Source organism: Zosterops lateralis (assembly GCF_965231275.1).
Source record: "Zosterops lateralis genome assembly, chromosome: 1".
NCBI classification, from domain to species: Eukaryota; Metazoa; Chordata; class Aves; order Passeriformes; family Zosteropidae; genus Zosterops; species Zosterops lateralis.
In genome coordinates this window covers 148,600,417-148,886,562 of record NC_139762.1, presented here as the reverse complement: position 1 = coordinate 148,886,562, position 286,146 = coordinate 148,600,417, and the positions used below count along the sequence as shown (strand labels likewise).

The 286,146-nt window shown below is 43.5% G+C and overlaps 9 protein-coding genes across 19 annotated transcripts; 5 read left to right on the top strand and 4 right to left on the bottom strand.

Annotated features, from left to right (window-relative positions):
* The first annotated feature begins 11,384 nt into the window (after positions 1 to 11,384).
* On the top strand, positions 11,385 to 35,313 carry FBXO32 (F-box protein 32). Its single transcript, XM_083868901.1, has 9 exons — positions 11,385 to 11,662; positions 14,626 to 14,738; positions 16,437 to 16,486; positions 17,105 to 17,197; positions 24,070 to 24,163; positions 24,991 to 25,175; positions 28,075 to 28,257; positions 29,436 to 29,579; positions 30,258 to 35,313. Exons 1-9 carry the CDS (start codon positions 11,547 to 11,549, stop codon positions 30,345 to 30,347), a joined length of 1,068 nt encoding a protein of 355 aa, XP_083725027.1. The 5' UTR covers positions 11,385 to 11,546; the 3' UTR covers positions 30,348 to 35,313.
* Positions 35,314 to 47,521: 12,208 nt separating this feature from the next.
* On the bottom strand, positions 47,522 to 59,776 carry NTAQ1 (N-terminal glutamine amidase 1). 2 transcript variants are annotated; one of them, XM_083876348.1, is made up of 6 exons: positions 59,606 to 59,776; positions 59,346 to 59,445; positions 58,637 to 58,687; positions 56,518 to 56,666; positions 56,059 to 56,183; positions 47,522 to 47,811 (listed from the first exon to the last, which is right to left on the bottom strand). In XM_083876348.1, exons 1-6 carry the CDS (start codon positions 59,677 to 59,679, stop codon positions 47,678 to 47,680), a joined length of 633 nt encoding a protein of 210 aa, XP_083732474.1. In that variant the 5' UTR covers positions 59,680 to 59,776; the 3' UTR covers positions 47,522 to 47,677. The 2 variants fall into 2 exon arrangements, with proteins under 2 accessions (XP_083732474.1, XP_083732475.1); XM_083876349.1 differs by lacking the exon at positions 59,606 to 59,776 and adding an exon at positions 57,111 to 57,168 and having other exon boundaries at positions 59,276 to 59,376.
* A 272-nt stretch (positions 59,777 to 60,048) lies between these two features.
* On the top strand, positions 60,049 to 89,412 carry ATAD2 (ATPase family AAA domain containing 2). Its single transcript, XM_083868872.1, has 28 exons — positions 60,049 to 60,278; positions 63,898 to 64,037; positions 64,551 to 64,600; positions 65,953 to 66,106; positions 67,147 to 67,243; positions 67,702 to 67,750; positions 68,092 to 68,202; positions 68,674 to 68,752; positions 69,684 to 69,776; positions 70,693 to 70,801; positions 71,030 to 71,145; positions 71,813 to 71,987; positions 72,621 to 72,709; positions 73,051 to 73,210; positions 74,503 to 74,593; positions 75,013 to 75,327; positions 76,260 to 76,365; positions 77,650 to 77,833; positions 79,306 to 79,491; positions 80,800 to 80,935; positions 81,088 to 81,284; positions 82,566 to 82,725; positions 83,085 to 83,207; positions 83,305 to 83,445; positions 84,586 to 84,939; positions 85,615 to 85,739; positions 86,842 to 86,970; positions 88,401 to 89,412. Exons 1-28 carry the CDS (start codon positions 60,069 to 60,071, stop codon positions 88,437 to 88,439), a joined length of 3,918 nt encoding a protein of 1,305 aa, XP_083724998.1. The 5' UTR covers positions 60,049 to 60,068; the 3' UTR covers positions 88,440 to 89,412.
* A 1,106-nt stretch (positions 89,413 to 90,518) lies between these two features.
* Positions 90,519 to 121,739, top strand: ZHX1 (zinc fingers and homeoboxes 1). 7 transcript variants are annotated; one of them, XR_014590867.1, is made up of 4 exons: positions 91,241 to 91,620; positions 107,296 to 110,696; positions 119,250 to 119,372; positions 121,286 to 121,660. XR_014590867.1 is itself a non-coding variant. In XM_083869287.1 (3 exons), the coding sequence occupies exon 3, from the start codon at positions 107,536 to 107,538 to the stop codon at positions 110,158 to 110,160; it is 2,625 nt and encodes an 874-aa protein (XP_083725413.1). In that variant the 5' UTR covers positions 90,519 to 90,718; positions 91,515 to 91,620; positions 107,296 to 107,535; the 3' UTR covers positions 110,161 to 117,942. The 7 variants fall into 7 exon arrangements, 4 of the variants coding, with proteins under 4 accessions (XP_083725413.1, XP_083725415.1, XP_083725414.1 ...); XM_083869287.1 differs by lacking the exons at positions 119,250 to 119,372; positions 121,286 to 121,660 and adding an exon at positions 90,519 to 90,718 and having other exon boundaries at positions 91,515 to 91,620; positions 107,296 to 117,942; XR_014590866.1 differs by having other exon boundaries at positions 119,250 to 121,739.
* Positions 121,740 to 124,238: 2,499 nt separating this feature from the next.
* LOC310909496 (uncharacterized protein C8orf76 homolog) lies at positions 124,239 to 133,385 on the top strand (the record flags this gene model as incomplete). The annotated part of the gene is made up of 6 exons (XM_083861386.1): positions 124,239 to 124,406; positions 124,705 to 124,803; positions 127,426 to 127,569; positions 128,364 to 128,881; positions 131,818 to 131,950; positions 133,063 to 133,385. The coding sequence occupies 6 exons, from the start codon at positions 124,239 to 124,241 to the stop codon at positions 133,228 to 133,230; spliced, it is 1,230 nt and encodes a 409-aa protein (XP_083717512.1). The 3' UTR covers positions 133,231 to 133,385.
* Positions 133,386 to 141,914: 8,529 nt separating this feature from the next.
* Positions 141,915 to 152,306, bottom strand: FAM83A (family with sequence similarity 83 member A; the record flags this gene model as incomplete). Its single annotated transcript, XM_083866139.1, has 4 exons — positions 141,915 to 142,514; positions 147,181 to 147,305; positions 148,780 to 148,947; positions 151,728 to 152,306. 4 exons carry the CDS (start codon positions 152,304 to 152,306, stop codon positions 141,968 to 141,970), a joined length of 1,419 nt encoding a protein of 472 aa, XP_083722265.1. The 3' UTR covers positions 141,915 to 141,967.
* A 3,402-nt stretch (positions 152,307 to 155,708) lies between these two features.
* Positions 155,709 to 179,225, bottom strand: TBC1D31 (TBC1 domain family member 31). Its single transcript, XM_083872033.1, has 22 exons — positions 179,072 to 179,225; positions 176,661 to 176,807; positions 175,996 to 176,111; positions 173,980 to 174,158; positions 171,433 to 171,584; positions 170,856 to 171,015; positions 170,418 to 170,618; positions 169,053 to 169,229; positions 168,140 to 168,219; positions 167,890 to 168,036; positions 167,486 to 167,619; positions 166,346 to 166,479; positions 165,584 to 165,763; positions 164,368 to 164,600; positions 163,609 to 163,761; positions 162,308 to 162,443; positions 161,298 to 161,390; positions 159,472 to 159,612; positions 158,445 to 158,639; positions 157,879 to 158,029; positions 156,747 to 156,863; positions 155,709 to 156,061 (listed from the first exon to the last, which is right to left on the bottom strand). Exons 1-22 carry the CDS (start codon positions 179,146 to 179,148, stop codon positions 155,925 to 155,927), a joined length of 3,240 nt encoding a protein of 1,079 aa, XP_083728159.1. The 5' UTR covers positions 179,149 to 179,225; the 3' UTR covers positions 155,709 to 155,924.
* Positions 179,226 to 179,641: 416 nt separating this feature from the next.
* DERL1 (derlin 1) lies at positions 179,642 to 195,723 on the top strand. The gene is made up of 8 exons (XM_083871654.1): positions 179,642 to 179,993; positions 181,976 to 182,087; positions 185,216 to 185,280; positions 187,817 to 187,843; positions 189,772 to 189,867; positions 190,570 to 190,622; positions 191,785 to 191,895; positions 192,969 to 195,723. Exons 1-8 carry the CDS (start codon positions 179,841 to 179,843, stop codon positions 193,105 to 193,107), a joined length of 756 nt encoding a protein of 251 aa, XP_083727780.1. The 5' UTR covers positions 179,642 to 179,840; the 3' UTR covers positions 193,108 to 195,723.
* A 14,187-nt stretch (positions 195,724 to 209,910) lies between these two features.
* On the bottom strand, positions 209,911 to 284,547 carry ZHX2 (zinc fingers and homeoboxes 2). 4 transcript variants are annotated; one of them, XM_083864570.1, is made up of 4 exons: positions 283,659 to 284,547; positions 252,284 to 252,345; positions 216,264 to 218,926; positions 209,911 to 211,168 (listed from the first exon to the last, which is right to left on the bottom strand). In XM_083864570.1, exon 3 carries the CDS (start codon positions 218,764 to 218,766, stop codon positions 216,268 to 216,270), a length of 2,499 nt encoding a protein of 832 aa, XP_083720696.1. In that variant the 5' UTR covers positions 218,767 to 218,926; positions 252,284 to 252,345; positions 283,659 to 284,547; the 3' UTR covers positions 209,911 to 211,168; positions 216,264 to 216,267. The 4 variants fall into 4 exon arrangements, with proteins under 4 accessions (XP_083720696.1, XP_083720697.1, XP_083720699.1 ...); XM_083864571.1 differs by having other exon boundaries at positions 283,787 to 284,547; XM_083864573.1 differs by having other exon boundaries at positions 252,288 to 252,345; positions 283,787 to 284,547.
* Positions 284,548 to 286,146: the final 1,599 nt, after the last annotated feature.

Here is a 286,146-nt window from a genome sequence, read left to right as displayed (position 1 = left end):
TCCTGCCTCTGAGCTGAGTCAGGATAACTGTCCTAAGAACAGACTTCTGACTCCAGTGCAGCCAAGGTAATCCGACTGAGTGGGAGGTCGATTCCTTCACTCTACAGCTGGTGCACACAAGAAGCACGGAGCCACAGCGTTCCTCCAGCTCCCCTTGTGCCCAGGGACTTGTTAAATCCAGGCCATTTTGCATCTTGGCTATCATAAGACAGAAGAAAAGTCCTCTCTTGGGCCAGGTGATGCATTTTGGATCAGAAGACCAAAATTTTCTCCTCAACTGGCCTTTAATTGTAATGTGGCAGCTCACATATCTTACCGTGAGCCAACAAAGAATGACAGGTAACTTTTTTTCCCTTTAGGATTATTTTGCAATGGCTGTGTAAAGCACCTAACTGCTTCTGCAGAGCTCAGAGGCTATCAGTGTGAAGCAGCTCTTGCCAATAAAAAAACCCCCCAAAATCGATGTTCCAGCTATGCAGGTGGCCTGTTTGGACATCTGAATTATGAACCCACTGAGTTTGCTGAGTTACTGCAGTCCTTTATCACAATTTTCTTATGGCCCAGATGAATAATTTTTTCCATCAACCCAAACCATGTGAACCTCTACAGAATATAAAGGGGCCTTTTTGTGACCTTGGGGTATTATCATGGCTTGTTTCTCAACCTTTGTGAAAGGAACCTGTTATACTCTCTATAAAAAGCTTCTGCCCATCACTCAAGTGTTGAGATGAGCAACTTGGCACAAGGTTGTATAATTCTAGTAAGAGACAGAACTTGTCTTCTGAATAGGAAGATTCTCAAAGCAGCAAATTTTTCTTATTTCCTGCAGTTTTAGCGATATATTCAAAATTAAAAAAACAGCTGCTAGATATGTATTTATAAAGATAGACCTGGTACTACTTAGATTTTGCAGCCAAAGAAACCCTTACTCTGAATTCATTCCTCCCTTTGCAGGTATCAGTATTGTGCCCTTTCTTTGCAGCTACCAGCTCTGGTCCGATGAAAAACATCTTGCAGAGCATCTCTCTTGGGCTATCTCTGAGCTGCTTCCCCTTTTCCAGCATCTTCTAGGAGTTGAGTTCCCATTGCAGAAAAACAAAGAGCTCTCAAAAATGCAGTAGCCACTCATCATCATTTCAGCACAGTGTGTGCTGAAAAATCCATCCTTGTAATAAGAGTGATGCTGCTGTGACTACTTGGCACTTTTCTCTGCAAATCCACTTGCTTCCTGGAAAAATCAGGCATGCTCAACTCCATGCCTGGCCAAGAAAGTCCAGATGCTTTATTGCTTCATTCTCATGCTGCTTTTAGACTTTAAATGCTTTCATATGAAAACACATGGGAACCCAAAGTTGGTACTCTATTTATAATTTCTTCTTTAAAGCCCCTTCATGTTGTGAGAGTTAAAGGTTACGAGGAGTGAATGGCTGTTGACTCCAAGGGTTACTCTTAAAAAGCAAACCAACACTGATTTTTATTTCTGTTTGTCTGATGCTTGCAGAATACTACACACCATGTAAACATCACAAGGCACCAAAGGGGAAGTTGAAAGCAGGGGTTGACCACTGTGGTTATGTCTGCACACAGCACAGAGAAACACAAAATAAGTATTTAAAACTGTTGCTGCTGAGCCCTAAAGTCTTTGCCTCTACTGGAGCAATACCAAGCCTGAGAGAGATGAAGCCAAAGCCCGTAAGTTATGTCTTCAGTACCTACTGAAAAAGGGAAAGGGAAAACTCAGATGGGCAGTGGGCCTTCAGCAGGAGGCCTGGTAAGAAAGTTTGGTTTTCATGCAATTGTGCATAAGAAAAGAAAAGTATTACAAAAATATCTGACTTGTATGTATTCAGATTAAGAGTGCATTAAGTTTGCCTATGGGCAGTGATAAGCAGAGCAAGGGAAAGGAGACAGCCTAAGCTGATGCCTTCTACATGCTCCTCTGAAAGGTCCTGGGCATGAGAGGTGGCCCACTGAGCTGTGCCCTTTTAAGTGTGGCCTAGTAGTGAAAGGAAGAGTTTGTCACCCATTCCAGAACACCTAAATCCCTGCAGTCCTGGTCCTCAAAATTATGCATAAGCTTCTTGGTAAGAAAAACGCCTGATACACTGGCATCTTTCCCTGAGATTGCCAGTGCCAAGTACTCAAAGACCACTGTGCAGCCTTAAAAAACATAATATTCCTTCTTGACTGTGTTCTTAACCAAAATACAGGGTAATTTGCATTTTCTGAGTCATGGAAGCATGCTTGGAAGTTACTTTGTATCTCCTCTGCAATTGTCAGGGCTCCAAATAGGATTCTGGATTTAAACTGAAAGCTGAGCTTCTCACCCCAAAACTATGCTCCAGATATTGGTGCTGTCAAGAGAAAGCCAGCTATCACAAGGCTTATGATAAAAATCAGAAAGCCAGCAACTCTCCTTCCAGCAAAGCATTCTTTGTGGCTACAAATAGCCAGCTGAATCTCAGCTATGTGGCTTCAGAGACAGAAATTAATACTTCCAGCTGCACAACAACAAGCCTTAACTACATTAACTCAAGAAGGTGACTCCACCAGTGTCGCTGGTCACTGGCACCCATGCTGCCCCAAGGGGCAGCCCAAAAGAGGGCAGTGATACAGAAAACAAAGCTGAAATAGTGATGCTCATAAGTCATAGGTGTGAGAAGGAAAGAATAGATGGCCTTGGATAGAAAACAGCAAGAAGACCAGTAATTACAATACTGGTCCTGGTCTGAGTTCAAACACATGGGCCAAGTGGTCCTGCTCAATTAAAGATGTATTTGGGAGAGGTCCCACATGAAGCTGCAGTGCTATTCCTGGACACACTCTGGGTGAGCTACGCTGGCAAGGAATGTGTGCTTCAGGAATGCGACTGGACAGGCTGTGTTTAGGAAAAGTTGTGTATCCTACCAACAGGGTGGAGGATCGGAACTCTCTAATAACCACGCTCCTCTCTCCACAGGGGTTTTTACACAGCAAATCACCCTGCTGCCCCCTGCAACCAGCTCTTGTGGCTGCACAGGACACTGGCCACCCATGAGAAGCAGCTACCCCAGCAGCAGCTTTATCCTGAGCTCCCCTCCCAGGCAGGGATGCTCACTGTGTCCCACTGACACTGCCAGGGTGGTGTTGAAGCAAACAAAATCTAGAGCAACCCAGGCTGGAACTTTCTGCAGAAATGGAGGTGAGCATCCAGAGAAATTCCTGTGGGGTCTTCATAAACACTGAGCAGTTAAGCTCTGGCTTTCATGGAAAGCACCTGCTGGTGTGGGAGAGGGCTTTCTCTTTTCTCTCCATGTGGAAAAATAAGCTGTTCTGTAAAACAGGTAGATCTGGGTTAGAAACATCTAAGGGACAAGAGGGTCAGCTAAGGGGCTCCTTCAAAGCCAGCCAGGAACAATTTCTTAGGCTGCTTCCCCCACACTGTTTCCTGTAGCATGACCATGAAATGTGCACAGTGAGAGAAACAGCTCTTTTCAGAGCCTATGAGGGAGGGCAAATGTGCTGTGTGGTCCAGCAGCAAGGGGTTATCTTTGGATTTTCTTCCTCATCATGTTGAATGGAGGGCTGGAGCAGGCAGCATGCCTGATGGGGAGGGCTGTAATGCCCTGGCACCTTCCCAGACCTCGCCTGGGGCCACCTCTCACCTTCAGAATCTGCCCTGCCCAGGGATGACTCTTCACACGATGGAAACAGCTGCTTTCTGCAGGCTGCTGGAGGGACAGAAGGGTGGAAATTTTACACTCCATTCCCTCCATCTGTGTTCCTACCTTCCCTTCCAGGGACATCTGTCCTCTGTAGCAGGCTTGCCCTTGGACTGCACCATCTTTCCACCTCGGAAGGCTCTGAATCATTTTAAGAGACAAGGAAAATGAAGATGCAACAAGGCTGCAAAAGGGAGTATTTGATATTAACCACCTCCCTGCAACAGGCATCCAGAGAATACAAGCAGTTGGGGTAAAAAATGGGGAATTTTGGTCACCAAATTGGGTGCCCTGAGGCTGTGGGAAACCAGGCAGCAATGCTTGTTACACAGGGGCCACAAAAGCCACGGATAACACTGCAGCACCAAGAAAAGACTTATTGTAAGAGCCAAAGCCGTGGTCTGCCACAGAGAGGACAGAAGAGATGAGAGGCATGGCCACTGTTTGATGTCCCCAGGATAATTACAGGTCATTGATTATTCTAGGAGATCAACCCTCACCTGCACTACAAAGCCAGGCCAAGCCAACCCCACTGCTGACTAGATCTCTGCAGGTGTGATACCCTCCAGCTTAGTGCCTTTCAGTGCCTTCTGCTCTCCCCAGCACTGGCAGTTCAGCACACACGCTGCTGTGGACCTTGGGGAGGCCCTGTTGCTGATCCAGCTCTTGGCTGGGTTTGTTGCTGTCCCACAGAGAAACCTCCATCCTGCAGGACTGTTGCCACAGCCGCTTCAGACGCCGCTGGCCTCTTGCCCACTGCAGCTCTGTACTCCATATCCTCTGCACTGTGGAACTGAATGTCCAGTACTAACAGCTCCTGACTGCAAAACCCTGGGCTCCGTGCAGTGAGCAGGGGGTGGAGACACCCTTCCACACGGAAAATACATATTTTCTATGAAACTATATCCCAAAGCCTGTTGTCAGGTACATCATGCACAGTTTACTGTAAGCAAGGAATAATTCCCAGATATACTTCCAATTTGACAAGATACAAGTCCCTCGGGCTGCTCCTCCTCTCAGTTGGCTTGCTGATATTAATTTGCTGCCAGCCTTCTGCCTCCTTTAGATTTACCTGTGGCACAGGGAAGAGGGAGGATGGGCTGGCCCACTGCGTGCAATGAACATAGAAGTTGGCTCTCAGACAATACCCCACTGTTTGTCTTTTGTGCATGGGGAACTGCCAGTACTATCGTGGCTTTCTCCTCTCTATTGTCTAGGCACATCACCCTGTGTTTAAGGTGTACATTTCTGTGAAGTGAGGTTCACAGAAGCATCATGTTACTTCTCCTAAATGCTTTTTATTTTCACACCAAACCCCCTTACAGGTATGTGCTCAGGAAACTGTATTCCTCTCCTCCTGGTTCCCAAGGAGCTGCTGCTCAGCACTGCTCCCATTTCAGTGTTGAGCACGCTTCTCCCCCAGAGATCAAGTAACTCACTCAAGGTACAGCAGCAGCTGGCTGCCCTTGGGGCCAGTGTCCTGGCTTAAGTTCCCACTAGTGACTAAAACAAATGGCTCTCTCACCCCAATATCAGCAGCCAAGATCCCATCCAGAGGGGTATAAATTTAAGCTCAGACTTTCAAAGGCAACAAAGAAAAAGTCTGGCATTCTGACCTTGCCCAGAGCTGCCTCCTTCAGCCTTTCAGCATCCTTTACTGGGTGCACTTGTACTGCCAGACCCTTGGAGTGAGTCACTGGAGGATGAACCCAGTGACTCCTCGACCTCATCTAACACTGGAACCTGCTTTCAAAGGTGAGTCATGGCCCAGCACCTCCCTGCAGGCTGTGCAACTTGCCTCGAGAGGAGAGGCTGGCTTCTGCACATCCTTGCATGCCAGCTACCTCCTTGATGAGTACATAAGGTCTAATGGTCACGGGACGGGCAAGCAGGAACTGCTGTGATTTCATCGCAGCTGTGACCTGATTCACCCTTGATCACATCATTTACTCTGCCTCTCTGTGGAGTGAGAGTCATGAGACTTGCCTGCCTGGTATGAGGATTAATTCCCACCAGCTAATGCTTTGAAGATGAGAAGAATAGCAGACATCGCCGGGTACCGCTGTTGCTGTTAGACCTGTGCTCAGCCCAGGCCTGGGTAATGCTCGGATCAGGATTCCATGAGGAGAGGAATTTATGTCATTGGTGTCTGTGTGACATCCCTGTCCTGAAAGGATCCCAAAAGGATCCATTATTGGGTGCCTCAAGGGACCCAGATCTACCAGGTAGTCTCCAGGAGACTAATGGGTAGGTCCCCTCCCATGCCTAACGACAAAAGAAGGCCTGATCCAGGGTGGACCTACTGAATTTTTTGAAAGATGAGGCTCCACAGGACACCTTGGAGCATTCAGAGAGTCCCAGGGTAAAACCATCTCCCCTAAAGCATCCCTGGAGCACACAGGCCACTGAGCCAAGCTTATTTCTGGCATGTGCTCTCAGTCAGTGAGTTGCTACTTTCAGGGAACAGAGGTGTAGTAAAATAAAGCTTGGACCATACCATGACTCACTGTCCTCAAGGTGAGATGCCATTCGTCATCACCTCATGGCTTTCCCAGATGGCAAAACCTCCCACAGCAGCCTGAGCCACAGCACACTTAACTCCGCTGCCAGCATGCCTAGCTGGGAATGACAAGAGCATGAAGGCTACCAGATCTATCTCTCTAAGGAAGTACCTGTCAGCTGGATCATTTTTGGCTAAGAGGAACGTGTGTGTTTCTGAGGTTTGAGAGCACAAGCTGCCACAGCCAAACATGGGTTCCCTACTTCTCTGCATCAGATGGTGGGAGCACATCTGGGATGCCCTGAGTCCTGCATGGGCAGGATCCTGTAAGATGTGGCAAATGAGGATTTGCTGCCCAGTTTGCTCTAAATGAATGTTTCTATCTTCATTCTTATATGGAAAACATATCATTTAATGCATACATTGATAATGCGATGACCACATCAATAATTCTACACTTACCTGTGGGAACCCACATGGGTCACATCACCCATAGCCCTTCTGCAAACCAATGCTGCCAGGTTTTGTTCTGCACTGCCCAGTGCAGCACACTTCACCCTCAGCCTCAGTGCCCACTTCTGCAACCAGAGCTAATTTGCACAATTAGCTTTGACCTGTGGTATCTGTATGTGCTGGCCAGAGTCTATACAGGTTGAAGTTGAGATACTGCTGGAATAAAGTCCTCACCACCCCCCCATGCACCACCCCCCACCACCACCACCATGCAGAGTGGCAGCACCAAGACTGTGTCCACTCCCAGCTGCAACCTGTGACCACTCTGCAATGTCACCTTGTACCAGCCTGTCTGAAAAATAACAGGGTTTTGGGGTTATTTTCTTTGAAACTGTGGTGTGGTGAATTCCCCCTGGCTCCAACCAGCACTGGGCAATGGCAGAGCCACCCAGAGCAATTCCATGAGATAAAACTAATTCCTTGATAGGAAGGGGTTCAGAGTGGGGGAGGTGGGTTGTGTGCTGAACTCCAGGAGGATGTGTAAGGGGCTTCTTTGATGTCTGTACAACACTTGGTATCTGTGCACACATGCACAGCAGGAAGCTCATGCAGTTGGCTTCCACAGTTACCAGCTGTGATGGGCATGCTGCAGCAAGGGACCCACATGAGCTACCACACTGGTATAGGGCAGGGATGTTCTCCTTTCACAGCTAAACATGCTGCTTTTAATCCCTCTGCTGCCGATTCCCAGGTCTGTAAACACAGAGCCATGACTAGATGCAGGTGTACCAGCTTCGGGCAAAACTGAGGGCGATGCCTGCACCAATTCCTTTACAAATCCCTGCACCTTCCCAGGCATGCACATGGGTTTGTCTCTGCTCATGAACCTCTGCATACCAATGGTCTGTGGAGGACTGAGGGCAGAGTTCGAGCACCTGTGGTGCTCCTAAGTAAAGGCTGAAGAAAATAAAGGAAGCTGCTGCTCTGCAACACACCCGGTGTGGAAGCACACTGTTGGAGAGGCTCTCAAGAAAGCTGCCCCTCCATGACCTGCTCCTTGCAGACCATTGCTACTGTGCCCAGCAGGAGGAGGAGGAGGAGAAGGAGCAGAGCAGCTCAGCCATGAGAGGATCTATTTTGGCCTGTGGGAAAAGGGTCTGTGCCCTGGAGCAGTATCTCCAATTTCTTTCCGTGCCACCATTTCTACAATGTCAGTACCTGCAAGTGAGTCCAGCCTGGCCAACCCTGGCTCTGCACCTGTATCTCTGCACCGTGAGCTTCACTCTGGGTTTTTTTGTTAGATTTTCTTCAGTCATAAAATTTTTTACCATTGACTCAGGCTGCACTACAGTGCCAGTGGTGGCAAACTCTCTTGCCAACGCATGTTAAAATCTTTAAAGGTTTTAACACACCACCTGCTCTGTTGAACCTGCAGCTCTCACTAGGTCATGGTCTGGCACAGTGCTTTCAGTCAGCAGCTGACTGCCTGTTGCAGCCCACTGGCAGCTCCCTGGCTGCTCACAAGGGCTGATGGTGTTTGTGAGTTATCATCACAGATCACAATGGCTTTTAAAAGAGACAGGAGAAATTAAACCCTGCATCTGCCTTCCCTAGCACTCATTTCTCTCTTCTGCAGACCAGACCCAACTGCCCTTCAGAGTTGCCAAGTGATCCACATTTTTAATGATGTGTATTTTCAGTGACAGTGACATGTGACAGTATTTTCAGTGACATGGATCTGCCTGGCTGAACGCACTGCCATGGTTTCACCCCAGCCAGCAACCAAGCCCCAGGCAGCTGCTCACCACTCCCCCACCAGCAGGATAAAGGAGAGGATTAGAAGGGTAAAAGCCAGAAAACTTGTGGGTTGAGATAGAGACAATTTAATAAGGCAAGCAAAATCCAATCACACTAGCAAAGTAAAACCAAAAATTAATTCACTGTTTCCAATAGGCAGCCAGGAGTGCAGGCATCTCCAGGAGAGCAGAAACACGGTTACATCAAGCGAAACAGTTACTCGGGACAACAAACACCATCACTATAAACATCTCTCCCTTCCTCCTTCTTCCCCCCACTTTCTTTGTCAAGCATGAGCAAATGCTCTGGAATATCCCTTTGGTCAGCTTGGGTCACCTGTCCCAGCTGTGTCTCCTCCCAACCTCCCACGCACCCACAACTTCCTCACCAGTGTGGCTGTATGAAAAGCAGGAACAGCCTCAGCTCTGTGTGAGTCCTGCTCAGCAATAACAAAAACATCACTACTTTATCAAACCTGTGTTGAGCACGAATCCAGAACGGAGCTCCACACCACCCATTGTGAAGCAAATCAATTCTACCTCAGCCAAAACCAGCACACCCATTCTGCAGGGCAGGACGTGGTGACAGGTGACCACAGCCATTCAGGGACACAAGAGGTGGTCTCACTCCAAACATCTCCACTGTTGTAAATCTGGTCTGCTCTCCTGATGTGTGGAGGGTGGTGTCACCTGCAGTGAGGCTGTTGAAAGATGCTTAGGGCATTTAAATTGCAGGAAAAAAAAGCCAGCGATGATTTTGCAGCTCAAAGGAATCTTGCAGCTCAAACAATATCTTCTGACACTCAAGAAAAAGCTGGTACTGCCTGAAAGACAAGGTGAGACCACTCCTCTGCGGGGGTGGATTAGCTGGGCAGAAGGAAAAGACCTCATCCCCAGGGCTCTCATAATCTGGATTTTAGCTTCCACATGCACTGTGGCTCACCACTCTCAAACACACCGTGCCATGGGGCTGCAAGAACCCTTCAGATACAGCTGCTTTTAGCTGCTGGGTTTTCACTCTTCTTCCCACTGACCCTTTTTAACACCCACACAGGTGAGCCACAGCAGGACGGGGAGATGGGACGGGCAGCCAACACTCCTGGGGTGAAGCATGAGTAGATGCTCTCCTGCCTGCAGAGCTCCCACTCGCCGCCTTCAGCCCCAGCAGCACTGCATGTACACCTGCAACCTTCCCCACACCTCCAGGGCTCGTTTTTATTAGGGTTTTCCTGCTTTTTTTGAGGGTAAATACATAACACTGTCACTTGCGATCAGCAGGCATTGCCAAAGGCCCCGGTGGCGGCAGCACAGACGGCAGGGCTGCAACACGACGGGATTAGGAGAGCTTATCCCCCCGGCTCTACTCCCTGCATCCCTTCAGCCCCCAGCACAGCCCAGGCCCTGCCCGTGGCTGCCCATCCTGACAGCCACCCACCCCTTCCCGGGGGCTGGAGCTGCTCCCGGACACCCAGAGCACCCCACGCACTGTGTCCCCAGGTAATGCAGACTTGGCAAAACCAAAATATATGTATTGAGATACATATACCATAGCACAGGGCAAATATGCCATAATCCTAATACAAAATGTCCTATATTTAAAGAATGTGCCACAGCACATTCTTAGCTGGGAAGGTACTCCCTGAGCCTGGGCTTGGGTGCAAAAAACCTGTGTTTTTAATGTTCAGTAAATACCAGTTTTACAAAAAAGTGCTGGTACATGCACCAAATAAACTATGTGTAAACAGCATGTATATTTCATATATAATACTGTCTTATATATACTTATATAGCTTTCGGTCATACATATTTATCTACAAAATATGAAAATAATTAGCTCTGAATGTAAAACCATAGCACATATATAATAATAGATATACACACATTATATATAGTATATATGTTATATATTATATATATTATATAGACACATTATATGTATATATACAATATATATATACACACATATAATGTAAAGACATAGCACATAAATATCATATTTTATAAATATATATATACATATAATGTAAAAACATAGCATATGTATAAAACAAATACATAAAATGTTTTATATACACGAACCATTACAAGTATAATATAGATACATATAAAGCATACATTCAGAAAACATTCCGTATTTTTTTTATATAGCGTTCTCTACATAGAATCAATATGTAACATTATATTTATTCTGTTTTCACAAGATCCTACACTGATGGCTTTTAAAAGAGACAGGAGAAATGCTGTGTCTGCCTTCCCCAGCACTTCCTTCTCCCTTCCTCCGCTCCTGCAGGCCGGGCCCCACTGCAGAGCTGCCCAGTGATCCTCATTAAAAGGATGACGGTATTTCCAGTGACACGGATCTGCCCGGCTTAACCCCCTTCGCAGGGCACCATTTCGCTTCCCTGTGTTCCTATGAAGACGGTTTTGCAATACATGTATTACACTATTATATACTATTATATGGTACAACACTGCAACACGTAAATACCTAGATCGCATTTAAAAGGCCACGAAAACATGCCTGCATAAGTATTTGTATCTTCGCACCAATGCCTCGAACATGGGAGCCCTTGGCAGCCTTGGGAGTATGGCATTGAGATAGGCATGAAAGATTATTTTTACGTTTGTTTGCGTTCTGCACTCAGCGCTTTCCACGCACAGAGCGCTGGCCGTGCAGGGGCCTCACCCCCAGCCCAGAGCTCCCCACAGGCGCGCGGGGCTCGAGAGCGCGCCCAACTGCGCACGCGCAGCGCCGCTGGCCCCGCCCCCTCCGCCCCCGCGGGCGGGGCCTGCCGCGATAAACACGGCCACGTGCGGGGGGGCGGGGCCGGCCCGCGCTTCCGGCAACACGCGCCCGTCGCCGCCGCATAAATAGCGGGGAGCGCGCTCGCCGACACCGCTCTGCCTCAGCCGCCGCCGCGGGTACTGCCCTGGTCTGCCCCGCACCGCTCCGGGGACTGTCCCGATCTGCCCCGTTCCGCAGCGCTCCGGGTACCGTCCCGATCCGCACCGCTCCGGGTGCTGTCCCGATCCGCACCGCTCCAGTCGCCGCCGCTGCCCCCAGTGCCAGTGTCGGTCCCGCTCCGCGCCGTGGCCATGCCGTTCCTGGGGCAGGACTGGCGCTCCCCCGGGCAGAGCTGGGTGAAGACGGCCGACGGCTGGACGCGCTTCCTGGACGAGAAGAGCGGCGGCTTCGTGGGCGACATCAGCAGGTACCTGCGGGCGGTGCCGCCAGGGGGAGCCGTGCCGGGGGCGGCGGGGGCCCTGAGGGGCGGACGGGGCCCCGGGCCGGGTCAGAGGCGCCTCGGTGCCGGCGGAGCGGGGCCTGCTCCGGCTGTCCCCGGCCCTGCCGGCGGAACGGCTCCGGGCCTAAAGGAGGCTGTGAACGGGGGTCGCTCAACCCCACATCCCTACGGAGACTGCTCCTCCCCAGGCGGGCCGCCCTTAGGGCTGCGGAGGGTGACGGAAAACCGAGGAAAAGATGAAATATTGAGCTGCCTCGCGGCCGGAGAGCTGCGCCCCCGCCGAGCGGCTGCTGGGGGCCCTGGGGGTGCCTGCCCACCCTCCTCCGCTCAAAACAACCTGGCTCGGGGCTTCCCGCTCTCGGCCTGGGGAGGATGATGTGTCTGGAGCCATAAATCTTCCCCGGGCCATGAGTAATGTACCTGACGTGCCGCTTGACTAATCTGGCTGCAAAACATCAACAAAGCCCCGAGATGGTGCGGGCAGGAAGCTTTTTGCCGCGCGTGGGTGTCGTGGGCCCGGGCCAGATCGCTCCTGTCAAAACCGAACTTTTTCTCACAGAGCTGCGTCTTCTCCTCAGCTGTGTGCTGCCGGGGTTGGGATTGCTGCCTCCGGGCCGAGGGATGGGCCAGGGATACCCGTGACAAAGGGGCTTGGAGTAAGAAGGGATTTGCTGTGAGCCGCTGCTGAGATGTTATTTGGCAAGGAGGCTTACGTGGCAGGTATCTCCTGCTCTCTTTTATGTAAGCAAAAATCAAGTTTAGGCTTTTAATTTGTAAAGAGGTAGAAAAATGTCTGGCTGATGGTAGTGTGTTGGGAATACTGAGTTTAGTATAGGTTTCAACATCCCTTTTCCCATTTAAAAGCAAGGAGGTGACATGCTGGCCCCGGCCTGGGGTCCTTGCAGTGCCAGGTCCAGGTGCCCAACTGTTCAACCTGTCAGGATGCCCTGGAGAAGTGGGTGGAAACCTGGCAGTACATAAACAGGGAAATAATCTGCCTCCTATGCTGGAGTTCGTCCACTGCTGCTGTTGTTGTGGTTTCAGATTACAGAGTCATTCAGTAGGAAGTCAACAGGCAAGGGTGTGCTGTTGACATGTGAGATTTAAAGCAGATCCATCTTGTGCTCTCGGGCTCAGATTCTGCCAGTGCATGGGGCGTGTTAACCTGACCCCCTGTTGATTTTGTGCAAGCATGATAGAACATGAGCTTGGATATTCCAAACCAACTTCTTCCTTGCTGCCATATTATGTTCTCAGGTTTTGGTATCCCCAGCAGGAAGCACCATGGGGTACACGAGCAGCTGAGATGTTCTGCTCTCAGGTTTAGGTGGCTCCAAGCAAGCTGCAGCTGGCAGAAGTGTCTGCTTCCCCAAACTGTTGTTTCTGTGAATATTGTTCACCTTCAGTGCTGCTGCTCTTCTCCTTCTGCAGTGCTGTGGTGGAGCCTACAGCAGTGGTGCTTTCTCCACAGCTCAGGTGCCCTGCAAGGGGGATGTGGAATAGGAAGGGAGAGCTGAGGGTCATCGTGTCCTGAAACTGGGAAAGGTTTCTTCCACCTCTGGGGCCATGTGCAGGTGCCAAACCAGAACACCCATCTGGGTCATGCCAGAGGAGATCTGGGTTCCTCTTGGGGCTGAAACTCTGACTTGGTCACTTTTGCATATGCTGATGGCGTGGCCATGCAGACAGCCAGTGAACAGGACGAATAAGAAGTCTTGTCCCACAGGTTTCATTCCTTTGCAGGAGGCTGTGCTGAATAGCTGTCAGAGGTGTGTTTGGTATGCTGCTCGTGTTTGGGTTTTGTTTGAGACTAAGCAGTGTAAATACATGGCCTGTACAGGAAGCCTCCTGGCTGCAGAAGGGTCCTCGTGGCTGTCTCAGAGGAAGCTTGCCCAGGGCTGCAAGCAGCAGGAGCATGTTTTGGCACCTGTCTGAGCCACAGCAGCTGAGAGGTGCAGTGAGGTGCCTGGGACCCTTTGAGTTTAGGCCTGCAGCCATGCTTCATCCCTTGCGAGCTGCTGAAAGCAGTGGGGACAGCTCTGTTTAGTTCCCCTGGATGCCTGGCCTGCCTTCTCCCTGGCACCTCTGAGGCCCCCTGCAGCTCTGGGGAGCAGGCTGTGTGCTGGGCCTCTGCTGGGAGCCCCTGGTGGTGCTGCCCTCCCCTGCCACCCCCGGGGATCTCTGCAGCAGTGCTGTGGCTGCCCAGGGGCTTCTCGGTTTCAGGTTGTGGCTTGGGTCTGCACAATGTGGGGATGTTGGTGCACAGCCTCCTTATAAGTAGCCTTTCATTGCCCTTGAAGGAAATGAGGAGTTATAGCTCCCTTCACTAATAATATAGCTACAGCAGAGCTCCAGCAGAAGCAGGCAATGGGCACAAGAGATCCTAGCTGTTAACTTGTGTAGTCACTACTGTGTGGGGTCTGGAAAACCATCATGAAAATCTGAACCTCAGTTAAGCTTTTCCTGTAAGCTTGCAATAGTATTTTGTGGGAACTCTTTTGTTAATAAGTATTTTGAGTACATATATATGTCTTCAGGGATGTCTAAATATGTCCTTCTGTAGCAGTCTGACTGGCTCAGAGCAATCTGCTTCCTACACTAGGAGGATATGGTGTTACTTAAGGATAGAAATAGGTTAAAGAGTGGAAAAGAACATTGCTCAGCAGTGTCCCAGCACTAACTGTGTAATCTGTGTTACCTGCTCCTGTCATGGATATCTCAGCTAGGCCAGAATTGAGGCACCAGAGGTCCCTTTAAAAATAACATTACTGGATGTTAAAACTGTCTGCAGACTACTTCTCAGGGGCAGCCTACAAGGAGGCAGCTTTGGAGGCCACAATAAAAACCTGTGTATTTTCTCTCCTTGCAGGAAACACAGTGTTCAACAGAATGCAGAAATAAACAAAATCCTTTCTTTGTGTCATTCACAGCTTTTGTAAAAAAGATGATCACAACAAAGAGAATATCTTCAACAGCATAAATTATGATGTTGCTGCCAAGAAGAGAAAAAAAGATCTGCTGAATAACAAAGCCAAGACTCAATGTAAGACATCTTTTTGGACTTCTTTTTAAACAAGAGTTGCTGCAGAAGAATGGAAAATGCTTCATATCTATGTTTTTTGCACAGTGCATGAAGAGCCTTCTAGAGTCTTGAAGGGCTTTGCGCCCATGTTTGACCTAAGTAGAGAACTTGGATACAATTTAACATGAAGATTTATGCCCCTGTTAGTAATCCCTGTTCTGAGGAGTTGTGCTTTTTGTGTTCAGATTTTTGTCATTTGTTTGTCAAGAGGGTAATTTTTTCCTATGGTACATTCAAATGAACCAGTTCCAGTGTTTTCCCCCTGTAGACTTCCTTGTGCACAACAGGCTAAATTTGTTCTTCCCTCCATATGCATGTTGAGCACTAATCTACATCACTGGAGGCTACAAGCTTGAATGTAAGCTTTGATCCTATCTCTGTGTGCGGAGTGCATGAAAAATGAAATAAGATTTCAGCTCACTCAAAACAATAGAAGGCTTGAAGTCTTTCTGTGTGCTCAGTGAGCAGCCGGGGTCTCAGATGGGGCCCTGGGGGAGGACCTGGGGGGCCTGCAGGGACAGCAAGGTCTGCATTGCAAGATAGGTACTGGAGTTACATGTGAAGGCTGCAAATATAAACACACCCAGAGGAAATGAGTTACAATTCCCACACTGCTATTAACTCATTGTGCATCCCCCAGGATTTTAGAAACTGTTGCCAAAAGTTGGCCCCTCAGTGTATTCAGTTCTCTGAACAAACAAATGTTACCATGACAATTTTTGGCTGGCTTCTGCTGTGACCTACCATTAAAAAGGGCTTGATGCAGGGTCAGCATGCCTGTAACTGAGACTGGGTCTGTCCTTGGACTTACAGTACCAGGCAGAAGTACATTCCATAGCTTCAGTTCATTAATTTACAGGTTGCTCCAGGAGCTCAATATTTTCTTTATGGAAAGGAGTCCAGCAGGGTGGGGAGGAGAATTTATTTTATGCTAGCAGTTAAATTGCCAGTGTGTGGTGGAAGTAGGGTCAAAAGCCCGTGTGAAAATGTAGTGGGAGAAGGACTGAGTAGCATGACTGCTTGTAATACAGGCTCTTTTGCATACAGAGTTACCAGTGTGTGCTGGGTATTGGCAAGTTATTTTGGGGAATGGAAGGGACAACTCCCATTCTGAGGGAAGGGAGGGGCAATTAGAAATAGGAAAGTTTTGGTCCCACATAGTTTTTTCTTTTTTAGCAAGTTAGCTGCAAGCATAAGCATGCTCCTCTGAGCCTGACCTCACTGCTAAAAGCTCTCTTACATGCCTGGTGTCTCATGACATTTTTGCTCAACTTCAAATTTGACATACAATCCCAAGCCTGTAACCAAGGTAATAAATAGTTAATAAAATCAATAACAACAAAACCTGGCTGTCAGCCACACTTACTGTCTGGGACCGAAGAAGAGGAGGTGCTATGGTATATCTGTGGCTGGCAGATTAAACATTTACAGTCTTGAGCTGTGTCAATGTAACAGAAGCCATTTCTGAGGCTTAGGGCTACAGTCTCAAATGAAGCTGTACAGAAACAAAGCAACTCAGTAAGTTGCTAGGTTTGATTTCCAGTGTGGTGGTGTAAACAAAATAATTTATACTAAAAGACAGAGAACTGTATCTCTGTTCTGCTCATAATGTTCACTGAGATGGAAGATTAACTGAGTGAAATGTCTTTGTCCAAACAGATTTCCACCAGGAGAAGTGGATCTATGTTCACAAGGGAAGCACAAAAGAGGTGAGTGCCTCTACAGGTTCTTTGTTCTCTTTTCTACTGATTTTTACAAACAGTGGAAGATCTGGCTTGTGGTTGGAATTTCAGTAATGATTTTAAGCCCCTATCAGGGATCCAGGGCTTGATGTACAAGGCTTTGTACATGCGTTTAAAATATGACTTGTTTGCTTCCCTCATTTAAAAAAACAGCCATTTGCAGGCCAAGCCATAATACTGTTCTTGGCTTTCACCCAGTACAGTCCTAACATGGAAAATCATTGGAGTTTATCACAACAGCTTGCTTGCACTCATGGAGAGAAGGGCTGTACGAGACTGCTCTGAACTCACACTGTATATTGAACCCCAGGAATGTGTGGCTCATTCTCACACGTAAATTCATGGGTCATGAGCAGAGCATGGGTCTCTCTTGGGAAACTGCCACTATCTACACTGAGCCATGCCCACTCTAGATGTCAGTAAGTGTGGTTCAGTGGGAGCCAGGCCTGCCTCCTGTGGCTGGGGGCTGTTCCCATGGATTGCACCCATCAGCTTGCTAAATCCAGTTGCTCTGGGTCAGGTCTGCCTGGTGCTGTGTGGACTCAAGTGTGCCAAAACATGACCCAGAGTGTTTTTCCTTCTCAGCGCCATGGTTACTGCACCTTGGGAGAGGCCTTCAACAGGCTTGACTTCTCCAGTGCTATCCTGGATTCCAGGCGATTCAACTACGTTGTGAGGGTGAGTCAAAGTCCAGGGTTTATTTTGATGTGATGGTGGTAGAGGCTCTGAGCTGAGCACCAGCTGGATAATGGGAAGCACTGGCAAAGAGGAGTTGTCTGAGTATGCAAGTGGGTGTGTTGGACTTTTCTTCATGGAGTAATACATGGAAGTTATGTGTGTGGATAGATGCCCAAATCTTGTCTTTAGTTTATTAAAATGGAAAGAGAGGAAAGTGATGATAATGTAGAAGATGAGCTGTCCTTAGCCTAGCATTCCTACTACTTTTCAATTGTGTCATTCACTCTGAAACCCAGAAAGCTTGGCTTTTAATTCCTGAGTTTTCAGTTCAGCTTCTGAAAAAGAGCATGGGCTCTCTGCAGATGCCACAGGGAAGTGGAGACCTCTTTGCCCCAGAAGCTCAAGTCTGAGGAGCTTTGCCTCCATTGAGGTGACACAGAGGAGACTCAGGGGAGTGGAGCATTTTGAGAATGAGGAGATGGGCTGAACCTCTTGGTGGCACTGATCTTAAATTCTCTGTTAAGGATCATGTTTGCTCTTAATCCTTTGTGACTGGCAGTGGTTTCAGTGGATGAAACATTTGTTTAGTTCTGACAGCATTAGTTAATAAAGGAATCATCAGCTTCATATTTCCCCTGCTCTGGCTTTGCATAATAGGTCAGGGCTTCTCTTTTGGCTCAGTGTGGCCAAGGAGGTGGTAGTGGTTGGGGCACCCACTGTCTCAAGGGCTATGGATGCTTATGTGTTTATCTGCATGTGGTCTGCAAATTGATCTTGAATTTCAGAATGCTTAGCAAGATTTGGAATTCAATAAGGTTTAAAAAAAAGTTAACTTGATGCTGTTTATGAACAGCTCCTTTTTGTGTCTTGTGAGCAGCTGATGGCTTGTGAGGCAACAGCTGTTCAGGTGTTAGGTTCTGGAGCAAGCAGCAGTGGTATTGCTTTCCCTTTGAGTCAAGTGTCATGAGAAGTGTCTAAGGAAGAAATTATCTGGGCAGGTTCACCTTGATTTGTTCACCTAGGTTATCTAGGTGACAAGTCACCTGTGGAAAACTCTGTCACCCTGGGAAGGATACAGGCACTGGGGCTGATGACCCACTGGCTGTGTAGGAAGGGCACTCACTTGGATGTTGCACTACAGGAGTGGTGGCAGGGACTGGGGACTCTGGGGGAGGCAAAGCAGGATCTGAGTCATGTAAACTCAGGCTGGCCTGGCTCTGCTGATCTTGGGACAACTTGTTTTTCCTGCTTTTGCAGAAGTGATCACCAGTGTTGAGGTAGTTGGTGTTTCCTGATACTGGAGAAAGATATATATATATACACACACAGCCGTGTCATCTTCAGGGGGATTACTGGAGAAGGAACAGTTCATGCCAAGGCTATAACCCTTCAGTCAAATATAAAGAAGGAATGTAAAATAAAACTTGTTTAGTGCTGCAGATATCCCTTTGGCAAACTTTCTTAGGACAGTGAAGAGCTCCAAAGGCTGCTGCTAAGCATGGCCTGCCTCAGGTCATGCTGTGCCACTTGATGGGCTTCTGCTGCTTGGCCCAATGTGATAGATGTCTCATATGGGACTGCAGTGGTTGAACAGAAACCCCACTAAATTGTTTGAAGAGGAAATTTAAATTTCAATGAAGTCAATGTGATCTGGTGGGGGAACTCAGGCTGACCTTCTTCTCTTTTTCTCATGAGGACTCCATACACAGCACATTTGGGATGCTTCTATCAAAAACAACAGTTTTGGAAGCTATGCAAGCTGACATGCGTCCTTGTTTCTACAAATTACCTCTCTTCTGAGCTTTTAAGAGTAGCTTTTCCCTAGTAGCTTTACAGATACAGTACTACTGAGAAGTATGAAGCTTTCTAATTGAGGTTGACTTGTGGTTTGGCAGTTTAAAGAAGATATTAAACCTGGTACCATGGATCAAATTGTAAAATTGACTTCTTAAAATGAGAGGCTTGTATCAGCCAAGTCTTCAGTGGATAGTAGTTCATAAAATGCCTTATATGCTAGATTTACTCATGAAAAGCTCTCCCTAGATGGGGGTCATATTTATGGTCCTTTGCAACTCGCAGGCCTCCTAGAGCACACAGATGGGCAATCTGTCACATGGAAAATGCCTTGAATATTGGCAGGCAAAACATTTTTCCCTTCCTTCCCTCTCCTTGTTCTCTCTAGTTCCACTCCTTGCTCAGGGTATCTGATATTAATGTCATGCTACTTAATTCATCAAGCAACTGCTTTTCAAGGAGGGTTTGGACTTAGAGGCTGGGAAAGACTATGACTGTGTCTGTAGGGGAAGAAAGGAGAGAAACAGCTGCAGGTTTGAGGTTCTGCTGCCTACACCCAATTGCCTATAGAGATGAGCTGCATCACTTCCTGGCAGCAAAATGGACTTTCAGGCTTAACATGAACTTAGCTTTCTGAAGTTAAGTGAACAGTGCTTAAGTGTCTTCAGTGCTTGTTTTCTTGTCACAGAAGTTTCTGCTTTAGATACACCCAAACTAAGTTCTTGGAGTTTCTAATGGTGCACAGATAAAATGGGCACCTCATTCAAATGGGGTGGAGGTATGAGCTGCAGATATTTTTCTTGGGCAAATACCATCAGCTGGAGCCAGTGAGTCCATGTAAGTGAAGCAGAAGAAATTTTCCTCTAACATCAATCTTACCTTGATGGTCTGTTGGTACAGCTCTGAAAGTACCGAGTTATAGGCATTGGTGCCATGACTTGGTCCTTGCTGATCCTTCAAATTAGTGCATCTGCTTACATGCTATGGAACAATCAGTGTTCCCTTTTTAGAGCTAATAAGGTAGTATGTGATTGACCCAGAGGACCCAAACTGTTGTTGATCTGAAGCAGCCATGGTAGAGATTTAATGAAAAGACTGGAAGCATTCTGTAAGCATAATTAATGGGAGCAGAGACAAAGGTGCCTGTAGCCCAGAAGCTGGTTTCCCTTCAGGAACACTGTGTTCAGATGACAGGTTTTGCAAGCTGCTTCTTCAAAAAGAGATTTCTCATATGGTTGTGTGGTCTCAAGGGAAGGTGCTGTTTCTGATCATAAAAGCTTAGGTCAGGTTGAGCTGCCTGGGCACATCTCTTCTAAAATAGCACGATCTAGGTTGTGTGCAGCCTTCTAAAATAGTCTCTTAAGTTTGCTTCTTAAGTTTTAATAGAGGTTAGCTCCAGGGGTGCTGGAATTATGCTGTCCTGAAAGAATATCAGCTGGATGCTGTCTCATGGAGATCTGTCAGCACCTGCACTGTAAATCATTATAACTCGCCTTGCTCTTGCTCCACCTGTCAGCTGACAGCCCGTGTGACATTTCAGCCACTGTGAGTGAAGGGCTGTGAGAGCAAGGTGGGGCTGCAGGAGGAATTTTTAATTTTTTTAGCAGTCCAGATGTGAGGAGTCATATCCCCAACTCTCAGGAACTTATGGTTCCCCACACAGTGCAGTCCAACTCTGATATAGCTGACTTGAGGTATGCAGCGGGGAATTTATACTTCAGTGGTTTAAAAACTTGTGATTTTTATCACTACAGAGCATTTCCCTTCTTGAGTCAAGGTTGTGCTCAGCAGAGCAGGACTGCTGAGGATTTTTTGGCTCTGTGTGCTGTAAGCCCCAGCAGTGGTTATTTGGGGTATGGATTGCCTGCATACCCCTGGGTTGAACCAAGGCTGTGGCCAAAGTGCCATCTGGCTGTAGCAGGTCTCAGCAGTGCTGCACACAGTAGTCGTGGATGCACAGCAGTGTTTTCATGGCCCTGAAACAGGGGCCCTAGTTCCCTGCCACATGGCACTGTTCTGTTTGCCTTTTTTTTTTTTTTTTTTTTTTTTTAACTTGTGCTTATGGGAGGAGAAGGAGCTGCTCTGCTGCTGAAGCTGAGAGGTTTTGTTGTGCTGCCTGCACCTGCTGGTGGATTTGAGTAGGAGCCCCACTGCACTCAGGGAAAGTGAGCAGGTTACTGCCCTGCTGTGGAAGGTGTTGTCTCCTGCCAGCTTTGCAGAGGCTCTTGGAGATGCCTACTGCATCTCTTGCCTCTTCTCTCTAGTTCTGGCAAACCTCTGATAGCAAACAAAATAGGGAAGGATTTTTTTAGTGGAGCTACCAGGCCACCTTTCTCAACTTCTGAGGAGCTGGAAGAGTGAATTTGGATCTAACACCCTGTTTTCCAGAGGTGTTGCAGGCTTCCCAGCTCCAGTTAAAATCGGCTGGAATGCAATTACTTAGTGTATTTGAAAAGCAGACCTTTTAAAATTGCTCTTAACCTTTCCCTGTGCACTCTCTCCTACCATCTGTCCCTCTCAGTTGAGTGTGGGCTGGACTTAATGCAGCCACATCATAACACACGCTTGCAGCTCTCCAGTCTTTTTACCCTACTCAGCATTAACCTGAATTCATTGGTCTGCTTCAGTCTGTATTATGTAAGTGGCAACATTGATTTATTTTTTTATCTTGCTGCAGACCCCAATTTGGCAGTCCATTAACTGAGACCGTACTTGATGTCTGTGCCAACACTAGAAGACCCCTAGTACACTGGAGCATGTGAGGCACAGATGAACTGTACTGCTTACCTGGTTTTTGTGTATTATATGAGCACAGAAGAATAAAATACGTCTTTTGATTTGGAGGGCTAGTTAGTTGCTTCAGTCAGTGGTCCCTGGGGAGTGGAGTAGCCCTGGAAGTATTCACAACGTAGTTTTCATATGGAATTTCATCCTGTGTTTATTGCTGTAGGAGAAGGGAGGTGACACATGATATCTGAGCTGGTTCACTGAACATAAATTGAACCTTGATAAACACAGGGCAAATTTGAATCTGTTTCTTCAGCTAAATTAATTTTGTACCAACCTAGTGTCCTTCAAGGAACTGAGATTTTTTTCTTCTGAAAGAACGGCCCTGGTATCCAACTCCTCTGATATTACATTAGATGATGCTTATTGCTTCATGCATTTTGGGATTTTTAGTAATGGGCACAATTGCTAACACCCAGCCTGGAGGAAGCTGTCTCTGTGCCAGTTCCAGAACAGTGCAATCTGGAGACAGCAGTTGTTTGTGCACAGACAAGCTGATCTGGGTGCATGTGTGGCCAGTGTACAGATGGAGTCTGGCAAATTGATCACTATAATCAAAGGTCTGAAGGCTAAACAGTTTAGGGTAAGCAGAGTATTACAGGCTACTGTGGAACGTTGGTTGGGTTTTTTTCCTACTTACTCATCCAGTATTTCAAAAAATGAAGAAAAGACCTTTTATAAGCTTTTCAAACATCTTGCAAACTACCTTGTTTTTAGCAGTATTTAGTTATTCTGGTCTCATTTAGCTGATATAGCCAGAAAATCCACTGATGCTTGTGCACCAAATATTACTTAACTCTTGTGCATCTCCTGTTTCCTCCAAACAAGCCAAGAAAACAAGCAGCCTGCCCTTGACAGGAGTTAGTGCAGGTCTTTTTTCATCTTGGGTTTTTTTTTGGTCATGTGAGGTGCAAGATATTAATAGAATGTAAACTCAAAGCCATCTGATGGTGGTGTTGGCCTGGATATTAAACAGAAGAAGAGATTGGTCACTGGAGGCGACTTCAGTGCTCCTAAGTGGCAGTCACATGCCAGGGCCCCAGATGAGCAGGGCAGGCTGCAGTAATACTCTCCCTCAGCTCCCGCTCCATGGCAAGCTGCCGCTGACTTTTTGGATGCATTCCTGTCATTCTTACAGCAGGGCAAACAGTTCAGCTCATGACTTATCAAGTCCAGTCAAAAGCCATCTTAGTTACTTGACACAAGTAACTAACTACACCTTCTCTGGACTCTCTGTGGTGCCAGCAATGGGATACTGGAGCTGCAGATGATAAAGGATTAATAAGTTGGTCATGCGGCAACATGTTGATTGATTTGTAGCATAAAAGGTTTTTCCTTTCTAAATTAAAACAGAAGGCTATGTACAGCCAAAACAAATGGACTGACACGTGGGCAGTCTGTGCATTTATATAATGCTGGGGGAAGGGAAAAAAGGCTTGTAAGATCACAGGCCACATGTTCTGCAGAACATGTTCCATAGGAAACTTCCCCAGCTGTGGCACAGAGATGGGGAAGAGACAGTGTCCTTCCCTGTGGGAAATGCCCCCATTAACAACTGCAGCCCAAATTCACTGTTCAGCTTGCTCAAGAGTCAGGAGGTCAGTGATGGGAAGTAAACTCTGATTGAAAGTAAAAGCAAGATTTTCATTAACAAGTAAACAGGGGAGACAGGGAAGGGTGGTTTGTTATTGCGGTTGTTAGAGCTGAACAGGGGAGGAAACTTTGGGAGAGAAGGGGTTTGTTGTGGGGAGGATTTTTGTTCTTCCTACAGTACTTAACCTTTCTGTCGTAGCAACAGCGCTCTGACAAAACCCATGCAACCCAGGAGCTGACGTAAATTGTGGAGTCTGATTCTCATTAATGGTCCATCAATAATATCCTCATCCAAACAGGCATTTGCTTGTGTTCCCTTAAGACACTGCTTGTTTATGCCCCAGTAGAGGATGGTGACGTTGGCCCTTCGCTGTTCCCTCAGTGTGAATAGCAGCTGTCAGTCCAAGCGCCACTGTGGTTTCTCTGCATCTCTGAACCATGAAGTCAAGTTCCCTCTCCCACCACACTGAAGAGAATTAAAATACCTTTTTTCCCCTCACCATCAAAAGGATGGGAGTTTAATTATTTGGCCTCTGTTCTCCTTCCCCTTTGCGTTACTTTGCTCTGTTGTTGTCTCCTTTTTATTTTCAAGCAGCAAACAAGTCTCTGGACTGTTTTGCTGTGTCATGTGACTAGGAGTCAAGATTAGAAAGGTATCTCTGTGCTCTAAGGCTTGCGACTTCTATTTTTATCCACAGCTGTTGGAGCTGATAGCAAAGTCTCAGCTGACGTCACTGAGCGGCATTGCCCAGAAAAACTACATGAACATTTTGGAAAAAGTGGTTCAGAAAGGTAAGAAACGGAAACGGTGAAGGGGAGTCTGATTTAATCTGATGTACTTTGGTGAGCCACATCCTTGAGAATAGTCAGGTAATACTGTATGGGTGAAGAGTGGCACCACTGCTTCTTTCTGTAGTGCAGTTCTGCTTCCTTTTCCCTCAGTGAAGGAATGGGGGGAGGGGAAGAAATGTCTGTAGTCTGGTAGGTACCTGAGAGGTGACTCCTCCTTTCCCAGCTTTCCTCACTACCATCCCATCTACATCCTACTGAGTCCTGTTTCTGACTGCAGAGGATCTGGCTGCTCCTGCTCTCAGCCAGGCATATCTGCAGTCTCTGCTGCCGCCTTGTTGGCAGTGTGCTGTACCTACTGCTCCCACTGCTCTGGAGGGGTGTCTTCACCTCTTCAGAGGAATGAATTGTGGTGGACATGTGGTACTTCCCTCATGGATGTTTAGCTGTCCCTGAAGCCTGGGCATTGACAGCAGCTGTAATTATACATAATGAGAAATGCACATTAGCTGGGGTAGATGTGGAAGAGGTGCACATAGATAACTTCTTGCACAGTATCAGGGGAAAACTGGCCAGTTGCCAGTGGCTGGAAATGGGAAGTGCTGCAGAAATGGCAGATCTCATCTGCTTATCCTGGGAGGCTCTTTCCATCTGCTGTCTAACCTGCTGTGACTGGCTAATGTTTAAGTGTTTTTCTCTAAAAAGGAGAGCACAGGCTGTCTCTCTTGGCCTGTGAAATTACAGCAAATAATTTGACTTGCCTGAGAAACATGTTGATTCAGAGAAGGATTTTGACAATTCTATTTTTAACCTTTCCTGTTCTTCCAAAGTCCTTGAAGATCAGCAGAACATCAGGCTAATACGGGAATTACTGCAGACCCTCTACACATCCCTCTGCACGTTAGTTCAACGAGTTGGCAAGTCTGTCCTGGTTGGAAACATCAACATGTGGGTGCACAGGATGGAGAGCATTCTCCACTGGCAGCAGCAACTGAACAACATTCAGATCACCAGGGTAAGCACAGATCCTGAAAGCTACAAATGTTGTCTCCACCATGAAACTTTTTTGTGTTAATGGCTCTCATTTGGGTGACTGCTTCCCACTCTACTCCCAGTGCAAGCACAGACTGGAAGGACCTGGAGTTGTCAAAATAATTGGATACATTCCTAGCATTACTTGACTCCCTTAATTCAAACTCAATGTACCTAACCCAGGATTATGCTCAAGGTTACTGGTCACAGACTGGCTTGACTCCAGAACAGCTGTGAAGTGCTGTGTGAACAGAGCTGGACAGAAAATGGTGTCCCCCTCTTCAGTCCTCAGAGGCCAGGCCTCAGTGTGAAAAGTCAAATTGGGCTTTCTCAAACTGAGAAATTGCCTTCAAAACTCGTTTATCTGACAGTTGAGGTTTTTAGAATTGCTTAATCTGTAAATTAAATGCAAATTTTCAAATAGCTGCATGATTTCATGCTTCCTGGCTGAAAATACCAATGATTCTGCCAGTAGTCTGGAGCTACCTGTTCCAGCTGGATGAGTTCTGCTTTCACAACATCTGTTTTTTTCAACAGCATCTGTGGGGATGGGAAGGATGTGTTAGATGATAAATTTCTAAACTGGCTTTACATGGGAATCAAATCTGATCTTGTTGCATTTCACCCAATCACAGCAGGTTTGATGTTGAACTTCTGGAGATCATCTGGTCAAACCCCTGTGCTCAAGCAGGGATACCAACAATAAGTTACCCAGGGTTATTTATGCACCTTTTTTTTCCTACCTCAAATGGATGCTTACTCCACTGAAATGCTAGAGCTTTTCCCCCCATGCTGATATGTATTGGTGTTCCCCTTGCAGTCTTGAACTCTGCCTATTCAGACAAAAGTGCATCAAAACATTGCTTGTGAAAGAAACTGCCTTTTATACATACTTGCATAGGTTTGCAGACACTTTTTATAAAATAAATAAAATAGATGTAGAGCTTGCAAAAGAAAAAAATCATACCACTGAGTGATAATAACTGATGATAATTTCAGTTCAAGCTGGTACAAAACCAACTGAATTCAGAGAAAGGAAGCAGCTTAGGTCTGTGGCCAGTTACTTATGGTGCAGTGAGCTTCTGGTGTTTCTGAAGAGGGAAGTGTCTTGCAGCACCCAAGACCTAAATCAGTTGTTTTTGTTACAGCTGTTTTTAAAAAAAGACAAACTTCTGTCCAGAAAAATGACAGCATAATGATCTGTTCTGGTCTAATCTGTGTTCTTTCTCCAAAAAAAGTAATGCTTGAAAGGTTCTGGAAAAAAGTACTGAGGGAAAAGTAGTAGCAGATAAGCTTTTGGCCTGATCCAGAAAACCTGCAAGGATTTGCTTGAGTCACAAGTTTTTTTCAGAAAGAGATAAAAGTGTGAGCTTTGGGTTGGGGTTTGTTTGTTTTGGTTTTTTGATCCAAGAGTCTCTGAGCTTATTCTTGCCTATTGTGCCCTAGCGAAGCTTATATGTAGACATAATTCAGAAGAAGGCAAAATACAGCCTGGTAAGGAAGAGCAGTGGGACAGGATCCAGGGGTCCAGTGCATTCATCCTACCCCCAAAAATGCTCCAGGCTGTCATGGGAAGGGATGTCCTTTGGACACTGCAGAGACAGTTCACTCCTGGAGTGATGGTGTCCGGTCTGCCTGGGGGATGGTGATGCAGAAATGGATGTTTTGCTCTGGTCCTTGCTGGTACTGGGCAGCGTTGCTGGTCTGGGCAGGCCGGCACTGAGGCGCTGGAGCTGCTGCTGTGCAGACATACTTATTGTTCCTCTGGAGTCTCCCATGCCGTGGGATGCCTGGAGATGGGACCATGTGATTAAAAGCAGCCTCCTGCAGAGTTCCCCTGCTGCTGGTGGGCTGTGTGCTGCTTGTTTGAAACAGTTAATAGCTCTGCCAGAGATGAGGCGGGTACTGTGACTCTGCAACTTAAAATAGCAGCATCTCTGTGCAGGGTAAAGGATGAACTTGGCACATCTGTCTAACATTGTTTCTTTGTTGGAGCCCAATCCTAGAAGCTGCTTTTTGCCTTAATAAGGCTGGGGCTGGTTTTGAAGCTGCAGCTGGAGCCCAGGTTGTGGTCCTTGCTGATGCCTTGCTCCTGGACTTCCCTGGAGTGCAGGACATGCAGATCTACTGTGGTCAATTTGTCCTGGAGCTGTGCCCCATGTGGGGTTGCAAAACAATCCTGGACCCTCTGGAGGCTAAGCAAAGGTGGATGGGAGGTGTCTTTTGTCTCTTTAGGCTAGGATCTGCTTTTCTGTGGCTGAACAGCCTGGAAAACAGAGCTGTGGCCTGTGGGAAAGGGGCAGGTCTTTGAAGTGTTCCCAGAGGAAAAGCTAGCCCTGCCAGCAGTGACCTGGGAACCCATGCTGTGGGTACTCACCAGCCACTGCTGTGGTTGCAGCAAGATCCTGTGATGACATAAGCTAAAACACATGTCAGGAGAGCATGAGATTCCCAGCACTGTGTGTAACCAGAGCTGAACTTGAGAAGTAATGCCCATTTCTCTTGTGCTGTAGAGACCTGGATGGACAATAGCTGATACCGTGATACAGCCAATGTCCTGCTGTAGTGAAAGCTGATGGTGATACTTCAGGGAGCAGAATCTCATGAGTATGGATGTGGGGTGGACAAAAAGGAGAGAAGGAGGCTTGGACTGCAACTCTTCTAATTATTGTACAACAGATACATGTGCTCTTCCTTTAGATTATCTCAGTGTTGTGGGGTGGAAGGTCAATTTCTATGTAAAATGTCTCCTTTATTTGGAAGAGGGAACTGCTGCTTTGTTCTGTGTGAAGAAGTTTTTTAAAAAGCAGTAGCTATGCTGCAAGCTAGGATTTCTTAGGTTTTCAGCTTCCTGGGAGCTCAGTTCTGCCTGTCTCTTCCAGCCTGCCTTTAAAGGAACCACGTTCACCGACCTGCCGTTGTGTTTACAACTGAACATCATGCAGCGACTGAGCGACGGGCGGGACCTGGTCAGCCTGGGCCAGGTGGCTCCTGACCTCCAGGTGCTCAGCGAGGACAGGCTGCTGTGGAAGAAACTGTGCCAGTACCACTTCACAGACAGACAGGTATGAGGAGAGGTGCAAATTGCCATCAGTTCTTGCTGTAACCCCCCCAGAAAGAGTCTCTGCCTTGCATGTTCTCTCACTTGGCTGCCTCTTGGATCTGAGGGCTGTGCAGCAAGCTGATTATATAGGCTGGCATGAGAGTGGCTGTGAAGATGATTTATATAGAGGGTTTTACATGCCAGAGCAATGATTCCTGAAATAGGAGCTTGAGGAATTAATAATACACTGAACTTGAATCTTAATCCAGGTGGGAATAACTGCATGACTTGCAATTGCTCCTTGCCTCACGTGTGTAGGGAAAACGTGCAGGCAAGCTCTAGCAATCACCCTGATGTCCTAGGGACTGACACCCTTGCAGAATCTTTGTGGATGTGGTCCATGAGCTGTACTCTCTTGCCCTTTGGAGCAAGAAATCCCCTCTGAGCTGTTCTGTGAGTGATGGGATGGTATCTGGAAAGCAACCCTGCTGCTGCCTACTTGGTACCTGTGTAAACATCTCTGGCAGGCTGGTGATCATCTGGGATCATCTAAACTTAACAGCAAACAAACAAAAATCCCTCTCTGTTTATGGGTGAATGTCTGGGGTGTTTATACTAGACTTCTGTACTTCAGGAACCATGTGCTAGACTTCTCTGCTGACTTGGCTTTATTTACTCACTCTGAATCTGACTTTGGAAGTGACTCTGGAGGAGTTATTTCTATTATTAAGTAAATTCAAATCCAGCCTCTGCAACTAATGAACGCTAAAAGAGTGATATGTGTCTCCCAAGCTAATACAATAAATCATTAACTCTTCAAGAAAAATACCTCAACTTTTACAACTGCTAAATGCAACTCTACTTGCTGTGCTGCCAGCCAGAAACAGTGGTCAAAGTAGTATGAAATAGCTCCCAGAGATTCAGGCTTCCTACAGTGAAGTTGATGAAGTGGGAATAGACCTTCATAATGGTATTGAGTGAGGCTGTTCCCATCAGGAAAATGCTTATAGCATATATTACTCTTATAGAAGTAAGAGCTTTTTAGCTCAAAGCAGCTCAGTAGTCTTCAAAGTAAGAAGTTGTTGCAAGGGAACTGTTATGGCACTGGCAAGGTCGATGTGTGAGGGGGAGAATGTTGTGTGTTGAACAGAACAAATCTCTTTTTTGACCGGCTGTAATTGTGTGTTTCTGTTCTTTAAGATTCGCAAACGTCTGATCTTATCTGACAAAGGACAGCTGGATTGGAAAAAGATGTACTTCAAGCTCATAAGGTGTTATCCACGGAAGGAGCAGTATGGTGACACACTCCAACTGTGCAGGCACTGCCACATCCTTTCCTGGAAGGTACGAGGTGCTGGTGGGACAGACTTGATTGGGGCAGGAGCCATGGGGCATCCAGTGCTTCCTCTGATTGCAGCTGGCTTAGGGTGTTGCAATTTGTTTGCCTGCATAGTCTAGTGAATTCCTCCTACATCTTAATTCTCCCTCAGTTATTAAGACCCTTTCATCTCTGTGCTTCAGAGACTCCATCTTTATCTTGAACATGAATAGTGTCCATTGGGGCCAGAGGGCTGGAAGATGGGTATGGTTTTGGGCTGCCTGCAAGAAATCATTTTAGCACTGCTGGCAGCTTCCTTTCCCCATTATATGGAAGTGGAGGTCTTGGCAACAGGATTAGCTGGAATGAAAGCTGATGGCTGCAAAACAGCTGAGGACAAAAATCTGCTGACCACTGTGGTGATATGCAAGGCATGTCTCTGGGTTTAAACTGTGGTAGCTGATGGTAGACTCTAGCCTGTCTTCCTTGGAAGAGGGGAAAAGAATTAATTGGATCTTTGCTGGTTCTTTTTTCGATGACTTGTCCCTAAGATTCTAAGCCCAGTTTTGAGCTGTCTGTTGTTCTGGGCTCTGCTCTACCTATTAGCACGTGGGATGTCTGGCAGAGGGGCAGTGCTAAGCTGGCTGATGCTTTGGCACCCTTTCTGCAGCCTCTCTAAATAGAATTGTTTTCTCCTTTCCCAGGGTACTGATCACCCCTGCACAGCCAACAACCCGGAGACTTGCTCCACCTCTCTGTCACCACAAGAGTTTATCAACTTGTTCAGGTTCTGAACTTGGGTCATGCAGCTTATGCAATTCCTACAGGACGCTTTGTCACAGAGCTGGGACACTCCATTTGTAAATATGTACATATTCATGTTTGTTTGAAGCTCCTGAGTCAAGGAACAAGAGGATCTCAGAAGAAAGGTGAAGTTGCTCACTGACATGCAGCACTTAAAGAATACAGACTTCCATAGGACTGGTGTATAAATACAGCATGTTGTACAGAGTCCCTTTTTTATCTGATCAAAGTACAAGATACAGGGCAAAAAAACTCTCATTGTTTGTTTCTAGAAGTTAAAAATGAATTTGCCCCACATCCATTTGAGAACTCTTTTGGTTTGTTTCTAATAGACAGAAAGCAATATTAGGCTAGGACTGTTGTACTGTTCTTCCATCTGGTTTTATTTAGCATACATATTTATAAGTATGACATGTTAGAAATATTTATGAAAAATATCCCTGTGACAAGTTTAATAATACTTTCGTACTTTTAAAAGGACACATTCTGAAATACTTAGGATAGAACTCTAGCCTACTCGCGAGACAGAATCGCAGCATACCACTTTCTACCTCCAATAGATTGAGTACCTTTCAAACAAGAATCCAGTGTACAATGTGAACTTTTGTATTTTGTACAATGATTTAAAGGGAAACGTTTGTGATAGTAAGCATCTTTTCTTGTATTAATGCTTACCTCTTTACATTAGTTTTCTTGCTCTCAGTGCTTGAATGCCTAGATGATAGGCACCATATGAATACCTAAGACTTTACTCCATCCTCTTTTTAAGTTGTTGGTTTTATGGAAGACTATGCAAATGTGAAAAGAGAAGACAAATGGATGAGGATTATCTATAAGGGAGGAAGTTCTATGATAGGGAAACAAAGGACTGGATTTAATCTCACAAGGTAAATTCTTATCTGCTTAATTAGGTTAATTGCACTAGTTGAAATCCTCAGTGAGGTTAGAATCTGGTTTTTCAAGCCAGTGTTTTCCAACATACACACTGCTTTGTGTTCCCACTGATGTCAAGTGAATTCAGTCATCTTGGAGCTGGTAAAATATGGGGAGAACTGGGCCACTGAATCTCATTTAATGATGCGGTTTTTATTCACTGGAAGAGTGGCAGCAGATGTATAGTTTCAGAGCCCTGGAGCTTAGGGAGTGATTAATATTTAGCAGTCACGACTTGGGTAAGCAAGGGAGTTCCAACATACTTGGTTTGGATATCTTTGGCTCTTTCTTCAATGATCCAAGGACCCTGGTCCCTTCCAGTGCTGCTTCCAGTGCTGAGCTGCTTTATGGATCTTCTGACCCTAACCCAGAGCTCAGTTTTCAGTCCTACAGAGTAAGTGGCCACTTCACTGTGGCTGTGATCTGGCTCACTGTCTCCTCTGTTGCATACAATGCTTCACTTTTCTCTACAGTGGAGCTTGAAGAATCCAGCTTATACATAGCAATCTGAAAACCTGCTGTGGAAAGTTTTTGCTGTTTATCAGTAGATTTCCTCTATAGCACTTTCTCTGTGTATGATGTAAGCAGGATACCTCGTAAGGATAAATATTTAGTGGGTTGTGTGTGACTATGTACAAAAATTTTGAGGAAAAGGAGTACTCAGGACAATTTAGGAAGAACTACTTGAGTTAATTATTGTTAAATATGCTGTTTCTTTTTTTACATTTTTATAACTGACTTTGAACACTTTTCTGCAGCTGTTTGTATTTTAAAATGACAGTATTTGCGTTTTTGCAAACTAAATCACTTTGCATATTCTTGGAAGAGATGCAAAAAAGGAAAAAAGCTGCCTATAGATGGAGTAGTGGGAAGAGGGGAGGAAAACAAGGAAAATGCTGACAAGAACTGCCCTTCTCCAGCTGCCTAACAGCAAATCCCAAGTTTTTGCTCTTCCAGAGAGTTCTGTGAGCCTGTACAACTCTTAGCCATAGCCCAGAGCTTGTCACTCTCCAGAGATGAGGGGAAAACACATGCAGGATAAAAAGCTTTATCTTGGTGTTGATGCTTCATCAGTTTGACTGCTGGTAGAAAGCATAAGCCTCCTGATCACACTCATGTCAACTGAAAGTGATTTAACAACTGCTACCTTGGAAAAATACACTTGTGCTTGTTTTGGGGATGTTTGCAAGTAAAGGAGGCCAATTCCTGTTTTCCTTCCTGTGTTGATGGCAGCGGGTAGACAAGGCTGAAATCTGGCTTCGTGAGTGAGGACATTGAGGAGTGAAACTTGCAAGTGAAGTGAGTGAAGCTTTGCCACTGAATTTGGAGAATCCTGTAGCTCCTTTCTCCAGCAGTGAGAAGACCTGTCCCCCTTGGCATCTTCTGTTTCCAGCTCTGACTTGAGGCTGGTTTGTTTTGTAGTTTTGCCTCTGCCACCCACGGTGAGCCAACCTGTTGTGATGGGGAGGCAACAGTATTTTGGTATGAAATGCTGCAGCATTCTGCCTACTCTGCATCTGTGCTTAGCACTTACCCTCTGTGAGATTGCAACACCGAGTGAATTTTAAGCTCAGGTTTGAATCTGGCCTGCTGCATTCCTTACAAAAGAAGATGGAAATTCTCAACGTTGAGCTGTGATTTGGGAACATCTTTGCTCCAGCCATCACCTCTATCAACCTTTCACTGGCCTCTTCTGCCCAGAGCCCATGGGTCATACTGACAACCTATTTATAAAACTTACTGCAATTACTGTGTATTTTATTTCTTATGTCTGTAAGGGTCAGAGTGCTGAAGATGATTTGTTATACATAGACACTTGTCAGTTGCTTGTGTGAGGTCTTGGCATATTGCTCTCAATGTCCAAACTAGCAGCAAGCTGAGCAACTACTGAACAGAAGAAAAAGACTAAACAAAAAGAAACAGAATAAGCCTTATTCAGTTACTGCCTCAGTTATTACCCTCCTGCTGCAGCTATTGTCAAAGATGGCCTTGGTCTCTTTGGGGGCCTATTGTTTCTTGAGTGGCTGGTACGGGGAGATGTTGCAGAGAATTCAATACTCTTGGTTTGCATTTAAAACAAAACGCTGTTGCATCCAAGTACCTTACTCTAACCATTTACAGACAAAGCAAGCAGTATTTTAGTGGTGCGAAGACATCTGCTTGGCTGAGGATGGCAGAGTAACAAAACTGACAGTGATATCAGGGGCTTCCAGGCGGGCTGGTTTAAGGCTGCTCTCAGGCAAAAAGGACCTGAGAGTCCTTTCTTTTGTGGCAAAGCTGCTGTGAAGGGGAAAACAGAATTTTGCTTGTGTTTTGGAAATAGAATGTTCTTTTCAAATTACATTTTACCTTCCAGTTAGTTGATGTATTTCCATTAGATATGCATCAGTTCTTATACTTGGAAGGGAGAGCTTTTCCTCTCTTTGGGGTTTTCTCTTGCCAAAATATCAAAGGAAATCTCATTGTCTTTAGAGGATATATTAAGTAGTGCAACAGCATAGAACATGGTGCTGTGAAGAGGAAAAATAGATCCATGCCAGGGACGAGGCTTAGGAAAGGAGAGCTCCCAGAGATCTGTTTCAGCTTTCTAGAAGAGGCCAGTTTTTGATGTGGTGGCCATTTCAAGAGGCAAGATTTCAGCTGTACATACCTTAAGCCATTTATACTAACTGTGGTATGCTGAAGTTTGATCATAAAGTGTGTGTACCTCCTCTTATATTTTTTTTGTTTCTTTTTTTAATTGTGAGAGTTTCGAGATCCTTTATTATGTAAAGTGATTAGGAAAATGTGTATTGCTCTGAAGATATTGCTTTGTATGTAAACATTTAATTGCACCCTGCCACTTTCTGTACATGGGAATATATTTTACATTGTTTTTCTTTGCCCCAGGTTTTAAACTGTTTGTATTCCCATTTCTGTTTGACTTCAATTGCCTTTGTGAAGCTGTCACCTTCTAGAACATACACAGGTACTAAACCAGCTTTTCCTGCCCAAAAAATTCCTAGGCCCTTAGTTGCTAGAATTTCATTTAGAGCAGGAAACATTTCAAAGCCTATGTGTAGCAAATAAATCAGATGTGCTTTTCACACTGATCTCCTGCTTGGTACAGCAAACCAGCATTGTCCTCTGCAGTTTTCCTTACAAACATGTTGCACATCTTCCATGTAGACCAGCACCTTGCCAAAAAGACATAGCTTTAAATTAAAATGCCCCTCTTTGTAGCTGGCCTGTTGGCACAAGTGAAGGCCCTGTGGAGCTGATGGCTGATCAGGCTGGTACAGACTCACTCCCTCCTCCAAGGTTTGGGACTCTGGTGTTCTCCTTGTGCTGCTTTCTCAGCTCCCTGCCTGTGCTGATGCTGGTTCCAGGCTCTGAAGGTGTGGTCAGCCATTCACAAGGCTGGCAGCCTGTGGCTGCCGGGCTCTGAGTCTTTACCAGCACCTGATTTCTGTCCAGTGTCTTGCTCCAGTGATTTTGTTGGTAGCAAATCAGCTTTGCAGGATCTGGCCCTGGGAGAATAAATCCATCTTGTCCTTGACACATGCAGTTTCAAGCATATGATACTCTTGACACCAGAGAAATTCCCTCTCTATTGACCAAGTGTTGCTGCCTCTCCTGGGAGGGCAGCTTAGGGTGGAATTTGTCTTTCTTTAGCTGTCCTTTGCTGCACAGAATGCTAACATGTCAGCTACCAAGAGAACATTTTAATTTGAGATAGAAAATACGCTCATCTTTAAGAACTAATCTACAGTAATTATAAATACCTACTTATATATGGAAGAGAGTGTGTGTTCTGCTTTATTTTTCCTTGAAGTTGTAATTAGAGATGATATGAAGTGAAAGGCATCCCTTACATAAGACTTGTTTAATATTGTGTGGTTAAAATCCTTCCATTATAAATTTGCACACTTTTTTTTTTCTTTCCTTGCATGTTCAACTGATTTTTACAGCTGTTCTGTGCAGACAGTATTTTTGTAAAACATTTTTGACACTGAATTGCAATAAATGTTCAAACAATGTGAACCATGGAGTTGGTTGTCTCGTTGCTTCCAAGGTGGTGACCTTATCAGCCTTGAGCTTCTGATGACTGTAAGCAGAGACTCTTCTGCAGGAACATCCAGAACTTGGCTCACTGTCCCAGCAGAACATCCCAGATAGAGCTATTGCTTCATATTTCAGAGGGAAATGGGCCCTCACTTCTAGCAGGAACAGTGCTCACAGGGAGCTTGTGCTGAGGAATCTGTACTTGCCCACAGCACAGGAGTGATTGCTGCCCCAAAAGAGATCAGTGCTCACACTGATCTGAGACCCTTCAGCTCCAACTTAGGGCTTACAAAATATTGGGTTTTTTTCTAGTAATTTTTACCTGAGTGGTTATTCTTTAACCTTTTTTTAGGGGGTGGGGGAACAATTGCATCTTGTTACTGTCAGGACTGCAGTCTGACCTAGGTTCCTGCTCAGAAGGAATATGAGTAGGAGCCCACTGAAGTGACTCCTAATAAATTGGGGAAAACTAGTTGAGAAGGCAAATGAAATGTGCCTCTGGTTGGAACAGGAGAAGTTATCATGGTAAAACAGGATTACTTGCCTCATGAAAGCTATGCCAGCTATGGAAATAAGCACGAAATGCAGATATTTTGTTTCCAGTCTCATTTGCACTGTCATATAAGGTATGGTTGAGTGGTTTCCTAGGTCTCTGTATGCTGTGACTTGGAGCTGCAGTTAGAGGGTTGCACTCCCCAGACACAAGACTCTGGAAACAGGATGGGACAAGATCACAAAGCCCTTTAAACAGGAGAAAGCTGTTAAGATGTATTTCTTATTCAAACTTTTTTGAAAATAGCAAGCTCTAATTATTTTAATAGACTAAATGTGTAAAGACTAAATCCTTTAAGGGGAATACTGGATCTTTTTAGGAGTATGTTGGGCCCCATTTTCATGTTATTGCTGCTATCACCTCTACCCTTTAAAGTGCAGTCAGGGATAGAGGGAGAGGCATCCTGAAACATGGATGAGGGTCTGCCTTGATCAATGATAACAAGTCATCCTGCATACTTCCTTAGACTGCCCTCACTCTCTGTCTTAAAGCCTAATAAAAGTACAGTTCGGCCAAAAAGCATTTTCAAAACCTCTTACACAATGAATATTAAAATTATGACTCTGCTTTGCCCCATCTTTCCCTAATCCTCATTTCTGCTTCTCTGCTTTACAGGGGTGAACCCCAGTGAATCATGTAGGGGATTGCTTTATTTTTGACAAAAACCTGAGCTGTTCCCATGATCAAAATTGCAGAAATTGGAAAGAGCTGTTTTCCAAAAAGCTCTATAAATAACTTGTGGGTTCAAAGGCCTTCCCTAAGCTGGAAGGACACCAGTTCACTCCTCACCATTCTTGATGCATAGTATACAGCACTTTTTAGTTGAAAACAAACAAATGTTCTTTTAATATGTTTTCCTTGGATAATTTCAGTCCTGAACAGAGCTGGAATACAGACAGCAGCACACACAGGTTTGCAGCTGAGGTGCCAGGTCCATCCCAGAGATCCCGAAGGTGCTGCTGCTTTCATGCAGTGGCTGGAAGTGGGTGATGGGACAGGAAAGACACCCACTCCCAGCTTCAAGGGATAAATAAACAAACCACCCCATGGGATTTGTGATGGTAGACAGAGAAATGCAGTCGGTGCAGGAAATGCGAGTTCCTCCTTGTCACAGCACACCAGGAATTTTGACTTATTTTAGCAGGGCTTTTAAGCATTGGGTTAAGCTAATTCTTACCAGCATTTATTTTTATTCTTGAAGTACATAAAATATGATGTCTCTGTGGGTAATCTTTGGTGTGAAAGGTGTGTGTAATAAACTGTCAGCCAAGAAGCTGCCTCACTCCCTGTCTGCACCCTGTGCCAAGCTGGGGTGGGCTACAGTTTTGCTTTTTCTTGCTTTGCCTCCACAGGCAAAACTCTCACTTTTGTGAGGGATTTAGCTCATGTTCAAAGTCAGAAATCTCATTTTTCTCCTTCCTCCCACTCCAGTATGGCAGCCCAGCTGGTGGGAAGTGTCACAGGAGGCTGCACACCCACGGAGGGCAATTGCCTGGCTCAGCCTGGGGCCATCCTCCAGCCCAGGCTGATGAGAGCCCCTCAGGGTCTGGTGTGACTGCAAACATTCCAGTGCTGTGCTAGGCTGGGACCCAACACTGTGACCTTGCCTTCCCAGCACGAGGTGTCTCTTGGTTCCACGACCATCACTTTTCCCCTTGGGGTTTGGGGCACGTTTTTTCCATGGGTCTCCCACCAGAAGCTGACCATAGTTTTCAACACTGGTCCTCTCTTAAATTACTTTCTCCTGATCTTTTTATAGCTCTCTGACTGAAGTGGAGTTTATTCTTTCCTTTTTTAATATAGCTGGAGGTGTAAATCCAGACAAATATAACTCCTGAGGGGGAATCAACCTGTCCATGCCAGAACTCAGCAGGTCCTGTGTTACTGCTGGTATATATAAAGCAACCAGGAGCCTTTTAAAACCTCTGAAACTGAAGTAATTTTTTTTTGTTACTTATAGCTAATTAAATGGTTCTCATTTTAAAAAGCTGTCTCCTGGTGGTAGGTAGAAACCTACAATCCTGCTCTTACCACATACTTTTATATTTAAAGCCTCTATTTTTAACCCAATGGTGGGATTCAGGGTTAATGCTCGTTAGATCTGTGTCTAGACAGCTGTGAAAAACAGGAAATGAATTACATTATAGTAGGAAAGGAGAATTTAACCTTTTCTCTCCTCACTAACACATGTGACTGAGGAAAATATGTTACAGCAGAGTATTTTGGAAAGTTTAAGGAAGTAGAAAAATGAGAAGAAAAAAAAAAGCTGGGTTTCCACAAGGCCTTGTGGGAATTATTACACAGAAAATAATGCACCAGACTCTGCCCTCAGCTACACCCAGGCAGTAATTTGTTTTCTCTGGTCCCTGTGGAAAAATTGCCTTTTATTATTCCCTGCTTATGCTGAACATTCAGAAGAAGGAAAAGCCAAGTTAGCCCATTTCACACACATGCACGAGCACGTGTGGCAGCTCCAAGAGAGCAGCCACTACACAACACCCATCCTGCAGCACCATGAGCCAGTCAGAGAAGTTTGGAACACCCCTGGGCATAACAGCACCTTGCACCCCTTCTCCTCAGGCTGCCTAAGGTCTCAAAGTATGTTTGAAATATTTACAAAGTTATTTTTCTTTTATTTGGATTAAAGGCTGAAAAAATGCAAAATTCCCTTGCTTGGCCCTTCAGGAAAGTAAGAGCTCAAAGGCTCATCAGTCCAGGCAGCAGCACAGGGATACTGCTGTGGCTGAGGATGTACAGGGTGAGACTCCAGCTTTAAAAAATTGCTGAAATGAACCCAGAGCATGACTTAAGCCTGAACCAGTGTGGACAACTGGCCTGCTTGGAAAGAGCTGGAAAGCAGAGGCCTGGGTGCTCTTTACCCACTTATTCCCCCCATTCCTTGCAAACTGGCTGCTGCTTGGATGCAAACACACCACGGCCAAAAGCGGCGCTGCGAGCATCCTCCATACCGCCCTGAGCAGTTTCCTCAGCCCTCTAATGTGCCCCCAGTGCTGCATTTCCACGGTTTCTTAACCCTCCCTGGACCCCAGAAGGCTGCAGAAGCATCAAGCAAGTGCCTGCTCCACTGCAAAAGCAGTGTCCTTCCCTGGATGGCTGCATGTCCCTGTGCCCTCTGCTTCTCCCAGAGGGTGCTGTGGGCCTGTGACCAGCCGGGTGCTGCTGCAAGGACCCTTCTCATCGTGTGCACAACTTGCCTCCCTCGTCTGCATCTCCTTGCTGGAGCCAAATGTTTACGTTCCCCACACACGCTGTCAGCAGGCCAGAAACATTAATATCCCTGTGGCAGAGCAACAAAGCCTTCCCAAGGATCCTCCGCGCCGCTCAGCCCGGTCCTGCCCTCCTGGGATCCCCGCTGGCTTTGGTGGCTGCTGGGAGCATGGAGGAAAGGGATTAGTCCTCTCAAGACTATTTATTTGCTTAGTTTTATCATGATTTCTTTTAATTTTGAGGGCACATGAACATGCCATTTACTAATCACTGGAATAATACTGTAGCTAATTTTATGGCGTCTTTAGCACTGTCCAAAATGAAGAAAAAAAAAATTCCAACCAACAAACAACTCTCCCCGCAATGGAGCAATCTAAATAAAGCTCTTTAAGCAATACAGTATTTCCCTCTATAGCTGTCAATGTTTCCACTGCCAGTTTGTCTTCATAAAGGAACCAAACTTTGGCACAGCTTATATCAGAAAAAAAATAACATCATTAAGTGTTTCCAAGCGGGTATAGGGTAAAGGGGATTATGGAAGTTAAAATCACTAGAAGAGCTGTAGAATGTTGGCCTAAGGGTTTCAGAAAGGAAAGAGCCTCGATATATCCAGATTTACTTGCCCACACTTGTGCCAGGGAGGGAGGGAGGGAGTGGAGCAGGAGCCCTTGCAGCACTTGCACCTGACCAGGTTTCAGGAGCCAAGATGTGGATCCTCCTCAAGAAGAGCCAACTGCTAACAGGAGGGGTGAGGAAATAATTCAGTGTTGCCCACTGTTAATGCTGAAGTGGGCTCAGGAGCCAACACCCACTGCCAAATGTGCTGCTGTGGCAGGAGCTGTGGAGGTACCTGTACACATGAGGAGCCCACGGGCTCGTGCATGCAGATGGATACACGGTAAAAGCTGCCTTTCAGAGTCTTGCTCTGCAGTGTAAGAAAGGTCGATAATTTTCTTGTCAGCAGCAGCTTTGCTTGGAGGAGAGGCTTTAGAACATGGCTCATCCTGGGGTGGGGGGGGTGGGAGGGAGTTTTTGCATTAATCATGAATCTCTTTTCTGTTTTTTTCATTAGTAACTTCTGCTTGATGTCAGTGTAGCCTCAGTCTTGACAGTCTACTGCTGCCAGAAATGGTGTTTGATTTACAGAAGAGGTGGAAAGCTAAATAGAAAAGGATAGAGGTATTCCAAGGATCCTCATCTTGGTATCTCTCCATGGCCACACCATCACCCCTGAGGCCTCTTGGCACTGCAGACTGATGGAAGAACCCAAAGCTCCTCTTGCTGACCAGGACAGGTTACTGTAGTACCCTCTCAGGTATCTCGGAAGCCACATTCACCTCCAGCCCATCCTCAGGTTACCAGATGAACTTCATGTGCTGAGATCTTGCATCCCACTTAATATTTAATCATCCTTTGCCCTCATTTTCTTAAGTGGGCAGTGAAACCCGAGCTAGCCTGTGTGCCCCAGCAGCATGGTGTTTTATTACAGAAAGCTCAAAACAAAGCTTCCATTTGCTAATCCAGCCGGCTGTAGCACTGGATCTCCATGGAGCACTCTCCCAATGGCATTAAGCAGCAGTGTGGTCCCTGCCAAGGGCTGGGAACCTGCACCCATGTGGCCAGGGCCAGGCTGAGCTGTTCCACAGCCCTGGATGTCCACAGCAGTTCAAAGCAGTAGGCCCACAGAGAACACTGGCAGAAAGGTTTCATCAGGCTCTGTGCCTTGGAAAGGGTGCCCCTGCTCACACAGCCCTTGGCACCAGCTCAGAGGAGGCTGGGGCTTTGCCTCTGTGCATGGATCTGACCTCCATGCACCATGAGAGCATGGAAAGGCTGGCAAGCAGGCAATGCTGGCAATGTGTGTGGGTCTTCTCTGCTGGCAATGAAGTCCCTCTCTTGGTCTTTCAGATCTCAAAAGCACCTAACTTGCGGTGTTTTATTTAATAATTATCAAATAAGTTAAATGAGAATGACAATCAATCCTACCCTGTAAAGGATCTCCGACAAATATGGCAAAACTCCCTAGTCCCTTCTTCCAGCCTACTGCTGGGAACAAGGCAGGGGGAGCACCCTGCTGGTGATGCCAGCAAGGAGAACAGCTGGACCCCACAGCACTGGTTATTTTGCATCTCAGAACCAAGTGTATCGAGCTCTGTTTATTTTATGGGAACTCCATGGACAATGCATTTGAAAACAACTCCTGGCCAGACACATACCTTAGCATATTAAAAGGTATTTTTAGAACTTCTGGCAAAGCAGATTGAGCTCTGCTTTTAGCTATACTAAGACAACTCTATGGGTTTTGCTGGCAGCCCTGCATATTAGTACCGAGGTAGCAGCTGGTGGAGGTTACTTGACTGAATAGTTGCATTTCCTTCATGCAAGACAAAAACACAAGTGCAGATAAATACTGGTGGGATTCCTGACACAGTGGGCTGCATTTTCTTCCTAAGAGAGTGACTCTGCCTGAAAAAAGTTTGAATAGCTGAAGAAACAGCATCACACAGCAAGGAAAAATTACTCTGAATGTCGCCTCCTTGACTTGTGACGACTTTGTTTTTGTACTGGTATAAATATAACTGTGACCATTTCATAGAGCGACGTGCTCTGTGATGAGTACAGTATAAATAGTGGAACTGATTACGCTTGCTGTAAACAAGGACTGGCAAGCCTTGCTTCACCCCAGCAGTTAGGATGGTGGAAGCAGCAGGAGCTTTACAGCTAAATGGTTAAAAGCAGAACATTTTCTCGGGATGGCTCCAAGTGTGGAGCTGGTGCACTGCCATTTCAGCAGCCAAGCTGAGATGGGGGGAAGCACGCCACCACAATTGCATGCTGAAAAGAAGGGAAGGCTGAGATAACTACCATCTTCTTACTGTGTAGGCTGTTTGAAAAAAAAAAAACCATATAATGATTCCTGCCTTATTGCAGTGTTTGGGTTCCAGATATAGCCTTAGCATGGGAAGGCTGGTATGATGCTGAACCAAGCAAAATGAGCATTTCCTGCTTTTAAGTAATATAATGTCTGGAATCCAGCTCACTGGAAACATCCTGCTCATTTTCCAGAGCAGGAAGCAGACATTCATCATGAGTATCAGGTGAATAATGTCACTTCAGTTGGATTTTGTGAGTGGCAGTTCACAGCTCAGGTCCTTAATTCTTATTTTTATGATTATAAAATGAAGCTTGGTACACCTCATGCCTAGGAAGTGGCTTAGCTCACTCAGAAACTCAGAGACTTGCCAGAGGCCTTAGATAACCAAGATTTGTTTTAACTGCCCTCAGTATCCAAGGTATTTCCTACTGTAAGTATAAGGAAACACTGAGGATACTTAAACAACCCTATTTGTTTATCTTAGGTCAAACTGAAGAGGTTTTCCAGAACCACTACTGCAGCTGCATTTAACTCGCTGAAAGGCTGAATTTTGATAGAGTGCTTCACTTCTGACTCCATGATCATAACAAAAAGAGGTGAGCTCCACAGGAAAGTGTGCACAAACCTGGGCAGATGTCTCCAGACACTCCCTCCTCAGGTGTGCTTCATCAACCTTGGCCTCAACTGGCCCAAGTCCTGCGTGAGGAAGCCAGAAAGCAGAAGAAAATCATCAGCATTCTCTCCCTCAAATTTCTGAGAAAGTAATTACCTGAAGAGAGACAGACAACCAGACAGGTTTTGCCTCAAGATGAGATTGTCATAGGAGGGCAACCCCAAAACCAAACCTGGAGACATCTGCCCTGCTGGGTGGCACGTGAAGTGATGCTGTGCATGTCCTCCCCTCCAGCAGTGTGGCTCATGCCAGGTGTGGGGGACAGCCACCACCTGAGTCAGGGACAGTGTCTCGGTAATGGTTCTGCAAGACACCCAGTGCAAGGTAACTGTGACTACTGTACGGACATGGTGGTATTTTCACACCTCATTCTTACTCCCTGGTACAGTTTTCTCAAGTCATTTAGTCTACAACCCTTGTTTCCTAAAAAGGCAGGGGAAAAAAAGTGAAAAATGAGAAAATTTGGAGCAAACTCATTCTAACAAGGAAAACCCAACCAACCAGAGATAGCCATTTTACAGTAGAGACTTGGAGAGCAATGGTGCTTCAGAGCATACATGAGGCTCTGGCTGGACAATGAGGGTATGAGGAGAGGAGGCCACACATGTCAAAATGTCCTGACCAAGGCTCTCATCCTGGAATTTGACTCAAATTTGATACAAATGCATCCTATTGCCCCTTTGCTTCCTGAGTAGGCCAGATCAGATTGCAGCATCCCCAGGTATCTAAATATAAACTGATAGCAAACCAATTGGTCTGACTTCCTAAGCTGTCACAGTCTCATTTTGGTAGGGACTGTGACCAGATCCCCCAAACTGGCACGTGGTGTGACGATGCTGCCCCATAGCCCCTGGTGTGCAGAAGGGTTTACACTGACATTACAGCCTCAGGCAAGGTGAGGGCAATACCTCAGCCTTCAGCCACAACTTTGCGAGATACAAATCAGCTCTGCAATGCTGTCAGAATGATTCATGTTTAACTGTAACAGCTACTGGCAGGGCTGAGTGTGCAGGGGACCACCTTTGCCCGTGTCCCAACCTGCACGTCCACTGAATGCTGACTGCTCTCTCTGCTGGCCAACAGAGAAATGGGATTTTCTCAACACAGACCTGGTCACATTCAAGTTTGCAAAAATGCACTGACCAAGCAAATGTGTGCCATAAAAAAGTGTCTATTTTTCTACAGCCACAAACAGCTGAATAAAACAGGTTAGTTATCAAATAAACTATATTCTTAGGTAAAAATCAGCAGCAAAGAAGAGAAAAACGCAGGAGAGATGTGGGTGTTCCATCTCATGCTGCAGCTTACTGCTGCAATAGCCTGCTGGAGATGGGAGGAACCACCTGTGAGATGGGATATGCCCCCATTATAAGGCTATCAGAATCCTGCCCTGTGTTGTCTAGAAATAAAAGGCTTGGAGAATTTCCAGTGACCAACAGAATACAGTAGTTGGGAGACCATGGCATTGTGAGCAACTGACCTGAGAGCAGGAGGGTTTCTCCTTGCTTTCTTCAGTGCCTTACTCAAGGATCACCCAGTCAAAAAGCCACCACTTAGGGGCTCTAAGCTCATAAAAACTGTAATAACTGAACAAGAGAAATACATCACTGCCAAAAAGGACAAAGCAAAGAAGGCTGTAAGGGAATGGGAATCTAAGCTGCACTAGGAATCATTGTACTGAAAGTGCATAAGCAGCACATCTTTTTTCTGGACACAGGGGGACAACATCTGGACACAGTAAAGATTAAAAGTCTCAAGGGCTGTGGACAGCATGGAGTATAAGTGAGCACAGGCTGATCCTGTTGTGCCAGTGCACCTCAGACAATCAGCCATCAATGCTTTCCTATTATTCCTTATCTCTCAGTGGCATGAGCCAGTTCCCCTGCACCAAGGAGTGATGCTCTCCCTAAGCACCACTTTAGCTGTGCTCTGCCATACAGTGTACCCCACACATTTACATATAGCTGTGGTATGAGGGTGCTTGAATCTTAGGTGTTTAAATACATCACTGGTCACAGAGCTGACAATTAGTGATATCTGGCAGTGAAGTTGCCTCCTTGCCATCAGATTTACAGTGGAAGTTCTTTGCTTTTACTTCTGCAGGTATATGGCAAAGTGGTTCTCAGAAAACTTTGCTTTTCCGTCTGCAACTTACTGTGGTGTTCAGTGGGGAAACCATACTGGTGGGGCCACCTCATGCATCAAATAGGGGTTGATAGCAGAGGTTAAACACAGCAAGTTTCACAAAATAGTCAGCAACAGGGTTACCTGGAGAAAGGAACAAAAAGGGGAGGGAAGTCAGTCCCTCTGATGAGACACTAGGACTAATCAGCACCAGAAAAGAGCTGGTTTCTAATAATTACAGTGAAGTGAGTAGCTTATCTTTGTATTTCAGGCCCTAAATGAGCACTTGATGTATTCCTGAATTCTTTCCTTCTGATATCATGCCACCTGAAAGGTGATGAAATGCCCCCAGACTTCATGGGCTAGAGAGACAGCACCACACTATCACCATCCTCAACACTGAACTGAATAATTCTCTGGCTGCTACTGATTCCTCTGGAATGACAACTTTTACAAGAGCCACAAAAAGGTGGTTAATTATAGAAAAGCTATAATCACACACACCCAGCCTGCTACATGTAAAATTAAGCACCCGTTCAGAATGATTACAGAGAACTAACTCTTCACATTGATTTTTTTTTTAACTTGCATATTCTGAATAATGGTTGTGACTGTTCTTTTTAACAGCCTTGATGCTGAAACTAGATTAAACCAGGCAGATTCTGGTGTCCTGACCTCCACTAAAGGGAGTGTGTCACAGATTTCAGGCACCGGAAACCAGCTGAGGTTAAATCAAATGACATACTCAAGTAGGGAGGGATGAGAACCTCATGTTCTGTAACAACTTAAAGGGCCTGTTGAGCAACGCACAGGAACTCTGTCTACGAGATTCAACCACTTGAAGGGTAAGAAGTGCTTAACACAACCCGTTCATGTGAAACATGGATCTTTACATTCTCACTTCTGCTGTGTCTAACCCAACTGGCAGCTACACAGAGCTGAGCAGGCAAACTGCTGCTGCTCTGCACTGTCCCAACCAGCTTTAACATCACTCAAAACCAGTAAGTAACAACATCCTCCTTCCCTCAGTGTGCCTGCTACATCAGCATCGGGCAGAAAGAGCTGCCCTTTCATCCAGACATGGATACATCTGACCTTTTACGCAGGAGTATCCGGTTAAATCCAGCTGTCCCCTCTCGGGAGGGGTCTGTGCGCCAGTTTATCAGGAATCCCGAGTTTCATCTCAGTTTCTTCTGGTGGCGCTGGTTCAGAGTGACAGAAACTGCAGATCAGCTGTCCCACTCCAGAGGGGAGTGTCCCAACAACCAGCCTCCTAACCAGTCCATGCTGGCACTCAAGGAATATGTGTAGTAGCAGCCTATCTGCACAGGCAACCAACTGTGCTGCATCTGGCAATAGGAAGTCCCTATATTCAGCAGCGCTTATGATGCAGGAAGAGATGTCTGGATGAAGTGAATCAATCCCACAGTTGTTCAACTGGCTGTCTCTGCTGTTAATATGCTGAGTAAATCCTCTAGAATTGATGATAGATACAGTAATACACTAATACAGTAATACACTACATATATAACAGTAAACCTGTATGTAACAAAAAACCTTGTATGTAACACATACAAGATTCTTACAAGGTCTGATATTTTACTTTACTTTACTTACAAATAAAATGATCTCTAAACACTTGAAATCTTTACTGTGCTTTTCCTCACAGGAATGAAGTGTATCACAAATGTTAATTGCAGTCTCAGCCCCAGTAGGCTTCCAAGGCCTGAGTGGCTAAAGCCCTGAGCAGCCTGGTCTGACCTGATTTGAACAGGACCAGCAACTGCCTGACCCTTCTAACCCGTGTTCTCCTGAGTCTGTGATGTGCTAGTGTGTAAAGTAGAACAGGTCCAAAGCTGAGAACTAAAGACATAATTTTAACCTGTTTCTGCAATTCCATGTTTAGGGCACTCTTCTAAGAAGTGTGAGACTGCTCCAAACCCTCAGTCAGCAGGATGGCTTTCCCGGGATGCCCTGCAGGGATGCAGCCTGGTACCACCTCCAAGGATATTTAGCAGCAGACAACCCAGAAGGGGGAGGCTTTCTCACTCCCCTCCCCCCCTCCATATGGCCCTGCTGATTTCCTTACACCAGCAGGAGCAGCTGTCTGACCTCATGGCAGGCCAGCTCAAGGAACCAAGAGGCAGAAAAAACCCTCAGCAAAACTTCCTGCTTTCTGTCAGAATTACCCTGAATTACCACAAGGCCAAACAAACACCAAGTGCAAGAAGATAGGAGCAGGTGAGAATGCACAGCCAGCACGAGAAGCAAAAATAGCAACTGCATCTTCCAGGAACTGTCAGCACTAGAACATTTAGCTGAAATGGCAGGATTTAATTCTCCCCTTGTAGAGCACAGAAACCTGGATACTTACCTGGTTTTACACAGTGCATGGGAATTCACAACTGAACTACTAAATCAATTTTCCCTTTACACTTCTGCTAAACAAGGACTAATCAGTAAAGCTAGTAAGGAAACTGAGATGCACTGTCTGTTTATATATAACTGACAGCAATCATAACATGAAGAAAACCATATCTCACTTTTGAAATGTGACAATGTGTAGCAATTTAGGCTGCAATGTTCAGTAGGCACGTATTTTATGCACATATTTTTCCAGAAGCTTTTTCTGCAGCTCTTTTCAGTTTGGGCACAGTAGCTGGAAAAGCAATATGCTTATGGTGACATGTCTGCCTTTGATTTGACATTAAAAACCAAGTGCATTCTTACATAATTAAAATAAAGGTTTTTATTCAGTTCATGATATTTCTGATTGGGTGTTCTGTTTTTCCAAATACCTATTCCATGTACAGAAATGTAAACCATAAATACAATGTAAGAGCAGCAAAACATGACACATCCACTCAGAACCAGAGGAACTTTGTTCACTTTACTGTCCTTCCAAGGAATAGCTGTAATCAGTCTGATTGCCAAATCGATGCACAAAGTCTGGAAGGGAGAACACTGAGCCCCATCCCACTTCAGGATTCATACTGATGAAATCATCCAAGTTCATCTTGGAATCTAAAAAAGGACCAGAAAAGGGAAATATTTAGGTTCCTGGTGCAGGTTCTGTAGCACAGGTACACATCTTTCAAGAAAACATTCCAAATCTCTCTTCAATAGTTCAGTTCACTCCAGCAAGATTCTGCAAATTGCATGGTGGCACAGAAACATCTATTTCCAGTCTCAAACATTGCTTTTGCTCTGGCTCCCCTCTCTGCCCATGGCAATAATCACATTACAGGATCAGTAAGCATCACTAAGTCACTAGAAACTAGCATGTGTGGGTAAGATTTTTCCCTACAACAGCAGCCTGGAAGGCTCAAGTAGTGTCAGAGAACTGGAGTGCAAATAATAACCAACACAGGGAAGTGCAATGCAGTCTTCCTGCACTCACACAAATGGGATGACTCAAAAGCAGGGGAGCTATTATTCACACATTTAAGTTCGGAACCAAAGTCAACAGAGAGAACCAAAATCAACAGTTCAGAACCAAAGCAACTTTTGCCCTGACCACAGGGGGATGGGCTCACAGCAGTGGTCAGAACTGCAAGTTGCTTGTTGTCTCTCAGAAGTGATTAGCCCCTTGGCAAATCTGCAGTCTGTTCCTCTCTGGATTATAGTATTTATTTTCCCTCCAGCCCTGAACTTTGTCCTCACTGAACATGGCCCCACTGCAGGGCTAGAATACGCAGAGGGGAAACGTGTGACCTAATCCAGTCCCCACCCCAGAGGGATGCTCAGGTGAAGAAGAACACGAACTAAGCTGAGGGCAAATACTTATTTTTTGTGAATCCTGAATGGCAGAATGAAGTCAGGGTGAAAAGTTTAACTGCCACAGTTTCAAAGAAAAGTAACCATGACTTCTCTTTGCCAGGATTTTAATCTGCTCTGTTCCCTGCAGGAGGGGTAGAAACCATTCTGTCCCATTCATGAATCCCAGAGAGCTCACTGGAAAAGTGCTGGTGTGCAATTTTGGGTTTAGGTGCCTTATACATCCTTTTTCTGGAGCTGGCCTGGTACAAGCTTCACTGACTCAGAACCATGCTGATCAGAGGTTCAGCTCTGATGACAAACATCTGTAGGCTTCTTGTTTTAGGTTCTCACTGATGATGGGTGCAAATAATTTTGTAAATGCCCATGAAAAGAAATCTGGCAGAGAATGAGTTTAAGGAACAGAGTGGTAAAACCTCTGTTACAGGTTTACTTTACAGATTTACTGTTAACAGCTCTTGCACTGTATTAAGTATTCACTTTACCATGGATGATTCATGTGTGCATTTAAGGATTAAGAATCAAGTAAGAGGAGGCTCTAGTGAATAGATTATAAAATCCAAAGGATGGAATTTGCTTCAGCTGCAAAATGCTTGGGTAACTAGGCTTACCATTATGGACAGTGTAAGCAAGGAAAAGAAGATGATATTCAGGAACCCCAGACCCAGGAGTCTTAGGCATAATCCAGTCTCTGAAGGCCTCTGGTTTGCACCCTGTCTACACTACAGCACAGCTTTGTGATTTGCCTAATCCCAACTCTCACCTCTTCCGAGGTCTGGCCCCTAAGTCTTTTCTTGTTAACCCATTTGAACTCTGAGTATGGAAAATCCTTATGTCCAGCCAAGCATGCTCCTACTGCTGAAGTGAGTCTGGCAGAACAGGGTCAATTTCTGCCTGTGTGGGAATTTAAAATAGCACAAGCTCAGCAATTTGCTGTCCTAGCTCAAGAACAAATTAGTAGTGGATAACAGCTCTTGCTTGCTGGTAGACTGGTAAGTCTCTTTTCCACTTCCAAAGTTGTCTTTTCCTCCCAGACGCTTTTTCAAAATTAAGGTGATTCTTCACATACTTTAAGATTAAATAAATAAATCTCTGCTTTATGTGCATTGAGCATAGTAAAATAACTCATTCAAAATAAACACTGTTCTGTGAATGGTAAAGCAGTCCAAAGGAGATTGTTCCAGTAGTTACAAACACAGCTGCTGTTCGCAGCTTGGAAGTTGCTATCACAATGCCCGCAGGAAATGAAATATTCTCTAACTTCGGAAGGATTGTGGCAGATTGTTTTACCAAAGCAAACAAGTCCATTCCTGTGAGGAGCGATGGCCTAAGAACCTGTCGGTAGATGGCACTGGAGCAGCACGGGAGATACCCACAGGGAAAAGCTTAGTGAGACCTCTCCCGTTTTAACCGTGCAATAACAGCCCCTCTATGCTGCTCTTTCCTCTATCTGAAGGCCGTGCATGTCGAGTTAGACCTGACAGCGCTGGGAAACAACTCGGCAAAAATGCATGAGATTACCACAAAGTCCTCCTCCTGAAGCAGATAGGAATGACAAACTGGCCACAATTACTTCTGTGCAATAGCTTTTTAAAGTTTCTTAAAGGAAGAGGTACTACAACAATGGCTGATGGGCTCAGCCTTTGCCAGAGGTCGGTCCATCCTGGAGCTGGCTGGCACTGGCTCTGGTGGACATGGGGGAATTTACAACAGATACATCTGGATGCCACAGCTGGAAAACCAAGATGATCTCTCCACAAAAGCAAGGAGCACACATCCTACAACATTTTTACAAGACCAACAGCAGCAGAATTATTTTCTTTTCAGATTTACATTACCCTTGCAGTCCTCTTCAGGTGCTGTGACTGTTACACTAGCTTGCATTTGTGCATGCTTAGGGCTCATCTTCCCCTTTGACCAAACACACTTTGTTACACACACCCCCCACAAATGAGGCCTACCTATCTGGCCCATTCTGGGATTCCTGCATAACTCTATTTTTGTTTAAATCAAGTCTGCCACTTTTACTCTGAGCAGGGATGAAATAAAAGGCCAGGCAGTATCTCAGGTATTGTTAATCACAACACTTGTGGCTTCTGCCAACAGTAGTTAGAAGGCAGCATTTAAGCCAAGCCTTGGCTTGGCTCACAGACCTTGGACTAACTCAGCACAAGGACAGCTTCCCAAGGGCTGCTGGAAGCAAGGAAATCTGGAACAAAGCCTCCAAGACCAGTTCTGCTGAGGCCTAAAACCTTGGGGGCACCTAAAAGAAAGTTGGACTCATCACAAACTTGTGTTGGTGTTTACAGTTCACTTCAGATCCTCCTCCCATGCCTGAGCAGGGAGATAAGTCAGAAGGACTCTTCCCACGCTCAGCTGGGGGGTTGCTGTCTCCACAGCTGAGATATAACTGACTGTACAAACCATGGTTGAGCTCAATGTAAAACACAGCTCACCACTTTAAATTTTCTTTTACAGGAAGTGGTGTAATTTCAACAAGCCACTCTAGGAATTTAAATATTTCTTAGTGGTGTCTTTCTTCTATCCATCTGACTTCATTCATTACTTCCACAAAACCTTATGAAGCAAGGACCTAACTCAACAGACTGGAGTTTCATTCTCAAATGAGAGCAGCAGAAGGTTCCCAGGAAATGCATAGGAGCTATTTGTATCCCTATCAGTGCCTTTTCACTTTCACTAGGATCCTGCCACCACTTCAGAGAGGAGACACAGAAAGCAACTGCAGACATCTGCTGGGCCTCTGTCTAACAGATTTCCTGTCACATACATGTTTGATTCACAGTGTCTCCAGAACTGCTCAGCTGTCCTACTCATGCTCTTCAAAATAAAAAACACACAGCCCAAGTAAAACCCCATCATTGTTGACTACCATGGATTTTATTAATAATAAAAAGAACAAAAAGCTTTTTCAAATCAATCCAGTGAGTGTGCTACCAAACACCTTGGGAGAACTGAAATTCAAACCAGTGCTTTTCAGTGGTAGAGTTGCTGCTAACTCTTGTACATAAGCCATATGACCATCTGTTCAGAGTAATTTTGAAATGCACTGAGCAGGCTGTATTTTACACAGACTTGCAGTAAGGAGGGCTGATCTCATCCTGAGTCATAAACTAAGCAGAATCAGACCTCATTAATTTGTGGGAAGAAAATTTAAAAGAAAATCCAAGGTTGGGCTCACCAGCTCTAGAGTAATTAATCTGTTCACCGAATCTCATTTTCTCAGTTTTTATTATTTGAAAAAACTACTGTTTCCTTTCAGCAGGAGGTCACTGGCAAACAGGTGTGACCAGGGGAACATGCTGCAGCTCAGGTATGTTTATTCCAGCAGAGCAGCTTGGAGGACAGGACAAGGTGAGAAAACACTGTGCAGCTAGTTAGGTTGGGCAGCCTCTCCTGGCATCCATGGCAGCAGAGCAGAACAGAGGTCAGAGCAACGCCAGTAAAAAACACAGAGGCCTAACTCTGGGAAACAGCTAGAGCACAGCCAGTTCCAAGAGGCTAATGCTTAGCATGTGAATTCTGAGGAGATACTCAGGAGTCTGAGAGGATGGGTTTTTTTTATTATTGTTTCAGTGGTTGGACTGGAATTGTCTTTTCAAAAATGCTTTTAAAAGTTACCTTGTGCCAGCTTCAATTTTTTAAAGCGTAGACTGGAATTATGACTCCAGGTAAGCTTATTTTTTATGATTTATTCTGCAACCCCATGAACAGGACAAATACAGTTTAAGATTTATTCCCTTTGAGTTACTAGTAGGAGAAAAATGTTTAATTTGTTAATGTTTAAGATTGCACAATCCAATTCTGAAAGGTTTTGGTAGCAGGGGAGGGCTGTAGGGGTGGCTTCTCTAGAAGCTTCCCCCATGTCCCACAGAGCCAGTGCCAGCCAGCTCCAGGATGGACCCACCTCAGGCAAAGGCTGAGCCCATCAGTGATTGTTGTAGTACCTCTTCCTTTAAGGAATTCAAAAAGGTTATTGCACAGAAGTAATTGTGGCCAGTGAGGAGTGAGAATATGTGGGAGAAGCAACTCTGCAGACACCAAGGTCAGTGAAGAATGAGGGTCAGGAGGTGCTCCAGGCACTAGAGTAGAGATTCCCCTGCAGCACGTGGTGAAGATCATGGTGAGGCAGCTGTGCCCCTGCAGCCCATGGAGGAGCCACAAGCTGGAGCAGGTGGATGCCTGAGAGGAGGCTGTGACCCCCATGGGAAGCCCATGCAGGAGCAGGCTGCTGGCAGGGACCTGCACACCTACAGAGAGAGGAGTCACACTTCACACTGGAGCAGGTTCGGTGGCAGGACTTGTGACCCTGTGGGGGATCCATGCAGGAGCAGCCTGTTCCTGAAGGACTGCACCCTGTGGAAAGGGAGCCACACTGGAGCTTCATGAAGATCTGCAGCACATGGGATGGACTCACACTGGAGAAGTTCATGAAGAATGAGAGGAACCCCACAGTGGAGCAAGGGAAGGACTCCTCTCCCTGAGCAGCAGTGGCAGAAACAAGCTGTGATGACTGCAGCCTCCATTCCCCACTGAGCAGGGAGGGAGGAGGTAGAGAATTGGGAATAAAGCAAAGACTGGTAAAGAGGGAGGGGTGGAGGAAAGGTGTTTTTAGGATTTGTTTTGCTCCTCATTATCCTGCTCTGATTTTGATTGGTAATAAATTCAACTTATTTCCCTAAGTCAAGTCTGTTTTGCCCATGACAGTAATCAGTGAGTGATCTCCTCCTGTCCTTATCATATAGAAATATAGACATATAGAAAACAGAAGGAATATAAAACCCTTGCATCTTCTCAAAAACTTAGGAATTTGGCTACCCTAAACGAAAGCAAAAAAAGATAAAACCAAAACAAACCCACTCTAACAGAAATGTGCTTCACAAAAATATTGGTATTAAAACAGTATGGGGTCAGTTCTGTCAGCCATTACATTGCAGTCACCTCTAACATGAAATATGTAAGTAATTTAATCTTATGCAAACACTAATCAACATGGAAAGCAGAACGTTCTATCTAAGTGAAACGGCAGGGAGAAAACAGTTATCTGCAATGGAATTTGGCATGGACACCAACATTAATACCCCAGGCTCTTTTACGATAGCAAAAGGTCTGCCACCCAGTTTTACATCCAGTTAAAAATAAGGCAGCTTTATGCCTGATAAAACTGTGCTGAGACATTACAGTTGGACCCAGACTCCTCACAGACTCACAGCACTGTGCACGTTGAAACATGCATCATTATAAAGTATCTCAAGTGAATACAAAGGGAAGACAAAAAGTAAAGCTGGAGGAACTGGTACTAAATGAAAGACAACTTGAACTAGATGTCCTAGATCTGAGGCAATCCAGTCCTGTTCTGACTCAGACCTCGAAGCTCCCTAGTGAATGACTTTTCACCTTCAGTGGGTGCAAGGTAGCAAATTTCTTTCAGCCAACTGACCAGGAGACCAGAGCACATCAGCACAGTGCTGGAATATTATGTCCATTTGGAGCTCCTCAGCATGAAAAATCCCCCAAAACATGGACATACTGAAGCAGACCCACAAGATGAAAATCAAGTTGTTTGGTGCAGGACAACATTTATTCAAGAATAGGCTCAGAGAACTGGGTCTGTTCAGTCTTAAAAAGAGAAGATGAAGGGGAGATATTACTGCTGCCTATTTCTACCTGACCAGAAGTAGGACAATGGAGCCAGAGTCTTCTTGGAGGAGGCTGGCAACAGAGCAAGAAATTAAAAAGGCAAGCCGGAACATGGGAAATTCAGATTATATACTAGGATTTTTTACTCATTTTTTTGTTTGCCATGACAGTGGTCAAATGTTGGAACACTGTCCAGAAAGGTGCTGGAATCACCATCCCTGGAGGTGCTCAAGACCAAACTGGACAAAGCCCTGTGGAATCCCTGTTTTGGGCAGATGTTGGATGACCTACGGACGTCTCATTCCACATGGCAAGGTACAGAGCAAAGAATGAAAGCAAAAGAGGAAGTAAAAGATACATATCCTTCACTATCTACAGCATCAGGCTGGCTGAGGCCTGTGGCTGCTGCTCACCAGTGAGGTAAAGCTCAGCCAGACATGATAGATAAAGGGAGAGTTACAGGGTTTGCAGCTATGGAGTCATTTACTCCAGCTAGAGAGTGTACACGTCTGCAACTGTCTGAGTCATTATGGAACTTACTACCCACAAGTAAAGGTTTTTTACTCTTCTGATTTGAATAGAATTTTTTGCTTTCCTGGTCTGACCTCATCTATGTTCCTCACACTTTCATTAGCTCTGAGCTATCAAAACAACAAGGTTCCCATAGACAAAAAAGTTCTCAGCACCTACGAGGCTCCAGCCAACAAGGAACCATTCACTGTAGTTCAGGAATCCTACACTCCCTACAACACCTTTGCATAAAATTCTGCTGGAAATAATAACCAAGAGTTAGAATTCAAGGTGCTTCATAGCCTGGATTGTCTAGAAAACACCTAAAGCTCCATAACAAAGACTATGTCTCTGTTCCTGCTCATTCTCATAATTCATTTCTACTCCCACGTGAAACACCAAGCTTCCTTAGAAGCCAGAGCAAAGACTGAGAATTCATTCCCCAGCAACTTAAAGCCACTTGGACCTAAAGACAGAACATGTTCTTTGACCCTCCTCTCTCTAACATAAACACATAGCAGCACTGCATTACTAAAAATCAACAAAACCAAACATGTGGAGCAATAACATGGAAACCCTTTCAAACTCTTTCAAAGCAAAACATTACCATGCTTTCCTTGGAAGAAAATGAGAGAACAAAAACACACATGGCAAATGCTACTCAGCTTGCAAAACACATGATTAGAATAAGCTGAAGTGCTGTGTGATAAGAATGCTTTAGGCAGCTCTAGAGAACAGATGCCAAGTCTTTACCTCTCTCTCTGCCTGGTCCAGAAGCTACTAGCTGGGCTATCACTTAAAAGAGGCTTAAGGCTAAGGGAAAAACTTGCAAACTTTAAGTCACTGCACTTAAAACATCCTGAGGTCCATTCACCTGGTAGAGAAACCTCAGACATTTCATACAGACAAACCCACCACACTGAGCAGAGCCTGAAAACTTCCTCCTGCCAACACTACTTTGCCAGAATGGGATCTGTGTGCTAGAGTGTGGAATAATCACTGTGTGAAAAGCTTTGTGACCTCTAAGCAAGTTATTTGGCCTGTTTGCTTCAGTTCCCTACTGCAACAACAGAACAGTATTACTTAGCTCTTTCTCTCTGCTCAGTTTATGAGTATCAGCAATGTTTGATACCAGTAAATGCCGGAAGACATGTCAGACCATGTGTTCAAAAAAGAGAGCACCAAATGCTTCGTAGCCCTATTTTTTCCCATATGAAATAATTAAGCTGTCTGGAAAAACGTTATAGAAGTTATTTATTTCCCATGTGTATCCCGGACTATTTCATTCATCACTGTAAGCAGGAAGAAGGAATTCTAGGAGCTCACCTGCAGTTTCAATGCAAGGGTATGGAGGAGGAGGTTTCTGCCATTTCCCATCTGCATCCTTCATATGAGATCTGTCTGATGCAAACGTCTTCAAGTACAAATCTGCTCGAATCATCCTGATTTTTCTAAAAAAAAAATTGCAAAATTGTATTAAAAGATGCATGTACACGATACTGCACTAACCACTCAGAATAAGAACACTTTTCTCTCATCAAGGAGCACAATTGTTATCAAATACACTTAACAGCAATGTTGGGTCAAGTTGTGAAGGTACAGTAGGAAAGAAAAGGAGTTTTGATGACTGAGGTAAAGAGCTTTAGAAAAGTAACAGTGCATTTATTTTACTGGAGTACAGTAATAAACCTCTGTCACTATGCACACACAAAAAGAACTTCAACTTTGATTATGGATTATGGATATGGAAATAGCATCCATAGTCTTTATATTTCATGTCATCACCTGTGAAACTCTGGACGAAGGCTGTTATCTGACCTAAAGGCCTCCACACTGTACACATCAAAAGGACACGGAAAGGGCAACACTGTGTCAAGGTCATAAATGAAGTTCTGCTCCCCGCCGGAAACATGAAGCAGAATAACATGGTAGTCCTGGGAAGAAGGGTAGTTGCCATTAGTTAAAGAGCAATTAATGAGAAACTGGTAAAGTGAGTGGAATAAAAAGCATTCCTAAAAGCTTAAGTTCAGATCCATTTTTAAAGCCTGCTTGCTGTCCTTGAATATTAAGCCTGTAACATTTCTGGCACCAGGACAAAGGTTTCCTAATGTCTATCTTGCCCATCTGCTCTTCCAGAAACCTTGCTATTCTTCCCACTTCTTTGCAGCCTCCTTTGATTTAAGCCAAGACAGCAAACTAAAGTGTACACTGCTCCTAAAAAACCAGAAAATCTCTCTCACGCTCCCCAGCAAACCACAAAAGTTGTTTGGTTAGGCACTTTTTTTTTATTAGACCCAATCACAAATAAACTCACAAGATAAAATGACAGGTTAACAACAAAGTTACCTAGTGATCTCTTCTATTAAGAGATTTTGTACCTGTTGCAGTAACACGGTCTGTGAATTTGAGTGTCGAGTGTTCAGCTGCCAGAAGCACCTGAAAAACCAGCACACCACTGAAAAACCAGCGAACAGCTCATGTCAGGAGGAGCACAGGATAAGACAATTTCCTGTAGCAGCTCTTGAGGCTGGGAAAAAATATCTGTGGGCACTACATCACACTTTTTCAAGGCAACTGTTTTATCAAGACATTTGGGTTGTGCAGTGCAGTTTTCCTCCTTCACAGGTGGAGGTTTGGGGATGCTGCAGTTACTGACATTAGATGTGAGGTATGTACACTACTGTTTTCCAAAATTAAATTGAATGTAGCCCTTAACAACTTACTTAAATGTACATTGAATCCACTCACAAAAAGGGCTGAGCACTGCCTTTTGACACTTTCAGTATTAAAACCACAAAGAAATTTGAATGAAAAAGATTTGGGCGATATACTTCACCAGACCAATACACATACACAGCTGTATCCAACAGTATTTAGAAAAACCTATTACAGAGTGTAAGAAAAATTAGCTTACAAGCTTTACACAACCTGTGATCCACTGAAATGTCCAAGTTAAAAGACCTTTTAATCCATGATTTTTTACAAGAAATCCACATTCTGCCATGGCCTTTCCTAACTCTGCTATTCCCTTTTAGGTCATCTCTGTAAAATCTGGATCTCTTTATAAACTAAATTTTTATTTTTTGTACTGCAAAGATACCAATATTTTGGAAGAAAGTGAATGATTCAGAAATCAGAAAACTTCAGAAGTTTGCAGATTACTCAGCAGAATTTCAGAAACAGAAATTGCCACAAGAAATCATTTTTTCTGTGCCTGATAACTGAAGGGACTCTATAATGATACCAAGGAATTCTGCAACAGCAGTTACTGTGACATTAATTGATGAAATGGCACTTCAAAGCCACTTTATGGGTCAGTTTAACTGCTGACACCCGAATACATATATAGCTTACGTTCTTCTATCATCTGGCAGGCCTACATATATATTTTCATCCACCTACTTCTTACAGGTACAGCCATCCACCTGCAATTCTACAGGGCTGGAAGCCTCAATAGCCAGATAATAATTTTCACAAATCTATTATGCATTTTTACTATAATTAAGATTTGTCACCTGCAGGTTTTACTGACTGTCTCATTAATTTATCAGGGATGGTGCAAAGGAGCACCAGATTTAGGCTGTTTATAAATCTGTTGTAAAAGAATTATAAATATTAATGCAAAACTATGCAATAAGTGCAGTTTGAAGGGACTTTAGAAGGTCATCTGGTCCAACCTATTGCCCAAGGAGACTCTCCTACAGCCAACTGCCCAGGACTGTACCTGGATAGCTTCTAAAATCTCCAAGGATGGAGATTCCACAACCCCTCTGGGCAACCTGCTCCAGCTAAAGTGTTCCTTTATGTTCAGATGGAAGAGTTTGTTACATGCCCATGTGTGATCCTGCAGCTGTCAACTACAGAGGCACACACTCAGAATTATTGAGAGTAATGAATGCCTTACCCAGACAACTGGCTCATCCCCATGTCCAGATTTCTGCTTCCAGAGTGGAATCTGAAAGTTACAAATGAACCTGAAGTGAATAAAATCTTTCAGATTAATACAGATTCATTTCAGATAAATTGCTTAGTTCTTTGTTAACCTATCAACTTCCTCAGCTTACAGCTGTGCTGCAGTAAGAGTTTTTTTTTCTAGTTTCTGCTTTAGGAGCATGAAATTGGAGATACTATTCTGGGCCACATTGAAAAAAGCTGTCCAGAGAAGTGATGGAATCACCACCCCTGGAAACATTCAAAAGATTTGGGGATATGCTTTAGTGGTGAACATAGTGGTGCAGGGTTAGCATTGGACCTAAAGGTCTTAGAGGTCTTCTCCAACCTTATTAATAGTTCTATGATTTTATAAAGATAACTATTCTCCTAAATTGACAGATTACAGACAGAATTACTCCCACAGCTCACAGGGATGCCATGCCTCATTCCACTGTCCTGAATGCAGTGCATCATTAAAAGATGTCACACGGTGTGGCAGGCACACCTCTGAGCCAAAGTGAGCCAGGAGATGGGTTTGGACTCTATTTCACCTACGGGCTGGGTAAAGGCTCACTCCCCAGCACTGGGAATCGCTGGGACCATGTCTCACCTACACTGGGCTGTGCTCTGGAGGCCCGAGCCCTTCCATAGCTGACTCCGGTCACATCCCATTAACTCACCATCCTCCTATCATTCGATATGAAAACCGCGTAAAATTCTTCTAAAGGGTAGCGCTCCTGACTCCTGACGTACTCACAAAGCTTCCAAACATTTTCTTCGCTGAAAAAAAAAAAAAAAAACAACCCCACACAAAACCGGATTATTTATTTTGCTTTCTTCCAACTTCATTTCTGGTGACGAGAAAGGAGCCCGTGACGGGATCAGCCGGCACCGCGGCGGTGTGAGGGGCACCCTCTCCTCCCGTCCCCGTCCCCCTTACCAGTAGCAGCTGGTGTAGGCGCAGGCGGGGCGGTGCGGCACGGCCGCCTCATAACCGGCCTCGGGCCGCGCCATGGCCGGCCCCAGCGGGGGTAGCCGCTACGGCGTCCCCGAGGGAACTGCGGCCATCCCGGCGGGCACGGGCACGGGCACGGGCACTTCCCGGGTACGGCCGGCGGTGCAGGGACCCCTCTGCGGGGCGGGAGGGGGCGGGAGGAGGCGGCCGGGCTGGCCCCGCCCCGCCGGGCGCAGCGCTCCGAGTTTTCGGCGCCAAACGCGCGTGTGGTGCCGCGGCGACCGATGTGCGTATCGCGTGTCCTTCCGCCGCGCGGGCCGGGAGGAGCGCGGGCCGGGAGGGAAGGCAGGGAGCGAGCGCGCGTGGCGGAGGGATCTCTGGGCGGCGCGCACGGCCCGGCGCGCGCGGGTCCCGGCCCATGTCGTCCCCCGTCCCCCGTCCCCCCGCCATGGTGGTCCTGAGGAGCAGCGCCGCCCGCTCGCCCCGCATGGCCGCCCGCGACAGCCGCTGCCGCCGCCCGCCCTTCGACCTGCTGGACTCCAGCTCCGAGTTCATCTCCCTGGAGCCCCCCGCGCTCAGGAGCCACCGCGTATGGACGCGGTCCTCCGGCTCGGCCCGGGCCGGGCTCTCCAGGGGCGCCAGGAGAGCCGAGGAGGCCGTGAGTGCCGCGGGGGGGGCGGGCGGCGCCGGGCTGCGGCCCGGACAGGCGGCGGGGGGGAGCCGAGAAAGCGCTGGGGAATGGTGTTCCCTGGAGGTAAAGAAGAGGAGAGCCGAGTGTTTGGGGCGAGCGGCTGCGGCTGGGGGGTGTGTGAGGAATCTGCGGCCTCCCCTCCACCCCATTCACGGCCGCCCCGCGGGTAAAGGGGGCTCGGCACAAGCCCCGCTCCGGGGGCTGGGGCAGCCGCTCTATGGGAATACAGACCTGCATCGCCCCGTGGTTTGGTCTGTTGTGTCATTCCGTTTGGTCTGTTGTGTCATTCCCCCATTCCCGTTTATTTTGGTTCAGTACCTTATCTGAAAAAGTTATCTTGAAAAGATCTTAGAAGCCTCTTTGCATTAGTTTCAGTAGTGCTTATAGAGTGTTCTGTGTTTAGATGACAGAGATGCATCAAAACCGGTGCGACATGAAATGTATGGGACCTCTGAGCGCGTTCTGGTTGGCCCGAAGGGGCTGCTGAATGCTCCTTAGTCAAGTGTATCCAAACAGTACTTTGGGTGCTCTAGAAAACAAGCTGTTTAGAAATGAGGGCTCGTTTGTACTTAATTGAAGTGCATAACCTTAGCGGGTGAAAATGTTACTTAAGCTGTCTATAATCGTGATCTCCCCTACTAGAAGAGAGACAAACAACTTGCACCATGGTAAAGGATAGGTGCAAAGTGGCCTGTGCTCTCTGCATCTCAGCGTTGCCTCTGTAATAACTGTACCCTTTCAATTTCCATTATTTTTAACATAGCCTTCAAAAACCTAAAACTTTCCTCTGCTATTTCCGAGTGAGGCTCTGCTCTGCAGGCTGTCCTGCATTGCTGTGACACAGAAAGGCAGACCAGATCTGACTCAGCAGTGGTCTGCTCTTCAGGGGAGTGTTGCCTTGGAGTGATGCTTCTCAAAGACTCTGTTTCCTTCAAGCAGAAGTCTTTCAGGAATCTCAGGTGTATGCATGAAATTTTATATTTTTTGACATTATTTTCAAGACTGCTGAATTAAGAAGGAGAAAGTCCTTGCAGGGATGGGATTTTCTCCCTCCCTTACAAAGAATGATGAATTAACTTAAAGATCACTGCCTTGTTTTTGCAGTCTCCATTAGAAATGGTTGTTGGGGGTTGTTCAGCCCCTGCACAGGAGGGAAGGCTGGGCAGCATTAGGCAGATAACACTGTTGGCTTGTGTTCTCAGTGTGGCAAACAGGAACGAGGAAGCTACATGTAAAGTCATCTCTGAAAGCAAAGCAGAATCATTGTTATGAAACTGGTTTTAAGGTTGTTCTTCGGTTTGGGTTTGTTTGTTTTTTTGGGTTTTTTTCCCTTCCTTTTTGTAGACCTTTCCCGTGCTTTGAGCATGAAGTCATTATCTCATTTGTAGTATGCTGGGCTCTGCTGGAGGTTTTAACTCTAGAATAATATAGAATAATAAAAGTGCTCCATTGGACAGAGATCATGAGAGCTGGTGCTGGCTTCATGTTCAAGTCCTGATGCCTCTTTCCTGTCCTGTTAATGTACAAGGACTTGGTGGTGGCAGCTTGTACTTTTTTTTTTTTTTTTTTTTTTTTTTTTTTTTTTTTTTTTTTCTGGTATCAGCATATGGTTTATCTTTAGTCATACAGCTCATTTAATCCATAGACAGCAAGAAGCATACAACAGGAGATCTAAGGTAAACCAACATCTGCTGGGTTTATTCTTTTCCAGGTTTCCAGTCCCAGTAATTTCATGAGTGAATCTCCAAAGTGGCTGCTATCCCTTTGGAAGCTGTGTGTCTCCAGGTCTATAGCCCTAGTGTAATTCCCCAAGCTGAACAAGTTTGTTCTTGTGACCTGTGTTTGAGGGCAGTGTGCTCCAGAGTTCCCTTTTTGTCTGGGCATCCTGACTTGTGTCAGAAACAGTGTGGCCAGCAGGACCAGGGCAGTGATTGCTGTGCTCAATTCACACCTTGAATCCTGTGTTTAGTTCTGTCCTCTGGTGACAAGAACGGCATTGAGGTGTTGGAATGCATCCTGAGAAAGACAATAGAGCTGGGGAAAAGTTTAGAAAGTTAAGTCATGAGAAGCAGATGAAAGAGCTGAGGGTGTTCAACCTGGAGAAAAAGAGACTCAGGGAAGACTTTATCACCCTCTACACCTCCCTGAAAGGAGGCTGTAGATGATCAGCCTCTTTTGTCAGGTAACCCGTGGCAGGCCAAGAGGACATAGCCTCTGGCTGCATCAGGGAAGCTTCAGGTTGGACATCAGCAAGAAGTTTTATTTAGTCTTCCTTTTCTTGCTCTGATGTATTTGTAAAAATGTTTTGTGTCATCTTTTACAGCAACAGTCAGATTAAATTCTATTTGGACTGTGGCCCTTGCAATTTTCTCCCTGCAAAACCTCATGACATCCTTGTGGTCCTTCTTCACTTATCTCCATCAATTAGTGGAATTACCCCTTGGTAACATTAGTGTGAAGAAGTAGAATAATCTGGTCTGTGTTCTGCCCTTTCAGTGTGAGATTTGGTTTGGCATACTCGTAATGAGACCTTGGGCTGTAAATGGAACAAGCTGCTTCCAGTGGTCCTCGCAGCTTTCCTGACACTGTAAAAGGCAATAGTGTTCTCCTTGCAGAGACACCAATGTGAGCCAGATGAACAGCCATGAAGAACTATATCTTGAGTTCCCTTTGGTTTTCTGTGGATAAATGCAAGCCTCCTGAAGGAAGTCTTTTTATATCCCTCTGAATGCCATTACAAATGGAGCAAAGACAGGAGGAAAACTCTTCTAAATAATCCCAGTACTAGAAATTTTTCTTTTGCAATAAAGATACAGAACTCTAGCAGAAAATGAACGCCCTTGGGTTCCAGCTGGTCCTCAGAGATCAGAAGAGCTGGGTGCAGCTGGGCCTGAGTTGTGATTATTGCTCATTGGGCACTATCAGCCTGGCTGAGTTCAGTAGGAACTTACCAGATCCAGATTCACACATAGTGCAGGTAGTTGAAGTGACAGGAAAGCAGATTCTTGAATTGCTGGTGGTAAATGCACCAGCTACAGAGTGTGTTAACTTGTGCTGGTACAGAATGAATAGTGACAGAGATCTACTGGCAACAGATCTAAGGAAATATTCCCAGATCTGCTCCAAGACAGTTGAGAGGCACAAAGCTCACCTAAAGGTGACCCTTCAGGGACAAGGAGTGACACAGTCCATCAGCTGATCCAAAGCAAGTAGAGGGGCTTTCCTCTCTCGGTCTCTCTATTGTTTTGGTTTTTTCTTTGGTTGTTTTGAAGTATTTTTGCCCCAAATCCATCTTTTGGAAATGTAATTTTTGGCCCCTCACAAAGAAGGGGAACAATTGTGTGTTATAGGTGAGATTTTGGTTACTGGGATCACTGAACCAAATTTAAAATCAAAGATTTTGAGTATTTTCTTTGAAACCTGGTGTGGTTTTTTTTTATCAGAGCTACTTCTTGGTGCAGAAGTGGTTTGAGGTTTACCTGCCATTAGTTGCAACTCTCTTGAATCAGGAGTGTAACAGACTAAACTTGATCAAATGGGGAAATATAGGGGGTTCAGATAAGTACATTCTTCCTTCTTTTCCTAGAAATTTTCCTCTGGCAGCATTGAATGTTTCAATGGACACTGTTTAAGGTCGATGAGAAAAAACCTGCCGCACTGTTCGGACTCCAGCTTTGACAAAAGCATGGAAATATTAAGTGAAAATGTCAATCAACACTTTCCAAGGTATTGTATTTTGAGGTGTTCAATCTCTATTTAAATCACAGAATGAAAAGGAAAAGTGAAAGCATGCACAGTGAGTCACATCATGATAAATCTATGGCTGAAAACCCACAAGGGAAGATGAATATGTTAATGTCAGTGCCAGTGCCTTAAAACTAGAATCACTCGTCTTAGTAAAAGTCTTCTGCTTCTATAAAAGACATGTATCTCCTCCCAGGCCCTTTGAGACCTCTCTTCTACTTTGGTTACTGAGATATTACCTGCCCTGTTGAGACATCAAGATGAGCAAGCTGGGAAATACCTGTCCTTGGAGAGCTGTGTGCATATGGTTCACAGAAGGCTTGGGATCCAAATCTTCCCTGGAGTCCCCCAGCTTTTCTTTGCATGACATGGAGTACCATATTAAAGTTCACCACTGCTGAGGGAGAAATGTGCAATGTGATTCAATACTTTTGTACAGTACTTCTAATACTTCTAATTCTGTTCTCCTTTTTTCTCCTCTCTTTCTTAATGTAGGCAGTTGGCAAAGCCAAAATCAGGCCCAAAAAAGGACGACTATAAGGAAGGTAAGTAGAGATAATTCCTTAGGATTCTTTTTTAGTCAGATTTCTGAGAAGGGTTGCATTTGGTCACTTTGTCCATTTAACTTGGCCCCAGAATCTTCTGAACTCTTCAGCCAAAATCACCTGAAGCTGTGAGACTAGATATAACAAAGATAGGAATTCCCACTGAGCTTTATGAAAAGAGGTAGTTGCAAAAAGGGAGGAGATGCTATTAATTCCTTTCGGACTTGGGAAGAATGCAGTGTGAATTCCTGAACTTTTAGGCATTAAAGAATCTGTTTCTTAGCTCATGTTTCTTTGTGTCTGTGATTTTCTGGAGTCTGCAGAACTGGTTAACTTCACATGTTAACTGTAATTCAGTGTTCCAGGTAGGAGAGGATATTGCAGTACTGTAACACAAGTCAGTTATAAAGTAATTCAGTCATGAGGTGCAGGCTGGAGTGGGAAAGATGTCACTGAAGTTGAGCTTTTCACTTTTGAACTCACTTGCCATGCTGAGCACACAAGCAGGCTTGGTGCTGTGGGGCTGGGAAGATCCTTTAGCTCCAGGGAGCATTGTGCCAGCTGCAGGCTGAGTGTGGGAAGGGACCCAAACTGCACTTGGTGTGTAGTAACTCAAGTTCTCCTTGAGCAATGTAAATTACTATTTACTGAATTCACAGTTAGTCTTATAGTCGGTGGTGATGAGATCAAACCTACCTGTATTTAAAATGAGATGGCGATACATCTGTTACTCTCACTGACCACAGTTTTAATGATAGTACAAGTCATGAACCCAGAGCAAAGGATGCTGTCTGGTAAATATTGGGCAGATCTCTTTTAAAGCAAGCAAGGATTTTTGAATTCTTTAGGAGTTTATCTTGTGGCATTTCTTGTCTTCTAGGGCTTTTGTGTCATGGTGCAGAAAATGAAAATAATGCATGCTTAGACAGTGTACCAAAACCATGCGTTTTTAGAAGAGACTTCTCACATAAGCAATTTTTAGAAAAAACTATTAGATACAATTTTACATGAATGGAGGGACAACACCTTAGAGGTAGGCATTTGTTGTTTCCACTTTCCCAGGGAGAGCTAACAGGAGTAAATTTGCCTCCTACGTGGAACAAAAGCTGTGTGTTTGTTTTCATCAGCTTGACTTTCCAGTCTGCTGAAAAGCTGCTATACAAATCACGCTTTTAAATATGTAGTTTAAGCAAAAGTACTTTAAGTTGAATGCTGCGATCACAAAATTAGATTTCAATTCAGTATTTAAATTTTTAAAATGAAAGTCATTTACATTTTCCTAGAGCAGGAGTGAAATAAAGGGACTGACAAATTTTCCATCACAGAAAGTTTTATGTATTGTTGCGTTTTAGTGTCCAGGACGCTGAAGACCAGAGCTGATGCAAAAGCTGCAGAGCAAGTCCATGAGGAAAATGGGGATTTGGAGGTTCGCCGCAGCTGCAGACTTCGACAGAGCCGTTACACCACTACAAATGAATCTGTTCTGTTTGACAAACTTATAACAGAGTAAGGAGGTTTTTCTGACCATCTTGCAAAGCTGCTATGATCAGCCTTATTAGCAACTCTTTGCATTATGGTGAAATATTGGCTAGGGACTTTCTCCTTTTGACAACAGGAAAAGGCAATGTTTTTCCTGGCAGCAAGAGCTGCTTGCATTCACTGGTCAGACTGAGACTTCCTGTGAGCTGCTATGTATGTGCTATATCTGAGTGATCAGGTGTTAGGAAGGACTTGCTTACTGTGAGGGTGATGAGACACTGGAATAGGTTGCATGGAGTAGCTGTGGATCCCCCCTCCCTGGAAGTGTTCAAGGTCAGGATGGGGCTTTGAGCAACCTGGTCTGGTATATCTATGGGCTGGGTAGGTTTGATTGTTGTGAACCAAAACAATCAGTTTGTGTTGTGACTTTCAGTAGATTTAACTTAAGATACTCAGGAAAGTTGGATGCTGGCAAAATGAAGCAATCCAAGTGTTTCTTCCTGTCTGTGGCTTAATTCTCTCTGTGAAGCCCAAACTGAAATGTGTTTTCTGAAAGATTTGCAAAGTGTAACAGCAGTAAGATGTTGTGTCTAGCATAAGTAGTATAAGTAGTCATCGAAAATCAACATGAAATTTAAATAGCAGTCTAGAGAAGCAATCTGTTGTCTGAAGAAGGCTGTGAACCAAGTGGCTCAATGCTATCATGCAGAGCAACCTAAGAGCTATGAAACGCTGCCATAATTTCTTTGTTACTTTACTGTGATCTTCAGAATTCTTTTTTCCTACTAAAATAGTAATTTGGGGTTTTTTACTGTGTTCAGCAAGAAGGGGAAAATAAACCTGAAAGAAGTGTATGTTTGCAAATACTCATACATTTGTTCTTAATCCTCTCCATAAAAAAGTAAATCTTTGACCTAATTTTTAAGTAGAGTTGAAAAATTGAGCTAAGTGTCAATGGCTTTTGTTGTGCACACTGTATTAAAATATGATGATTATGTGTGCTGTTCTAAATGGGCTTTTTCTGTACTTGCCTATTTTTACTTTCATATGTCAACTTTGTATTTTAGTACTGCAGAAGCAGTCTTGCAAAAAATGGATGACATGGAGAAGATGCGTAGACGGCGAAGGATGGGAAACCTGGAGGAGTTCCCTGACACAGAAGAAGTAGATACTGATTTATTTTGCTGGTTTTGTATAATTAGGGTATTTCACATAGAGAAATTATTTCCCTTCCCCAAGAAGAACTCATGTTAAAATGATAGACAGCAATCGTATTTCCTCTGTTTTAGTTTTGCTTTATTAAATTGTTAGTCCACTGTCCTTTTGGATGGCAATCACTTTGCTTTTTAAGCATTGTCATAGCTTGCTTTCATAGTTTTTTTGTTTGTTTGTTTGTTTGGATCTGCATTCCTATCTTAGAGTGGAAACCCTTGTTAATAATCTTACTAATCCTGGGTTCCAGAATGATGTTTCTGTTTTCTCTTGTTGTACAATAATTAAATCTTTGTATATAGAGTGCCTTGATAATGATACTGTATAGGCACAAATATGCCCACAGGTTTTCTGCTTATTTGTGACTGGTCTTTCCTCTTTTTTTTTTTTTTTTTTTTTTTTTTTTCAAGGAAAGCCTTGATATGGAAAGGACTGATGAAGAAATAGCTGATAATCAAGGTAGCATTGTTGGTTAAGTCTGTGTTAAGTTTTCTTGACTGTGCTCTAGCCAAAAGCTTTGTCTTGAGTAATTGAGATGGGATTAACTACTGGGTATTTTTTATCTATTAAATAAAAATCTGTGCTGCTACTGACATCACAAGCCACAGTCACAGACTCTAGGGCTGTACTGTAGTGAGCTCAGAACAGGTTTTCAAAGGAAAAGAGAGGCTGTTGTTTGTCCAAAGCACCTACAGCAGAAAAGGCTTTGGACTGGTGGGAATACATGGGATGTAGTGCATTTTGAATTTAATATAACTTGCAACAGTACTTAAACAGTGCAATGTAATGTTGATGTGCAGGGGGTTCCTCAGAAGAAAGTGAAGCCAAAGAAGATGATGGTGAGGACACTCAAAAGCGTTACTCCTTTCGGCAGAGGAAAACTGTTGAGCGCTATCAAGCTCCACTGCAAAGTAGGTTACAGGCACAACTTCTCTTAAAAGCTCATTTCTTGCATGAAGTGCAGCTGTTATGGGGTTTTTTAAGAATGAAAATGTGTGCACACACTCAACTTCTATTTAAATATCTTACCTGCAGTTTTTTAAATGCATGTATGCTGTGCACATTCTGTTTCTTTGCTTTTTGGCATCCTTATTGTTGTTTTTCAATACAAATACTACCTATGCATCCTTGAAAAAATAGTCATTAAATAGGCTTGATGACTTTACTCTTGTGGTTTTCAGTTCTTAAAATTCAGGTGTGTATGTTTTTGCTTTTATTGTGCACTGATTTTAAAAAATAGCCTCTTCCTCCCCACCCTTGAAACTTCCCTAGAACTTAGAGATGGGTGATACATGTCCCATTCTCTGCCTCTTTTAGTATCCTGCTTTCTCTTAAAAAGGAATAATGTTAAAAACAAGGTTTTTTTGCTCTGTTTTCAACAGAACCAAGACAACGTAAGATGTATTTTTCAGACAGGTCTTCACCTGTCAGACAGAGAGATTCATGCAAGGGAACTAACAGGTATGAGTTTGGTTCGTGGTAGTTCTTTCTCAGTAGTTCTGTCATTCATGTGACTGAATAGTGATTTCAAGGGTTTTTGGACTCTAATTTTGGGAATTAGATATTAACAGTATGGTTATTGCTGTGGTAGTCTGGGGTATAAAGAAAGCAAATATTGGGGGGAAACCCATCCTTTTTACTGGCCATTAGATTTTATTAGAAAATGCAGTTTCTGTGGTGGTGATGAGATTATATAACTGAATTAATTTGTTCTGGATTGAAACCAAAATCTCCCTCTGAAAATCTCAGTTTTATCTTGAAGGATGGAAATTATTTTCTTAAAACTAAAAACCATTTAGTTAGAGTATGGAAGTATTAATGAATTTTTTTTTTTAACACTCAGGTAGTGTTTCTGGTTTCTCTTTGAAATTGGTTCAAGTTTCTATATGAAACTATACTTAAAGCAAGAAAAATGCTAAATTAAGTTCTAAATTACAAATTGCAGTAGTAATGACAAATAAGTTTAGCATCCTGCAAGTGTTAATGCCTTTCCTTGCTAGATAGGAGCACTTTATTTAGCATCCTTGAAAACAGGCAGTTAGGGAAGGAGGGAGTTCTGAAACCAAATTTTGAAATTAAAGGGTTGTTGTTTCACAGAGGAGATACATAATGCAAGTGAAACTTGATTTGTGTGTGAGAGCATGTGGACAAAAGGAGGAATAACTTTGTTAAGAAATTTCTTTGCACACGGTTAAACTTTTTCCCTTCCTAATAAAAATCAAATTTTGGTGTCGCAAAGAAAATCACATAATGTAGTTTGAAATCAGATTCATAAGGAGTACAATAATCTGGAAATTTACTAGATCTCAAAGTAAACTGAGGTAGTGATCACTTAAATTTTGATATTACTTAGTGTTTAATTTTTTTTATTTGTTTGTTTGAATGTTTGCAGACGGAGACACACAATCCCCAGCAGTGATTCCTCTTCCTCATCTGATGATGAAGAGGATTTTGAAAGGCAGAGGAAGAACAGAAATTTAAGAAGGTTAATGCAATTGGAGAACAGGGGAGGAAGGAGATTATTTGGGAGGACTTTACATCTTCCTAACTGTGAAGTGTTACCATCTTTCTCTTGTTCAGTTTCTAAATTCTGGCAATCGTATGTGTTGATACAACTGTAACTGGACTCTCTACAACTGGATTTTTAGAATTTATTTTAATAAGCAATTTGATTTATAGGTGGCAATGGGCCTAGCAACACTTCAGTGAAATTTCTTAATATAAAATTCTATTACTCCTTTGCTTTACAGTAGCTGATTCAGAGAGAAAGCCACTATAACAGAGGATGTTACAAATAGAGGAAATTACGAAGATTTGGTTTCTTAACAAATGCTCCAGAAAAACTGTTTTAGTAACAGTCTAACAGATACGTTTTCAGCCTGATGTCTCAGATGTCTTTCAGAGTATCTACTGGCACACAGGGGCCTTGGGAAGGACTGGCAGTGATAGGCAGCCTTCATAATGTTAAAACCAACTGGAATAAGTATCATCTTGGGCTGTAACTTTTTGTGTATTGAAGTTAAAAGTATTAGAAAAGTATTAATGTATTTGGGGGTCAGGAGGGGCAGTTTTCCTCGCACAAATCATTATCTATCCATGGTCTGCACATAAGGAATAACCTGTTCTAAGATTGTATTCCTACATATGCTCTGTTGACTGGCATGGATATTTATAAGTGCTAAGAGTTGTTAAAATAATTAACTCAGTTTAATATCTGGAGTGACCAGTTTCCTTTCTTTACTTGTGGACATTAAACATAAAACAGTTGGAACAATTATTTAACAATTCAGGAAGTTTAAACTCATTTATAAGATCTTCTGCATTCACTTGTTATTGTTAAAAAATCAAAAATCCAGATGTAAGTTAGAAAGCACCTTTCTTTTCTCCTTAATTCAAATCAGGTCTCCTCCTGTGAACTTTCGGAAAAGTGACTTAAAGGGAGTTCACAAAGATCACATGAAAATCGGAGCCAGTCTGGCTGATGTCGATCCAGTGCAAATAGATTGTTCAGTAAGTATGTTTACTGCTTTGTGTCAGTGAGACATTTTCAGTAATTATAAAATACAGTATTTCATACTGTAATGAGCTGTCTGTTACTGCCTTGGCTTACAGTTTTATTTCAAGCAGTTTGAAAATTGGCTTGAATGTTTCCTTCATGCTGACATCTAATTTCTGATGGAACTTTATCAAAAGTTACAGCTTTAACATCTAAAATCTGTTCCATTGTTTTCATCTTAGGTACGATTTGATGGTGTTGGTGGTCTTGCTGACCACATTTCAGCTTTAAAAGAGATGGTTGTTTTTCCATTGCTTTATCCAGAAGTCTTTGAGAGGTTCAAAATTCAACCTCCAAGGTAAGGGATGCCATTTAAAACTGTTAATTCTAGTTCACCTATTTTCAGGAAAATACTCAACTGAAGTATTGTTATGTTTCCATGCTTCAGCGTTTTAAGTGTTGATGCTTTTGGGGTTTATTTAGCAGCAGAAAAAAGTAATTTTTAAACAGGTGAGACTATGTTTTAAGTGTCTTGCCATCAAAAAAGGGGAGCTGGAATGGTTTTGAGTTCTGCATACAAGTGGACTTGATCAGTCTGTAAGTGGTAGTCAACTGCAGTTGGTTTTGTGAAAGTCCAATTGTCAGTTCCACCAACTCTTTTTCCAAGAATTCCAGTGTCAGTTTTACAGTTGATTGGAGTTGTAACTAGAACCTTGCAGTGCTCATTGTGCTTGGGCTAAAAAAATGCATCTGTCCACTTTTTACACAGCTGAATGGGTTCTGTGTTATGAAATGAAATTATTAGAGACTTAATTGTTAGATTTACATATTCTGGGCCATCAACAGTCAGTCATGGTATATTGAAATAGGGCTTTGGATTCTTTGGTTTCAGTAACTTCAAAAGTATAACAAACGAGAGCTTTGTTTAGGAGAGAACAGTTGTGTACTTCAGGGATAAGGGTGGTAACAGGAACTTTTCTGTGATATTTTTCTCATGTGAATTTTTTTTTTTTTTTTAATTGCAGAGGCTGTCTATTCTATGGCCCACCAGGGACTGGAAAGACATTAGTTGCTCGTGCACTTGCTAATGAATGTAGCCAAGGTGACAGGAGAGTAGCCTTTTTCATGAGAAAAGGTGCTGACTGCCTGAGTAAATGGGTCGGGGAATCAGAACGACAGCTCCGTTTGTTATTTGATCAGGTATGGTCAAAATGTGCATTGTGTTCTGTCTGAGTTGTAGCTAACTTTCTGTGCTGAAGAACAATTATTTTTCTTTTTTTGTCAACTCCTTCCATTGAAGCGGGATTGTCAGTGTTTCCTTTTTCAGTAACATTTTTAGAGGCTTGAAGTCTTGAGATGCATTAGGAAAAATGAGTAAAGCAGTCAAGAGCACCTTGCAAAGCAACACACTCCCCCAGCTCCTTGCCTCAGGAAAGAAAAATTCAAACAGCAGCAAAAAAGGTTTCAAGAAGTGGTGACTTTTGATCAGAGGGAAACAAATGCAGGCTGAAAGCATGGTTATTTTGAAACTGGCAACAAAGGTTGTTCCCAGAACCTGTAATTGAATTAAGTCCCAGCTCTGTTCTTGGTGGTTGCCAAATAGCTGTAAAAACCAGCTGTGTGATTTGTTTCCTGTCACCCATCTCAGTGGGTTGACCTATGCTCCTGCCTTCTGTTACTCAAGACACTTCACTACTTTAGATCAATGAGTAGAAATCCCTGATGGTCTGAAAAATCTGCTTCCAGTGACTTTGCAACCAGAGTGCTGTTTGTGCATTTCTCCTCAAATAGTGCTGTTTTCCTGATGTCAATATTCCTGTGTTTTCACTGTAGGCCTACCAGATGCGACCTTCAATTATTTTCTTTGATGAGATCGATGGCCTTGCTCCTGTACGGTCTAGTAAACAAGACCAGGTTCATAGGTAGGACATGTTTTGTATCAACATAGAAGCTGCTTGTTCTTTGTGAAAAGAAGACCCAACCTATTTAACTTGATGTGACATATTCATTTATCCTGAAAACCACCTGTAATTCAGTACTACTTAATTTCAGATAATCTTTAAATAGTAATTAAAAACAATTCACTAAACTTGATAACAGCACAAGGTCTGTGTTACCTTATCTATTTTGTTATGTTTAAAATGACTTGTCTTTTTCTTGTCAGCATTTTATCAATAAGAGCTTGTCCTTTCTCAGTGAGCATTGATGATTACATGGAACTGAAGAAAATTAACTGCTAAATAAAACCATATTCTTCTCTTAGCTCTGTTGTAGCAACACTTCTGGCACTTATGGATGGCTTGGACAGCAGAGGAGAGGTTGTGGTGATTGGAGCCACCAACAGGCTGGATTCTATAGATCCTGCTCTGCGAAGACCAGGACGCTTTGATCGAGAGTTTCTCTTCGGCTTGCCAAACAAAGAGGTCAGAACTTCAGCTCAACTTCAGTGCTTAATGTGGCAGAGTCTGTCTTTGTAACAAACCCCTGCAACACGGCAGGATTGTGGAGTAGTGGAAGTCTCCTCAGTATTGTACCACTTGGACAAAAGAGGGCCCTCAAGAGAGACTGTGCTGTACTGTGCAGGGCAGACCTGGCACTGAATATGTATCATTAAGATGGTTGTTATAGGTAGCTAGTCCTCTGATTATTAGTTTTGGGTTCTCTGCACTCAGCGAGGAGAACGGGGTGCTGTTAGTCTCCAAAATGTTTAAAAATGACTTTATGAGAATTAGTTAAGGAGTACTACTGTAGCATTGTGAAATTGAAAGAAATGGTGTCCAGACAAGAATTATTTTTTGGTGACTTGGATTTGAACAAAAATGTGAAGCCACTGCACAGGTGCAGAACTAGGGAAGCTTCTAGATCAATGACAATTGGCAGTGAAAAAAAATATTGTTGGTGGGGGTAGCAAGCAAAACTGGAATGCAGTGTTTCTTTCTGGCTATCACTGATAGTTCTTTTTCTTAGCACTTTTTGGAAAATGCTGAATTGAATGCTGGTAAAAGTGCACTAAGCAGTGTATTTAACACAAACATTTTTCTCCCATTTTTATCTGTTCTCAGTAACAGGAGAGGAGATGCCATGAAACAGATCTAATACACACTTCCCCACTGTGGAAGAATTTTAGAAATCTGCCATAATTAGTCCGTACCACGAAAGGCTTCAGTAAAAGTCCTGCTAAGACCAGAGATGGAGATAGGCAGCATTTGACATTTTCTAGATGAGTGACAATAATTTGAGTCATAATTATTGTTCTGCTTACTAGTAACAGTAGCAACTGGGAATGGAGTTGCTAGGACTGTTTTCTTTCCATGAGCTGTCAGAAGAGCAAATTTGATGAACTAATGGGACTGCCACCATGAAATTTTACTGAATTTGAGAGAATTCTCTGTAAAAAATCTGTTTCCAGTTAAGTTTGGGGTTTTTTACTGCAGTGTTTTGTTCTGGATCTCACACTTGTGAAAACTCACTTTTTATGGAAGATGTAGGTGCCTTTTACTTCATTGCAGCCCTCAGCAAGAGTTTAATATAACAAATTTAGAACCAGGAAATTTCCTGCTTGAAAAAACAGCATATTAACTGACCCTTAAAATACTTCAGAGTTTAGCAGATTAAAAAAGTATTTATATTAGTGTGAGGGTTTGGGGGATTTTGTGTTGTGTTTGTTTTAAGAGAAAATTTAGTACAAACTAAAATGCAAGTGTTTCATTTTCAGGCAAGAAAGGAGATTTTCAAAATTCACACACGAGACTGGACCCTGAAGCCATTGGACAAGTTTCTTGAAGAGCTGGCTGAGAAATGTGTTGGTGAGTTTGAAAACACTGTAGGTTACTGCAGCACTTGAGTCGTGGGGAACTGGAGTTTGTTCCAGGCAGTACTTGAGCTGTTGTGCCTTGTTGTAGAGCAAGGCAGTGGCATGTTTTGGGAGCAAACCAAGACAGATGCTGCTTTTGGTTTTCTTTTCTTCTCAGAACACTGAATGAGTTTAGGCCATCTTTCCCAGGAGTAAAGTTTTGACTAGGGGGCCGCTACCTTAGTGCAAGATATCAGGCTGTGAGGCACATGTCAAAACTTCCCTGCAGTGCAGTAATTCTTTAAATTATCTTTACCCTGTTAATTTTTGGCTGCATGCGAAGTCTTTCATTGTTTCACTTCAGAAATCTTGGCCTTGACTTTGGTGTTACCTGAGCCTGGCAAAACATTTGATTCTTGTTTTGTTCGTTAGGATACTGTGGTGCTGATATTAAAGCCTTGTGTGCTGAAGCTGCACTCTGTGCTTTGCGCCGCCGCTACCCTCAGATCTATGAGAGGAGTGAGAAACTGCAGTTGGACATCGCTTCCATTAAAATAACAGCAAAAGATTTTGTCATGGCCATGCAGAAGACTGTTCCAGCTTCACAGAGGTCTGTGGCTTCACCTGGGCGAGCCCTATCACCTATTTTAAAACCACTGTTAGAAAACACGTTGGAAAGAATTTTGCAAGCCTTACAGAGAGTATTTCCCCACGCAGAGCTTGCACTGAAGAAGGACCAACAGCAAGGTATAACAACAACATCCACTCATTTAAAATTCTCCCAAAGCAAAAGCTTCTGATATGTGCAATAACACACACAAACCTCTCAGCCATAATGACAGTTCAGTTTCATAACCTGGATGTGCAGAGTGTTGGATGGGAGCTATGACTTGCAATATGCACTGTTTTAGTAGTTGTACTTTAGAGCTTGGCTTCCACAGCATAGGTGAGCTCATGCTCCTGACTACCTCAGCCTTGATCAGGTTTAGTTTGTCAGTTGGTGAGAACAAACTGATACTGATACACTCTGTCTTGATTAATGGATGTCTGTGAATAGTTGCTGTGCTAATCTCTGGAGAGTGTTCTCCCTTTAGAGCTGGGATTGTTTGCATTGATGAAACAGAAGCAGAGACCCACCAACACAATGAAAGCATTGGGCTGGGAGGTGGATAATTGTGCCTCCTCTCTGTTGTCCACCTCCCGTTATCTCCTCCTTTTGTGATCTTTGAGGAGCCTCATTTAGAAGTTGTATTGGTCTTTATACTCTCACTAGTTCTGGACAAATGGAAGTCTATGGTCATTACATTCACTTAATTCCTTCACATCTGGTGCAAGAACCTGTTCCAAAAAGCAGTGGTCTCATTGGGTTTTTCAGGTGTCTAGGAAGTACAGAAGCTGTTCCTAATTAAATTTATTCCAAGGGGAAAAAAACTCCCAAGTTTTTGTCAGAGAAACCTGATACAAATTGTGGAACATTGGACAGCTTTGTAGGGACTGTGCAATCTCCTTACATCTGTGGTAGAATGAACCCTATATGAAAATGGCATTCATCATTTGCTTTCAAATGAAATACAAGAGAATGGTTTCCTGCACTGATTGCAAAGATGTATTAGTGCAAGAGTGAGATTTGAACTATTCAGGAAAGTCAACAAAGCTCTTATCTTTAAATCCTATTTTAGGAAATGATGTGATTGACAGTGAAGAGGAATCACCATCAATCTTTGAAGAGAATCCAACTCGTAAAAAGCCTGATCGTGAAAAGGCAGAATTCCTCACTTTAAACAGGTCTTGTTTGTCCCCTTTATGTTTCCATTTTTAAGATGTCCAGGTCTGTAAACTGTTTTGTTGTAAGAGGTTCTGGATAGAGTGATGGGTGTGGGGGGGTTGGTCAGTATTTGCAAGAAGTAAATGTGGTAATCCAGCTGGGTATTAATGTTCTAATTGAATACACTGTCTGGCCCATCACACTGACTGGCCCAGCCCCATTTGCCTAAATCAAACAGATTATTAGAACGTGTTGATTTAATCCAAAGGTTCAAGACCTAAAATGTGCTGTCTGCCCTTTTAGCTTAAAAAAAATCCTAAGGATTTGTGTAGCCGTCTTTTGCCTTTCTGCCTTCCAAGATTGTTAAATCAGAAATGAAATGGAAAAATGGCTTGTTAAAACACTGTGAGAAAAACAGTGTCAGCATTTTGTACCTTCAACCTGCAGAGTTTGTTAATATTTTGATGTTTTATTGTGGCAGTTGTATAAATCAACAGCTGAAGCACTAGATTATTGTCATCACTGCTGGGTCAGTTATTCTTCTCCCTTTCTATTGCTGTGCTGTCCAGAAAATGTGACCTGCTGAGCTTGGTCTCTATGATCTTTGACTTCAGCAAGTAAACGTACAACAGTCTTGAGGTAGAAAAACCCACAAACCTCTTCACAAGTGTGTTTCATGCTCATAAAACAAGATGATTAGGAAGTTAATAGACAATTCAAAGAGGAAACCATAGAAGTAATTTAACCAAGCCAATTGTGTGCTTCTTCAGATACAGCTTATGTGTTTCAGTGCCTGTGTTAGGTTTTTTTTCTAGAAATGTTGGTTTGCTTCTTCCTTACCATCTCCAGGCACTACAGCCAAATTTTAGCTAAACTTAGTAGGTGTAGAGATCTTAGTTACTTAAAGTCAAGACCCATTGAAAATGGTTGTGTGCGTGGGGTGAAGAGACCCAGATTGATTTGTGCTTAGAAAGAAAGAGTTGATGTTCTGCCCCCTATCAGGTCACTGACCAGTTGTGTGTGTGTATTTGGCTGGACAGCTTCACTGAAGGATTTAAGAGCTCTGACTTAACCCAGCTAAAGGAATGTCAGACATGCTGGGGACTGGCAGGATTTCTTAGTGGAGGCATGGTACCAGTTTTTGAGAAAATAGGTTTTGATAGTCTTCCTGATCACAGACCAGCTTATTATTTGGTGGAATATGGACTGTATATACAAAAAAAAAAGCATGTAAGAAAAAACTTGAACATGTGTGTGCCTATTGATCACTTGTTTTTAAACTTGTTTTCTTCCTGCTGTTGTAGAAATCCTCGTTGCCAGCCAACATCTTTCAGGCCACGGTTCTTGTTAGTTGAAGATCCAGGGTGTGGGCAGGCTTTTCATCTGGCACCTGCAGTAATCCACGCCCTGGAGAAGTTTCCCGTTTATACACTAGACCTGCCTGCCTTGTTTGTGAGCATCACTTCTCCAGAAGAAACATGTGCACAGGTATCTTTTTTGTCATTAATCTGGTAGGAGTCATAAACTGTATATAAACTTGGGAAATAAGCACAATTCATTGTTAGTGGAGGAGGCCTGGTTGGAATATGCTGTTATGTTTATTTCTGTCTGGAAATCCACTTTTTTTCTAGATGGAATGATACCGTATTAGGATGTTATACATAGTCATGTTTTCTATTTGAAAAGAAGTAGCCAGGGTGTTGCAGCTGGGGAAGATGAGAGGTGCTGCTAATAAAGCACTCTCTGGCAAAAAATCCTACTGGTCCGTGTCTGATCCAAGAAGTTTTCATTGCTTCTTAAGCCTCTGTGCTCTCAGTAGATGGGTCTGTATCAGCCTGAAGGCATCATGCACTTTCTGAAGGCCTATTTTTTATTGTCTTCATAGGACACTCAAAGTTTGGGGGGGAAAAGGCTTCTTTTTTTACCTGTACAGCTTGCAGCACTGCAGTACATGCAGTAATGGAATTAAAATTCATCTAACCCTTAGATTGTTACACTGGTGTACTTTCCATCACTCGGAAAATTTAAATACAACCAAATTTAGTGGTGATTTCCTTCTTCTTTAGTTTTAAGCAGGGAATACGTGTTATTGTTTGGCATTGCTGTATTAAAATATTCTGACCTTTAGTAGCAGCACTGGAGAGCTGTAGGAGTCAGGACAGACACATTCCATGGCTGGTTTGTCACACAGGAGGAGCAGTTTTCCTTTTGTTATGTGATGGTTGCATCTGTGGACTACCCTGTGTAGTGACTGCCTGGGTGTACCATGTGTGCTTCCCACCTTTTGACAGGAAACTCTCTGAATATTGTTAATCTGAGAGGGCACGTGGAGAAGTTTGTCACTTCCCTCTGGCAGTAGATGCATTTTGTCTCCTGCGATTGAGGTGCCATCTGTAAGCAGTGGCTTGTGCTCTTCCAAAGCATATCATCTGGTCTGATGGATCCTTTGGTATTAAGAAGTTGTGATTTAGCTCCTCAGGCAGACAAAACAATGGTCACCTGTTACAATGCTCGAATTTATGCATTGTAAGCAGGCTTCTCAGACAGGTCTTTGTTTGTCTGTGTTGGGTACGTGCCTGCTCTGAACTGATACTGGTATGGTTGCAGTTGTGTGGCAATTTCTCCAGGCTAATACATTTTGCTGAAGGGCTAGTCTTGTTTTTTTCAGGCACACCACCAGACTGGCTGACTGCTGAGGCTCTTTAAGAGTTCTCTTACACCTTACACTTCTTACACCTAAATAGTTTTGAAATTGGGCAGAGATTCAAGTCTGTGTAGCCATGTCTGTGTTTGAGTCAAAGTGAAAATTTTACCTTATTGTTAAGGAGTAGTTAATTTACTGGTTTGTCCTGGTGTTTTAGCTTCATGTATTCCTATTTCATAAGATAGTTTGATGGGTAGTTATTTAGTACCCTGTTCTAGAGGATGTAGTTTTCTTATCTGAGCTTTCATTTTGCCAGTTGATGCGAGAAGCTCAAAGAACAGCACCAAGTATTATTTATGTCCCACAAATCCCTTTGTGGTGGGAGACTGTTGGACCTACAGTGAAAGCTGTTTTTACAACACTACTGCAGAACATCCCAACGTTTGCTCCGGTTCTGCTCCTTGCAACAACAGATGTGAAACATGGAGATCTCCCAGAAGAGGTATTTATCAATACTTTTTTTACTCTTCCTTTTTTGCTTGTTAGTTCATAACTCCTTGAAGACTGGGAATGCTGTGCCACTCTAAAGTGAATTCATACTGTTACTATTTAGGCACCCAAGCCCTCTTAAAAGTCTTTTAAAATTTTGCTTAGATGAAACAATGCTGAAAGCATTTGTCTAAATCGTTTTTTGAGTAAAACGATTGACTTCAACCCAACTCTTTCACCCTTCTCACACACTGCTGCTTATTAGACAGATGTACAAATTTGCTTCAGGCAGTCAGTTTGGTGACTGCAAGATGGTGAGGTGTGTGCTTAGCAAAGAATATACAGTGCTTGAGATAGGAATAATAGGATTGTTTTACTGAAAAGTGAAAGATATTTTTACTGAAAAAGTACAGTGGTCACACTGTTACTGATGGAATGTAGTTTCAGATTAAAATAATTTCATTATTATTTCAGTTTCTTTTTACATCTGGTACGTGAAAACTTGACATACTGGAAAGATAAAGTCCAATTTCCATTTAAGTAACTTGGAAATCAATTTTTAGTTGTTTAGTTAATCAATTTTAGTTTAATTTCCTTAAAAAAAATCAGTAAGACTACCTACTGGGCTTTCTAGACATTTGTGCTAGTACAACTACCTCCCTCCCCTCAAGCTGCACTGGGATTTCAGAAACAACATCAGAGTGTTAAAGGAAGGTGTTCAAAATGTAAATATAATGAATATAATGCTCTGATTATTTTGCTTTGGTAGCAAAAATTTTTGTGCTGTTAATAAATGCTTTCCAAAATAAGGAATGAAATTACTTGCATGCCCTTTGTTAATAGAGATGGAAAAACAGAATACAACCTGCAAATGTGCAACTTTAGACACTTCATTTAAATTAACTAAAAATAAAATTTTAAAAGCCACCTTAACAAAAAGCTGACAGTTGTGTGTTGAACCTTGCCCGTTCCCCTATAGCTACCATAAAGATTCAAGCTAAAGAACAGAAAGGCAGGTAAATATAAAATAACCAGCCTTGGAAGTGGTGATGGTCAACTCTCTCAGAGGTTTATCACATTTTTTTTCATAGAGTCTAAGCTCTAGACAGTATTATTCCTCAGAGCAGGTGGTTTTAATTGAATTAATTTAATTAATGCTATGAAAATTTAGCCTTTTAAAGCCAAGAAGATGACTTTATATAGCTTTTCTTACCCAGATAAGTATTCGGTTTAGTTTAGAAAGGTACTCACCTTTTTGGAATACAATGTAAAAAATGTGTGTGGCCTTATATCTGAAATACCTTTTCTCCTTATGCTTTAGATAAAAGCTTTATTTAACAATGATAGTGAAGAAGTTTTCAAAATCCGGTGGCCTACCTGTGCTGAAAGAAAACGTTTTTTTGAGGACTTAGTTATGAAGCAAGCTGCTGAACCTCCTCCATCAAAAAACAACTCAGGTGAGGATATTCAAAACATAAAACTTTGCTAGCAGTAAGTTAACAGCTAATACAATACAGTGCATCCTTTGGGGGTAATTATCTATCAATTATTTTTCATGTTCTTGTATTTGAGTACCATCAATTGACTAAAATTTTCCAATTAATTTAAGCTCGGCAGTCATTGGAAGTTCTGCCTGTAGCTCCGCCACCTAAGCCTCGACAGCTGACAGAGCAAGAAATAAAACAACTGGAGGAGCAGGAGGAGGACACCTTGCGTGAACTGAGGATTTATTTAAGGGATGTGACTCACAGACTTGTCATTGACAGACGTTTCAGGGCATTCACAAAGCCAGTGGACCTAGAGGAGGTAAATTAGTGTTGACCTGCAACCCCGTTATACCTGCGTGAATTCACAATTTCTCTGTGTGTGGGTTCCTTGGTGTTCATGTGTTCTTTCTAGGAAGGTTGATTTTTGTCTTTAGTGTAGTATGTCATATATGTCTCATTTAGTATTATGAATCTCCAGGATACAGGAAGTGAATTTTTGTTTTGCTTTTATATTTTTTGACTCTTCGGGTCATCAAATGTCTGTTATTTGAGTGTTTGCTGAAGTCCCTGTGTTCCTTCTAAAACCTCTTAAAAACTTTCCATTATTTCCATTAGAAATTTCTGTGAATTAGAGTATTTCCATTAGAAGGGTCATCCAACAAAGATTATCTAGTCCAAGTCCAAATTATATCAAATGCCAACACAGTTTGCTTGTGAAAAGGCTTTGATATGTAAGTGTATTATAGCACTAAAAAGGAGAGTGCTCTTTTTCTCTGTAATTATAAACAATACTTCAAGGGTTTTTTAATAAAGCCTAAAGCTCTTTAATTATCTCTCAATAGTTTCTTGCAAGAACAGGAGTAGAAGCAGCAATTTGTCAGATTTTCAGATTCTGTTCTCAGGGGGCTTTCCTTGGTATAAGATCAACCATAAAGGCTGTGTAGTTTTTTCTTCCTCCCACATGCTTCTCATTTAATTCATTAAATAAGTGTAGGCTGGGGCACATACTTCCAAGCTGAAGATTTGAGATAGCTTTGATTTTCCACAAGGTTCTGTTTCCCCAAATGTCCACTGACTTATTTCCTTTCCTTGTAGTTTCTAGATCTGAATAATCTAAACAAACATAGAAGTCCCCCTGTGAACTATTCATTAGGCTCCTTCTATTGTCTGAATAAAGAGTTTGGTACCTCTGGGTCAGGTGTCTCATTCTAGGTGCCTAGGACAGGTGCTTCAGAGGTGCAATTCCTGCAGCCTTTTTCTTGCTGCCAAAAACAAAGAGAATCTTGGGCAACTTTACTGAGAAATGGTTTTTGCTGTTATTTTTTGAAAGGAAGTGAAGTGAGTCCCACTCTGGGTGCTAGTTCCCTTCTCTGCCCCACACATTCTTCTGACCTCCCTGCTTCATTTTCCTTCTTATACTCTGTCTCTTCAAAGCCAGCTGAAACAGCCCTTCTATTTTCAAGAAACTAATTGGGTAATTTCTGCATCTTTGGATGTGTCATATTGGGATTTTTAAGAAGTCCTTTATTTGACTTGATGAAAAGAATTATTTTTGGTAGCTGCTACGTTAAATCTCTGAGCACATATGTTTTCTTTGTAGGTACCTGATTACAAGGCTGTTATTAAACAACCCATGGACCTCTCCACAGTTCTGTCCAAGATTGACACGCACCAGTACCCAACTGCAAGAGACTTTCTAAAAGACATTGATCTAATCTGTAGCAATGCTTTGGAGTACAATCCAGTTAAAGGTCCTGGAGGTGAGGATGTGGTTTTATCATTAATTTGTAAAAATTTTAAATGTACAAGTTGATGAATGTCATTTGTGTACAGTAGGTATGGGATTAGATCATTTAAAAGATCCCTAGAGAGCCTTTCTGGCCAGGCTGTGAACATTGCAGCATCAAATAAACTTATTTGGGCATGAAATTGTGGTAGACATGTTGATTGGAAACTACTGCTTTTGCTTTAATAATAACTTATCAGTTGGCATGGTGAAAAGATTGACTGAGAACCTTTCAGAACCTACCTATGGCAAGAGAAAAAACTTCCTAAGTAACCAAAATAAAGGGGTTCACTGGCTGGTAGAAAGTGCTCAACTCTGACTGTAAAATTTCAGATCGTCTCCTTAGGCACCGAGCGTGTGCTCTGAGGGATACTGCCTATTCCATAGTGAGGGAGGAAATGGATGAAGATTTTGAGCAACGCTGCCAAGAAATCAAAGAATCTCGTAAGCAAAGAGGTATGTTTTTTGACACTGAGAATTTAAAAGACTTGTCTCAGTATTTGTAACTAGCCATGCAAGACACCATTCTTTGCTTTCTCTTCTCCATTGCAAGGGTCAGACTGTGCTTCCTCTAACCTCTGTGTAATGCCAGAGGAGGACTCTGCTCCTGGATGTAAGGAAACAGACCCAAAGTGTAATGAAAAACTGCAGATGCCAGCAGGGCCTGTGGATGCCAGTACCCCCTGGTCTAAAGGCAAGTTGTGTTTTACTCACACTTCTCTGGAGAAGGTGCTGAAGCCTCTGTTCTTGTGACCTAACAGGTTCCTGTGATGCCTGGTTCTTCATGCCAGAGGCATTAAACTTTTATTATGCTGCAAAACATGTGATAAATCCAGAGGTAAAACATGGGATAAATTCAGTATGATAGTAAAATCCAAGTTCAATGGCTGGTTGATATTGTAAGACACTGCCCTTGGTGGCCCAACTTTTATTTAATGGCTCCTACATTGCTACCTCCTGAAGTCAAAAATGTTGTACATGGTAGTTTCGAAATGCTTACCTAGTTTTTAGTTATATGCAACAGTGTTTTCCCCTTCATCGCCCTCAAACATTAAACTCTATTCCTGTGGTTTCCAATTGAAGGGGAAAGGGTTAAAAAATGGGGAGCAATAATCATTGACATTTTAAAGAAAGATCATTATTTCTTCAGTTTTTCCTTTATTAAAAGGACATGGGAAAAAAAAAAAAAAAGGGAGGAGGGGGGCTTGGGTCTCTTTCAGTTCAAACACATGACATGATGTGACATTTCGTGGTCTTGCTGGCATATCTGGGAATTTTGCCACTGACTTGACCCACAGGCCTTGTGTGGTACTCCATGAGTACAGAGAATGGTGGGCAAAATGACATGGTTTTATTAAGCAAGGCTTACTGAATCAGAAAGCTTATGAGGTGTAAATATCTGTGGAAGATTTTTTTCTCCAGCAAATACTCCCTTTAAAGTGCCTCTTCAGTTCTTCCCAATGTGTCTGACCTTGTGAAGTTTACAGATTCTGAGGACTCATGTCCAAATGTGTTTCTGTTGTTCACATTTCACTTACTAAGTCACCTAATAGTCTTGCTTTGCACTAAGACTTCCTGTCTAAAGTAAGACTTATGTGTTCATAACATCTTGAAGTCTGATGGTTTTGTGAATTAAATTCTGTAGCTGGATTTTTTTAAAATCTAGTAGCTAACTGACCCCATTAAAATGCAGCTTTTTCTCTAGACACATGTCTGGGGAGATGAGCAGTGGTACTTAAGCTTATTTGGTCATTTTCCTTGTCAGACAAGTAAGATGAGTGTGCTTCTTGTTTTGGTAATGTTTTGGATTACTTTTGCTTGTACCTCTTTGTAGATAAGTCAAGAAGAAAACGCAGAAGGAATAGAGAGTCTCCAAGTATTGCAGCGAAGAGGAGGAATATTCAGTTCAATAAAGAGAATAAAATTCCTGAAGACCAAAATGAAGTAGAGAGTAATGAAGAGTCTAACACAGATTGCATTGAATTTGCATCCACTCAGGATGCTCCTATTGAAGAACATGAAAATGTGCTTCAAGAACGACAGAAAAATGGGACAGAAAATGAAAGAGAGAGAGTTCCCCTTGTGGGTAAATCTCCTGGAAAAAAGAGAGACCATTCAGACCAAAGAGAGCAGAGTGAGATGCCAGATTGCCAAAAAGCTGGTACTTCTGAAGACAGAGGTTCAAATGGTAAGTGAAAGATCAAACAGGTCATTTACCCCCTTCTTCCTGAGGAGGGTTACACTACCTACCAGGTTTTAGCCTTCTTGATTTCTGTTCTCAGTTGTCTCTCAAGTCAGTGCACAGTGTTTCTGTGTAATGGTGCTGCCCCTCAAGTTATGCCAACCAAACTCGTGTATTTCTGCAGCTGCTGCATTTCTGATTCTGCAGTTTGTTTTTTAAATGGTACCTAACTGAAAAACAATCATTGGCTCTCTTTTATTGCATGAGGATCTTCCCAGCAGTAAGAAGTGTAAGTTAAAAAACTGTACTTCAAGCAGTGTGCACTCAGGGTCATCTGTGGAATAGAAGAGTTATGTCCTAGTATTTACAGAGTAAGATATTTTCTAACCTAAATTACTTTGAAGTATTACAGTGCAGTGCTGTAATGGCAACAGGATTTTTTTCCCCCTGGTTTTCCCCTGTCTTTTTGTCTAGTGTTGGTTTTTTGTGTTCAAGTTTCTAGTTTGCATAGAACAGAGATTTTTGCCAGAGAAGAGGTAAAAGTGTCAAGCATTTATCAGAGAAAATGGTAACAGTTGTCTCTGTTGCAGAGGGGTTCTCTTCTCCAAGTACAGGGTCCTTCACTCATACTGTGTTCCAGAGAAAGAGAAATCCCGACTTAAGAAATTCGTGTTGTTCCAGATCTGTGGGTACACCGTATGACACGTGCAAGATCTTCTCAGGTGGAAGGGAAACAGTTGGGATGTGCTGGGAAAGCAGTGAAAACTGGCACACAGAAAGCGTTTGTGGATTATTGTGAGCTCAAAGTAAGTTTAAATTTTCATTTTGTTAATACCAAAGTAGGACATTTTCTGGCTACATACAGAGCTGTAAATTAAGTCAGTTGTTAACCAATGCCACTTCAGACAAAGTATGGGAGGGATATATAGCTGGTGAAATAATTCAACCTATAATGGACTATGACTGTTGTTTCCACATCTGGCATAGACTGCTGTTCTTGCTTTTGGTGAACTAAATTTTAGAAGCCTGGATTATCTTCTATTTTTCATGTAAAAGGGATTGTTAGATTTTAAAATAGCCCACTGACAAGTGGTAGTGCTGTTGGTTATTAGTGTCTTGGCAGTTTTTATGATGGACTGGAGGGTTGTTTTGGTTTGCTGTTTGCATGTTTTGATTTATTAGGAACTGGAAGTGTACCTTGATTTTTAGCAGAGTTGACTTTTAATTTGAAGTTAGCAGGTTGACTTAAAGGTCATCCTGGATAAAATACTAATACCTGCTCTTCTCAAATTCTTTCAAAATCCAGTGACAGAATTTTGCATTCATATAGTGCAGTATTACAAGCTTTTTCCAGTCCCCTGTAGGAGAGAAGCTGTTATCCTAGGATACAGTTGGAGAAAGGGTCAAAACTGTGCCTAGCTGCAGGGAATCAGCGTGCCAACAGCATGTGCTCTGGAGTACTGCCCACTGGAGAGATGGTACTGTGGAGTCCTTACAGAGGTTTCAGCTGTGAGGACAGAGCTACAGTCATGAAATGCATCTTCTAGAAAACTTGATTCCTAAACATGGGTGCCACTGGAGCTTGCTGCTTGTGTTAGAGAATTTGGAATTGGAAATTCAGTTGCAGATAATAAGCTGGGTGAACCTCCATGTGTTTGGGCTGGTTTTTTTGTTCGGGGTTTTGTTTTGGTTTTTTTTTTTGTTTTGTTTTGTTTTGTTTTTTTGTTTATTTGCTTGATAATAGGCCTAGAACTCAATGAATACATCCAAGAGTGCAGTCACTTATGTGGCAGCAGTTAAAAAGTTTCACATGGGAAGTTAGCCATACACCTGTGCCATGTCCTACCTTTTCTGTTTGCAACTTATCTTGTGCTATTCTGAACTCTGGTTTCCATTTTTTTTCTTCAGCAAGTGTTGCATTCTATTGCCGTGGTAACGGAGAACGTCAGTATCTTTCGCATGGAAAAACTATACGCTGTCCTCAGCCAGTGCATTTACCAACATCGGGAAGATGGTGACAAAAAGGAATTAGTGAAGGTAATTTTTTTGTCTTGTAGCACTTTCTGTCGTTATTACAGGTGTCTGTGTTATGCATATGTACATATGCCCTGTGAACATCATGGTAATTTAGTATTACTCATTGCTGCTTAGTTGCCTGTGTTACAAGCTTTGTTCATTACTATCTGGAAGACATTTCTCCACATTGCAAAACTATTGTTGCATTTGGCTTAGCTGTTGGCAGTTTCAGCAGGAAAAGGCTTGAAGTCGATGGGTCCCCTCCCAGAGCCCTCTCAAAGGAGTTAACCTCAGTCTGTCACCACTCCTGCTCCAGAACCTTCTCAGTGCTGGGGGGGCTGTGAAAGGAGGGTGCTTTTCTCAGTCTGTCACTTCCTCGTTCTTCTCCTGCAGGCAGTCACACATGGTAACACTTGTACAGTAGTCATTCCATTCCTGAAAAGAAACTAAGTATGAGGGATAACAAGAATAAGAGACTTTAGTCTTACCAGAATTGTTTTCAGCTAGAACGGCTCAAGCATCTTTAATTTCATTTATGGGGAACTTCCTGCCTATGAAGGTTTAATGGTAACAAGTCAAATTCTGTAATCTGTTCCTCTAAGAGATTTCCAAGTTGTCAGAACTTGGCAGAAATATTCCACAGTAACCCATGGTCCCAGTCTGACATTCCCAGTGTTGAGTTGATTTCGATAGGCTGGATATTCAGTGTTCAGCTTCTAAGTCCTTGAATCCATTTGTCTTCCAGGTGGTCATGCGTAAGAATAGACAAAATTCTTTTATGTGTCTGTCTTCCTCAAAAAAGTGAGGAAGCTGCTTTTCTTGGGTCCTGATCATCTTGATCTCTTCTTACACATCTGATAAAGAGTCAGATCAGATGCTCTTGCCCTGACTGTGCAACAGTGAGGATTATTTGGATTCAGGGATGCCATTCCTGAAAAATGCACTCTATTCTCATCTATCACAATGACATGATTTAGCATGTTTGCTATCTTGGGGCTTGTGAGCTTTTGTGACAGAACTTGTTTTCTTTGTTTTCTGCTTCTTTGAGCTTTAACCAAAGAGTATTTCCTATTCAGAGGAATTGCACAAGTCAGTCCAAGAGTAAGTTGTACTGTATGAAGACAGAGACTTTCACAAGTGTTTATTCAGAGTGCAGAAAAGTTTCAGCTGTGGCTCTTGGGGAACTGTCTCCTCTCTAATTGTTGCAAGCACCATTGATCCATAGTCCCTGATGCAGATCCCTGCAGTCTTGCTAGCCTACTCGTATTTTGGGTGCATAAGGATGTGTTGGAGGCAGTGAGTATAGAACAGTGATGGTGGTAGCACATGCATTGGCTAAAGCATTACTAACAATTGTGTGCACAGGTTCTCGCTTCTTTTGATGAAGTATTAAAAAGAGTTCTTAAGTTTGTATTCACACTGACTCCTAATTTGTCTTTTTTTCTCCTTAGGCAATGAAGAAAGAAATTACAGCCTTCAGTTATCCATGATACTTGATTTCAGCATACTTGACATGCTCTATAATGTTTTCTTTTTATTGCATGCTGTTTTTTGTTTGCATTGTTCAATAAATACTAGGTCTACATATATATTTATACAAATATATCTTAAAGTTTATTAAGAAAGCTCAAGTAAAGTAATTTAATTACTTCTATTTGATATTTGCCTTCTAGATATGTATATTTTCATGTGACATACTGCTGTGATTGCCTTTGGAACTCAGCAGATCTGAATAGATAATTTCAGTACCTCTCTTTAAAAGAAAACCTAACTTGAAACAAAGCAAGATTTACTACTGTAACTTTCTAAGGTAAAGTTTAATCATTCTTGTTATAATGACAGTCTTAATACTGGAGAAAAGCATTTTATAATACAAAATGTTAGGTCATCAGATGGCTTGTAGTTGAATTCAGTTGTAAATAGTTTTCTAGTTACCTGGAAAGAATTCTATCTGTTTATTACCTAAAAGTGAATATATTGTTGGTGATAAATATATTCAAGTAAAAGCAAAGCAATACCCTGTTTTGAAGAAGCATTTCTCTTCAAACCCACAGAGAAAATTTATCTGTTAATTTGGTAGTTATTTAAATAAAATAGAGAATAAGACAAAGTTTAACTATATGAGAAAAAAAATTTATATAAATCATGTTAAAGTATGTGGCATAAGCCTTTGCTCTTCTGTTCTGTCACCTCACAACGTGTGGTGATACTGAATGCCAAACTGTGCAATCCCTCTTTGTTTGTGTTTGGTTCCTTACCTTTGTTGGTAGTGTTCTCTTCTTATGTCCTTCTGTTGTGTTTGTTCAAACATGGGTGTGCTATACCCATTTGTTTTTTTTCCTCTGTATTGTTCGGTAGATATTAATAAAAAGTTCATCTGTTCTTAGTGGTGCATTGTCTGCTCTGTTTTAATCACAGAACAATTTTGATCATTGATAATCTTGCATTTAAGATACCAGTACAAATACTATGATTTTAAAATAAGAACTGCTTGTGATCAGCTTCTTTCTTCTCCACTCAGTGTATGGATTATACAGCAAAGACAAGCTCAGGAGCAAGAAAAAAAATTGCAAATTTACATTTTAATGTAATTTATTACCTTGGAAATGTAATAAATGAACTAATGTCCTTAACTTAGATTTCCTCCTTAGCTGCCATCGCCAATTTTGATGTGACTCGGGGCTGGCAGCTTGTTGAGTGCATCCCCTAAGAGTACTCTGTGGAAAACTGACAGTGTGGAATTGAGGAACCAGAAACATTCCTGGGCTCAAAACTTCTGTTTTGAGCAAATGTCTTCCTGTCACTAGGCTCAACAGGAGCCTGTACCTAGGCAGGCTTTAAAAAAATGTTCCCAGCTGTGTAAATCTTCAGCTTCTGTGACCACCTGTGAACAGTTAAGGGTTTCCTACAAGTCACATCCTTCTTTTTCCTTACTCGCGGAAACCGTCCCATTTTACTGTCTGACCCAAAACAGCACACAGTGACGAGAAAATCATTTTTGAGAACTGGGCAGTGAGCGTTAAGCCCAAATACTGATTAAAATATTTTGTATGTAGTAAAGGGAGAGAAGTCTCCTTTCTCCAAGTTCTCTAACTAACAAATCCGAACCACCGCAGGTGTGGGGAATGTCTTTTTCGTTAGAGCCGCTCCTGGACGTTCACACGCCCTGCTTTGGGTCTCGGACCCTGCGGCCGTCCCCTCCCTCAGGGCGGGAGTGGCAGGAACACTCTTCCCGGGCTGGGGGCGACGCTGTCCCTGCAGCTCGTCCCGGGCGAAGTTTTCCAGGGCGGAGCGGCCGCGGGGGCGCGGCTGCCGCCTGGGAGCTCCATCCCTGCCGCCCGGAGCCCCGTCCCCGCGGCCCCGGCTGCTCCCCGGGCCAGGCGAGGCGCGGCGGGAGCCGGCGGCGCTGCGGTGCCGGGGCAGCCCCCGCGGCCGGTGTCCGCCGCCTGACGGGCGGGGCGGGAGCGGCTCCGCCCCCGCTCGCTGCCAGGGCGGCTGAGGCAGCGCCCGCCGCCGTCCGCGCTGGCCGGCCGCGCTCCCGCCCCGGGGCAGCGCCGCGCCGGGAGGATGCGAGTGGGCGCCGCGGGGCGAGGCGAGGGCGAGGGCGCGGGCGGCCGCGGCGTTGGGAGCTCCCGGCCCATCCGCCGCCCCCCCGCCCCGAAAGAAGTGCAGTAGTTTGTGAGGCGCAAGATGGCGGCGCGGCCGTGAGCGCAGGCGGCGGGCGGGCGGCGGCGCGGGCTGAGGGGGCCAGGCGGAGCGGCGCCGGCAGGTAGGGGCTCGCCGAGGGCGGCTCTCGGCGCCGGGAGGCGGGAGGGCGACCCCTGTGCCCGGGGAGGCGCGCCCCGCGCCCGCCCCCGCTTCCCCCGGGAGCGGCCGAGCGCTGCTCCGCCGGGGACGGGACGGCGGGGGCGGCCCCGGGGCGGGGGCGGGCCGGGCCCGGCGGGGACGGTGCCCGAGGGGAGGGCGCGGAGGGCCCCGCCCGCAGCCCCATTGTCTGGCGGCGGCGCTGCCCCGCGGCCGGGGGTCATCGCCCCTCGGGGCCGGGCCGGGGAGGCTCGGCGAGGGCAGAGCCGTGACATCCCTCGGAAAGGGACCCTGCCTGTCCCCCCGACCCGGCCCGGCCCGCGGTGGGGTCAGAGCCCTTCGAGAACCAGCTCCTCTTCCCTTCCTTCCCTCCTCCGCTCCACGCCGGGAGCCCGCACGGGGCTTTGCTCGCCTCGGGGCGGAGGAAAATCCCTCTGACTCGTCAGTAAGAAAGGAGAACGGAGAAGTTCGATCCCGATGCGCCCAGAGGAGCCGGCGGGTCGCCGCTCGCTGTCACCGCCGGCGCTCGGGCGGACGGACGGGCTGACAGACTGACGGCAGGCTGCGAGCCATGAAGTTCTGGCTCCAGAGTTATCCTGCATCCCGTGGCGTGGCGTTGCGTTGCGTTGTGCTGCGGGGGCGAGCTTGAAGGAACAGAGCGGTGTGTGTGCAGGCAAAGTTGGGGAAGATGTCTGGGTTGCTCCTCCGGGGGTGCCGAGGCTTTGGGGTCCCTTCTGATGCTCAGCTCTCCCCTGTACCAGGATGTGCAGCACTGAAAACCAGCACCAACTTCAATAAACCGTGTAATGGAGGCTGTTCTGGATCTCTGAAAGGGCTCAGAGTATCTGCGGTAGCGAATGTTGTCTGGTAAGTACTTGCACTTTGTTTCTGAGCTGCTCGGTAGGTTAAATAGTTAATGGAAGGATGGGGAAGTTTACTGTGTACAAAGTGTCATGTCAAATAGTGAAGGCTGAGATGTCTCGGTCTGCCAGCTGGCATAGGTGCCACTTACTTTTTAAAATAAGGCACATACAGAGGGTATATTGAGCATTTCAAAGTGCATATAAATACTGTGTAAATAAAAAGTGGATTTTGTTAAGGAACTTGGTACATGAAAACAAATATTCCCTCAAACGTAGGAATGAGAAGGGAAATCTAAAAGCTGTGCTGTTGGTTTTCATCAGCGGTCTGTTTTCTTGTTTTTATTCAGAAGGATTTCACGCCAAAAAAGAGAAAGCTTGGGAGTACTTACAGAAACCCTGTTTAAAGCAACCTGTATGATGCAGAGTAGAGGACTGCCCTGAATTAAGACCTCTTGGAGCAAAAATGCATAATTTAGAAACCCTTTTGTTACTTTCTTTAAACATTGCCAGCAAGGCAATCCATTCCACTGGTGGTGTTAAATGAATTCCCCTGAGCGGATTAGAAGTAGATGCCATTTTGTAAAACTGAAATTACTTGCTTTTAAATTTAGGCTAGGGGCTCTTGTATCTTGGCTAGACTGAAATGCCCTCTGCTATCATATTTGGATAATGTGTATGTTTGCTGTGACTGTCCCCAAACTTGTCCTGGGAAAACATAGTACTTTGAGGTAGAGCTTTCCTTTGTGAGGCTTACTTTTCTACTCCCCAAATGTTTCTTATGGCTCTGTTCTGGATTATTTCCTCTCTTGATGTGAGTGCTTTAGCTGGATCCAGTGTCCTGATATCTAGCCTTAACTGCTGTTGTTTATAACTGTTGTTTATTACAGGAGTAGACAATATTGATCACTAAGTTTCTCACAATACAACAGTTCTCCCTTTTGTAGATTCTCCACACTGAAGCATTTCTATCGAATAATGGACTTTGTAAAAATACTGCTAGGATTCTTTTTGTTCCTAATGACCCAGAAGGCTGTTTCTCATGTCTTTTGCTTTGTTTGTAGCACTTCAGTTAAGCTTATTGCTATCACTGAGACTTTTCCCTGGGTTTCCCACCGTTTGTTTGTAGGTAGTCTGAGGAAAAGATTAAAATTTTGGGTTGACTTTCTCACCTAGTTGTGATGGGTGTTTGTTTGTATGTAACTTTAGAAGAATCTAAAACAGTCATTCATCTTTGAAGTCAGATTCTTAAGTCTGAGTTCAGGATTTTTTGCAGCTTTACGAAGCTGGAACATTTGGTTTTTTTCTGTTTGTGAATAATAAATACAACCGAGGCACAATCACTTGCAGCTAAGCTGTGGCTAATCTTTATTTGGGTGATCAGTTTCTCTTTACCCATCAAGCTGAGGTCTAGTAAAGATTTCACAGTATCAAATTGAGTATTTTTGTTTTATAAATTTTATAAATCCTGAGCTTGCTGTAAAATTTTCAGGATGATCAGTTTGTTAAAATCCTGTGTGATAACAGTTTTGGGGTCATGGCGTGAGGGAACGCTCTGAACATTTTTAGCTGAGTGCATGGACATGCTGTTCTCTTCTGTGTATAAATGGTCAATATTCCCTCTCCTTGTGCTTTAGATGCAGGGTCATTGATCCATAAATGTCCAAGATGGTTTGCTTCTGAGTTGTCAGGGACTTGTAAACAAGTGGTGCAATTTTCAGTTTAGTCTCAATTTCCCTTTTGTTTGCTTCCTATTTCCTAAATAAGCAGCAGTAGTGAGTGTAGTATTCTACACGTGTAGCTCCCCACTACCTGTCAGTAGTGTCACCTTTGCTGAATACACACCTCTAAGAAAATAATTTTCTGTTATTATTTAAAGTTTCTAGTATTGTCAAATTAGGCATTAAAGGGATGTGACTTATTATGTTTTCAGCATTATTAGTTCTATTAATTCAAATTTAATGTCTTTTATTGTTTTATTCCGATCCATCTTTTCTCTTTTTTTCTCCTTGTTTTTAATTTTCATGGCTAGTTGAGGACATTCCCAAATAGTCAAACCATTTTGCTGCATAAACAGTTCTTACTTTTTCTGTGGAGGTGGAAGGCACCAAAATGATACATTTCCTTATCCTGTACCAAGCAGATGGCATTTCATAATTCTGCGCCTTGCACCACTTTCACTGATGGTTCATTTCCAGTTCTGTGGTCTTTCTGTCAAGGAACTGGATGGAACTGAGGGGGTCCACTCAGGTCTTTTTTGTATCCTTCAGAGTTCAGTGAACTGTAATGTATTTCTTAGAGCAGTGCCTGTACTGTCAGTGGATTCTTTCAAAGCAGCTTCAGAGATCAGCCCAAACTGAGCAAAAGTCGGCTCTTGTCACTTGTTAGAAGGTGTGTACCACTCTTTCATCCTTAAGAGCTTTGAGATCATAGTAAATGTTACAGTTCAGTATAAGTCACTGTAAAAGAGTATCATCTAAAGGAGCAGAATGTAGCCTACATTTATTATACCATTAAAATTACAAGACACATTGTCATGCTAAAGCACTGAAGACAGGAAAATTGCTGACGACTAAAGGAGGAACAGATGTAGTGTGACGGGAGAACCTTCAGGAAAAAATTTAAAGAACTTTCAATATGCTACTGGTTGCACTTCTTAAAAGATCTAAAAAGTAGCAAAGAACTTAATGTTGCAGACATTCTTTAGCATAACCTCTGCTTGTGGCTGACAGGTCTAAAGGAACTTTATATATTCTGCTTCAAAGGAACAGGTTCCTCATCATGTTTGGAGCCATTTAAGAAAGCGACTCTGGTATTCTCGGTTCACTCTAAGCAATTTGGCCTTCTCTGGTGGCCTTTTGCAGTGTGCCGCTCACCTTCCTTATATGATGGTCTCACAGGGATTTGGAGGAACTTGACATGCTTTGAGGGGCCCCAGAGTTTGGAGCCATTGCTGAAGCAAGGCTTGAAGGCTGACAGTTTTGTTTAAAGAGTGGGCAGGCAGAGCTGTGTAATGAGGCGCGTGTAACGCCAGCCCTCGCTGCTTGGCAAAGCCAGCGTCGTCTGCGAGTGCCAAATTCACCTCACCAGACAGAAGGACAGAAATGAGCTTTTGAACTTTCTAATGCTTGGGGTAAAAGCTCCACATGCTCAGCACTCTGAATCTTCAAAGCATCTTCGAAACACTTTTATTAGAAGGAAAATAGCTGTTGGCTCACAATGAATTCTGTGAATTGGGTAATCGTGGAGATTTTAGGGCTTGAATCGTTGGTTATAGGTTAGGACTGTGATTGTTTTAACATTGTCTTAGCTTAGAAAGGTGCAAAGAACTTCACAGATGGAGGTGCATGTTTGTATAGTCCAAGGCAATCTTGGTAGAGTTCTCTAAGCTTGCCTTTCTTATAGCTATGAAGTAGATTAATGTATGGTACTAATGTGATTACTTTCCTCCCTGTGTTATAATGGAAAGGCTTGTTTGTTTGCCAAAGTGCTGTTGATTTTAAAACTCTCCTCCTGGCTCTGTGCATGAGTGTAAAGGCTCTCTCTTGGTAATTAGGTTAGTTGAGATCTAAGAATGTTGTATGTACAAAAAAGAGTAAAGGGGAGACAGTGGGGAAGGAGTCAGGAAAGAACAGCTTTTAACTACCTGACTGTAGAAGACTGGAGGTAAAATGTTACAGCTGTGTGCTTCCTCAAGAACTCCAGATTTCTAGTCAGTCTTTAAAATACCTTCAAAGTAGAAAGATACTGCCTTTTTATACATGGATCGGGTGCCTTCAGCAAATCAGTGGGAGTTGAGAGTGCTCTGCAAATCAAGGTTGTATCAGGAGGAGTTGGGCACTTGGCAGCAGTTGCCAAGTGAAGTTAGATGGAGCAGCATGAAAGCTCGGGAGTTTCTGTTTCTCAGCAGGATTTTCAGCAAGGTAAAATGTGTTTGTAGATAGAGTGGAATTTTCGGAGTGTTCAGCACTGCACAATGCTCAGCCTTGTTTGCTGTGTTGAACCCTTAATGGCTCCCTGTCCTCCAAACTTCTCAGGGGGATCTGGTCTGACAAAAGGTCACCACACCTGGAGTGTCATGGGAGTTTGGGTTTTTGTTCATGGATCAGTTTGAGGAATTGATGCCTATACTAGATCCCAGTGGAGCTGGCACTGTAGCTATCTACTTAAATATGATGCAAACACACACAGCTTCACTTGTAGCTTATGAGTGTTTTTCAAATCTGACTTCTTAATACATTTTACTTAAATTTGTTGGAGAATAGAGAACAAGATTTTTCATTGCATTGAAAACAGTAATTTAGCATGGAAAAAGACTACTTTTGGGGAGTTTCTTTGTGAGATGCCTACAACTTTGGGTGTTTTATCCTAAACCATTCATTTTAACGCTGATTCTTGACAAGTAGCTTTTTTTTTTTTTTTTTTTTTTTTTTTTTTTTTTTTTTTTTTTTTAAACTCTCTATTTCCTGGGTTCCTCCAGGGGAAATATAAGGCCTTGCTAATATCAGCTGTTTGTTTCTTTAGGGGGGAAGGAGGGAAGAGATGGGAGAAAAGAGTAGTATTGAAGAAAAGTAAGTTTACTCTTTCCACACATAGTAAAGAAATAATCACAAGCACACTTCCTTAGAAAGATATATTAATTATTGTACATAAAGTCCAGAGAGGAAGAAGTTTTACATCACTGCATACACTGAAATTCAGATTCCTTTGTTTTGAAAGCTTTCCAGTACATTAATATTTGCAGGGATGATGACAGTGTGAGCACCAGACTCTGATGTCACACACACTGACAAAGAGTGGGGAATCCTTTGCAGTTTAAGCCAGATCCATATGGGCACAAGGTAGTCCTTGTGCAGAATTTGCAGCTATATGCTGCTGTATATGAGTGAATATCCTGTTTGCAGATGTAACGCTCAGTTACAGATAGTAATTACTCTCTGTGAATTACTGAACAGGAGCCCTTTTCTTCACCAGGCACTGTTTAAGCCCTGTTGCTGCAGAGAGCTGAGGGAGAGGGAGGCTGAGGGTGAGAGCTCACTGGAGGGTTAGGACTGAAGATTGCTTTGCACCAGAGCAGCTTCTTCAGCACTACTTTGTGTGGAAAGATTCAGTCATTTCCACCCAAAGCAATGAAATAAAAAGCTCAGTCAGCCATTTCATCCTGAGATACCCCGCCCTCCGAAACAAATATTAAAAAGAAAATGTAGGTTTTGGTCCATGCAGATCCCACTGATTTCCACTGATTAAGCTGAGGATTGTAATTGGGGTCTAGACAGGCAGTGTTTTGCAAAATAAAAGTACCTTTTCAAAATTTCTGTAGAGAGAGTTACAAGATTTATGTAATCCCTTTGATATTATATTTAACCCAATAACAGCTTGAAAAGGAGTCTGTTTAGCTTATCTTCATCCTAGATTCATTTCTAATATCTAATGTTTAAATGGAGGGGGGATTGATCTTTATTCTTAATGATTCGTGCAGCCTCAAAGCACAGTGGTTTCTAGTTGTGTGCTGCCTTTCCCACTGGGGGATGCAAACAAAAGAACAATAATTTCAGACTCCTCCTTCAGTTTCCAAGAGAACCTTAGCTGCTCAGGGATAGCTTTGAATTTTAAAAGCATCTTTCTTCCAAATTATGTATTGATTGCACACAAAATAGCAGTGCTCTAATATGCAATTTAAAACAAATGCATGATGGTGCTCATTTGTTTTTAATGCTGCTTTTTCCAGCAGAAAAACAAAAAGAGGATTCTATTCCCATAAACCACTCTTGCAAAATCCTTACAAACATTTATTAGTCTAGACAGAAAATATTCTCACCCAGCCTCAGCTTGACGATGACACAAAAAAAAAAAAAAAAAAAAAAAAAAAGCTAATATTGTCCTTGGCTGTCAAAAAAGAAAAAGAAGGAAAAAAAGAAAAAGCTTGCCCCAGGCTAGTGAACCAGTAACATTTTGCAGGGCCTGCTTACAACAACAGATACATTTTATTCCCATGGGGTTTCCAGGCCTGCCTATTTTCTGTGCTAAACTTGGACGCTCTTACAAACATTCCCTTTGAGTACCACACCCCAGTGGTATCCTGGGCTTACCAGACATGTTCCTCTTACCTCTCCTGACCAGTCTTTGTATTTCCCTGTCTCTCCCAGATATCATTTAACTAATGCATTAATTCAAAACCAGTCCTAATACTGGAATAATGGAGATTGGTGATTTGATCATAGCTTGGATCTGAACGTAGGGAACCCTGATATAAATGATTTCTCCTTATCTGGAGTTGAATTTATGCTTTCGAGAACTGTCGTAAATGGCAAGTGATTCTCATTGTTTGGTACTGTGGTAGTTTGCAGAGGGTTTTTTTGGTAAAGGGATAAATTATATCAGGGATTATTATTTTTTCTCAACATACACTCAGATTATTAATTTTTATTTCTGTCATTTTCCTTGAAAACAGTGAATTATGCATATCTTGTTTTTCGATTAATGACTAGTTCCTTAATAGGAACTTAGTAGTTCAGTTAATGATTAGTTAATGATTTTGTTACGAATTTTAATTGGAAATTAAAATTTAACTTAAAATGCGCCTAAATGGCATAACATATCTGTGTTATTAAACTACTGTAAATATGTAGCATACCTAAGAGTACATTTATTTAAACATGACTTTTTTTTTTTAAACCTACTGATTTGTGAGACAAATTACGGTATTTTTTAATACTCCCTAGAGTAAATTTATTGTTTCTATGATGACGTATCCGTGTCTGTTAAGATTTTAGCCCTGGCAGAGTTTATCCTTAAGCCTGAACTGGAGATCTTACACAGAAAAAAAAAGCTGTCCTGCTTTTTAAAGTTTGAGGCAGGAATTTTTGTCATTCAGGGAGTAATTTCTACCTTCACTCAGTGCAGATGTCTACAAAGAATTTCTGTGTATAAGGTTGGTTGTTAACTACCAATAATTCAGTGTTTTCACTGAGAATTTCCAACCTAGTTAAAAGTAATGACATGAGCTAAAACTATCTGTTATAATACTGATTTTTAAAAAGTCCTTTTATTCCATTAATAAAAACTTAGCTGTTTACAATTAGAACAGAATTTCTGGCAGTAATTGGTGCTCTTAATGATTATGTCTGGTTTAATGTCAGTAAATAAGATAGGTGTTTCTCCTACGAGGGAATGTGTTCAGTATGTTCTTGAAACATTAATGTAAATTAACAAAAATCTTTCTGTTTAAAACTTACAGTCTAAATAATAGGTGGTTTAAACATAATACTGATTCTTCTCTTCCTTCCCCCCCCAAATGTCACGCTGCTTTGTGCTGTGTAATGTTTTTTAGGCTTTTCTGTTACCTCTTACATGTGTTTTTGTCAACACTTACAGTATCCCTTTAAAAATGTTACTGCTCATTCTCATTTAAATCAGTGAGAGTATGATTTTGACCCTAGGATATTTATACGGCTTTAAGCTACCTATATTTTTTAAAACAGAACTAATTCATTTTTCTTACGGTGTTTAAATCTAATGCAAAAAAAAGAAAAAAGCAACTCCACAGCTATTAAAGTGCAGTGTTCTGGTTAACTCCATATTTTCCACTTAAATCACGTTGTGCTAATTTTCCACCATTATACTTGAGAGACAGAAAGTGAAAGAGAGCAGCCTGGTTTGGGTGATCTGCTCTCTTACTTCCCTGCCAGGACTGAACATCGGGGGTTTGTGTTTCTCCTGCAGGAGTGACTCTCATGACAGGCAGCTCCAGCAGAGCAGGGCAAAAGGTGCAGCCTCCAGCTTTCCTCAGACAGCAGCTCCCAAACTGGGGATTGTCCTGTGCAGGGCTTGGGCAGTGACCAGAGGGGTCATGTGTCTGGCACAGAGGAACTCACAGAGGTCAGGTTCAGGTTCAAAGTTTAGGGCATTAGCCTGGGAAACAGTGGAGCAGGGAACCAGCCTGGTGAGAGACTTGTTGATTCTCTGCTTCTGCATTGAAGGTCTTTGTTCAGGTGAGCTGGGAGCAGTGTGGGACTGCTGGGCCAGGTCTAGCAGTGCCTGTGAAATGCTGTAACTGCAAACCTCCTGTTCCCTGTGCCAGGGGTAGAGATGCTTGTTCTGATCTGCTGGCTCTTCAGGACTCTTCATTACCCCGTGGTAACTTGAGTACACAGTCATCTCTCAGACTTCTGCAGTGGCTGTACTTAGATTCATCTTCCCAATCCACACAGTGTACTTGAAAGCCTCTGTAGTGCCCTGTCTTTTACCTTGTTTTGTCACTGGGCTGATAGGCAGTAATTCATGTTTATCCACTCTGTGGATGAATGATGGGGGCATGGGGTGGGGGAGCGAGGGAATTGGTCTTGTCACACACAGAATAAGACATTCTCTCCCACAGAAATCAGCAGGAGTACCTGAGGAGTACAGTACAGTACTCAGCAGGGGCCTGGAGTCACGTCACTGGTGCAAATAAAAATGCTTTGCTTTTCACAGAGGTTAACTTGGTACACAGTGGTATTTTACTAGATAATTGAGACCTGCAGAGAGTGGTTATGCAGGCAGCTTGGACTGTCCTCTTTTTTTCTTTGTTATAGGCTCGAACATCTCAAAATCCTGAGGAGAAACATTAGAGTAGAAGGGAGTTTTGAAGATCGTCTAGCTCAGCCTCCTGCTCAAAGCAAAGTTATCTGTGATGGTAGATAGGGTTGTTCAGGGTCTTACCAAGTTTTGAAAACTTGCAAGGATGGAAATTCCTTAAAAATCCCAAACTGATTTTTACAAACTCCCCAGACAATTAGTTACAATTCCTCACCAGTGCTGAAGTGCTGCACCATCACTGTGCCCCCAAAGTCATCTGCAGCAGACATAGGGTATGTTGGTGTTGCAAGGAAAGAGGCCTGAGTGAGCTTGATAATCTCACCCTGGTCCTGGCAGTAATTGAGTGCTGCACTGGGAATGCTTGCACTTAGACTAAGGACTCTGAATACAGAGAGGGGAACTTACCCCTCTCAAAAATGTTGTATTTTGACTTGTGATCCATGACCAGCATTGTTTGGATCAGGTCAGAGGATAGATAGCATGATGGAGAACTTCTGTAAGATCAGCTGTACTTGCAAGCATGAACATAAAATTCTGCATTTTTCCACAATGGAGGAGTCTGCCAGTTGGGACTAGGTCAGTTCTTTGTTCTGTCTGTTCTTACGTGATTCAGTTTACAATTGTAAAGCTGTTACATGACTCTGGAAACATTCTGGAGCACCTTAAAAAGAACCTTACAAAATACCAGATCTGAAGTCAAATTTTTTGCATCCAAAGTGGAGATACAAATCGTGTGCCCTTGAGCATAAAGGACTTTTTATTCACTCTGCACACCTTGGCTTTCTCACAAAGTGGAGGCAGACCTGTGAGGCTGGGGGAGGCTCTAAGGAGGACATGGGGTGGGAAGCAAGTAGGTGGATCCAAGGCACATGGAAGGGTTCTGAGCAAGCACATTTGAGCAAAAACTCGTAGTGGACCAAGTGGTGGAGAAGATTCTAAAGAGCTGTTGAAACCTTGAAAATGTGACTTACAGTCTTCACCTCAACATGGGATTAGGTAGGTCCATGCAGTAGAACTGATCTTTTTTTGCTTTTCAGTTGTCACTCCAAGTCCCTGCTTTTTCCTCATTCATAAAACACTGCTTCATACAAACACTGTGTTTATACATTTGTTTCAAGTATTTTGGGATCCTTTACAAGTTATTGAAATGATGGATCTGTGTTCTAGTGTATGGACATCTGTGTGCATGTGTGGAGCATGTAGCAGTATGTATTAGTGTCACCTGCTCAGTTCACTCCAAGTCCCTGTTTTCAGTTTCTTATGATAGTTGAAATGAGAATTTCTCACCTTGTTTCTGTTTTAAGGCTGCTTTTATTCTCTGTTCATTGAGTTTTGGGGGAACATTAGCTGGTTCAAGAGTAAAATTATCAGTATGAGGAGGGAAGCAAGGAGAGGAAGAGAGCCAAACTCCATGTAAAAGCCCCTACTATCTTTCTTTTTCTGAACAGCTCTGTGCCTCAGGGATTTGATATAGGAGCTCAAAATTTGGCAAGGATCTGGCCTTGAGGTCTGAGAAATGCATTCCACTGTTAAAAAAAAAAAAAAAAATTTAAAAAAAGAGGAAGAATTATGAGTCATAATGTATCACTACCTTATTGTATCCACAGTAGAATTTGCAGGATGTTTTATCACCTGCTCTTGATCATGCTTTTATGCCTGTCATGCACATCTGCAGACTGCTTTAAACCACCTATGTGTAATGGATTCTCTTTCTTTGTCTATCTTTTCTTGTACTGTAATGCATCAGGTTGTCCTTTAACCTGCTGCTACTCCTTGGGCTTCTGCAAATGCCACTGGCCCAGCAGAAGGTGTAAAAGCATTGGGCGCTGCAAGCCCTGAGACCCAGCCCTACTTTCCAAGGGTATAGTGCTATCAATACTCTCATTTGCTGTTGAGAAGTACCGTTTTGAGTGGTGACAGCCAAATATTAACGAAGCAGAAAGCAGCCAATGTGAAATCTGGTTTGTGGCGTGCCGAGGGCTCACAGGGTTTGTTGGAATCAGTGGAGGAGGGGGAGAGGAGGGCGAGACAATCTGTGCCGGGCTGTGTCACCTCGGAATCGCGGGGGCTCCCGCTCAGCACCAGCCATGACTCGGGATGAGCTGGGCTGTCTGGCCAGGGACCATCTGTGGGACTGCAGCCTGGTGTCTGGGGAAGCTGAGAGGTGTCAGGGGACGTGAACTCCAGGAAGTCTAAGGAAGGTCTTGTACTTGCAGCACTGGATTAGGGCCTGGGAAAATTAATGTCTCTAGAAATTTTTCATCTGGAAGAAAAAAAAACGCATAATGAAGTTGGAAGGAGCATTTTGTGAAGTCATATGTATGCCAGATTGTTTCATTTTAAAGAAGGAAATCCTATGATAATAAAACCTTTTGTTTTGGTGTTTTAAGGAGAACCTTTTTTGATAAACAGTTTTTAAAATTAATAATTTCTTACTGTTCTACTTTTTTTAAAGCTGACATGAAACATTTGGTGGGTTGAATTAAATGTTTATTCAGTGCAAAACACATTAAAATTTCTCTTCATATCAGTAATTTATTTCTTCCTTTCTGTTTTGTATGTAACAGCACAGCAATTGAAACAAAACAGAGCTGTAACTATGCAAAGAAAAAAAGTTCCCTGACTCTTCTGCCCTTTTATTGAGTATGATAAGCATTTACACAAGTCTGATACTCACTTTCAAAAACAGTCATGCAGAGATGTCTGACATTAGAAGTACCCAGTGCTCACAGTTTGAATTGGACACTTCAGAGTCAATAAAATAAAGGTGTGCCTATGTGAGTGCAGATGCCAAGGTGTGTGTATCACACAGAAAATACCTGTCTGTGTGACTGAGGAGCAGAACACCATTCATGCAAAAGGTTCCTCTTGGTCAGTGCACCCTGACCAAGTACTCGAGGTGTTTGGTCATTAACTTTGTATGATCAGGTACAAAACTTGGTTATGGCTTTCTGTATCAAAAGCAAGGGCACAAGTTACTGTGTTCTCTGCAGAGGTACCTGGTTATATTGTGCAATAGAGAAAGATTATGTATTTAGAGGTCACTTCTGGCATGAAATTCAGACGATGGAACTTTTTGTTTCCCATTTAAACCAGCAGTGAGAGGAAGTAGCTGAGAGAGTCCAGTCACATGTCCTGTGGCAGGCTCCCTTCAGCCTGTGCTGGGCTTTGTGTAGTGTTCCAGTGCTCCATCACGGGCCTGGCTTTGGCACAGCCTGGAGCTCTGCGTGGGCACTGCAGTAGCTTTTGGTGCTTGCCTCTCTCATTACCAGTCCTAATGCAGCAAGGACCCTAAATGGGCCGTATCTTTGTAATACATGAGAACTTCTGCTGAAATCAGTGTGACAGGTTTCACTCCTATGTTGGATTAGTACCAGGCCTTATTTTAAAAGAGGAATCAAATGTGAATATTGCAGGATTAATGGAGATAGGCTTTATTTTGGAGTGATAAGCACTGAAGCTCCCTGAACTTCGCAGATAATGAACAACTAAAGAAAATGGCACTGCAACAAAAGTCCTTCACTCTTCTCACAGAGGGGCGGCACAGATCAGAGTGTATTAACCCACACTGAGTTCTGCAGAACAGTTTCTGACATAGATAAATCCCCTCTGAATAAATGGTAGTAGAAGGAGGCTAAACAAAGGATCACCAATTTCATATTGTCATGAGTTATAAGAAGGCAGCATTTTCTGTGTGAAGTCATAGGCAGTTTGTAATCTAGGCAGATTTAAAAGTTAGAAGCACTTTTAAAGTGCTTCTTTAAAGCACGGAGCCGCTCTCTGCATATTCTTAAAATCACATTACGTGGGGTTGGATTTTTTTTGGCATTCTTTTCCTGGTGTCATACAGCAAGCAGAGAGCAATGCCTTTTCACAAAGCATACACCCTGAACTCACAGTGAACATTTTATTATTATTATTAAACTGATTTATTTTTCTTGCTGCATCAGGTATTCCTGTTTGGAGGAAGGAAGGAGGAAGTGAATAAAAAAAAAATTCTGGAAGCAGGTTCTTTCATGTGTGTCTTCTGTGGTCAGCTCTATGTCTTTTCCTTGTCAAATTGTAATCAAATGGGCAGAAGGTTTCTGCCTCCATTTAGAAAATATTTATATAAGCCTTCATCCAAATCTGCTTTAAAGACAACTTTAAATATTGAATTCCACTTTGGAATTAATCTTACTGTAATTATTAATTAATTGGGATTGCTAACTGTTTATGTTTTTGAAGAACAGTGTCCTGAGAAATTGTGCTGAAAGAATAAAGTATCAGATTCTGGACTTTCAAAAAGTATGCCCGCACTTGCTGGTTTATGTTCCTAGAAAAACATCTGTTTGGTGGGCTGATTTGCTAGGAATGTCAATTCTATGAAAATCTGAGGTGAAATTACAGAAGGGGATTGCAGCACAAGTAATTGAAAGTTTTTCTTCAGATTCCTTTATTAAACAATGCTGCTTTTGACATAAAATAAACACCTGGATTATTGGATTGCAAACCAAAATGCACAATATAATGTCAATATTCACAAGGAGGGATAAAAAGAGAAAATCTTTCACAATATTTTGTCACATATTTGACCTTAAGGTATGTAAGGGACAAACCAAAGCATTCTCTGAACCATTAGTGATGCCTTTCAGGAATTCATGGAATATGAGGGAGGTCTCAGTGGCCTTGAGACAGGCAAGCACAAGATTGGGCACAAGGCTGCCCAGTCTTAACCAAGGGAAATGCTTTCAGAATGTTGCAGACCTTACTGAAGTCGTGCTATGTGGCAAGGTCCCAAACAGTCCTGTAAGCAGAACAGGAGAGGTATTTTAGAGGAAATGAAGATTCCAAGGATGATGCATAATTGGTTGGATAAACTACACAACTGTGAGTTTTCATAATCCCCTGCTACACTGAGAGAACATATCAAGCAGGGTGCTACAGGTGGAATAATCACATTTGCTCCAGGGAGGAGAGAATGGAGGTTTCTGTAAAATCTGTAGAGGAAAGAAAGCTGGGAAGGGTTGCACGCATCTCACTTTATTGAGACTTTGCTGAATGCTGTCGGTCATAGCTCTTCATAGCCATGAATTAAATAGGGTTTTGACATCACAACATCCTAAAAAACAAACAAACAAACAAACAAAACCATTTTAAACTGTAGTCAGAAGAGCACAGATGCAGCTTTCTTTTTCTGAGACCTGTTTGCATCAAAGAAACATGTTGCTGTCTTGGTAAATGGAAGAGGGACACGATAATCTACCTGTGCATCATAAGCAAAACCTAAGCACAGCGGAGATGTGATACAGATTCAGCTAAAAGCCTGCAGGTGCTGCAATTGCACGTAAACCTGTTGGCTTACAGGCACTGTGAACACTGCTGGGTACATGAGGAGACTGGAGAAGAACGTTTATTGATTTGTTGAACAGGTTTCCCGTTTTATTCCTTATCTCCAGCCTTGCCTTCAGCATGCTTCAGTACTACATGTCATATCAAATGTTTTCACTTGGGCTCCAGGCCATCCCAGAATGGGACCCTTGGCAGGCGCCTAAGTTCACTCAGACTGCTCTCTGTATAGATCCTACCTGTTGTGTTAGGGATGAGGCACTGCAGAATACCACAATCATTTCTCAAAATGCTATTTCAGTCAGCAAAACTAGCAGTTAAGTTGCTTTATAAAATAGGCATTTCTGGCATTTCTGAAATTTTACTCAAAATCGCAGAAACATTAGGTAATACCACCCAGCTCTTCCCCCAGAGCATTGCTCAACTTTGTCTTGGCAGTTGTCTTCCCTTTTGTCAAGAGCCCTTCATCCCCACAGAGAAGCAGCACAGATTATAATGCTCTACCTCTTGTCCCTTGGGAAACTGAGACAAATGGATCTATTTAGCTTTGCTTCATGGCTCTCTCGCTGCAAAGAGAAATGAAGTGGCCTGCAATAGGTACTTCGTACATGCATGAAAATAAATATCTTCTGCACTTCTGTGCTCAATTTTACAGACTGACTGCCGCTATTAACTTGTGGAAGAAGGATATCTTTCTACTCCAGTACTATTAAATAATTGTCATCCTGGAATGATGATTACCCAAGATTTATTGAGCATTTTCAGTGTCCTTAGTGCCATGCAGCCATATCCTTGGCATAAAAAGCAGATCATGTGAGGCTCTGCACTTTGGATGTAGCCACAGATGTAGAGCAGAGGGTGACTGTTAAAAACATTTGAGGAGGATATTTATGAAGCAGTAAGGTGACACACAGCTTCAAAAACAGAGCTTATGGAGCAGCACTAGGTGGCAACTATGGATGAAGACTTTCATCTTTTGCCTAAAGAAAAAATGTGAAGCTAAGGCTTCTGCTTGGGATATGCTTTTTCTCTCTCTATTACAGTTTACACAATCAGTCATGTCTCTGTTAATGCATAGAGGCATGAAAACAGATTTCAGTTAATTGCCACGTGCTAGCAATCAACTTTTATTGGTTTGGGATTGGTCTTCAATTGGAGAATGACATTTGGGAAGCTAAGAAGAAAGGATAATTGTCTTTTGTCTGTCAGAGTGCCTTAAAAAGACATTGTTTTGCCTGCTTTCAGCCATGGAAGAAAGACCTTGCACAAGATTATGCTTGTATGTATAATGCAGTAGAAAAATACTCTAAACCTGCCTTTTCTGGGACACTTCACAGCCTCTGAGATGAAAGACATGATAGAGCCAGTAATGGAGATGTTGTACTGGGCTCAAGTTAGTGATAGGAAGGACCTGAGCTCACAGAACAGTTGAGAGAAGTTGTCGTAGCTTAGGCAGCCCAAGGGCAGGGCTGACCTCAGCACTGTCTCAAGAAAAAGGCTTCTGAAGCAAGGGAAAGAGTCAGGAAGTTACTTATTTCACACCATTTTGTTGTTTAGGTCTGTCACTGTATTAACATGAACGTGTAATAAGTGGATTGGATTTTGCCTTTTTATCTTTGCTTCAGCTGTCTCTTCTTGGAATGAGTCTGCTGGTTTCAGGGTATGAGAAGTGGCACACTAAATCCCAAAGGACTGAATTAACTTAAACCATAATATGTAGCAAAATAGAAGTTGTTATTTAAATTGAACTAATTCCACTGTCTCTTCTTTACTACAGGTGGTGGATGTGGACTTCAAAACGGTGTGTCTCAACATCTCATCCTCAACTATTTTTAATCTGATTGCACTACGAAAGAAAAGCTGCTAATGGGATAAATGTTGAGACTTTACAAGAACTGACTTGAAGTACCGAAAGCCATTATTATTATTTTTTTATTATTATTACTGTTATTAATCAAGAAGAGCTTGAAGCTAAGTCTGTGTCTGACCAGTCGTTACCATTTTCACAGTAACAGTCATGGCAAGTAAACGAAAATCAACAACACCCTGCATGGTCTTAGCCAATGAGCAGGATCCAGATCTAGAAACAGTGTCAGACGTGGAGGAAGGACCACCTGTGCTCACGCCAGCAGACAACCCTGCAGCAGAGAGTGTAACAAGTGATGAGGATGTTCATGAGTATGTGGATTCAGACAGTAAGAAAAACACAAATAAAGTAGAAGGTGGTTATGAGTGTAAATACTGTACTTTTCAGACTCCAGATCTCAATATGTTTACTTTTCATGTGGATTCAGAACACCCCAACGTAGTACTAAATTCATCCTACGTTTGTTTAGAATGTAATTTCCTTACTAAAAGATATGATGCCCTCTCAGAACATAATTTGAAGCACCACCCTGGAGAGGAGAATTTTAAATTGACTATGGTAAAACGTAATAACCAGACAATCTTTGAACAGACAGTAAATGATCTCACTTTTGATGGGAGTTTTGTTAGAGAAGAAAATGCTGGACAGGCTGACTCTTCTGAGGTCCCCTCATCAGGGATCTCCATTAGCAAAACTCCTATCATGAAAATGATGAAAAACAAAACCGAGGCTAAACGTATTGCTGTTTTCCACAATGTAGTTGATGACATTCCTGGTGAAGAAAAGGGAACTGAAAATGAGCCAAACTCTGAAGAAGTAGTAGAAAACCCCCCACTATCAGTTTCTGAGTCAAAAGCAAGCCATTCAGTTGTTTGCAGTGCAGCAGATGTGGCTGGTGCAGTAGTGACCCCAGCACCAGTGCTCCAGCCTGGGGTGGCACAGGTTATAACAGCTGTCACAGCTCCACAGAACTCAAACCTGATTCCAAAAGTACTAATACCTGTAAATAGCATTCCAGCCTATAACACTGCTTTGGATAACAATCCTCTTTTGCTTAACACCTACAACAAATTCCCATATCCAACCATGTCGGAAATCACTGTTCTTTCCTCTCAAGCTAAGTACACAGAGGAGCAGATTAAAATATGGTTTTCTGCCCAGCGTCTGAAACATGGAGTGAGCTGGACGCCGGAGGAGGTGGAGGAAGCAAGGAGGAAACAGTTTAATGGCACAGTGCATACTGTGCCACAGACAATTACCGTTATTCCAGCACACATTTCGGCCGCTAGCAATGGTTTACCTTCAATTTTACAGACATGCCAAATAGTTGGTCAGCCAGGACTTGTTCTCACTCAAGTTGCAGGTACAAATACGTTACCAGTAACAGCCCCAATAGCTTTGACTGTAGCAGGAGTCCCAAACCAAACACAGTTACAGAAGAGTCAGATTCACAGTGCTCAGCCTATTGCAGAAACCAAACAAGTAGCTGCCATTCCAGCCCCTCAGCCTATCAAAAATGAATCCACACTGATGAATCCTGACTCCTTTGGCATCCGAGCAAAAAAAACAAAGGAACAACTGGCAGAATTGAAAGTCAGCTACCTTAAAAACCAGTTTCCTCAAGACTCAGAAATTGTTAGACTTATGAAAATAACAGGCCTCACTAAAGGAGAGATCAAAAAGTGGTTCAGTGATACTCGCTACAATCAGAGAAACTCAAAGAATAATCATGGGATTCATCTCAACAATGATTCATGTGCCACCATTGTTATTGATTCAAGTGATGAAATGAATGAATCTCCGACTGGAGTCACTCCACAGAGCAAGTCATCTTGGGGTACTTTTCCTGATTTCACCCCTCAGAAATTCAAAGAGAAGACTTCTGAACAGCTGCAAGTCCTCCAAGCAAGTTTTCTTAATAATCCTGTCCTTACTGAGGAAGAGATGAATAGGTTAAGAGCCCAAACAAAACTGACCAGGAGAGAGATTGATGCCTGGTTTACAGAAAAAAGGAAATCAAATGTCTTGAAGGAAGAGGGAGCTGACATGAATGAAAGCAATGCTGGCAGCTCAAAAGAGGAGTCTGGAGAAACATCTGTGGGAGATGGAGCAGCGGGAACAAAATCAGGGTGTTCCACTTCAAGCAAAATAGGCAAAAAATCACCAGAGCAGTTGCACATGCTCAAAAGTTCCTTTGTCCGTACTCAGTGGCCGTCTCCACAAGAATACAACAAGCTGGCAGAAGAAACTGGGCTTCCAAGATCAGAAATTGTGAGCTGGTTTGGCGATACTCGCTATGCCTGGAAAAATGGTGGATTGAAATGGTATTACTATTACCAGAGTGCCAATGCAAACAGTCTGAATGGCCAAGGCTTTTCAAGGAAGAGAGGGAGAGGAAGACCAAAAGGGAGGGGGAGAGGGAGGCCTCGGGGGAGGCCTCGGGGAAGCAAGAGGTTAAATTGCTGGGACAGAGGTGTATCTGTCATAAAATTTAAAACTGGAACAGCAATCCTGAAGGACTATTATATGAAGCACAAATTCCTTAATGAGCAAGACCTTGATGAACTGGTAGCCAAATCTCACATGGGATATGAGCAGGTCAGAGAATGGTTTGCAGAAAGGCAAAGAAGATTAGAACTTGGAATAGAGCTGTTTGATGAGAATGAGGAGGAAGATGAAATGCTGGATGATCAGGAGGATGAGGAAGAAACAGATGATAGTGATACTTGGGAACCCCCCAGACATGTTAAACGTAAACTTTCAAAAACAGACTGATGTACAATTTGGAATTTGGGGGCCAAAAACCTATGAATTAGGTTTGATGTTATGGTGAAGAGCCAAATGATTTTTCATGGCCTTCAGTTTAGCAAGCAGCTGCTTAGCATCTTCGTTCCACCTAAGAGTACAAGGGCAAGATGCTGCCTGTGCGGGCAGGAACTGTTTGCTTTGTTGCTACAGGAGATGAACATCCTCAGGCCTGGCCTGGGACAGGCGGTTACAAATCAGATCAAGTTCAGCTCCTCCTTTTCCACACGACCGATGGGAAGGTTCATGTTCATCATACACGTGACTGCTTCTCAATATTTAATTGCCTTATGTTGTTTAATTCCAAAAAACCGCAGACACTTTTTTTTTGTTGTTGCTGTAAGAGAACATTGCCTGCTTGTGAAGGAGGAAAACACAAAAACATTAGATGTCTTTTTGCAAACATCACTTCATCTGAACGGTTTCAAGGCCTGGGTTAATTTCTTAAGGAAAGCGTTGAAAACAGAAGGGGAAAAGTGTGACAAAAGGAACCAATGAACCTAGGGGTGAGGATTGATTGGTTTAAGAAAATAAGGTGATATCTGCACCTTTTGCATATCTTCGGAGTGTTTTGGGTTTACAGAATTTGGACTGAAATGTTCCTTGTTGATAATTATGAGCTAACTGACTGAGTCTGATGCTAGAAGATGCTTTTTGTTGCAGTTAATCCATGTATCCCACATCAATCTAATTTAAATGCCTGACAGACTTGATGCAGTTAATAGTAACACTTCTACCTTGTGCATTCTTTCCTTTGTTGGAAACGGTAAAAGAAGTATCTATATTTCTAGCAAAAGAGAATAATTTTTTGAAATCTGACACTGAGTTTTAAGGTTAACATATGACAAAAACTGCCTAAAAGTTGTTCAGAGTTGCTTAGGGGTTTGTAAGAATACACAGATACAGGGATGAAAAGCATCTTTTGGTGCTAGTAAGAAAGGTTTTCAAGTAAGTTGTGGCAATGACATGGTGTCTAATTCACAAACAAAATGAAGTTATATGGCTTTTAGATGCTTAGTAATTACAAACACGTTTGTGTTGAGTTGTTCTTCAGTGATAGCCCAGTCGAGTGATTTGTGTGCAGGTTTAACTGTAAAACATCCTAATTGTTGAACTCACTGTGCTGGTTGCTCCTAGGACTGCTGGGTGAACACACTTATTTCTGGAGGTGATTTGATCTCCTGAACTGAACTCCAGGAGTAGTTTAATCTGATATAAAACATTCCCATCTTAAATAAGTGTATATAAAATAGAAAAAAATAATACGCTATTTGGTCTCAGTACCGTGAAATCATAGTGCAGTTTGGACTAGCAACTTTAAAACAATAGGCCCAATTCCCACAAATTAGTTTAGGCAGATGTTTGGCATCCTAGAGAACTGGTACTCTGAGGAAGAGTAGTTTGTATTCTTGCTGCTGCCAGCCTGCATTTTTAGGGATAAGTTACTTCATATTTAGATGTCAAAAGATGGTGATGAATTGGTGCTGCTGTCACCAGCATTGTCTGCTTTTACATTGGCACTAATGGAATGGATACTAGCAATCTCCTTTTGCACATCTGTCAGCATCTTCTCTGTAGGCTTCTGGATCTGGTGACTAATGAGGACAGATTAGTGCAGAGAAAATGGGACCTAATGTCTCCCCATCTCCAAGAACCTATTCTAGAATTTTAGAATTAGTCTTTCTTCTGGACCATGATAACTGCCAAAAAAACCCAAAAAAGCCCTTTCAGTCATGATTTTCTGAAGCAGAGGAGTCCGTGTTAGATATGATTTTCATATCTGATTGTGGCTGAAGCCCAGGCTAAAGTAAGAAAGGGAATAGTGTCTGACAAAAAATACTGTTAACCCCCCAGACCTTCCTCTCTGGACTCTTGTAGCTGCCCTTCTGCTCACAGATTGAATTAGCTCCCTGATCTGCAGGAAGATGTTTCAGACAAAAGCCATTTACCGGGTGACCTCTTCTGACTGTTTTTATTGCAGAGAAAAAGGCAATAGCTTATGGTATAAGTAATGAATTTGATGATGAAACTATTCCCTGGCTTCCAAGGCTCAAGTTGGTGAGACACAAAGTAGCCAGCATTGCTAGAGAGGAATAGCCAAGAGTGGCTCAATTTAACTTTGGAGTGGGGCAGCAGCAAACCCGTACTGTCAGCGTATTTCACGGGAGTGTTCATGACTCTGCATGTGAGGTGGTACAAGAGAGATCAAGATCTGGCCTTTTCAGCATGGGGTTGGGAGGGATTCTCATTTGTCTGGTCATACTGTGGATGATAGTAATAGTGTGCTGTTGTAGATGCCAGCAGATACAAGAAAGACTCAAGCTAGCTTCAAGCTCTGTTGGGAATACAGGGTCAAAAATCTGTGCTTGCTGTGTAGGAAAGAACAAAGCTAGAAGGAAAACATGCTATTTTTAAGTTTCCAAAAATATTAAACCAAATCCTTGGGAATATGCCTCTAGCAAGCAAAATCTGGAGTTGCCTTAATCCTTGAAGTTGACCCAGAATTAATTTTCTTAAAAAAAACCCCAAAACAACCAAGCAGCCTGTCCAAATAAATATCTCCATTTTTCTTAGCAGAGACTTATTTAGGTTAGCTAGGAACCCTGTCTTTAAAAATGAGGAAAAATACAAAGATCCAAGTTAATTACGTGATTAAACTGGGATATTTTCCACTTTGGCAGTGTTCTATTAAGTAGCACTCAGCTACAGTGGTAGGCCTTAGCACATCTGGTCTGAAAAACACAGGAAGAGGAAATACATTGTTTATCAGACTAAATATAGTTAGATTGGAGGTCTTCTTTCAGTAGAATGGTCAGAGACAGTGGCTGATGCATACTGGGTCAGATTTTCGGTTGTTGTAAATACTAGAGTTGCCTGTGTTCCACTGGTTATACCAGTATTTACAGCCCAGTGAGAAAATTAACTCTTTGCAGAACATAAAATTTAAACCATGTGCTGTGGATCAGATGAGAGATGCAGAGTCTACACAGAGTATGTTGGGCTACATACATGTTTTAAGCCTTTCAGTTGTGCCAAGGATGAGGAAAATCTGGGTGGGTTCAGCCTGAAGACAGAAGTTGTATGGATTCATTATTGTCCATAGTCTGACTGTTACTCCTGTTTGAACAGTCCATTAATTGCCAGTCTGCTTCATGTTTAAAGCATGTGTATATTTGCACTGCATACTGGGAGAGAGGCAAACTCCTTCCAGAGGCTTCCCACATCAGGACTGGCATGGGAAGCATTGGAAAGTGCTGTGGTTAGTTGGATCTCTCATTTGTGGTCATGGCTGGTGGGAACTCAAAGCTACTGGTAACAGTGGTTTAGCCCAGATTCATCTCAGCTACCCTTAGGCTTCTGTGGGCCCTGTGCAGGCACTGAGAGAAACAGGAATGGCCTGATGGGTGGAAAGGATAAGGCACCTTCTCATTCTACTAGTCACATCCAGGAAACTCCCTGAACTTAAGCACATCAGCAAGTGTCTTAATTTATTATGATTCTGAGCACCTCTGTGCCCATCAGCAGTGCATCCCTGTAAGCCTGCCTCTTATAGTTTATGCACATCTGCAAAGTGTTGTGGAAGCCATTTGGACTGAATTATACTGGCAGTGGGAAAGGAAGGGGAAGGAAAATACATCTGCCTAGGAGTAAGTGTCCATATGACTGTCTTGATTTTCCTGCATGGTAAGGACTGTGTGTAGATGAACCTGTGGTATGTTTTCTGTACTTCTGTGGAGCTTCACCTCTTAGGTTTGAGCCAGGCTTCAGTGATTGTCACTGACACTGAGATGAAGAAACTCTGATCTTGCTTAGATCTTAACCTCTGGGTGGCTGGTTTCTCATCTTCATTGGGACCACTACATCAGAATTCAGTTGTGAGCATCAGTTCCTTTAGAGCTAAGCTAGTGCATTTCTCTTCATCTGCTGTTTCTGCCAGGACTGCCTGCTCTCATGATGCCAGTTGTGCTGTCTCTGGAATTCAGCTAAAGAGAAAATACAGATAATCCTGTGCTAGAATGGAGAGGGAAAAGAACTAAAAGAAATAAATCAGTGTTAAAACCAGGGACAACATCACATTATTGTCCTGCTTCATGGCATGGTTTGCCCTTGCTTCCAATTGCAGTGAAAGAGCACAGTTCCATCTTAAACAGTGCTGTGTTCCCAGTATCACCTCTCAATGACCCCAAAGTTAGTGCTGGAAAAGAGAAAGTCAGGCCTGTATTCCCCTGGAGGTTTGAATGAACTAAGTGCTGGCCTGTAAGACGTGAACAGAAGGGAAAACGCAGAAGCTTGAAGGCTCTGACTTTTGCCTGCCCTGCAGAATTTATTTTTCTAGAAGTTGATAAGCAAAACAAGTTTAACTCCATCTGTTCTGACAGAAAGAGTAAATTTTTACAGTCACTCCTTTTTGGCACATAGAAATCTCTTCTTTGTTTGAAAGCAAAGAAGAGGAAAGATACCTAGTACCTGATTATTAGAATTTAGTGTGTTATCTCTAATACACTGTAGTAAATGAGGGCATTCCCTTTTTAACCTTGTCTGGTACCATGTTGAAAACTGTTTTTCCATTACATTATGAACTATAATTCATAATTCAAAGTTACTGACTGTAACTTTGCTTATTGGGAAACTCATGCAATGTCCACACATGACATGAAATAATTTTCTAATGGATGATTTGCTCACCTTGAACAAAAGCAGATTTTCTTTTGCTCTCCAAGAAATGCTCGAGGCGGGCAAATGCACTGCCTTCCCCTCTAGAGAGCAAAGAAAGGATTTCTGGATCCCGTGCAAAGTGATTCATGGCTGTACACGGTCCCCGTAGGCCAGAAAGCCCAAAGATGCAGACAATTCTCCTCCTCTGTTTTCCTCTGAAATGAGAGCACAGCAGTAACTCTGACAGCTGATCTCTGGCTGCTGAGTAACCGGGCTGTGGTTTAAGGTGGGGAGCGTTTTCCCTTTTGCACTTAATGGAGTACTGTGTATTCAGGCTGGATGTCAGTGTTTGCTTCTGTAAATATGGTAGTATTGATTTGCGTCCTCCACCTGAGTCCAATATCTGTCTATATTCATATCTCCCAAGGAGAGAAGATAATCTTTAAGCTTCTGTAGTGTTAAATATCCCTGCCCTAACCTGAAGGCACAAAAGTAGAGTGCAATGAAATAGAGCTATTTTCTTTAATTTATTTTTTTCTTTGAAAACAATTTTGCTTGCATTCAGTAGTAATAGAGAGATAGTATCGATGACCAGAGAACAGTAAAACTTTTAAGAATTGTTTATAACACCTGGAATGATGGTGTAAATTAAAGATGGAAAGGGCTAGTAGAGGATTCAGTTCTCTACACTGAACAGTGCTGGGTTATGTATGTATTCTCCATCCAGCTTGTGGTATCCTAGGATAAGTAGGATAAGAAGCATGACACAAATGTACCAGGTCAAGTTACTTGAGGTTTGCTGATGTATTAAAATATTCTGAATTAAGAATTTCAACAGAAAGTGAAAAATCCCTTTAATGGCTACTAACACACAATAACTCAAATTTCTGCATGTTTTTCCCACTTCTAAAAAGGGATCTTTTGAAGCACAGGTGGGTTATAGCCAGTATTTCCAAGTTTAATGGTTGGAGTTCTTGGGGATTTTTCTCTCTCTGTGGTGAAGAGCATCTGCACCTTTTCAGTGAACGGTCATTGCAAAACCAACTCACACAACATTATAAAATGTAGAGGGATAACTGAGAATGCTGTAGCACTTTTCATGAATTAAGGTGAGATTTGTCTGATGCATGTTGATGTCTGCACTGGGGCAAGACACTGTAGGTAGTCAGCACAGCAAGGAATGCAGACCTGCTCATCCTGCATGCCTGGAGTGGCTCAGAGGAATCGCACCCCAGCTCCACTGACTTACCCTGCCTTGCAGGCAGCCACTGACACTGCAGACATCTGGCATTGGAGAGAGAGAGATCTTCTGGCTGGATTGCAGCACTGATCTTTGTGTTGTGGTTAGCAATGGTACTGACCTCTGCTTCCAACTTGATGCTTGTTGGGGAATGAGGCATTTTTATTTTCTTTCTTTCTTCTTTTATTTAGAGCAGGTAGCACTACAGTGGTGGATAAAGTAACTGATCCTTGGTTATAATACTGTGGCATAAAAATGCTTTGGGTTTTCTCAAGTATTTTAGAGATAAGGTTACTGTGTGAACATTGGACTGTGCATAACCTAGAATGTGTTAGGACACATAATATTTGTGTCCCGGTTGATGAAAGTATTTCCTTTACTTATTCAGTACTAGATACCTATCATGAAACTGTCCCTAAAGAATCTGCTAGAATGACAGAAGAGTCAAGTCTTGATCTCTGCTATGAAATGATCAACCACAAGAGCTCTGCTGTGATTTCAGAATGTTCCCCCCATCTTCCAGTTTCAGCTTACAAAAGTATTTCCAGCCCTGCATAGTTGGCTGTCTGTATGTATGCTTACAGTCTGTACAGAAATGCACTAAAATGAGTTGCCCTACCTGGGAAGGCTTTATATTGTATAGAAAATGTGGCACTAGGTACTGCTCTTCATGTGCACAGGAGAGTTAACAGGTGTCAGTCTCGTTTACAGAAATGATGGCGCTTTGCAATTTTCTATAATATATTGCAGTATATTTAAATGTCCTGTTTGACATGTGAAATGAAATTAAGTTAATGCATTGTTATGTATTTGAAGTATGAGGAAGATGATTCACTAACGACCAGCAAGGTTTTTAGAAAGGTGTCCAGTATGTAGCCGTCTGTGTGAACTGTCTGGTGTACGTGATATTAAAGGAAGCAACAATACTGTCACTGTTTAGAATGAAGAGTTTCTTTTGAATGATGCAATAGCTTACAATGTCTTTCCTTTGTAGCTGCCCAGTGTGGTGAAGGGGAAGCAATTCTTGAAAAATTTCAAGATAACTGGTTAACTGTGAATGGGCCTAATCTTTCGTGAAACCAAGAAAATTTTTGGACACACACAGGACTTGAATACTCAAAAGGATTGGAACTTAGTGTTGTGCCAAAGTTAAACTACTGCAGTTGGCAGTTCTGCACTGTAAATAGAAGACTGATTAAAAGACAGCTTGTAAAAAAGAAAAATTCAAATTTTAATACAGTACGTTTTTATTCTGATACATGATGGAAACATTCTGTTTTAGACCTTTTTTGAAGAGGCTTCAGTGACCACTAGATTTTGTCCTCTTATATTTTGTTCGGCCTAATACTATATGTTTTAGTAAGATGGGCTTTATTGCCTGTGTTCTTTGATATGTGATTAAGCTTATAGCTTTGAGTGACCAAACATTTTACAGAGTAAAAGTTCTTAGAAACAGTATAATGTAACTGATATTTCTGTGTCTTATTTATCAGGCTCTGCACAAACTTGGAAAGTTGTGCTGGACTTGTACAACTCATATATGGGAACGCAGCATACTTCTGGATATTGCAAACCTAAGCCTTTGTGGCTGTATGGATCTTGTCTTTGGATTTATTTTTGTTATTTTTTTGAGGCAAAGAAACGAATGGATGCTGCTGTAAAATATTTGTAATATTGCCATTATTTCTTTCTGTAGCAATTATTGCTTTTGCTTCAACAGATAAAGAAAATAAATCAGAGATAGAAAAATCCTAAAGACGCTGGTAGAAGAAAGGATCATGTGAGAACTTCTGAAAATAAACTTTGTACCAAAAATTTGAAAACAGAAATAATGGAATAAATGTCTCCTTACTGAGTGTGTGTGGTTTTAAGAGGTGGTGTGGAATCAGAAATCATGTCTGTATGAAAATGTCACAAACCAGATCTTCCCAACTATCATTTCCACTGTTACACAGAACAGAATTCCCCCAGTTTCTCAGATGCGGTGAATTTGGAGCACTGACTTGGCTGGCCGGGCAGTGTGAGGTCAGCTGCACGTGTGAGTCAGTCCAGCTGCTCCTTGCTGAACTGTTCTGCCGTGTCAGCAGCCCGGGGCCCTCCACGTGATTGTTCTCACTACGGCAGAGGCTTTTTATTTCAAATATCCAGGGTGGGGAGAGTAGGGATGAGTAGGAACCACTTCCTTACTGAAGTCCCTGTCATTTGAACAGGCTGCTTTAACACGTGTCTTTTCCTGAGATGAGAAGGGTCTGAGGAAAGAGCTGCTGTTGAGCTTTGCCGTGAGCCCACACACTCACAGCCGCTCCCTGCGGGAGGCACTGCCACCGTCTTGCTTTGGTGTGATTCATCACACCCTCTATTCCAGCTCTTGAGCTGCAACTGGAGGAACCCGAGTCTGAGATTCTCCTGCAGGACCTGGCATTGTGCTTACACATGTATTCCCAGCAAAGAAAAAGATGTCTAAAGAGAGAGAGTCATTCCTGTGCTGTAGGTAATGTCAGTCTGAGAAATGCATCTCTAGCTGAAGTAGTGACCTAAGCACAGGACTGGAGAGGAGCACAAGTCGTCACCACAGCTTGGTGTTCAGCCAAATAGTTTTCTTTACTTGGTTGGGTAAAAAAAGGAATGCTTATTCAAGAATCCATCAGCTAATGAGGGAGTTATAAGAAGCACCAGATAATGCATGCAGTCACCTTTTTTTAAATGTACCTTTTTTGTTTACAGTGTTATCAGCAATTTCAAAATGCTGCAATTCAGTAGATAATTTCACAAGTGATCAAACTGGCCTTGTGGGTTGTTTCCCCTTTCCCAGCCCCTTCTTCCCAGCATCTTTCAGCTTGCATTTGTTTTCATAACAATACTATCAACTACTATTTTTGCAAATTTAAAACACCAAGCCACTTTGTGTACTGCCTTTTTTCCTTTGTATGCCATAAAGTCCCCTCTATAAATTGTTCCCTGTGGGCTTGGCGTTGCTTTGAAATATTGCTGATGGAGGTCCCTAGTCTAAGATAGATGGTGGTTTCTAACATTTTTGGTGGTTAAACAATTTGTTGCACTTGAAATACTGTAAAATGGAATATCTGAATATATGGTTCTACTGCTGTTGTATTGAACTACAAGCATTGTGACTAATTTCTCTCCTATGTGTGTTTCTTTACAGGTTCAGTGTTGAGCTGATCCTCATTACCTTAAAATACTTGGTAGAAGAAAGAAAAGAAGGAAAAAAGGAATGAAAAGTGTGTGTCACACCTAGTTGATTTGTGTCTTTGGGTGAAAAATAAAGGTCAGTGTTGGCAGTGGTTCTCCTCTTAGTGATCTTCAGTTTTCCTAAATGAGAGCCAAAGAGGAAAAAAACATAACTTCAGTAAAGCCTGTCTTAAGGGACTAACAAGGAAGAGAGCCTACAGAATAGCTTATAATAATGATGTGTTGTGAACCAGAGATGGTACAAATAGTATTGCAATTGTAACTGCTCTCAGTTCTGGAGTTTCCAGCAGCTGGCCAGAGCCTCCAGACAAAGTCCAGCTGCAAGAATATTTGTGTAAGTATCACACCTGGCATCCAGAACATGCAGAACTGGAGCCCCATAGATGCCCCGTTATGGAAAGGGTTCTTCATTTTTCCTAGAGATACCACAAAGTAAAAATCTGCATCATTGATAGGTGTTTTGCAGTTTTCTTCACTCTAAAGGCGTTTGACGTGCAAGTACTGGGGGAAGGGAGCAATTCTGAGCAAAGTCCATTCTGGATTTCTGCTTTTTTTTTTTTTTTTGCATGTGTTCATTGAGCAGTGCTTCCCCTCTGCTGTGACTCACACTTTCTTCAGGCATTGCTACTTGTATAAGGCAATAAGAAGACATAGAAGCTAAGTTTAATAGCAGTTTCCACTAGTCCTCTCCAGCAGTGCAAAAGCTGTATGGGAAATGAGGCACTGCAGAATCAACAGCTTGGTTGTTTCCAGTGTGGAGGCAGCCTCCGTATGGAAAAACTGAGCAAAGCTTGAAAAAACCTGTGAGTTGTGAGGGTCACTGATGGGCAGGCCTGAAGCCCTGAGTGTATTTCTTCAGTTTAGCTTATTTTTTCCCTAATTATTTTGATTTGTTTCTCTTTGTCCCTGCTAGACAGCAATGTTGTAGTAAGTTAGTTTATTCAGTGTTGTTACAAAAAAGGTCTTAAATGGTGACCTAGAGGAGTTGCCACCAGTGTTGCTTGGTCCTGCCAGTCCTGAAAACTGCAGTAGGAAAGTTTTAACCTAGAGAAGTAAGGAATCCATTGTGGTCTCTGCGGCCTGGTTTCATCACAAGTAGCAATTAAGCAACAAGCATAAGCATGGCCAGGGCAAGTTAATGAGTTTTCAGAAAATGATAAAACTGAAAAAAAGGTGTAGAAGGAGGCATACAAACCTCACCATGCTAACTCTGGGACTCTGTTGGTTGTTTTTCCAGTTAGAGCAGTAGATGGAGATTCCACCCTTTGCCATGACTTTTGTACTCACCTACCATCAAGGTACAACCTCAGTGCTTGTACTACATGCCTGAGTGAAACAGTTCAGACACATGACCACATCAGTACTGGAAATGTGCAAGCTTGCCTGGGAAGATCACTGTTCTAGGATTCTTTCTAGCACTTGATCACTTTCTTCTTTCTATCTTTCCAGAATGCTTTTTTCCTCTTTTTGACAGCTTTCTGGTCAAACCCAAGGGTGTGCTCATTCTGCTCATCATTTATCCTACTAGACAGAAATTAGTTGCAAAACTCAATAGCTGAACACATCTGTGTGCAGTGCACCCTTCTGGCAATAACAACTTCATTGGGTTTTGTGAGGCCTGAGGGGGATGGATTATGGCCTAGTTACTATGGCTTGCCAAGGGCTTCAAAGTATACACTTTCTTAAGATAGAGCAGGCAAATGAACCATCTTTTGGGGGATGCATCTTCTGTCTGTCTTAAGGACCTCTAAGAAGCTTTTAACTTCTGTTAACAACAGTTCACTCCCTTTGATTTCCACAATGCACCTCTCACCTCCCCACAGAATTTTTGTTGTGTCTGACTAGAATTGAAACTTACTGTCATCATGTTACGCTAGCTATGCTAGAGTTCATCTAAGCTCATCAGAGCTTTTTGTTTGCAGTTTGTAGTAGTGATAACCTCTGTCTGCCCCAAACCATTAAATGTTATTTGTATCACTCTCCCAGCAGTCATGGCCAATATCCCCTTATGTGTGACACCATGCAGTGAAGATGAAAGATGGTTTCTGCTGTAAAGAACTTTAAATCTAAATAAAAGGCAAGAGACAAGGACACAGTGAGACAATGCCAGCAAATAAAGAGCTGCTGCTCTTCTCCTTTCATGAGTGTGTTTAGGGAAGAGCTTGTGTTGTGACTATCCAACAAGAAAACTAACCTTCCCTCAAGGTACGATTATTTCACAATGTCTGGTAGAATCCACTTAACAATTCAGGAGCCACCCCATCCTTTGAGGGATGCTGACTGTGGGCCTTACTTGGCCTCTCTTTCTTTGAGGAGAAAACTGCTCTCTCCTGCTTTTTTTCCAAAGGCAGCTGCTTTCCAGTATATTTTAATAAAGCCATGTGTACTTAATTATTCCTGGCCAATGTGTGTGGGTAGTGCCTACCAAGATAGGGCCCTCGTTACCGACTGAGGTTTCTTGTTTCTGCTGTGTGTGCTTGATGGTCTCTGAAGCCTTTGTGGTGTGTCTGTGTGCTGGCATTAGAGTGGCTGGACTGTGGCTAGGACCCACGGACGCTATTACAATACAAATAACAACATCAGTAATTAAAGAAACACTGGAAGAGAGGATTCTTCTGAATTCATTTTGCCTCAGAGTAGACAGGCAAATGAGGAGAAGGGCTTTAGACAAACTCTGTCTTCCATGCCGCATTTTCTTTTCCTGGCCAGAAGATTCAGGCAATAGGACAGCGTGGAAAAAACCTGTGAGATGAAGCACACTGGCCTTCCCCTGCTCACCCCGGGTGAAGCTGGGTCACAGCCCCTCAGTGCTGCTGTAATGAGGCACGCGGGTGTGAGCAGCCACAATGGCTTTGCTGATGTGCAGGAACTCACTTGGAGGCCACAACTCACTGGAGCCCACTTTATTGGTCCAGTGTTCGTGTGCTGGGCTGGTGGCTCCCAGTGGAGTAAGACCTTTAGGGAGAGATTCATCTATAGCTTCTTTTTATCCCTGAAGCTGCCTACACAGAGCGATGCATCAGCACAGGCTCTTATATCTGAGCCCCCTCAAAGATGCCTCTTCCAGGGATGATGTCTTCTCCTCTGTGAAGCCAAGGCTAACAGCATCAAGGCAAATCATGCCATGCAAACTTCAGCAAACAGCTTAAGAACAGTGAGAATTTGTTTTCTGGCAGCTACACTGATGACTTGGATCTTAGGGGAGAAACTGAGCAAACCTCCAGTGCTGACACGGCAGAGGGATTTCTTAAAGTTGCATTTTTTCATTTCTGTAACTAATATATGAGGAGCTTTTTAAATGTCTTGAGAGGAGGCAGGGGCAGGGGAGAGCCAGGCAAAGAAGAAATGAAGAGAGGCAAGACTTTGCTCATGACTTAAAACTGAAACCACACAGTCAGCTGCTAGGCTCCCTGTGTGGCACTCGGGAGTCATGGCTCTGCTATCACTGATTTACCAGACAAAGGCATTCTCTGCATTGCAACACAGAGCCTTTTGTAGACCACAGTGGTATCTTCAGAAGAATCGATGGTCAAAACCCCCAGCCCTGAAGGACTCTGCAATCCAAAGCTGGCAGCCAACCAGCTGCTGTGGGATTTGCCCCTGGGGATGCCCTGCTTTTTGTGTTTTCCTTTGAGCTGTGACCACATTTGACTTTGATTACTCATACTTCTTTTTTTTGCGGAATTTTCTTTTGGATTTGTACTTATTTGTCTTTCTGGGTTTTTGTGCCTTGTTCATCAGACCGGTGTGTTGCAGTGTGACCTGCAGTCCTGGAGTAGGGGAAAAGGGAACATGTGAGGAGCACTACAGGTGCATAAACTGTTGAGACACTTGTGCCAACCTCCACAGTCTGACCCCCGTGTGCTTTGCCTCCCCTGGTCTGCAGGCAGGAGGAAGCCAGATGGTTTCAATGTGCATATACAAGTGACTGTCCTCACCTGCCTTGATACTTTGAACAGACTAAAGCTGACATGTCAAGCAAACTCCTGGTTCTCTCAAGACTTAATTGCTGAACGGTTTCCTCTATGCTGGAGGGCTTGTTTGCCAAATAGCAAGTTTACAAGCAAAAGAAACATCAATCTGCTTTTAATTTTCTGATCAAATCCAACTACCAAAGTTGAATTTCTACCCTGGCATTTATGCCAGGTCATGCTTCATCCGTCACAGCTCTGCTGGTATGGAAGAATATTTTAAGCACATAAAAAGAAAAAAAAAACCCTAACAAAAGCAAACCATGTGTTTTACATGCCTACCAGAAGGAAACTTTTAAAACCATCTATACAAGCACTGCTTTGGCCTCAAAAGGTGTTCTAGTATAGACAAGTTCATTAGTCTATTTTGCAGGCTAAGGAAGTACAAGGATGACTTCTCAGCTCACCTTCTCCAAAAATCTGTGTGATGATTAGATGGGACAAAAGGGACCTTCCTGGATGGACGGACTGGGGAGAGGAGGAAACAGCACAGCAATACCCTTAAAAGACTGTGCACAGCAGCACCACCAGGCAGGGCAGGCAGAGCTCTCAGTGAGCAGCCGGGTGCCTGAGTCTGGACGTCCTGAAGGAGGTGTAGGATCAGTCTTCGCTTCGTTGTGTCCCCGTTTCCCATAGCTCTGGGAGAGCCTGTCGTGGAAAGCCTGAAATTTCACAGATGCGCTGAATTTTTAGGGTTGGAAGGGACCTCTGGAGAGCATCTAGTCCCACCCCCATCTAGGGTCACCTAGAGCAGATCACACATCTTCAGCTTCGAGCCAGAACCGAAACCAAATGGAAAAGTTACCGCAACACATTCCCGTTCACCGCACGCACATTCACCAGGAAGAGGTGCTGACAGAGCACCTCCACAATCACGGGGTTAATCTATCAAGGCTCGGGACCCCAGCTCAGCTCTGGACTGGAAGCACTTCCCTTTCGGTGCCCGAGCTCCTCCCCTCACGGGAGCGGCGATGGCGATGGAGGCGGCGCTGGGCCCCGAGTTCGAGGATTCCCTGTTCGAGCCCAGCCGGGAGCGCCGGGAGGGCGGCGGGGACGGGGCTCAGGGCGGCGCCCGGCACTGCGAGCCCGGCGTGAGGAGCCGGGGCGGCGGGGCGGGCCCTGGGGGCTGTGCGTGTGCTGTGAGGGCTCTGGGTGTGCTGTGAGGGCTCTCGGTGTGCTGTGAGGGCTCTCGGTGTGCTGTGAGGGCTCTCGGTGTGCTGTGAGGGCTCTGGGTGTGCTGTGAGGGCTCTCGGTGTGCTGTGAGGGCTCTGGGTGTGCTGTGAGGGCTGTGCGTGTGCTGTGAGGGCTCTGGGTGTGCTGTGAGGGCTCTGGGTGTGCTGTTTGTGCCCGCAGTGGTTCCCCGGCCCCTGACGGCCCTATGTGCGCTCCGTGTGCCCGCAGTGGTTCCCCGGCCTCTGACGCTCTCTGTGCCCGCAGTGGTTCCACAGCCCGGCTGAGGGCGGGGAAGGCGCCGCCGGCGGGATCACCAGCAGCAAGTTCCGGGCGGACTGGGCGTTCCGGCAGCGCGACTTCGAGGTATTTCCAGGGCGCTGGCACGGGCCGGGGGAATGCGGGGACACGGTTTGGGGCGATCCTGCAGTCCCCGATGGGCTGAGCCAGGGTGAACGTACAGTATGGACCTGCGGGCCTGGCGGCTGTGCCTGGGTCGTGCTGGGCCCCGGGCAGGGCCGGGCCGCGGAGGAGATCCGTGCTCTGCCACCATCCGTCCGGGAATCAGCCTGGAGCAAACCGGGCAGGAACGCGGCGCTGTCCCGGAACTGATCCCCGGCAGGCGGGGGCATGGCAGCCCTTCACCGGGGCAGAGCCGTGTCTGTGGCTGGGGCAGAGCCGTGTCTGTGTCCCCCGGGGCAGAGCCGTGTCTGTGTCCCCCGGGCAGAGCCGTGTCTGTGTCCCCCGGGCAGAGCCGTGTCTGTGTCCCCGGGGCAGAGCCGTGTCTGTGGCTGGGGCAGAGCCGTGTCTGTGTCCCCCGGGCAGAGCCGTGTCTGTGTCCCCGGGGCAGAGCCGTGTCTGTGGCTGGGGCAGAGCCGTGTCTGTGGCTGGGGCAGAGCCGTGTCCGTGGCCGGGAGGTCGCGGGCAGAGTTTGGCGTGTGGGTTCTCAGCGCCCGGGGATGATGCAGTGTCGCACAAGGGCTGTCACAGCGCTGGCACCACGTGGCTGCGGGTCACCTTTCTCAGAGCTCCCCCCGCTGTCAGATGAGGGCTGTAGTGGCCCTCGGGCACTGCCGGTCGGGGAGCTGCCCCTGCACGGCTTGTGCCGGGTCTCTGCCGCCTCCGCTCGCTCTGGAAGGTTGTACCTTTGCCGTGTGTGAATGTTTGCCGTGTCTGCTCTGCCCACCCTGGTCCCACATCTCTCCTCACTGTGTTCGTCCTGAGCCGCAGTCCTCCTCTGCGATGCTCTCCTGCCTTCTGCAGTCCTAGTTGCCAGATCTAGCCTTTCGTTACCTTTTTTCCTTGTTGAAATCAGCATCTCCAGGCCTTGTTTCAGGTGTAGCTGCTTCTTCCAGCCTGTATTTTGCATAACAGGCTCCCTGATTTCAAAGCCCTCCAGCTGACTTCTGACTCTACTCCTTTTGTCTTGCCCTTTGGATTTGTAGATCTTTCTGTACCTCAGCTGGCACCAATCCTAATGTTATTTCAGCATCACTGCAGCCCTGTGTGTACCTGACAGATATTCTCTAGTCCCAGCTGAGATGCCCTGAAGGGATTGATAAAAGGGTGCTGGTAGCAGAGCTGCCTCAGGCTGTGGTCAGACCGAGCTGCTGCCCCCCAGGAAAAGCAGAGTTCTCCTTGCTGTGGTTTCCAATCAGGAGAAAAAAACACCTCCTCAGATCTGCTAAATAAAACAGACCATTGCTCCCTAACTCTGTTCTGTTGCAGTGATTCATGATAGAAATGTTTTCAGTTTTATTGCTAACCTAGATCACTGGTGGAACAAGAACCAGAGCTTGACAGCACATAAAATTACTGATTTGGAAGCACTGACCTTAGAAAGGGGGATGGAAATATGTAAACAGGTCTAGTAATCTCTTCTCTCATTGTCAGTTTTTTACGTCAGGATGGGCCACTTGATAGGAAATGTCAAGGGCAACAGTGAAATAAGCTGTGCCCATTTTCAGGATACAGATGACTGTAGAATCTGCTTGGGATTCATAATGCCTGAATCTTACCAGCTTATATCTCTTTATCACATAACAAGGCAAACAGGGTTGTCCTCAACCCTCTGATCCATTTTCACCAATGGCTGCTCCATGTACTGGGCAGAGGGGAGCTCCCTCTTTTGCTTAGGAATGCATGTGAGTTCAGCATTAGGAAAGAAAAATATTTCAGCCATTTTGCTAGGAAGTATTTAGGGTGTGTCTCCTAGAAGCTCTCTCTGTTAGAACCATTAAAGTGTGCAAGGAATAATTAAATACTCATTTTGAGAGATGGGAGAATGAGCACTGCTCTTTAGTCTTCTTTCTGAGCACTTACACAAAGGGAGAGAAATCAAGATTCCAGACTTAGCTTCACTGAATACTTCATTTAATGTATTTAAATGTTAATTGGAGTCCTGGTGAGTGCCCTGAGCATTAAGCTGCAAAAGTATTGCTCATTCTTGCCTTTTTCCTTAGCCCAATTAATATTTATTTCAAGTACATTAAAACCAGCCTACAGGAACAATGGAGATTCACCTTCCTTGTGGTGTTCTCTGACTTACTGATTATTTGAGGTGCAAACCTTCCCATAGAGAATGTCATGGTTTTGAAACAGGGTCCCACAGGTTTAGGATGAGCACTCAGATCACTAAGATTCCTGCAGGGAAAAGTGCCTCGTGTCACATATTACCCAGGTCAGTAGATGATCCCTTCTGGATCAAGCGTGGTGGGAGAGAGGTGGACAGATGTGTGGTGAGTCCTGCTTGGGCCTAAACAGGAGTTAGAATTGAGGCTGCTCATCACATCCAGACTTGGCTGTGCAGTACTGGGGCCTTGCCTCAGCTCACACAGGTAGTAGCTGAGTCTGGAGAAAGGCAAATGTGGACTTCAGGTTCTGAATCCCCTTTATGACTGTAGTCGTGAGGAAAATGTGCTGTCAGGCTCGCTTTTAAATGCAAATCTCTCCCTGTTTTGTTGGCTTTTCTTCCTGTCACACCCCTAGAAAGCCCTGTGTGAATACTCAGAGTGCCTGCTACTTTTACCTGCCAGCAACATTGCCATGAGACGGGATGTCCAGGAGGGCCAGGCTCGGTGTTTATCTCGCCTAGGAAGGCACAAGGAGGCTCTGGATATTGCAGAAAAAATGGTAAATAATGCAGTCTTTCTTTGAGGCTTTGAACATGAAAACATTGCCAGCAGTTCTTTTATACGGACCATTTTCTGGAAAAATAATTTTCGTGTGTATAATCCTTCAGGATGTTCAGTGTTCAGAGTATTTGGTAAACAGAGGGTAACTGTCACTGCAGATATAATCACTCTTTAGAAACTGGAACACCCTGTACCACAATGAGCTCCCTGTGCAGGGAAACTGGTAGTCCTGGAAGGGACTAAATATCATGCTCTGCCAGGCAGAATTAATGCAATGTAATAGGAATTATAAGAAAGGGAATAAATGAGTGTTTAAATCTTTCCACTATACAAGTGAGAGTTCAAAACTCCCTTTTATTTCCATATACTTGCTGCCAAACTGCCACCAAGAAGAGTATCTAGCCACAAATTGAGTTTTTTTTCCCATAAAGGAAAAAGTCCAGAGGCTCTGAAGGCTGCTAGAATATTATTGATGCTTTTTATTTTATATAAAAGGTATTTATGCTGCAAAGAAAGGGCAACTGTAGAACACTCTGAAGGCAAATAAACAAAGCACAGCATTTAGGACCCTCTGTCCTCTCAGACTGGGACAAGGCAGCTAGAGGGAATGCTGTCAGCTTGATGGTGCAAGATCTGCATCCCATTGTATCATTTTAAATTAAGAGCACCGTTTGTACAGTTTAAAAATTACCTTGTGATATTTGTATGTCATTATTTAGGGAGGCATTTTCTTAGGCTCTGAAGGATGACTCTGTTCTACTCCTGGTTTTCATCTGTTATCTTTGTTTCTAGAGAAACAGCGCTACTAACACAGATCACTTAACGACAGTTCTCAACCTGCAGTATTCCATTTACCAGGGTCTGGAAAACGTAGAGAAAAAGATAATGTGTCTGCAGCAACTGATCTGCTTGCATCCTTTCAATCCCTGGTTCTGGAAGTTACTTGCTGAAGCTTATATGAGCCTTTTACAGAATTTGTCTCCACTGGTCATTCCAGAAGCAAATCTAAGTCAGTCTGAAGAGGTTTGTGTAAGTAACAGCAGTTCCAAAACATCGACTGGTGGAGAGATTAATTTGCAGCCTCACAGATCAGATGGTCAGGAAGAAAGCCCTTGGTTCAGCCTTGCTTCAGAAACAAAGGGGGAGAATGCAGTGACTTGTCCCAGCAGCCAAATGGTGAAAGAATTCCTCTGCACTTCAGGAGAACTGGAACAGATGGACAAAGAAAAATGTGCAGACTCCAAATTCTGGAAGCAGAACATGTTAAAGAAAGTTGGGATAAAAGCATGTGCCTCATTTATTAGAGCAAGGTAACTCTATGTGTTCTTAGAATAATGTCAAGTTCTCTCAGTCAAGAACAATGTAAAGCATATTTTTCTCAGTTGTTGTTTTCAGTTTGCATTTTCAATTTAAGTGTTTGTTTTCAGTTTGCATTTTCAATTTAAGTGTTTGTTTCATAGTTAGCAACACTAACTTAGAAGCACTCTACTGTTGCTTCAGATCTAAAAAGCAAAGTCTACTCTGTGTGGTGGCTGTGAAGAATCTGAATTGGAGTGGAACGAGTAAACCAGTGTCATGCACAGTTGAGGAGTAAAGAGTTTTTTAATGAGCTTATAATATGGATATTTTCAAGTAATTATATACAAAAGGGTCTGTTCTTCAACAAATGCTCCTGCTAGACCATTGCTGTTCCCTGGTATTAAGGATGCAGTAGCAGAAGTGCCCCAAAGGGAAGGCATAGCCAGTCTTCCTTCTGCGAGTGCCACCTGTCTTATTTGCTTGAAGCCTCATGCTTGAGTGAAAATGTATTTTTTAATAATACCCCAATCTGCATAATGGATGAGGCTGGAAAATGAACTCCGTGACAACTGATTGACAGGGCTGCATTAAAATGTTCTTTCCTTTTCTTTTCCCTCTTCCTAAAACTCTTGCATACAGCAAAAATCCCCAAAACATAATCTTTCAAAGAGATAATTAGGAGCTGGTTTTGTTAAAATAATCTTGGATGGTTTTTCCCCTTTTTGCCTCTCAGTGATGTGTCAGTCACTGAATGTTTTTAAAGGCATCTTATGAATGTCCAGAAATGGTTACAGAGAACACTTTATGACTGCCCTGCTGGGGCAAGATTTAAGAAATGAAAAAAGCCCAAATAGTAGCTTTTAACTATACTCAGACTAAGAGATGAAGACTTTAATTGCTACTCAGAAGTAGTTCATTGGTTTAGTACTGATATTGAATATTGGAGGTACATTTATATTAATAATTTGTATTGCTTGTTTCAGTTTGTATGGTTCAGAACTGAGACAGCCATAGCTGGTGGCATTTCCTTGCTTGGCTGCAGTTTCACAGAGTGTTACTGTGGTTTATATTTGCAGATACCCTTGTCCAGGATAAACTTCTCCCCTGCCCAAGGCTTATGCAGGTTGTCTAATATTTTCAGGTCTGTTGGATTTTAAGTGAGATGTAGATTTTGTATAAATGTATGTGCAGGATAAGTTGCACCTGGAAAAGGGATGTCAGTATTGCTTTTTGTAGGAAATAAACATCCCTGTTAATGCATCATGAATAATTGACTCTCATAGTTTTGGGGAAAAAAAAGAGTATTTTTTTTATTATTTTCATTGAAACTTCATTATTTTTTATACTGTGTTGATGTAAATTTTGAAACAAAAATACGTTGTAAGTTAAAAATACTTTCCATTTTTACTTGGAACAAAAAAATCTGTAAACTCAGTGAAGTTTTAACTTAGAAATTCAGATTCGTAAATTTTGATGTTTACAGTGTTCAAATGAAAGTTTTCTTCTCAGATCTTGAGTCTTTTCCTTAAAAATGCACACCATTATTATAACACCAGCTTCACTTAACTTCAGTAAATGGGATAAAAAATGTTTGTCATTTTTCTTTTTGCATAAAGCTTGAATTAAACATATTTTCACTAACAACACTGCTAAGTTCTAATGGTCCCTTGGTTAATTATTGTAGAATGATAGAGTTCCAGGTTGGAAGGGACCTCAAGGGTCATCCTTTCTTGGCAAAAACATGATCTAGGTAAGATGGCCCAGCACCCAGTCCAGCTGAATCTTAAAAATGTCCAACACTTGGAAATCCACAACTTTCTTGAGGAGATTATTCCAATGACTGATCTCAATGTAAAATACTTTCCTCTTGTGTCCAGTTGGAATCCCCTCAGAATTAACATTATACCTTATTGTTCTTCATCTTTTCCAAGTGTTCCCTGTATAAAGGGAGTCTCCATCTTCTTTGTAGCTGCCCTTTAAATACTGAAACACGGTGAGGAGGTCTCCCCTAAGCCTTCTTTTCTCAAGTCTGGGCAAACCCAGTTCTCTCAGCCTGTTCCCAAATGGCAGGCTGCCCAGGCCTTTGATCACCTTTGTGGCCCTTCTCTAGACCCTTATAAATTCTCTAAAACTGATATTTTATCTCTGCAATAATGCCCATTGTGAATTTCAGTGAGTTCACGGGAGATTGTGCAATATGTTTCTATGTTCCTAGAATTGTAAAGTAAGTGTAATACTGTTAATCTGTCTGACAGTGGATTTGAGACAAATGTTTAGATACCTGGATATTTCTTCTGCCAGCCTGTTTTACAGTCCTTGTATGAGGAGGACTCTGGAAACTGCCACTGTTCTTGCTGGTGGAGCAGTTGGTGGTGGGGCCCTGTGTGACATCAGCCCCTGTCGTGAGCAGAGTGTGTGACCTTCACCAGTTCATGGTTGTCACTTCTGGGGCACTGCCTGGAACTTGAAACTGGTGAATGCTTTCAGAAAATAATCCAGGGTTGGCCTGTGTAGGGAGGATGTTTCATATTTGTCCAAACCCTCACTTTTGTAGCTTTTCATGTTCCATAGGCAAAAACGTGCTGTTGTTTTGTTAAGGCCACAGTGAGGACATGGGACACCTGATGGGACACACAGGTCTGAGCCTCACTTTTGAATGGTGTGGTGAATATGTGCAGACAAAAATGTTTGCATAGAGCAACCAGAGCTATTGACATACTATTTTTCAAAAATGCTTCTCAGTATTTCTTTAGCACAGATGCACAATATCCCTGGTAGATTGATACACATGTGTTGACTTCTTTGCAGTAGGCAAAAGTCAGGAGGAAGAACTGTTTTAAAGTATTAAAAGTGTTAATTAAAGTATTAAACATTTTGGTTATTTTTAGGTCTGCTGACTTACTCTTTTTCCAGCTGTGCCATTTTTTAACTGCCTTTCTCATTCCAGGCTTTTACTTCAGCTTACCCAGTCACAACAGTCGTCCTTTGTGCTAGAGAATAACAGAAAAGGCCAAAAAGAAATTGATGACAAAGTGGCTCTGCTTGGCTTCGATGAAAACTCTTTGCTGCTGATGACCAAAGTAAGAGGATGTGACATTGTGTGCAGGGTCTCAGCTCTCTGTGTGGACTGGTTTTCCTCACACCATGACACTGCCCTGGGCTAATTAACTGTGCCAGGAAGCAGGGGAAATGAGCTGGGGAAATTAGCTGGGGCAGGCTCTGGCAGGGCGTTATCTGGAGCTGACAGGTGCCCTGGCCTGCGTCACACAGGTGGATCTCTCATCTGCTGAGGAATTCTTTCCTGCTTTCAGGAATGTGCAGCGTTGTTAAGTTATCTCACTGGACGTGTATTTGCAGATGCATCAGCATTGTGCATTTCCTGAGATGCACAATTTATCTCAGGAGTTTGAGATGCCAAAGTGAATCACTAGTTTGAAATGGAAGTGAAGATTACTTTGATGGCCACAGCAGTATTAAACACTTGCATAAAAAGTATTAAATATTTCCAAAAAATGTCAGAGACTTTCTTTTGCATTTCTTTGTTTTGTTTAATGTACGGGGTTCTAGTTTAAACAAAAAAAACAGGGGAGCAGTATTGCATTTAATCTCTTCATAGAGATTAAACATTTTTAGTGCTCTATAAAGAGTTACTGACTTTTATCATAAGGATCAAAATGAAACTAGCAAGATTCTAACTTTGGTGTCAGCATTACAGCTTTAAGTTAGTGACAGCCAAGCCACTGCTGGGGTGCAGACAGGAGAGATGGCATCCATGAGCGGGCAGTAGCACACAGGATACCTCAGGGTTGGGAAAGATGGGAAAAGAAACTTCTCTCCTTGCTTCCCTTGCTGGGACATGCCCAGGAGGAGTTCAGTGTTGATGATGATGCAAGGTGATCACTGAATGCAGAGCTGGCATTGAGATTTCTGCTGCTGTTCACAGTGAAACTCCCCTGTGCAAGTGCAGCCAGAAGCTGGAGGGGTTGTGCAGTGCTGAGCTTTGGTCTCAGCTCTCCCTGAATGCAGAATGCCAAGGCAGGCAACTTCATCAGGGCTTGGAAATTTCTCCAGCATGCTGTGTGGTTCATGTGACAAGGGCTTTGCCTGTAAAGATCTGTTATGAATGCCATGTTTGATGGGGTTTTTTTCTGCAAGCTGTTTTCTTGATTTTTTTTTCTTACTCTTTTTGCAGGCTATGGGGCAGGATCTTATACCAGAAAAACTAAAAGAGGAGTTTCAGGGTGAGGTAAAATGCATAGGCCCTTCAGCACTGTCATCACTGGTAACTGCTTCAGCCATGGAATTTGAAATCAAATGGTTTGGTAATCTTCAAGATGATTTATGTCACTTTGACAGATAATTTTATGGAGATATATATCTCCCACCTTACTGGTGTAACTGGTGTTACCACCAGTAACATAGTTGTTTTGTTGTATTTATTTTTGTATCTCCAAATGATTACAGCATGATACATGCAATAAAGTTCATACTGCATTTTTTAAGAATTCTTACTGTATTTCTTTTAAGAATAGATATAAATCCTTGTATTTAACCTCTCACCCTTGCATCCTTTTCTTCATTTACTGATTTGTTGATTAAAAATTACAAGGAACACAGTGTAAAATCAAGCTTTCAGAGGTAGCTTTCCATCATAATCCTCATAATTTGCGCTTGAAGTGCCTGTGATCTTTTTTGAGGCCTGCAGTGTTGGTGGGATGGAAGCTTCCTTTCTGATGTCCAATTTGAAAGTTTCTTGGTATCAAATTTGATTTTGTTGCATTTAGATCCATGGAATTAGCCATTTTCTTAAGTAATTCCTTTAATATTTCTTGATTAACATTAGAGTTACTTCCTGTTCAGAGATGGATAGCTAGAAATCTCAAATACACTTATACTGAGAAATTGTCAATAACAATGGTTCCATATCTTTTAGGAAGGAAATCTAAGTAATAAATATTTAACTTAAAACAAGGAGATTTTCTCTTTTTCAAGCCAAGTGTTTGTTGCAGGCATAGAACAAGTTCTAGTCTTGTGCTCAGTGTGCTTGGATGAGAAGGAGAAAAACTGACAAGGTTGTTTATATGTACTGAAGAGTGTTGAGTCAGATCCTATCCTTTGTAAAAGCCTGCAAGGAAGATCTCTGCTGTGAAAACTGGCAGCATTGTTTCTGCCTCATCCAGCTCCTTCTGTTGTGCTTTCAATTGATAGTGACAACACTTTGCTTTCTCACAGAGCTTTCTCAAGCACTGGTGCTGTGTGCTTCAGGCATCTAGAAGAGGGCAAAGATCCTCCTGTAGTTTCTTTCACTTGAAATAGTTTACATTTTAGACATACATGGTGTGCTCTTCCCTTATCTTCTACTAAACTGTGAGACTTAATTTTTCTGTAGCTTTCTGTAAAAGTGCTCTATAATGGATGTTATTTAGAATTAGAAGTCTCTTAGACATACTTTGACCCTTTTCTTCATGTGTTCCTGTGTTTTCTTTCTGGAGTACTAAAGAGTGCCAAAACCTTAAATAATTCACAATTGAATGATGATTCACCATGTGTGAATTGTATCTGCTACTTTTAGATGATTTTTAAAGCTTTAAGATACTGATTAGGGAACCTATCATGAAGCACAGAATGGTTTGGGTTGGAAGGGACATTAAAGATCATCTAGTTCCAGCGCCACTGCCACAAGCAGAAACACCTTCCACTAGACCTCTCTGGGCATCCTGTTCTAGTGTCTCACCATTCTCACAGCAAAGAATTTCTTCCTAATTTCTAATCTAAATCTGCCCTCTTTAAGCTGAATCCATTCCCCCTTGCCCTGTGACTACAGGTGGTTGTAAAAAGTCCCTGTCCAGTTCTCTTGTATCCTCTTTTATGTACTGGAAACCCCAATGAGCTCTCCCCAGAGCTGCAAAGTACCACTTGTCTCAGCCTTTCCTCACAGGAGAGATGCTCCATCCCTCTGAACATCTTTGTGGCCTCCTCTGGACTCACTTCAGCAGGGCCATGTCCTTCCTGTGCTGGGAACCCCAGAGCTGGGTGGGGTCTCACCTGCAGAGCAGAGAGACAGGACCTCCTCCCTCACCTGCTGCCCACCAGGCTTTAGATGCAGCCCAGGGCAGGTTTGGCTATCTGGGCTGCAGGTGCCCATGGTGGGTCACATCCAGCCTTTCATGCAGCAGCACCCCCAAGTCTCAGCAGGGCTGCTCTCAGTCTGTTCATCCCCCAGCCTGGATTGATACCAGGGGTTGCCCTGAAACAGGTGCAGCATCTTACACTTGGTCTTGTTGAACCTCATGAGATTCTTGAGCTTGTCCAGGTCCCTCTGGATGACATCCCATCCTCCAGGTGTGTCAACGGCACCACTCAGCTTGGTGTCATCTGCAAACTTGCTGAGGGTGCACTCGATCCCTTCGTCTGCGTGACCGATGAAGAGATTTCTGAACCCTTGGTGTGGTTTAGCCCTCTGCTAAGTTGACTGAAACTTTTCCAGAAAAGTGGAATACTGCCCTCAGCCATGTCAAATTACTTTTGATAGTTTGGTGAGTTAATGCGATTAAACCACATCCTGGTCAGCTGGTTACAAAAGACGATGACTTGGCAAGTATCCTTGGGTGAGCATTACTGCACTCATAATGTACCACAGAAGATTTGGTTTAGTCATGTGTGTGCTTTGCTAGGTGGAAACTTTTGTCTGTGTTTGTGCAGCACTGTAGTCAGGTGGCAATGAAGCCTGCTTGAAGGGCTGGGGGTGCTTTTAAGACTAAGAGGTGTCGTAATTCTTCAGAAGAGACTGTCCACAGTGTGTTGTAAATTAATTACTATGTTGGCATCAACAGGAGAATCTTACAGCAAAGACAGCAAACGTGGAAAGCTTAATGCTAAATATGTCAGCAAAAAAATGAAACATTTCCCACTTTCTTCTTAAACTGAAGGTCATGAGTAGCCACATAAAAAGACTGTAATTTGTTTTGTCTCAGCTGTTAGGACATCAGAACGCAGCTTTTGTGGGACCAGATCTGTATAGACATTTAATGGAAACTCACCAAATTATTTGGCTTCACAAATAGCATTGGAACTGTTTTAGCAGCAAATTAAATACTTGCCAAACGTTGTCATTTTGCAACTGAGAAGTCCAAAACACACAGCAGCTAGCCAAGGTGAATTGGAAACTTTTTGTTGTCTGTGCAGATTGTTTGACTTGACATTGTCTCTTAAGCTAGGAACACAAAGGTTAACACCCCACTGGCTCCAGGAGTTAAAGACAAGTGGTAGCTCTTAAGAACAGGCAATATTTTCTAAAACATAACAATAAAGCAAAAATGTTGGGTTTAACTACTGCAAAGAAAAGAAGATGAATGCTGTTCTGAATATGTCACATAGTTACTGTTCCAAATAACCAGCACTTACGGGCACTGGGGCTATAAAATGTTCCTTTGTCCCATTTTTGCCTGGCTATCTCTTATCTCAGCTACTTTGGTTCCTCCTTTTTTGGTCTGCCTCTCCCTTTCTTGTGCCTCTTCTAACTCCAGTTTTCTGTTTCTGATCATGTCTCAAGAGAGGCTTTGCATTTCCATTTTGCATTGAATGCTTCGTTGTTGCTTCTACGTCCTGCATAATTTTACATCCGCCTGTAATAGATTTCTTCGTGATTTGGCTTTTATGATATTATTGTTGGTATTAGTACATGCATCAGTACTCCATTCTGAGTTAAGCAGCAAATTTTAGCATTGCAAATTGCAACTGGGAATCCACTAACAGTTACTGAGGTTTGATTTTGTTACCTTAACACTTGCTTGTGGTACAGGTGCTTTGGGAAGGACCCTCTGCTGCTGGTTCTGATGCTCCTGAAATGATTGTTGTCTACAAACCCCATGATGTGTCTTGCTATTGAGTGTTTGAATGCTGCTGGCTTTGAGGTGAGGAAACGTGTTAGTGCTGTAATTAGTAACATTAACACAATTTTCATCACAGAATCATTGAATGGTTTGAATTGGAAGAGAACTTCAAAGGTCATGAAAGTTCCAGCCTTTCTGCCTGGGGGGTTGGCAGGTAACTTTCCACTCAACAAGGTTGCTCAAAGCCCCATCCAACCTGACCTTGACCTTGCCAGTGATGGGGCATCCGTAACTTCTCTGGCCAACCTGTTCCAGTGCCTCTCCACCCTAATAATAAAAAATAAAATTTCCTTGTGTCCAGTCTCAGTCGACCCTCTTTCAATTTAAAACCTGTCATCCTGTCAGTGGGTGGGGGATTGATCTTGGCCTGCTGCCAAGTGCCCACCCCAATCCTTTATCACTCCCTCCCCCACAGCACCACAGGGAAGGAGAAAATAAGATGGATAGAAAAAAGACCTGTGGTTCACAATAAAAACAAATTAATCGAGAAAAAGCAAAGGCAACACGAGGAAACAAAGGAAAACAAAAATTTATTTAGTCTCTGTTTTCATCAGTGAGCATTGTAAAAGTGAAGAATCAAGGATTGTAACATGGAGTCCTGCTTGTGCTCCCAGCTTAGAGGCACCTTTTTGTTGCTGGGAGTAGCAAAGGGGTTGTAGGTTAGTGCCAACTTCTCCTGCCTTCTTTCTGCTACACATACACAAGGCTGTGAAAAATGCAGGCAAACCCATTTTGGGAGCAATTTGGGAACCCAGGTGGGACTGTGTGGGCTCCCCACCTGGTGAGTGTGGTGATGGCATATGACATAGAAAGTACTGGGGGAGTTCACCTGACTGTCCATGCAGGATCCACACTCCCTGGAAAGGTAACTAAAACTGGGGACAGCATCAGTCATTGGGGGGTTCAGTAGGTAAGGTAAAATTGGGTTCACTAGTGACAGAAATTCTGGAAGACTAGAAGAAAATTGACAATACTTCAGGACTCCCATCAGGCTGGATGTAACTCTATGTCAGGATGAGTGGCTGGAATGCTGGAAGGGAGACCCTCCAAGCACTGGGCCTGGGGAGGTTCATTTGTTACGAGTCAGTTGATCTTCCTGCCTCCTATGTGATATACCACAAATCCCACAAATCCTGCTCACTATTCCCCATCACCTTCTTGTCCATCACAGAGCAAGCTGGAAATCATTTCCAAGATTTCTTGCTCCCCAGGAATGGGGGTGCAGTTGGCAGGCCTGGTGAGGGTCCTGGAAAAGGAGAAGGAGTATGGTGTGCAATGGTTGAGGGAGGAGTAACACCTGGATGGTTTTTGTTTTCTAGGAGGAATAACAGGGTAAGACCAGGGAACTGTCTGTCTCACAAAGAAAAATAAAAAGGCAGCAGCCTGTGGAAGAAGTGGCAAACTGCTAACAATGGACATGGAGACAGCTGAGGTACTCAATGTTTTCTGCCTCAGTTTTCACTGGCAGCCTCTCCTCTTACACCTCCTGAGTCAGTGGTCTCAAGGCAGGGAATGGGGAAGCAAACTCTCTCCTACCATAAGAGAAGATCAGTGTTGAGAGCACCTGAGGAACTTGAACATACCTAAGTCTGTGGGACCTGGTGAGACGTGTCCTAGAGTCCTGAGGGAATTGGCTGGTTGTAGTTGCCAAGCCATTCTCCATGATACTTGAAGTCATGGAAGTCAGGTGAAATCCTGGGTGACTGGAAGCAGCCTGTGGAAGAAACAACCCGTGAAATGCTCTCAAGTTCCCAGGCAGCAAGCATAGGGAATGTCCTGGAGCACAGGCTCCTCTGGGTGTCTCCAGTGTGAGCAGCAATTGCCAGTGGGATCTGCTGGGAATTGTACGTCTGGGCACCAGGATGAACATTCCAAAACACCTTAATGGGCAGCACTTGCTCACAGGACACCAGCTGAAAGACCTGCAGGGCTAGTTCTGGCTGGGGAGGGGATACTCTGGAAAACCCTGGCCAAGCCCAGCCTATTCATCCAGCTTAGTTCCAGGGTGTGAACAGAGGGGCAGCTGTGGGTTCCTGGTGCATGACAGTGCCTTGGGTAGTGGCACTTGCCTGCTCTCTGCTCCCAGTGGTGAGGACATGCACAGAACCAGCCCTGACAGGAGTGCCCTTATCACTGTCAGCACCAGTGGTGCTCTGACATGGCAGAGTTGCCCTCCAAAAAGTCCTGAGGCTTCTCTTAGGCTCTGCAGGGCCCACATGGGGACTTAAATGTCCCCCAGAAAGCTCTAAGGCCTCACCTGAGCCTTGCTGGGACCCATTGGAGGCCCCTGCTGCCCTCCACAAGTCCTCCCATTCTCAAAAAGTCTAAACATCCCCCCCAAAAATCACTTTTAATTAGAAATTCACTTCTGTAGATAATCTGGAGGTTGGTATAGGCTACATTTACTTAAGCTTTTTAGCCCCACCTAGATCATCTTTCTTCAAAACAGGACAAAATAGGAGGGCAGCAGGGGAACCCAACAAGCCTCAGCAAAGCCCAGATGAGGTACTGAGTCACTGGGGAGGGTAATTAGTGGCCTTTGCAGGCTGTGTGCCCAGAGCTGGGGGGAGAACTGCAGGTGGGTCTCCACTGAAGCAAAGCAGAGGGGCAGAATCCCCTCCTTGCCCTGCTGCCCATGGGGCTTTGGATGCAGCCCAGGGCACGTCTGGCCTTCTGGGCTGTGTGTGCACAGTGACAGCTCACCTCCAATAAGTCATCCAGTATTCCCAGGCTCTCCTCTGGGCTGCTCTCAATCCATTCATCCTCCACCCTGCACAGGTACTGTGGATTTCCCCAGCCCAGGTGCAGGACCTTGCACTCGGCCTTCTTAAACTTCATGGGGTTCATGTGGGCCTCCAGCCTGTCCAGCTCCCTCTGGAAAACATCCCTTCCCTCGGGTGACTCACTGCAGCACTCAGCTTGCTGTCATCCTCACACCTGAGGAGGGTGCACCGTGTGGCGGCCGAGTCTATCTGAGCCCTTCCCTTGAGGCAGATGGACAGGGCAGGTCAGCACCTGCCATGGCTTTCCTGACAGTCTCTGCAGCTGCCTATGAATGTTGCCCTTTCTCACTAAGTTGTGGGGGCCTCTTAGGATTTTTAACAACTCGTTGCTAAAATTGTAAACTGACTGTTTTCCATCAAAACTGAAAATTTCATTCACTTGATGTTCAAGTTCAGATGTTGTCTGAACCAACACAAGCTGTTTTCCTGATCCAGCTTAAATTAACTTTAAACTCACAGTGGTCCTTCTGGATTACTGGCTTGACCCTTACCTACTTTCCATTAGTTACGTTCTCCAAAACTTTTGTAGGCAAATTGTCTTGCCCCACAGAGGTGAAAAGACTTCATGGACCTCACAGGTCATGGCCTGAGGAAATCAAGGTCTACAAACATCTCCCCACACCTCCCTCTGTACCACCCCAGCTGGGCTACAACAGATCAGTGAAATGAACCACACTGAGAAGGAAAATCTTAATTGATCTGTTAGGACACCTTAATTCTGTTCCTGTTGATTTCAAAAGAAACAAAATATGTTTCTTCTCCATCTGGGCTTTGACTGCATGGGACTCATTCAGCTTTTGAAAGAGAAGATAGTAAGGTGCACAGGACAAGAGAATATGAAGAAAAAAAGTCTTTTATTTGAATGGTTGCTATATTCAGATAAGTAAAATTATCATAGGAATGAAAATCAAATTTCCCTTTTCCCCGAGGAATCCAAAAAATGTTGCTATGTACAGAATTTACAATTATATGCAATAGTTGATTATTATTATGGACTCCAAAATTTGGTATTAACTGGTTAAAACACCCATACTGAAGCTAGAGCAGGATGTGTCCATCCTTTTACTTTCATAATATTTTTTTAAACTTTACAGGTATGCTTCCAAAATGATTGCTCTTCCAAGGAGGAGAAACCTTTGTCACCTGAATACAATTATGATTGTCCACAGTCTACATAATTAAATTGTATTCCTTTTTCAGCAGGTGAGAAGTTCAAGTGTGTTTAGGGTTCTGTTTTCTGTTGGGAGGCAGATAAAAGATTATACAAAGCAGGTGTGGAAAAAATATCTATTGAAAAATCAGCAGCTGTTAGGCATCTTGGTACCTTTGGAAGGAAATCCTTTGTTTCATGAATTTTCTTACTTCTGCTTACAGAAGCTTCCTTAGATTTCATGGATTATTTGGCAGAAAGCTTTTCTGTTTTGGTTCAAGCTGCTGAACCTCTGTAACTCCTTTTGTAGCTGCAGTCCATGGGCACTACAGACACCCAGTTTATTTTTAAAAATCAGAGGCTATGAAGAACTCGGCAGTATCTCTAATTTCATGTTCAATCAGATGACCGCAGAAAGGATTTCAAAGATCCATGTGCAATTAAATGAATTGGAACTCAGTCCTGGTGTGTTACTAGTAGGACTTTGCTTCTTTAACTCAGCTTCATTTTCAGTCTGAACCTTCACAGCTGCTCTGCCTGAGGAAAGTTGCCCTGAGCTGGACTGGAGATTTATAACCAAGTGTGCTGGGAACACATGGTGCTGCTGACCATGGAAGTGAACGTAGGGTGAATGTAAGGCATCTTCCACAACTGGAACTGCTGGTCTCAGTCCATGTCAAGGTCCCTTCCTAAGAATCCTTGGAACAGCTGTTTCCTTGCTGTGCAGCTCAAGCAGAGAGAGCTCTGAGACAGTGCTGTGGCAGGAGTTGTGCTTCACTGCCAGACTGAAGACAGTCCCCCTAAATCCAGATTAAGGTTTGATGAGAGCACAAAGGTGGCCTGCTTCTGCCAGCATGATCTCTGCCACAGAAATAGCAGCTTTAAGTCTCCTTATTCAAGTGCATAAAATGCATGGTAGTAAACTGTGCCTTACCCCTTTCAGTTGTCTGGACACAAGAAAAACAGTTAGTGTCCTTCTGGTACACGAATATACTGCCAGGGGCAGGTGACAGGCAGAAGCAGTGTAAGCAGTGTTGCACTGTGAGCAGCATTATTCAGATGTGTTCTTCCTGGGACCCTGATGCACCTGAGGTTCACACATTAGCAGCCTTGGCTTTTTAATCAGGGAAATGAAGCATCCATAAGGAACAAAACAAGAGGCTTGAAATCATCCTCATTTGTATTATACAGATCTTCTATATTCATCAGTACACAAGCGATTGCTAAACAGGTCCTCACTACATTTACTCGCATTTCCAAACAAGGTGGTTATTATGCAAACAGGTTAGCTTTGTGGAGGCACCTCCAGGACGAGCTTAACCCCGTCCTGTTCGGCTCCTCTTGCCTGAGCCTCATAGGTCTGTAAATGTTCATGTTGTTATAGGGAACCGTGGAGTTCTCGGCCATGTAGTGCGGCTGATAGTAGTTGGGCTGGATGGCCTTTTGTGCCGGCGGGGGAGTGAACGAGACGTAGCTGTGGAAGGAATTGACCCGCTGGAGAGGCGAAGGCGGGGCGAAGTTGCTGTTGAAGATGGGAGTTCTGGGGCTCTGCTTGCTGTGGTGGGTGCTGCCGGCCGAGAGGCTGCTGAAGGAGTCGGAAAGGGTGTTGGCGCTGCCCTGGTCGCTGTAGGGGAGGCTGCGCGGGGCGGCCCAGCTGCGGCTGAAGAGGAAGGGGAGGCTGCGCGGCGGCGTCTTGGGGCCGCGCACGGGCTTGGACAGCGCGTACAGGTGCCGGAACTCCTCGTCGAACAGCTCCACGACCTGGCCCGTGAACTTGGAGAGGAGGTTGCGGTGAACCTGGCCACACAGCCAGGTGAAGCTGGAAGGAGAGACAAGGGAAGGGTTAGAGTTAATGCCGGCCATCAGGAACTGCAGATCCCCCGCAGGGGTGATGTGAAAGGCAATGTGTTTGAAATGTGCTGAAGCTTCTTGTCTAAACACGGGATGAACATGGTGTCGCAGTTGAATTTCAGGTCAGTTCACGTCAGTGCTCTTTGACTTGGATCAATCTTTGTTATTGCAGCTGCCTCTAAAACCTTCAAGAAACCTTGTGAAGTTATGCAACCTCCTGAAGGGAGTGGTGATCCAGATCCACTGCAGGGATAAATGTCAGATACAGTACCCCAGGTATTGTCTGTTCCATGGAAAGGAGTTTAGACCCTTCTTTTGGGGACCTCTCTTCCATGCACAATGCTTAAATTCAGGTATTGCCGCATCTTACACATACATTGTACCTTGTACCCTGCAGCGTGCCATACCTACCACTTGGTAGCTCTCAGCCACTCCAAGTGACATCAAAAAGACTAGGAAAAAAGAACCATCCTTTGTTTTAATTTTTTCCATAATCTTTCTTCATTGGTCAAGAGAAACACATAAAACCCCAGCCTTCCTGCCACATCCCACACCACAAAACAAGCTGCCACACCTGACAAATGCTTGTTTTCCTCACTACAGAGAAAATGAAATAACAAGTATTTCCTACAGCATTTCCAAAAATAAATGTAATACTTTGCTGTAAAGTGAGGGAGAAACACCACAATAGTTTTAATTCTGGTAGTTCAGAGACACACCTTAGGAAAACCCACAGCTTTTAAGTTATTTTTCTTTTATGTGCTTCCCTAATCCACTCAGCAAACATAAATTTGTGCTTCTATAAAACCACAAGCCAGCTTGATTGTGTTGTGCAGGCTGCCATGTCTGAGCAGCAGCAGCACCAATAAAATGAGCATAGTTGAGAGAATGAAATGTCATTACTCTCTGAACTGACCAGGGCTTGAGCTGTGCAGCAGAGGATACAGAGCACTGGTGGGTTTGAACCTGAGGTTATTCTGTGTTGGCAAAACTCTGCTATGGTTATTCCTGTGTGACTTTATTAGTTACGCTGGATTTGCACAAGGGCTGCTGACAGCCAGATTTGGCTGTAGGTGTGTACACTTAAAATCTTGTCATGTTTTGATAAAACTCCTGTGAAGCTCAGTGAGACTGACAGCCTGAGCTGATATTGAGGCAGTAAGACAGACAATTTACATCTGCTTGTCCAGAACATTCCTGAAGAGGGTTGGGTTTGAGGTATACTCTGGTTTTATACTGTTGCTTCAAGAGCAAGGGGAGGAGTGAAGAAATCACTAGTTCAGTGCCACTGGGCACCCATACAATTTATACTGTACATTTTATGACTGGACATGAGAACACACAGTAAGTTACCAGAATAGAAGTACTTCTCCTCCACTGTGTTCTAATCATTCTAAATAGGGACAAAACCTTGGGAGCCAAGGTAAAGAGCACAGCTAACTCCCTGCTGGATGTGTTAACATCTGCTGTGCCAGTTCAACATTGCCTTTATTCACTAAGCAGTGCTCTCTAAACTTTCTCATGTCCTTCATCTAACTGTTAAATAGGTCAGGAATAAATACAAAAATACACACAATTTTTCTAGGATATCTACATTGAAGGTTACAAACTCATGAAAGGGCTGAGTTCTAAAGTATCATGTTTATACTTTATATGCTAGAGATACATTTAGTTTATAAAAGAAAATTTAGAAACAAAAATCAATTACACTTTTAAATGGCTTTTAAAAGCCTAACATAATCAGAGGAAAAAAACCTGCTCTGCCCAATTCTGATAATTTATTCCCACGTGTATCTTCCTGGAGTACCTGACAGACAGATTAGTTTGTGGATCATTGATTTTACCTGTAACCCTTGTAAACAGAAAGTTAGAGCAAATGAATAGCCCAGAGATTCTCCAAGAACTGATGGCAGCTCAAAGTTACAACGTAAGATCTTTGTGATTTTAGACAAACACTTGTGGACTTGTTTGTAGTGCGTCCCAGCAATTTACGGTCTGTGCACTCTTCTGGAGAACAAAACACAACCTGGCATAAAAGACTTCACAGGTTTGCATTGGCTTAATTCTAAGAGAAAACACATTGTTTAGGTTTTAGGCCCAGTTTTGCTCTTTAGTATACAATTCTGAGTGCTCTTTTGGGATGGGCTCAGAGGGGTCTTTACTGTCACCACCTGCCCAGAGGGATTGTTTTTTCTCCCAGGCTTTTTTGGGTGAGGCCCATCAAACGAAAAGAAAGCACAAAGAAGCGATTCCTGGCTTGGGGCCAACAGTGTATCACAAATTTAGTCACTGATCTCAGCCATCCTTCCAGGGCTTTGTCCTGTGTCCTGTTACAGACCCTCTCTTTTATGATTGTCTCAGTCAAATCCTACCTCTCCTGTTCAGCACTGGACTTGTTTTGTAATGGGTGTCCTCTCTGCATTGCTGGAGCTGCAGTTCACCAGGGACGTTCTCATCCCTGTGTTTGCAGTGCTGCAGGAACGTGCAGCACAACACACGTGGGATCTGAAACTGAAGGCAGGACGGGCTGGGGTCTTCAGCTGGGCTCAGGTTTGGGCTGCCCCACATGTCAGTGCTGCCTGCTGGTGGATAACCTGTGTGCGAGAAACCTGCCCCAGCTGAACTGATGCTCCTGGCAAAGCCTGTCTGTGTTAGATGTTAGACCTGACTCTGAAGAGGCCAGTGGCTTTCTGGCAGCCAGGGAGATACTCAGCTGCCCCTGGGGATCAAGGTCTGTGCTTTCTGCTGTTTTCATTTGGCCTTCTTTTGGAATGCTGAGTTCATGCACTATCTGATTTCAAATTCATTAAAAAATGGAATAACAGTTATCACAGGATGAGGTAGAGTGACACAGAGGCAGCAAAAAGAAATACTGCATTCTAACTCCTCACCATAGACACTGGCAATAAAAATTGAGAGTATGTCCTGAAGGGCTGTTTTATTTCCTCAGCCTGTTCCCCCCACCACTATTACAACACCATGCAGAGCTCAGCACTTTGGTGAAATTTGCTGGTGTATTTTAAAATCTTTGTATCAGTTTTAAGATCTACTCCAATGGGATTTCCAACAAATGCATTGCAGAAGAGTTTGAATCTGTTTCACTCAACATCATTCTTGTTTATACCTGAAGAGGTTGGTGGATAAGATTCAGGCAAAATAACAAAACTCTTTTTTTAATGAAGTGAGAGCTAGCAAGAAATGCCACATACTGGCAGCCAGCTATAACCCATGTGAATTGCAAACTGGTGCTGAATGTGCTGAAGTTAAATAGTTTCTTTATAGTTTTAAATACATTTGTTCCTCACCACCCTCTCTGTCTGTGTGCTGGATATGGAATTACATAATTTGACAAGGTACTTGAGATAAGAAGATACTCAACAGCACACAGAAGTGACTGCACAGGACTTCAGGTATTTTTAGTTTTTTTGGTATTGAAAGAGAAACCAAAAGGAACCTTATTGGTCAAAGAAAACAGATCTTGTTCTGTCCTTCTACCACATATCCTCTACTTCTACTTTATACAACTCTGCTGATGGATTTCAAAACATCTTTGGCAAGAGATTAAAAAACACCCAAAATAACAAGAAAACAAAGGAACAGTCAGTAAAAATCCCCCAACCCTGAGTGTCCACTAAGTTTTGCCTGATGGTTCATTTGGAAATGGAATGAAAAGTGGGTGCCTGTGTTAGTGTACATCTGAGCTCCTGCAGCCCATCCCCACAAATTCACTTCTCCCTTTTTTACTATAGTTCTATAAACTTCCTGGTGGCACAGTTTTATCAGAACAGAGGCATTTAAACTTCCAAATTGTAAACTGGGATTAAGAAAAATAGTCACATTCTTTAAATTAAATAATCACCTCTTGTATTTTTGTATCTGGATTTCTATGATACACTTGGTCATTTGTGAAACATATCTATGTAGGCATGATGCTCAGAAACTTCATTTATTTGATGCAAGCTCAGAATCTCCTGAAATTCCCTAAGCAGAGGAGCTAGGACCTTACTCAAAAATCCAGTTGTTGAGATGCTATATCCACTACCTGAAATAATTATAGCAGCACAAACAAAACAAACAAACAAATGAAATTTTAAGAAAAGGAAAAAAATGAAGGTACAGCAGTAATGTAGATATATACTGCCTACCTGTCAATGAAACACAGGGAAAACCAGCCAGTCTCTGAAGTATTTCTGTTTTACCTTTAATCACTAAATTTTTCATATGAAGAACAAATCCTCAGATACACTAAGTGGCATATGCTGCATTAAGGGATCCCAAGAGAGAAAGAAATGTATCATGTCTCATGATCACAACACTTGAGAACCCAAACAATGAGGAAAGCATAATGGTAAGCTGTACACATTTCTAGTTTTGCCCTAGGGCTGCACTGACAAAGTTGTTTACATTAGTTTCTAAACATTTAAATTAAAACCCATGCTCTATAATGAACTAAGAGCAGCTTTAAAGCAAATTAAATAGATTTTTGAAAAATGGCACATACTTGAAAACATGAGGTGTTTTTTGTTAAACAAAAGCTTCTTACCTTACAAAAATTTCCATGGCAGTTTTTTTGGAAAGGAGTATTAAAAAACATAAAAGAGTACCTAGACATGAAGTGCACTGGCTTATCTTACCTGTAAGATCCAGAGAGCACATATCTCCAGTCAGAGATAAGAAATTTTTCTTTAATTTGTCCTGAAAATTTCCGGCCTGACTTGGCACAGTAAACCTCTCCAGTAACACTCCGGACTGAAATATTCTGTAAATAAAAATAAAATTGAGTGAATTACATGTCTTTTTATTTAAAAATCAGACAATGAGGGCCCTTTTCCCCCACTGCCTTTAGCTCTTCACTGCCCCAAACTTAAATTTCTTCATGGACTCTCTGATGTGATATTTGAAGGTTTGTGTCCAGAGGAAACCTAGCCAAGGTCTCTCACTTGCCAAGGGGTTACTTGTTTTACTGGGGATATAAACCTGCATGAAAACTCCCACAGATGGAGCTGTGCTGTGGGACAGTAACTGACCCTACCCCAGCCAAAAGGAGCGTGGATGTGTCCACAGCTGGAGCAGCTGTTGCCTTCCACTGAGGCACAATCTGCTGTAGCTGTGCTCCCTTGAGTTACATTGGCTGTGCCATGACAAGCAGGGGAAAACCTCTGCTCCTCCAATCCATCTGGGCCTGCAAGGACACACGTGCTGCTCTGCTGGAGCAGCCCAGACAAATGCTGTCCTTTGGGATCAGATGCAGGTACTCCTGTGAGGGGATGCAGGTCAGTTTGGCCTGTGGGATGCTCTGCACTGCCCTTGTACCTCAGCAAGTGCCTTTCAGGCCCTGACTGCTGGCCATACACACACTTTGCACAATCAAGGCCTCAGTAAATGAGAGGCACCAAGGATTTGACTCACACGTTGTGGAAGCCCATGTGCTGTAGCAGGAGACTTACAACAAATAGCACAGGCTTGTTCTCCTTAGGAGTGAGGGTTTACAGGCATGCAAACAGTTGTGAACATGCATTATTAATTTCAGCTTCTTTATATATTTGGGATGGAATTCAGCTGTAGAAAACCAGGTGTCTGGGGCATGTAAGATGCCCTCAGGTCTCCTGTGTGCCCACAGCTGGCATTCCAGAGATCTGTGGCCTCTGCAGTATCACCCATCCCCAGGGAGATGCCATAGGAGCATCTCAAGCAACAACTGAAATAATCCCTAGGATGGGTTCTTTTAAACCCAGTTCCCTCTGACAGAGATGAAGGCAGATTAAACTAATAGCCACCTAAATTTGAGGTTTATCTTTAAAAGAGCTTTACCACATTTTAACACACACAGAAACCACCCAGTGCAACCAAGCAGTGGCCATGCAAAAGAGTTTTGTGCACCTTCTCCCTGTGGCTGCCAGACCACAGCTGCTGCAGAGCTATTAAACAGAAGCAGCTCTAATGCCTATGTTAGATAACTCTACCAGGGAAATTTAAGCCCTGTTTTAAGACTTCAGGGCCAAGATAAGTTTAATCTGGGGAGCTAATGGAAATGCCTTACCTTCCTATAATATCCATGGGAAAACGTAGGCATCTTCAAAGAGGAACTGGGTGTGCTAACATTACCCCAGGAAATCCTTTGCTTCCTTTTAATTAGGAGGTGGATTGACCCTAGCACAACCATGCTTCTAGCTCAGAGTGCCTGCAGTCAGGCAGACAACTCTCAGCCCAAGAGCTCCAGGGAGCCACAGTACCTTGAAGAGATCCTCAGCAATCTGCAGCTTGTCACACATCTCCGAGAAAAGGTCTACGCTGCTGTGATCGAGCAGCAGGTAGACAAAGACCATGCGCTTGTTCGCTGCCTCCAGGAGGTCACAAAGTATCTCGGTGTCTGTGAACACGTCCATCACGATTGCTAACACCTTCAGAAAAGGAGCACAGGCATTAGCACAGGCAATTTGCATAACTTAAGGTTGAGATGAGGACATTGTGATGTAGTTTATTTGTTTAAAAAAATATTCCAATAAACACGTATTCAGTTACACGTGGATATTTTTTCTGGTTTTCTCCCTAAGTGCCTGAATCACTAAACTGATGAAACACAATGCCTCATTGTTTTATTGCTCATATAAAGACAACATAACACACAATATATAACCCAAAATGATCTATGAATTGTAGGGGAGATTTCAGCACTGGGAAATACACTGAGATACTTACCAGAGAATGATAAGGATGTAGCTAAATAAAACCACAGCCCTTGCCACACAGCTCACTAGGTGTCATAAGCCACACACATTCAGCAAGAACCCCTGGATAAGGCTTTCTCTTTTATTGTTTACACCTGGACAGCCCTGGCTTTAAAAAGCCTCACCCCATTGTTGGTTGTGGGGTGATAGACTCCAACAGCTCCATCTTTTTTAAAACACTGATTTACAAACTAACTGTTACAATTTGGCCACACATCCATGCTCCCCAATTCACAACTGGCAGAACAGTGTGTAGAAGTCTCAAGACTGGGCATAAAAGCCCTGGCAACCATTTAAATGCACAGCCTGCAGCCAGTGTAGGTCAAGGGAACTGTAAATGTGATATAAAACCAGTTCCATACTAGAAAGTGCTGGTCTTGTCTGACGTCTGCTATTGCCCATGGAAAGGGTCAATTCAGCCCAGTTATGACCTGACTTATCTTCAGGAGGTGCTTGTTTCTCCACTGACTGTAGAGGGAACCTTTGATAACTGTGTTCATGGGATATCAACTTCAATCAAAACAAACTTTACAGCATCTCTGTAGATCTGTTTTACTAATTGCTTCCAGCTTGCTCTGAATCTTAGTCCAGAGCCTATGCCCACACATAACAGCAGGCTTACACCCCCTGCTACCTTGAGGATCAATCCTGCAAGACCAGGCACATCCTGTGCAGGCAGTGTCCTCTTCAGGCAGCCAAACTATTTGTGGGGCAGTGAGGATCCCACACCTTCCTCCTGCTGCCAAAGCCTGGGGCTTCAGAAAGAGCTTTGCCATGGCCAGGTAAGCACTATTATGTCAAATATCTCACATCCACACTTCCTGTTCATGCCCCAGCTCCAGACCATTCTCTCTGGTACTGCTTTTCACCACCTGTTCCCAATTTATATTTCTGCACCTCTCTTACTTGCAGTACTTCTCATTTCTTTTGGCTGAGTTTCGTTTTGTGATTTGCACCAATTCCACAAAGGTCTTAAAACTGCAGTATCACTTGCCAATCCTTTGCAGTTTGAGATCATCCATTAACACAGTCATTATTCTGTTATTTAATTTTGTAATGCATGTATCAAATACTAGGCTGTTCAGGATGGACCCTTACCAGAAGCTAATTAATAACTGGTGCCATTGGAAAACTGTGCTCAAAAAGCAGTTGACAAATTTATACTGTTGCTTCAGCACACTCTCTAAATGTAAATTAGATGATTAAGAAGGTCGTGTGAACCATGGGTTTCTATCACATTTCCCAATTTTTTTGCCTAAAAGCTTTCTCTTGTTGAGTCAGAAAATTATCCTGGGCTGATATTTTATCTGATGCCTGTTTTATTATTCCAGAGACATTTCACCCGTTTCTGCATCTTTCTGATGCCTCCAACTTAAAATGACTGATCTGCAATTCCCCTGGTGTGGTAAGCACTTGTTTGTAGATTTTGAGAGAGCAGTTGCCGACGGGGATCCTTCTCCCTGCCATTACACTCCGTGTTTCCAGGACCAGCCCCTGCCCTCGCAGGGAAGTCACACAGTGGAAGGAATTCTCTGGCTCCAGAGGGCTTGGAAGCTGTGCTGGGCAGCACTGGTGCATCCTGCCTTGCCTCCTGACCACTCCTGGGTGAAACTGCTGCTGCTCTTTGGAATTTATATATGGGCAAAACTCCTGGATGATGGTAAACACAGCCCTGAAGTATCAGATTTTTTTTTCCAGGAAAACAAGAGAACTGCTGGAACACACATGACGTAAGTTTTCTGTCCCCTTCTCCAGCCACTCAGTTCGTGGTTTCCCAGAGTGTGGGCAGCCTGGCTTTGGCTTGTGGCTGCCACCTCTGTGGCCTCCATCACCTGTATGTAATCAGGGGCATCATCTGCTCTTTTCCCACATGCCAAGTCATGCAGAGTCTCTGTATGGAGCCCACATGACATTTTAAGTGATAGAGGCAACACATTAGGGATGGAAGGTATACTTTCTGAAAAATTTCTTTCCTCTGGGGATGGCTGCTGACATACCAGACATACTTGCCTGTCTTTTGCCTCCCCTTCACCCACATCTCCCACAAATCCCCTCGAACAATTCCTAATGGCTGAGAGCCCACTTAGGCTTAATTCTCATTAATGGTGCAGTGGTCTGAACAGATCACACCATCCTGCCGGGGGTACATGAGAAGGGACAGAGCCAAGCTGTCCTTTCTACAGCACATTTAATCCTCCACTGGGTGAATGGACGATTACAAGAGGGAAAGCTTTTTTTAAGCCACCAACATAAAAAAAAATGTTGGTGTGACTTAAAAAAGGAAATTTTAAAAAGCACTGGCTGTGTTCAACAACAGGCTCTTCACTAGAGCCACTTTCTAGAGCAAAGCTACACTGCAACACACGGAGCTTGGATTAAACACCACGTTCACCTGAGCTTGTAAGAGCAAGAAACAACCGAGTGCAGAGGGAGCAGTGATTCTCCCCTCATACCTGAGTGGTCTTGTGGATGTACCGGCGTATGATGTCCCTGATGTTGCTGTTCTTCTCCGTTTGGAAATACACAGTGGCGGTGGATTTTTCCTTTAAGTAGGGCTTCTCTGCTGTAATCCATGTGTGGAGCAGAGCCGGCTCACTGCAGTCAGAAATGGTGGGGAAGTAGGTCCCTGAAGGGAGTGAGCCGGCGTCGTTCTGCTTTGGCGCGGCCGCCCCGTCGGCACCCGGGGACTCCTGGGCATAGTAAGACTCCCTGGCGTTATCCTTGATGTACTGAGCTTCCTCCGAGGAGAGGAAATCCACCTCACCCTCTTTGCTCAGAGTTTCGAGGTAAGAGTCTGTCCCACCATCCAAGAAGGCGTCGGTGGCCAATCTAATGCTTTCGTTGTGGCTGAAATCCACTTTTGTCAACTTCGGGGACTGGTTCTTGATATCCTCGAGCCTCTTCTTTATCTTGCCCATATGTCTGGGGTGGTTCATGGCTCTTTGTCGCAGCAGCAGCCGATCTGCCGGGCAGGCACCATGCATATGCGTGCCACGGGCACTGCAATCGTCCTTCTTGTTTGAGCTCTGCATTCTGGCATGAAATCGCCTCGGCTGAACGAATTAACTATGAATAAAAATAAAGAGATCTTATTACCACAGGCGAATTCACACTCCCTGAATTTGTCGGTACAATTATCTTCAAAACGAACCTGAAGCTTGTTTCTCAGTTGGCGGTGTACTCCGGCAACAATCTGTTTCCAGATGGGACACAAGTGCAAAGCTGATTAGATTGCTTATCTGAAAGGCACCCACCTCAGCCCCGGGGCGTACGAAGAATTCGAGCCAAATTTACCACGGCCGTCGGATTCGATTGTGTTTCCCTTCCTGTGGCATCCTGTGAAATATGAGTGAGGAAAGCACTCAGGCAAAAGCAGGTAGGCTCCCAAGCATCATTGCACAATCTTCAAAACAGCTTGAGGCTCCTCTGTCTTCCCATAGTATTTGCTAGGGAGAAAAAACAGCCCCGATGTTGGACTGGAACAGAGACAGTAGCCATGTCCATGGCTTCGAAACAGCAAAAAGGGTCATGGGCTCTGCTCCGCACCTACATGCTGCCAGGCAGGCTTAAAAATAGATGTGAACTTCGTCACTGTGCCCCGTCCAGAGTATGTTGCTATTACCACAGACGATTCACTCACTTATTTCTTTAAAGCTTTGTGACTACGCCATCCTATTACAAGAAAAATACCCCTTCCCAAACATATCCTGAATATTACGTGGAGGGAGGGTTGTGAGCTGGCCTCAAAGCATCAGAAATACTCATCACTTGATTGTGCACATTTAGGGCTTTTTTTTTTTTTTTTTTTTTTTTTTTTTTTCCCTTCTCAGGCTGCAGCTTCTCGAGTCACGTTGTCCCCGTGGCAGCCCTGTGCTGTGTCATTAGGGGGATGAAGGAGGTGACAGGGCAGAGCCCGGGGGCAGCCGGGCCGGCCGGTCTGACCGAGGAGGGAGAGGAGAGGAGGGAGAGAGAGAGGCGGGGCGGGCGCACCTGCCCGGGGTGCCCACACCTGTGTGCGTGCCTGGCTGCAGCCACGTGTGACACACTTCCCTCGCACGGGAGCCCCGTGTCCGGGATCCCCTGAGCCCCTGCTCCGCAGGGAGGGCGGGATCCCGGGGATCCTGGGCTCCCCTGAGCCCCGGCTCCGCAGGGAGGGCGGGATCCCGGGGATCCAGGGAATCCTGGGCTCCCCTGAGCCCCGGCTCCGCAGGGAGGGCGGGATCCCGGGGATCCAGGGAATCCTGGGCTCCCCTGAGCCCCGGCTCCGCAGGGAGGGCGGGATCCCGGGGATCCAGGGATGTGCCGGCCCGGGCTCCCCCGAGGGCCGTGTGGGGCACGGCCTGGCACAGGGACAGCTTGTCAGGGCGGCCTCACGGATTCTGGGTCTATGTCAGGTGCCCTGTGGGGTGGGGAAAAAAAAAATAATAATCGCGCGTAAAGACGAGACAAAGAGGTATGAAATGGCTCGGATATTAATCCCGGAGGGGCGGCGGTGGGGCCGTCCTGGGTTTCGGGGGTGATTTTAAAAACTACCCCGTCCCTCCCTCCCTCCACCCCCAACATCCGCCCGCAGCTGCCAGACGCGGCCCAAAGTCACTAATTATCTCCTGACCTGTTCTGCGCAATTAGGCCGAAAATGATGCCATCTAATTACCCTGACAGGCAGGACTGTGCCCTGCCAGCGCCGGCCCGGCCGGGGCCGGCCTTGCCCTCCTGGGCCGGGACCTCCCATGTGTCCCCTCAGGGTCTGTCCCGCACATGGGCACGGCGGGCTCCTCACAGGTTATCCTGTGGGACCTTACACTGTCCCATAGTCACCGTAGCGACGCCCCGCTGTCACCCTGCGCTCCCACGGGATCATTCCGAGCCCCAGGACAGGATCCCGCCCGAGGGCAGCGCTGTGGGCGGACCAGGGGCCGGGCAGGGCCGGGTTGTCCCGGGGAGAAGCGAGGCCGCGGGTAGGCTCGAGTGCCCTCTGGAAGAAAAGCGTATCAGCCGCCTCGTTAGCGCAGTAGGTAGCGCGTCAGTCTCATAATCTGAAGGTCGTGAGTTCGATCCTCACACGGGGCAAAGGCGGGCAGCTCTTTTGCTCTCGGCCAACTTCCCCTCCGCGCTTTTAGCGGCCACAAAATCGCACAGAGACACCGCGCTCTGAGCCGGGCGGTGACTTCCAAGTCGTGCTTGTCGTGATTTATGAAGCAGCAGGTCCAGGTCAAGGGCCTGTCTCTCTGGGGTCGCGGGAGTAATTTCTGCAATTGTAGCTTTTGGCAGCCGGTGTTCAGCCTTTGGGCTGTGTGCGAGCCCGTGCAGGGGTGTGGGGACGGGACAGTGGCTCCTGCGGTGGCACTGGGCACACCCGGGTCAGGCTGCGGCCAAGGGGCAACAGCTGCTGGAGGGACACGGCGGGACACCGGCCCTGCCCGTGGGAAACACTCCGGTTTGTGCTCATTTACAACTTTACCCTTTTTACAAACCATATGCACATACACATATAGCCAAAACCTCACTGGGTTTATGATTTCCCTTTAAATATAGAAATAATCATAGGTAAACCCCAAGACAATCATCAGAAAAAGGCATTTTTTCTCATCTACTCCCTCTGCCTCCGAGATGATCCTGGCCTGTTGCACTTTTCCCCCTTGGAAAACGAATGATGCCTCTTCTCTACTCAGCCGAGGGCTGCAATGAGATTTCCATGCAGCCTGATTGCTGCTCTTGTGACTCTACTTCCAAAGGATGCTAAGGCAGGGATAACCAAGCACCTTTGTGCTTTTAGGTTTTCATGTAATTTAAGGAGCAGAGGCTGTTTCCAGCCCCAGGTGACAAAAAGCTGCTGGTTTAGAGGTATCATCCTGGGTCTGCCTGGTGCCTCAGCCCCCAGGGCCACCACGAGCAGTCCCGCTCCAATACTGCTGCCCCAAAGTGCATCAGCAAAACTCCAGGGGAAGCAGGACAAATTAAGATCCCAGCCCTCATATTTTCACAGGGCCGAGTCTACCCCTGTATCAGCACTGTGTGTAGAAATTATGGATGATTCACTTTAATTTACTTTGCCCTATTCTTTTTTACTGTAACACCACATCATGTCCTTGACTCTTGGGTCAAAAGCATGAGCCATCAGTACCACAAGCACTATGAGGGTATTTGTTTAAATCCTCTCTCCCATTCTTTCTCATGAAATGAACCTGCTAATATGTGTAACAACTACCCACATCTCCAGCAGCAGGTGCTCCTCTCCCTCTCTGGGTCTTGGTTTCAATGTTTGGCTCTCACTGGAAAGGATTTTTTTCTCTAATTGCAAATTTCCCTGCTGCAGCTTGTAGAATCCACTTACTCATCACTGACAAAACCAACATTTTAACAGTGGTTTGTTTCTTCAAGTCAGGGGAGCCACCAGAAAAAATGAAGTACCCAAATACTGCACACTCAGTAACTTAATAGTAAAAAATGAGTTTATTTTAGAATTAAAAGATAACAAGAAGGTTACAAACAAAAGATGTGTTTTCCAGCTAGGATTTTATTCTTATATAAAAATATATCCAGAAGCCTTTAATAAACAGTCTGTGATCCATCCTGAATCATACTATACATATTTAGCTTTTCACTGATTAATAATCTGAAAGCATAGCTGAGGTCCAGAGCAAATCATCTCAAGGTGATGGTGCTGTAGCTGGGACAGGAGCTGGAGGGTGCCTGGATTGGGCCCGTGAGGTGAGCCTTTGTCTGAGCCGCCGGACTTGTGCCATCAGCTCCCGCTCCTGCCGCGCCAGTTCCGCTCGTCTTCTGCCTAAAGACACAAAGTGCAAGAAGCTTAACGTTGTAACTGGTGGTTTTCCTCTAAACACTACAAATACCTGTTGGAAAACAGCCGTCTCTGGCAGAGAAATGCTGTTTTTCAGTAGCACTGGATGTGAGGCAGCCCTCAGAGTAGTAAGAGCAAGTTCTTTGGAAGCGGTGCCTCTGTTGGCTACCAGGTCATATTGTAATGGGGGCTACAGCAGGTCGAGAGGTTCCCATTGCCTGCAGACTTCTGTACATAAGCTGCATTGGATTTTAAACTGTGCTTTCACTGCCAGAGGAGCTAGGATAGACCAGAGGAAATTAGACTAATTCTTGACTATAACTCCCAGTCAGATTTTGGTGAAAGACAGCTCTACATCCTCTCAACATGCCCAAATCATAAACAGCTATGAAGACAGTAAAGCATGGGCAAGATGATCAGGTCAGAATACAACTAAACTAGGCTGAGGTTCACTAGGATCACTCTCATAATGTGACACACTTCAGGCACTTCCTACCTGTGCCAGCCCTGGTAGAAAAGACATTTTCTGCAGGTGTGAAAGAGAACAGAACAATAAACTGGTTTACTATCCACTAAACACCTACACAACTAATGACTCAATCACACAGCCAGGTGTTCCAGCAATGTTCTGAAACTAAATGTAAGAGAGACTCCCAACTTAGAAACTTACTGTGTGGTGATGATGCTAATATAGACAAATCATTGAGACAGATCCTTCCAGACTTTGGCACTTGCTGGACTTCTACCCCTCTCTCTGTACACCTGGAATTTAAATCATGCAGTCTCTCTGTGGGAAATGGAAAGAAGGGTTCTTTGTGAATCAAAAATATTGAAGTTTCTAGTGAATTTTTCTAGCTGGAGGTAAACCAGTTTTTCTCTAGGAAGCAAAGCTAGAACAATCACCCACTCCAGTTAATGGCAAGTACAATTTGCTCAGAATTAGAGATCAGTGTTTCTACTCTTCGGGTCAAAGCTATGCATCATTGCATTTCATTTTAAGGAATTACAGCTCTGTAATTTCATTAATTTCTTAAAATTCCCTTTAAGAAATTACAGCTCTATAAGAAATTACATGTGCTGTTTCTTCCTATATAATTAATCTTCTGACAAATAGGCCACTAAGATCATACGGAATATGGCTACTCATGCCTGTAGTTTTAGGAGCCACCCATTTTAATTATGCACAGTTGCAAATTACTCCATACTAAAACATTAGGTAAATAAGGACAAAGGCTGAAAAAGTTTGCCCAAAGCAATACTAATCACCTAACCTTAATATTAATCACTAATTTTATGTGAGCTTTGGAAGTATGGTGGGGGAGATAGGAGAAATACCTGCAAAACCACACAAAACCACTTGAGAAGGATGTACTGGCCAATTCTGGAAGCAGATAAATATGTTGGGGTTTTTTTTTTTTTTTTTTTTTTTTTAACAAACACTTGGAAAAGCCACTTCTTGGTGTAATACTGCATGTCATCATAGGACCACATTATTTAACAGAAAATTTCTAATGGATGCAATTTTACAATTGTTTTAAGATGAGCTAAACCTGTGCTCCTACCAAAAATACCATTTATATTGCTGCATTTGATAGATATTAAACTGAGATTTCTTTCCAAGTCTGGCCTTAGAAAACAGATATATCTGTTTCCTGAAAGAATATTGCCAAAAAGCACTCATGGAGTGCTTAGTAAAGGAGCTATGCCTAAGTTTATCCCCAATATTGGACGGTTCGCTTGTATTTAGTCATTGAATGCTTCATGCCAACATCCACACAGAACTGTATTATCTACATGCTCACCAAAACAGCCATCATCTCTTTGCAGCTTTTCAGACAATTCTAGTGCATCATTCATTTTGCCATCTAAGAACTGCTTCCTGTGCCCATCTGCAGCAGCAGCCGCCTTCTGCTCTTCCTCCAGTTGAGCTTTATTGTGTACAACGTCTTCCCACTGTGCAACAGAGACATTAAATGTCTTAACAGATGTGTTACAAGAAAAAAGCAACACATAGAACCATCTGGATTATTACAGATTACACTTCACCCTAAAATCAAAATATGTTAGTCAGCTGTGCGAAGGTTTCATTTTGAAAAATGTCTCATTCAAACATCTGGAGAAAGGTAAAAGTCTTGGGTCAGAGAAGAAAAATAAAAGGAACTTACAGAAATAGGAAGATGCTTTCCTAAGGCTAAAACATCCTTACCAATTCACTCTTGTGCTTCCAGAAACCTCCAGTCAAAACAGAAAGGAGAGTTCTAACAAAGTATTTCTATTAATACATTTCAGCTTTCTGCACTCCCTGTTACAGGCAAAAGATGGTTACACTTTTGCCAGGCCCACTTAGAAAAAGAAATTATGCAAATACCTTTTTTTCTTCTGTCTCCCTCATGGCCTTCAGCAGTTCAGCTTCTTTCACCCTGTTGTCCTGCAGGAGCTTGACAATGTCTCTGTAGCTCCTCTCCCGGTCCTGGTCATCGCGCCGGAATCTCCGCTGCGCTTGCAGCCTCTGCTTGGTGTCAATCTGCCTCTGCTCAGCTTTGCTTAGATTTTCTTCAGCCACCTAATAAAACACCTTTCTTACCAGAAATTCAGTCTATTCCAACTGCACAGCCTCACCTACAGACCAGGCAAGGCAAACTGAGGTGTTCTCCAGTATCCCTGTCAGGTGTCCCTGCTAGAGCCACTCACTAACAGGTGCAGCTGTCATAAGATTGATACCTGAATGCCAATACTTTCACCCACATCCATCTGCTTCCAAAAATCAAATGCTGTTTACAAAAATTCAGCCCCATATGTTTATTTCTAGACAATATACAAATGCAGATGCCAAGCATATGGGCGGTGGGATAGCTGCAACTATTATTCCAACTGTGCAGTTACAAGTTCTGAGCTTGAAAAGCTGAGCAATTCCTAATGTCAAGCTACAGACATTCATTACTGTGATCTAGAAGACAGTTTCTACAGCTGAATTTCCTGCCAAGCACTACCAACTGAAATCTCCTTTGAGGCTATCTTTTATTTTGTTATGGTTACAAACAAAACATGTTCCTTAACAGGAGGATGACTTGTTTTGAAAAGTACTGTTGAGTCTTATATGCTTTCTAAGTTTTGAGAAGTAAAAAAAAAAAGCAGCTAGTGTTTCTGGCAGGTCCAGAGAATTTCAGTATTATATATCTGTTTGGACACTTCAGTCAGATTTCTGGAAATCTCAAAATTTTAAACACAGAATCTTAATCTGCTAATATAGGTATCTAGAAATTAGATTTCTTTAGAAAATACTCCCATATTAACTTGAACTAGTTAATTACAGTCAAAATCCTATTAACCAGTAATACTTGTATAACTTAGCATATTGACTCCCCACAACACATGTTAAGATCCAATCATCTTACTGTATGAGCTTTCTGTATTTCTTCTCTATCTATTTCTATCAATCTCTGAACACGCTGATCTTCCAGATCCACCTTTCTTTGATGGGCTTCCATGTCTTCTTTCATTTCCTTTGTAATTGCCTCTTGGTCTTTGATTAGATGCTGCCAAGCACACAAACAAAAATTATTGTTGCTAAGCTACTAGCTCACATTGGTAATTCCATCTCTTTAACATTTATTAAAATTTCATTAAACTAGTATTTGAATATATCCACAGATCTCATATCATAACTGTCCAAGAAAGTCATAGACCCTGCTATTTTATCTGCTTGGAACTAGATGAAGCATGAGTCATAACAGTGGCCTGACTCTTGACAGGGGATGCAATTCCATTCTCCAGATTACTGTGGCGAACAAAAGCAGAATTCGAAACTAAATGAACTAGATTAATCATGAAAATATTCTGCAATTTATGGCAAATTTTGGCCAAAACCCCAAAACGTTTCACTGCTACAAACTGTGTTTTGTGGCACTGGGACTTGAAATAAACACATCTGCAGCCTGAACACAGAGATGATTTGCTGAAGTAGTACTAGACTAGCAGGTCTAGAAACAGCATTTTAACTTACCACCTTTTCTTCACATTCCCCAGGGCATGTCTACACAATTTTCTGCAGAAGTTACAACCCCTTCCCAGGCCTGTAGGAATCTATTGAGGAACTGAAGCAAAGTCAACATCCTTTGGAGGTGGAGTTGTGACCCTCGCTGATGGCAGCACAGGGAAAGCCTGTCTGCAAAGGCTCTTGTGGGCAAACAGAGATCCTCAGCTACTTAAATAATTGCTACCTTTCTAGCCTAGAGAGGATGATCACTGTAGAATTAGTTCCCTTAAGAGTGCCGACTTTACATGTACTGGAATACGAATGAGCTTAGCCTGGTTTGTGTTATGTAGCCACAATATAGTTGGCTGTGTAGTGAATAAATAAATGCTAACAGAAATTTAGCCCAGTTATTATAAGAAATTTACGACCAAAAGCTTTAAAAAACCCAAACATAAGCTGACACGTTTCAAAATGAGGGTCAGAGAGCTGGATGTCAGCTTCTCCTTTATTCCACTGGATCTACACAACCTCAAGATGGGTACATGTAGCTTTAATTTCTAAACACTTAAATGAGTATTTAATGAAAATGAACATTCTAAAGCCTTCCATTGGCATCCTTGCTTTGCAATAATTTATAATTAACTAAAATTTAACTTTAGACAGAATTACTGATTAAAGCTGTTTATCACTGAATAGCCCTATTTCTGAATAAATCAGTCATTTCAGAAAGGAACTGCACATTCCCCATGAACCATCCACTCTTTTTTGCTTAATGATGTTGTTGGCAACTAGACATTTTTTCATCACCTACATCAATCTGCCATACTGTTCTCTCTAGAAAATGCAGATATGTCTGGATATCACAGATGAAAAGGTGGGAGTTTCTGGATGAGGAACACATTGTTACACACTTACTTCTTATTTACATGTTCCTCACTTCCCTCAAGCAGCTGAGCCCACAACTAAACCCTGCAGCAACCAAATGATACCTCAGCAAAGGAGAAGAATAAAATGGGGAGGATATGAGTATTTTCACCCAAAATACCCCAAGATAACAGTGAGTTGTATTAATGCTTTTATCAACAGAGGATTTGTTCTAAAAAAAGTTATTAAAGAGAAAAAAGAGAAAAAACCAGCCCCCCCTTTCTCCTCACAAGGTCTGGCTGAGTGAACACAATCGAATCCAAGAACTTCAAAGAAAGAGCCATTAAATATTTATATTTAGTATAATTCCCCAATAATTACCTGTTCAAAAAGCTGTTTTTGTGATTCAAGTTCCATCCATTGTAATTCTATATCTTGAACAGCAGCAGCTCTTTCCTGCTCTCTCATAGATGCCTTGTAGGGAAGAGAAACACATGAAAACAGACTAAAGAAATTCTTCTGCTTTAAAAAAATGTTATCAACAAGAATGTCCAAACCCCCACGCCCCTAAGTTCTGGTTGACTTTCACACAAAGAATGGAAAATACTGCCTAACAAAAACACAGGGTGAGGTGGAAAAGAGGCACAGGAAGAGTTCTGCATCCAGCCAAGCTAACTTAGGGAAATACCAGTCTTGAACTAATACTAAAAACCTGCCAGATGCAGCTCTGAATTAAGTAAGGAGTGTCTGAAGCCAGAATGCTGTGGAGGACAGTAGGCAGAAGGGGAAAGTGGCTGCTTTGTACCTGACAGAACCTGAGCTGAGCTGGAGCTAAGGAGTGTCACAGTGTCCTGACTGCAGAAACAACCACCCAGCTACACTGTGCTCTGTGTATTGCTGAGACACAAGGAATAGCCCTGCAAAGACTCAATTTGTGCCCATGAGTTGCAAAAGCTTCCATTCTCAGCACCTGCATGCCATGGTGCCTGGGGTACTGATTTGGAAGTAGAGTCAGGACTGGCCAGAGTCCACTGTGGAGCCTCTCAATCAGTGGCAGAGTTAATTTGCAATCTGGACATACAGCCCACAGACAGCTGAGAATTCACTAGCCCTTTAGGGAACTCATTACATTTTTCAACACTGCCACTAGTCAGGTGAATCTGGCTTTTCTCAGGAATTTTGCCAGTTAAAGCAAGCCAGTGGTACATACTAGGTGCCAAATAAAACTGTTAAATTACGCATTTACCACTTAAAGCAGTCCACCTCATGCTAAATACATCCCTGGGCTCACAAATCACAGTATATCGACTAAAATTTTATTTATGCATTTTTTCCTTGTTTATTTTCCCTATTAAACCTTTTAGAAAAGAATTGCTTCAGCAATTCTCAACCTTTCTTGCAATTTCATCATCGAGTTGTTTTAGTTTCATTTGAAGCTGATCTTGCTGATAGTTCTGAAAACGCCTTCTTGAAGCATCTAAAAGTTGCAGTTCCTTTACTTTCAGTTCTCTTTTCCCAGCAGCAAGCCTTCAAAGCCAAAATAAACAGAAATAAGCAAATAATAGAAATTATACTGTATATGTAAAAGGTCAATACCAAAGAGCACAAACATGCCATGCAGTTAGCCATTAATTACTATGAGCTCATCTCCAGCTTAACAAAGCTTAGAACAGTTGCTTTCATTCCTGTAAATTGTCCAGTTTTTATTTAGGAGACAAAAATTCACAGACACAAATCTTCTAATGGCAATATCTCCTGTTAAGCTTTGAAGTCCTGTGCCCTGTTTCTACTCCACTTTATTAAGTACTATTTATTTACACTTTATTAAGTTTAATGTTGATCCAAAACTGGAAACTACTCCTTAGAATAACTGCCAGTGTCCTGGTACCTCTTGCTGCACAAAATTAGTCCCAAGTTCATTTGGTAAATATCAAACTCTTTCAAGAACAAAACCACAAACTCAAGGAATAGTTTGCAATTAAAGGCTTGCTGTCCTCTCTAAAAAAAGCTCTGTAGGTTACAGAGGTTTAGGAGATGTGCTCAAAACCAGGGTGGCGAGGGACATGGTTTAGTGGTGAACTTGGCAGTGCTGGGTTAACTGTTAGACTTGATGATCTTAAAGGTAATTTCCAACTTCAATGATTCCATGATTACCTGTAGTTCATCTAAGAAACTATGGAGATGTTGAACCTTAAACCTTCACAACTGCAAAATATACAAACTTACAGTTCAACTTCATTACTATCACAACTCTTTGCTTATCAACTGATACACAAAGCAGTTGTTTTCTAGATCCACTAGAGATCCAAGACCCTGTACAGTCACTGATCCTATATCTCATATCTGCAGTGTGGGTCTGACCACAATGCAAGTCTGAAGTCTCAGTGTGCAGACACACAGCAATTGACTGTTCAAGAGACTTCCCAATCCAAAGGAACCAGACAAATGGCTGGGAGCTGAGGCAAAAAAAATAAAGTAACTTGACCTCTAATCTGCTGTATTCCTTCCAGGGAGTGAGGTAGTAATACAACTCAGATCACTTAATTCCCACACCAAAATATGACCCATCAGACCACAGTGATCCCACATTACCATTTATACAAATTAGTGGTCATTTCTCCTTTACTCGTGGTTAAAAATGTAATAGCAGGCCACAGTAGGCAGACCCCTAATGCTTCCTATATTCTAATACCTCTGCCTCTGTTCTGCCAACTTCTCTTCTTCTTCCAGTAGGATTTTTCGCCTCTGTTCTTCAGCTTCTCGAAGTAATTTCTGCTTTCTATACCAGGCTTCATCTTCTGCTTTCTGTTGCTGTGCCTTGGCTTCTGACTCATGTGCTAATTGTCTACATGGAAGGAGGTCACATGTTAATCATATATCAAGAAATTACTTGATTACTTTGAAATTGATGACAGTACTAGCCAAGAACTGCCAAAATGAGATGACATGAAAGAATATGGCATCCCCTTTGTCGTGACAAAGTACGTGAGGAAGAGTCACCGTGTTGACTGTTAGAGAAAACAGAGCATTACACATGAGTCCAGTACACATGAGTTTTCATTCTTAACAAAAACTAATTTCTAAGGGTGCCTTGGCTTCATGGTACCCACTGATTTCAATAGCAAGCTAAGAACTCCTTGGCCCTTCAAAACTTGGACTCCACAAGGTCAACAGAGGCTTAGGCTCTGGCTCTGAGCTTCCAGGTTTGGTGACCTGTGGCCCAATATCTTCTACTACCTAGCAAAAAAATTTTTATTTAAGATAAGACTAATGACTTAATGCAAAAACATATCAAATCAAGTAACTCTCAACCTTTAGCAGCTATTTAAAGTCCTTTTCCTGAAATTTCTCATCTCTCTTCACAAGTATACACATTACCATATACAAAGGCAATTAATTGTGTCCACCTGTCCCTCCCAGTGTGAGACTGTCTTCAATTCCCCACTAATACCTCTGTCGCAAATATTCAATTTCATCCTGTCTGATCTTCTGCCATTCCTGAGCTTGATAATCCACAATGAACGTGGGATATTTATTAAATACAGGGTACTGTCCTTTTGTAAGTGGTGTGAAGTCATCAAGCATACGCTGTGGATGGATATCCAGTGGTGTAGCCTCCATGAGATGATAGGCTTCCTTAATCACAACATTAATGTCCACGTTGTTACGGTGATGAAAGAAATACTGTAAGAGACATGCTGCCTTTTACATTCTACACAAGATTATGCACTTTTATGTGTTTTTACATAAATATATATTTATTTTTAATACACATATTTGGGAATGATCCAAAAAATTAGCAAGATCTATATTTCAACAGTTAATTTAAAAAGTTTTTAAAGTTTTCCCTAAAATTCATAAAACATCACCAGCTCAAGTGGCTTGAGCCAAACTTCTTCAAGGTGGGAAAGGATGCTATGGTTCTTTTCCTTCTCTTCAAATGGCAGCTGTGTATGGGATTTAGGAAGCTGGGTGCCAATTTAGAGTGTCCAACAGTGACTCCTACCACTGGATAAACCTGCCTCAACCTTCAGTGTTCAGCCATGAAACTCAGAAGTTTCTCCTCTTGCAGGACTATTCTTCCTGTCAAAGGTCTTATCCACCAAGAAAATCTCTAAATGGTTATTATTAGACATAGCAATAATGTTACCTGCTTGATGTCAGTCAGATTGACTGCTCATAAGCACATTTTAGAGGTGGAACCCTTTGTTTGCCTACAGAGATATTTTCATAAGAAAAAGAATCCTCTTCTCATGGAACACTAAACATAAGGAAACATTTTAATTTCACTTCAGAGAACACCCAATAATACTGCCTAATTTTGAAAACCCGACAAGAGGATAATGAAGCAACATCACAGAATTATTGTCTCCAGAGGCAGAAGTCCATACTAGATCCTCAAAAAAGAGACAGAATTATTTTGCGCTCGATGAACTACTGAAAGTTTAAAAATGGCTTTTAGTGACATTAGAAAGCTTATGAAAGCTTTTAAAGTTCTCCTTGCATGAAACAGCAGGAAATTGTTCAATGTTTTACTCATTTACTGTGTGTTTGTCAAGTACCAGATATTAATGTGGAAATGGATCTCCTTCCAACCTGTCTTAACAACAGATACAACGTTTTATACATCTTTTCCACATGATTGACTTAAATATGAAGATGTTTACCTCAAAATCTGCAGCTTGACTACAGTGGAGCAAGGGAGCTCTGGAACATATACAATAGGCAACAACAATCATTAGGAAGTAGGAAGGATGGTTGGAGAAAATATTGTCGAACACTTTCAGCCATTCTTCTCTTGTTAGAACCTCAGATAATAGTGTTTCTAGGAGAGGCCAAGCATAAACCTAATTATTTGGGAAAATTAACAAAATAATTCATTAGAACAATTTTACCATCCCTTGTAAAGAAATAATACGATTTTTCTTGCCTTATACCAAGAATCTAATAATTTATGAAAGAAAGAGGAAATAAACCAGAACACTTCAAGATAAGTTTCATCACCCACTCTAAATAGTCGAAGTTGATCTGGGGTGATTACAAATACATTTCTTATTTCACTGGATGTCTAAATGTTCTGCTTAGATTTGTGAAGCTAAAATCATCCCTAATGATAAACAGGGATTACAAAGTTAATTCATCACACTTATGTCCATGTTAAAAAAATGATACATTTATAATTTGATGAGTAGATTTTTAAGCAATGTGGACTTGAAAGAAAAGAACTTCTAAAGAACTAAAGTAGCATGTATATGACCATGGACAAGGAAAAACAACAGGAAAGCAATGATATATTCTTTACACTCCCACACAATTCACTGTTATTTAATGAAAACTCCCCCAAACTAGAAATACATCAAAATAAAAGACTAGCACACTATTATTCACTGCAGTATATTTTTGTATACAATAGTTGTCTAGAATATTACCTGTGAAGTCACATTGTATTTTATTAAATGCTGAAGTAGTTCTCTGTCATGATGTGCCAAAACATTTTCTATCATACCAAGGACATTAAGTGGAGGATTGGGAAAGTACTCAAACCAGTGCTGACAGAAATTAACTGAAAGAGAACAAGAAGCTGAACACAATCCACTGTAATCCAGAGTAAAAGACTCATGACAACCCTGAAGTTTGGTTATAAAGCTGATGCATTTAAGATGTTGTTTTAGGCAGCAAAACCTATTTTACAGACTCCCATCTTTTCTCTTTACAAGCACTCCTAAAACATCCCCACAGTATACTACTCCTCCAGCTGCACTGGCATGAGTTTTTGTGTCAGTACACTGTGAACCAGACTGAAGAACTAATCTGGCTCAAATATAAAGTGAAAAAAAAAAAAAAATCTGTGAGCTGTGAGACTAAGGCAGATGGGAATACTTGTCCTAGGGTGACAATACTTAAACCAGTATTTCTGTCTCACAAAACGACAGCCTGGATCAAGTAATTTTCAATGTGCTAAGGATAATTTCTGTAAACTTGGATACTTATTCACCAACAGCATGTGGTTGCAAAGTGGGTATGTATGTTTGGCAGCACATATCTTCTGTGGATTTAGCAGCAGCTGCAACAACTAATTTAAGTGTAAAGCACTTAATTTAGAATGTTTCTTCAGAAGACAGCCACATCCAGTGTTCAGACAAGTGTCTAGGCTTGAGTTACCACATGCTCAGGACAACTAAACAGAGTAAAACCTTGAAAGAGCTCATTCCCTGTTGACTGGGAGCAGGTGACAGGTGAACTGGGTGGCTGTGATTCCTCTTCCCATGTCTCAGAGACTTAATTATCACAATATAATTATGCTAGATACATTTGAGTTTGCAAATGCTAGATACATTTCAATTAGACTTTACAAACACTGTTAAAGCTGCTAACTTTTTGCTAGGAACACTGCAAAAGGAAGTCTCATATTTTGAGGTTTTTGTTTTAAGCTCCATGTTAATTCCTGGTAACACCTTGGTGACCTCTAAATAAGGCAATACCTTAGTCATTTTAGCAGGAAAAGCTCTTTTGCATTGGAAAGCTTAAACATGTTGCAGCATATTCGAGTTTTTAAAATCATTGCTTACCTACTACTGTAGCAACAACTTCAAAGCAGATCAGCTGGTTGTTCTGGAATAATTTTACAAATGGGAATGCTAGCAAAGGCAAGTAGGGTGTCTCAGCAAAGATAGCAGACCAGTGAGCTAGAGCTGACAAGGTCCTGTACACAGAGGCAAACAAAGTTGTAGAAAATATTGATCCAAAACCAAACAAAAATATAATATGTATTTTACAACCACAACATAGAAAGATTGTGAACTTCAAGACAGATGCAGGATTGTATGAGTTACCAAAACAAAATTGCACGAGGGCACTACTGTGTCATTTTAGAATTTTTGTTACAGATGATTCTAGCTACTGGATACATTTCAGATGACTATATGACAATAAAAATCTGTAATTTTTAAATAAATACAAATACGTATTTTACCTCTGTAGAACTCTCAGCAGTTTTCTACTTTTGATAGGATACTGCTTGTGAATATTTACGAATGCATTGTGGATTCCCCTGTCTATCAGGCTATTGAATGCCAAGTGGTTTTCAGGAAGTTGTAATAAGGAACGCCAAACAAACATCCTGCAATTAAAATGCAGCCTTAGTCAAGGAAATTCTTTTTCATAGGCCAGTAAACACAAGCAATTTTATTTTGTGCAAGCATGAACACGCACACAAAAAACACCTGTACTTAGCTGGATATTCTCCAAATCCTTTCAGTAAGGCCTGCAGACGTTTCTTGTTTAATCCACCTGGCAATTCATTCTACAAAACAGGAGATCAACAATAAATGTTACCATTTTCTCTTTCTTTGCACTCTAATCAATGAGCATGGCTAAATACTGAAGTTTATCACAGTGTCAAAAAAAAAATAAAAATCAAACGTATATTGCTGCCTATTACACTGTCCTAGGAACTTCAACAACAAAAAAAAAGGTCATTCAAAACACTCTTGAACTCAAAGAACAGCTGCGATTGATTTCAGTGAGAAGCAAATCAGACCCAAACCGACTGAACTATGTACTATTAAATGGTGGATATAGCAAACCATAAAGAATCATAACATAAGAAACAGATCATATGGTGACACATAAACAGGAATATATATATATATATATATATATATAATATATACACATACATACACATATATATATTAAAAAAAATAAAAAATATATACATAAAAGCCACGAAATAAAGACAGAGAGAGAAAATGGCACTGTGATGACAGAGGGGAATAAATGTAACAGTAATTCATCTTCTAAACAGTTAAGAAAAAAAGCAAATGGATTCAAGGCAGACATTTTAGAGATGCCAGTTTGCTTTCTGCAGGGAAGCAGATCAGATCTAGCAAATACCAAATGTGTCACAAGTTGCTTGAACAACTGCAGAGGTACCCCAGACTGGAGGCAGCTCTGGCTGTGTCACACACTGTAGGAGTATGGGCTAAATTGAGAAAATGGTACTAAAATTTCCTTAATCTTTGCTCTGCTCAAATACCCAAGTGTATCAGTGCCTGAATTTATTTTTTAAAGCAAATGGTAATGAAATATAAACACTGCAGAGTGAAGGACAAAATATTTGCAACTTCTGCCTACCTCTTTATTTTCAAGTGATGTAGTTGCTTGCAGTTTTAGCAATCTGCTTTGAATTTTGCTTTGTTTGGATTTCTGTGGCCCCTTTGACCTTTCTGAAGTCACTTTTGTGATCAGTTTATTTGCCTCTGATGTGTACTTGGGCCCATCTTCTACAAGTCTGAACATGAATGGTGGAGGCTAGTATTAAGTATGAATACCTTGGTTAAAATCATGTAAGACAGATTACACAGAAATATAATTTATTGTTTACTCTATTTTATATGCCACATTTTTGAGTTTGATGGCCATAAAAAGAAGATTAGGAACACATTTATACTGTAAATAAACAGATATAGATTGTATACTCCTGAAAAAGAATGTCCATGAATAAAACTGCTCTATGAGGTGGTTTATGTAGTTTCCAAGCTAACTCAAACATCATGTTATTTCCTTGCTTAACAAACAGTAAAAATGTAATTGGGATAGTACAGATATGTATCATACTGTTCGGGTTATTTACTTTAGTGTGTTTCTCAGTGTCATTAAAATAGTTTGCATTTCTATAGCACCAGTTAAGGGAATACAGAAGACCTTTACAAACCTTAATTAGTCTTCAGTGTCAGGCAGGTATTAATTAATTCAATGCTGGAGATTGTGAAAGCAAGTGACAAAGTGGATATCCCAGTTCGTGTCAAACCGTCAGCAAAAGTGCAAATGGAATGTGTGTGACATCTTTACACATCCTCCCTCAGCTCCAGCTCCATCATTATCCAGAGCTGCTTACTGTTTACTTCAAAGACATGGTGATTAAAGATATATGGAATTCTGTATTTAGAAAGCTGACTCCCATTAATAAATTAATGTAATAAAATAAGAACTGGTATTTAGAATGTTTGTTATTTGGGAAGGATTAGGAGTGTATGATTATGCCATAAATGATGCATGCTGGTATCCAATAACACAGTAAGAAGAATAAAACCACAGTAACAAAAACACCATTTATGCCCACGGTTTAAGAGGGCATTAGTTGCAAAACATTTCCTATAGGAAATGGAACAGAAGAGGCACAATTATTCTGTTTCCATTTCCTCCAAAACACCATTATAAAAAGAAATTGATGCCTACAAATTGCTATAGAAAGAAATATCATCTCCTCCTTCCAACACCAGTAGCACAGTGATATATATACACCTTAAAAACATCAAATTACCTGACAGGCTGGAGGGACTGTAAAGGAAACTGTACAAATCACTTTTTCCTTTTTTGTATTGTTAAATACAACACCTCAACACATGTCTGCAAACTACTGCTGATGCAAAACATATGCAGACAAACATCACCTTTAAGGAGACTTACTGCTGTTTTAAAAAATGTAAAATACTCTACCTTATTTCCTTCTTGAGTCAAAGCTTGGACACTGTATAAGTTAAGGCTTCCATTTTCCATCACTGAGGCAATATACCGTCCATTGGGGCTAATCACTGCTGTACTAATTCCCTCTTCAGGACTCCCAATATCAAAAAGAAGTTTGCATGTTTCTATATTGATAAACCTCATAATATTATCTTGACTTAACACTCCAAGGACCTATAAGTTAAAAGGATTCATCCATTAATACTGCCAATGTAAAACCAAGAGCAATATCCAATTCAGCAATGACATCCCATTAAGCTAAAGGAGCAACTGAGCAAAGATTCAGCACAGTAACTTTCCTTTTGTATCCTATACCCCTGTACCCCCAGTGGCCCCCAAAAGCCTTCCAAGTCTAGGTGTTGAATCCACTAACCAAATACTCCTGTCTTAAGCTTTATGAAAAAAACTGACCTTATTGGAGCCCCCATCAAAACTGTCCGGGAGGAATTCCAGGTGACGGACAGCTCGCACTTTCTCAGGCATCTGGATTATTCTTATCAACTGCTTTAATTCCAAACACCACAAGTGAAGATGATTTGATTTTCCACCAGCTACCAAAGTCCGACTATCCCTGGATCACAGGTAAAGTTTCCATCAGCATGCTATAATGTAAATTAGTGTTAGCTAAAAAGAGATTGTTCATTTTGTTCTGTGCCCTCAAATCACTTTTGAATCAGCCATTTTTCCTGTAATACGCCCCTGAAAGAACAAAATAGCTCCTAAATAATAAAATTTGCTTTAGCAAAGGATAGTTTAAACCTTATTTTAGTGGTCACTAAAAATCAACCTGATTTATTTCAACAGTTATGGGACTATAATAAAAAATGCTATTGATCCTTGATGAAAGTATCAGTCACAGTAGAGTTCAAAAGCTTATCATAGTATTTAGCTCAATACTTCCATAAAAGATTACAAATAAAGAAAGAGAACCTGTTTTAAACCCCAATTTTTATAGTCTGCCTTTAGAATGTTTAAAATAGCAATTTACCTGGTAACTGCAAACACCTTATAAAATAATATAGAACCTTCTACAGGAGCTGGCAACTGGTATTTACATTGAAGAGTATCAAATTCCCATGCAAAAACAGAATTATCTTTGAAACAGCTGAGAATGGTGTTACTCAATGGAAGAAAAAAAACCTGGAAGAATATGGAAAAGAAAAAAAAAAATGGGATGTTGTCAAGGAAGTATATTTGAAATTAACCAATGTGCATGACAAAATAAAACATGGCAGGTGTGGCTATTACTATAAGTGCGCATGGCTTGGATCCCACTGGGAGCTGGTCCCTGTCCCCTGTGACAGCCTAGAGAGGAGCAGGTGTGCTCTCCTTGCACTGGTTAAAACTTCTTGTGCCCTTTGTTAAGCCAGTTCAACTCGCTGAAATAACTGTTAAATTTTATCTGTCTTATTTTTACAACTGTTAAACTTTATTGTTTCCAATGAGTGCAGAGAGGACGTAATATAAATGCTGGGGACATCACTGGCTGAGATTAAGTCAGTGCTAAAAAGCTCATAGTTTTGGTCTGAATGATCTCTTGGGGCTCCGAAAATCTGGAAATATGGAATACATGGGCTGGGTTTCATCTTAGTGACTGAAAATTGGACATTCACGCCAAATGAGTCACTTGACAGTGAGCAAAAGTAATAACCTGTGGGGAAAAGAGTCATCTCAGCTACCAGAGTCATTTATCTTCAGACAGACTGAGCTGTTCTGTCCTCCTGCAGGGACCCTGAGGAAGACCAGACAATGAATTGAGAGCAGATGAATTTTGGTAAACTGGGGTACTGAATAGTTGCTAATTTTCTGCTTTGGTATTTACTGTGGTATTTCCTGTGGTATTTACAGAAAAATACCACAAGCAGCTGTTGAATAAACAGTGATGGTTTTGAAAGAGTCACTGTAGATGTGTTGTATTCTCATTTGTCTCACCTGCTATCTGTTCACTCTGCTCCTCAGTCTCTATCTTTTAAAATTAGCTTTGCTCCATACCAACCTAACAGAAGGTGTATGCTGGAGTGCAGCTGGGCTTAAGAGGCATCAAAAAGCACACAGGATTGGTGTAACACTGCTACACTGGCTCAGAGAGCAAGCCAGAATCCAGCTTTGCATACTGAGTGTCAGGCCTGTGTTCTGACAATAAATCTGAACTTCAGTAATAATAAGTGCTTACTTATTATCTGTATGTCTTAGATCGTGGCATGAGAATAAATACCATTATTCTAAAGACAGGAAAGTGTAATCTAGATCACTTGCATAATCCTATAAGAAATGGTATCACTAAACCAAGAGAGCAAGCTCTTGATTCCCAAACGTGATTTATTAAGTCAATAATAATCACTAGTGTTTGGCTTTAAAGGTTGTTTCCATACTGCAACATCCTGATTCTACTAAATTCCAAGAGCTACTTACCAATAAGGAGTCCCTACACATAGCCTACACAAAGAAAGATCCTGAGCAGCAGAAAAATCTTGTCCCCACTAGAGAAATGCATCCATCTTTGGAGGGAAGGTGTTATGATTATTTTAGCAACATGCACTACACAACAGTTTTAATAAAACAAACAAACAAATATTTATGGATGATCTTTCACAGAGTAATTGCTAGGTGACTATTTTAAGCTGACAGAATTTCTGCCTGACCCAGAACTGGGTGAGGACACTCAAATGAATAGCCTTGTTCCCTGCAAAAGCATCATGGCTTTTTAGTGGCCAGCCTGACGAGAACCTTGGTTTGAGGTGGTGTTTGTCAGATTATTCACTGCAGGGCAGCACGTGTGCAAGCCATGCCCAGGCACTGGGTCAGGACTTTCTGTAGTACTTAGACCAAAGTGTGACATTTGGTGGCGCAGGCAGACCTGTTTAAAGCAGTGTAATGCTAAGGGAGACCTACTTTAACCACTCCCTGACATAAATATGTCATCCTTCTCACCCATGCTGTTCCTGTGTGTCTGTGCAGCAAACAGAAGCAAAGAAACCACTAGGCTGAAAAGCAGTGATTTCTTTTTGCTGAGTTCCTTTTCAGCCTTGTTTGTTCTCACATTCAACACTTTGCATGCACAGACAGAAGAGCTTTGGAATAAGAAGCTGGAGGAGGCAGGTGGTAGTGACTGTTTGAAGTTACCATTATGACATCAAAACTGTTTTTATAACAACACCCTTAAATCCCACTACCATACAGGCTGGAATCAATCTACACAGGTCTTCTGAGCAAACTCTAGGCCCAAGAAAGGTCAACCTGGAAGATGGCTCCAATTTCCAAGTTAAATTGGATTAGTCAATGTCATGTCCAAGCAAGTTTTGAGCATCTCTAAAGATGGAGACTCCTTAAAAGTTCCCAGCAGATCTCTGCAACTACTGAGTCATGATTTCAGTGGTCAGGGTGATGTGATAGGATGACAGTTGAGATGCCCAAAGATGACAAAAAAGATTCATCTGTATTTTAAAGACTATTTACCAGTAATGTGATTTTAATACGTGATGTTATACCTTCTGTGGTGTGCATGTTCACCCTTTAGCAATTGCTCTTTACTCACCTTTTGTATACCCACAGACTGACGAACATTCAGCTTTCTTATCCTTTGAAAGGTGTCCAAGTCCCACAGTTGAGCTGTGTCAGTGGAAGTAGTGATGGCATATTTGCCTGATCCATGGACAGAGATGGAAGACACTGAAGATTCATGGCCTCTCATCCAGCTAACTAGCTCCTGGGTTCCTGCAGAAGTTGATGAAAAAGATATGAAAGCCATTCAAAGTGGAACTACTACTATTTTAGTCTTTGTTGTCAGCACTATACTGTGAAAGAGACTTTTAAGCATAACTGGTATATAACCATTTGCCATTACAGCCCAACACACAAGAAACAAAGGTATCAGTCTTCACATGGCTATTATACCTTAGAGAGGTACAACCTTCTCCTCATCTCCAAGTAACAGGTTTTATAAGTTATGCTCAGTTCTGCACAGAAAGCCAACTTGCACAGACTTGTTTAATTTAGCCTAAAAATCAATCTTAAAAAAAGTCAGTGTGATCAGTTAAATTCAGTATGGCTCATAGAATATCTGATGTGAACACTCACAGAAGCTGAGACTGAATGTTCTAGTTAGAATTCTGCACTTGTTTTTACTTGTGGACAGAATGTGTGAATGATTACACAACTATTACAGGTGCAAAGAAGAAAGGTTTTAATGACAACGGGCTATGACTATAGAAAGGCAGAGTCAGAAAGCAACAGCTCATTAATTCTTCTAGAAAACAAAACATTTTTATGCTGTGCACTGCATTCTAAAGAAATGGTTCCTCTGACTACAGTGTCTCCCACTTGTGACTGCATGACCACTAATCTTCCCTCAGTAACCAAACTGCATTGGTGGCAATTACAGTGTTTACATTGGGTGGTTTCTCTGGCAGCCCATGGGGTGGCTCCAGCTACTGCTGTGGCATCAAAGATAGGAAATGGCTATAAAGCAGCTCATAAAGACTAACAGTCAAACTTTCTGCTGTGCTTACAGACAATGGAGTGTTTAAAGCTGTCATCACCTGAGAGGTGCCATGGGAGTAGAGTGTGTCTTCTAAAGGAGGGGATGGAGCCCACCAGGTAAGTTCTGTCTAATAACTAAGGAACTGCACCAACTTAGGTGAGTACCATTCAAATTTTAGAACATTCTTCAGTGTGACTTGATATCTGGAAACAGCACCATATAAACATGCAGTACTCTCTGGAGTAATAAAGATTTCTCTAAGTACATCCAAACATCTAAGTTTGGCCTTGCTGTTGTTAAAAGGAAGAGAAAAAGTGCAGAGGATGTCAGACCTTAACTCTACCACTATTTTGAGGAACATTCTGCTACATTAAAATCTTCACAGATAATGAGTGATTCCTACAGCTTTTTAAAAATATTTAAATCCAGATAATATTTGGATATAATGGAGACATTAGAACTGCATTTTCTGATAGGTAAAGAATAATTAATGAAGAATGAATTGTCACTGCCCTTCACCACTTAGCTTCTAATCAAGACAAAGACACAGCTGTGATGTTAATTTTTTAATATTGCTTTTGAATAAGGATATAGAACTACTTGAATACTCAAAAGTATTGACATTTCTTTTTATGTACAGTATCACTTTGTTCAAATATTTTACTGTAAATATAGTTAAGAACATGTTCAGTTGCAAACTAATATACTGTCAACTGGTTTTATTTTGGCGTTATTTTACTAGAGTACCTCATTCTAAGTAAACATATAAAAAACTGCTTTAAAAAAAGGTAACATACCTAACTACACTCCTGTGGTGGACTTCAGTTAAACAGATGCCTGTGTGACTCAGTTGGAATAAAGACTGAGGAGGTTCAAAGGGTTCATTTAGGTTCATTTACCCAAGGACTGTAACCAACATGGGCCCAAACTTTTCTTTTTCAGACAGATGGCATGAAATACACAGTATAATTTCCATAAAACAAACTATCCAAAAAATTAAGATCAAAACTAAAATTATGCAAGTTTTCATATCAATACAGAGAGCATTTAAGCCTTGAAATTTCTCCTTACCTGTATCAAAGCACTTAACAGAATAATCTGCCAAAGCCACAAGGAACTCTGTCTTTCTTCGAAGATTAAATGCCAAAGCAGTGCAAGCTTGCATTGTTCTCTGAACAAGGCTGAACCTATTTAAAAATACACAGTCTCATTGTGTTAGGAAACTTTGTTTCATTTAATGTCAAGTGAAGTAGTAACTTAATTGGTTTCAATGTAGGGTACAGAGAGAAAAAAATAAACTCAAGAGAACGGAGTGAGTAAATCATATTCAATTATAATAGATAGTATAATACAATACAATAATAATAATAGATCTAAATAGCAGTATTAATGTTTTAAAACTCAGTACTAAAATGCTAAAAGACTGGTTGTTGTATTTCTGTTGATCCATATTGGCCCAAGAATAATTCCTGGTGGTAGCACTTAAGTTCTATGGCATTGCTGTTCAGTTTACAGTTGCAAGCCTCTTATCTTTTTGAGCAGCTAAACTAATGAAACAACATTTAAGGAGTCCACATGAGACACTGGGTTGAAGTTTCAGCTCTGAGCACACTATTACCTATTTAAAACTATCTAGCTAAAACCCAACCTGTGGGATCCTGTCCAGGCAAGTTCCACACCCCTGAATGCTACAGATGTCTCAGACAATTAAAAAGTCTTGATAGAAATATTCTTACCTGTTCCCATTCAAGTCAAAAACATAAATATTCCCTTGGCGGTCTCCGGCCAGGAGAGAATCCCCAGAACTGTCAAAAGCCACATTCAGAAAATGTATTGTCTTTGAATGGTACCCTTGGACACTGTGAATGATGTTCACCATAACTCTGTGAACAAAGCCAGCAAAACAACCATGCTTAGAATCATTTTATTGCCCTTTATATCCGCAAGACATAGGATTAAAATGTTTCTATCTTACAATTTTACAATTCTGATTTTCCTACTTGAAACCCATGTGTTTCGAATATAAAAAATATACTACAAAGGAAGTAATTCACTGGGTTGGAAGACATGTAAAGCAGATAGGGGAAAATTCACCATTCATGATCCTTTTGTGTGGCTCCTGGTTACTGGATTTCCATTATTAATGAATGACACTAATATATGCTGCTGTATCTGAAAGCCCAATTCAACACTCACAAAGAACCTGGCTCATCATTACCACTGCAAAGAAATGTTCTAGAAAACTGAGAAGCTGTGCATTACTGTAAGAAACCACTCTGATTGGGGAAAATAAGTTTTAATATCACTTCTTTTCACAGTCTTCAAAAGCATTGGGATTGTTAAGCCTGGAAAAGAAAAGGCTACACTCTGAGGTGACCTAATTGTGGCCTTCCAGTACCTGAAAGAAGCCTAAAAGAAAGGTGGAGAGAGACTTTTTACAAAGGCCTGGAATGCAAGGACAAGGATGAATGGTTTCAAACAGAAAGAGAGTAGGTTTGCATTAGACATTAGGACAAAATTATTTACTGTGAGGGTGGTGAGACAATCAGGCTCCCTAGAGAAGTTTTGGATGCTCCATCCCTGGAAGTGTTCAAGGACAGGTTGGATGGTCTCTAAACCTGGTTTAGTGGGAAGGTGTCCAGGCCTATGGCAGGGGGGTTGGAACTAGATGATCTTTAAGGCCCATTCCACTCCAAACCATTCTATGATTCTAAGAAGAAAGCCTTATTTACTACTATTCATCTGAGCTATTATAGAACAAAAGCTTGCAGTTTTCCACTTCCATCCTTGTACTGTGCTGTCCACATAAAATGGAGCCAGAAGCAGAAACATGCAAAAAAGCTGTAAGATGAATGTTCTTCCAGGAAGCAGGGCATCAAGATTTGGAAGATCTGCTATTCCTGGATTCATTGCCTAACACTAAGCAAGCCAATAATTTTGTGTTATCACTTGGATGTAAATTCACAATTTAACTAAACACCTAAAACTGTGCCAGATATTGGCAGGTTGATTAAAGACTGCAGGGCACTTTCAGAATGCTCTGAGCATGGTTATACAAGATGCTGAGAGCTCTCTGAGACACAGAATATGCCGCCCAACACCTTCATGGGGCTGTGGGGGTATGTTACAAAGTCTGAGTGAACACCAGAGGGAGGTCATACAGCCACGGTGCAGACTACTGATAAAACTAAGTGCACCTCACTAAACTCATTCTTTTCTTCAATAAACGGGCCAGAAAAATGAAACTAGAAAGATAAAATATTTTAAATTGTAATTGAAGTCCAGTGATGTTTGTGGGATTATGACATTAAAGACCTAACAAATGAAGCATGACTTCTGCTTCTAAAACTACCTGAAACATAAATACTTATCACTGCAGCTACAGCACCTTCCAAGACCTTCTCAATGTCACTTTCTGCCTTTCAAAAGCTTCCCTGCCACTAAACTAAGCCAGGAGAACAGAGTTAGGAGTTCACAGGGGCTCCCCAGGGCAGAGGCCCCCAAAGCAGCGTTTGTGCTGCTGCTCCTCGGCTTAGACCAGGCAGTATTTACACAGCGATTAATCTCTCGGAATTCCCCCATGGCATTTTATTCAATACAACCAAAAGGGAAGCACTAAACTGGGGCAAGTGCCCAGCCAAGCTGAGCAGCCTGAGCAGGGAGGGTTTACAGCCTTCAGGAGAGCATCTCATTAATACATGGAAGTGTCTCCAAGGCGGGTGCCAAGAGGGTGCTGCCAGACTCTTTTCGGTGGTGCCCAGCGACAGGACGAGCAGCGACGGCCTTGAACTCAAACACAAAAGTCTGACCTCAGCAGTAGGCTGAGGCTGAGGCTGGCAGGGCTGGCACCAAACAGGCTGTCCAAGGGAGGTGGTGGGGTCTCCCTCTCTGGAGACATCCCAAGCCCACCTGGACGCGCTCCTGTGTACCCTGCTCTAGGTGACCCTGCCTGGGCAGCAGGTCTGGGCTGGATGTTCTCCAGAGGCCCCTTCCAACCGCAGCGATTCAAGGGGAACGTGCTCCTTCCGTTATCTAATCGGGTATCCCCAGGCTGCCCCTTCAACCACCCTGCAGGAGGCTCAGGTGGGCCCTGCCCCGTCCGCCCGCTCCTCTGGGGCAGCCGCTCCCCCCGGCCCTGCCCCGTTACCCCCGCGGTGCGGCCGCCCCCGCCCGGCGGCTCCAGATGGGCCCCCGCCGCCGCTCGCCCAGATCGCAGCGCTCCATCCCCGCCGCTCCCGCGCCGCCCTCGGGGCTCCGCCCACGCTCCGCGCCGGGGGCGCCGCACGCGTGGTACAGCCCGCTCCCGCTTCACCAATGGGGAGGAGCCGGACGGGGGGTCGAGCGCTCCCCCCCCCAGATATCGGGGAATGGAACCGCTCCAACTGCGGCCTCCCGCGGGCTGATGGGAGTTGTAGTTTCCCTCGCGGGGCGCGGTGGGAACGGGAGAGCGGAGCGCGGCCAGCGCAGTAAAAAAAAGAGTAAAAATGTCGTGTCCTCGCAGGCAAATGTGTTTATAACTCAGCGCCACTCAGCACACGGCTTTTGCAGGCTGTCGCAGGCGCAGGACTTGCTGCCGGTTGCTGTCTGTTTCCTAAGCCCCGGCACTACAGTCGTCTCTGGGGGCGGAGACCACAGCCTGACCCGGCAGCCCCGTCACCTACCAGCGGCGGCGGCGGCTCCCTCCCCGCTCCACCCCCGGGGCGGGCTCCCGGCGGCCGGGGCGGGGCCGGAAGTAGCGGCAGCAGCTCGGCCGAATTCGGTGGCGCCACGTCTGGCTCGAGGCCCCTCCGTGACCGGGCGGCGGCAGCGGCTGAGCACTCATCTTGTCTCGTCTCGCCTCGCCTCGTCTCGTCTCGTTTCTTCTTCAGCGGTCGGTTCGCGGCGAGGCCTCGGCGGCCTCCAGGCGCGGCTGCGACATGTCGGACCTGGGGGACTGGTTCCGAAGCATCCCTCTGATTACGCGCTACTGGTTCGCCGGCTCCATCGCGGTGCCGCTCGTGGGCAAGCTGGGCCTCGTCAGCCCCGTCAATCTTTTCCTCTGGCCTGACGCCTTCATCCACCGCTTCCAGGTATGGGCCGCACTACCGCTCCCGGCGTGCCCCGCGGCGCCCGCACGGTAGCTCGCCGTGGCTCGCTGCGTGCACGGCCTTCTGGGAGTTGTAGTGCACGGCCGCGCTGCGGGGCCTCCGTGCGGGGCCGGCCGCTCCCCCGGCTCCAGAGAACGCCCAGGGGTGACCGGTGTGAGCAGAGCCCCTCTCCCGGGGCTGGAGCCGCCTTCCCGCTCAGCCTGTGCGGGGCCTGCGGGCTGGGCCTGGATTTACCCGGTGCTCTGCCCGCAGGCCCGGGGCCCCCACCCGGTGACGCGTCCCTGCCAGGGCGACAGAACCACTGCCACCAGTGATAGTTGCCACTTGCCACTGGCAGCCCTGTAGTTCGTCTTATGCTTCCTTCTGGTGTGGTTTTTATTACATTTTTTGCGGGAGTTGTTGCGGTGGGTGCTGGTCCTTGTGCCAAGGAGCTCTGTGGCTGTGGCCCAGCTCTGTGTCACCGTGTGTCACCGTGTGACTTTGGGAGCTGTTACTTTGGGCTTTACAGGGTGTGCAAACATCACAGGCTGCAGCTGGCCCGGGAGGTTCTGAGGCAGAGCTGTGAGAAAGACGTGGAGCTCCTGGGGCAGGTACAGCAGGGTCAGCAAAGGTGATCAAGGAGCTGGAGCATCTCTCTAATGAATGGGTCATTAATGGAGCGCTCTAATGAACTCGCTCTAATGAATGGCTCAGGGGCTGGGCCTGTTCAGCCTCGAGGAGAGGGACCTCATCAGTTTTCTTAAGTATTAGAAGGGAGGTGTCAGAGGATGGACAAATGCCAACGGGCAGAAACTGATGGAAGTTCCACCTGAACTGGGTGACCATGCACTGGAACAGACTGACCAAGGAGGCTGTGGAATCTCCCTCACTGGAGTTATTCAAGAGCTGTCCGAGTGCAGTCCTGTGTCCTGTGCTTTAGGATGACTGCTTGAGCAGGGAGGTTGGCCCAGATCACCCACTGTGGTCCCTTTTAACATGACCTACTCTCTGATTCTGTAATGAAGTGCATCTTTTGCGGCTTCTGGTGCAAAAATTTGAAAAAACTTCTGTTTAGGATTGTCAGCTTCTGTGCTTAGTAATGGTCCATGTTAACTGACAACTAATGCCTTGAGGTGCCAGGTTTCTGGGTGCAATAATAATATCAAAAGTGGTCTCAAACCAGACATATTTTTCCTTGCACTGTGATGTTACAGGTTCAGTGCTGGGGGAGCTGAAAATGAAGGAGAAGAGATTTCAATTTTTATATTTCCATTATATCGTCTCATTGTATCTTCACTGAAGGAAAAAAAAACTAAAGCTATGGTTCTCTCTGTACCTTGATTCATGTATTGTTCCCAAAGTTTAGTAGCATAAATGACTGGTTTTTCCTCTAGTTCTGTTATTCCCTCTTAAACTGTGATGGTCAGGATCCTAATACTCAGTTTGGAAATGTTGCTGCTTAAAGAGCTTGTTCACGAATGACCAGACACTTACTGTCCTTGCTAAGTATTGCCATGCAGCTGACTGTGCCCAGCATTCATAGCTGGGAGACTGTCCCAGAGCAGATCCCAAAAGCTCAGAGTAGCACATGCTGTCTGGAATGGTACACTAAAGGCTAGGAATTCCTTGGCCTGTGTTCAGCAGGGAAGAATGGGGTTTGTATGGCTGTTTTTTAAACAGGGTGGCATCCTTGCCAGCGAGTGTCTTTTGCACTGCATTAAAGACTCACTGCTCCAAAGGTGTGATGGAAAGCAGTTTGAAAAGTTATTTCTGGTGTAGTCTTAATAGCCTTGTTTACTGTGTTGAAAAAACCACCACAACTACAAAAGCTGCTGAAGCAGCAGCAATCGATACTTGGCCATTTTTAGTCTTCTTGGTGTTCCAAGTTTTCATTCACTATAAAGTAATGAATGTAAATAAAAAGCCTGTGCATACGAGTTCATTCTGCAATTTATAAATACCTGTTTCTCTTTTGATCTGGACAGATCTGGCGGCCGATAACAGCGACTTTCTTCTTCCCAGTGGGACCTGGAACAGGATTTCTCTACTTGGTGAATTTGTATTTCTTGTATCAATATTCATCACGATTAGAAACAGGTATGTTGGATGCACCTGGTGAACCCTGCCTGGAGCTGGTAAGAGATGGTTCAGCTCTGTGCCAGCTTGGTCAATGTGAAACTGCTCTGAAAACTGATTTTCTGTGGCTGGCTCCTTCCCTTTGGCCGTTTAGGATATGAACTTGATACTTGTTTCAGTAGGAGGGCCTGATGCTTTTAGTTGCTGAATTTAAGGAAGGGAGTGAGACAGATTAAAAGATGATAAATTGTGGGTTTTTTGTATCTGATGTTTTTTATCAGAGAAGGATGATAGAGCATAATGTAATAATGGGTTTATCCATTGGGAGAAAATAGCATCAGTTTTTTTCTTGTTTTATAGGGATGCTTATTTGTGTTATTCTGTTGTCTGTGTTGAATTGAGAGATACCTCCTACAAAGAAGGTATCTCTACCCCTACCCCTCTGCCTAACAGATATGTGGAAAAGTTAAGAGACTAGAAGGATTTTCAAAGGGGAAAAACTAAGTGGAAAAAAAAGGAGATCAGATAATAGATAATTTCTCTCAAAAAAAGGGATTGTTGGTACAAGGGAGCTTCAAAACTGGTTTCCTTTTGCACTGCCCAATTCATTAAATCTAGACAAAAATTGATTCGATTGACATAAATAATTAAAGTATTTGCAAAGCCAGACTGCTCCTGAAAACCTTTGTGAACAAGAATTTCAGTATAGCTCTAATGGAGTCTTAGAACTGATGGTGTAAAGGGGAATACATTGGAAGGTGGTGTTTGGGAAGTCCCACAAGAGAGGACTCCCATCCAGAGAGTATTGTGGAATCACATTTAAGTCTTAAGAAGAGTACCAGGGAAAGGGAGGAGTGGTGCCAGATTATATTTGCTTGTTTTCTTAGTGAGAGTTAAATACTAGTTTAATAGCTAGAAATGGTTCCTGCTTTCTATGGAGCCTTTCTGCAGTAGTTTTGTGAGCACATGAGAGTGCTGGCAGTTGTGACTGGGCAAAGGGAGGTGTTAATTATGAAAACTGAAAGATCTCTCTGCTTGTAGATATACTTACAAAATGCTCTAGTTGTCTGTGCTGTGGCACAAATCTCATGAAAGGGAGTAAATTTCAGCTGTACAACGGGTCCAGATTTTGAAACTGGAAAGTCATCTGTGTTGTTTGAACCAATGCATTTCTTTTATATTACAGTCATTTTTCTGGGTATAAAATTAAGTCCTTGGTTAGGTTAGCCCTTTTTTTCTGTGAAAAAGGCCTGAATCATTCTGTGATTGGAAGGTGTATAAATTGCTGATAATGTTTGCAGATGGAGGTCCACACTGGTCTGTGCCTCCTTTTGTCTGTGAAACTGAAAGTGAAACTTCTGTTTTCAGCATTGTGCATGGTTTTTGAGCATACGCTGCTGCTGCCTGCCAGCTTCAAATTTAGCTGTCAGAAACATCTGAATGGTTTTGCACTGTGCTTGTGCTTTCCTAACAGGCCTACATGTAACTTCAGAGGAAAGGGAGATTGATGTGTTTTTGTTTTGCTTTGTTTGGAGAAGGACATAACAGATACCAACAGAGTAAGCAGAATATGTGGAGTTCAGTCCCCAGCTGTGTGATTGATGGATTATGGGTCTGCAGCTCTTCCCAGATGGCAGGATTTTACCCCAGCCCTCATGGACAGAGCTCACCCTATACCTGTGCTGAGCTTTCTGGCAGTTTGCAGTCTGATTTGCTTAGATGTTCATGGAAAAGTCAGCTTAAATGATTTGTCTCATATTCTCATTTGCAATCTCGTAGATAATGAGAACCAAAGAATTTAGAAGAGTAATAATGGCTTTGATTTCTTTCTGTTTTGGAAGGATTCTTGAGCTGGCGTTTCTGCAGCCTTAGTCAGCTTCTTCTCTTTATTTGTTTTTATTTGTTGTACGGCAACAATAGGGGAAAAAACCCTTCAATTTCTGGAGTTTTACAGCTTTAAAATTTTTTGATCTATTTTTCAAAGCATGTTTTTTTTTCCTGTCTTGCAATTTGCATGGTTGAATTTAAACAATAAAACCAGTATTTTAGTAATTTTGTTTTACATAGGCTATTCTAAAAAGCTAATGCTTAAAAGTAGATTTTTTTCTTAAAAGTAGATCCTTTAAGAACACTTGTATGAAGCTGAGCAGTGCTTACATTAAGCAGTGGTATTCTTTTTGTGGCATTTTTATGTTTTATTAGGAACATGTGATTCAGGTTGTCTCTTATGTACTGTGTGTGTGTCACTGTCATTCCCACTGTCGCTGTGTGTCACTCCCACTGGTCTGGGTCTTTTTCAGCAATATTCTCAGGCTTTCCTTTCCTGCCTGGGTTTATATGAAAGTTGATGGGAGTCTTGCATAGATGCTGAGGTCTCTATCAGCCTTTTGCCACAGTTAACAAGAGTGAGAGCTTCAGCTTTTCATGTTTGCAAGGAGTTGCTCAGGGGTTTTTTTTTAGTTCTTATCTCTGTCAGGTCCCAAACTCAACTGAGCATCTAAAGATCATTTCATTTAATACAACCTACAGGGAATGCTACTCTATTATTTTTGGTTCCAGTGTCCTGAAAAAATTGACACATATTTGGAATGGTGAATTAGACAAGCAGTGCAGCTTAGAAGGAACAGAATGTGCTGCACATGGGTACCCTCCTTGCCATGTGTGCTAATTTTTTCTGGAGTATAAAAACCATTGCATCTCTTGAGTCTGATGAGATGATGCAAAGAGGCTGCAATTTGCCTAAGTAAGGGCTGGTTTTCACATGACTCAGTCATTAAACTTGGTATTTCTGCTTTTGCTGTGCATGTGTGTTTCCTTATTTTGTGCTTCTAGCCCACAGTTTCATACGAACGATGGGGTCCAACACCATTTTTGAAGTCTTATATAGTTAAAACTACTTGTCTCCAGAGTGTTCTTTTTAAAGTATAGACACTGCTTGTGCTCTAATGTAGTAGGCTGAATGTCTTATTTTTCAGTCTGTAGGTTGTTCTATTCTAAGGCTTTTTAAAATTAAAAAAAAATCATAGACCACAGACTGCATGCAGAGCAACTGTTATTAACTGAGCTTTCTTAGACTCTGAAAAATAAAAGTTGTCCTAATTTTTAATCAAAATTTCAGTGCCTTTCATAATGATTCTTTTTATTTTCAGGGGCTTTTGATGGAAGGCCAGCAGATTACATGTTCATGCTCCTGTTTAACTGGATCTGCATTGTTGTATCCTTTTCATCATCAAACTTTGAGAAATATTTTGGTTCTCCTGTTTCTGCCTGAAATATGTTCAAAGACCTGGTTTTATCAAGGAAGGGTTTTAAAATGTAGCAAATGTTCTCAGGTGAGTCTGTAGAGTCTGTAAGAGTGTAACCTTTGTGAAAAGGTAGTGAGTGGCTTGCAGGGAGAACACTTAATAATGTGCTCACGGGAGGGTGCAGAGTGCAGACTCTGCCTACACAGAGCTGAGAGTGTCCCTGGTGCTGGCTGGGTGGCTTGGCTGAGCTGCTCTTGTGTGGGCTGGCACTGAATTTAGTGTGTTCAAGCTGCCATGTGCAAAAAGGACTGATCTCTGCTATTCCCTGAAATTCATGGAGAAATCCTTTACCTGCTGGGTACGAGTCATTTGAGTCTGTGAAAGCAGGGTTGTGATATCTTCACTGAGACAACTTTCTGAAGAAGCTGGGCTTGTTGGTTTGGGAATGCTGGGAAACATTTCTATGAGCCGTGCTGTGCTACCTGAATTTTCTTTTACATCTTGAATGTAAAATATTGAATACAAAACCAGGAGGAGTTGATAAACCAGGTGGTTGTGTCACCATTCAGAGGGATCTTTAGAGGCTGGATAAATGGGCTGGCCAGGAATGAAGCTCAGCAAAGGGTAGTGCAGAGTCCTGCTCTTGGCAAGAAGCAGCCTCAGGCACCAGGACAGGCCAGGGACTGACAAAGCAAAGCATCATCCAGAAAAGGCTCTGGGTGTCCAGCTGGACATGAAGTTGACCATGAACCAGCCAAGTGCCATTATGGCCAAAGTGATCACCAGTCCCCTGGGTGCCCTGGGCACAGGATTGCCTACAGGTTGAGAGAGGTGATTGCTCCTCTCTGCTCAGCCTTTGAGAGATGTTTGGGGGCTGCTCAGCTCTGGATTCCCATGCACAAGGGAGACAGGGACATACTGGAGAGAGTCCAGTGAAGGGTCATGAAGATGATTAAAGGGTTGAAGCGTCTGTCACACAAGAAGGTGGGAGAGCTGGGATTGTGCAGCCTGTGGTCTTGTCATAGAATCATACAGTAGTTTGAATTGGAAGGGGCCTTGAAAGGTTATCAACCCCCCTGCAAGGAGCAGGGACACCTTCAACTAAATCAGGTTGCTCAGAGCCCCATTCAACCTGACCTCGATTGTTTCTAGGGGTGGAGCATCCACCATCTCTCTGGGTAACCTGTGCCAGTGTTTCACCACCCTCATAGTAAAAAATGTCTTTGTTACACCTAGTCTGAATCAACCTTTTTTAGTTTAAACCATTAACACTTGTCCTATTGCAAAAGGTCCTACTAAAATGTTTGTCCCCCAACTCTCTCAGCCTTTCTCTAAAAGAGAGGTGTTCCATTCCTCCAGTAATTTGTGTGGGCTTCCTCTGGTCCCACTCTAACAGGTCCATTCTTTTCTGTGATGAGAGGTCTGGACACCCAATTCCACAAAACGAAGCACAGGAAATTCCATTCAAATGTAAGAAATTTCATTTACTGTAAGGGCAGTGAAGCCCTGGGATGATTGGCAAGAGAGGGTGTGGAACCTCCATCCTTGGAGATGCTCCCATTGTGTCTGTGCTGTTGCTGCCTCCTTGTAGCAATTTGCAGTGGCACAGCAGGTGGAAAAAAGGGAGTGGTGACATCGGTGTGAACCAGAGAGAGCCAGGAGAGCTGGTGTGTAGAAATGCTTTATCAATACATTATCTCTAGCTGCATTCCACTACGTGGAGGGAATTGCTATTCCTGCTGGTCCTGTCCAGCCACACTGTAACAAGGTGTATGTAGTTACGTTGTTATGAAGGTTTTATGATTGCAGGCTGTTGGCTGTGAGCATTTAATTAATCTAATTGTGATGTGACTTTCAAACTTGTCATTTAAAAGCTGGTTCTTGTTCCCTGTGTGATGTAAGGGCCAACCTGGATGCATGATCTGGGAAAATGCTGGGTGTCATTTTATATGTATTTGTGAACTGTTAAAAGCATGCTGATTTTACTAAAATCATTCAGTGATTATCTCTACTCAGCAGTTACTATCACAGGTTCTTTGAGCTCCAAGGTGGGAGAGGAGTATTAAAACCCTGCATTGATGCATTTTAAGAAATTGCTTCTTTTCTATGACTCATTGGCAATATATTGGTATTTTTTTAATGATCTGGTATTTCTTTAGTTAGAATGTCAGCGTTAAGCTAATGAAAGAATCCAGTTGTTAAACTTTAATGTGCCTTTATGCAAGGACTGATTGAGTCTGTAGCTAGCCAGTTTCATCAGGGAGGAAAAGCCAATGACCTGTCAGCCCTTGGGGTAATGACTTGGGCACCTGAAAGGCTGCCAAAAAAGCAGTTATTGAAACAAAGTTTGTACATCTCTAGATCATTGGAAATTTTAACCTAAAACAGTGTAATACTAGTTTTGAATATTAAAGATCTTTGCTTGTGTGTTCCATGTGTCTGCAGCTTTTTATCATTGTAGTCTGTCAGGTTTTTCTGCATTTTCCTTTCATGGTGCAATGACAGATAACTGGTTTGGTAATGGACATGCAGGTAAGTGTGGTGCAGTTTCTTAGATAATAATTTTACAAAACTTTATGACTACTTAATGACTTTATAGAGAGCATTATTGACTTAACTGCAGAACATAGTTAAGATAGACTGATCAGATTGTATCAGAGTGGACTGCTGTGTGTGTATTGTTAATTTTTCAGATTGGGTTAGCCTCAGCTGAAGGCATAAGCTTGGCTCTGACTGTCACAACTAACCTAGTTAACAAGCCAAGAAGTAAGCCAAGAAGTCTTTGTACAGTCAGGAAATGTTCAGACTTTTACTAAAATGGACACAAGATGTCACCTATGCACTATCTCTTTTAATGAAAGTGGATCTGCTTTCTTATTTTTGTATTTAAAAACGATTCTTGGGTTTATTAATCTTCTCAAGTTTAGTCCAGTATGCCTTTTACTTGCCAACAGAAGATTTTTTTTGATGAAAAATACAGCTTCAGTTTGAGACCGGAACTATGAAGTACAAAATCCTCACAGGAATGGTTAAGATAGTGATCTTAAGAACTGGTTTCAATGAAATAATTCTTATCTCCCCAAATACTAAGGGTGAAAATTGGGAAGTGTGTTTTAGACACAGCTCAGTGTCAGATAACCGCATGCCTCCAGTCTGCCTCTGCTATTCTCATCTTCATCTGTCTCCAACACCTAAAGACTGTGCTGATATCTGTAGTATTCCATACAGAATTATCTTGGCATTTATTAGATCACTTCTCTGGCTCCCTGGTATACAAAGCCAGTGATCAGGCATCTCTGGTTTGGAGTGAATTGTGTTAAGGGCTGTCCATAGCTTTTAACTTTTCAAATTTTTGAAAAGCATGCTGGGGTTACCCACACATACAAATTTTAGACTGATTGTGTTGATTTGTATCTTTTTAAAGAGGTACTTAATTTTTTTTTATCTGCATACAAAATATTGATTAAAGAAGAATCGTTTTTTTGCTGGAAAAGTGTGGTTTTTACTTGTCTTGAGTGGCCTTTGTTGAAATTCAAAAGAGTAGGATAGCTAGGCCTCTATTCCTAAGGCAAATGCATTCAGATATTAGATACTGCTTTTTTTTTTCAGTCAGATAAAAAAGGTTTTAAGGTTCTTGTGTGGGGAGTCAGAGTGCACTGTGGGGCTTGTGAAAGGCTGGACTGATGTCAGGATGTCAGCTTTAATGTGGAATCTGTTAAATAGCAATACCCCTGAAGGGATGAGTTTTAACCTCTTTTCCAAACACAAGAGCTGGTTACGGCATTCAGCCAGTTCATGGAAAAGTTGCTGGTGCAGCCTGCCTTCAGTTCAGAAATCAGCAGATAACTAAAGCAGTGCTTTGTATTGCTTTCACTAGAAATAGTCCAATCAGCTAATACAGAGTCAGTGTAAAGAAATGTTTGAAACAACCTCAGCTCCTGGCATGGGCCACAGGTTAACTCCCAGCTCTGCCAAGGCTGGCTGTGATAGCCTGAAATGGGGATTGACTGGAGCTCCTTCCCCCTGTGGTGCTGTCAGGAGGAGGGGGACACAGGTGGCACTTGGATGGATAACACTTCATATCTGACATGATAGCCTGGCCCCAGATGAGAGTGTTGGGGTTAGTGCCAGGAGATGATTGAGGCACAGGTACAGGCTCACTGCTGTAGGTGTAGGTATGAGCAGAGGAGTTTCCTGCAGCTGCTCTTTCACTTGGCACAGGTTGGAGCCTTTTGCTTTGGCAAAGGTCATGCAAAGGAGAATGGCCAAGTAGGTTCTCCTCCTTCACTTTCTCAGTAGTTTTTGAACAGATCCAGGGCACATATTGGGAAAGATTCTGGGGCAATCTAGTGATGTATCATGCTTACAAACCACTTCTGAAACACAGCTCCTCCTGCCTGTTTGAGTTTCTTGTGCTTCTGTGAGAGCAATGGTAACTTTTTCTTTTTTAAACATTGCAGTTGCTGATGATTCCACTCATCATGTCAGTACTTTATGTGTGGGCCCAGCTGAACAGAGACATGATTGTATCATTTTGGTTTGGAACAAGATTTAAGGTATGTCAGACAGTGTACTGGAAATATTTCTGCCCCTAAGGTGCATGTGTAGTGGGTGCGGGGCAAAATATCAGTATTTTCTCTTATTAAAGGTGTCCTGTACTCTCACACAGAATACTCCTTGAGATGCAGCAAAGACTAAGTTCATAGTCTTCCTTGTGGTATCACTCAGTGTGTCTCTACTGAAAAGATGTCCTGACAATTTGTTGTTCTGAAAAAAAGGAAAAAATTCCTGATAAACATTAGCCTGGATAAAAGCTGAATGTAGTGACAAAATGTTGGTATTTTAAATAGTTTTGTTTTCTGTGTGACCTTGGCTGCTTCTGTCAGATCTTGTAGAGTAGACTCTTTTGATAATTTCTAGACCTTTTCAAAATCAAAAACTTTAGGACTTTGTTCCAGATGCAAACTTGCTGTGGAACATTGGGTGCAAAAAGGCATTATAAGGCATTTTGAATTACTCATTCAAAAGTTACAAGGTTTGCTTATAATGTTTGAATGAGTATGTTTTGTCTAAAAATGTTAGCAGTTGTTCAGTTTGGAGTAACCTTTTTAGGTTGAATCTGCTTAAGCTGATAGATCAGGACCTGTGTAATGCCTAAAGCATTGAGATTATGATCTTGCTTATTAGTGCAGTGGGAAGTTGAGAGCAGATTTACATCCTTAACTTGTACTTACTCTCTCCACTGCATTCTTTTTCAGGCCTGTTACCTTCCATGGGTTATTCTGGGATTCAACTACATCATTGGTGGATCGTATGTATTTACTTATATGGCCAATTCGAAGTTATAAAAGCTTTTACAGTTCTTTAACTCGCTGCTGAATTTAGGGGTGATATTAAAATAAGAAGCTGAAAACTGTATGATCTGACTGGTAATGCTCAGTGTCACATGGTGGTAATGTAGCATAAAAGCAAAGAGGAGATGTGCATGTGAGAACTAGGAAATAGAAGGTAGGTGAGGGGAGAGTAATGAGATTTTGGTGTATTTTCTAGTATGCACTAGGCCTTGGGTGTACTTTCTCTGTGCATTAGGCCTTCTCCATACTAAGAAAGTAACACACACTAGAGAAGGATGTCATCCCTTGGAACCAGCCATTATTACTGGTTTTAGAAACAAATTCAGCTTGACGTTGATAGTGTTACTTCTTTCCCTCACAGATTTGTCCAACCTGATTTTTTTTTTTTTTTCAGTTTGTTAAACAAGGAAAAATGGCAATAAGCCCACAGCATGCCATACTAGCACTTGTTGAATTTTTTGGTCTCTCTTGGGTTTTTTTTGACTAAACCCTGTGATGCAGAAATCCCCTCTTTGGGGCCCTGCATTGACTGGGGCCTCTTGGTGCCGCTGTAACATAATTAGTGACAATAACAAGTTTGTGGTTGAGTTATAAAAGGAGGAGATAGTACAGCAAAACCAAATTCCCTTTTCTCGCCGTGCCTCCTACTGACTCATCTGTCACTTGTGAAAACTGCTTGCTGTTAAATACCTGCTGTTTCTATGCATGACAGAAGATACTCAAGGGCCTCCAGTCAGCAGTGCCTTTACAAAACTGGGAACAAAACAGTTCAGTACAGCAGGAGACAGGTTGTCCAGTGAAAACAGCAGTAACTTCTCTAGCTCTGCGGATGATTATTTTGGGCACTAATCGCTATACGGTCTAATTCCCCAATGTAAACAAGTATTTAATTGTGTTTTTAATACAGAGTGTAGAGAAGGCTTGGAAGGGTGGGTGGAACAGGCTATTGATGTGTTGGCACAGGAGGTTGGCCCTTCTAAAGAAGTGGCTGCAAAATGCTGAGGGAAGGGAAATTTTCTGTGTCTGGCCAAGCCTGGTGGCAGGTGAACAGAAGATTGTCACTCATTTATTTTCAGAGAAGACAGCATATGAAATCATTCTTTTTCTTTTGCTTTACAGAGTCATCAATGAGCTGATAGGAAATCTGGTTGGACACCTGTATTTCTTCTTAATGTTTAAATATCCAATGGATTTGGGAGGAAGGAATTTTCTGTCCACACCTCAGTTCCTGTAAGCTGACTTGTTTCTTCACCTCACTGTTTGTTTGGTCCAGTTTTTTGTATGGTTCATCAGACATATATTTGTTGGGATCATACAGTGTAAAATACTTTGCTAAGTCAGCCTTCTTCAGACTCTCATATTGACTGAGCTGGTGAGTCATAAAAAAGGCTGAGTTACTTGTAAATGGCTCTTGTGAGAGTTCTTTGTTGCCCCTTGGGATGACTTACGTCTTTACCCACTCTTAAAGGGTGAGAGTAAATGTCATAGTTCTGCTGTTGGATTGACCTGCAGTAAAGAGAACTCCTCGACAATTACCAGATGTTGTATAAAAAAAAAGTTTTATCCTGTAAATGTTTTCTGTATCCCCATGTATAGTTATAGTAGCTACCAGTTCAGCAATGTTTAACAATAATAGTCAGTTTTAGACTTGTTCAGGGCTATAAATGATTCTGTTTCACAGTCTGTACCAGTCACCCTCACTGGGGCTGCAAATCTTGGGTTTTGAAGTTCTTTTTCTCGAGATATGTTCATTGTTTTGGCTTGAAATACTATGATCAGAAGCCAAAGTTTGTAGTTCAGTTGCCCTTGTCCACCTTGTCTTGGGCTGCAAATATTCCTTCTCTATCAAACTTTAGTTAGTAACTCAGTTAACACTTTTTGTAGCATAAAGTGTAGAATTACAGTTATACTTTCTGTACAAGTTTCAAAGAATAGGGAAGATTTATATTCTAATTCTGTGCTTGCAAGCCCACCTGGTAAACCTAATTTTCCATAAAGATTAGAAGAAAAAGTCGTTTTTAAAAATGTCTGTCAAGGTGGTAACAGCTCTGAAACTGCCCTCAATCTTGTTGGTTCTGTGCAATCCTCTTGTTACCATACACATCCCAGAGATGGAAATTTCCCAGTGTTTCCATTTGTCAGTGTGCTGAGGGCTTAGATTTGGAAAAAATTCTCTGAAGTTCTACTGGGAAAAGCCAGTTTCATTACAAAGTGTATCAGCCAGGAGGAAGTGCATGGAAAAGCTTTGGCATTTACCTGCAAGGTACAGCTGTTTCTCTAATTCCTCCTCTGGTTTGTCCTAGTTACCGCTGGCTGCCAAACAGGAGAGGAGGAGTGTCAGGCTTTGGTGTCCCTCCTGCCAGCATGAGGAGAGCTGCAGAAGATCAGCAGGGTGGTGGAAGACACAACTGGGGCCAAGGTTTCCGACTAGGGGACCAGTGAAGAATTCCTCCCCTTGGAAAACAGCAACTCTTCGGTTTCAATTGGACGTAGAACCGACTGTTCCTGGTGCAGAGCATGCTTAAGAACTGAGCTCTCTGTAGTACTCTTGGATTTAACTGATTAGAAAGAAAGAATGTTTCTGATTCAAGAGCAAATTAAAAACTCCAGAAGGAAAAAATGTAGATCTTGCTCCAGGTTAGCCAGTAGTGTCCAGTGTGATTCTGCCATTAAAAATAAGCCTTCTCTATACAGTATTGTCTGTCGCAACAGGATCCATTGGCTGTCCTGTTCCATGATGTGATGGAACAAGCTAGTGGTGTTCAGTCTTGCCTGGTATGTTAAAAGCTTTGTTGACCACAGTAAAGAAGAATCTCATGTGAGGCAGATGTCTCAAACAAGCCCCCAAGTTTAGGAAGCTGACTTTTTCCATAGCTTAAGTTGCAGGGCCTTTGGAAACATTATTTAAGTGATATCTCTCTGCTACATTCATAAAGCAAATTGCAAATGTTTCATTTCTGTTATTAAGCTGTGTTTTGAGCAGAGCTGTTTCTTGCCATGCAGCATTTGTCCTGCCTGCTACATCATGGGCTGGGCAGGTCTAAGGATTAGAAGGCTCTTGTTTGAAATGGCAATAACAGATACTCACAGAATTGAAATCTCTGAAAGCTTGTTCTGGTGAAACTGAAGTCTGGCATGTTTTTCCCTCCCCCAGATCTGTGAATTCTTGGCTTCAAGGTTTCTCTTTTGATTGCCAAATTGGGTAGCATAAATACTGCTTAAACTAGCAAATGTAACACTGTTGTGGTTAAGGGCACTGACTGCAGCATTGTTTAACTGAATCTTAAACTTTATCTTAAAAGCTTTAAGACGTCTAAGAATCAAAGCTGGAAATAATCTTTTGCAGGGTGAAGATACAATATAAGAGGTTACTGCAGGACTCTTTCATTGTCAAATAAGAAGTTGCATACACTGTTTATTAGTATCTGTACTTTTTTTTTTTGTAAAAGTTTTTGACACGGAAAAGGGAATGATTCTGTACAGTAGTTTTCCTTGCATTGGGTTCCCGTGGGCAGAGCACGTGGCTAAGATCCAGGAAGCTGTAATGCCAGCTTGTTACTGACTCACTGCATGCTCTTGAGCAAACTTCTTACTTATCTCAATTTTCCCAGCTGTAAGGAGGACTCGTGCATGTCTCACAGCATTCTTACAAGACAGCTGTCCCTGACCTCCCTAGCTGGGAGCTGCTAGTGAGCAAGTAAGGCTTAGGTTTACATAAATCCAACACTTCAGCTAGGAACACAATTACTCTAAGCTTATCTAAGACTTCTAAGTCAGAATGTAGTTGCTCACTTTTTGTTTTGTAGTTGGAGGAGGAAGAGCATTGTGACTAGGACAAGTTTCAAGTCTGACTGAATTGACCTTTAGCATTTGTCTGTTGTTTTGCTGGGTAGGTGGGGCACAGAAAGCTGTTCTGCCCCAACTTAGTTATCTCAGGTAACTAGAAGTAGATGAAGTGAATCTGGGCTAATGCATTTTAATTACTACTTTGTTTCTTCACTAAACTTGGGTTCTGAAGGTGTAAAAACTTGTAAATACTAAGTGATGCAAAGCTGAGTGGAAAATAAGCAGTTAGACTGGAAATATTAAAAAATGTGTGTCCTGTGTCTTCACTGCAACTCAGTTATGTTGATTTGGCTCATGGAGAAATGTAGAAAACCAGGAATGATCACACTGTGTGCTTAAGTTTTGCAGGAACTTGGAGTTTAGAATTCAGCGGCCATTTTTGTCTGTTTGGTGATGAGTTTTAAAGATGTTCTTGTCTCTTTCTTTGTGTAAAATGGCAGGTAGAAAAGAGGAGTGCAGTGTTGTAAATACAGATCTATTGTTGACTGACAGCTGTTATTTGATGTGGACTTGAATAGTCAAAGAATCATTTTGATAGGAACCTTTTTAGTCATAGGAATATCCCAATCTCAAAGCATTTGTCTTGGTTTTGAGTCAGGACCCAACTTTTAAGTGAAGACGCAATAGTTTGTGACTCAATTAAACCCCTGGCAGACTCAAACTGCAGAATATCTCTGCAGAGAAGGCCCAAAGGGAGGCTTCAGTGAGAGAAAGCACAGCAAAAGGCATTGGACTGCACTACATGGGGTCTTGCTTTCTAGTATGTCCTCCTTCTAAATTAAGAGGAAAAGGTTTGCGAGGGAAATAGACTTCTTATAAACCTTGATTAGCTTCTGAGCTGCTTCAGGTCAATTTACTTTGTTTGCGGAAAATTCACTTCAGAATTCCATATTACAAGCTCAGTTTGTTTGTTTCTCAGTTTGTCACTTGACCTGAACTGCTGTTTGTCCTCCCACATGCGTTGATAATGGCAGTCTCTTGTTAAAATGAGTACCTCCTTTCTTATTTTGTACAGATAATTTCCCTTTTTGTAATCAATTTTTTTGTTGGCAAAGTTTTAAATTAAAATTTTAATCTCTGTTACTGTCTTTGTTTTGCTAAATCATATTTCAGCTTAAGACAAGCCTTGTGATCTGCAGGTGTGTGGGTATTGTCTGACAGCTGCACTGTGACACCATCTCCTGCTGTTGATAAAAATACTCACGAAAATGACCTGCTTTTGGGTGGGAGTCTCATCTTCTCTGATCAGTTGCAAAATCATGAAGGCATTTTCTTTGTCTCTGCTTACATCATGAGTTTTGACATATTGTGTCCTTCCTGGGCTATTACCATTTTACAGCTGTTTTTTATATACATAATTACTAATCCTTTGTCATCTGGGAGAAAACATCATTCTACTTACCCTCAAACTTCATGGGATTGATACGGATCACTTACTTTTCCAGAGGTAAGCTTGGAATTCTGCAATACCCTCTCTGTCCAGACTGATGTGCTCTGCTGCCAGAATTCCTTTTGAGGCTCTTACCCTAACTGATTTGGAGATGGACACATTGGGCATCCTCTGATTCTTCCAGCCCTCAGCGTTCATCTGACTGCACTTTTCCTGTTTGTTACCATAGTGGCATCAAAGAAAATCATGGACTTGGTACACAAAGCACTGTATGAATTAGTTGTGCTCCTTGTACTGGAAAGGCTGGATCCATACTGAATAGAAGAGCATGGCAAGTGTGTGCCTTTTGATTTTACTCCAGCTGCATAAAGAATCAGCAGAAGAGCCAAGAATGTGAAATCAAATGTTTCATCTGTCAGCCTTGGCGACAGCTCCTCTCTCAGCACAGCTCAGTGATGTGGTGTTCCAGTGACTTAAGAAATTATCTATTGTCATCCAATGGTTGCGCTAGGAAAACCGAGTCTTTCATTTTTAGGGGAGCATAATTGTTTGCACTGCAACATAAGATTCTTTCTGTGTTTATGTATTGCTGTGTACCTTACCAGTGAGGAAAGATTGCTTTGTCCTGGTGGTTCAGATAGTGAGCTGGAGAGATATACTCCAAGTTACAGTCTGAAGCTTCTCATACAACAAGCCACTTTGTAATGACTTTGTAATCCTGTTCTGCATCCATAAATTAGGATGATTCATACTCTCCCTTGTTCTGTGCTAGACTTAGGATGATGGCTCCATCTGTACTTGCCATAGTATGACAGAGCACTAATTTTGGTGAAGATGTTCTTAGCATTGCTATCGCCTGCACTAGTAAATGGATTTTCTTGTTCTAAGCATCCCTAGATTCTTGTTTTGCCATGGATGATTTTAACAGTGTGAAGTTCAGAATGGAGTCTGTTGTCATGATTTGATTAATTAAGCTAAATACTGTAATGTGTGCATATTAAGCAGAAGTACTTGCATCTAAAAGGTGATGATGTGCTGTTCTCTAGAATTGAGAAGATGAGAACACTTCAGCTGCTTGTGTTTTTCAAGCATGCTGTTCAGGTGATGAAAGGAATTTCATTTGCAGCCGTGGCTCACCCTTTCATCGTCTGGAACAGGATCTAGGAATGATTACACTACTTGGGAGCAAAAGTGCATTAAAGAGCTGTAGCTGTGGGATGCTGGCAAGGCCTTTGTAGAATCTCGTTGGTGTCGGATGAGGGAGAGGGGGAAAGTGATGATGAAACTTTAATTCTGGTGCTTTTTTTTTTTTATTTTGCCCCTTCTTCAAAGGACAAAGCACTTGCAAAATGCCGTTAGAATCAAATCAGATTTTAATGCCAAGTTTCTGTGACTGGCAGACCAATCCTAGCCCTTTGTGATGAGGATCATCACCACTGGAGGTGTTCAGAATCAAAACCAGTGGAAGTAGTCCTCTTGCATCTGAATATTTACAAGTATTTCTTAAGGGGATGTGTGTATTTAGTCCTTGGACTGGGCATGGATTAAAGGACAGCAGGTGGATCCCTCTATTAATGGTTTCATTGACTTGTCTTTGTCCCTGGAGGTGTGAGGATGCCTGTGCCAACCCTTGGGCTTGTCAAGCTGCTTGGTAGATCTCTTCACACAGCAGAGTTCAGGTCACCTTGTGACCTTTAGTTAAATGGAGGAAGTTTCTTTGCAGTTTGTTTCCCTTTGGTTTCAAGTTAGTGTATCAGTTTGCCCTCCCTAATGAACCCCAGGCTAATTAGTAGTTAACCCTAACAGACTCCTCAGCCTCTTAAATCAAAGCTCCCTCACCTACTCCAAAGGGAAAGGCTTTTTGTAGCACTTGTCTTCATTAAGACTGACTGGCCTGGCATTGCTGTGTTGGTGCTGTGAAACCTCCCTCGGGCCATGGAGTATGGAGTTCACAAAGGGCACATGAAGGATTAGGCTGCAGAGGCTTCTGCCTCCTCCTGCAGTCTCTAAAGTGCCCCTCCTGCACAGTGTGGTTCCTACAGAAGAGAGGATCTGGGATCAGTGCAATCCAAACTGCTTCAGTTCCTGGTGCTTGTGCAGGTGTGCTCATAGCTCCAGGCTGTGGGGAACGGGTACTGTGATGGAGAAATGCAATTTGGGTTACATCATGACTTTTTATTTTTTGGGAAAGTAGTGTGGCGTTGGTGTATGGATGAGGTAGAGGAGCCTAAAGTACTGTTTGTCAGGTGAGAAAATACTTTTAATCAGTCAGGAAGGGATCTAAAGTTGCTGAGAAGTTGTGTTTTTAACTGGACTTGAGAATGGGAAAGGAGAACATTAATCAGGGATTGTATTCATTGATCAAAGAATGTTTTTCAAAGTGCTTTATCTGCAGTATGGGCTCAGAAAGTGGCAGTCTCCATTCAGACTGCAAAGAAAAGCAGCACCTGTCTCTGTCCTCATCTGCTGAATCCTTAACCCCACAGAAGGTGGAGGGGCAAAGGGATACACTGCTTGCAATACAAATACTTAGTATTTGTACCCCAGCTGCTCTCAGGGATGCCCCTTTGGCTGGAAGGAAGCCTTGATGGTGTGCCTGTTACTCCCCTTTACCTGTCTTTCTAAGCAGTTGTCAATTGACTCTGAACTGCCTGTGCTTACTGCTGTTACGAGTTTAAGCAACTGCAAAAAGAAAATGGCATGTCTTGCCTTGGGCATTGGCCCGGTTTGGTTTAGGGGCTTAAGCTAAGGAGCAACTTTTAACTAATGTTAATGTTTTGGTGTTTTCACTCTGGAGCTTTTATGTACAGAATAATACTCTTAAAGTCTGATTCAAAGCTCAGCTGCTAGAGGGTTTGGAGTTTTGAATGTATAAACGTCTAGGAAAGTTAATCTGGTTATGTTTTCTGTTCTGTCTCACTTTTCTTCTCCAAGGTATGTAAGATCAAAATCCAATTAATGTTGAAAAAAGGAAAACAAAGATTCTGGGGCAGCTTCAAGAAGCTCAAAGACCCCAAAGCTTTATGCAGCTGATGGCATAAAGAGCTTTTATTGTTAATTCAGCCCTTGTGTAAATTCAGATACTAGATTACATCTTTAAGGATTGATGTTCTTAGGAGAACTTGGTTGAGATCTACAAGCAGGAGTGCAAAAAGTTTGTAAGAGTTCAAACTTCTGCTGTAATTAGAAGTGCTCCTCATCATCCAGCACAGCAATATTTGCGGTTTTTTTCTACTCTACAGCTCTGTCTTAGCAATATTCAAGTGGATCTCTTACTCATTCATAGGAACAAATATTCCTTTCTAGCTGTATCAACATCTGCTTTGGCTTTGGTAGTACAAGATGACTATAGCCAGGGGCAGGGACTCCCCAGGGAGACCAGCACACCTCATTGTGCCAAAAAAATCTACAGCAGCTAAGAGGAATGGGAAGAGTGGGAGGCGTGACTTGACAGTAAGCTTGATTTATTTGACTTTCCTTAGTTGGCTGGGTTGAGCTGGTGGAGTTTTACAACCCAGGAGGGAATAGGACAGACCAGGAGGAGGAGGAAGTGGCCATATCATTTTGAGGAGGTCCTGTTTTGCCTTTCCCAGGGTATTTCAGGAAAGCCTCTTGAGATGAAAACTGCTGTTCTTGGAGTCTGTAGAAAGGAAGGCTCCTAATCTGAAAATAAAAGGGCAAAGCCTTGGTGTGTGCAGAAGGGAGGTTCTTAGCTGGAAATCAGACCTATGTGTGCCTGCAACATGTACAGGTTTCATGGAACAGGATTGCAAAGAAATTGTTTTTTGGGGGGAGGTAAGGTTGCAACATGAGAGTATTTTATTTGGGTGATACTGATGAGGATGAAATGCTTCAGGTTTTTATTTCTAAAATGACATTTAAGTTATCTTAGGAGGTATAATGGGATTTCTGTTTTGCTTTTAAATTTCAAGAATTAAAAGCCTAATTTCAACCCTTAAAAGCTGAAATCAGAGCCTACTTTTTTGACTGGGGCAAAACACTTCTGCAGCCTTTGTTTCCAAAACTTTTATGGTGGTGATGGCTTTTCACTGCAATAAAATTAAAAAAAAAAAAAAAAAAAAAAAAAAAAAAAAAGATTCTTGTCTGAGGTGAGACTTGTGTGTTGGAAAAAGGTCTCACTTGAACCATTGGGTCAGTAGGTTTCTATCTCCTTTGCTCCCTGAGCAGGGAGTACCTGAAGGGGTTTAAGAACCTGTAGCTTCTGGGCAGTTTCTGCATTCATGGTGAAATTCCCAGCATGCCCATTGCTCTTATTGGGGTAGTTACAACCTGATTTTTAGTTTCCCTATATATTATAGTTAGAATAGTATTATTTCATTTAAATCTACCTTCCTTCTTTTTCATCTGAAACTGCACTCAGAGCATTAGGGGCAAATTTAACATTTCACAATAGCACAGGAGGAAGAAGAGGGATATCCTCAGCTCCACTGCATTGGACCCACACGTGCTGCCTGCATTTTGCAGAAGCAGACAGGACTGACAGGGTCATCAGATGCAGTTGCACAATGCAAATCCTCATTAATTTGGAAAGCCTGGGCAGGCTGTACCAGGGACTCTTCACTCATTGCCTGTTGTGACAGCTATCATATATAAAGAACTCCAAACCATTGTCAGAAGTTGAGCCTTGCTACTTTAAACCATGTTCCCAGTAGCAATACTGTTCCTATAGCAATTTATAATCTTTCTTGCCTCTTCTGCTGGTTATCATGCAGGCAGTAAATTACCAATATCTGGGTTTTTTTCACCCCTTTAGGTGATAACCAGTTTAATACCTCTTCCCTTGTTTACATCCATCTCTGTTTTCCAGATATCAGCTACTTGTTCTCTCAGATGATCTGATGAATGTAACTAGTTTAACTCAAGAATTCTTGTCCTTAAATTTAAATAGCAACTTAAATAGTGACTCCACACAAGCTTTTGGAGTTGCTACTTCAGAAGAAGAATTTTTGTGGTATCTTACCCAATCTTTTTCTAGCTATTGTAACTGAGGATCTAATGGTTTCTCCAAACCCTCTCTTTGTTTCTGAACTTCAAAGCCACCCCATGGAGATGTGCACAGAGTATTTTGGGAGCAGAGGGGAGTGTGCAGTCATTGCAGACATGTCACTCTTCCCAAACAGAAGGGAAGCTGTGATTACCCACATGGTGAGCTCTGCTTGCTTCTCACCTGGACTGTCTGACACTGGGAGGTCTCACCAGGCTGTAACTCCTTGGATGAACCACTGCCTTCACAAGAGATGGATTTGTGGGGTTCACAGATCCACCCATTAAGGAATTTCCTTTCTCACCTCTAACAATGCATTCCCTCCCACCTTGGACCCATTATTCTGTCGTTTTCAAATAGCCAATTCCTCTGTGTAATGTATCTTTTAAGAAAAGAAAAAATAGTAAGAGCCATTGATATGAGTTGATGTCATTTAACCTTCCTGGGCAAGGTGATAATAGAATTAAAGGAGAAAATACTCTATTGGAGGTGTAGGTGTGGTGATATTGCACTTTGAAGGTCTGGCAAATCTCTAGTAATCAATCTAATTTCTCGAAAGCAGACAGATGACAAACAGGCCCTAGGGCAGTATTATCTGGTTAAGTAGCTAAGTGGACAGGGGAATGTTTTAGCTGGATGCAGTTTCTGTGCTGAAGGATCTCAGACAGCTCTGTAGCTGCTATAAGAACACAGCTCATCAGGCCCAAATATTTACTATATAATTTAATACAAACAACATAAGCAAATGTGTCTGCTCCCCTATAGAAAGTCTTTGTCCTTTAAATCTGCTCCTGCCAGTTCCTCAAAGTTTTCCTTGACTTTTCTGTGTCCTCCCCTGCATCTTGAATGAGATCAATGACTTCCAGGGCTGGCTCTAGTGGGGTGGCTCATTCCACAGAGCTGCTCTCTGCAGCCACAAGGAAATCCTGCTGAGCGAGGAGACTTTCTGTTAATGTGTAATTGTGACAGGATAAGACCAGCTAATAAAGATAAGGTTCCCAACAAGTGGTACAGGACAATGAGCAGCGAAATGTAGTATGGAAAACGCTGTGATTAATCATGACCCCTGGCTGCACTGTTTAGAGGAAAAACTCTGCTGAAGAGGATGCATGTTACTGAAGGGGAGGGAAAGCAGGAGGAATTGAGGGAAAAGAGTAGGTAGCAGGAAAGTGATTGTTCCACTGTGACCGTGAAGGCAGCACTTTGACCCTGGGGAAGGCTGTCTAAGAGTAGTTTAGTCCTAATGCCCTCATGGCTGAAGAGCCAGAGGGAATTCAGTCACACTCTATGGGTTGATCTGGTTTTTAATGCATGGAGAAGGGCTCATTCCTGCTTGCTCTCTGGGGACTTTGGTGGAAGACCCTGCCCTGGATGTACCGGTTGGGCAACAGGATGTGGGACAGTGGGGCAGGGCTGTGTGTCCCCATCAGCCAGGGGAGGGGCAGGACAGCACATGGCATCTCCCTCACATTGGGTGTTCTTTAACTCAGCACTGTCACCGCTGCCAAGATCATTTAGGCTGGATATGTACCTCGCTGTATCACTGCTTTGCTTGTCTTTCACCTTTAATTTTGAGGTGTAAATTAATCTATGGGCCAAATCACTCACTCTCTGACCCATGAGAATTTAATCTTTTTCCCTTTCAGAGTAATATCTTAAAATTGCAAGGTTTGTTAAGTATGTGCCATAAAAGTATGTTTAGGTTCTTCCGGGCAGAGAGCATTTGTAAAGCCAATAAATGAGGGCAATTTTGTAGATTTGCAATTTTTTTCTGAGTATGCCACTGTGTGTCAGGCTTCAGCTTCGCTATGTGTTTGCCAGAAAAAAAGCTGCTGACTGGCACTGCAGCCCTGGTAAAGAGCTGAGGAATAAGGGTGGGGAGAGACTTAAAAGAAAACTTATATTGGTGCCTTAGACCTGCAGTTCCTCTTTTTGAATAGCAGTTACAACAGAGACCATTTGGGCATAGCTATTTTTTTTTCTCCACCCCTGTACATCTGTCTTGCAACTTGAATGGTGATGGGAAGAAGCTCTTAGCCTGGGGTCATATTTGAAGGACTGATCTAGTGCTGAACAAGCATGAATGTCAATTAAGAAATGGTTGCCTGCATAAGATAATTCAGGGAGAACATGATTGAAAAGAAATGCTGATTTTTCTTGTCTGTCAGCTTGATCCTTGACTTGCTTAGGTGTTGGTGACCATGTTTCAGTAGTATCAAATTAATATAAGCTCTGCAAGGCGTGGAAATCAGGCAGTTCTAGGTGGCATCAAGAAATGGATGATAAAATCTGATAAGCTCCAAGTAGCAGAGTAGTATGTTGGATTATTTAAAAAAAAATTATTAATGCTGCAGCTGTGAAGATGTGTTAATTTCAGTGTGCAGGGTGCTGAGGAGATACCGGTTTTGGCTCTACAGAGAACAGGAATGAGGTTCACTGAGTATTGTTGGAAGAGTCTGTTTAAAATAGGCCAGCAGGAGCTGTTCATTTAAAAACTGCCCCATGCCTGTGTCCTTAGGTAAATCAACAGCTTTTGCCAAAAATATGGGATGAGGAAGAACACTAAGAGTTATAGCTCTGGCAAGCTGAAAGCTGCAGGTGGCCACAAACAGTGGCTTTGGGACAGGTGGGAACTGCTCTTTTTCAGAAGGGGTGTCAACACTACAGTGAAAATTTAAACACCTTGTAATGTAGCCTGATGAAGGCCAGTGCAGCAGCATCTGCAGATACCCTGAATTAGTGGCTTGTGCTTTTACTGAACCAAAATGTTTCTTTCTTACTAAGGGCCACCTGGAAGTTATTTGTAAGTAAAGGAGGAAAGTTTCATTAACCTGTATGACTTCAGTTCCCAAGTCACTTGTATATAAAAAAAAATAAATCACCTTCTAAATGAATAAGTAGGAGTGGGAGGTGTGAGACTCAACAAAATAGGCCAAAAGGCCAAACACATTGTCAATAAGCCTATTCTGCTGCTGCCTAGTTGAGGACAAAGTGCTGAAGACATTGTTCAGTGCCACCACCTGCTCCCTCAGAGAGAGGTGTACTTCACTTTTGTTCAGATGCTGAAATGCCCTTGAAACTCAGCCACAGGGTGTGATTCTTGGGTGTCCCAGGCAGGGCCAGAAATTTGACTCAATGATCCTGATGGGTCCCTTCCAACTCGGCACATTCTGTGATTCTACGAAAGCAAAATCCTCTGAGAGGAGGTGATTTGGAGATAGATTCACATTTGGCAAAGCCTTGTCTGGGCCAAGGGGCTGTGGTGGCAGCAGCTCCACCCTAGTGCTGAGCACAGTTGACCCCATGGCACTTTGTGGCCAGCACAGTGCTTGGTCCAGTGTCCCTCCCTCAGATGGCACAGAATTGCTCTGTGAGTCTGAAAAGAGAGCAGTGATGTCCAGGTTCAACTGCAGGCCAAGTATGAAGAAAACAAAACAAAGATTCAGCAGCCTCCTGTGATTTAGATGGGCAAAACTCCCACACCAGAGGACAAAACTGTGCTCTTTGGATAAGTGCTTATCATTCTTGAAGCTGGCACAGCAGAGCGAAGCAGTCCATGCTTCAAAAAGCAAAGTAATTAATTCTCCTTGCTCTCAGCCACAGCAGTCTCTGATGTGCAGTGCTGCACTGCAACCAGGCATGGAGAAACTTTCCTCCCAATCAAAAGAAGTATTCATTTTTTTGCTCTGATACAGCAGGGTTGGTCTTCCTTTTAATATTAACGGAGACAACGTCTTCCTTGCCTGTCCATGACCTTCAGTGTTTGTGCTTTGTGTTAAAATTTCCATTCACCCTCCCTATTCAAATGCTGGCATTAAAAAGGAAAAAAAAAAAAAAAAAAAAAAAAAAAAAAAAAAAAAAAAAAAAAAAAAGATTAAAATTCCTTTTGTTTAAATCCCTAATAAGGGAGCCTTAGAGCATGCCAGCCATCAGATGATGCAGGGATAGGTCTTGGCTTGCACTTCTGGCTCTGGACTCTTCACGTGGGCCATGCTGGGTCAAACCTCTGGACCCTCACTCCAACACAAGTGCTCTTTGCCTACTGTTTGCTCAGTTGTGGTTAAAGGATGGTGGTAGCTGAGTCTGGGCTCGGTTGCAGAAGAGATTTGGAGCTGTGCTTCTCAACCTGGGGTATTTCTACTTGCCCTCTGTATAATGGGGCTGACAGTGCCAAAACCTCTGGTGTCCTGTTTCCTTTGCAGATGCTCCAGTTGTGTCCCCTTGCTCTTAGCACGTGCAGTGGCCATCTCCAAATGTGTCACAAACAACAATGAATAACTATACCAATCAATCCAAGTTAGTGCTGATTTAAATTCCTGCCCCAGCGCTGAGATGACAGGACTGCTGGGGTTATGGGAGGACTTAAAAAGTAAAGTATGTCAAATCTGAATGTTTAGGTACAGATATATATTACATGCCACTGTGTGGCAAAATGCCTTTTGGTATTAACGATTTGGTGTGACTGGTTCAGGGAGGCCAAAGAACCTGAATGACTTCTTGGTCTGAGGCGATAACAATGCTCCTTAAACCATGAAGGGTTTAATTGCATGTGCTGATGTGTTTATAAAGCACCTCTTGGCACGCTGTGATTTCTTACTATAATGGAAAAGGGAATTCCCTCTGTGTGGGAATAAAACAGCAGCTGAGCAATGGCCAGAAATGCTACCCAGGCTGGGGGGAGCACCTGGCACCTTCTCCTGGGGTCCCCTGTGCTGGTTTTGGTTGTGGTAGAGTTGATCTTCTTTACAGTAGCTGGTTTGGGGGTATGTTTTGGATTTGTGCATTGAGTTGAATAGGGCAAGATCCCTTCCCACTCAAACTACTCTATGATTCTGTAATAATCCCAAACCATAGGCCATCCTCAGCAATAGAAGCTGGGGAAGAAGGAAGAGTGGGATGCTCAGAGTGATGGTGTTTGTTTTCCCAAGTCACTGTTAACGTGTGGTGGGGCCCTGTTCTCCTGGAGATGGCTGAACACCTGCCTGCCCACGGGACGTGATTAATGAATTCCTTTTTTGCTTTGCTTGTGTACACGGCTTTAGCTTTATCTACTAAACTGTCTTTATCTCAACCCATGAGTTTTCCCGCTTTTACCCTCCCAATTCTCTTCCCCATTCAGCTGAGGGGGGGTGAGTGAGCAGCTGTGTAGGGCAGAGGTGCCAGCTGGGGTTAAACCACACCATGGCCCAAAATGGGTCTCTGGGAAAGGAAGATGGATGGAGGATGTTCAGGAAGAGACTTAAAGGTGTAAGGAATTAAGGCAGGAAAGGTGAAAGCTTTGCCCAGAGAGTTGGGCCGGAGAAGACACGTCCTGGCAGGACTGTGTGGGATGAGGGTCTCTGAGAATCCCCAGTCCCAGGCTACTCATTTCTGCCCTTGTGCCTTTGCCCCTTGAAGAGGGAAAGGCTTTGGGTGAAAGGCTTAGAAATGCCAATGAAACAGCACTGATTTGATCCAAATATAAAATGAAGCTTCCTTGCTGGGAAGTCAAGACTAGGCCAAGCTGAACTCTGCTCTTGCCTTTAACACATTTATTCAGCAGTCTTGTGAATACCTACATACATCTCAATTTCTCTGTCCATAAACTTGTGTTAATGCTATTATTCCTTTAGCTATCTTATAGATGTTTGCAAAACTAATTACTTTAGATTAAATTTGCTGCACACTAAATTTTACATGATATATTGCACTGGGATGATCCAGACTTTTAAGGAAGATTAAAAAAAAAAGGAGGAAGTTGGAGGGTGATTTTGTGTACTGAGGAAACTACAAAGATGTCCCATTTACTGTGCCTGAGCCAGCTTGCTGGATGTGTAAAGTACATGTAAATTGTGATATTTTTAATATAATTGTAACTACCATTTTGGTGCATCAGTTTGAGAGAAATAAGAAAAGCACAGACCCTCCTGCTTTTGCTTGCTGTGCTCAAGGCATGCTGTGTGATTTGCTCTGACAATTACCCGGTCACTCAGCTCTTACCTCTGTCCTAGCCAGAGCTTGCAATAATCTGATTGGGACATGGTTCAACTGCATAACACCAGAGAAACCCTGCCTGGTGCTTTGTATGCTGCTTTTTCATTCCTTCACTGTGTCATTCCCTTGCTTTCACTGAATACATTCACTTTTCCTGCTGTATTATGGATGTTTTCAGAGTTATGCTCAAGAGCCACAGGCCTCATTTACAACTGCTTTCCATTAGTCTCTGACCAAGTGAGTACAGAAGACTTCCCACTCACATTTCTCTTTTTACCCAACAGACAGTAACATGTTCCTTTCTATCACTGGTGCGCTCTTGCCTTGCTAACAAGATGCCAAACTGACTTTCTACGATGTTGCCTTATGTGCTTCTGTAATTTATTCTTTTCCTCCTCCTGTAAACTTCAGGTAAGATTTCAGGATGCCTCTTTTTGCTACCTAAGAATATCCAAGGGCTACAAGAAGATGAAGAATGTTTAAGTGGTTAAATTTCTGCTGATAGAACATATAATGCACAAGTATTACTTACCTTGGTTACCATTCTACCTGTGTATTGCTCTAGATTTTAAAGTTATCATCACATAATTATCATTATGCTCATAATCACTCAGATTTCTTGTGTAACCCAGAACTTTCCTTTCAGTTTGTACTGCTCCACATGGTGCTGAGACATTCCTTCTTCCTAGAGTGATCCCTACAACTGCTGACTTTCACCCTGCAGATGCGGGTTTCTTGGTACCAGTCACTGGCTGACTTTCAGAGTGACACATTAAATGAAATTCCCAAAGGTCAGAATTGGAGATTTGAGGTTAGAAATGGTGCTACTGTAGAATTGTGATTGAAAAGTGTGTGGGTTTTGTTTGGTTTGGTGTTTTTTTTTCTTTTTTTTCCCTTAAAAAAATAGTATTTGAGAAAACCAAACTGAATAATTTAGACTGCAGGGAGTTTATAGTTGCTTAAGTTGCTGCCCCTTGTTTAAATGGTACCTGATCTAGTGAAAGATGTTCCTGCCCAGTGCAGTGAATGAGATGATCTTTAAAGGTTCCTTGTGATCCAAACCATTCTGTGATGCTCTTCTCTGTTGTCTGAGTGGTCTCCCACTATTCACATTTCATAAGGCTTTTGATGTGTCTAAATTGTGTGTTACTATGTAGTTGGAGCCCCAGATCTCTAACACCAGTAAAGAGCTTTCCAGCATCTTATGGACTGAGTAGAAGTAATGTGTATGTATATAGTGAAAACCCATCCTCTTGTCAGCAAAAATCAAAATTAAAACATTAAAAAAGTAGAGGCCACCTAATTCAAGTCATTACCGATTTCCCAGGGATGAATTTTTCTACAAGCTGCATTTTAGTCTTGTACAAGTTTAAAAATCTGATTTATTTTTATGTTTAACTAGATTTCTTCTGATTAGAAAATTTCAACACTTAGATTAAAATACATAGTGGAAGACCTCAATCAACACCTGAGCACCAGGGGCTGCTGGTGCTGGGGACCCTGCCCAGGAAAGTGTCCTGTGCCAGGACAGGCCCTGCTGCCAGCACCAGGCTCGGGGGATGCAGGGCTGTGTGGGAGGAAACTCGGTGTCAGCAGCCTCTTTTCATCGTGTGCAACGACACCCCAAGGCCACGGCTGTCCCTAATGGCTGCCCTGCACAAACAATGTCCCGATTGTCCCTCTCCTAGAAACGCAGCCACTGTGTCTGCATTAATTAAAAACAAAGCCTGCTTCCAATGCCCAGCTCCTGAACCTATTCTGGCAGCCACGCTGAAGCAGCCTCTGTGGGGACCTGGGTTGCTTTAAGCCCAGAAAAAAGGGCTCCTGGGCTCGTCTTTCCTGGGGTCTGAGGGTTTGGTACCTCATCAGGAGCTGCCTGCACAAACCCCCCACTGCCACCAGGCTGCAAAGGCTGTGCCAGTCTCTGGCCAGCCTGTTTGCTGGGGGACAGCTTCAGACTTATCTGTGTGATGACAGATTGCAGGGATGCTGCTATTGTTTTATTTGAAGTGCAGAGATCTTAAAGAGCTACAGTCCTGTGCCCTAATCCCCTGTATCTGGGATGTACAAATACAGAAAAACCCAGGTGGGTCTTGTTCTTCCTAAGCTCCCCAGCAGCACTGCTAGTGAAGCAAAGTAGGTCAGTGCTCCAAACACTCAGATGTACACACATCAGACAGGAAAGATCCCTACTGGAATATTAAGCCATGAAGTGGCTGTTAAAAACTTCCTAAGGGCAATTAAAATATTACCATCCTCTTGTACAAGCAGTGGAAACAAAAGTGGCAGTTAGTTTCAGTTACAGCTTTGGAGTTCTGGACAAGCACCTTCAGATGCATTTTCTTTTTGCTTACCTGATCTGTGCGTCCCTGGCTGCACAGGCATCTGCCTCCACCCTGCAGATGAACACCTGAGCTGTGTGTGATGGGACATGTGCATGGTCCCTGTCTGGCAGCCTTTGCCCAGGGAGCAGCTGATGTCACTTCCCCACCTTTTGCTGTTGTGACACACAAATGCAGCAAGCAAAGGGCTGCCCCATCCAGTCACTCCTCCTCAGCAATGAACCAGACAACTTTATTGCAAGGGAATTCACTTGTTGCCACCCACTGCAAACCTCCCTCTACACTTATATGTTGTGCTGATGATTAATAAAAATAACTGTATATGAGTGAATCACAGGGGTGGTTTCATTCATTCAGTTTGTGAATCTCCAATCAAAATAAAAGGTGTTCCCCAAAGGCTCATTCCCAGGCACTGTCTGCATCCTTCCTGCAGGAAAGAGCTAACTGACATGGGGGAATAAACATTAGTATTCATGGAGTTCACTTTAATACAGTTAGTATTTGCCAAGCCAAATACTGCAAAACCAGTAAAACCCTCAGTGTAGCTCTAAAGACATCAAGCTCCTGTGCACAAAGTTTGGGCTGAGGTTGTGGGGGTGGTGGTGTTGGTTTTTCTGGGCTTTATTTATTTATTTTAGAGTAAAACAAAAGAGCTGAGGAAAAAAGTTACCAAAATTTTTAGCCTTTGTTTTATTGAGTTACAACAAATGAGCAACAAGTTAGAAAAGTTGGATTTATCCAAACTCCCTAGCATCCTATTTTGTGCAGTGTACTGAAAGGTGGACAAGTTTTCCAAGCCCAGCTCATCAGAGGAACGCACCAGACAGCTCTTGCACCCAGGCTCCTGCTCTCCCCTCCCTTCCCTCCTCACACTTGCACAGACAGACATCCCCACCCAAATCCAAATTAGCAGTATTTGAAATAAAAGTGCACTCAGGAACCTAGGAGTGATCTAAAAAAATTAGTGGCAAGGGTTAATAAGAAACTTCTGTTGTGCGCTACAACGTCTAAAGCTGGAGGGCAGACTGCTGGTTATGTGTCCATCACTGTACCAGCCAAAGAAACACAAATAAATTTGCATTATGAAGCATCTTAATTTTCTCATTCCAACCCCTCTGGGAGTTGTACTGCATATTTAAAAAAAAAAAGTGCTAAAAAAACCCTCCAAACCAATAATCAAGAAAAGGTACTCTAGCCAAATCTTCAGAGACCCACAGCTGGGGCTGGCTGATGAAAAGTGAAGTACAGGAGCTGGAGAAGACTTGCCTTGTAGGAGCATGGAAAAGCAGAGATTTAAATACTTCAATCAGTAGCAGGTGGCCATAGAACAAAACAAAAAAGTCAAAACAACAAGAGAAAAAAACCAAAAAAAACCCAAAAAAACAAACCCCACTGCTCCAGAACACGTATAACTGGTCTGAAATGTAAACTGGAGTGGGGATCTGGGCTCAGGTGTTGATCTGCACCAAGACAACTTCAAAAGATTGCAACTCTTTCTTAAAACACTTTAGAAAAAAACAAACCCTCCCTCCTCCACAAAAGACACTTCCCTCCCCCCAACCAACCCCAAAATTTCTCAATTGCATTATATGCAAGAATGACTTGCACCTATTAAAAAAATTAACAAAATTTTTATGTTGTACAAATCTGTTCCAGTAGAGGAAGAGGGCAGGAAAGTGGGTGGGAGAGAAACTAAGAGAAAACTATGTACAAGGACTCTTTCCTCTTTCTTCCTTTTCTTTTGTAATGCAGTAGTAGGACTTTGGCACTATCAACAATTCCATGATGATGCTCCATGAGAGTATTTCTCACTGTGCCTCCACAAGCGCAGTTTGAGACTTGGAGTCACAACACACTCTTCTCACCCAGGCAGGAAAATAGAATTTTCTTCTATTTTCAGACAGCATTCCCCCTTCAACATCAGGACAGTGCAGCTGAGGAATACCCCTGCAAAAATCATAACAACAGCATATTATTTTTTAAGGCACTGTGAACTGTTTGAGCTGTTAACTATGACAAGATCTGGTTTACATCCCTGCACCTGTGGTTACACTACTTTGTGTTAACTGTACCCTTAGGCCTATCCTTATCACAGCCTCATGTGGAAGGGTGTTGCATTTTTGCTGCATGTAACACCCAGCTAAGAATCCCCTATAAACTTCTGACAGGGATATGTGGTCCAGCCTTGGCTCAGGCAGATTCTCATCCTGACTCAAAGATGATGCACACAGTGTTTGAGGCAACTACTTTGCACACACAGGACAGACAGTACTAAAACCAAGAAGAGTTCAGGTCTTTCTCCCCCAGTAAATCCCCTTGTAATACTTTTTGTTTTATATGATTTTAGAAAATTATACACACTAAAAGACAATGAAAAAAGTTGGATTTGCCTGCCAGCAGCTTCCTGGTTCTGCTGATTCCTGCACCTACATAAAGGCTGCACAATTGGACCAGAGATTAAAAAGTGACCTCTCTCAAAGCCCAGCCTTCAAATAACCACCAATTTACAATATCCCCAGTTCCCAGCAAAAGGCAAGGGCTCTATGACAGAGATTATGCTCAGTTTTTCCACACTGAGGTGTGAATGTGCAAGAAGTGCAAACATCCTCTTCACCCACCCTGCAGCAGTGCTCACTGAAACCTGAGCTAACTCCTAATTTCACACCTCTTATGGATGTTGCTATCTGGTCTGTTATTTCCCACAAAAGCAGTGAGCTCTGTCTGGTATCTGCAATGCAGGAAGCAATGCAGTCAAGCCCAGGAAAAGGCCACAGGCTTGCACCAACATCAAGGGGAAAAGTCCTCCCCCCACAGGCCCTGTTCATCCTGACTCACTGGAAAATTTTAATTTACTGCACTGGGTTTTGCTTCTCCCTCTGAAATCCTTCATTATATTAGGGCTTGGGTCTCTAATGGACCTCACTTGTTTTACAGGGAAAAGCATGTCCTCCCTATTTCAGCCTCAATCCCTCAAATGTTTTAGGGTGACCTGAATTCTGCAAAATCACTTGTCAATCCCATGCTGAGTTACTTCAGGATGCTGATTTGGAACCACTAGCAGACACTACTAAGCTTTCTAAATGAAACCCTAAACCTCAAGCAGAGTGAGAACTTGGGCAGAAAGTGAGAAACCCCAGTGATGTTCACTTTTGGTGGTTTTGGACACTGAGGAATGCACTGGGTCACCGGTAAACAAGTGATCTCAGCTCCTGCAACAGTGCAGAAGGGGCTGGAGATGCCAAGAGGGCCCAGATTACCTCCAATGTTCAGTATTATGCATTCAGCAGATGCAATGGATGCAAAAGGTCTTCAAGCTTTTTTTTTTTTTTTTTTTTTTTTTTTCTTTTTCCCTACTGTGCAGCCTTCACACATGGTTTGATTTTGGCACATCTCCACAGAACAGTGGTCACAGCCATCAAGATCCAGAGTTTTCAGCTACCTCGTTCCCACCATGAGCCACAAGCTTTGGTGCCCACATTTTGCAGGGTTCATGCTTAAAAAAGGTCATTGTGAAATAACTCCAAAAAAAGACAGTTTAATGTGAAAAGGTGGCAATGGGGGAAAAAAACCAAATCATACTGAGAAAAAATAAAAGCTCTGATCTTGGGAAAACCCCACAGGTAGACAACACTGAAGAAAGCAGCAGAAGCTGCCAAACACTCTGGCACGCTCTGGTCCTGCTCTCCTGAGCTGTAGTTTGCTGTATTTAATTCAGAAAGTTTCTGTTTGTTGAGCTTGTGCAAAGGAGGACAAGGGACCTAATTCTGACCTGTGCTGCAGGAAGGCAGGAACCTCTCCACTGATGGAAAGGGAGCTAAAGCACCCTCTTGACAGAGCAGTTGGGCCACACTACAAGAGGGACACAAAGCTTCCTGAGAGTCTCAGGAACACTTTCAGAGATGGCTTCAGTGCACCCTACAGCAGCACTCGACATCTGGAAGGCTCAGTACTCTATGGGGACAGGTCTCCCAGCCTCACTGTTCAAGAAAGCTGACCTGCTCTATGGAATATATCCAATTTTGCCAAAAGCCTCAGATACAGACTTAGTAAGAGAGCCTCTTCTTAGTCCCAGGATGGCATTGCAGAGCCTGGCATGAATCCTGGTCTCACAGAGGCCCAGTCCCTTCTGAAATTCCCTTTAGCTGCAGCAGCAGCAGAATCTGCCAAACTTGGATCAGTTTTGGAAAAACTCAGTTTTTTAAGGCACAAAGTCTGTTTAGGCTATAACACAAATGCTCTCTAATAGTTCCAAAATCTTCTACAAAGAAGAGGGTGATCGAGAGGGTCTGGAAGAACTGAGGTTTTAAAAAAGCCACACATAAATTCAGTCCAGAAGGGTACTGAGGTCAACCACCAACAAACCTTCATTTTAGACTATGTAGACCAAGCTGACAAAACAGCAACACCAGGAATATGAAAGGAGCTTATGCCTGATGTACCATTCAGCAGTGAAAGACTCACACAGTAAGTGTGGCTGTGTGAGAGACAAGAGGAATCCCTTTCAGCTCTTCAGTCCACATCTTACATGAGGTACCTGAGAAGCGTGTTAGGAAAAATCAAGATTTTATGACAGCTGACAGAAACAAGCTCTCTGTCAGGTCATACAAAAGTCTCTGCTTTTGAGTCATAGCCTGGATGTCACTTAGGATAACACTTTATTTAACACCGAGGTTTTAGCTGAAAATTTCTAAGATTGGCTGCCCAATGAAAGCTTAGAAAAAGTAGCTGAGATTATTCTGTGAGTCCCATCAGTGTGGGGTGCAAAGATTCCAAATTTTGTGGCACAACGACTGTGGCAATGCCTCCCTGTGTGCACCACAGAGCAGGCACTTGCTTTTATCAGCTGAGACTTACAGGCTGAATATAGGAAAACTAAAAAGACTTTCTCAAGTCCTCAGACCAGCACACTGAGAAACTGGCAAGGAGCAGGGGACCAAATGGCCCTCTGACCATTACTAGACGCTCTTTGCAGCAGAAGTCCTGCTCCAGTGCACCTTTTTTCAGTAGGTGGATTTTACACAAAACCACCAGAACGCTCCTCATCAAAAGGATCACTCAGCAACAATTTGAGACCAAAGTTCTTATAAAAATTCCTCTCTGGTAACACTTGAACACCTCCAGAGCCCTGAACTCTATGGTCAGCATTTGTACCAGGGCACACAGGCAGGAGGTTCACCACGACATACCTGACACAAGGACAAAAACACAGGCATCAAACCTACGCTGCTGGAAGGGAGCTGTTGCAGATCTTGGTTTCATAGTACAAGAAGTTTGTAAGAAACAGGGGTTTTAAACAACTCCCCCTGCTCCTGCCTTCCTTCCATTTGCCTCTCTGAGCCCCATATCTACTCCTGCTCCTCAAAATCAGTATTTGTAGCTGGAAGGGGGAAATGCTCTGGAATAACAACCCAGAGAAAAAATAATCCCACAAAGCATTTATTCATCACACATTTGACTTTAAAAGGCAGATCAGACCCTGGCTCTCCCTTCTTATGTGGCTGCACAACAGTGGCACCCCAGTGTGCCTCTGGCTGATGTTTCCACATCCTTTTTCCTTTAATCCCTGCCTTTGACACACAGGTAACACCTGCTCCTCACATCCCTAATTACCAACTTTTTCAAGGATAATGCAGGACTGTGCCTTGCAAAGCAGTCTGAATCTTTAAGATATTTTGTTATATGTCATAACATATAATGTTAACGTCATAACATTTCTCAAGATTAGCTAACAGAATTCACAGTTTAAAACAATACCACTTCAGGGTTTGGTTTTCGTTTTTTTTTAATCTCATAGAATGTCCAGGAGACTTTTGGACAAGTACTGCATGTGAAGAAAATGGAGTGCTAGCCAGCAGGGCTTGCTACAAAAGACTGCACCTCTACAACAGATAGTTCAATCCAACAACTGGTAGCTGTAATAGCAGAAGTCTTAAATACAAGTGTGGAGGCACTTTTATCAGTCCTGGCTTTTATATTTCTTTTCTTTTTTTAAAGAAATGCTAAAGTATATTTTACTTAGTAGATGCCAAAAAATTACCAATTTTCTCAAAAGGGCGTTCTCTCACTATGGTTTTTAATGCAGGATGCTGAGCTCTCTGTAGGATAAGCCCTAAAGTTGTAGTTTAAGGAAACTCTGGTTTGGGAGAAACAAATTTAGTTATTCTGAGCACAAAATGTTACAGGCTCTAGTATACTCAATTCAACATGCAAGAAATACTGACAGTGTTTGCTCCAGATTTACACCTGTGCAACTGTGATCAGAAACAGGTTTCAGCTCTCCAAATAAGAAGTCCTTTCACATTGGGAAAGATCATATAACCCCCCCTTTAAACCAGGTCCTGCAGCTTGCTTTTAAATTCAAGATCCTGTGAAGAAGAGCTGCTAAACACCCACACAGCTTAGTCTGGGGCATTTCCTAAGTCTCTAGTGAGAGCAAGCAGAACAAAGCAAGACTGGAGAGAGTTCTCACTTGCAACAGGAAGAAAGCATATTTGCATGAGCCACTTCAGTCCTTGCTCTTTTTTTTTGCATAAAGAGGCATTTGTGTCCTAGGCCCTACCCCAGTGACCTTTTGTTTTAAACACGGCAGGATGCTGCAAAGGAAGGACCTGAGATGCAAAAACAGGCACAGCCTCTACTCAGTGATCTCTCAGCAAGGGAGATAGTAGCAACTAGTGTTACCTACTATTTCTCTGTGTGGCTCCGCTAGCATGTTTTGTGTAAAGTGCTGCAGAGGTTACACAGGTTGTATAAAGACAGAAAGTTTTAAGGTTTCATCACTTATTGCCAAAAAATATTATGAAAACCTCCCTTATCCAGGACTCGACCCACAAGACAAGAAACAAGACAAACGGCACTAATCCCTCCTTTACCACGTAGCTGGCTTTAATTTATAAGCAGAATGGGTCTCCCTTTTGCTCAGGCTTCCAGCAGACACAAGCATCTGGCAGTGACAGGCTCCAGGGATTTACACTGAAGCAGGGCTACAGAATGCTGGAAGCGCACCCCGACAAAGGCAGGCTCAGAGAAACAGCAGCATTACCTGTCTATATGTGGGGATTGTCTCCAGATATACTTTCAGAGTCCAAGTCTGCCAGCTCTGTGTGGCCCTCAGGGGCTGTTTGGCTCCAGCTGTCCATACAGTCCGAGGCAGCGTCGTCCTCGCCCACCGTCACCTCCACCCAGTTGACCTCCGCCGGCTCCTCGTTCTCCTCGCTGCCGTGCCCATCGTGGCTGTGGCACTCCAGCCTCTCCACACCCTCTGCTTGATTCCCCAACAAAGAGTCTTTCAGTGGTTCGCAGTCTCTTTTTGCTCTCACCACTGGTTTCCCCCCATTCTCTTCATTCAGTTTTTTATGCTCCTGGTAATGCTGCCGAGACGCCTCATTACCGTTCTTTGGACTCTCAACGTGTTTTGAGCTCTTTTTCTGGCTTTGCTTGTTGTGACCATCACCAGCATACTGCTGCTGGTACTGGTCAATCCATTTCAGCGACCCTGTTCTTAAGGAAGACCGGTTCTCCTTGAACCAGCGAACTATTTCAGTTCTGGTGAGCCCAGTCTGAGATGCTAGCTGGTCATACTCCTGGGGTGATGGCCACTGGGTCCTGGCAAATGTGCTTTTCAATAGATGAATTTGCTCCTGTGTTTTCTTCAATGTGGTGGAGGACCCAGATAAAGCACCAGGGAGCTGAGAGCTACTCAGGAGTTCTGCCTGGCTTATTGCACCATTGGGAGTTCCTTGATCCTTAATTTTTCTGTATGATCCCATTGAGTCCAAGACAGCTTGCTCCATGCTGTCCCTTATCTTTCTCCGCTCAGAGAACCATGAATCTATCTCCCTCCTACTCAGTTTAGTCTCCACTCGGAGCCTGTCCAGTTCTCCCTGGGTAGGAAAAGAGCATTTTAAGAAACTCTCCTCAAGGGCCCTAAGCTGCTCTTGAGTTTTCTCTTTAAATCTCTGGGGAGGAAAATCTGTGTAAGGGTGAAATGACCGGCCGTGTCGACCAGCTGAAGGTGCTGTTTGATCTTTCCCTAAACCATCACCAGGAATTTGCACAATGCCCCTCTGACTTCTGTACCGGTGGTCACTGAACCACTTTTTGATCTCACTCCTGGAAAGACCTGTTGCCTCTATAAGCCGGTAGACTTCTGCATCATCAGGAAACTGGCTTGCCATGAAACTGGCCTTCAGCTCTGCTATCTGCTCCTTGGTCTTTTTCCGCTCGCTGGCTGGTGTCACTGGAACAGCAGTCAGCTTGGCAGGAATCTCAGGCACCTGGACTACGTGAGGACGCTTGGCCTCTGGGGCACTTGATAAAGTCTGTATTGTCCTCTTTTGGCCCTGGTTTGGGGCAACAGCAAGTGTAATTGGTGAACAGGAAACGGTTGAACCATTTGACACAGGAGTCAAAACCAGGCCGGTCTGGCCCAGTATCTGACAAGGCAAAGCTGTCTGTATGATGGGTTGTGGCATTTTTGCAGTTGCCAAAGGAGCTGGCAGGACAGTGATGGTCTGGGGAACTGCCTGGATAGTACCATTGAACATCTTCTTCCTTGCTTCCTCCACTTCTTCAGGAGACCAGCTTATACCGTGCTTCAAACGTTGCGTAGCAAACCAGATTCGGATTTGTTCTTCTGGATGTTTTGATGCTGCTGTCAACCACGACAACTCTGCTTGTGTTGGGTAAGGAAACTTATTAAAAGAGTTGATCATGGTTGCGTTAGTGTCCAGGGCAGAGTTGTATTTGGTACTGTTCAGGGGGACCGGGACCTTGGGGACAAGGTTGATATTTGGTGGCAGCTGTACAGAGGGCATAACGTGGGCTAACACATCATGGAGAAGGTCTCCATTTATACAGGCAATGGCTTCTGTGGCCTCAGTGATGATGCGGGGGAGAGCTCCATCCACGTGGTTCTCTGTAACTCCCTCTTCTGCCTTTTTAGAACCCTTCTTGGTTTCCCCTTTAGGCTTCCCCAGTTTCACCACTGGCACTTTATTTGCACTGATTCCTCCATGAAGCGAATCGTCACACTCTGCATTTTCCAGCCCGCTGGTCGTGACAGTGACATCGTTAGTGGTGGTCTCAATAGACTGCTCTAGAACGGTCTGATTATTGCGTTTAATTAATTTCAGTTTAAAGTTAGTCTCTCCCGGGTGGTATTTTGTGTTGTGGTCAGATAAAGAATCATATTTTTTGGTTGTGAAGTTGCATTCAGCACAGACATACAGGGGGTTGAGAATGACATTTGGATGCTGAGTGTCAACGTGCTCTGTAAATTCATTTAAGTTTTGTGTTGAGTAAGGGCAGTACTTACACTCATAACCACCCTGGGGCTTCTTAGACTGATTTTCAGCTGGGGGCTTCGCTTCAACCACTTCACAGTCTTTGACTGGGTTTTCTGAAGGCCAATTTTTTTTGGATTCCTGCTGCAATGCACCAGTGCCCTTGTCTTTAGGAGTCTCTACGCCCTCGGCACATTCCTGCTCCATGACTTCGGAAGTTCGCACCATACAGGGAGTTGTGGACTTTCTTTTGCTGGCCATGGCAGCTGCTGCCACTGTGTTGTTGTCCGAGATGGTGGCTTCTTTTCACAGGATGAGCAACCAACTCAGAAGATCTTGCAAAGAGCTCCAAAACGTTCCTGTTTTGTTTAAAGAATTTCTGCCCTGGCTGGGACCATCAGCTCCACCAGCTGCATGACACCTGTGGAAACAAAGCACATGTTAGGCACTGATCAACAAAGTACAGATTTAGGAGAAAACCACAGCTCAAGGTGTGTGCATGTGCAAGGTATGTGCATATTTTGGATATCGTGGAACTCTTCCTCCTCCCCGTCATCATTTTAAGAGGCAAAAATCTCCCCACAAAGAACACAAGCAATGGGTAATTTCCAGTGAAGTGCACCACAGGAAGAAAATGACTGGAACAAATAACATGAACAGAGAGGGGATTTTAATTTCCACTAGACTTAATGTGTTTAGTTAGAAAAAGAAGATACAGCTATAAATACTGAGTCTTTTTATAGAAGCTGCAATTCTATTAATTACTATTTTGAAGCCTGCAGATTTGAAATTGAGTGTGATTTATATTAAACTTAATTACTTCCCACTGTCACTTACCTTGTAAATATGTCTACTAAATGACTGTGGTTACTAATGATGGGTGATTTCTAAATAAAGCTATATGATCTGCCTTGGTTGTAAAAGTAATGGCAGAAAGAAGAGTTGATGCTTATCAACACTTCCAAAGGTCTGTGTTTTAAGAAAAGGTGGGAAAAGCAGGAAACTACAGCAGATTTGTGGTGGCCTATCAAGTCTTTTCCAGAAGAGAAGTTTCCTTACAACACCACTTTTCACTTAATATTGACAGAAATAACTACCCAAGGCCATGGAAGCCCTCAGATACTTTTTAAACAGGGTCTCTTTCTGTGATCCCACTGATAAAGTCCCAACTTGGGCATGTCACTCCCTACAGAATAAAAAATAAAAGCCAAACAAATATATATTTTAAGCTTTCTTTTTATGCTGAAGCACTTAAAAAAGTTCCCAAATGCAAGAATTCTGTAAAATGTGTTTTTTGAAGTATCTGAGGCAAACATCAGAACAAGCACAAAGAAAAATTTCACCAGCTGTTTTAGGATCTACCTGCACTCATCAGGACTGGATGGACAGAAAAAGAGGAATGTAGTTGTCAGAAGAGTTTGTTAATAATAATTTTAAAAAAAGTCACTTCCCTATTTGACAAGATGCTTTTTTAAATTTATCACTGATTCCAATTTGCTATTCTTCCTGATCAGATGGTCTCTGGTTTCATAATATTTCCACAGTCTTGATGGAAAACTCAGATTTAACAATCAAGAAATTCTTAGAGCTGAGTGGGAGACACACTGGTATTTACAAACTGGAGGACAAAGGAAAGTGGAGATTTGCAGAGTGGGTCAGGCCTGCACTGGATTCTGCAGAAATGCTCTAAATGGAGAATTTGAACTTGAAGGCCAGTGGAAGATACCGCTACCCATTGCAGGGAGGATGGACTGGATGATCTTTAAAGATCATTTCTAATCCAAACCACAATCTCATGTCTAACCAAATGTACATTTGCTTATTGTGAAGATTGTAAATGATAAGCTGCATCCAGAACCGAAGGCATGAAGATCTAAAAAAATAGAATATCACTGCAGTCACATCTGGACACATCCAACACCAGCAGACACTTTATAACCCCCTGAGTGCTGTCCCTGTATCTGCTCCTCTTGCTTGAGCCTTGGCATGAGATAAACTGTGAAAGCAAGTCTCCAGCTTCTCAGTTGTGTCTGCAGCTGAGGAATACTCTGCAGGCCTCCAGAGCACAGTGCTGCTGCTCTGCTGTCACAGACCACACCATTCCTGGACATATGGAAACTCAAAATGATCTACTGGCAGAGGAAGCAGCTCCAGCTGGGGATAAGAGCAGGGATGGCAGCTTCCAGCTCTACACACTCAAAACCCAGCGTGAAGCAATTCCACACATGAGAAATGCTCCATGTGGGAATTCACCAGGCAGCACCTTCGCAGAGAAGGCTCTTGTTAAACTCAAGCTGTGAAACACCAAACACAGCATGGAGAAGATCCCATGCAGGCACTATTTACTATGGTGCAGATGCCTCTGCACAACTGCACAGTGTTCACAGCCACTGGCACCCCTGCACCTCCCATCCCTGAGACAGCCCAGGCATGCTCCTGCACAGAAGCATCAGAGCCTCTGGATGACTTTCAAGGGTGCATTTCAAGGAAGCTCCAGGTGCTTCCCTGGGAAATACAGCATATCTGCTGAGCTGTACAGGGATGGGGCTGCCCACAGGCTTATGGCTCTGCCTCAGTCAGGATGACCCACTGCTATTTCCCCCTAAGGTAGGGCCACCAACCCTGTCACCACCATCCCGCAAAGCACTCGCCCTCTGAGCCAACATTTCCTTTCCTATTTCCTTTTTTTTCCTTTTGCCTTTTAAGGATAAACAAACAGAAGAACAGTGAAAGCAATGATGCCTGGTTTTCTGTACATTTGTGCTGATTGACCATTAAACTGGATCACACTGAATGTTCTCTATAATTTCCACATATTTCTTCAAAATTGCCCTTCTACTTCATCACCTCACAACTGTCCTTCCACAGATATTTTGGCTGTCATCTCTGACTTGCTGCATCCCACTGCAGGTGGAATCCGAAGCCAGAGACAAACACACGACTGTCCCAATGCCCATCTTCCTGATCACCCATTTTCAACTGTGCTTGCAGAAAATGAATTAGCTTTGAAGCTTCTCCCCCTTGTAACAAATTTGGCTGAAACAGGGGAGAAGACAAGAGAAAGGGGCAAAATGGGCTCTGTAAGCCCAGCTGGTGCTGGAAACAGGGTGAAGGTGATCAGGTCATCTCACTCTTCCCTGCAGATCTCACAACGTTTGTGATACTGACTTTCTTAGATGAGGGAAGGGAGGTGCAAGGCAGTGTCCTGGGCCAGGGGAATGAAGATAGAGCCATGGTTCATGATGCTCCTCTGAGTCTTGCTTTCCCTCCCAGGCCACAGCTGCACCTAATGGTCTGCTCCTGCTTTAATGTATGACCTCGTGAAAAATTCATGTGGCAACAGCAGCAAAAGGAAGAAAAATTCAAAGGACATCAAAAACAGAGCAAGGCTTATTTATATTTCACTGAACTTTCCCTCGCCTCTACAGGAAGAAAAAGCTAGGAACATAAAGGAATGCAATGGAAGAGAAAGAGTGGAGAAGGAGAAACATCTAGGTTACAGCTTTGAATCAGTCAAAGATTTCTTAAAAGTCAGACTAAATATTTTGAATTCACCAGTCTCTGGAAGCTCAGCAAGCTCTCTGCTGCACTGAGCTCCCACCTCTTACGAGGACAGGAGGACTGGCCTCCAACAAGGATGCTCTGATACACAGGAAGGGCCAAAGTCCCTTCAAAACATATATAAATGTGTGGAAAGATGAAAATATCTGTCTGCTACAGTTCTTCTAGAAAATTGTACAGATTGTTGCTTTTCTTCCTTCTTCCTTTCCACAGAATGGTTTTCTGCATGTCTAACTGCTGGCTTTCTAACCCTACACTCTTGAGCAGGTTTTTTTCTGCCACGTGAGAATCATGATGCACCACAGAAATCAAGCACAAGTCAAATGCTTCTTTTTAGAGAAGAAACAAAGTACTTTTAGGCTAAGTTGTGCTGTCTTGGGCACTCATAATAGCTACAGACTGTCTTTGTCCCTTCGACCCACACCCTGAATGATGGGGAGGAGGAGAAGCTCAACACTTACCTGAACAAGGAGAGTTTATTGGGCTCTCCAAGCAGCAGCTTCTCCAGGACCTCAAGGATGTCATTTGGGATAAAACAATAGAAAGTTCCAAAAGAAGACTGGACATCCCCCCCAAACACATCCTTGGGAGGTGCATCATGTACATTTGCAGGAACTGCCACAGCTCATCCCAGAACATTAGAGAAAGCATCAAGAGCATCTCACAGCTTTCAAACATGAGCCACTTGCCAGAAAATCAAAGCCCCAGCAGACAGCTTTAAATATGCAGTGTTGCTCCTGACAAAACTGATAAATGATCCTACTTCAGCTCCTCCAATGCAATGGCTTAGCAACAGGCACATCCTGATGGGAACCTGAGCTGCACTTTATCACCTGAGCCCTGTCCACAGGACATGCATTCCTTCAAGGGACAAAATCCACATCTGATATTCAATGTGGGGCTGCACCATGGTCAGGTCAATCTCTATCCCTAAAGCTGGCCCTGTTCTCCTTATATTTTGTTGTGGACAGGACCATGGACAAATAACCTCTTTTTTTGGGCTGCTGCCACTGTGGAGTGCCCACAGCAGTGGAGTGCAGGGCTGCAGTCAGCAACTGCCTTGTGAGCTCACTGGGCATGGGAAGGGAAGACAGTCCTCATCCCTGCAGCTCAGCTGCCACATCTCTTGCTTGTCTCCCCACACTGCAGGGGGTTGAAAGAAAAAAAAAAAAAAATCTAATTTTTTGAACTTTCTTTTTAAATGAGCAAATGTGCAAAGCAGCGAAAGGCAACCAGGTGAAAAACAAAGGCACTTGGCTCCAAGCAGAATCTGTCATTGTGAATGAGGTTTAAACCAAACCACAGAGAACCTGTGTGCAGGAACAAAAACTTTCCATTTGCTTTGCTTCAGCAAAGGACAGGAGCACACAAGTTAGAAGCAATGCCTTCTTTTAAACTTATTTCACCAAAAGTGTGTCACAGCGCTTATGAGCAAGGCCCTAAGCTGTCTTAATTTCTGAAAGTTGTTTAAATAATTAAATAATCCAGCCACAGTTCTCTGATCAATCCAACCCCTGTTAAAACGGCTGCAGACCATCTGACAAGAGAATGAAGTTGGATCCTAATGGCAACTCTGTTCATGACTGAGGAAATGCCACATTTCCTACCTGGTCACCTGGCCCCAGACTGGGGATACGGCAGAGAATCACAGAGGAAAAATAAACCATGCTTTTAAGCCTGGCTGGCAGTGGAAAACGCTTGCCTGTGCAGCAATGCCACCTTCCATCAGCATTAAGGTAACTGTACCTAATGTTCAAGCAAAGGGATGTTAAAACCAAAAGGTTTCTCTTGCTGAATAGTGAAATCTTTTCACTCTCTCCCATCTTTACCTTGTGCACATAGCTAAATTTTACTTCCACTACAACAAAAGGCAAATATGTGGGTAGAAACTGAACTCCTTTTCTGCACTGCTGTTCCCACAAGCTCCTCCAAGGTGGTGGCAGCAAGGTGGTGGCAGTGCAGGAATTTTCCATGGCACCTGGACACAGTTCAGTTGCACAAAGCATCATTCAAAACCCTGTGAACTGTGGCTGGAGAAGTGGCAGGGCAGGGGGGAGACAGGGTGAGGATGCTGCTTGTTTTCCCTCATATCCTAAAACATGACTGAGTCTGGGAAAGGCTGTCTAACAACAACCACATTTAAAGGTATGTCTAATTAAAAAACATGGAAAACTTTTTATTTTAGCAGAAAGGAAAAAGCACATCAGAAATATCACTGCTTTGTGCTGCATCTTGCTTTCAGCCAAGGGCTGGAGTAAAGTAAACAGAGGCTGAAAGAGGTCGAACCTCCCAGGCAGTGCAAATGGATCTTTACTTTTCACAGACAAACTTTATTTTAAAAACAAACAAACAAACAAAAAAACCCAAACACTTTAGGGACACTTGGGTAATTTGCCAATAAAATCTTTCTTTATTTTTTCATCTTGCTGCATTGTTTGCTCTGCCCTGTGCTGGCAGAGAGTTCCCAGCACCTGGCCTCATTTGAAAATGAACTGTGGGAAAACCACCAGCATGAGGATAACTGCAAATAAGCACACAAATATATAGCAGTGTTCATTTGCAATGGCTAGGTGATGTTTGAAGAGAGTGGAAACATTTTATTGCTTTACTGCTTAGGAGCTCAGTCTCCACAAACAGCATTCTCTCTGCTACACAGGACAAGCATCAGCAAATTACACCCTTGCAATTTAACACCCACACCCCCCTTGTCTGAACGTGACATTTAATATTACAAAGGTAAAAACTCCTCCTTGCAGCTTTCCCACACCCCTTATTCCTCAGGACCCCTTATTCCTTGAGGACACAGCAGAAGTAACAGAGGAGGTGCACAGCACAGAGCTCACTGGCAAGGACTTGCTGGGCACAAATTGTTCAGTGTCTGGATTCTTTTGGAATCCCATCCCACTTTATCTCACCGTAAGTGGATCTCAGCGACTCTCAACAGAGATGCCATGGTCTGCCCTTGGACACCAGCCAGGCCCTGCTGATCACCACCTTGCAAACACTGCAGGTTGGTTTAAAGCAGAGACGCAACCTGCACCACCCTTTTTTCTGAGCTGAAGAATTTGGCACCCCTTCCAGGACGTGTGACCAACCACACTGTGATGGACCTCAGTGACTGCTCATTCCTGGATATCTTCAGCCATCTCCTCTCATAACCCTCCAAGCCTGTGTGTCCCTGACTTCCCTCAGGATGCAAATGCTGTGTCCCTCTGAGTGTCTTGGATTTTAACACTCGACTCCAACCTGCATGGCTGCCCAGAAGTCATGCTCATGTTCACAGCACAGCAGAAACTAACTGATATTACTTGACAGCATCACAAGCCCCCCCGACCATCTACTCTTTGTCCACAAAGACTGTAGCAATGCAAACACAAGCAGCACAGGGCAGAGCTGTCATCCTGCTCCCCCAGCAGAGACACTGAACTCACATTCATTAAAGTTGCAGTAACATTTTTTCTCCTACAGGTACAAGAATGAGAGGGGAGATACACATTTCACGGTGCAAAAAAGGAACATGCCTAGGGTGATGTTCTTCCTTCCTTACAACTGTTTTCAGCATGCAGCTGCTACAGTAATATCAAAAAGCACATCAGCTAGCACAGCAAAAAACATGTTGCTCTCCTCTGTGATAAAACACTTTAAAACATTGCTTAATTACATGCAGAAGAATAACTGGAAGCAAACCAGGGCAAATAATTCCTGCATGATACTGTATTACTGCATGATGAGACTGTAACAATTAAAAATAACCCCCAAAACTACACAGAAAGAAAGGCAGGTTTTGTGATTTAAGGCAGAGCTTTTAAAACAGCATTTAAGCCAGACCAGCACAGAGCTACAACACTTCTACAGTTTTTGTAAGCTGAATAAATCCCAATTAAAGGGGAGGTATACAGATTGTTATGGCAATAATTTTTGCAGACATAAAAAAATAAAATTGAAAATTTGCATATGTTGGTACAGACATTTCTAATTATAAAAAAAAAATCCCACATAGATGTCTGTTAGAGGATGCCGTGACCATGAGTATTTTTCTACAGGAAAGCAGCAATTGATTATTTTTCTTTCTTTTAAAGATCAGAGAATCACACCTTTCAAAGGTGATCAGCAAACCAAACTGCCTCTGGGACTTCTGACTTCCCCAGCAACACATCCTGTGAAACTGGATGTCAACACATGAATGGAGCCAGAAGCAAACCCAGTGCACATCCCACCTCTGCTCAGCATCCCCCTACAGCACAGTCACTGAGAGACTCTGTAAAAACACAAAGATAAAACAAGAATCAGAAGTTTTGGTGGGCTGAGGGTAGAATGAAAGGGTTTTTAAAAGGCACCAACAGCTGTAGAAAATCCTGGAGAACAGCATCATGAAATTAATCACATGAAAGCTGTCTCTTAACATTAACAGCTCAGCTATGATGTGACCGCTGTGTAGGGATAGAAAAAGTTACTCTGAAAAACACAGGTATTTTTGGGAAAAAAAACCCCACCTTTGTAAGCTTCACCAGAATAGGCTGTGTGGCAGCACCATGCAATAGGCTTATTTCAGAGTACATTGCTAACAGGCTGTTCTTTTGAACTAAAATGTTCTCATTCAAGCTGCTGCTAAGCCAAAGATGTGGGGGAAATGGTTGTACGAACACAAGAGGCCAACCCCTTCCCAGAAAAAGGGAAGATGAACATTGCATGCTGTGTATTTCTATTATAAGTACCAATCTGCAATCACTGGCTTGTACTTTTTTTCCCCTTTTTTTAAGTGCAGGCTTCATTCAGTTACTGAAAACAGGATTAGGCCCCAGCAGCTTTTTTACTTTCTGAAAAAATCTACTTGTGATTAGAAACTGCACTTTACAAACTGGTTCATGCCCTGAAAAAATACTTATATTGTAGCAACAGTCACTTATTCCACCTCATACAGTGGCCTTAATCTCAGTGAAGGCAGGAGATGGTCCTCCAGGAGGGCACACACCAGAGCAGGAGGGAGAACAGTGGAGTACCAAGGTGGGGACAAAATGCAGGTTTCCTTGCTTCCCAGCCACTGCTTTCTCCTCCACAAAAGGGCTGGCAACCCACAGCTTGCACATAAAATGGGATATGTGGGTAACTGTGATTGTTGCAGCTCCCACTGGTCTGGGAAGCTGGTGTAAAATCTGGGAAAAGCTTTTTTCCTTTGTAGTGTGTGCTTGTGTCAGAGGCGCACGAGCATCCATATCCTGATCAATGTGTGACTTGGCTGCTGCCCTGCTCTGGAGTCATGGATGCTCAAGGACAAAAAGGGACCCCAAATCTCAGTGGCACCTGACTGTGCTCTCAAAACCCAGAAGGTGATTGTGGATGCCCTGCTGAGGGCTTGCCCTCTCCTTTGGGAAGGAGGAATACAAACTGAGCTCTTAAGGCACGACGATGCACGAACAACCCATGCAAGATACAGTCAGACATATCAGCAAATGTTCTCAACACTCACAGAGGGGCTGATCCTCTGTCCAACAACCTCCACTGGGGGCTTCCAGGGGCAGCAAGCTCTAAGATAATAGTCATGCACCCTGTCAAAATTATCTCCTTTAATCAGTGGTGCGTTTAGTGTTTACTCCTAGGGTGGGTACTTGCATGTTCAGAAGAGAGAAATAAAGACGAGAGAAACAGAAAAGCTATAAAACGAGAGAAATAGAAAAGCTATAAAAACACTCATTCTAATAAGTTTAATTACTTGTGTGTGCAACTCATTGAGTTCTCATCATTGGACTAAATTAAAGCCACTGGATATAAATAATTTTTCATATTGAGTTTTCATCCAGCATCATGTGGTAGGAGACAAGAGACTCACAGACACAAAGTAAAAATTATCTGTAGACACTACCTTCAGCTCAGTGGGGTAAGCCCTGGATGTATCCATCTTTTCTTTTATGCAGAAAACCCCCTAGTTTATCCTGTTGGAATGTTCAGCTTAACTTCTCTTCAGATACACTTTAAGGAGCAATATTTTTTCTAGGAAAGGGTGTGTATGTTAAAATAAGTATTTGCTTAGAACAGTTTAGTAATAATTTTTTACTGGTTTAGATCAAATATCTTAACAGCAACATCTGGTCCACTTTCTCCTTTATGTCATCTGTCATTCCATAACACTGCCACCTAGACAAGGAACAGCTGTACACATTTCCAGTGTAACTATATATTTTATATATTATCACATTTTTTTTCCTCTTCAGATTTATTGTTACTATAGAGACACTCTAAGTTAAATTCTTCCAAAGCAGAAAGAACATGAGCTGTGACAGAATCAAGACACTTGATTTTTTAACTTTGCTTACGAAACTTAAGTAATAGTGCAGAACTTTTCCTGCTTTAGTACTTCTTACACTACTTGTCTCCCTTCTCAAATTCTTCTGCTTTGAGAACCATGGCACCCCTGCCTTTAGTCAGTCGAGTGTCAACTTTTTCCAAATAAAATTATCAAGGCACTCAAACACTTTTGCTGGTGAATCGCAAAGGGGAAAACAAAATAAAAATCACATGCACATCCTAAGTGTCCCTCTTACAAGGCTGCAAGGTAGAAATGAGCTCTGAATTTCTCAAAAGAAACAAATCCCAAGAACTTTGACTTCTTAGGAAGTGGCCCTAAGGCCCCACATGTCTTGGCTCTAACACATACATGGCACACACCACAGCAGGAAACGGGAAAAGGTGCCCAGACGACCTGGTGGAGGGGAAGGAGAGACTGTTTTGAGGGTAGAAGAAAAGAGAAGAAGCTTCTGTCACCAGCATGTTGTATCTGAAGGAGATAAGCAGTACACACACCTGTGGGAGGTTTGGGCCAACTCCATTTGTCCAATATGGGAAGCAGCCTTTCCATTGGCCTCATTCACCCCAACTGCAGTGCTGAAAGAGTCTATGGAACTCCCCAGAGAGAGGAAGGAGCTCAATAATTAACAGAAAACATTAGTAACCTGTCTGTCTATAGCTGCACAGCTCCCTGTTTGACTCATTCATGATATGTTAGAAAAAGCAGATGGTTTGTGATTTGTACAGCTGATGAATCACTGTACCTCTTTCCTCCCTCCCCAACGGCTTCTCTGTGTATCTTCACATTCCCCAATGAGACGTACGGATTGGAGGATAACACACTACAAGCAGAGCAGCATAATGTCTCATCCCACAGGATGGTTCTACCTGTGGCCCACAAGCACTGCTGCTCTCTCCTGTCCCCATTTCCCAAACCACCTGCCCACACATTGGTGAACTCAACAGCCATCACTTCAATTTGTCTTGACTGACACTGCTTACAAATCTGAACCTCTGGACTACTGGGAAAAGCTTCAGTACTCAGTAATTTTGCCTTTTAAAACATCAGGTCTGGCTCATAAACTGTAACAACCAAAAAATATTCATTTCCTGAATGGAAACTCTTGAGCTACAGTACAGGATGCTATTGAAGGAAGAAGCCCAAAAGGTGGGTTTGGGGTGCAAAGGTGTGTCTTGAAGCCCACCACACTGAATACTCACACAGTGATGAAATGGAAACGTTTCACCTCAACACTTCCATAAGCAGGAATTTAGACACACCACTTTCAAAACAAGAACGCTTCTGGAAACTGCCACACAACATTTCACAGGATCTGAACACCCAGTGACCTCCAAACTCAGCCAGGAGATACCAAACAAACCTGATGTCCAAGGCACTTCAGGGCAGCTCCAATTTTAAGCACACGAAGAGTCAGCTGTTGGCTTAACTCACACAGTTCAGTGACCTGCTCTATTAGGACACTCCTGTGATACAGATGAACTCTGATATTGCTAGGAAAAGCCATCTCCTTTCTTGAACCTGACTCAATTTTTTCATGGCTATAGCCAAATCCCAATCTCCTAGCCAAGACAGAGACAAAAAGCAGCAAGTGGGAAAGTTGGCTGCTGCTGGTTAAGGGGAGTGAGATGCTTGGGAGAATTGCATAGGCAGTGCTTTGCACCAGTCTGATCTCCTTGGCTTCCTGGTGATGATCAGATTTGGTTCAGCTGAGGGGCACTGCTAATATCTTGCTGTAAATAATTTTCACTCACTCTTGTCGCATTTTACATTATCTTTTGTTGTGCTCTACTTGCTTAAAGAGAAGGCTGTTTTAAAAGTGGCCTTGTATCAGACCGTGAAAAACGTAAGTTCCACATTTAGAGGCTTTTCTCCTCTAAAAGCAGAGACATGACTTCCACCCACCACCTAAAACAAGTCTCTTTTTTAGGTCCTTTCCCCTCATGTAAGAGTCTGCCTTAGATGGTTAATGACCTGTGGTGATCAGAAGACCCAATGGTCCAATATGTGGAGGCTTTACAGCTGTTAAGATACCTAACCTCACAGCAGGCTTGTGAGTTAAGGCACTGCTATTATTCCCATTGCTCAAATGGGCAATTAAGGCATGAAGAGAACATGGTAGAGGCTTTGCTAAATGGTCAAGTCAATTTACAGCTTGCAGCCACCAAGACTGGGCATCAGAGTGCAAAAATCGTGCCTTACCTAAGGTCTTCAGCAGGGCTGGAAACTGCATCAAGGTTTTTGGTTACTGCTCCAATCTCCAATGAATTCAGGTTACCCTCTCAGCTCACAAGTGGAAAACATTTAACAGCCCCTGCAAAAGCAGCTGTTACTCTTAGACTAGATCCCAGCAAAAAGCACCAAAGTCACAAAAGCACCGCAACTTTCACCAAGAGGCTCATGGGAGGAAGCAAAAGTCTAAAGATAAAAGGTCTGAACCCTTTTGCCTTCTCTCCAAAATCACGCACTGGGCCAGGTGCACATATACAAAAGAGAAGTTTCTCTACTGAGGTTGCTAAACCTCCCCATCCTTACAGAAAATAAAAGCTACCTTCCTCTGCAGCTGCTGCAAAGCATATCATCAGCAAACCACACCAATTCCTCCTAGTCTTCCTTTGCTTGAGTCCTACAGTTCAAGAACTCTTCCCCTTTCCACTTTTTGCCAAAATTCTGGAAAAAACAAGTATTTCAGGGAGGGTTCCCATGTAAAGATCTTCTTCTGACAATCCCATTTCACATAAAGTCTGTGGGCACCATTGATACACTTGTTCCCTTCTTTCTCTCTGGAGGCCCTGGATGAGTTGACCCACACAATCTTCAGTCAAAAGCATACATTTTTTTCTGCTTGTTGGTGATACAAGCTGAGCATTCTTAGCATGCATCACATTATTCCTTGGTCAGTTCCTCAGTTGGCTCTGAAGTCAAATGCTGAAAAAGTGGTCATCTAAAAGATGCTTAGTTACACTGCTTTATTTCATTTTAATCACATACTGTGCCTGTGCTTGTTGAAGTTGTTTTACTGTATCTGCTATACTTCATCTCTTGCAATTCCCACTCAGATCACCCTACACATAATTTCCCCCTTATTACCTTCAAGTTTTATCTCAGCACTTTGTTTTCAATTTGTAATTATCTCTCCTTCTCTTACTAAGCACCCAGTCCTCACAGATATACAAACCACTTTGTTTTAGTGTAACTCTATAAACTGTGTGACAGAGAACCTACCACATGTTCCACAGAAGAGGCTGAGAGACAATAAATAGCAAGTCCAGCAAGATCCTTTTGAAACATTTGCATGCTTTCCCTTCACTGCAGATTGCATAACACTTTCCTCAGCTTACTGGGCATTTAAGGCATCTAATACAAGACCAAGACACCAACTCCTGTCTGCCATCAGAAACCAGCTGAAGCATCACTGATGTTCCAGATGTCTACACCCTATGAAGTGTGAAATCAAAAGCTGTTTGAAGTTATTCACCAAGTGACACTAATCTAATTTCCTCAGCCGTCCAACAAATATGCTCCCAATCAAATATTTATTTTCCTTAGGAAAAATCACTGCTTATAAATATACTTTTTAATTAAAACCCCCCAAAAGCCAAACGAAACCCCCAGAGTTAGAAAGCCTTTCAAAACTGTGCTTACTTATAGGGAAAGGCCTGTCTTGCCACACAGGAGGCTGAGGTTTCAGGTGGGTATCAACACTTTAAGTGTCCCTACAGTCACACAAACGCCATTTTCCCCCTGGAGATCACGGGATCAAACGAGCTTCCTCTTCCTCCCTGCAGCACCCGTGGCTGCTGCAATTTGTCACAGGGCACAGCCACTGCCCTCTGTGCACAGTAACACTTTTGCTGCCGGGAGAATTTGGCACAGCCACAAAGGACCTTTGTCTGTGCCAGAAGTCGAGCACACAATGCAATCCTTCCCCCTTGCCACACAGAGTTGGGTTTCCGTAGCCGGGTTAGAAACGCTGCTCCAATGGCTGCAACCCACAAACCCCAAATCCCAACATTGTCTCCCTCCCCAGTGTGAGATCCTTCTTTCCAAGTGCTGCAGGTCAGTGGACACGGGGAGCAGTCACAGCTTTTGGGAACCTTCAATTCTGGTGACCTCTACCCAGACTTGCTGCAAGGATGAGTCTGAGTGAGTGCCAGAGCTCTGCCCTCAATCTCTGCACAACTTTTTCCACGTAGATACTACAAGACCACCTGAATATAAGGGTCTCCAATTACCAGGGAAATGCCTGTCTTCAAGAAGCCAGAAACTTGGTAGACTGATCTATCTCATCTAATAACATGTGATTCCTTTGTGCAACATTTCTGTTTGTGTTTCATCTGCCAACCTGTGTGTGCATGTGTGTGTGTGTATATATATATATAAAAATAAAACTTTTAATATATATATGACTATATAAATGTAACTTTTTTCTCAATGCAGAAGCTCTGAATCCAACCTGTCCTACCTTTCCCTCAACTGGCCCTCGAAATGAGTGTCCCTAGGCCAGGACAGGAGCTGCCAGGACCTTGGAGCTCTGGGGAAGGATGCCAATATGGAATGTAGGGGACAGAGAATGAGCATGCCCCAACACTATACTGCTGGAAAAAAGTGTGATTTAGCAGGATGCAAATGTCTCTGCATTTTCATTTCACTCCAGAAATACAAAGAGGAAATGATTATTGAATCATTCACACACTAGTTAATATCCTAATTAAAAAGAACTAGGGATTCCTCTGGAAACATACAGTGAAAGACAGTGAAAAGGATCATTGGAAGTAAGACCTGGTATGTATTAAAAAACAGTAGAAATTGACACAGTTGTAAATACAATGAGATTAGCACAATCCATGCCTCTGGAGACTTTTCCCACAGCACATGATACAAAGGAGGACATGTTTTGTTTCTTCTACTCCTCATTTTAAGCATTGAGGGATACTAATCAAACCAGTTCCTACTTTCATAACTTAAGTTTGATCTGGACCATCCATGGCCTGGATGCTTGGCACAAGACACCCCTGGAACGCCCCTTACAATCCCAAGCCACAAAAGGAACCATGTTTCACATGGAGAACTTTTTACTATATTGAGGAATAAAATGCCAAGGAAAACAACAAGAAGAGAAGAACTGGCTAAACCTCCAAATCATTTATTTCCAACCAGTGGAAGGGGTTTGCCATCAGAACACCTAAGTGTGACAAAGTACTTGGCAGTTGCCTCCTCCCATATGTTTTAATCCCAGCATACTCACTATTCCCAGCCCTGGCTCAGAGCTGGAGTCAGCACAGGCATCAGCCTCTCTGTCTCCCTGGTGCCTGGATTTCCCTTAGGGCTACTTCATAGCTCCTCCAGATGAAGAAACTCTAACAATGATGCTTGAGCAATACTTGAGAAACGCAGAAAAGGAGCAGAAATGCTCCATAAAACAGTTTCTCACTGAAGGGTATTTGTTTAAATCTTTTTTTTAAGAATTTTTTAAAACTTGGTTTCTTCTCTTCCGTTTTCTGGGATGCCAGAACCAGGCCTGCAGCAGTGTGCCCAGGGCTTTTGCTCACCCCCACTGCCTCTAGCAAACCCTCCTCCTTCCTGCTCTCTCCTCAGAGCTGCAAAACAGGCTCCAACCATCCAGTCATCAAAATCCAGTGTGACACTAATATTCAGTATTTGTTTGCCAAAACACATGTGCGCTCCTTCCAAGGGAAGGAACAACAAAAAAATTCCTTAATAACACAATTTCAAGAGACTGATTCTGTGACCAGCTTGCGTTAATTTAGATGGTCACTGGGTTTTAAAACGTTTGTGAAAATTCTTCTCTCGAAAAGAAAACAGCCACCAAACACTCTGCTGTGAACTCTGTGCAACGTGGCAGCTCTTTCCATGGCAACCCACCAGCACCAGGCGTGCTTTCCTCCACAGACTTCTCTGCACAGGAAAGGAGGGCAGGGAAGGAGCCTGCTGCAAAGCTCGGGCTGTCACTGCCATCCTGGCAATCCTGACACTCCTGGGAACCAAATGCACTTCCACAGAGGAGAGGCAGCACTTCCACAGCCTCACTGCTGAAACCTGTCCCAGCTCCCACTGCTAACCAGCTGCTCCAGCATCTGCAGATTGGTTGGTTTGCTTGCTTTGTAAAACCCAATCAATGTATTATGTCTCCTAAACAGCACAAAATATTACCTTTGTGGTCCCCAAATCATTCTTCACACCAGAAGGGAGTGGAATTCAGGCAACTAGGCCAAGCTCTCAGGTGGTCTCCACATGCAACAGCAGGATGCTCACTGAGGGCATCTCCTTCTGGAGGACAGACAGACAGACCTGCCATTGCTGCGGGCAGCCTGGCCAGTGTGGAGGGCAGGCAGGCAGGGCACCCACAAGCTCCCTGATGTTCTGCCAGGACCAGCTAGACACCAGTGAGGCTCTCAGGCTTGTCCCTGCAACTACACATTTTCCTTCTAAACACGCCCCCTGCCCATGCTCTTTGATGAATACTTCAGCAATTCAGCATCCCCACACACTTGGAAGCGAAGATCTTGTCTTTGGCTAGTCCTCAAGCTAGCCATGTAGCCAAACCCTCTTGTGTAACTACGGGCAATCCAAAACTGACCCACAAGCCAGCTCCCCAGGACTTCCTCCTCTCCACTTTGTCTCAGAAACATTCCCTCCCTCTGTTATCACCTGCAAGGATAACACTGTGACAACCCACACCGGAGTGGTCCTGGGTTATTTCTCCTGAAGCTTTATGTGAAAATTTAATTACACAGCGGTTTCTGAAGTTTAGAAAAAACCACTTTCCACAGCAAGAGCTGATTATTTGAAGTCATCTGACCCCAAAATCCAAATAAGAATCAGGAAGGGGACAAACAATAGTGTCATCAGTTAGGCTGGAGATGGCAAGAGATTTGAAACCAGATCTCAGAGGAGCATTCATCAGCCATGACCTCTCATATCTAACCTGGCTTTCAGACCTCTTTCCCAACAAAAGCATTGACAAAACAGACACTTATGTGAAGAGCTTCATTTCCAGCAGATCAGCTGCCTTCTGGCAGGGAAACACTCACCCATGAATATTTCCTGAAGCAATTCCTACCTCAAGACTTTTGTGATATTCAGGGAACTAGGTCAAGACTTACTGCATGCTTCTCATCTGAAAGAGGAGCTCAAGAAAAAAAATAAATATTGAACTACTTTTGTATTTTCTCCCCCAAAGTTCCTCTTCTCTTTATGATTTCTTTGCCTTGTGGAAGTGATCTGCTTCTCCTCCAACACCTTTTGTCTTCTCTACCCTTCACAGACTGAAGGAAGCTTAGGCATAAGAAACCAGACAAATTGTTCACACAGTTCCTGGCTTGTGTGGTCTCTAGAAATGCTCCAGAGAGGCAGTCCCTGCAGAGAAGGGCTTGGAGGGGCATTGGGCTGTACATGACCCAATTCATTCTGTTTCCCTGCTATGTCCTGTTGTGGACTCACAACAGTAAATTAAAGGGTAAGAATCAGAGGGGAGAAAAAAGGAACAAATAAAAAATTCTTAAAATCCCACCCAGCTCATGCAGGTCATGGGTCTCTGTTGCCTTTTTTTGAAAAAAAAAGATCATTTCTAAAGCAAAGTTATCCCATGTGCAGTACTGCAAGAGGAGGAAAGAGAGCCAGGAAGGAGGAAAAGACTGCAGAGCCTTGCAATGGAAAATCCTCACTCGGTCACTGAGCAGTCCTCTTGTAACACTTATTTTAATAAAGTGAATATGATGAAACACAGCCCAATTGTACACAACACTGCTGAGAAATTGGATCCGGCTGCTGAAATCGGCTTTCAGCCCCCTCCTCTCCAAATCCTGGCAGTTTACATCAGTTAATTGCATGCAAACCACCCCCAGACAAGAAGGGACAGGAGAAACGAGACAGGATGGGTCACCCCACATTTGATTCATCTTCAGGGCAGTGTGTAAATCTTTATTGGTCTCTTTTGTCACTCGCCAAGGTTCAAACCTGGCATCTCTGGCTGTTCCCTGATGATGAAAGGTGACACTAACTAAAAGACTTCAAGGGCAACGTTCATGGAACTTGGCCTTAGCTGTTGCATGAGCAAATGGGAAAATAGCCCTAATATGACGTATATGAAAGCAAATTTTAAAAGGGCCTGAATTTTTTTTTTCCTCATCATTTGCTTTTAATTCTGGATCTTATTCTTTTAAGACTGAATTCAAACAAGAATAGACAGATTTTCCTCCTTTTGTGGAATAAATCAGCCCAGCTGCTGAGGTCAGTGTTTTCAGATCAACACATGAAAGCAGAAGATGTGTCTGAGGAAATTCAGTGCTGGCTGATTCATCCTTCAGAAAGGATGAAGAACAACCATCCTGGCACGTCAGGTTTGTTCCTTTGAAGGCGAAACAATTTAGTGTTGGTATCAAGATGGCAGCAACTGAAGGGGAAAAAAACCAAAGGCAACCCTGTCCAGATTGCCCTGAAATATCTTTCCAGGCTTTAGATGCTGAACAATAAAAGAGCCTCCATGGTCCATCAAGTTTGCACTGAACAGAAGTGAGGTGAAATGCATCCTTCCTCATTCACTCCTTGCATGGTGGCTGAGCACTGCTGCTCTTCTCATGTCCCCTGCCACAGACAGGCACTCAGAGACCAAGGCAGCAAAGGAAGAGAACCACAAATTACATGGACCCACTGAAATGTTTCCAGATGGAACCCACACCTCATGTTTCAGAGGAAACAATGCACAGCCTGAAACTTGTGAGAACAAAACTGCATGGCAAGAATTCACCAAAAGCACAGTATGAGAAAAAGAGTGAATAAAAAAAAATGCACTCAGATTTCATTCAGATTTGGAGAAATCAAGAGGGTGCTGGTGGAGAAAAAAAAAAGTCTTTTCTCCTCGGACAGCCCCATTTCAAGATGCAGGTACACATGCACACAATGTGTATCGAGCTATACAGAACCAGCACATGCCATTGCTATTTCCTTGGAGTGTAAATAGCATCAGGAAAGAAACACCTTTCAACCTGGCCCTCTGCTTGCTTTCAGTCCCAAGTGACTCATAAGAGGGGCTGTCTGAAGATGCTCAGTAGCAGGTCAATCTTTCCCAGCAGGTGGGAGAGCTATAAATCAATTGCTTTAAAAGAAAAAAAGAAAAAAAAAAAGGCAAAAAAACCCCAAACCAAAAAACCCCTGAGGCTTGCTGGGAAGAAGTAAAATTGGGGGGAAAAAGAGGTAAGATGAAAAGAACCTGTAATCTCTTTAATGCAGCACTGAACTTCTTGTGAAGAGAAAGCATAGAAATGATAAGAAAAAAAGAGAAAGAAGAAAGCAGCCCATTGACACTAGGTACAGAATTTTTTTTTTTAATGGGCATTAGGTCAGCAGGGCATTTTCCATCTGCCCTGCTTAAAACAGTTCTGATGATACTACATGTGTGATTTTAATACAGCATTTATCCTGGTGGGACTCTAAGTTTGTTTTGTGTGTGTGTATATACATGGATATTTTGATGGGTTTTCCTGAGGGAAAGGGTAATTTGTAGGCAGATGATGAAAACAGCAGGTGTTGGGTTGCACATCTACTGATTTTGGGGTTGCTTAGAAGAGAGAGAGAAATCATCAGCAACAAAGGGCTGCAAGGGCTTGGAGAGGAAGGGAAGAGGAGCATGAAGAAGAAATAATTTTTTCCTCAGCCTCCTGAAGTCCTTCTGAGTTTAGCTTAAAAGGGCAGCCTTGCTGCTGTTGAATCCCACCGGGCAGGAGCCCCTTGTCTTTACCAGCAGAACCCTGATCAGGGACTCCAGGCCATGCCAAATGCACAGGAACTGCAATGACCCTCACTTCTGCCCAGTTTTCAGCCCAACCTCAACTCAGAATCCTGGTCAAGGCAGCAATGATAAAACACTTTTCCTGTATTTTTGTAGATAAAGACATCACAGTCTTCCTCCTTCAAAAAGTCTACATAAAAAGGAAAGATTATGATTCCACATTCTGCTTTTCTTTCAAATTCCATAGTGCTTTTCCAATCTAATTCAATAAGGACCACGCAAACTAACTGGAGCCTGCAAGAGTTCCTAGTTAGCTGCTTGACTAGTGAAAGTTAAAGAAGATTAGTTAGAAGCTGAAGTCAATGTTTAAAACACAGATTAGAGACAGGTTTGGAAGTTAACTCAGAAAGCCATACCCTACAACCTCAGTAATCTCTTAAGTTTAATTACCACACACTTTTAGGAGAGGTTGCCGTAATTAGATTTATACATTCTCTAAAGGTGTAAAAGATCCCTGGAGAACACCACCACTACTGCCAGCACCAGTTCCCTACACACTTAACTACATGCAATGCCTTCTAGTTGCACATATCCTAATTAAACCCAAAACAAGCCCAGACTCCTCTTCTGCCCATTGATATGCAGCAATGGCATTACCCCAAACGGTCACTGTTTCAGGAAACCTGAAAAGCATCTGACAGACTTGAAGAACAAAGCAGAAAACATCCAGATCTCTATGGGGAACCTCCATCATGTGCAGTACAACGTGCTACAATGGAGGGAACAGGGATTCACTTTGCCCTTGGCATGTGAAGCTGGGGTAGGAAAGAGACCCAATGAGAAGCTTCACAAGCTGCTGTAAGAACCACCAAGGAGTTAACAATTTCCAGTGGTTTTACTTGTACAAGGGGCAAGATAGACATGGGGATACATTTTCAAATTTAATTTTACAGTCCCTGAGGATTACATTCCAGGAAATTACTCTCTTATGTGAATATCGTTACTGCGTGACATTTTGGTCACATTATCTCAGACTCTTTTTGGCACATCTGTCAGATGTGATTCACCATATATTTATGACATGCAACACTGGTTCAAATACAATTTGCTAATACAACAAATTAAGAAAATCTTCTTCTTATGCTTCAGGTTACAACTTAACTCAGAAATGCCTTCACACAGTACTCATCCAATTTTAGTATCTCCCATGTAGATTTCTGGAACTTTAAACAAGAAAAGAACACACTACCCCCCCACAAGACAGATAAAACTGCTTTACATAAATTAGAGAAAGAGAAGATACAGCTGGACTGCACTAAATCATCCCAATCCTAATACCTTCTCCAGCATTTTTGAGTTATTCATGCAAAGTCATTTCTCTGTATGTTTCCTAGGCAGGATTTCTATGGCAAGAAGGTTTACACAGATCAACAGTTTTTCTCCAATCACAATGTCACTGCTACAAACCCAAACAAGCCCCACTCCTTGTCCCAAAGAGTTTACACACCATGTCTCTGCTAACGTGGGATTCAGGAGGGCTATTAGATGTAAATTGCTTTGAAGGTAAAAAAAAGAGGTGTTAGATATTGCTGTCTTCACCAGTCAATATACTTCCAAACTCTGCTAACACTACAGTAAAGATAGCAATTTTGAGCAGCAAGCTAAATGTTCTATAATTGGTGGCTCAGGAGCAACAAGCAACACCAAGCATTACTGTCTCTGACAATGACCCCATGCAGGCAAATTTGTTTTAGGGTTCAACTGAACAAATTTCAACTCATGCAGCCAGACAGATTTTGCTCAAACCCTTCAGGCAATGAGCTGAGTGTGTTTGCACCCTTTGCAGAGGGCAAAGAGCAAGTAGCATCCACCAGAATGACACCCAGCCTTGCATAGGGAGAACTCTCCTGGACTTCCAATGAAACGCAGCTCACTTTGGGGATATCACTGCTGTGCTGAAGATGCATAGAGCAATGTGGCACCCAGCCTCTGATGAGGAGGGTCCTGGAGAAGGGGATAAGGAACAGCAGAGGAACACCAGGCACCTCCAGCAACCCACACAGACTGGCAGCATGCATGGATCTAGCCACATTGTCAGCCACCTTTTTGATCAAGTAAAACAAACAAACAAACAAACCAACAAACAAACCACCCCAAAAAAAACCCAAAAAAACAAACCTCACAGGAATACAAAGCCCTCCCACCCCAGCTTTCAATTGCCTGGAGTAAAACCCAGCCTTTGTAAAGCAGACACAACCTAATTTTCCTTTGTGTTCTGTACTCAAATCCCCAACATTATCTGGGTCTGTGCTGCCATCCCAGCTGAGGCTCCCACCAGCAGGAAGAACCAGGGAAAGCCCCAGGACACACAGTGAGATCTTTACAGAATGCCCTAGCCAGCAAACAGGACAGCTGGTTCCTTGGCTCAAGCAGATTTGGGAGTATCTAAAAAGGAAATTGCAGCTAATTACATGAACTCTTTGAACATCTCTGTTTCCTGTGAGGTGACCCAGGGTTGTCCTGGCTTTCAGAGTTCTCAAGGCTGAGTGTTTGAGGAAGAGCAGAGGCATGGAGTGCTGTCAGGCTTAATGCTGCTAGAGTCCTCTGGAAAGCAAACCAACAGCAACCCTAAGGCTGCACAGAAGAGGGCATTTTCTCCTGGAAGGAGACTGCTCCACAGTCATGGAGATGACACAAAATGTGAGCACATTCAGTACACAGCCCAGGAGCCTTCACCTGAGTGGACACTACACCAGGACCAGCTGAGGCTACAAACATACACTGCATGGGGCAAGAGTAGATGCCTTTGAAATCTCATTTCTTGCAAAATTCTGGCATTTGAAATCAATACAAAAGCAGCATGTGTTAAAGGACACATTCAGGCAGCAGCCAGTTTGTGTAACACCACCTTGGTGCTCAAGATGTTGAGAAGGGGCCTTGTAAGGAACAACTTCTGGAAAATTGTAGAATTGTGCTGATGATGCTGCACATTGCTCAGAGCTCATTATGGTGATGTTACCACCACTAAATTTACTGATGTGTTTCAGCAGCCAGGGAAGACGACACAATATTTAAGCCCAGTGCTCCATCCCCCTGGCACATCCCAGAGCACAGAACATAGATTGAGGAGGAGAAGCTACAGTTAACAGACATTTATCTATGACTAGCCTCAGGTAGCTGACAGACATAGCTATGTGTTTGCTAGCAGGCAAGTGATGTGTTGCAGAAGCCAGGTGTCAGAAGCAGGGACTGTGATTTGCAGGGGTCATTCACCAGCTATACCTACCAGTTGCTTTGTTGCCATGGGGTTTTTTGTTTTTTTTTTTTTAGTATTTGCTAAGTGGGAAGCCCCAGCCACTGACACAATAAGCCTCCTCTTACAGACCCAGCACCTTTGGGCAAGGAGAGCATGGATGCACAAGAAGAGGGAGGTGCTAGATGGGAATGAAACCAAGCCTCCATGAGCCCGAAGTAAACTAAAACACTGGAATGACTACATGCCTCTCATAACCCTGGGATGCTACTGAGAGATGCAGCCTTGAAACTCTCCACCCTTAAAAATGAGATTTTTTTTAATGTTTAGTACTTTTGCAACTAGCTTATGAAACCCTCAAGACACCTTCTACTTGTTTTGCTATTTAAATGCTTCCTGGAGTCACTTACCTCCCTACCAAGAGCAGCTAAATCACTGCTTCCTTCCCCTCTGCCACCACTGCAGCTTTTTGGAGGTCACCATCTCCCTTCTCTCCATTTATCCTGTCCCTGAGTGCACAGCTTATTGTGTACCAGATATATCACAACTGCAGAGCACTGCTGGGGCCATCTCAGGGGCTGAGCACAGGGGTTTTTTTCCTGGTTAGCTTCAGGCTTAAAGTACACACTAAGGCTGTTCTCTGCTGGGAAAGGAGATGAGCACAACATCCCCTCATGCTTGCCAACACCACCACCAGGGTGGCATATCATATCACATGCCAGGGGATGCAAACCTGACCCCCAGCCTACCTTGTCTCCTTCCTATGCTCAAAACCACTCTGAGGAATCCCCAAAGGTGATGCAAGTTACAGCAGCCTCTGGAAGTTTTACACTGCTTTTAACACATGGGGTGTACCTCTGATTTGACTGTCACCTTTGGCAGCCAGGGCTAGCACAAGGCTAAATGTATGCATCAGGAGTTTGTCCAAATAACACAATTACTCATCCAGACTCAGCCGGAAAGAGATGCTCAGAGATCCTCATGACACACACAAAATGTGCCCTTCAGATTTTCAGGCAGCAGAGGAAGGTGCTTTTGGATCTTCTCTTACAAAAAAGTGGCAGAGTTTTTATAGTAACAGATCAAAACTTACTGCTGCCACAGACAGCCCTACATGCTATGCCACCGCTGCAGAAATGTCTTTCCTTTTGATAACATGCAACAAAAGAAATGTATTCATAAAGAAGCAACACTTATTAATAAGGGTGTGTTCCCCTCCACCCCACAGGCACATAAGGGCTGCCTCTCACCTACGCACAAGTGCTTTCCCTAGTGCCTTGGGAGTATTTTTAGAGGGCTGATCCTGGCTTATTGAAGTCCTCTGAAATTTCGCTACTGACTCCAGCAGTAGCAAGATCAAAAAAGAAAGCTGCTTCTTCTCTGCACTCCTCCAGTATCAGAGGAATGGCCTGTCCATGGCCACTCAGAGGGCTCTTTTATGGAAGGTTGAACCATTGGAGATGTTGAGGAATACATTCAGTGGAGCTGCAGATTTGAGCTGCAGGTGGAGGAAGCCAGAGGCAAGAGCTGGCACCGACCCCTTTGCACAACAAAGGGCACAGAGGACCCCATTCAGCCAGGTGACCCGATACTCAGAGACACAGCAGGAGCCAAAAACTCAGCAGGAAGAGCCCAGACTTTCATGCACATGGACTTAGGGGATGTAAAAGCCCAAGGATTCCTTTGTTTGAGGTCCCATCTCTGGAGGCACCAGTTCAAACCGTAATTCTGTTATTGCAGCACGATTATTTTAAGAATCCAGATATCTGAGACTCTGCAATGGGAAAGCCTGGGTTGAGCAGGTAAGCAAGCCTGGTCTGACTGTCTGAGTGTAGGGAGGCAAGCAGGACATCCCTCAGCTCACTGGAACCACCCATGGTGAAAGGGCTTTGGTCCCAGCTCAGGTGCTGTGGATACAACTGCCAAAGCAAATCCTGGAAGGTCAGATGGGAAAATTTACCGAATGGGAGAGCAAGGTCATATCAAGATGGGAATCCAATGAATGCTTTATAGGAGAGCTAAAAAAACCCCTCAGTTCCTCTTTGCATTCACATAGTATATAACAGCGAATATATACTCACTAGATACAATTACACATATAAGTAACGTAAAACACATTTTAATCCAATATTAAGAACAAAGATAATAAACGCAAGGCCATTCCCTGTCCTACCAGAGCTTGAGTCTCCTCCTGTAGGAGGTGCTCTTCCTGAGCACTGCATCCCCTCCTCACCCTTCCCTACACACACTCACAGCAGCACCTGAAATGCAGCTGCCCCAAGCACTGTGGGGTTTGATCCATCTGTTGCAAGCCTGGCTGCATTTCAGAGCGTGCTAAACACACTGATAGTCTGGTCTGAGGCACGCAAGCAGAAGAGTGTACTTGGAGAACTGCAGACAGGAAACGTGCCAGATTGTTTATACCTGAGTCATAACTAATGCTGACAATGAAACCCGAGTCAACTCAGAGACCACCACTGTGCTCAGTGCCTATGGGATGCTCTACCCTAATGCCACTAACAGGGAAATTGGGGCTAAGCACAAATCACCCATACAAATATCACAGTTGTTTCATGTGTGAAACTTTTGGTGATGCAAAGCATGCAATACCCCTGCTGCATTTGCTGCATGAACACAGGAGACAGGAGCACATTCTCCAGTACACAAGCAGATTCACAGGTCCAAGTGCTCCTGCTTTCAAGACATCAGGCTCCTGATTGCCAACAGACATCTTCATGAGCAAGCAGCCACTGAGAAAACAACACTACCAAAAACTACTGATGGTAGCAAAAAAAAAAAAAAAAAAAAAAAAAAAAAGGAATGGTCTGGAACAGGTGGAGATGGAAAGCTCCAGGAAAGTTCATTGCAATTTTTGTCACTTCCAATCTCTCTCCTTTCAATTTACTGAACTCTGTTCTATCCTTTGATGTTCTTGTTTATCAGGCAGACATGGAAGTAGCAGTGTACCTTTTAAATCCACTGGCACCGGTGAAGAGGAAAGCTAGCAAAGCCTGGTTTAGCTCTAAGTGGAGGGTTTAAGTGAGTGGAGAAGACCCCATGTTTGGTTACATGGGGATCTGTGACAGATCACAGACTTACAATGCAAGGTGTGTACACGGATCCCAAACCATATAAAAAACCCCAAAACAAAACCCCATGAGCCTTGGGCTTCCTTTTTGGTGAGTCCTTGTTCCTGCAGTATCTCTGAGCACTTGCTTGGGCAAGATGTGCCCTTTGCTCCCACACAGGGCTTTCTGCAGCTGGGATCCACCCTTATCCTCAGGGGAGGGAAACTCAGACATGCCTGAGTGCATGTCATACCTCTCCAGACTACATGCAAGTCCCAAATTACTGTAAATTGAAAATCTGTATAGCACATTACACTCATACAGGGAGGCTGAGTAGTTGATGCTGAGCTGAGAACCTGACAGGTAAACTCTCTCACAGCAGTCTATGTTCACTGTGGAGTGTTTATTTCCCCTTATAAATCACATTTCAGCTTTTCCAATACAACTCCCGCTCACATCTACCCAAACAGAAATGCAGGCTCCCATCTTCTACTTTTTCCTCTCCTGATAATCCTGATTTCCCTCCTTGGGAACAGCTTTCCAGACCAGCCACCCATCACAGCACTCAGGAGCATTATGCATCAGGGACTCGCCCAAATCACTCAGCACCAGGTCTGCTCCACCACACAGATGGCACAGCCACCTCTCCCCAACAGCCCACTGCTCACCTCTGCTCAGGGGCAGGGGCAGCAGAGCTGTCCTGACCTTCCCCACTCCCCCATCTGCTGTACTGTCAGTATTTTCACTATCAGCCACATCTCTCTCACCCATAAGCTAGGGGCATTTCTCTCAGCATGTAGCTCAAGCAGGATTGTTATTCTGCAAAACGTTTCTCTGTATTCTTTGCAAAATTGCACCATATAATGAAAATTTCATGTAGAAATGTTATTTCTGTACCTTCTCACAACAATTCCCATTTCAGCTATTTAACCCACTCCCTTTTGATATTCAAAAGCATCACTGCTCAGACCTCTACTCGTGCCAGTCACCATCAATCAAACCCTTTCCACCTCCTCCCAAAGAAGAGTTTCACAAGTTCCCTTTAGGGGCATTTGGGTCAAACCTCTCAGCCCCCCTTGTCCCTCTGAGGTAGCCTGATCATATCTGCTAACACAGCAGTAGTCACCCCCTCCATTCCACCAGTATTGCCACCTTCATCCAACTGCTTGTCAGCTTCCCCCACAACAGCCACTGCCTGTCCCCACCCTGTGCTGCCCCTGCAGCATGGCAGGACCTCCCACCATCCCACTGCAAAGCCTGTCCTGGCTGCTGCCTTGCAAGCCCCACGGAGATCCATGTTTGCTATGAAAACACTAACAAATTTTTTTTGCAGTGTATCAGGTCCTTGGTGGTAGAAAATAAGAAGATTCCTTCCCAGACCTCTCAGGAAGCAGCAGCTGAAACAGGTGGCTGCAAGCATGTGCTGCTCTGTGGCTGTCACTGTCCACCCAGAGACGCTGCTTCCATCACAGCTCCTGCCACATCCTGGGATCACCTTTGGATTTCATCAGGTTGTCATGAGCCAGCAGAGAAGTTTAAAAAGGCATCAAAGAACTTAGCAAGAAGTATGGGATGCAACTCAGAAGGATATTTTAAACAACTGCCTCATACACCAATACTACTTGCTGTATTACTGCAGCAGTAATATTATCACCCTAATTTTGATCATGACAACACACCTTCAGTGTAAATAGGAAGGAAAGCCTTAATTCTCTTCCTGGCTTGCTAAAATGGTTTAGACAAATCTTTAGCACCTCAATTTACATGCCTGGGGACTGGTTTTGCATATCCTTCCAAGTTCTTAAATCCCAGATGCCCAGCTGTGAGCAATGTGTAGCAGAGATTAACTGTGCTGCTATGGAAGGGGCACCTGACACTGTGACCAGAGCAGTGTGATGAGCAAGGTCATCCTGTGGCCCAGAACACTGTTATGGACCACCTACAGAAATTGTGTAGGTCATCTTTGTCAGGGTGGCATTCCTCTTGTCTACGTTTTCCCCATCTAGTTTATGGCTCAGAGTTAAATTGGGAGAGATAGACAATTCTGAGGGCTATGCCTGTGACCTGCCTCAAACATTTGTCCTAAAGCAGGGTGAAACATCTCTGGAAATGGTGCAGTCTTTCAACTGATGCTGGAAGTACTTAACTACTGTAGAATAACTGCTTAACTTACAGCAGCTGGGCTGAAACACATCCCAGTCCATCTCCCCAGGTTTACTTTCACTCATTTATAAAACGGGATAACAGCACCATCCCAGACACTCTGAGAGTGAGAGGCTGAGCTCATGAATCCCTGGGTCTTGGCAGTCACCACACTGAGACATGATGGAGATACACAGAGCCTCAGACCCATCTGCATAACTCAAAACCCTCAACACCCTTCCCCTCCCCACAGGAAATAAAGGTGTTACCTTCCAAATAAGGTTTCAGTACAATATTAAGGAATGTGATGTGAAGAGAGAAGAAGTGTGCAATACTGAAGTTAATCACAGGAAATAGGGGCTGGAAGGGAATCCCATGAGAGCGACACATTTATTTCATTATTATATCACAGACGACATTAAGCATCCACTGAGTCCCTCAAGGCAGAAGTCTTGCATAAAAAGCATCCCCATTTACCAAGCATGATAGAACCTGAGACTGTTCTATAAATAAAGATTATTTACAAAGAGCTGTTAAATATTTATTTTTCTCTGGAGACTGAGTTCTCTGTTCATTTATCTCTGTTGCAGAATTATTTGGTACCAGGGAGCAGAGGAGCTCACCTAAAAAAAGACTAGGAATCAGTCCAGAGCCTGATCCGGACACAGCACCAGCCTCCTCCACAAGCTGGCGAGGAAAAGCATCCAACCTGACACAGAGGGAACACGAAGCAAACAAAACAGGAATGATCTCATTCAGGAGGCAGAGGTAAAAGAAGGAACACCAGTGACACAGCAGCAATTAATAAATGCTATCACACTGCTTCATCCTTACAGGGCTGCCTTGGCACTGTACATTGAAAGAAGTGACAACCTTCAATTGTGAAGAGTAACTGCAGATTTGCATTACATTTGCTTTGTGTCTTAGGAACAAGAATACGTTTCTCACAACGAAAAATTAGTGATTTTTTACTTGTTTTTTTGTGGGGTTTTTTTTTAATTTTTTGAAGCTGATAGATCAGAGTGGGGGACACATGACACAGGCTGAACCCAAAAAAAATGTGGCTCTGGAATACACTTCACTGCTACTAACCCTTTGTAGTAGTAATTGTAATAGTTCTTACTCCAGCTTGCCAAAAGCTGAGTTTTAATTAAATATTAAAAAGCTATTTGTTAAAATAACGTTTCCATAGCAACTAGAGAAAGCTAAAATACCCTGGCACTTCTGACTCACAGCATATTAATCAACCAGCAGCTATTATATAATGAGCACCTCCCTGCAAGCACCAGCAGGAGCCACCGAATGCCTGAATCCAGAGCTGGACTCTGCTCTCTGTGTGCTGGCTGCCTGCTCCCAGCAAAGCAGAACTGGGGAATTACCTGGACTCAGCCCAGGAATCACATGCCCAAATATTTTGGGGAAGCCACGCTGGAGTCCCCAGGGTCAGCAGGTCCCTGTGGGGGGGCACAAAGGGGGGTGGCACTGGGCAAGGGGGAGTTGTGGTGAGGGTTACACAGACAGAGCTCCCCCCATGCCTGCAGCAGTGAGGGGCTGAGGTGGCTCCTTCCCACCAAGCCCCAACCACCTGCCTCCAAGTGCTTGTCTTGCAAATGCAGTGCTCATACCACATCTATTTCTGTAATTTATTTAATTAATTTTTTTTTCATTATTGGAATTATTTTTTGTAGCAAGCACCTTCCTACTACTAGGCCAACTGTGCAAAACTGAAGGAGTGATTGAATCTTGCAGGGACAAACAAGCTCTACTGCTCAATCAGAAAAGCTTATTTAACAGATTCAATACACAAAGAAAGGCAGACAACCACTCCCCCATCACATCTGATGCCCCCAAAATACGAAAAAACCCTTCTATACTCTATCCATGCACTACAACAACCACCGCCTCAGCCATCCAGCAGTTAAAACTGCCTGACATGTGGCTGCTGCTGGTCCTCACTGCCAACCTTTGGGAGGCTTTGCCCTGGGGATACAGCTCGTGTCAGAGGCAGTGGAATGTCTCCCATTGCCTCATCCACGAGGAGTATCACCACATGGTCCAAAGTGATGGGAACAATTGCAGAAAGGAGTTGAACAGTTGAGGCCAGAGCAGTATTAACTCAGGGGAAGAGTACTGGGAGGGAGAAGTGCAGCTACACTGGTCAGATGGAGTTGGAAACCACCTTCCTCCTCCTCAGTGACTCAATTTTTTGCTTTTAAGCCCCTTTCCTCCTTTTTTTCCCAACGAAAATAAATACCTAACCAGGCAGTTATTAACCGAAAGGAATGTGATGAATATTACAGCATCTGTATGCCAGCTTCGGTTTCCTGCTGCTTTGTTTGGGTGTCACAGACTGTGGCTATGACAACCACAAGCAGTTATTGGACTGATGTCATTTGTGACATCATACTTAATGGAAAAGAAAAGGAAGAAGAGACAGTATCAAAAATAAGAAGAATGGAGCAAGATCCCAAAGAACCACCACACTGGGGCTGCTGGAGAGCCAGGCAGAAGGAATCCCACTCTCACTAAAGCCCAGGCAGCACTCAACTCTTGGGACAACCTACCCTGGGCTGTGATATGAACTGCAGATTAGCAGTTACAGGAATGAAATTCTCTCACCCCTTTTGATCTTGGAACTGTAATGGCAGCTTTTGGCTAAGCCTCATCTCTCTTGACTAAATTTCTCTTGCTCTTCAACCAATTTCTCCTCCACATCTTTATCCTTCAGTTATAATATTTCTCCCTTTTTTAAAATAAAACAGTCTGTCCAAAATTTCCAGATAGTCTCCTCATCAAGCACTGGGGGAATGAGTGTTGATTTTGTGAGGAGTGCACCGTTTGGACAGGTGGCTTTGTTGGTGACAAGTACAAGTGACAGTTTCAGGACTGCCACAGCTAGAGCCCAATCTCTTGCCCCACGTAAGAGCAAGGAGGCAGCACCACTGTTACATTTGGCAAAGCCGTTTCTATACCTAGTTCTGGCATCCCTAAGACACACTGTTGTCATTTACTCTGCAGAAAATGTTTGCAAATTCACTGCTCAAGCTCCAAGAAACAAAAATAACCCCAAATCCATCTAAATCTCATCTGATAAGAGAACAGTTTACTGCAGTAAGTTGTTTTTTTTTTTTAAGTTATACATCCAGAAGCCTTGACATAAGTGAGTTAATTTTTCCAAGCTACCTTTACCCAAAGGACAGTTTCTCTGTCCTTCCTGCCCCCTACCAGACTTGCTGTGCCTTTGCAGTCCAACACTGCAGCCTGCCCTGGGCATCCTGTGATCCACAGCCATCTCTCCAACCTGTCCTGACACAGAACATCCTGGGGTGGGAGAGCAGACACACAGCCATGTACCAGCTGAGGATGCTTCTCCCCAAGCACACACACAACCTGAAGGAACCCCTCCTCTGCCTCCTCCCAGGGCTTGGTTCCCCACCAAGAGATGGCTCTGCCTTGCAGAGAACAAAACTCCATCAGGTGCATTCTGCCCATAATAAAGTGGGCATTGCTTTTAAACAGCAGGACAGAGATGCTGCCTTACAAAGGGATGGGGAATTAAAGCCCAATAGGTAAAGCAACCACCACTCACAGCTTGCTCATAAATGTCCCCAGGTACACTGGAAGTGGCAGGAGCTTCCCAAACCAACACCCTCAGGTAAATGGGAACTTCCAGTCTCCTTTCACTGCTGAGCTGTGACTGTATCTTGCTGCAGTAATTTCAGAGCCATCTGAGACCATACACGAGTTGCCTGGGGAGCTTCCAAGGAGGCTACTCTTGGCTTTATTCCTCATCCTCTTAACACAGCTATAATATATCAGCAGCACCTGTGGATTACATGCCTGTATCAGCACCGCTGTTTTACTTTGATTTAATGAGACAGACAACATCTATGTGTGACCAACAAGTCCTCCTTTGAAGAGCAGGAGAAGGTCTCCAAGCCCATTGTGGAATCAACCACCACAGGGGTGCATTGGGATGCAGAGTCATTAGGTCCTGAAAAAATGTTTCCCGGATTTCAACACTGCCTACCTAACAGAAAAACAAACAATTTTGGTTTTAAGATGAGCAAAGAACTTTTCTAGGACATGGATGTACTTTGAGAGACACAGTATTAACACATGGCATACTTCTGCTGAATTTTCTTCACTTAAATTGTTATCTATTCATCACTCTGAGGCCAACACAGCTGTAAAAACCAGAGACCAGAGCCCACCCTGTGCAATGCCTTGTAAGTGACTCACAACAAATAAGGCCTACAGCTCAATTAGCAGGTCTTGTGTGACAGTCTAAACACCAAGGAGTTAGAAGAAAACATTTGTGATTCAAAGGAAGAATATGAACCATGGACCTTACTGAGGGAGATCAATACAAAACACTATCATCATTTCACATCCCTTTTTTTCACCAGTAACTTCACTCATTGCCATTATCCTCCACAAAAGGCTGAAAGAAGGATTCAGGTTTTTTCTTACCAGTTCCTGAATGCTTGATAGGTGTTTATTAGGGAATTTTTACCACACCTTAACCAAACATGGCTGGACTTGGTTTTTCTCCTTTAACAAAACTAGCCCTTTCTTTTTCAGGCTGATTTCAATCTGGGGTTTTATTCCACCCTAGCCCAAACAGATTTTTGCTGTTATAACAGAAAACAGGCTTAAGCTACTGAAAAGAAAATAGAAACAAAACTCTGCTGATGTCCAAGTAACCACAGATTGCCATCATCACAGAACAGGGTAAAAACAGGACAGGAGTTGAGCTGATTACAAAATCCTCAAAAAAACCCCCCTTATTCAACCCCTCTGCTAATAAAATTTACTTACAGAAAGCAACAAAGCCCATAGCAACAGCATCCAAATTTTAGCCCTGTTATCCAGCCTCAGAGCAGAGAAGCTGCCTTAGGAGCTCACACTGTTCCAGGCACACAGCCAAAGGCTCCAACCAGCACTTCCTGAGGTTCCCTTAGAACAGCACTGGCTGGCTCACCTGGAGAGCTACAGACTAGCCACAGCTGCTGGGAAATCCCAGCCCACACACTTTAGCAATAGATAGGAAAAGGTGGTAGGGCAGCTCCTCTTCAAATATATATTTTCAGGGATATTTTTGGTTTGTTTGGGTTTTTTTTAAATATATAGAAGCTCCTAGCTAAGCTGCTTTAAAGCAAGTGTGCAGGTGTCACCTGTGATATAAAACTTCCTTCAAAGCTATTTTATCTGTTAGGGAAGAGCCAAATATTGGATAGTTTCTATTGTGATGACAAGGCTGGGGTGTTGTCCATACACACAAAAACAACCTCAGGGCCCATCTATGCTCTTTTTCCCTTGCAAAAGATGCAAGTTCACTTCCCAAGGAATGCCTCAGCTCTTCAGCAAGATTCTGTCTTTCCACAGCTGGTAGCACTTGGAAACAAGCTTCAGCTGGTGCTAATGGTACATTCTGCTGACCATATTCTCAGTTAAATGCATTCATGTGGTTTATATCTGTATTGAGATAATCATTCAGCCTATGTGGTAATACAACTGACTTTATTTTGTGGGTTGCAAGGAGGTGCCAAAGGCACTCAACTCGTTCCAAAAGACTGGATTTGCCTGTTGTAAACATTTCTTGAAATGTCTTTAAAAGAAAAAAACTAGAAGATTATCCTTCTATTTGGGCAAGCTTGGATTTCTCACATAAAGGAAAACAGAAAGAAAAAGCTACTCACTCACAGCACTTGATTTCTTACATCCTGGGAATCTCTTGGAAGGCAAGCAGTACTTCTGATACCTACAAAAGTGGAAAAAATTCCATGTAAGTCAGTAGAGAAAAATAAAACAGAAGTAAATAAAAATTAAAAAAAAAAAGAGAAGAAAATAGCAGCCATACCTTCCCCTTTATGATGGATAATTTCAGGTTTTTTTTTATCAGCACCAGGAATGCCAGCAGGAATTCCAGCAATTCCCTTTTCCATTTACCATCACTAACAAGAAATTTCAAGGATTTGGTCCTCCAGCCCTTTTACAGTAACATGATGAACCATGGGAGCCTCTTGGGGAAAAAAAAAAAAATCCACATTTCTTAGGCCTAGCAGACAGTGGAGAGTGCTCACACTGATGTCCTAAGATACCTCCACTGTAGTTTGCACTGGAAATACCCACAAAACATCTGCTGCAGCTGCCATGTTCCAGAACAAACTCTTTGGCTATTGGGAACTTCTACAAAATGCCATCAAAATTGTCCTTCTCCTCCTTAAAGGGACTCACCTGCTGTCTCCCAAAGCTAAAGCTGGCTTTCCTCATTTTTTTTATTTTTTTTTCTTTTTCCCTAAAAATCCAGGAGAGAAATGTTTAGCTTCAGCAGCTGCAAGAGCCAAACTGAACAGAAAAGTATTCCCCTTTGGCAGTGGCTGTATACACAGCTAAAAAACACTGTGCCTGCAGGTCTGCAAAAATGGCTAAAGAGATAATAAACAGCCAAGGGAATGCTCTGAGTAAAAGAAATACAAACAGAAAACCACCCCACAAGCCCCCCAGGAAAAGAGGCAGAAGCTTATTGATTGCTTCAGCAGGACTGTGAGCACAACCTGCACTTTCAGCTCAAGCTGAAGCATTTGGGTTTGAAACTCCAGACTCCTGTTATCTGGCCTGAGGAAGGTTGGCTGACAAACCCAAAAGAAATCACTTGGAGTCTTTTGCTGCTTCTCAGCAGGTTAGGTTGATATTTTTTTGGATCTTTTGAAAGGAAGATATGACTTGATTTCCTGAAAGAGCACACTGGCTACTGGAGGAGCTGGGAAGCCAGAAGCTATTACACAACCATAACCATATTTTAAGAGCTTAGGCTAGAAAAAGCTGCATGTTTATTCACAGATAAAAGGGAAACTGCTTCCCGCTTTGCTCCATCTAAGAGTAAGGCAAAAAAATGCTAGCTGCACTGAATTGTAGAAGAGAAATAAAACACATGGGATAGCCACAGATTTTGTGCTATTTATACCTCCAACACTTTGGGACCCAGCAGGCCACCTTCTGCTGCTCTTCCTCCCTCTTTTGGGTCAAATTCTCCATTCTCACATGGTAGGCTTAGGATGAAGCTGTTTCTGTATTTAATGGGTTTAGTCCAGTTATATTTTATTAAAACTGCTATCTGAAATCCTGTTTTTTCAGTGCTGTGTCCAACACACAAAAGTGACCCTACGATTTGCCAACAGAACTAAATCCAAACCTATGAATAAAATGCTTCTAAAAACAACAAAATCACATAAAGTGCAACACAGCCCCGTCCTTCCCTAATCTCAAACCTCTGCTTAGAATGTTAAGTGAAATAAATACATATGTGTGTGGTGCTGTTGCTTCTTGGGACTGTATAATGACCTTCACAATTTTTGGTACTTCTCCTAAAGACTCAGCTGGCGAAGCTTCTGCAAGGATCCTCTCCACTTTTGGAAACATAAAGCAGAAAGAAACCTTCAGGGTTACTGCATCCAATCCCTTGCTGTGGTAATCATACTGCACAATCCTCTTCAGAAAGTATGCAAAAAGTTTCTGCCCCTTGTGGCTATGAGAATATGATTGGGTTTAATATAACAGCTCAGAAACAAGTTGGTAATATATGTGTGTATATATATACACACATACATATTTCAGATCTTTCAAACTATTTCACAGTTCTGGGAGATCTGCTACTGCTCTTGAATGCTTGGAGTTAGGAAACAGTGAAATGAAGGAGTCACAAACATGTTTCTTATAGAAACATCAGCTTTTTTCAACAGGTAGGTAATTACTATTGAAAACTCTTGGCTGTGTTTGTCTTGAGCATCCCTCTGTAGGCAGCTCTTGAACAGCCTCCCATGGGGACGTGCTTATTCCAAGGCAGCACAAGGCAGGAGAAGCAGCTTTCCTTGCCATGAAAACACCACTTCCCTGAAATGCATCACAACGCTGGGATCAGGCAAGTTCAGGCCAGACCTCCCCTCTGCACAGCAGGCATTCATATAGACATCATCATTTCACCCACATGAGCTGTGCCACACCAACACCCGCAGAGTAATGGACAAGAGCTGGGGAGATCTGTATCTGCTGGCTCCCAGGTGGTGTCATGGTGAGTACACCTACAGAACAGTTAAAATGGGGCTTCTTGAGTTACCACACACCCTCCTGGTTGACAGGAATTGCCTGTTTGTGTGTTTATGTGGCCCACAGCATGCAGTGAGTAACTCCAGCTATCCCAGCCAATCTTCATTCTCTGCACACTGAGCAGGAGACTAAGCCACCAGCTGCTTCATCATTCTAGATTCTTTCCAAAACAACATCTCAGAGCAAAACAAAACAAAATAAACAAAAAGGCTTTTACATACTTTATAAACACCAGCACTCCACATGGTTTCTGCAACCCAAACACTACAGCACGAACCACCTGAAAATGGGATTATTTTGCTTTATTCACCATGGAGTTTTTTACAAGAAAGAGACTGTCGAGATATCTCCAGAGAGCTAAAAGGTAAATCTCGAGCTGCTGTTACAACAGTAAAGAGAAATAATGGTGCTTTTCAGATGCTTGACGGAAAAGTCCCTTTGAGATTCTCTCAACCTGCAGAAATTATCAATTTTTGCAAAAGCGTATTTTACAGAGAGAAACTGAATTGGAAGCCCTGAAAGCCCTTGCTTTCCCAAGCTGCACTTGAGATGAAGGAAAATAAAGCCCATACTCTTCTCCACTTCTTTTCCTGAAGATGCCAGTTTGGTGGGTTAAATCCTGTGGTCTGATGCTGAAAGCAACCCCAGGTCGTGCAGGTCATGCCAACTCTACAGCTCCACCAGCTTTGGTGCTCCCCCACAGCAATTGATCCATCAAATTGGGACTCCCAGCTGACTGCCCCAATGCCCCAAACTGGTGGTACAGGCAATAAGTGGGGAAAAGCTTCCTTCACTAAGCCAACATGCCCAGGATACTGGGTGGGGCACTGGCAGCCACCCACCATGTCCCTGCTCCTCACTCCCTGGTGTTTGTATCATACTAGGCATTTATTAACTTTTCAGTGTAGCTTACACCTATATTTCCCTAAAAAACACCCTGATCAAAATTACCACCTTAGCGATCTGAATTACTTCTAACAGCAGACTAGCAATGCCTTCTATTGAATTTAATATGCACAGCTGTGTTGGAAATGGGGGGTTTGCAGCTTCTCAACTGCAGACTGTTATTACAGCATGATTAGCAGATACAAATGTTCTTGAAAGTAGTCTGTCTCCACACACTGAAAATCGCAGTTATCCCAACAGATCTCAAGAGCCTCAACAGCTCCTGGCTGCTGGTCCAGTGCTTGTGAAACATTCACCAAACCTGGCAGACCACAGCATCTTGGACTAACATGCTCATGAGCATCCTTGCCTTCAACACCGTCTCATAAAGCTATTAAAATTAACCCATTCCTGCCCCCATCCCTACAACAAACAAAATACAACTGAAAGTTTACATCTAAACCCTAAACAGTCAGTGAAAAAGCCACTAAAACTCCCACAGTGCTCTGAAGTCTCTGAGTAAGTGCAAAGACACTGTGTGAATGGTGATGCTTGGACAGACCATGGGGTATCTCCCACAGCACTCCATCCACAGAGGTCTTATCCTTGTACCACTCAGCACCCAAATGTCCTTCTCCAGCCTTTTGAACAAAGCTTAAAAAGAGAGGGCTATTTCCACCCCAGAGCAGCTGCTGTTCCCCCAGAAAACCACTGGTGCTGACCTGGAAAACACAGAGCAGGAAGCCCCTGCCAAGAGCCATCATTCCACTTAATTTGTGTGACAACCACTCACACAAGGTCCTTATCCATGCTGCAAAATTTTCAGGGATGTGTGAGCAGAAGCTGACAGCTTTAGCTTCCTCCAGGAAAGTTTCTATAAACTGCAGGAATAGACCAAACCCCTCTTTGCAATGCCTTCTTGGTATTACCAGCTGCTTTGGAAAATATTAAAAAGCATAAAAATAAGCAAAGAGAAAATAACAAAATAAGGAGTAAATAAGATACAAAACAAAAACCAAATTAGCTGTCTTAAAAAAAAAAAAAAAAAAAAAAAAAAAAAAAAAAAAGGAAAATTTTCATTGTTTTACACACATTTTCACTGTGCAGCACTGTCCCAGAAACTATTCCTCCCCTCTTTGAGATTTAGAAGATTTCAGAAAATGTGCTCTGTGCCAGGTTGGCTTCTAGGGAGAAGCAGGAGTGTGATCCTGCAGGGAAGTGTGGATGGCTGAGGCAGGCAGCCTGGGCAGCCATGGAGGCCACCTTCACCTGAGTGCCACCCCTGGGGACTGCTCCAGCTCCTGGGGCACTCAGGTTGTGCCCATCCATAGTTTTACTTGGAGCTGGTAAGAAGTGATGTGTCTGCTGGTAGAAGCTGCAGTTGGCCTTGGCTACAAGGTGAGAGAGGGGCTGGTGAGGGTTCTAGCCTGGCTTCCCTGGCACTGGACAGACAGACAGATGGTGTGATCCTGCCACTTCTCATCCCAGTGCTCTCTTGAAAAATTTGCAAATGCACAACAGCATTAACCCCACAGCCCTAGCATGGGGAGATGACCATCCACTTCTTCACTGAGGTCCTACAGCCTTTCTGCACCTCACTTTCCAACATTAGGTCTAGTTCATTTGGAACCAGAGCACTGAACCCGAATGAAAGAGAATGGGAAAGCATTGCTCAAAGTGGATTATATTTACTCTTCAACACATCCCCCAGTTGCAGATGTCATCACAGATAAAGGTATATTACTTTCTTTCCTATCTCCTTAACTGTCCCTAACTTCCTTCAACAAATCAAAGTGTTTTCTTGAAGGGTGAGATATCTCAGTCTTGTACTATTTTAAATTGGCAGCAAGGGGTTTAGAGCAAGGAGAAGAACGTTTGATCACATAAGAAAATTCAGCCAGAGAGAGAAAGTGATGTCCTATAGGGTTCCAGCTAAGAAAAAGTTCATTGTTTATTTATTTATTTGGCTTTCAGTAAGGTTAAGCTATTTCACATTATTCCTCTTAACCCTTGCATTTCAGACTGTCACCCTCTGGTTAGTCATCTACATGCCCATAGTAATAAAGGTGTTGGAAAACAGGTGTTGGACCCCTCCTCTGCCAGGGCCATGAATGAGAATTGTTCTCCAGCACAGTGGTTGCTGCACTGTTGTTGGACACTTTTTCTGCCCAACATATATACAGCAATAACTTTTCTTTTTAAACAACCAAGCTGTGGACTGTTAACCTGCTAATTAATTTTCAACACCATGGGATGTCCCCTTATATAGTTACAGAATCACTTATGTTGGAAAGAACCTTTATGCCAAGTTGACCACTTCCCTAAGTACCACATCTACATATCTTTTAAATACCTCCAGGGATGGTGACTTCACTGGGCAGCCTGTTTCAGTGCCTGACCACCCTTTCTGTGAAAAACTGTTTGCTAATATCCAGTCTAAATCTCCCCTGGTGCAACTTGAGGCCATTTCCTCTCATCCTGTCACTTGTCACCCGGGAGAAGAGTTCCAAACACCACCAGGCTACAGCCTCCTTTCAGGGAGCTCTAGAGAGGGATAATGTATCCCCTGGGACTCCTCCAGGCTAAACACCCCCAGCTCCTTCAGCTGCTCCTCATCTGACTTGTGCTCCAGACCTTTCCCCAGCTCTGCTGCCCTCCTGTAGACAACCCCCAGTGCCTCAGTGTCTTTCTTCAAGTTGAAGGGCCCAGAACTGGACACAGGATTTGAGGTGTGGCCTCAGCAGTGCTGAGTACAGGGAGCAATCACTGCCCTGGTCCTGCTGGCCACACTGGTTGTGATACAGGCCAGGATGCCACCAGCCTTTTTTGCCACCTGGGCACAAACTGGCTCATGTTCAGCCATTGTCAGTCAACCAAGTCCTTTTCCTCTGGGCAACCTTCCACTCTTCCCCAAGCCTGTAATCCCTGTGTTCAGATCCATCCAGGTGTCATACAAATTTGATGGAGATACATGGTGGAATTTTTACACAGTGGACAGAGCCAAAAATCACACACTCCTTCCACTACCCACCAAATACCCAAGCTCATAACAACAGCTTGTTAAATGTTAAAGAGGAGGAAAAACCAAAGAGCGAACTGAAGCGAACACAACAGAAAAACATACTGCCACACATCAGTCCCCATGGATGTGGTCTAAATGGATGTGCCAATTTGGGAAGGACAGGGGTCATCATTCAAGGCTGCCTGTAAAAGCAGAGAGGCGGGCAAAAGTGTTGTGAGCAGCAATCCATCAGCACAACTTCACATATGGAGGATGCTAGACTGCAGCCAGAAACATCACCAGCTATTGTCACTGTTCAGATCCACTGTCAGAGTCACACAATTCAAGGCCTCCCAGTATGACTGTTAGGTCTGGCCTGGTCTCTCCAGTTTCAGCCTGATTTCCTCACCACATGACAGAGCCCAGCAGCAATCACTCTTTTCCCTTGCACTTTATTCATTCCCTCTTTTGTTTCCCTCAACCCTCAAGCTGAAAAGAAGAAAAAAACAAACAAAAGTGAAAAAACCAAGACTGATCAAGACCAGACAGTGACTACATTTTACTGCCATAAAAATAAATACAAGAGGAAGGGGTTTCCCTTTTCTGGCTGTTTAGACCATTCCTACTTTTGGCTGTAAGCAAATGTGTTCACAAATTCCTGCTGAACACAGCAGCCATCAGTGCAAAAGTGGTGCAAGAAACAAAATGAGCACAGGATATAAAACATAAAGCAAAATATCACTTTGCTCCTCTCAAATAATTGTGTTTGTGCCTCATTTGCTCATGAAAACCAGCACTGGTAGGTGTTATTGTGTCCTCCTGTTTTCAACAGGAGCATCCACATCCCTATACCTGGAAAGTTCAGTGAGAGGTACCTGGGTCAGCTACCAGTAATCACAGACCGTAGGAAAGGTTGCCCAGAGTACCTTATATGTTGCTACACATTCCTGTTTGGTCCTGAGCTTCAGCTGCTCTCCTCACTGCAAACTCCTGGAGCTCCTATTTGACGGGAGCATCTCCCAGGGCATGTTCCTGCCCGCTGCAATTCTCTCAGCTGCACAGCCCCAGCCCTGTCTCTTCATTCTCCCTACGCTCCAGTAAATGGAGCCAAAAGGGGAAAGTCTGCATACACTGAGACCTTAAAAAAAGGACTGACCCCAAGGACTGGGAAGAGTTGTGGAAATCCCCACAAAGCAGTTGCTTTTGTGGCCTTTTCTCCCTATCCTGGGGACAGACAACACAGTCTGGGCAACGCGTCTGCTTATTCTGTTAAGAATCAGTAACTTTGGGCCCATCCTTCCCCTCCAGCTAGACTTTAACTTTTAGGGCCAAGAATACAAAGGGATGGAATGAAACTCTTCTACAGTCTGTCAGTCTTGCTGTCCCACAAACTTATCCTATCAATTTATCGCCTTAACTGCACTGATGTCTGTATTGAACACTAATTTGTTATGTGTCTGGGTACACAGCCCTGAACAGCCTGGGATGTTATTGGAAACCAAGGCAACAGAGGTCCACTGAATGCATGATTCCTCCAGATCTAAGAGCTGTTCTGGAATAAAATTAAAGTTTGGATCTGCCTTACTTTGAGAAGTGGGTCCATGGGAATCTCATGAGGTTTAACAAGACCAAGTGCAAGGTGCTACATCTGCATCAAGGTATCAATCCTGGTATCAATCCAGGCTGGGGGATGAACAGAACAAGAGCAGCCCTGCTGAGACATGGGGGTGCTGCTGGATGAGAAACTGGACATGTTCCAGCAACGTGTATTTGCAGCCCAGAAAGCCAAACATCCTCAGCTGCATCAAAAGCCCTGTGGGCAGCAGGGTGAGGGGAGTGATTCTGCCATTCCACTCTGCTCTGGTGAGACCACACCTGCAGTGCTGTGTCCAGCTCTGGGGCCCTCGACACAGGAAGGACATCAACCTGTTGGAGCAAGTCCAGAGGATGTCACAAAGAAGCTAAGAAGGATAGAGCACCTCCTCTACAAGGAAAGGATGAGAACTGGAATTGTTCAGCCTGGAGAAGAGAAGGCTTCAGGGTGACCTAATTGCAGCCTTCCAGTGCCTGAAGAGAACTTACAGGGAAGATGGGTCAAGAATATTTACAAGGGCATGCAGTGTCAGGACAAGGGAGAATGGGTTCAAACTGAAGGCGAATAGGTTTTGATCAAATACTATGAAGAAATTATATACTGTGAGGGTGGTGAGACACTGTCACAGGTTGCTCAGGGAAGCTGTGGATGCCCCATCCTGGGAAGTGTTTGAAGGGCTCTCAGCAGCCTGATCTAGTGAGAACTGTCCCTGCCCGCAGCAGGAAAGGTTGAATGAGATGATCTTTAAGGTCCCTTTCAACCCAAAACATTCCATGATTCTATGATTCTACTGGAATACATCTGGACCAGCAGATACTTTTTACAGCTTTCTACCCCACTCAGGATCCAGGATACAATTACATATCTGAGAGAGAATCCTGCTACTACTTGGATACACCTTTGCCACTCACTGCAGCAAAAGCGGGTTTGAACCAAGGAGATAAAGTGCAATTCACATCCTGCTGTGAAGACTGTTCAGTAGAAATGCACTTTCACCTTTTAAAAATCAGACAAAACCAGATTTCATACAAAATTTATCTTCTCCTTCCACATAACCAGCAACACGACACTGAATCTCTTCCGTCTCATGATATATTTAATGACGGGGAGAAAACCAGACAAGTGCACACTCCTTTCTCCAGTACTCCTTGTTATTCTTCCAGAACAATTCTTCAAAGCTACTGAGATCACTGTATGTTACCTCCTTTTTGAAGGATCAGTTACATTGCATCAAAAAGCATGCAGGAAAAGTTCTAGGGCATGAAACCAATTTTTGCGCACTTTTATCTGGGTCAGCTATTCTATTGATTCTGGAAATACTGTATCATTTTTTTAAAGTTAAGGGTTTTTTTAGTTTAAAAAGAAAAAAAAGAAGAGAACATCTGAACTTAAGTCAAACATCCATCTGAGTCAAGGACTGGTTTTGTTGGGTGATGCCAAATCAGAAAGGCTGATTTTTTTATAATAAAATCCATCTAACAGTGAAGAGGCATCTGGATCAACTTCTAAATTCAGTAAATGCCCTCTTCCCATACTGTGTGTATTTTCATTAATATCATTAATACCATCTTTGTTGTTAGGTGTACAAAATTTAACAACAGCTGACAACATCTAAGAAAGCTAACGTGAAACAAACACATCAAAACCACTCAGACACATTTTAGCATTAATTCCTCCCTTCCTTTCTCTGCTCCTCTGCCAAGTTTTCCTCCATAGTTATGAACTATTTGGCACAGCCTCCAGCTTTGCTTTATGTTGTTTCATGAACCAATGTGTGTCTTGAGGTGCACTGAAATAGAAATAATATGTAAGAACTGGCCTCAGGTGACATCCTGTATTAGGAGGAGATGACTTGTTGCAGACATCCTGAAGATCTTGTATCAACTTCATCTGTACACACACATGGCAGATGGAGAAAGGACCCTTTCTGAAGGATTCCTACCATTAGGTGACAGTTTGTAGTATGGACAATGCAGAAAATCTGCTTACAACTTCAGATGACAGCAGAAAAAAAAAATCAAGTAGCTGGGAATTCCAATTAGGTTGGTGAAAATAAAAAGCTAATGAACTGTCTCTCAAGTGCTTTTCCAGAATGGAATGCTTTTACTTCTGAGAGATACTTTTTGCATATTTTGATAATGGTGTGATGCTGTGGTGGGAACACCACCACATTATCCAAGAGCCTGATTATCAAATGTGCTTCTGCTGGAACCTGCGTGCCTGCTTTGACAAAAGCTTGGGATCTGAGCACATGGGGAGAGAGCCTGTGCACTTCCAAGTCAGAGCTCAAGAGGGGTCTGACTAAGATGAGCATTTATTCCCTGGCTGTGGGACACTTGTCTGGCATGCTCAAGTTCCAGAGGATTGTCTGGACAGATCCACCAACCTTTTTATACTCACTTTTCCCAGTCTAGAGAGCTCGGATGGAAATATGAGTAATCATTTCCATCACACCCACTCTCTGACACAAACAAAATCCCCAGCCTAACTGATTTCTGATATGCAAATGATTAAACCCCAACACTCCCTTGCCATGATTTCACCCCATTAAGCCTTGTCTTCATTAGGAACCTTAGAGTCCTGGGCTGCTGCTGGATGCTGCCTCCAGTATTGCACATCTGTAACCAAAGAGCTGCAGACAAGGGAGCTGCTGCTTTCACTGCAGCAGGGCTGGAGGTCCCTTTGCCCAAGGACGGCCCTGCTTCCAGTACCCACCCTGCTGTACTCCATCCATAGCCCAAGTGCAGTTATTAATATACTCCTAACGGCAGGAATTATTGCTCTCTTACACTATGTCTTCTCTCTTCCCCCATGCATTAACTGGTTGCTTGGAGCTTTGCAATTTTTCAAAGAAAATGCTTTGAAAAATAAGACTGAGGAGGCTCACGTTAAATTGGGAAATGAGCACGCCTTGCTGGCTACCCTGAGAAACTAGGACAGGCTTCTCTCGACCAAATCTCCAGGTATCTCTGAGGCAGTAACAGTCGGCACAATTCTTAAAATACGCACAGGCTGATTTGAGCTGGCTTACAGCACTCACTACACTTGCAGCCTTAGTGCAGACTTTTAAAATCAGACAAAATGATTTATGAAAGAAACCTCCAAATGCAAGGCTGTTTGCTGGACCCCCCTACCTTGCTCTTCCATCTCACAACACAGCTAAAGCTCCCCTTGGGAAAGCCTGAGGTACCAAAGTGGGACAAGCAGAGGTACCCACACCTTGGATGTCAGTCCAAATTCAAACCAGCAGCTGTTTCAGTGTTAGAGTGGGGTTGTGATCCACACTTTTCCAGGGCTCCTGACAGCCACCATCTTGCTTCATCCCTTGCTGGGAGATGTGGCACAGATGTCTGAGGGGAAAGTGGAGGGCTGAGCTGGGGCAGCTAGCAAATGGATCCCCAAAATCTCAGAGGAGATAGCTGCAGAGCAGACTTTAAAACAAATATCCTTTCCCAACAGGACATCCCAGGCCCTCTCATCCATGTGCTTGCCTCAATTGAAAATCTTCGCTAGTGGAGAGGAGCTGAGTGCTGCTGGGCCCTACACTCCCCTCAGTGACTGATAAAAGCCAGGCTGAGTAACCAGCAAGTGCCTTCCCCTCCTCTCTCTCACTAATGGGGAAAAAGATCTGCTTCCCTTCCACTGCCTTCTCTGCCTTCCTCTCAAGCATCAAAGCTCCTCCATGCCAAAATGAATTTAATATGGTGTTTTCATCCTCTTATTATGGATGGAGCAAAGCAAGACTAATAGTTTGGATTTACTTATGTCAGTTTAAACTAAGGCAAGGCTCCGAATCTGGCTTTGTCATGTCCATTACTCGACTGAGCCCACCACACCCCAGCAGTGCAAAATGCTGCCTGGTTACGAGCCCTGGCAGAGCCCAGCTGTGGCAGATGGTGCCCTGGCAGGGGATCACCCTGGCCATCATTATTAGCTGCCATTTCTGCACCAGGCTCAGGGATGAGGCACTCCAATGCCCATGGGAGGAGCGTGGGCTCCAGCTTCCCTCAACACCATCACCCTGCACTGACATTGACCCCACAATGCCCAGCATGCAATCCAGCCAGCTTACTAACCTCCTAATTGAAATATTTAGGCCACTTTGCCACAAATGTAGGTGGTTGTGTTCCTCTCCTATGTCAAATGGACTTTAATAAATAGCTTTTGGCCACCTGTCCCATAGGTCATAATACAGGGGACAGTTTAGCATCTTGAACAGAGCTATCAGGAGAACACTGAACAGGTTAATGGATGAATGTTAATGTACAAATATACCGAACCTAAATGGACTCTCTCAGATGAAATTCAGAAATAACGACAGGAAATATAGTCAGAGATCACCAGAGAAACCTACTGGTAATGCTCAAATTTATACAAAATCATAGAATAGTTTGGATTGAAAAGGACCTTTAATTATATATTAATTACAATTAAAATGGATCTTATTCCAGTCCTCTGCATATACACAACCTCTCAGTGAAGGAAACATTGGCTCTAAAGAATCTCCTATAAATCAAATTAAGTAAAAACACCGTAAAACAAAGCTCAGCAACCCTCCAAATCCAGGCAGGGTAGTTAAAGCTGTCTTTAGCCTGTCCTTCATGGATCTTCACAGCAGTCTTTGGAATCAGTCATAACTTTCCCATTCATCCTTTGCAACATTATGACAACTTCTGAATAATTGGGAAGCAGCACAGCAGCACCAACTGGAACATCCACTGTCCAAAGGCAAACTGCAGAGTTTGGATTTAATTTGTATTTATATGGCTGTGTTTTCCAGATGAAATGTGTGGTCTAAGCAAAAAACACATCCAGAGTCTTCACTGCCTTCATCCAAACTCAGCCATATGCTCTCACATGTCCCACTGAAACAACCAGGGCCTCACCTGTGTCCCAAAATCCTTAGAGCACTCTGCCCTTCAGGAATTGCTGTAGGGCTCTGTTGAAAGATGAACAGTGCTCAAAAATTTTATTCTTCATGGAGGCTGTATTTAAAAGGATTTTCTACTGTCCTCGCTGGAGTTTCACATTTTGGATGTGTGAGAAAGCAGACATTGTGTGCAAGGAAATATAAATTCTGACTGGACAGAACTACCCTAAAGCCAGGACTGGATACCAACCGAATTTGACCCTTTGAATCAAATTGTTCAGATCTTCTCTGCTGCTAAAATAAAGGCAGAATTTTGTCCTGAAAGCTTCCTGTCACTCCTCAATTTGCAGCAGAGTTTAACTGGAGACCTGTCAAGTTTCTAGTCCGCACCTCCAATAGCCTTGTCAAGTCATACAGTGAGCAAGAAGCAGCCAAGGCAGGGTTTTATTGTCAGGGAATGTAAACAAATAACAGGCAGTGCTGTTCATCTATCTCAGGTTGGTGCACATAATTTTAATTAAAGCATTTATGTAAATACAGATGCAAATTAGGTTCAGTATAGCATCTGGCAAATTACTATCAAAGACCTGAGGCTACTGGCAAATTATCAGCATGAGCTCTCACAATGTGAAGGTATGAAATCCAATCTTGATCCAGACACTGTATATTTTATTTGGCTTAAATTGGCAGTAAAACACCATACTAATACATACAAAAGAAGTTAAATAGTTTTCCATTTGAAAAAGAGCACTGAGGAGGTAAACCAACATCCTTAGGATCTGTCCTTTAGAAAGCCTGTGTCCAAAAAGAAAAAACCCATTTTTGCATTTATGCAACACCTACCAAAGAAACTCAAAGCATCTCTGAAATGTTAATTAATCCATAGTCTCCCCAAGGGATATCTATTTTAAAGATGGTTATATGGAGCCTGCATTTATCTCTCATTTGCCAAAGGCTCGCAGGGGAAAAGCCACAGTGAGATCAAATCTGGACCCTGCTCCTGCCCCTCCACATTCTCATCACAAGACTTCCCTCCACAAAAATCACAGGAACTCACTCACCCCAAAGAGGTGTGAACCTCTTTGGCCTAGATATCACTGCCTCAAAGTAGCGTTAACTTCAAAACCTTGTTTAACTTGCAAAGACGACTACAGGACAAGAAAAATCAAGGAAAATAAATCACAGGAGAAAAAAAAAATCCCTAACATTTGAAAATGGAAGCAATCTTTAAATCACACTGCAAGAATCTTATTTTTGGAAAATGAAAAGGTATGACCAAGGTAATCTTCACAGCAGTCAGCACCAACTTCTGCTATTTTTTCCCTCCAGGTTCATTCCACCTTTAGGGCCTTGGAAGGGGAGAGCAATTCTCCTTCATTCAGAACCACCCAGTAAGACCAATGCTTGGAAAGAGACAATAGCTCCTAAGGTTTTAAAGCAGACTTAACTTGATCAACATCAATGATGCTTAACTGCAAGCATTAACCTTTTCCCTGCAATACCCTTGCACATTTCCCAGGGTATGAAATTCCCACTGGCGCTGGCAGAAGTGAAATTACATTTTCAATTTATTCAGAACAGATGCATTAAGTTCCTTGGAAACAATTATTACTGGTGATGAAGAAAAGGAGAAGGAAACATAGTAAGGTTTGGAGTTACACAGGTACATTCACAGTGTAACAAAATGTGACATACACATGTCATATAATTACTATGACAACAGTGTCTGTGTAAAGGGCATTTTGTAAGCATATGGTCATATACTTGCCCCTTCCTGTGCTCAAAATGAAAAACAAAACACAGGGACAGGAGCTAAAGGCATGAAGCCACAGACTGGCCAGTTTGCATTCCTTTGCCCTGATATCAGTTATAATGACTGCACAGTCATTCAAATGTTTTGCTTATTGACGTGTTTTTTGTCTTTTGCATCTTGCTTCCAAAAAACCCAAAAAACTTCCAAGAAACAGAAAGAAATAGCAAGTGCTGGTTTTGAACACTGGGACACAAGTGTGAATTCCTACAGTAACTGTGATTTTGTGGCTGCAGGGAGTGTGTGGAAGAGGGGAACAAGAAACGCTGATGCAATTAAAGAAATGATACGGAGGTTGCACGTCCCATTATCTGTTGGAACAGGCTAAATGTGAGAGATTTTAGCTCCTAGAAACTGGACATCCCTGCTTTCCATGGCTATTAAGAGAACTGGTGCATATATATATATCTATATGTATCTATCTATCTATCTATCTATCTATATGTATATATGTATATGACACTTGCTGGAGAGCAGTTAACATTTCAAGCTCTGCTTCTCCATAGGATGTCTGCATCTTTAATGGAGTACCTGCTCCAGCAAAATAATTTTATGGGTCCCCTTTGCAAGAAGAAAAAATGCCAAGTTTCACTGGAGGGGGGAGAGTCAAGACTGTTACAAAGGGTGAGACACCTCCCACACCTATTTTGGGCGAAAACCAAGCAAAAATCACAGCCTTACCATGTATTGGTTGCAAGTCAGAGCCCACATTCCTAAAAGAGGCCAAGTTGGCCATCTTGACGATTTCCTGTTGATAATCATATCTCAGCAGACTTTTTTTCTTATCTGATGACTTATTCAGGCAATTCCAACAGATCGAATGATTGCACTAGTTTTGCCAAAAGCAGTAAGTGACTTGCAACATACAGTCAAACAGATAAATAAGAAATTTGCAGGTCTGATGTGGCCTCAGCTGGCACATCCTTGGGGAATCATTTGGGAATCAGTGGTCCTATACTGTACTGAGAAGCTGAGCCACTGAGGCAGCAACTCATTACCCAGGACATGGGTGCACCAGAGGAAAAGGAGAGGAGAGGAGGGTATGGTTCCAGCCAGGCTATGGGATAGGTTTTAATTCCCCGCCAGACCTTGTGTAAAACATTCTTACTCCCCAGAGCTTCTTCACTTTCATAATAAAACTTTTCCGTATCATAAATACTGGTATGGTAAATACCCAAGAGGATACAAGGTGCTTGTATTTTAAGAAATATGAGATGAAATAAGCAACAATAAACCACTCTCTCCTCTGATTCTCTAGTGAGGCTTGGAATAAACCAGAAGTGTTCTTCTTGAGCAAGGAAATGTGTAACTCTAAAATGCTGGGGAGGAAGAGAAGAGCAGTATTTCATCAAAGGACCTGTACTCGCAGTCTAACAACATAACCTCTTGAAGGGAGCCAAGGATTAAAAGCTGGTGTGGAAAGAACACAGTAGGTAGTAAAAATACAACAGTATCCATCTTTTAAAACTCAAGGGGTCTTGAAAGAGGGTGCTAGGAAGCGGGAAGGGAGTTGCTCTGCCCAAGAGGTAAGGTTTGTGCCTTGTTTCCTCCGTCTGCATATTTTTCCACCTTTTATTTTTGGATCTCGCAACATTATCCAGCACTAGATGGCACATAGCTAGAATAACAGCCACTGTGCCCTGCTCCAGAGAGCAGCAGGAACACTGGAACCTCCCTGCAAAAAAGGAGGGCAAGAGAGAACACGGAAAATTGAAACACATCTCTCACCCCTGTTTTGCTTAGGAGGATTTGAAAACACACCTTTAAAATTTGACAGGAACTGATTGTCCAGGAGTATTCCAGCAGCAGAGGAGCTCCTGTGTCACCCCATCAATGGGCAGGGCTATTGCAGCAGAGCCCCTCGGCTTCCCCAGCACAGGCATGCTGTGCCTCGGGCTGTGCCAGCCCCGCCTCACTGGGGAATCGGGAATCGCACCTCTCCACGCTTGGCCAGGACAGCTCTGCTGGCAGGAGCCCACAGTGTAGGCACAGCTTAACCCCGAGCTATTTTCAGCAGAAGGCGGGATGGGATGCGAGCTGAACTTCCCAGCATACGGTACAACCTGTGTCGTAAAACAAAATCCAGCCTTTGTGCCTTGCCACCCAGAGCTGCTCCGTCCACTGGAGGTGGTGGATGCTGTCAAGTAAGAGCCAAGATGGTGATGCCATGAAATAATTGGTTTTATAAGCCCTCCAACGTTGATAAATAAACTCTAGATGAGCGCTGTTTTGGGCCCTGTCACATTAGGTTAGTGCAGAAAGACCCACCTATACAAGCAGGGCAGTCTAAAGGCCAACCTGCAGTCCTTAAGCCAAGGCAAGCACAATGCATAAATAGCATCACTGGAAAAAATGCAGAACTAACACATCTCAAAGGAGATTGAACTCCTCTGAAAAGGCCAGGTTTAGCAGGTATCCCAGGACAGCCTTATCACAGAATCAACCAGGAGCCATTTTATTTGGCTCGCTGACCTGTTCCCCTGTTTCTGCCCATGAACTGGTTTTGCCTTTTTGTCTCTTAATTTTAGGCCTGGATAATGTTTTCCTGTGATAGAATTTACTATGACCCAAAGTGGCTGCTGTCTGGAGTACCCACCAATCTAAACACACATGAAAACTTAAACTAACACTTCCAACCTTGTGTATCACCCCTGAGGACACAGGCAAACACATACATAGCTAATCAACAGCTGGTTTCTTCCAAAAATGCTAGAGACCTCCAAGTCCCAGTGAATTCCCAGTACCCCATGGATCACTTAAGATGCCAAGACATCACTTCGAAGGCTAGACTTCAAAAATCACTTTTCATAAATCTGAGCAATCATTTTTATTTTGACATGGCTACATTGCCAGGAAAAGAAAATGAGTTATGATTTGTAGCATCTTCTAAAGCATGGTCCAGTTCTCAGCCCCAAAGTGTTGCAATCAGGAATTTCCCAAGACTGCAAATACATGCTTTCTCCTTGGAAACACAGCTCACAGCTGAGCAGCAGGCAGAAGATGCATCTGGAATTTCTCTGCTGCCAGCCACTGTTTTAGTTCATGTTATGATACCAAGAACTGAAAGTTGTTGTTTCTACTGAGAACCCCTCCTTCTTCCAGTTATTTCATAGGGTACAGTAAGTGTCTATTACTGGAAGTGTTAATTACCACTCTGTTTTCTTACATAACTGATACGTGATAATCAATGCCTTTGGCAGTGATAAGACATGGCCCCCAACATTTTGAATTACACTGATCTTCCCTCTCCTCAGGAAGAGAGATTTTACAACATCTCTCACCTGTGATTCAGCCTCAAACTTGGTTGGAGGAATGGTGTCTGTTTTGGATGGCAGACTCCTCCTAACCACCAAGGAAAACGTGAGGAAAAGGCTCCTAAAACTCAGGTAGAGCTTTGTGCCCATGGTGAGAGTCATACCTTTGTCAAGCAAGGGAGTAGCTCTACAAAATGAGAGGTAATGACACCCACTAGTAACTAAAAAGCACCAATGATATGTTCTGCAGCCATCTGCAGAAGAGCTGCACCAGCCAACAGTCAGGGACTCCATTCTTGCATCTACCCATTCTCTAGCTTTTGGAGGAATTGCCTCAATAAGGAGTCACAAATGCAGCTGAAGATCTCGATGTTATTCTTGTAGCAGTAGAATCCCAGAAGTCTTCCCCAGAGACACTTATGCTAGTTTTTAGGGCAAAACCAGATGGCATTCAGTATGCTGCTGGAATATTCCCGGAGATCAGCGTGACAAGGGAGTCCCATCAGCACCCACTGAAATCATACAGGGCACAACACCACCACTAAGTTGTGTCTACTGCATCCACCTTGCCATAGCAGTGTGAAATAAACATTAACTTAAACATCGTTTCAGTGAAAGGCTTTGAATTTCCACCCTGGGTCAGCCCTAATTTTACTCCAGCAATTGAAAGAAATGGCTCCAGGAGAGAAACCAAGCATCCATTGCAATATTATATAATGTGGGAGGAAATATTCATACTCGAAGAAATAAAGTTGTACCAGAGAATGCTTTTGATATGGATTTATTCTGCTCCACTTCAGCACTACCTGCAACCCCACAAGCTCAGAGTATTAAAGGCTAGTCATTCCTGACACACCCTGCATCTTCCAGACACAGAGGCCTTTTCTACTCTGAAGGCTAGTTGTATATGGCAAAGATGTTAAACATTGTGCAGACCGGTCCTCATTCCTGGAGTCATACCTGTTCTCTTTAAAGTACGTCTCCCTACTTTACCAAAAAAATGCCTCCCACGTGTATTTACACCAGTGTTCGCTCTGCAGATGGCTGTGGGAAAGAAACAGAGATTTTAATCTGCCTGGTGCACCACCAGCTGAGCTGCAGTTGGGATTCAGTGGACAGACTCTTTACTGCTGCTAGACTTAAGCGATGAGATGAACACAGTTTTATCTCCAGAATCTGGATGGAGGGGTAAAATAGCTTCCCTGCTGTTTCTTGGTACCAGAGAGAACTAAAACAACTGGCTCCTTCCCAGGGAAAGCACTACTCACTGCTCATCTCTGTGATCACGTAGGAGCTCGGTTTGGAAGGGGACAGAAATGACAGTAACGGCTTCAGATGAGGCTTAGTGAGTGTGCCCCCTCTTACACTAACGAGACTTCAATCAAAAGTATCATTACAGTTTTAGGCAAAACATTTCCATCCTCTGCTGGCTTTCTATTGCTTGGCTCCAGGCAAAATGCTCAACTTTTGTGCCTCAGTTTCCCCACCGCTTAAGCAAATGTAATAAAACCTCCCCTGGAGGTATCAATTACACCTTGGTGCTTTTATAGGAGGATACAAAGGAAAGCACTACAGGACCCAGAGATCATCAATAAAGCATCCAAGACTCTGCCACCAATGCTTCAGCAAACCAGCAGCCCACTCGACCCCTAGAGCCAGAAAAGCAGCACTAGCTCAGAAAGCCAAAAAACAGGAAGAAGCTGCCAGGTTCTTCATAGTCATGAGCTTCTTAATAAAGCTCAACAAAACTTGGAGGCATGTTCTCTGTTGTTGCTCCTGCCCTTTTGCACAGCGAGCAAGTCATAAATATTTCAGGGGAAGAGTCCAGAAAATTTGCAAGACTGGTCCTAGCCTTTTACAGCATTAATGAGCAGGCCATTAATAGTTAATGAAGCAGCTGCTGGTGATCTCAGAGGTAAAGGCAAGACGAGAACAGTAGTGTTTGCCCATTCACTACAATGTGGTAATGTGAAGGAATGGCTTGATCCTTCTATCAAATTCTTCCCATCACAGCAAGACCCAGAAGCTGATCACAGGACTTCCAGCAGAACCAGACACAAACCCCTGCCCCACTGCTGTCACCCAGTGGGGATGGCAGCTGCTGGAAGTGGTCTGAACCAACCGTCCTGATGCTCTGGGCACATCTGTGGGACTGCAAAGGCCTCAGTTCTCTGTCTTAAATACAAGATCAATGTTCCAAACAATCAGATAGGACCATGCAAAACCGATGTGCAAGTGTATGCATGTACCCCATAACCACACATATGTATAAATGCCAATAAAAAGAGTGGGGGTTGAGGCCTTTTAAAGGTCACAACTGTTTGTTCAAAGCTGCACTTTGAAAGCCAAATTCAGAATAAACTGGGCAGCCAACTTCAAAGAACAGTTTCTGTGATTTCAGACTCAGATGCAGCAGAGAACTTTGGTGAAAAGGTGTTTTTGCTGCACTTATTCTTTCATATATCTGAACTGACATCCCTTGACTGGATGTTTGCAGACAGGAAAGGACCTTGCAGACAAAAAGTCACCTTTTGGCAACTCTGCTTGCCAGAAGCTTTACCGAGGAAGGGCACCAGTGGCCAGGCTGCTGGGTGCAACTGCAGTGCTGCAGCTCATGCAGGGGCAAAACAAGAGGGCACGGCAAGAATTGGGTGGAAGTTTGGACACTGCCAAACTCAATTTCCTTTTTTTTATCTCTGCCAGTATCATTGATTTTTGAAGGATTTGTGAAGTTTGCTTCTGTTTTCTTTCACATTCATGTGTATGGGGATCTATCAATCCCAGCACAGTAACTTCCTAGTGGTCTAATGAAAACAGCTAAGTCGTGGAGAGACCCCCAGCACTTGCGCTCTGGAGTGGTTAGTGTGACCCAGTGCACGCAGGAATTCAACACCACAAATCAAACACGCTAAAAGCGGTTTGCGTCAGTCCTGCTGGCCCCAGGAATAATCAGTCTCCTGGATTCCAGCTCACATCACATCTGGCTTGTCACAGATTAAGCCTTTTCTGTCGGTTTGTAATAGGGGTCTGCACCAAAAGCAAGGATTGGTAGCAGAGAGGCTCCCTGAAGACCCCCAAGTGGACAGGGACAGCACAGACCCACCTTCTTCAATAGCAAACTGAGCAGGGTTTGGATGCAATCTGAGTATCCCCCTTTTATGTAAGTGTTCTGAGCACAGAGTGCAGAAGTTCATCTGCTCCAGCCGTTCAGGACTGGCAGTCCAGAGCCTTGCATTCAAAGGGGAGAGAAAAAGAAAAGCTTAATCTCGAAGTTACAGTCTTAATTCCACTCTGCAAACCAGAGATGTTTTAGTAGTACAGGAGTCAAAGGCAACTGCAGCACTGGGCCCTTTGTTAAATAATTAACTACCATTTGCCTAATCTATCCTAATCTATCCGAAGGTTCTCACTGAAGAGACAAAAAGTATCCCCATCAACACCCCACTCTCACCTAAGCAATGAGCTTCCTACAGCACCTCCGGGACTAATCCTCTAGTTTTTAACAAAACTGGTCCTTGACTTTTCTCACCTTCAAACATGATTCTGCCTGCTGTTCTCAATGCAGATCAAAGGCGACCGTCATAGATTCTTACTGCGCTAAGACTTAAAATAAATGTATTAAATTTCAAGTAATTATGTTATTCTGTAACGTTATTAAAAACTATCATTTGCCAAACATGCTCTGGAAAAAAATTACTACTCAGACTTAATAATAAAGGACATAATTAACAATGAATGTATAGTGCCTCTTTTTAAAATCCATAGCATGTAATGCTCCTTCATGCTTTGAGTGAGGAGTGTCCTAAAGTCATCATAAACAGTGATTTAAAGACTTTAATACCTCAAATTAATTTAAATCACATTAAGGATGAAACGTCACATAGGAAGAACCCTGCCAAATCCAGATGTGTGTTGGGCTGTTCCTCACTCTCACATCATCTGTTTTACATTATTTAGGAAAGAAATGTTTTAAAATAGTGGACAAGTAAAAGAAGTCTTTAATGACCAAAAAACCTACCCAACCTCAAATGTTTCTTACTCAACTTCCTATTAGCTGCCTTTTTCATTTAAAATATAAGGGGAAAAAAGTTGACATTTTACCTTTTCCTCCAGCTACACTGCAAAAATTTTAATGCTAAGTGTGTTACATTTTACTTTTAATGTTAAGTATGTTTCCAAGCCTTTGAGAACTTATTTTTTATTGATTTTACAAGACAGAAAAGGGACATGGGCCATTGATGCACTAGCCAAAAATTTATCAAGCTGCAATCCCAAAAATCTAAGTGACCACAGCACAAGCTGAAGAGTGTTCCAAAATGAGTATCAGTAGGCTGCAAAGACCAATAATAAAGAGTTGCAAATCACAGTCCTTTTCCACTGCTGTGCAGACCAGTAATCACAAATTTGAGCAGGAGAAGGGTCTCTCAGCCAATCTGTGCCAGAAGCTCAGCATGGAACTCATCTGGAAAGTGCTACAGCAGAGCCTAGATACACAAGCCAAACAGTGACCTTGTAACACACAGTAGCAGCCTCCACCCTGAGACTCAGTAAAAGGATCAGGACAAGAGAGAAGGCACAAATAAGAGCCCTATCTACACAGGGATGAACAAAATACAGGCAGATTAAAAAATAAAATAACTAAAGCATGTAAGATGAAAACATGAATCAGTGTAAGTGGTCCTACTGCTTGTGCCAGTGAGAGGCAAACAGGAAAGAAGGGATGCCTTAAGTGCAAGGCAGGTAACTGAAAAATACAATCAAATTCCAACCTTGGCTGCAGAAATCAATATAGAGAGGAAACTCAGGCATGACTTCAGGTTTGCTGTGCAAATACACCATTCAAAATGCATCAAACTACATCTCACACCACTCCACACAACATGTCTAAAAGCTAAAACCGTGGCAGAGCCCAGGTGATAATTCCCACCCCTCTCGCTGTCTGCTACCATGTGTAAGTAATCCTTTGCCATGCAGTACTGCATACCATGCACATCACCACCAATTTTGGGATGCAGCTTGTGTTAAGTACCCAGTATCTCCTTGCAAAGTACCTCGCACACTTTGCTCCCCAGAGTGCCTCCCATTCAACAGCACATTTCAAAGTTGATCCCGCTCTCCTTCAAGCACCACAACAGCGTTTTGCCAGCAGATGGAAAGGTGCTCTCCTTGCAGTGTGAGCGCTCTGCCACAGCAAGCTCCTTGGTGGGATGCAGATGAAGCCCTCCAAAAAATGTCAGGGTGGGAACAAACTGGTAGGGGAAGAAAGAAGGTACCACAAAGAAATTAAAAATGCAAACCATGTGCTCAGCAATGACCTTCCTCCTAAACTGGGCACAGAGTGCAGACAGGGATGTGTGTACTTTTAATTTAGAAGAACCTTACATTTAAGTTCCCCTGAATTTTTGTGGGAGAGTTGCAGAGGGCTCAGCATGGAACTGGAGCCAGCTGGCAAAGGGTGTCTGGTGCCTGCTCACCCCTTGCACCCTGGGGTGGTAGACCCTTAGGTCAAAGCACTCCCCTTGAGCACTTTGTGATGAGAACAAGACCATCCACTGCTCACCAAGAGGCAGGAAAAAGGAGTTCAGATTTCAAGCGATTGAAATCCACCAACTCAGTGCTCTGATTCACTGCTGGAGAAGAGATGGGGTTGGAGCTAAGATCATTCCTATGTACAAACTCTTTTCAGCATAAATAATACATTATGACACTCCTCTCCTGACTTGGACACATACTGAGTGTTTGCACGCTCTCCTGGACCATCACACAGAGGATAAACACATAAAAACAAGGTTGATAAGACCAAGAGCCAGGACAACAGGACAAACAAACAGAATCTAAGGCACTTCAAGTATATTTAGGGTTGAAAGCAAAATCCTTCAGGGAGCTAAGATTTTCTTTTTCCTTTATCTGATTAAGAGTGGATCTTGAAACTTGTGTTTGTTTGCCTTGAGCAGTATTTCTCAAACCACCTCACCCCTTTGACATCACCAGGGCGCACAGACAAGATGCCAACAGATACACAGAGGAAGGGCATCCTGTGAAAACTATTTTAGCACTAGTGAAGTTGTGAGAATGCTCTAAAGAGATGCCAATTTAAAAGTAGTTAAGAAAACAGTCCCCTCCAAACACATTATTCTTTCTTGCCACTCCAATTGTTTTAAAACACATGTAGAGCCAACTCCTCTCTTATGCTGAAGAATCCCAGACAGGCAGAGGGAAGTAGAGGCTTATTTAGGCAGCAATTTACTTTGAATTTATTCATCACCATTTGCACCTGGAAACTTCCTACCCGCTGTAGCTGGGCAAAATCCTGCAGGTCCTCAGTGGCCACCAGCCCCTGTCCTTGCAGCCTGGCATGGGCACACTGGGGACAGCTGCATTTGCCAATTCTTCCATGCAGCAACCCCTGGCACTTCCCCTGGTTTGAAACTCCCACACAAAGCTTTTTCAGCTGAAAAGTAAAGAAAACTAAACCTAGCCCTCAAAATGGTCACACAGTGGAGCTGGTAGCTTCCTGGCAACATACCTGAACCTCAGCACACGTTGGGAAGACCTGTGCCTTAGGTTAAAGCCCAGGTAAAAGGGCTACTGTTTCTCAAAAAAAACCCCAAAACACCAAAATATAAAAAAACAACCAACCAACAAACAAACAAACAAAAAAACCCACAAAAAAACCTCAACCAAACTAAAAAAAAGGGTGCAAAGCCCTGAGATATGAGAAAACAGATCCCAAAAATCTGCAACTGCAAGGTCATGACTCCTAGTACTGAGTATCCCTCGTTAGTAATGAAATGCAGCATCATAATGGTGACAGGCTGCAAGAGATGGCATGAGGATGCCAGACAGTAAATGCATGAGTGATAAAGGACTCTGTAACTACCTCTGGCTGAGCAAAAGGAGGACACTACTGTACTGGTCCCATGGGTGGGAGCAGTGACAGTGATGTGGACTCCCAGCCAGGCAGCCAAGGCTCTCCCCGGGAGGGAGCTGAGCACTCCAACAACTTCTGCCTTTCAATCATATGGAAATAAACAACACTCTTCACAGGAGACCAGGAAAGGGAATCTCTTTGGGAAAATGCAGAAAAAAAACAGCTTCAGGGGAAACTACGATTCTTTGGGATAACCCCAGATTCCACAATTTTCAAGAAAGCTGTACCAAAGCCTGGAAGACAGCAAGCACCAAAGCTTTTAACAGCAGTGTGCTCCCAGCATATCATTTAAATAAATCAGTTTCTGGAGAGACAAAAGACAAGGAAAAACTCCCTGTGGTGCCTGACAGTTTGTGCTCAAGAGGATGCTGAAAAAAACTCCCCACAATAAGACATATTTGCTTTTGAGGTGGGTGGTAGGAAGAGGGGCGGGGAAGGAATATCCCCAGAAACACTTGAGGCCAGAACCATCAGGACTTTCCTTCATTTTGTGTGAAAGTGAATCAGCAGTGCTCTGCCAGCCCGGCAGCAAAGTTTGGGAATGCTGCCTCTGTCTGCTTCATACTGGCTTCCATTGGCACAAGAGGAGGCAAAAACCTCCCTGCACCACTTCCCAGGCCACCACCATGGCACTCTTTGAAACCCTACAAAACTTAGCTGCTTCCAACTGGTATCCTCTTGGATTTTTGTCCTGCTAGTGAGATTTAAGAAAAAGAGCAAGTATTTTCCCACTTCTGCTATCTAAGCGAAGTGCAGCATAAAGTAACTGAAACTAATAAGCATGAAATTAGGTTGAGAAATGTAAAAAAATAAATGTCCCAAACTTAAGAGTGAGAAAAGGGAACACACACATCAGAGGCAATGGAAGGGGCACAGAGTCCTTGAGACATACTGGTATTTTATTAAATCCCTCTGAGAGTGCCTTCAGCAGCAGCTCAGAACCTGCTTTTTTTGGGTGGTATTTAAAAAAAAACCAAACAAACTACAAATAACAAGATTCTGCTTAAAAAGAAAGGAACCACATTCTTCCCTATACAGTTTTGCCCATAGGACTTCTTTTGCCACTCATCAAACAGGACAAGAGGTTAAGTAACACTGAATCTGAGGCTTCCTTAGTTATGGTCACTGACTCAAAAGAAGCAAGAAAATCTCTCTCCATTCCTTTGTTGGTTGGGGTATTTTTTTCAGTTTATTTTAAGCTCCAGTGAATGAAATATGCATTTTTTACACTTATTAAAAATTGTGGGAACAACATACAATCAACTACAAAAGAGAAGCCAAATAAACAGGTAATTTGAGGTTGCAAGTTTAAAAAAATATTTAGTATTTAAGAGGGGAAAAAAGGCCAGGACAGGAAGAATGGGGGGTGGGGGGGAGGGGGAAGAGAAGGAAAATCCAAGCCTGTGGGCCTCTAATAGGCTCAATAAATAAATGAAAAGCACTGCAAGACGTTCCCACCCCATCCAACCCACTGCTCAGATGAAATTAATCATCCCCTCCACCAGTGCCAACTGGGACCACACTGCAAATCACAGCATCAAAATGCTACAGGTTAAAAGCTAACACTAAAGATTTATATCTCTACATGTCACTTAAGAAAGCGGGGAGAGAAGCAGAGGGCTGTTTCTCTGCAAAGCCAAAGTTGAGGGCTTGAGAAGCGGAGTTAACACAAGGCAAGTAGCTTTGCTTTTCATCTTGCAACATTGTTCCAGGAAAGAAGACAAATTTCAGGCTGTGGATGAGTTTACCAAGTGAACTGAAACACAGCGTGGGCAGGTAATACCGGTCCTGAGGAAACTCTGTGACTTGCACAGAGCCATTTGCATTTGCCAGGACGTGCCCATCACTGTGATCCAGAGCCTGCACTGCCTGTACCTGCAGGAGGGGTTAACTCCAGCAGTAACAAGGGCTTCCCAGAGCAGAGGGTGGATGTGCAAACACCAAGAGCTGAACAAGCACACAACACCAGGCACATCTGCATGGGCACATCTCAGGTCTGTACCATCAACACTTACTGTATCAGCCCAGGGCAGGACATGTCACTGAAGGAGCTGTGCTGGCAAAACCCATGAGCAGAAGGGCTGTTAGACCAGCAAAGGGACAATATTGCCAATGTCACATGCTGAGACAGGGCTGGGACAATAAACCCACTATCAGCACGTTCACCCAAGGAGAAAGTTCTTGACGTGCTTGTGGGATGCTGACCAGACCAAAGCACTTGGTACTCTGCCTAATGAGGTACTAAACATACACAGTCCCACTTTCTACCAAAGCCTGTAGCCATGGGACAAGGAGTAATGGTTTTAAACTGAAAGAGTGGAGGTTTACACTGAACATCAGGAAAAAAAATTTAAAGATCCCTTTCTACCATCAGGCTGGGCAAACCCAGACAAAGGCAGCATGAGATAGAGGCCTACAGGATTTCAGAGTTTTTGAACCATGTAGACAGAAACTGAATCCAAGACTGAGCCTGGACCATGGTACTGTTTAACCTGTCTGCGTGGGTGGGAGTTGTGGAGACCTGCAAATTCCTCCCAATAAGCCAGTAATAGTTAGCTTGAGAGGCAAGCAAGTGGTGAGCAGGCTCCAGTTTGCTAGATCAGGTCCCCACTGGACAACAATCTAGAGAAGATATAAACTGCAGATGTTATTGGGGAGGTTTGTTCTCAGAGCAAAGCTGAATTCCCTGCCCTGCTTTCAGCACCCAGCACGTGTCCATGCCCCCAGCCAATTTGCAAAAGCTTGTCAAAACTCACTGCAAGATCACCCCCTCCACTCCTGATGTGCCATTTCTAACCATGCAGGTGTTCCAGATCCCCTTCTTCCCCCTCTGGTTCCCAACCCTTCCTCCCCTGCCGCCCCTTCAGATGGCAAATGCTCCCCCCTGTCAAACACTGACATGAGCCCTCTGAGCACTGCCCACTGCAGGCCAGGCACATGCAGTCCCAGCCATGAATTCAAGGAGATGTTGCACCATAATACACCTCCTCAGCTACAGAATCTCCCAGGATGACTTTTTTAAAGTCCCCTCCTAGCTGCCAACACCTAAACCTTCTCTCCTTGTTCTGTCTCTGCTCACTAACAAACCCAAGCCACCTGAGCCTCCTGCAGTGCTAAATACACAAAATCATTTCACACCTCTCCCTGCGTTTCACCAGCAGACTCACAATCCTGGTCATTCTACATAAACTCAGCTTATGGAAAATTCACTTTAGAAACTGGTTTGGGATCCCACAGTTCTGAAAAAAGCTTGCCAAATGCATTGTCCTATTTTCAAACTCACAAGATTTTTACAACAACCCCAGGTACTAATTTTTAAAACAAAACAACCAACCAAATAACCATTCTACCTTGCAAAGGCACAGCAATTTGGGGCAGAGGGGTGGCTTTGGTGATTTCTGAACTGTCTCTGGAAGGCAAGGCTGGAATTGCACACTCTTCCCTTCATCTTCCAAGCACCCAACTTATTTTATTTCCATTTTGTTACACCTTCACAAACCAAACTCTCAAATATTAGCCCATATGAAAAGCATTTGAAATCATTCTGGAAATCAACAGCTGTTTCAGCTTTTCAATAAAAAGCCCAACTTACTGCTATCCCAGGACTGAACTGTATCATTACATCCCGTAAACTTCAGATCTATTTCAGAAGGTTGATAAAATAAACTAACCACAAACATTAGTTCTAGCTGATGTGACACATATAAACACACCTTGACAGAAGACCAGCAATGATCTTAATAGCTTTAAGTTAATGCCCTTATAGATTATTTTAGTGCCAACTATTGTTTATTACTCACTTTCAGTATGAACAAATACCATCATGTAGATGTGCAGTAACTTTTAGGGAAAGAACATGCTTGCTGAATTACCCTCACACTTGAAAGAAAGTCAAACTACAATCACATTCAATGCAAAATGTAAATGCAGTTTTACCTGACAGCCATGCTGAAACCTCAGGGAATTCAGCTGTGACATTGCATGTTTCTGAACAAATTCTAATTAAAATACTCTTTTGATTTATTTTCAGCGGATGTTTCCAATCCTTAAGTGGACACAAAGAAAAATAATTTAGACATGGATCAAAACATCCCAACCAGAAGAGACTCCAAACAGTATTTCTGAGGATCATCCAAGTTAGGGCAAAACAAAAAGGACTAAAACCTGAAGATGTCACGCATGCAAATACAGTGATGTCATGTCTGGCATTAAAATCTTTGTCTTTTATGAGGATGAGCAAAGCCTGCTGTGTTCTCATTCCAGCCTGGAGCAGTTTGAAACTGGTCTGAAAATGCAAAAAGATGCCAGTAACTTTACTATATTTAATGCTGGCTTTTCTTGACTTTTAATAAAAACACAATAAAACTTTCCCCTCCCCCAAAGAAAAAACACAAATGTGACACTACAAACTTGGGCCGTTTCATATAATGGATTATTCATTTTACAGACACTGACTGGAAATTGCTAATTGTAAAAAGGAAAAAAAAACAAGTGGAATTTTGAGAAAAAGCGACTGGAAGGAGTGTGCTGACAGCAGGAAATGTCCTGTGTGATGAAACTCTGACAGCTAAACTCTTGGGGTGGACAGGCAGGAAAAATGTCATTTTAGAGAGGTGAGTAATCACAAGGTCTCTGGACTGATGACTGAGCTACAAATACCTATCCACACTTTCTGGCACTGAGTTTAGAAGAAGAGAGGACAAACATGGGCGAGCTCTTGGCCATTGCTTTCTGTAGAAGCCTGAGGGGATAAAAACACACATGGGGGCAAAGTAAAATAAGGCCCAGCCAGCTCTTAGCATTTATATTCTTCCCAATTGCTGGCCAGTACCTTGCTTTCCCCGATCCAGAAATCAATTTGCAATTTTGTTTCAAAGAGCTGCTGAGTTCATACAACACACTCAAGCCACATCTACATTAGAAAGGCTTCACCACTACAGAAACTTATTACCCTGGCAAAGCACTCTGGTCACAGACACCTCTTAAACAGCAATATTGCTCATCTCCTGGTCTAATAAAACCATGGCAGCACACACCACTCTCAATTCACATGCCATTTCCCAGTAAGGCTGCATGCATGAGCTTTCTGCTACAGACATCAGACCTCCTCTAGTTACATCTCTGCCTCCACCACCCAACTCCAGCCAGGAAGGGGGAAAAAAACCCGCAAAAAAGTTTTATTCTGTAGTTTTAAAAAGAAAAAGCACCTCGTTTCATTGACAGCCTTGTGCTGTGACCCTGCTAGTGCTGCAGAAGATGCCCTGTGCTGTCTGTCAGAGGTGCAGCTTCTCAAGGTGCTGCTGCTGCTGCAGGACCCGGCGGGCAGGAGCTGCTGATGCCCAGCAATCCTGACCACCTCCCCTTCCCACCCAGCCAAAGAGTCCTCCTCTTCCCTCCCATTGCTACTTCTTGGGATGTTTTCTCCCCTTTTGCTCTCCACCTTGCAACCCAAAACTTTTGCTTTGTTCCCCTGCGCGGCAAGGGAATCCTCGCAAGTCCCCAGGGTTTCCAAGCAGCACCTGCCCCAGGAAAGGATGGGAGCCATGGGAGAGGTGCCTGGGCAGCCAAAGGGAGAGGAAATCAGAGCCATGCCCCGCCTCCCCGGCCGTCTGCCTCAGGAGGGATTCCCAGGCTCTGAAGGAACAAAAGTGCTCAGGAAAGAGCTGGGTATGCCAATACCCCAAAGTCAGACAGGTACATCCCTGCATCATTTCCAAGTTATATTCCTAGCAAAGGGGAGGGGATCAGTATATTTCTCTGTCGCCTTAATCCCAGAGGGAGAGAGAGAGAGAAGGGAAAAAAAAAAGAAAAAAGACGGTTCTGCGATGTCTTCGGAAACTGGCTAAAACAAACGGGAAAGTCACCCTTCATTTAAGAAAAAAATAAAAATAAAAAAAAGTGGATGCGACGTGCCAAAGCCCGAATTTCCCCAAATCTCCCCATTCCTGGGCAAATAATAGGCCATGGGAAGGCAGAGCGTTGCAGGGAGGGCGGAGGAGGGAGGGATGGAGCGGGGCTGTGCCCCGGCGGTCCCGGCTCTGCCCCGCCGCTCCCCGCGGCCACCGGCCCCGAGCCCCGCCGCCCCCGCGGCCTCACCGCTGGGATTTGGGGCTGCCACACAGGGCAGGGCGGCCAGGAGTAAGAAAATAAATTAAAAAAAAAAAAAAAATCCGAAATGAAAGCATAAGAAAGCGGTGCCAAGTGCGGGCGCGGAGCCCCGAGCGGTGCCGGGCCCCTCCCGCACCCCGGGCCGGCTCTGCCCCCCGGCCCCGAGCCCGCGGCTCCTCGCCGGGACCGCGCTGACAAAATCCCCCGCTCGCCTCTACGTAACGCCCTGTCGAAAGCGGACGCCATATTTTGTGTTGCTGATGTCGACATAGACAAACGTAGACATGTTTCCAACCCCCCCCCGCCCCCCCTTTCCCCGCCGCTTCTCCTGCTTTTCCCCCTTCACCCAAACTTGCGGTCGGGAGGCGGCGGCGAGCGGGGAGAGGGCGAGGGGAGAGAGGGGCTGCCCGGCCAACAAACGACTAATGGAGCCAAAATAATTCAGAGCCCACCCCGCACGATCCTCCCGGCTCCCCCCGCCGGCGGGCTCCCCCGCCCTGCCCCCCCTTTCCCACCTCCCGGCCCCCGCCGGAGTCCAGGAGAACCGGGCAGTTTTTGGCAGGAGGAAAAGTTGGGTGCGAGCGGCCGGGGCGAGCGCGGGGAGAGGGGGCGGCCGGGGGGCCCCGCCTGGGAAGTTTCCTACCTGCGCCCAGGGCGGCGGCACCGAGTGTCCCGGGCGGAGCGGCCCCGGGGGCTCCGCTCTCCGCTCCCCGCTCCGCTCCGCGCCCCGCTCTCCGCTCTCCGCTCCGTGCGCCGCCCGCGGGACCCCGCGCCCCCCGCCCCCGCCGCGCCGGCCCGCGGGGAACACGCGCGCACGCACCGGCCCGGCCCCGCCGCGGAAAATAAAATTAAAAAAAAAGAAAAAAATAAAGGGAGAGAAAAAAAAAAAAAAAAAAGAAAAAAAAAAAAAGGGAGGAAAAAAAAAAGGAGAAAAAAAAAAAAAAAAAGAAGAGCCCTCGATCGGCGGGGATCTACGCCAAACCCCACATGATCTCTGACGTCAGCCTGCGTATTTGCATACGATACCACCGCCGGCGCGCCCGCCGGGGTCCCTCGGCGCCGCGGAAAGTTGCGCGCGGGGCCGCGCCCCCCCCTCCGCCCGCCCGCCCGGCTGCGCCTCCCGCGGCTCTGCCCCGACAATCCCCCCCTGCCCCCTGCCCCCCGCCCCCTGCCCCTGCCCCCTGCCCTGACACCGCCGGCCCATCGCCGCTCCCGGTCCCGCTCCACGGGCGGACCCTCCCATGGTCCAGGTGCAGCCGGGGCTCGCAGCGGGGACCCCCCTCCCCTCCCCGCCTCGGCCCGGCCCGGCCCGGGCGGTGCGAGTGGGATGTGGAGCCTTGGTAGAGGGGCTGGCAGTGAGGACCCTCGGGGCGGTGTGGCGTGGGCTGGACCTCCCCAGGTGTGCGGGGATGGCAGCGGCCGGACCCTCGTTCCAGGACGCGGGGACGGGACCGGCACCTCTGTATGGCATCCCCGCTGTAGAGACGGCGGGGCTGACCCCGCTGCAGGCAGGACCAGGGCATCCTGGGGGTCTGCAGGGGCTGTGCCGTGCCCTGAGACTGCCCTCGGAAACCAGGCACGTTACCTGCGGAGGCGGGAGGCACTTCTTCATCTTCGCCCTGTGATAGAGGTTTTCCAAGCCACAGTCTTTTTTGGATGGGCTTCAGGCGGTGGTTTTTTTTGTTGCTTTGAAGAAGGTGGTGTGTATTTCCAAGGGATGCTACAGCAGTCTGTGCTCCTCTGCTGCGACGCAGGAATTCTTTCCCCAATTTAAAACTGTCATTGAACTCTTTGCCTTTCTTCTAAAGTGATGCAGACAGATAGGACCCGGGCTATTTTCTGTTTACTTCAATGAATTAATTAAAAGAAATAATTTTCCGATTGTATCTTGCTACCAGATAGCAGATCTCCCAACAAGTCCGGGCTAATAAGACTTAAGAGCAGCATAATCTCACTGTAACTTCACGGCTGTGCTATCTAGATGTGGCATCTTTGATTAGATCGCATTAGATTAATCTTTTAATTGTATACTCAGTGCTCTACAGGTTTTAAATCTCGGCTCGCTCCGGCTCTCACTCTGCCCAGTGTCACCAGCGGGGCGGCCGGGCTGCAGCCCTTGACCCGCCTGAGAAACTTCCCTGGGCATCCTTTTGTTTCCCTTCCCCGTGCAGGGCTGGGGACTGGCTCCTGTTCGAGTGTCAGACGAGGAGCTCTGAGTTATTGCTACTGAATAATCGCAGGAGAACGTAAATATGTCAAAGCAGTGTCAAGAGATTTCTTTGCAGGGATACCCTTATCTGAGTGGGCGTGTTTTTGACTGCCTGACTGAGTAGAGTCTCTCTGTTTGATAACAGGATGGATTCCTTCCTTGCTGCCACCAGCCCCGAGATTCCTGCTCACTTTGCTTTCCAGATGGAAACAGATGTCCCTGTTAGGTAGGGACAAGCTTGGGCATCCTCTCTGCACTTGTTGGGGGGCACGGAAAATGCTCCTTAAAGCTTGGTGATGCTCATCAAACTCTGGTGTTCGTCCCGAAAGCTGTTGGTGGTTCTGGTATTTTTTAATGGAAATTTCTTTCTCTTTAAGTATTACTGAATATGTAACTCTTCAGTAGCTGTCCAGCCCTGAAAATGTTACTGATTTTTGAATACTTAGTTGCAAAAACCAGTTATTTTAGGGTGCAAAGATCTTCCCCCAGGATACACTTGCGTATTTTCCGTCTTAAAATCTTAAATTCCTTTTCTAGAAAGAGACAAGCCTAAGGGTTTTAATAAGACCACTGTACTTTTGACTATAAAATATTATTGAAAGGGCAGATCAATGGAAAAGCAGGTGGAAAATCATCTGCTCGCTGTTGTCCTAATTGACACGCACTTTAAGGCCTGTTTAGGTTTTTTTGCATCTCCAAATGCAGAAGGCTCTTTGACTGATTAGGTGATATGGCAGCTAATGCTGCCTTTCAAGTGCAAAAAAGGGCTGTCAGTGGGAGCCAGGTGCGGGATT

Excerpts from the sequence above, each read along its gene's own strand:
- FBXO32 (XM_083868901.1), top strand. The coding sequence starts at position 11,547 with ATGCCGTTCCTGGGGCAGGACTGGCGCTCCCCCGGGCAGAGCTGGGTG. Across the intron at positions 14,739-16,436 it reads TAACAAAGCCAAGACTCAAT|ATTTCCACCAGGAGAAGTGG; the intron begins GTAAGACATCTT and ends TTGTCCAAACAG. Across the intron at positions 16,487-17,104 it reads ACAAGGGAAGCACAAAAGAG|CGCCATGGTTACTGCACCTT; the intron begins GTGAGTGCCTCT and ends TTTCCTTCTCAG.
- NTAQ1 (XM_083876348.1), bottom strand. The coding sequence starts at position 59,679 with ATGGCGCGGCCCGAGGCCGGTTATGAGGCGGCCGTGCCGCACCGCCCC. Across the intron at positions 58,688-59,345 it reads TATCGAATGATAGGAGGATG|ATTCCACTCTGGAAGCAGAA; the intron begins GTGAGTTAATGG and ends TGTAACTTTCAG. Across the intron at positions 56,184-56,517 it reads CTTCGTCCAGAGTTTCACAG|AAAAATCAGGATGATTCGAG; the intron begins GTGATGACATGA and ends TTTTTTTTTTAG.
- ATAD2 (XM_083868872.1), top strand. The coding sequence starts at position 60,069 with ATGGTGGTCCTGAGGAGCAGCGCCGCCCGCTCGCCCCGCATGGCCGCC. Across the intron at positions 79,492-80,799 it reads ATGGAGATCTCCCAGAAGAG|ATAAAAGCTTTATTTAACAA; the intron begins GTATTTATCAAT and ends CTTATGCTTTAG. Across the intron at positions 80,936-81,087 it reads TCCATCAAAAAACAACTCAG|CTCGGCAGTCATTGGAAGTT; the intron begins GTGAGGATATTC and ends AATTAATTTAAG.
- ZHX1 (XM_083869289.1), top strand. The coding sequence starts at position 107,536 with ATGGCAAGTAAACGAAAATCAACAACACCCTGCATGGTCTTAGCCAAT.
- TBC1D31 (XM_083872033.1), bottom strand. The coding sequence starts at position 179,148 with ATGGAGCGCTGCGATCTGGGCGAGCGGCGGCGGGGGCCCATCTGGAGC. Across the intron at positions 171,016-171,432 it reads AAGGTGTTTGCAGTTACCAG|GGATAGTCGGACTTTGGTAG; the intron begins GTAAATTGCTAT and ends CCTGTGATCCAG. Across the intron at positions 169,230-170,417 it reads TGACTCAAGAAGGAAATAAG|CCTCCACCATTCATGTTCAG; the intron begins GTAGAGTATTTT and ends ACTTAATACTAG.
- DERL1 (XM_083871654.1), top strand. The coding sequence starts at position 179,841 with ATGTCGGACCTGGGGGACTGGTTCCGAAGCATCCCTCTGATTACGCGC. Across the intron at positions 179,994-181,975 it reads CCTTCATCCACCGCTTCCAG|ATCTGGCGGCCGATAACAGC; the intron begins GTATGGGCCGCA and ends TGATCTGGACAG. Across the intron at positions 187,844-189,771 it reads GTTTGGTAATGGACATGCAG|TTGCTGATGATTCCACTCAT; the intron begins GTAAGTGTGGTG and ends TAAACATTGCAG.
- ZHX2 (XM_083864570.1), bottom strand. The coding sequence starts at position 218,766 with ATGGCCAGCAAAAGAAAGTCCACAACTCCCTGTATGGTGCGAACTTCC.